The 288,358-nt window shown below is 43.2% G+C and overlaps 6 protein-coding genes across 14 annotated transcripts; 3 read left to right on the plus strand and 3 right to left on the minus strand.

Annotated features, from left to right (window-relative positions):
* The first annotated feature begins 7,543 nt into the window (after window positions 1-7,543).
* Window positions 7,544-43,868, plus strand: CARHSP1 (calcium regulated heat stable protein 1). 5 transcript variants are annotated; one of them, XM_032197504.1, is made up of 5 exons: window positions 7,544-7,636; window positions 8,928-9,191; window positions 28,056-28,248; window positions 30,956-31,078; window positions 43,486-43,868. In XM_032197504.1, the coding sequence occupies exons 3-5, from the start codon at window positions 28,076-28,078 to the stop codon at window positions 43,646-43,648; spliced, it is 459 nt and encodes a 152-aa protein (XP_032053395.1). In that variant the 5' UTR covers window positions 7,544-7,636; window positions 8,928-9,191; window positions 28,056-28,075; the 3' UTR covers window positions 43,649-43,868. The 5 variants fall into 5 exon arrangements, with proteins under 5 accessions (XP_032053395.1, XP_032053394.1, XP_032053391.1 ...); XM_032197500.1 differs by lacking the exons at window positions 7,544-7,636; window positions 8,928-9,191 and adding exons at window positions 11,310-11,364; window positions 18,946-19,060; XM_032197502.1 differs by lacking the exons at window positions 7,544-7,636; window positions 8,928-9,191 and adding exons at window positions 15,263-15,461; window positions 18,946-19,060.
* Window positions 43,869-47,106: 3,238 nt separating this feature from the next.
* Window positions 47,107-55,618, minus strand: PMM2 (phosphomannomutase 2). Its single transcript, XM_032197499.1, has 8 exons — window positions 55,481-55,618; window positions 55,114-55,225; window positions 54,110-54,186; window positions 53,131-53,222; window positions 52,251-52,350; window positions 51,130-51,205; window positions 49,859-49,974; window positions 47,107-47,865 (listed from the first exon to the last, which is right to left on the minus strand). Exons 1-8 carry the CDS (start codon window positions 55,547-55,549, stop codon window positions 47,761-47,763), a joined length of 747 nt encoding a protein of 248 aa, XP_032053390.1. The 5' UTR covers window positions 55,550-55,618; the 3' UTR covers window positions 47,107-47,760.
* Window positions 55,619-55,695: 77 nt separating this feature from the next.
* On the plus strand, window positions 55,696-56,860 carry TMEM186 (transmembrane protein 186). The gene is made up of 2 exons (XM_032197790.1): window positions 55,696-55,704; window positions 55,941-56,860. The coding sequence occupies exons 1-2, from the start codon at window positions 55,696-55,698 to the stop codon at window positions 56,670-56,672; spliced, it is 741 nt and encodes a 246-aa protein (XP_032053681.1). The 3' UTR covers window positions 56,673-56,860.
* A 2,613-nt stretch (window positions 56,861-59,473) lies between these two features.
* Window positions 59,474-117,201, minus strand: ABAT (4-aminobutyrate aminotransferase). Of its 3 annotated transcripts, none has more exons than XM_032197498.1 (16): window positions 117,144-117,201; window positions 96,719-96,834; window positions 84,655-84,752; window positions 83,616-83,645; window positions 82,709-82,826; window positions 75,519-75,568; window positions 70,557-70,637; window positions 69,954-70,046; window positions 69,244-69,306; window positions 67,607-67,670; window positions 66,974-67,122; window positions 65,294-65,431; window positions 63,733-63,900; window positions 62,848-62,994; window positions 62,429-62,540; window positions 59,474-61,612 (listed from the first exon to the last, which is right to left on the minus strand). In XM_032197498.1, the coding sequence occupies exons 2-16, from the start codon at window positions 96,786-96,788 to the stop codon at window positions 61,491-61,493; spliced, it is 1,503 nt and encodes a 500-aa protein (XP_032053389.1). In that variant the 5' UTR covers window positions 96,789-96,834; window positions 117,144-117,201; the 3' UTR covers window positions 59,474-61,490. The 3 variants fall into 3 exon arrangements, with proteins under 3 accessions (XP_032053389.1, XP_032053388.1, XP_032053387.1); XM_032197497.1 differs by having other exon boundaries at window positions 117,149-117,199; XM_032197496.1 differs by lacking the exon at window positions 117,144-117,201 and adding an exon at window positions 104,277-104,793.
* A 5,222-nt stretch (window positions 117,202-122,423) lies between these two features.
* On the minus strand, window positions 122,424-146,156 carry METTL22 (methyltransferase like 22). 3 transcript variants are annotated; one of them, XM_032197713.1, is made up of 11 exons: window positions 146,138-146,156; window positions 134,397-134,742; window positions 132,187-132,537; window positions 131,757-131,797; window positions 131,528-131,672; window positions 130,988-131,059; window positions 130,367-130,420; window positions 129,144-129,224; window positions 128,029-128,131; window positions 127,061-127,229; window positions 122,424-125,527 (listed from the first exon to the last, which is right to left on the minus strand). In XM_032197713.1, the coding sequence occupies exons 2-11, from the start codon at window positions 134,524-134,526 to the stop codon at window positions 125,492-125,494; spliced, it is 1,182 nt and encodes a 393-aa protein (XP_032053604.1). In that variant the 5' UTR covers window positions 134,527-134,742; window positions 146,138-146,156; the 3' UTR covers window positions 122,424-125,491. The 3 variants fall into 3 exon arrangements, with proteins under 3 accessions (XP_032053604.1, XP_032053603.1, XP_032053602.1); XM_032197712.1 differs by lacking the exon at window positions 146,138-146,156 and adding an exon at window positions 135,466-135,482; XM_032197711.1 differs by lacking the exon at window positions 146,138-146,156 and having other exon boundaries at window positions 134,397-135,267.
* Window positions 145,846-163,910, plus strand: TMEM114 (transmembrane protein 114). Its single transcript, XM_032197791.1, has 6 exons — window positions 145,846-145,957; window positions 146,389-146,634; window positions 147,243-147,323; window positions 157,247-157,384; window positions 160,734-160,973; window positions 163,673-163,910. Exons 1-5 carry the CDS (start codon window positions 145,846-145,848, stop codon window positions 160,964-160,966), a joined length of 810 nt encoding a protein of 269 aa, XP_032053682.1. The 3' UTR covers window positions 160,967-160,973; window positions 163,673-163,910.
* Window positions 163,911-288,358: the final 124,448 nt, after the last annotated feature.

Consider the following 288,358-nt stretch of genomic DNA (forward strand, 5'->3'; position numbering starts at 1 on the left):
ATGACAGGTTCTGGGCACAAGTGACTGAGGAGCCAACAAAACAATGTGCTCTCCTGGACCTGATACTTATAAGCAGGGAAGAACTGGTCAGGGAGGTGATGCTTGTAAGCAGCCTTGGGTGCAGTGACCACGAGATTGTGAAGTTCAGGATTCTAAGAGGTGGTTAGCAGGGAAAAAAGAGTAGGGCCACAACCCTGGATTTCAACCTCTTTGAAGACCCTCCTGGAAGAATCCCTTGGGATACAGTCCTAGAGAGATGAGTGGTCCAGGAGAGCTGGGTGATATTCAAGGATCACTTCCTCCAGGTTCAATAAGGATCCGTCCCAACAAACAAGAAATAAAGCAAAGGCAGCAGAAAGCCTTGCATGAGAAAGAAACTCCCTCACTGGGCTCAGACATAAAAAAAAAAAAAAAAAAAAAGAAGCATACAAGAGGTGGTGGCAGGGGCAGGTGGCTTGGCTTTCCTGATCCCTCAGACAGCAATTCTGTACTCCTCCCAAGTCCCATGTGGAATTGATTCTAGCAAGGGATGTGAAGGGCAACTAGAAAAGCTTCTACAAGTACATAAACAGCAAAAGGAAGATGAGGGAAAATGCGGGCCAGCTGCTGAATGGCAGACCTGGTGAGAAAGGACATGAAAGAGGCTGAGGTTCTGAGTGCCTGCCTTGCCTTGGTCTTTACCAGTAAGACTGGTTTGCAGGAATCACATGCCCCTGAGACCAGAGGGAATGCCACTCCTCACAGGATTTGTGCTCCAGGCCCTTCACCAGCTTTGCAGCCCTTCTCTGGACACGCTCCGGGGCCTCGATGTCCTTCTGGTAGTGAGGGGCCCAGAACTGAACCCAGCACTCGAGGTGCAGCCTCACCAGAGCAGAGCACAGGGGGACGATCACCTCCCTGGCCCTGCTGGCTGCATTATTTCTGATACAAGCCAGGATGCTGTTGGCCTTCCTGGCCACCTGGGCACACTGCCGGCTCACGTGCAGGTGAGTGTTGACCAACACCCCTGGATCTTTTTCCTCTGCACAGCTTTCCAGCCACTCTCCCCCAGGCCTGTAGCGCTGCATGGGGTTGTGGCCAAAGTGCAGGACGCGGCACTTAGCCATGTTGAACCTCATCCTGTTGGCCTCTGCCCATCGACCCAGCCTGTCCAGGTCCCTCTGCAGGGCCTTCCTACCCCCCTGCAGATGGACGCTTCCCCCCAACTTGGTGTCATCTGCTAACTTACTGAGGGTTCACTCAATTCCCTCATCCGAATCATGAATCATCAATAATATATTGGTATAATATGTATAAATACCTGCTGGGAGGCAGTGGAGAAGGAGGTGCCAGAGTCTTCCCAGGCCATAAGGCAGTGTGCAAAAAACAAAAAACAAAAACAAAACAAACAAACATGAAATTCCATCTGAACACAAGGAACCTTTTTTATTTAAACTGTGAGGGTGCTCAAACAGAGGAACAGGTTGCCTAGCAGTAGTAGAGTCTCTGTGGGAATATTCAGTTTAAGAAAATTTTGCTTTGTGTGGATTTATCTTGTGACCACCACTTAAGACTGGATGTTGTCAGTGGCTAAAGTGCCTTCAGTCTACCGGTGTTTATATTAAATACAACTTAAAGAACTTTTTCTCTTAAGAATTTGTAATTTATTTAAGGCATTCATTTCAGCATTTCTTATATTTGGCTATGTGAAAGTTTACTTCATTCTTGAGGCATCCTTTGTGCTTTTGTAAACATTTTGCAAGTGTTAGTTTTGCATGGTGAAAAGGGTAATTGGCTGAGTATGCCCTTAGTATTCATAAGAGCACCCTGGTTTAAAGGACAGGATTTTGGATCAAAACCTTTTATGTTGTTGCGGGCAAATGAATAGGCACTGCTTGTGGAAGCATGGCTGTAAGGTAAAATGCAATTAAAGCTATGCTTGTGTACAAAACCTAATCCCTTTGATTTACCTGGTCTTTTACCTCCTGCCTAAAGAATAATGATGGTGTTACCTGGGATATCTAATTTGTAAATGATGCATGCTAATGCAGAGCAGTAAGTAAAACAGGCCTTTCTAGGTACCTGGTTTAGCAAGTTCTGATGTACAGAACCTAATGGCTCATGACCAAGCTTCAGCTGGTCTTTACTCACTGCAGTGCAGCTCTTAAGGTGCCCGTTGGAGGTCTCTGTTCGCTGGCTGTGTATCAGTGCCTCGGAACCACATCGCAGCCGTTTCGTTTGTGTGCCGGCTACGAGAAACTGGAAACATTCTGTTTCTGTAGGTAGTTTCCTCCATGATTCCCTTTAAAGACAGGCAGACTAAAAGTCTATTTTAAAACTGAAGTGATCAGTGATGTGCCTGGCAGCTGTTATTGTTCTCGGACTGCTCAGGTTCAGTTGGCAGAGCCTTTGTTTCTCCTTCATCAAGGAGCGGTGTGCTGTCTGCAGGGTCTCTGTCGTCCTGCTCCACAGGTGCTCTCCTTCTTGTTCTGTTCAGTGTCCCACCCTAGAAATTCAGAGAAGGAATTAGTGATGAAAAGTCTGTTGTTCTTCCTGTACGTGCGTTGTGGTTTAACCTGGCAGGCAGGTAAGCAGCACACAGCTGTTTGCTTCACACGCACCCAGTCTCCGCTGCAGTGGGGTGGGGGAGAGAAGTGGCTGGGGAGGGGGGTATAAAATCTCACGGGTTGAGATAAAGACAGTTTAATAGGACAGAAAAGGAAGGGGAATAATAATAGTAATGATAATAATAACAATGTACAAAGCAAGTGATGCCCCTCCTCACCATGGCCAGCCCCCCCATGTAATAGTTCAGCACGATGCCAGCTGGTACGGAATGTCCGGAATGCCCCTTTGGCCAGCTGGGGGCAGCTGTCCTGGGTCTGTCCCCTCCCAGCTCCTGCTGCACCCCCAGCCTGCCCACTGGCAAGGTGATGTGAGAACCTGAGAAGTGCTTGGCTTAGTGTAAGCACTGCTCTGCAACAACTGAAACATCAGTGCGTTATCAGCACTCTTCTCATCTAAATCCCAAACACAGCACCACAGCAGGTACTAGGAGGAAAATTTACTCTATCCCAGCCACACCAGGCCAACATGTATCACAGGGTGAGGCCCTTACCCTCACATTCCAAAGAATCACAGCCACAACTAGCTTGATACTAGGTCAGGCTAATGTGCACTGCATCAATATCTTAGTAGATAATCCTTTATCTTCATAATCTGAAGATAATCTTTTATCTTCATAAAAATCCTTTTTATGCAGTCCCATTTTTGTGGGACTTTGTGGGAATTATTTATACACACACCTACCAGCTATGGCACCGATAAAAGCAAGCTGGCGATGCAAAGCTATTCTTTGCCTTTTATCACGTTTACCTGTTTTTTCTCCACAACATTGAGGCTGACAGAAACAACAATACATGCAATAGTGTTTGCCAACATAAAGATCATCATCTGTTGTCAGTGCCACAAGGGGATCTTTAATTCACCAGGAAAGGCCAAACCAAGATGGAACAACAAGTCACTTGAAGACATTTAAGGCACCTCTACAGTTTCTTGCAACATCAGGTTGCAAAGACACGGGTTTATGCTTGTAGTGCTCCACTAACACACTGATGCCCTTGCTTGCAGTGGGGGGAAGCATTCTCACCTGGACTTTGTTCCCAGAATGTATCCAACAATAAGATTTGAAAAACCAATTCCAGTCATCTGAACAGAAGTTGCAAGCCCCATACCTGTCCCTAAAGTTGCTTGAGGGACCACCAGAGGTGTGGTAGCCACATACTAACCTGGTAGGAATAATGAAAGGAAGAATTAACTGAGTGTTACTGAAAGGTGTTAAATGGTCATCAGTTTTAAGAGGACTTATTCCTACTAAATAAACATCTATGCTTTATCTTCAAAAATAAAAAAAAATAAAATCTGGTATATGTCCCTCCTAGCCAATGGCAAGTTCTAGACTGCTATCCCTCCTTTTCAAGCAGGGCTTGAGGCAGCATGGACAACGCATGGAGTTTGAAACCGGAATAACGCAGCTGGATTTCTGAAGGGGAGTTAGACCTGATGACTTAGCTTGTAAGACTCTAAAAAGATTCATGTGGTACATTCAGTTGGAAAAACTACTAGGAAAAGTAAAAACAGTTTAATGCTTCATGCTACATCAAATGGTCCCTTACTGTGCTTTGAGTTTTGTTCCACACTGATTCACTGCTGGACATGTGTTACTAACCAAGGTCTCGGGAGCCAATGACTTCAAACTGTAGCTGTTAAACCTGCTCCTCAGCACACAGAAGCCGTGATATACGCCAGCTGGGATGTGGAAGGATCACAGCACGAAAGACTCAACTAAAGCAGTGGCGTTGTGAACTTACAGCAGCAAAGGAGTAAGTTATTCCCAACCAGGTGGTAGATACCAGTGGAGGAAAAGATGTAAATGCCAGGAGAATGAAGACTGGCAGGGTCAGTGCCGCACAGCTAACAGCAAAGATGCCTCTCAGTCCAACGTAGTCCTGGTAAAGGAAACAAAGAGAAAGCCTCTTACAAGGGATCCTTACTTCCCACAGATCCTCGTGCTGTCCTTGGAACGAGCAGCTGAGCAAAGCGGGCTGGTATGAGCGGCAGTAGTGTGACTTTCTAGCTATTGAAAATAGCCCTAGCTATTTCCTAGCTCATGTGCTGGGACAAACCCTGACCAGAGAATCAGTGTTCAGTATTCATGTGAAACGGTAGGTTTTAATCAAGGGGGGAAGAAAAATACACCGTTCTACGGTTAGAGGAATAAGGAAGAGTTTGACAAAATGTGGGCTGGCTATGTGCAGGTTGTCCTTCCCCATTGCAAATCTTATCCCGATCCTTGCTTTTGCAGTCTCACTTCTCAAAACGTGCAGCTATTTCCCAGTGTTTGGTGATACCACAGCCGTATTAAGGGTCAGAGGATTACATATACACCGGTTAACGTTATTTCTCACAATTTAATTCAGACAGAAGCACATCTTGCAGGCTGCAAGGAATTAAAGGACTGCTTGTCCAGCAACAACAGGCTAAATTCTGGATGGGGGGGGTTATAATAGACATTTGAAAAAATTAGGAAAATGTACTTCTGTTTCTGGGTATTTGCAATTAATATGCCAACTGCTGCAGAGAGAACAAGGGAGCTGTCGTACACTGCCCCAGCAATGTAAGCAGCATCCTGCTGATTGCAACCAGAATATTTATCTTGGATAAACTTGCTAAAAAATAAAACGACTGGAAGAAAAAAGTTAAATAACAAGGATTCTTGATCTGGTTATTTTGATGGAAACTAAGTCTGAACACAAATATATAGACAGGGTTTTAATTAGGGGACTTGTAAGCAACTTTGATACAATCTGGATAGTAGTTCCAAGCATTGGTGAATTTGTTTCTATTGCCTTTTTAATTGGTGCACAGCACAGGGAAGTTGGTAGCTTAAAGCACTACTTTCAAGACTTGTCTGCAAGCCTGCAAGCAAAGAGTAAAACTGCAGGTGGAGGTTTTGCTTATGTTCAATTATGCCAGCACAGCTCACAGGAAAACAGGAAAAAATTTTGCAGTCACCTGTCCAAAACATGGCTTTTTTTTTATTATTATTATTTTTTTTAGCATTTCTCTTTGAAGAGACAGTAACGATTCTCAATCCACGAGTGAAAATGCTGAGGGGCAGGAAAATATTTTAAAATAATCTGTCAGCAAAGACCAGCATTTAAATTGAACATCTATGTTTTTGAAGAACCAAGACTTCCCCCATAGCCTCTTAGCATCTTTAAGATGGTCTCTAGTTAAAGCAGAAATTATATAAACCAGATTTTGTTTCATTTTTAGGAAGTCAGCCTTTCTCCTTCTCTAGGGACACATTAAGATGGCATAAAATCTTACTCAAATTCTTTACAGAATTTACAGTCACAACAGCTTTGAGAGACTAGTTTATGTAGAGATCCTGTACCTCCTTAAACCTAGTCTGGCTTTGCATTGTTACTTACTGTTAGTAATAATTAGCCTTTATAGCTTGTGCTGTCATCAAAGTATGAAACAACACCGTCCCCTGAAGTTTAACTGCAACAGAATTCACCAAGGAGTGGCCTTGAAACCATTATTTTCCAACAGAGAAGCAGCAGGGCGTATTTTGCCAGAAGAGATGCTTGAAACATGACTTAGTGCCTTGACTTTTGCTGCACAACAGAATGCAAGGAGGCAGAATTGCAAAAATGGGGATTGTGTTTTCAGATGTAACTGTTTTCAGTTAAAACTCACAGAAAGTCCATCTCATCAAGGCCTTGATTAGTCTTGCCCTCTTGAATTTCTTTGTTTTACTATTAATAACTTGATTTTACATTTGCTACAACAGCTGATAACATTTCTTCATTCCTCACCCATTCAGGGTGGCTTATGATACCTCACTAATGAAATACTACCAAAATAATTTTCATGTTTTTTACTACAGGCCTTTGCTAGTATAAAAGTTTACAATTATTATGTGATAGAAGCCGCATCATCCACATTTCACAAGTAGGAATAAAGTTGCAAAATGACAGTCTGAAGCAGAACCACAGGACAGAAATAGGAGTCCTCATTTAGTTGAATGGGTCGCTGTTTGTCTTAAGCAACTGAAGGTATGAAAAAGGAAGTCTGCAAGACTTGCATTCGGATGCAAAGGTTTCCTCGCTTCCAGACCTGGGCTGCTTTGTTCCAAGCACTGCAGACAACATGCTGGAAGTGCAGGACAGAACTGCCCGAGGCCTGTGAAGCCAAAGCCTCACCCATCTCTAAACGCAGTTTGCTACACTAGCACAAAGGTGAGATGTCTCTGAACTGTTTTTTAATTAAAGTGTTTCTTCCCCTTCTCCCAAATCCTTCTGTTCTTCCTTTAGCAGTGTTCCAAGCTTTATATATTGAATGAATCATTTCCCTTTAAGTTATTTATACCTTGCTTCAGAAGCCTCCCTCATCTCAGATTGTCTTTGAAGAGGAAAAAAGGTCAAAGAACCCTCATATTCTTTAACTAAGTGTTAAAAATATGTTACTCTGCATTTCATGAGTGGAAGGAAAAACCATATTATCCCCATATTTCCCAGTCAACTAAAAATCAAGGGTCCACAGGGCTCAGATAGGCTTGTGTCAGTCAGTGGGAATGTGGCCATAGAACAATTCCTGGCATCTGCCACAAAGGGGAAGATTCCTTTGTAGCAGAACGTGATGGTGAGAACCAGGAGCCAGTAGCGAAGGGGAAGTTGCCTGATGTCCTGAATCCTCTGCGAAGAAAAGATGTGCCCTCACTCAACAGGAAATAGTCTTCTACTTCACACTAATGCCACTTTCTGTAAGCCATCTAAGGCATTCTGCTGCTTGTAATATAATCTTTCTTTAGAAGGAGAACCTGAAGACATGCTGGGCAAGAGAAAAAAATTACCCAAAGGCAGAGAGTTGATGGATATGTCTTCCTGCCAAGCTGCTCACTAATGACTTCTGCACTGGTACAGAGTCCCTCCCTTCCCAGTAAAGATGACTGAATTTCACCGACATGCAAATCATGGGCAGAGGAGCCTGGGAATGTTTTTGTTTAAGAAAAGGAAGAACGACCATAAGAAAATAAGTCTGTTAGAGGCCAGCTCACGCCATCTCTCGCTATTTACCACGTAAAGAGGTAAGTGATAGCTCTTTGGTAGGGTTTTGGCACACCTTCCCAGAGTATAAAATGGGAGAGGTGGTTACAACCCAGGGCCAACTTACTGGAAAGCCGACTTACTCCTTGTCCGTGGTATAGAGTCCCAAGTTTGGCTGTGAGGGTCTGTGTGGGACTCATCTTGCATCATGCTATTAAAAATGCTCTGGATACGATAACTAAATCTGGGGGCTAAATCCTCCGCGCGAGGGAAAGGTGGAAAGATGTTAGGATAAGTTCTTGTTGCGAAGGTTACATTAGTGCTATTCTTGCTGTGCTGTGTTATTGATGATCAAATGACAATTTGGGCCTTTGTTTTCATCATTTCAAATATGTAAAGCGTTTGCAAGTTTATTTTTATCTGTAATTAGCATTACCTGAATTCTAAATCCTATCCATGGAAGGAGATTTATGTACCTTTAAGAACATTTTGTTTCCCTGATCCTGCTGCTATGATTTATCTGAGAATAGGAAAGATGTCCTCAATTCCTACGCTCTGCAAACTGAATAGAAGCAATCTAAAGCATGATTCAAAGTTACAGATGATTAAGATAGTGAGAGCATATAATAACTTGTCAGATACTGGCTATGAAAAAATGGATCTTATAAAATAGAATGACTCTATCCAGTTGTAGAGTAAACAGCTTTAAGTGAAAGCTGGATTGCATACTTTGAATTTGGCACATTGCTGTTGCAATGCTCAATTTCCAGATGGCATTGTGACTGGACATGAGACCATAAAGTGGAACAGAGCACTCTGAACACATCTGAACACTCATATCTCAAAGGAGTTAAGAGTATTTCTCCTCCTATTATTCTCTGCTACAATCTAATCTAATCATTGAAAGCCTGCTTCTTATTTCCAGGCAGAATTCATTCATGTCCAGCCTACACTATTTGTGCTTGTGCCAACCATATCTTGTAGATGAAGTAGTGCCAAAAATTGGTCCAGAAGCAGGAACTGGGAATCAGGATTGCCTTTGTGGTGTGTGAGCTGTTCCAGACTAACTTATGCTGTTCTAATAGTGGTGGACAGCATGTTGAGCACCAGCACCCACCTAACCACTGAAGACCTGTTCAAGCCACCTCATCCTTGCCACTGCGCAGGGACGTATTTCACCCACCGTTACTAATGAATCACATTAGCTGATACATTCCCCCCTACACACTCATTTCCTTGTCTCAAATTGTGTAAGTAATTGCATTAAATGAATGAAAAGTGGTATAATGATGCTATGCTATCAAGAAATCCTTCTGTTTTTTTCCCTGTCAGGATTGCTGAGGGGAGTGCTCAGTCCCTGCAGGAGCCCAGAGCCATGTCTCAGTAAGCAGGGGACCAGGCAGCAGGGAAGGAGAGATGCAGGAGAACCCAGTGGCTCTGGACCACCACCTGCCCTCCTTCTAGCTGTGAGCTGTGCCTTGCTGGGCCACGCTGACAACAGTGGCCTTGGGCAGGGTTCCCAGTCCTGCCCGTGTCCTGGGAAAGGAGCCAACGCTGCCCTGCTGCCCACCCCACGCCAGCAACGGAGAGAGCAAGGTAGGCATGTGAGCTGAAGATGATTAACTGGTCATGATTTAATTGTTCTGGGGGAAAGGAAAAGGAGAGGGAGGCAGGTCAGAGTTCAGGGGGATGCTGGAACCTCTCTGTTTGCAGCAGCTGGTGGAAAGAGCAGCAGGCAAAATCGCATTTCCTAACTGTGACGCATGTACACACACTCACGTGGAGTCCCCCAAACCCAGAATCCAATATAAAAAAACAGCCTCATGACTGTGGACATACATTGTTGCATTATCTCCCACATGTTGCGCACATATGCTTGGGAAGAGTAGAGAGGGAGGGGAAAGGAAGAGGGACAACTCAGAACTTTTGAGGAAAGCATGGGTTTAATCCCAGCCCATGTGCCTGGAGGAATTGCTCTGAACAGTGCTCACTTACGTAATGCTTTCCCTTCAACCTCCTCCACCTATAAAAAAAAAAGTCAGTCTGGCCACACAAAGCAAAACAGAAAAGATTTCCAGGAATACAATTAATATTTGAAGCAAGAGAAGTCATCAGTCCTATCACTGTTTATCTTCCAGAGGGGTAAGAACACAGAGAGGTAAGATACTTTGAAAGAAGACCTTGTGGTTGACATAGAAAGATGATTACTTCATGTTGTGCAGTTTCCCCTAGACCCCTAAGATAAAGCACTGGCTACTCTGTTAGGGGACTTTTGCTTATTTCTCCCCCTGCCCAAAAAAAAAAAGGAAGCCCTGTCACTATTTGTTTATGGCAGTTTGCCACAAGTTGCACAGTGCTGTTTCTTATTTGATTATGGTTGGCTAAAAGTCTGTATACTTCTGCCTTCTGTAAATCTTACCTTTGTAATGATACAAGTACGTGCTTTGTCTGGTATCTATAAATGGAAAACAACAACAACAATAATTCAGTGTCTAAGTGATCTTCTGGAAACCATGCTCTAAAGTATTGTGGCTTATTATCAGCTAGGAAAATTGTGCGCAAATAAAAGCACGGCTAAAACTTGTTCCAGGATTCTACCCCTTATGCCGGCCAGCCAAGAAAACAGATTGGATGGTGTTTTTGGCTTGGTTCACATGGTGAGGTGACTGGTGAGAAATCATGTGTATAATAGCTCTGCATAATTTGCAGGTTCCACAAGGATCTATGTCAATTTGGGGCATAAGTGGATGCACCTTGCTTTGAAATGATCTTTTGAGGATCATGAGTAGTACCTGTAGCCCAGCTTCTTGCACTCTGAAACTGGTGCTGGTCTCTGGTGACGACACTGGATGAAGACAGCCGCTTCTCTGATGCAGCATCATTCAGTCATCCTTGCTTTCCTAGGAGAGTCTGTGACGATTAACTGAGCATCTGTCCTTGTAACTATCCTGTGTTGTCTCATCAGTTGTCTTGCTGCAGCTCCACTTCAGGCCCTGCTGTGGCAGATTGCACAGCTCTGGTTCATGCAGACCTCAAACGCATCCAAATGATTGTACTAAGTGCACGTGCAGGTGCTTTCTCATCAGCTGGCACCACAGCCAAGTTGCTCATCCTTCTTACTGCAAAATCGAGGAAGATTTACCAGGGTTATTCTGGAAAGTCATCGGGTTTGACCAGCCTCTCTGCCCATATCGGCCTTTCTTTAGCACACTTTTCATAACGCCGCGGGATGGTTTGGGTTGGAAGGGGCCTTAAAAACCATCAATTTTCAGCCCTGCCATGGGCAGGGACACCTCCCACCAGCTGAGGGTGCCCCAACCCCGTCCAGCCGTGGGCACTGCCAGGGATGGGGCACCCGCAGCTCTGGGCAGCCTGAAAAGGGCCTCGCCGCCCTCGTGGCCAAACATTTCTGCCTAGGGGCCCCTCTCCAACTTGCTCACAGCCCCCTTTACACAACGAGAGGCTACAGTAAGGTTTCCCTGAGCGCTCTCCTTCAGCCTGGGCAGCTCTCAGCCTTTCTCCTCTCCACTGTTGCCTTTTCACTCTTTTCCCCAGCGTGCTTCTTTTCACCAGCCACAACCTCCGCCGGTGCGGTGCGCGCCCTCCGGGCGGCCAAAACCCGCTCCAAAAACCCACGAAATGGGCAAAAGCGAGGCCGCCCCGGAGCTCCCCGTCAGGCGCGGGGCGGGGCGGGGCGCGGGCCCTGCCCACCCGCCTCATAGCGCGGGGCCCGCCGCGGCCGTGCCGAGCCCGTCCTGCCCGAGGGGAGGTGAGCGGCGAACGGGGCCGCGGCCGCCTGAGGGAGGGGAGGGGGGAGAGGGGCCGGGGGCTCGGCGCCCCCCTGCTGCCCCTCGGAGAGGTGGTGCCCGGGGGGCTGCGGGGCGGGTGGCGACGGGTCGGGTGCTGAGGGGACCCCGCGGAACTTCGGAGCCGGGTTTGGGGCGGGGGGAGCCCGGCCGCGTTTGGGTCGCTCCTGGTCCGTGTCCGTGTCCCTGTTCCTGTCCCTGTCCCTGTCCCTGTCCCTCCCTGCTCTCGGGGAGAAGCCTCCCAGCTTCGTCGTTGGAGCCGTGCCTCCGAGCCCGGCGGTCAGGGCGGGGATGCGAAGTTCTGCGGGACGCTGTTTGTGCTGGAACTGCCGAGCCGCTTCTGAGAAGTGTTTGCAGAGCCCTCAGCGGTGCCAGCTGTGATTTCCTTGAGAGCCTGGGAACGTTTTAAAGCTGCTCTGACGTGCTGCTGCTGATTATTTTTCGAGAAATTGAAAGGTTCCTTTTTTTTTTTTTTTTTTTTTTTTTTTTTCGACTGGTGTTTTTAAGCCTCACCTTCTGTTTTTTTTACCTCATGACAAACGCCCCTTGTTCCTTCAGCTGGGTGCTCTGAGGCCGGCCGGTGCCGTGTGCTGCCGCTGGCATGGCTTAGCACCGAGCAAACTTGAAGAGGCCGTGCTAACATGTGGCAAGGATAACTGTCAAACAAACAAAAACCCCACAGGTATTCATATTGGAAGACTTGACGCATTTACAGAATTTGAGTGTGCCAAAGGAAACGTAGGAAAGATGTCCCAGTCCTGTGGCGATGGGATTTTCACGTGCTGCGTGAGGAGCAAAAGGAGACAAAACGCAGCTCCTGCAGGAGCAGCACCGGGGCTGGAGCTGGTCCTGCTGCCCCCGTGTGCGTTAGGGCACCCGTGTGTGACACCAGCACCCACGCTGCTGTGTCACCTCTGTCCCTGCACGTCCTGTGCACCTGCTTCTGGCCGCAGCCACCCCCTCACCGCCCCAGGTGTCACTCGCTGTAGCTTTGCCCCTGGGTGTATTTATTTCCAGCAGCAACATCCTCTCCTTTACTTGTGTGCACATACACGCAGAAATATGTGCATGCAAATAATTTGAAAGCAGCCTGATAAAGCGAGGTAATGCTGACTTCTCGCTGCTCATCTCTGTGCTCAGCACGGTCCCCAGGCACACGTCGCTGGTGGGTGAGTGCAGAGGGGTGAGGGGAACCTGGAGGGCAGAGGTGCGTGATGTTGGAAGAGCCGGTGGATGTAATTTCTAAGAGGGAATTAGAAAGGCTAAACCACAGCGGTCAAGTTACCGCTACGGTGTGATAACGTGTGTGTGGAGGTGGGGGTATGGCAGTAGTCTTGTTCAGGAATGTGAGAAAAGAGAAACCGGCCAGCAGGCTGGTCGTGGCTGGAGTGGCTTCAGGGGGAAAGTTGTTGCTGATTTCACTTTTCATCTGTATTTGACCTATATTTCTGCCAGGAACCATTTTTGGATTACTGCCTGTGGGATAGACTCAGCGGGGAGGGATGGTAACTGCTTAAAACATGAAGGAGGGAAGACTGCTGAGGACCCAACGTTAGCAAAATATGATGAGGCTGAACCAGTTCAAAGCTACATTGACAGATACTCTGGGTACTGGTGGCAAGAGTTGGTGACTGGTCTGCCCCTCATCTGGGGGGTTTCTGAGAGAGTCTGGGGACAGGTATTTAGTATGGAAAAGTGCAAAATCTGTCACCTTCCTCCTGATGTAAGCGAGTCCTGTGTGTGGTGGTCACAGCCCTGCCCTGGGGCCAGGAGCTGCCTTCACCTGGGGCTGCTGGGCAGTGGGGCTGGGAGCAGGGCTCCGTGCTGCCGAGGGCTGGCAGTCTCTGGCGAGCAGAAAAGCAATGAAATGTTCTGCCTTTTATTTTTTTTTTTTACTCCTCCCTGTGCAATTAAAAAAAAAACAGAAAACAAAAACCCCAAAATAATACACACACAACTCTTGATTCCAGCAACAGGTTGTAGTGGAGAACAAAATGGATCAGCTTGAAATACGGGAGAGAACTGAGAGATACAAAGTGGTGTTTGCATGATATGTTACTCCACAGCATAGCTCAGATAAAATGGAAAATAGGAAGCATTCATCTGCCTGTTTTCTCTCGGAGCAGGGTAGACATAGTTGTTTTGCTTCCGTCTGTCTCAGTCTAGTATTGTCTTTCCACCGTGTACAAGGCAGCCCCCTCGACAGCTCAGTAATCTTAATTTCCTCTGCCTCCTGACCAGCTTGTTTCCGTTCTTGCTGTTTGGCTGGGCTGTCTCTGGGGGCTGCAGAGGGGAATTCGGAGCTGCGTGAAGCAGCTACGCCTCGCGCTGCTTTCTGCTCTTTCAGTTGTGTAATTCTGTTCCTCTGAGCCGCCCTCTGCTAGCGAGGAGGTGGGTTCAGGATTCTTCCCTTCTCGTCGTTCCCAAGGGGCGTGCGGATGTACCTTGTGTCGTGTAGCCCAGGTTGGGAGGAAGAGCGCTGAGGGAGGCGCTGAGCGGTGCCTGTGCAGTAACAAAGACGGTGCTGTGCACAGCGGCGTTCAGCGCTCCCTGCTGCAGCGTGGCTCCTTGCACAGCCTCCCCTTCCTGAGAACAAACAGCTGCCTCTTACGTGGAGCAAGGTTTTCTGTAAACAAGCGTGAGCGAGCTCACTTGGAGGCAGACTTTGCTTTTTCCCCACTCAGCTGGTTACTAAGAAAAAAAAATGTGAAGGGCCAGGAGCTGGAAGCGCTCCGTCACGTGGCAGCACCTTGGAGCACCGGGCCAGCTTTGGTGTCAGCTGCGAGGTGCAGGTGGGAGAGGACCCGAGCTGATGCGTTCCCTCTCTGCGTGGCGCAGGAAGGCACTTACTTGGCTTTCATTTCTGTTATTTGTAGGCCATGTGGAATGCATTAAAATGATGCTTCTGTTTGCCCTGCCCCGGGGAAGCTGTAAAACACCATGCAAGTCAAGTCGCATCTTCTCTGGTTTGGCCATAGGGCTTACGGGAAAATGGGGCGTGGGTTCTGCCCTGGGAGCCTGACCTCACACTAATGGACAGGGTTTAAACAGCCTGAAATACCCCATCCCACTTCTGCTTTTATTCCAGTGGTTCTCCTGACGCTATAATCCGACTGATTTCAGAGGTTTGCTCGTTCTGTATTTGCGCTGGCCTGAGGCTGTTGCACTGCTGCTTTTCTCATTGGGTTAATTTGAGATAGAGATAAATAATAAAGTAACCCAAGACATCCTTTTTAACAACTGATTGAGTTTCTGGGGAGTAATGACACTGGTGTTAAGAGGTTGCTGCATTATGGATGCAATTTGGAAACTGAGTAGCAGCCTCAGTAGGGAAATGGACATAAAATTTGTGACCCACAGCGTGTTAGGCTCCGTAGTCTCATCTAATGCTTGCCGTGAATTCTGCCTTTCTCCAGGGAGGAGCTGGAGAGAGGGTGAAGGTCTCGAGCACTGTTTAAATACCAGGGTGATTCAAGGGCAGTAAATGTGACCGTGGCCTTTGGGTTCCCGTGGGGCGGTTCTGGGGATCGTTCTGCCTGCTGCCCTGTGGGCAGGCATTTCACAGAGCAGCTGGGGCTGGGGAGGTAAGCTTGGGACTGAGCTGCAGCCTGCCTTCGAGAGGTGACCAGATGTTGGAGGTGAAAAGGCGCTGAGGAAACGAAATAACCTGCCGTTGTTTTGTGTACACCCCTGGGTGGCTTTCCACTGAGAGCGCTGCAGTGGAGGAGGGCTCCGGTACAGCGCTCTGGAAAAAGCAGGGACGGTGGCGTGCGCCGCGTTGCGTGGCCCTGCTCCTTCCCGCGATGGCTGTGTGCCCGATCTGATCACAGCACGCTCTGTGCAGGGCAGAGGAAAGCAGAGAGCCTTGACCCAGCGCTTTTCCTTGAATATTAAACCGCCCTGATCCTTTGCCACGCCTCATGGGCAGCAGCCGGCTGGAGGCGGCGGGGCTTTAAGAGCTAAGGCTGAGCCCAAGAAAAAAAGCCAAGTCCATGCTGCTGCTGCTTAGGGTGGGACCTCGTGGGCTGCCCACCCCGTTGACTGCTGGCGTAAGGAGCAGGTAGGCTGCAGCACTGGGGGGCTGCCAGCATTGCTTTCCCCAGGCTTTCCAATTCTTTGCCCGTGCGGTTTCAAAGGCTGCCCGGGAAATAGTCATTAAATCTTGCCTTTCTAGCTGCGGGGAGGAGTCTTGTTTTGATGTTAGTGCACATTTAATGTCTGCTTTGCATTGCACAGCCAGGCAAGTTGACCAAGGCACTCTAGCAATAGGGACTAGATTGCTTTATGAGCTCCTGCCCTCCTGGTGATTGTCTGGTGGCTTTCTCTGTGTGATACGATTTGAGAAAGCTGGTCCGGGGCATTTGCTTCTTTTCGGTTACATCAGCTGCTCGATTAGAATAAACCACAGTCGTGACTGCAACTTCTTGACAATTACTTGAAAGAGGAAATGTAACTGCTTAAAAAAAAAAAAAAAAAAGCCACAATGCAAGAGAATGTCCTGTTTACAGAGCTTATACCTGTTGCCGCGGAGTAAACAAATGATCTGGGCTCTTTTCACCCGGCCCACAAGGCAGGGACGTGCCCTGCCCGCCGGCTTGCTGTGGGTGGCAGCCGGGACAGGCAAACTCTGCTGGGCTGTGTAGATCGTGACTTTGTTCCTTCAGTAATTGGAGGAAATCTAACAACCAGGATTGTGAAATGTGGCGATTGCCTTTTCAAGGAGCCTCTTCCTGATGGAGACTGGTAGGAGTAGTTCTGAAAGTTTTTCATGTGTTGGCTTTTTCTTTTCACCAGTAGAGGAAAGAGTGAATAGAGCGAATATTTGTGTTTGCTTTCTGCTCTGTGGTGTTATGGAAAGTGTCTGCAAAGTGATCTTAGGTCTGAAAAGTTTCTAATAATTATGCATGTTTTTTCCATGCAGAGGAGCTGCCTTTGCAAGGTCCTTTCCTGTTCCAAGGACCTTGGCAGGGTCCTAAAAATTACTCTCTCGGACACATAGAACAAAGGTTCTAGATGATAAATATTAACTTCTTGTTAATGTTCCATGCAACTCCATTGTCTTCTGCTTATTTTTTTTTCTCCCCCTTCTTTTATTTTTCCCAGTGCAAAATTTAGGCCAGAAAGGTCCCTCCTGGGGACACGAGATGTGATGCAATGTCTTTTACTCACAGCAGCAGGACTTTGGGAGAGGCAGCTTGCTGCTGGAGCCAACCGGGGCTGCACCTGGCAGCATCCTGGCGTTACGGTGTTGACGTACTGCTGCCTGCGTTTTCACGCGCTGACCTCTCCCTCCCTTCAGTACCTTTGTCTTTTCTGCAGCCAAACCTGTCCTGGAAATCCCCCCAGAGGGGCAAAATAAGGAGCACGGGTAGTGCAGAGCTGTCCTGGTGTTTACCGCAGCCCCGTTGGGAGAGAAGTTTTTTGCCGAACACTCATGAGCCTGGTCCAACAGGGATCTGGGATCTAGTTAGATTTGTTCTTAAGCTTCTGGTGTGGCGGGGCTGCAGTGCTGCCTCCCTCACTGGCACAGACCCTGAGGATCATCTTTCGCCCTGCTGATGTGGACCTGTGCAGCCCGGGATCCCTTGGCCACCAAGACCAGGGTGAGGCCACCAGACACGTGCGCTCACGGTTTCCCAGTGCCGTGATGTGACTTGTTCTGGGTTTGTGGCTTGCTCTCAAGGCAGGCAGATGTGCGAGCTTACCTGAGGTTTCCTATATTTGTAACATCAGGCTTCATGCAAAACGTTGGTCTGGACAAAATAACGTGCTGCTTTGCACTTCCCTGCCTTTGTTTCCTCACTGCTCTCAAACATCTCTTGGATGCTGCTGGGTTCCAGGCTTGCTGCAGGCCTTCACACACAGTGCCAAACACTCGTGGGCAGGAGGAGCTGCACCCAGCACTGTGTGCACGGGGCTGCTGTAGAGAAGAGCACCCCAGCAGCCCTTTTCTGCTGGCTGCAAGTGTGGCTCCTGCCTGCTTGCCAAAGCGAAGGCTGTGTGCGGGTCCCTGCCCTCAGAGCGGGGTGCGCTGGGCTGCAGGTCATGGGTGTCCAAAAAGATTTTCCCCGAGAGCCCTGTTGGCATGTCCCGTGCTGTGGATGCTGTGGGTTGCTTATGGCTGGGCTGCTCGCCCTGCACTCTGGGTGTGCGTGGAAGGCAGGAGCAAGGCTTGTTTTGGGGCTCAGCTGTCCCTGTGGGCAGCCAGCCTTCTGTCTGAGCCCCCTGCTGCCTGCACCCTGCCCGCACTGCCCAAGGGACAGGGATGGGAGATCTTCCCATTGCAACCTGGTCTCAAGTGACCCCAAAGCAGGGAGTCAGCTCTCCTGCAGTAATCCGTGGGCTGTTCCCTGCTCAGTGCTTTTGGTTATCTAGGTTTGGCTGGTTTATTGGCTTCTCCCACCCTGGCACCACGTTAGCAGGTCTGGTTCCTCCGCTGTCACTGGCGTGTGGGGCTGCACGCGTGGGGAGGTTGCTATCTGCTCCCAGTGAGCAAATTGGGAACAACTGGCTTCTTAAGGGCACGTAACTGCTGGCATGTGGCTGGATGGGTGAGCTCAATCAAGAGAGTTTCATAAAGGCACTCCCAGCAGTTGTCCTGTGCAGTGTTCACTCTGCTTGTCTGCCTGTTCCCTCTGTGCTTGCACTGAAGTCTGCTCGGCTCTTTGGGATAATAACTGCTTCAATACGGGGGCTAGCACGATTTTCTGTTAAATTTGTTCTTTTGTATGGATTTTTATCTTCCTACCTGAAGGACATACATGTCAGGATTTGTCTGCTTTTTCTCTGACTGTATCAGTTGATGTTTTTTAATCTTCCTTACTTTTTTTTGTACCTTCCCTGAAAAGCATGTGCTGCCTGTTCCCCAGCTTTGTCTCGTTAGCTTTTGAGCATTAGCTCAGTAGGCATAAATAACACTTCCAGCATCTGTGATTCTGGACAGCTCTGTCCTGTTCCGTACGTTTCCAGCACATCACTGGAGCCGTGGCTCTCAAAATCAGAGCGTGGTAAATAGTTTTGTTGATGCGTAAGTAGACATGAAATCCACATGCCTGTGCTGGCTCTGCGATTTTGCAGGCTGTAGAGCACAAAACCATTCCCTTTGTCATTGAACTGGCTCTGAATGCAGAGAGTGGATCTGCTGAGCAAGAAAAACTCGTTTTTGCACGCATGGTAATCCGAGTGAAAGCAATGAAACTTCTGCAGGTCCATTTTGTCATCAGTCAGATAACAGCGGGACACTGCCTACAGGAGACCTACTGGACTCCGGACTGCCAGTACTGCCAGACGGTTTTGAGACTGAAGAGATTTCTTTTTCTTTTTTCTCCCCCCTAGAAATCTACAGGGTGCTATCAGCTGTGTTTCCCAAACTGCTGGCCAAAGGGATGTGGCAGAGGATTTGTATAACACCTGGGTCCTGAAGGGCTCAAGGTGTTTATTGAAGTGGCTGCTGTTCTGAAGCAGCCTGGGAGGCTGTGCGCAGTGGGTGTGTGCTGTGGCTCTGTGACTACTCATATAATCACAGATTTGATTACCCCACATAGGCACTACCTGTTTGGCAGCGCTGTGGACCACAAAGATCCATCGACAGCAGCAGCTCGCTGTGAGGCTGGTGGTGCTGCCCAGACAGAGCTGAGGAGAGGTCTAGCTAGACATAAGGTAAAATGAAAATGTTTTCTATTTTGCAAGTGGTTTGTTATGTATTTTTTAAGAAAAATAAGACTTGTGGAGTGTGTATATGTCTGTAGTGCTTGTCTTGTAAATTTTAAATGAGCTGAGACAATTTCAGCCTGAGAGCCAAGAAGGAAGCATGAAGTGCTTCATCAGTGTTACCAAGTTACCTCCTGGTGGAGCACGAGCTGTATTCCCTGACCCAGAGCGTGAGGATCCGTGGCCTTGATCTACTTCTCAGCAAAGAGCGTGGGACTGCTGGCAGGGAGTTTTGTGGTCTTGCAGCAGGCACCTTGCTGCACCTCACTGCTGCTGCCTGAAGAGATGGCGGCCTGAGGACTGGAGGTCCTGGGAAGGGCTCAGCCTGCAGTGAGACCAGCTCCGGGTTCGAACTGGGTGCCACAGTTGGATGTCATCAGCTGGACGGAGCTCTTGGGCTTGTGCAGGTTTTTGTGTCCCGAGGTCTGTGGGGACGTGGCCAGTCCTAGCGCTGCTGCTGCAAAGTGCTGCTACAGGGGCTGAGGCAGCGAGGACACCGAGGTGTGTGCCTCAGGGTCACATCGCAAAGCTCTCTCGGACCTGGGGCAGGTTCACACCAGCCATTCCCCAATCCTGCTCCGAGCTGGATGCGCCAGATCATCCCTTGCTCTTGCACATTGAACTTTTTAAGCCTTTCCTGGTGTTTTCTGACCTTCTAATTTTTTTTTTTTCACTTGTGCTCTGATTGTTCCATGTTCGCAGAACTGTTAGCTGAATGGGAACAAGCCACCATGAAGCGTGAGTGTTCTGGGGGGAGCAGGGTTCCTGTTCTGTTACCAGCCCACTCCTCTAACCTGCTGTGTTTGCAATGAAGCGTAGGGTTGTGAGGCGCTGAGACTGGAGGGTGATAACAGAAAACAGAGCCAGGCCTGGCAAAAAGGAGTCTGGGGTCTGTGGGTGCCTTGAGGACTGAGTCATTTGTGAGTGGTTTCTTACTCTGTGCCCTACAACGTGCCTCTTGCTGTAATGCTGGCAGATGGAATATCCTCAGAGGAGTATTTTTTCCTTTGGCAATACTTGTGTGCCTCATAAACTTCCATGGTTATAGAGCTCTCTAATGTGATCTGTTTTTTTCCTGTTGAAAATGTTGATTAGGGAGAAAACAGTGAACTAATTGTTCTGAGAAACACTTGAGCTACATAAATATTTCAGGGGATTTCAGTAGCCTTAAAAGGCTCAAAGTTGCACATGAACAAACTTACCCGTAATCGTGGTTGAAGTTTTGTGATGTGAGAAGGCTGAAAGGAGAACTTCTCAGAAGCACGGAAGGATTTACATATGTATAACCAGGCTACGACAGCACGACACTGCGTAAGGCCATTTGCCTTGTAGATGAGCGCTAAGTTGTTCAGACACTTTAAGAGAGATTACTCCTGTTTTGGTATAAATATTTTCTGCTGAAATTAAATAAATCTTGGAATAAACTCGCATGGGACGTGCTGGATGGGAGTAATGGCAGGAACACAGCTTCAGGCTTGCAGAAGCCCTTCAGGAAGAGCTGAGTTGCAGAGCTCAAAAGCAAGTGCTGGAAGGAAGATGCTTGCTCCCTGTTCAGCCACGTGTTGTACTTCATCTGGGAAGGGCAGAAGCTCAGCACTCTTGATGCCTGTTTAGCAAGAATAGGATGAGATATATTAAATATTGCCTCTGCTATCCAAGAACAAAGTTCTCAGCCTTTGTTAATTGAGGTGTGATGGAGGGGGCAAGAGGCTAGGCTAGTGTGTGAGCAGCACGGTGGCACTTTGCTGGAGACCCTGAAACATTGAATAGATAATATCTGGGCTTGGTCCACACAAAACCAGCTAAATCATTGACGAGCGGATTCTTTAGAAGCATTTAATACTAGTAGGGCTTATTGTCTAAGGAAAAGTAATGGCAACCATTCAAGTGTCAAATCGGGGGTGATTTAGAAATCCGAAGATGTTTTAAAAAGTCATAAGGTTTTTCTTTGGTAGTTGGAAGTTTAAAAGTGGGGGAAAAGAACAGAAAGAAGCTTGTAGCCCCTTTTTCTGTCTGTCACCATTTGTGACTCTTCTGGTTGAAAATTTAAGGCTTGATTTATGAATAAGCCTGCACCCTTCCCTGTGTGCTGCTCTGAGCTAATGCCTCTATTGTCTGGTGTGTATTATTCCTTTCCCTTCCCTTGCCTTTCCTTACCTTATTTGCTAATCTGTCTTCTGAGCTCTGTTCTTTCGTAATGTCTTTGTAAGAGGAGCTTCCCTTCACTGTCCTCTAAGCAGATGTTTATTTCATGTGATAGTTGAGCTGTGGGGCTCTTTGCCACAGGATACTGTGGGTGCTAAAAGACTGTGTGGGCTCTGGAGGGATCTGAAAAAATTGATAGGATGTTGTTAAATACCCCTGTGTCACCTTCAGTTTAGCATTTGTTTAAGCTGTACACCATAGGATGCTGGAAACATGTTGAGGGTAAATACCCAGTGTGCTCACCTTACGCTTTGACCTAGGCAGCCACAAGTGTCAGACTGAAAATCTTCTTGCTGTTCCCTCTGTGACTGCAGTCTCTTTGTGATCTCTCTTCATGTTTGCCTTCCCTTTATTACAGCCTGCGTGAGACACCCGAAGACTAACTTCTGCCTGGATAAACCAGCTCATACTGTTGGTGTACTCCTGTCATGTCCTTGGCTCCAGAAGAGTGGCTGGAGCAGAGCTTTGGGCGTTGATGCATGTGCTGCTGCTCTTGGCCTGGCAGTGATTTAGCAAGTATCTGGGCAGCTCTGTGACACGGCATCACTGCGCTGCTGCAGAAACCATTGGGTTTGTAGGCTGGTGGTTCACACAGAACAGTTGGCAGGCTGAAGGGGAGGCAAGGTGCTGGATGTCACACCCTGGGCTTTTGCTGGCTCAGCGTCACGGTTTGGTAGTCCAGGAATGGTGATTTATGACCTGCCAGCAGTTGTGCCTCGGACTGGCTGAAGTCTGCTCCTTTGGCTTGCCCAGCAGCATGCAGGAGGGCATTATTGTTCCCACCGTGGTGGCTCCCACCTGGTGCTACCGTGTTTGGCTGGTGAGAGGCTGTGGTGTCCTTCCCAGGTGCAGGCAGCCTGCAGGCAATGCAGGGCCAGTGCACACATCTGCCCCCCAGACGTATTTCAGGCACAGCGCTCTGTAACCCGGGGATTTGCATGAATGGATTTGCATGAGCAAGGGAGTGAAGCTGCATGCACAGCCTTCAGACTTACCGTGGGTTTGAATGCCACCTCAGAAAAGGTTGCATGGCCACTGCGTGATGCAGTTGAGCAATGGAGGTGCCTGTGCTCACCCCTCAGGAGTGGCTTTCTGTGTGCAGGACTGGCTCACGCCGTGCAGACAGCAGCTCAGCCCCTTCCAGCCTTAGCTTGGCAATGCCAGGGGCCTGCTCTTTGCAGTGCTGCAGCATTTTCCCCAGCTGATGAGGCAGGGACTCTCAGAGCTGCTGGGGCAGTACCTGCTGTGTTCATGCTTTCCTTGTACTGTTCTCATGGCCTTGTACCTGCAGCTGTGACAGCACAGGTATGCTGAGTGCTGGTGAGATTCACCCTTCTTCCTGCTGTCCCTGCCTTGTCTTGGACAATTTGGTTGTACTACAGCAAAGCAAAGTTGTTAGCACTGCAGGTAACAGTTATTTAAATACTTACCAGTAGCCAATGTGTGTGTGCAGGCACTGAAGTCAGTGGGCAGCACTTGCTTCTGATCAGCATGCACCAATTAGCATGAATAGTAACAACCAGAAGGGAGTTGGAGCAGATTCCAACAAGAAGTGCATGTTACTGGGGGAAAAGCATGGCATAAAATGTCATCTTTGTCTTTGTCCTTGCCACTAGCTGCGCTGGGGAGAGTGCCCAGAGCAGGATGTTCATCTAGGACCTGTCGTTGCTCTTCCAAGCTGGCCATGAGCCAGGGAAAGTTTTCCATCCCCCCAGTTCAATACCTTGTTAATTTGTGTGCTCTTCCTTCAGGCAAATCTTAGTGAGTGCTGTCAGCTGTGGCAGCTGGCACACTCAGCTGGGTACAGCTTCCTGCGTGTGCTTGCAGGTGAAGAACCCTGGCTGTCGGTGTGCTGGGCAGTCGGGAGCAAGAAGCTTAAGCAGTATCAATCCCAGCAAGTACTGGCTTTCCAGCAAGAGAGGGTCTTGATTCCCCAGTATGTTCGACAGAATGACACACGGGGTATCACTGTATGGCCTTCTTTATAACCATAAACCAGTTGAAACGTGTACTTAATCCAACTGTCCGCTCTGATCCTTAACCAAAATGCATTTTTTAAAAAGTAGATCTGGCTGCTTACGTGAACAGTGCAAAGTGGTGACCTGTAAGAAGTCCTCCTCTGTACTTCATGGGCTGCTGCTGCTGTGGTTCCCCTGCCACCCCTTTCTGTGGCCTGGGCTGTGTGGGGCTGCTTTGTGCTGCCCCACCAGCTCTGCTCCAGGACTCAGCGAGTCCTGAGGAGCACGAGGGCAGCCACAGCGTTTGGGGAAAGGGTGCCGGCTGTTGGGGCTGACTGTGAATAGCTTTTGCTGCTTAAACTCACCCCTGTTCTAATCCAAACTAATCTGCATGTGTAGATGAGCACTAGGAATTTTCCTAGTTGTATTTTGGTTACCTCATAATTAGGCTTTTATTGGACGTGGGGACAGTTGGGCAATGTCCTGGCTTCTCTGAACTGCCAGGTCATCACTGTGCACGCTCTCCTGCATCCTGCTGAAACCATAATGTTTATACCATACTCCCCTGTGTTGACACATCACACGTGTGTCGCAACTGCTCTGCGTTTGTGTTAATTGAAATGCCAGTATTAATTGTGGAAAGTTGGTCATAGGTGAGGCAAGCTAAGCTGGAAAGGGAAGCTTTCTGACCCGGCTGTTTCATAATTGCGTGTTTTGTAAGTGCTGAACTCTGTGACGCAGGAGGATCACAGTGATGCTCTGCGGTGGGGGGATCCTCCTGGGCTCTGGGGTCTGAGTTAGCCTCAGCTGCTTTGGCAAGGAACTGGTCTGGTGCTGCGGGGGAGTCGGGATCAGGTGCCTGGGAGAGGTGCCAGGTACTGCTTTAAAAGAAGCGGGGGCACCGCTGGGAGCTCAGCGCCCTCACATTCATCAGAGCAAGGTAAAGGGAGGAGCAGTGTCCGTGTGCCTCTGCTTTCAGCGCATGAAGGTGAGGGATGCGCTGCTTGGGAAGCGTGCTCTGGAGCAGGATGGGTCTCCAAAGTATTGCTTGTGTTGTGATGCCTGTTGCGTGAAAAGGAAACTGTTTGTAGACAGGTTGCCCAGAGCCTGGCACCCTGTCCTATCCATTCTGGCTTTTTCTGAGGCGATTCCTTTAATCGAATGTCAGACTGGATTTCCTTGGTGGTGTTGGGGTGCCGTTCAGAACAGTTAACTTCCCCCGTACAGCTATATTTGGGGTACTTTTAGTGGTATGGGGTAGATTTAAAGCAAAATTGAAGACCGATGTATAGATAAATAGAGAAATGACAGTGGCACTTACGTGCCACCAACCTTCTTATTTTCATATCATTTTCATGGAAATATTTATATTTTCATAGAAAATTTTCATATTATTTTCCTGCATGTACTGCAACTTGTGCTTTGTAGGTCACCAGTTACAGATGATATTCTGAGTTCTTTGTGTAAACATTGGCCACTTTTTCTGAAAAAAGTGTGGTTTTAAAAAAAAAAAAAAAGCTTTGAAATGCTATATTAGCCCATTACTTCCATGATGCTTCCAGGGTGTATTTAATTTATATTTTAGAGTGGCGCATTCCTACAGCTTTTAAATAACAACAACAACAAATCTGTGTTGCTCAAAGATACGCACCGCATGTTGAAATACGGGCAGACGTAAGGCTAGGGTGGTGTGTGGTCAGAGCTTCCTGAAGTAGGGAGCCTGAAAATATCACCACCTTGCGTCACGTTGCTTTCATTCTGCAAGTGCTGGAAGGTAAATATTTTGCTGGCTCGAGGAGAAGGCAGATACTGTCTTGAGTGTCCCTCATCTCTGCTGTAGCCTCAGCCTTGGGCAGCAACGAGGTGCTGCTGTAGAGCTCCGGCTGCTCGGGGGAGGCCAGCTGGGGCGCTCTGTTGGCTCTGCGTGGGGTTCGTGCCACATCCTCATCACCATGGTGAGGTGGAGGGTTGTGGCTGGACCGGAGGGATGGAGGAAAGCCAAACGGGGTGGGAGATGCTGGGCTGGTGAACGATGTGTGCAAAATAGGTGTGCTCAGCTAGTGACGAAGAGGGGAAGCTGTGCTGCTGAGGAGGGCTTGTAGCGAGCTGTCTGAGGGCGGTTCTTGCGTTGCAGGGCTCAGTTCAGAGCCTAAGACAACATCAGAAAATCCTCTGTGAAAGCTCTTGGTAGCTGCATTTGGAAGGCGAGGCTTGCAGGAGAGGGGAAGGCCGGGAGGCCTGGGGATGCGGGTTTGGGTTCGGGCATTTGCTGGTGGCTTCCCGTGTCAACGCGGCCCAGCCCCGGCGTCTCCTCAGCAGCGCTCCTGCTCCTTCAGGAATGCCGTCAGGTGAATCCGTGCACGTACAACGTCATGGTAACAGATAAGCTAAAATAGCAGACCTTGGTTAAGCCACAGGCTTCCTACAGCCGCTCGCCAGCACCTGCCCTGTCCCTGAGCTGTGCCCCTCGCTGCGGTGGGCGGGCGGCCTCCAGCTGCGGCCTCCACGCGTCCGCCCCCACAGGGCTCCCGTCATGGTCAGGGGCTCGTGGGGCCGAAGTTACGAGGCTGTTCATCTGCCAGGGCTGTGGGCAGAGAACAAAAGGCTATTTGTACAGCGAAACAGTGCTTCGTGTTCCACACCACGTTTTAGTTTGTGTCTACAGAGCAGAGGACGCACAAACTATCATAAATGGGAACAGTCGCCTAAGTTAGCGCTCTTCTAAATCCTTATAGCCTGCTTTGTTTGTAAATATTTGTGGCTCATCTGTGTTGTAAAGAAAGGAGGGAAAATTCTGCCTCTCTGCCCTTGTTTTAGGATGGGGACCGACAGCACTTTGTGGTTGGCTTGACTACCCTGCTGCAGACGGGGGAAGAGATCTGCACTTTGCTCATCACCTGATGAGCTGCTTTATATTTAGATGAGAGAAAGCGTGTGGTTCTGTGAAAGCTGCGTTCTCACTCATGCAAAAGCTCAGATCAGGTGCTGAGTTGTCAGAATGCGGTTTTAATTGTTCATTTTTTTTTCCTGCAACTTCTTATAGTCCTGCAAATTCATAGCATGCTTTCATTGACAGCAAGATGCCCAGAGCAGAGGCCTTCTAAACTCTGATGAGACTTCCACGTACAGCCAGTGCAGCAAGCCTTTTTCCAGGAGGTTTGGAAAATCCCATCCCCTTGGTGTTATCCTCTTGGTCGCAGCTGAATGTTGGCCGTAATGCTGGGCAGGGCATTATTGAGTGGATTGCAAATGCCATCCGTATTTAAACAATTTAAAGCCATGCTTTTGTTTCCAGCTGAGCTGTTGTGCTTGAGAGCAGGGTGGAAAGCTCAAGCTGGTACACGAGGGAACATGACTATCCACTTCCACCTTCTCAGCACCCTGAACAATTAAACATAAAAGCCTTTGTTCCCTGGTGACTTCATTCTTAAGAGGCCTTTTTAATTTTAGTTATTAGTTTCGGGAAGAAGTAATGGGAATTTGTCATTGACAAGAAGGCTTCATGTCAAATGTTGTGTGAGGGATCCACTCCATAATTCATGGGCTGGGGAGTGTGGGTGTGGAAAGGAGGGTGCAAAATGGTGATGAGAGATGGCAGTTCAGTGAGACTATTGGCCCTAAAGACAGCTTTTCATGCCTTCGTGCTATTTTCTTGACCCAGATCACTACATATTTTGCTAACTCATCCAGTTATTTTTAGATTTTCTTAAATAAGAATGTGGTGGGTTATAGGTTAATTTTGAATTGCTTATTCCCCTTCCACATCGGAAGGGGCCTTGCACAGTAATAGCAGAGCAGTGCTGATTTACTTCTCTTCTATCTGTCCCTGCTTACACCTGTAAGCGTATGCAGAAGTGCTGCTGTTTCTCATGGATTCTGGGTTTTGCGTGCTGTGCGATGAGCCACGTGTCACTGTTGCTGTGCTGAGAAAGGGACCTTCTTCCCCTGCTCTAGGACGTGAATAAGAGGAAGTCTGGCTTGGGTAGTGGGGAGTCCAAATGCACTCACAGAGTAGTTGTAGGAAGACCATAGCAGACGTAGGCCCCCAAAGCACCCTGTGGTGTCTGCCAGGTCTGCAGGCCGGCGTGTTCACCTCCGTGCAGTCAGCCACTGCCTTCCAGCTCTGCTGGCTTCACACATTCCCCATCCCTGGCAGAGTAAACTAACTGTCTGACCCCAGCTGAAATGAATTAAAGAGCACTTGTGTCATTTTCATCTTCCAGTCGAGCTGAAGGTGTTACAAGCTGTGCTGGAGGTGTGCTAATAGCTGGGCAGCAGCCACAGTGAATGAAGTTAGCACTGGTGATTGCACAGTGAAGATAACCTCCAGCAGTGGAGATGTAGCCTGTATTCCTGCATTTCTTCTTGTGGTGGTTCTTTCTTGTAGCACCTGTTTGTGTGCACTTACAGGAGGCTTTGCAGTGCTGTCAAACCTGGCCTGCCTGGGGCACGCTGATGCCTGATGTTGGGGCTGAGCTCTGCTTTGGGAGCCATTGCCTGCAAGGGAGGCAGGAGGAAACAAAACACAATACCTCGGGTTAGCTGCAAATTGATCTGTTTTCAGTGGAGCTGCCTTCTACAGTTTACAAAAGCCGTGAGCTCTCTAAAAAAATAAACAAATTGAACTCACTGACACAGAGCAGGAGATTTTGCTGCAACTATGTCTGCATGTACGTCTGCAGGAAATGAGTCATATTCTTACAAAATCCTAAGCTGAAGAATTTGTGACTTTATATGAAAAATTCCATTCTGGGCTAAGTCAGATCTCTTCCTCTCTCTAGGTTTTTCTCAGGCGTCAGGAATGTCTTCTGACACCACTTCACCCACCTTGGAGCAGTCCTCCTCCTCTGTGCACTCACCCAGTTCCCTTCATTTGCCTGAAAATCGCAGGACAAGAGATCGCTCCCCGTCTCCCATGAGAGGGTACCTCATTCCCAGTCCGCTGCCCACCCGGCGGACCAGGACATTTTCAGCGTGAGTATTGGGGAAACTGCATTTAGTAGGCACAGCCAAATGTTTGCTTCTGGGCAGATTGCTTTCACCAGGGTGAAGGGGGGGGGAGTTCGTTGTGTCTGGAAGATGCTTTGGCATTTTACTGCTATTTTCTTCCCCCCCCCAGTATTCTAATCCTACTAGATTTGTTAGTCTAAATTGCCTGTAGTTCTTCTACACTCTGGGTAAAGAATATTGAAAGTATTTTCCCCTCTTTAAGACTAGAGATTTAGAGGGTGAGGAAAATATACTGAGGCTCTTCAAAACAGATTCCTCTTGTCTGAAGTTTTGCTCCACTTTGTGCATTGAGCTGAGGCTCTTGGTGGACCAGTTCCCATCATTCAACAGTGTTTCTTTATCAGCCCAACCTCCTCCTTTGACCTAATCTCTTCACCACCCCTGAAGGATTAGTTCTTTCACCCCTGACACCTGTGCTGCCATCAGTCAGGTCACATTCTAGGGCTGGTTCATGACCATGGCACTTGTCAGAGGGCTCATTTCTTTTTAATGCAGCTTTAACATCTGGGGTTTGTTCAAACAGACATGTAAAAGAATGCATTGGTTTTCAAGATATGAAGGCTAATCTCTTTGATTCTGTAAAATTACGTAGTTTCTCGTAGAACAAGGTGTGTTGCTATTTGCAGTCATTAGAGATGGTGATCCTACAGCAGAGGTAAGCTTTCCCCAAGCTTTCCTGTCTGCAGGTACAGCGTGAAGCTCTGGTCAATCCTTTGTGTCTTTGGCACAGTCCTACAGTTACCTCTGTGTATGGGTGGTCTGGCAGTGCTCAGTGAAACATTAGAAACAAGATCTCAACCCAGCAACTAGCCTGTTCTGTGCTACATAATTTAGTTGGCATGTTTATTTGTTTTTTCCCTCTTTTTTTCTCCTTGCAGTTTTACCCAGCTTTTTTCTTCAAAAGCGGTATTTAAAAATGTGTGGATAAATTTCAGTGATGCTTTGTGTCATCTCTCTATTCAAAATGAGGTGAAAACGCAGCAGCAGAAGAGAATTTTACTTTGTTCTGAAAGGCTTCAGATACCATAAACTTTGTAATGAAAGTATATTGCTGAAAAGAACATAATGGACTCGATAATTGGGATTGACCTTAAAAACCAGTTCCAGACTAGCTTGTCTCAGTGGTGTTACTGACGAACTCTTTGTTATTCTTCTGAGTTGTTAATCTTAGTCTTGTTCCTACAAAATTAAAGAATTTGGTTATTTTGCTCCCATAGTTCTTTAATCATTAATTAGTGTAGGAATCTTGCTGTATTTGCTAACCCTGAAAATCAAAATGCTTTTTTTTTTTTTTTTTTTTTTTTTTTTTTTTGTAGTCTAGTCTTTAAACAAGAGGCTTAAGTGAGCCCTAGCCTCACAGTTGTATGGAAAAGGCAAATGTGCCAGGCAGTGGTTTATTATTCAGTGGGATTATTTAATTTTGGTTCATTAGCAAGTGTGGGGTCTTATCCTTCACAGTGCTTTGTCTCCTTGAAAGATGCAATTGAGCTTTAATGGCTTATTTAGGGCAGTGAGTGCTTTTCTGTGTAATGAGCACTTGGGGGGGGTCAGGTGTGTCGACAGCTTTATAGAACTGGAAATGAAATGATTTAATGGAAATTTAACCCTTTCAACTCCAATTTCTTTAATGTTAATATAACTTCTGCAGCAGAGCTGGTTTTTTGTTGTTGTTTTTTAATTATTTAAGACTTCAGGAAACTTGAAACCTTATGGAAGTAATCTCAAAACTGTCTCAATGCATATAACCAGTAACACCACAATCTCTTACTGAGGGTTTGGTTAAAAATGTCCCACAGAAATCATCTTCTAACATGGAAGTAACTTACTGGATAATCATGTCGCAAGAAGGTCCTGATTTAGTAACTCCTCCGTGTAAACTATGTAAGATGTCTAAGACAGTTGGCTTTGTTAATTACTGAATTTGGATCTCTGAAGATTCAGTATATTTAATGGGGCGGGGGGGGAAGGGATTTAATCACACAATTGTCAGGATGGGTTCATGTAAGTTGTTTTTCTTGATGGTGGTAAGTCATCCAAAGGGTTTGTCTAAAATCAGTGTCATCTTAAACACAAGCCTCATGACAGTGGATTAAGAGATCAGCCCTGAGTATGGGTGTTGTCCATACCAGTTAGCCTGCTGGAGTCGGTAGGAGGTGAAATACTGACTTCACTGATCCCAGTTTGGCAGGATAGCAGCAGACATTGCCTGCAGAAGGGTGTGCGTGTACTTATGTACATACATACAGAGACATTCATATGTGCCTTCATGCACTGCATTCTCTCCATAGCACATGCACACGCTTATTTGTAAGCTTCTGGAAGTGCACACAGCACCCAGATGTACACTGGACTGCCAGAACTCCTATAATGTATAAAATGCTTACATTCAGATACAGTGTCTGAGAAAAGGCAGGACGATGCAGTAGATGGACTCAAGATGGCAACTGATGGATTATAATTTTAGCCAACATCTTCATCGCTTTTATCCCACTTTCAAAAGGCTACAGGCAGAACGTGTGCAGCCTGACACTAGTGAACAGTTGCTGCAGAGGAACACACTCACTGGGGAGCAAGCAGGGACTTGGCTGTGCTGCCTTGCTAGACATGCTGCAGCTGAAGCTGTCACGTCCCCACTCAGCAACAAACTGCTCTGTCTGCTATGTTTTTGCAGAACTGTGAGAGCATCGGAGGGCCCCATCTACAAAGGTGTCTGCAAATGCTTCTGTCGCTCCAAAGGCCATGGCTTCATTTCCCCCGCAGATGGAGGACCTGACATCTTCGTACACATTTCTGAGTAAGTTGTCCGGGTCACTGAGGAAGCTGGAGCTCCAGTTTGCCTTGATTATGGAAGGCTTGTGACACATCACGTGCCAAGAATGGTTTGTAATCTGTCACCCTTATCTTAGCACAGAGCAGTTCTGTGGATGTTACGGAAAAAGAACAGCATAATCTCTGACTGCCAGTACTATTATAAATCTGTTCAGTTGAGAACTTGTAGATGATCCTGTTAGATCTCTTAGAATAAGCTGTGTGATTTCACCCAAACAAAGAAGCTTGCATTTATGTGAAGCAAATCATCTAGGCCGTACCCTGCTTTAATTTAAAGTTTTCTGACACTGAAAATTCACTTTTTACTTTTGCACTGCTTGTATCATTACTAAAGTAAAGGTTAATTACCTTCACTGTTAAGAAAAGTAATTTGCCTAGCTTCGGTCTCAAGCAGCTTATGGCTAAACTTTCTCTGTTAACAGGTTCATTAGTACCCCCGCTTTTTTTCCTTGAACACAGATTTATCACTTCTGAATATACCTTCTGAAAAATTGAACTTTTCAAGTTCCTCATTTTTTTTCTCCAGTCTAAAACAATCTTTTCTTTTCTAACTGTGCTGCAGGATTTAAATATCACTTAAAAATAATGTATGGATAGTTTCAGTATACAGAGATAAAAATCTCTTCCACGCTCCTGCTCTGTTTCTCTTTCTATATGTCCCATAATAGCATTAGCCCTTCTAATCCCTAGTCTTCTGCTGAATTGCTTATCTGCTCTGACCTCTGCATCCTCTGCAGTGTGAGAGTTTGGTGCAGTCCCAGATGCAGTCTGTCATCCCCTGGCAGCAGGGTCTGCATTCCTGGCTCCCGGATACATGACTTCATATTTGGTTGCACTGCAGCACATCTGACTGGAACAGGCCCTGCTTGCCAAGGCATCCAGATTGCTCTGTGACCACGCTGTCGTCTTTATTTGTTTGGCTCATCTGCAGCATTTAGTAGACAATTTTATATTTGTTTCCAGATTGAGATGTTCACCAGCATGGAGGCTGAAACTGTTTTCTGCGGGCCTGTATTAAGATCACTGAATGTTTATTTTCCAGTAACCTCTTTTAGATCTGTCACCATGTTTAATCTGCCTATTGCTTGCTATGTTGAAGCTGTATAATCCTCGTTTTTTGTTTGGAGTGGTTATCCGGTGGTAAGTCAATAGAAGCCTTACCAAATTATCCAGGTGGCCCCAGTTATCTTTCCTGCTCATGTGGTTAGCATGTGTCCTTTGAGCACATTGGCCTTCTTCCAATTTTTCTGAAATGTTTACTGCATGATGGACCATTCTGGGTACACGTGCTGCTCCTGCTCTCAATCCCACTCCATTTCACTGTTTCTGTTTAAGACCCCAGCATGTCTCCTATGCTGAGGACCTATATGACTTTTTTATAAAGGTTATTTTTTGACTGCAGTGCTTTCAGTGGCCTGTGTGAGAGGCCCCATCTCACAGGTGGCCCCTCTTGTGGGCTCTGCTACTAACCGTATCAATCCTGGATGCTTTCAAAACGCTTTGACTCTGAGCCATCTCTATACTATATTTAAATGAATATGGCCTGGATGTGGCGTGCCATCTTTCCCCTTTCCTTCACCCAATCGATCTATCCTAAAAACAGTATCGAACAAGTCATTGTGGTTGTAAAGGTTCATGAGCAATCGCACTTCTTGATGTATTTTCAGCATGTTTATTTTGCTGATGTGTGTCGTGTTCTCTGTTTACCCTCACTCGGCCATGCCCTCAGCCTGCCCCTGCAACAAAAAGCTGGAGTAGATAAAGGATGAGGGGGGGAGAGCTGATGCATGGGCAGGGCATGGCAAGCTCCAGCTTCAGCCTAAGCTCTGGCTTCCCAGGTCTCAATTTGTTGTCCTAGCCCTCAGGCCATGCTGCTTCTCTTCAGGTTTAATTGCTTCATTTCAGTGTAATTCTTGTGCTGGTGGAGAACAGCTCGTCTCTGTGTCACGCTGCACAGAGTAGGGCATGCTGCAGTTTTTCTGTAGCACAGCAGATCCCTTAAAACAGAGCAGGGGTCTTCTGTTTACCATAGATGAGAAGATTGGAGGGGACCTCCTCTGCCCTGCCTGCTGCTGGAGGGCGCGTGTGCCTTTCTGGCAGATGCATTTCCCAACCTCCTCTTAACAATTCCGGTGATGGGGTCCACTGCCTCCCTGGTTGATCTCTTCCTCTAAAGAACAGACCTGGTTCTTAATTGTTTCTGATGTTCAACCTCCCTCTCTCCCTTGCTTTATGACCCTTCGCTCCTTCCATCTCCATAGCAGGTGGATGATGTCTTTCCTCTTTAAGCATATAATTAATGCATTCAAAGACTATTTTTCTTGCTCTTTCAGAGATGTTTTAGCAAGGTAAGTTCATATGAATTTTGTAAGATTGAAGGATGCACTTTATGCAAGTCTTCTAGGCTAAATTCTCCTCCTTTGAAGTCAACAGGATTTATTTATTTATTTATTTACATTGAACCAGGACTGGGCCATAATTTTTAGGGTATTCTATATAGGAATAATTGCAGAGCTTAGACTCAAACATAGCTGATGTTTCTGCCTGAACATGTTATTACAAAGCGCTATCATCAAAGTACTGAAGTTTTCAGCACGTTATTATTCTTTAATTACTCTGAGTGTGTCTGAATTAGTTGGAAACAGCTTTTAGTGCTAGAGGGTGATGGTATCACTGTCTTAATTCTGGTGCAAGGTAGCACTGGAAAGATGAATTAATAATGTCTTTCATTTCAGTGGAGTTCACTGTGAGTTAGAAACGTTGCTCTTTACTAATGAGAATTGCTTTTTACAGCAGCATGCTGTAACCATCACCGTGTCTCGGGAAGACTCCAATGACTCTGTGCATAGTGTGGGTTTTGAGATACTGCTTAGGTTTGTCATGCAGTGCTTTTCTAGGTGTTTTCCGAGGTTAAACCTGGATGTGGGATAGACATCAACCTGTTCACTGTCTCAGTGTGTTATAGACATCTACTTGTGAAAAGAAAGAGGATTGTTTCTGCTGAATCAGTTCTTCCTGAAAGCTAGGATTTCAGGAACATGATTACAATGGTCTGCCAGTTTAGATCCAGTAAGACTGTGAAGAACACAGCAGAGGGCTCTATGTTGTGGTGATCAGTGAATGCTCTGAGCATCAGGAGCAGCTGCCAATCTTGCAGGTTAATAAGATTTTAAACATAAAAATTTAATTTGAAAGAATAATTTTTTCCCCCTGAGCTTTGGGAAGCAAGGTTACACTTCAATGGAAATGCCTTCTGTAAAATGGAATCTCTCTTTCCCATATCTTACAAAAAAAAAAAAAAGGGGGGGGGGAAGCTAATTATACTTAACATGATGTTTACATTTCCATAAATGAATGAGTGTTAGCCTAAAAATAAATTCAAGCATGTGTGGCATGTGGCATTCAAACTCTCGCTCCTTCATTTGGCGTTGCAAAATTTTTAGTTTCAGTATCTGCTGGAGTTCAAGGTGAATACTGTGCTTCTGTCGTGCGGGTGTGGTTTATGAATGGAGTCTGCAGCAAAGCTGTGTTACTGGGGAGCTGGATTTATCGGGTATGGGGAAATACAGCCTAAAAAAGTCAGTTTAGAAAGCAATTATTGAAGGGGTTTTGTCAGTGTGGCTTTGTCTGGGTTAACAGATAGCTCTGAGGAGTGTAGAGAAGAATTGTGTTACTAAAACCCAACCCAGACGCTGTGTTGGGCTGGTTCCTCTTTGAACTGAAGAGGTGCAGCTACACAGAAGTGCACGGTGAGCCAGGGCAGCCTGCAGTTCTCTCGAAATGCCGATGTCTGCGGGGGGCAGGTGGTGGCATTTCCTTCCAAGCCTTCCTCCTGTGGCAGATAGTGAGGTGTGGTGGCAGCTCTGGTGACAGTCACTGCAGGCGGTGGCACTTCCCTGACAGCACTCGTGGCACCTCTGCAGGCTGGTCTGGGGGTGAAGCATCTGTGGCTGGAAGTGCACCACAACAGCAGCGCTGACGGTGCTCCGATGGGCAGATTGCAGCCAGCTCTCGCGTACCAATCCGCACGGCTGCTCCTCTGCACGTCCTGGGGCTGGTGCCATGCTGGCAGCGTCCTGCCCCTGCCAGCCAGCTGAAGGAGCAAGCCCCAGGCTTGTTGGTGCTTCCTGTGCTATGTGCATGGCGAGTGCTGCTTCCTTGCACTTGCTGAAAGAACTTCTCAAGTTGGTACAAAGGGTTGTTCTAGGGAAATGTGGGATTTTTTTGGTTTTATCATGCTCAGTTTAGTACTATGCCCATCTCCAGAACAGAAAACAAAATGTGCCTGCTAGTAGTGGATGTAAAACCCCAGCTGGCAGCATGGGGATGCAGCAGTCACTGAGATTGTCATTCAAGATAACGGCGCTGGAAGCAAAGGAAAATGAGTTCAACTGGTATAAATTTTTTTTGGTAAACCCTTTAGTAAATTTTAAAATAATGTACATGTTAATCTTAAGGGTCTTCTCCAGCCTCTCTGATGCTGTGCCCCACTGTCACTGATCTGATGGTGGTATTGTAGTGCCAGTGCTGAGAACTGTACCATCCTCAACACCTCGCCTCCTCTGCTGGTGTTTCATGGCTGCAGTAACTCAGCTCTCACAACTACTTCATGTTTTGACCATCACTGGAATGTAACCACCCCTGTGGCTTCAGTTTCACTCTTCATACACTTCCTGCAGAGGTGGCATGTTTCTGGAGAGCGGGCTGGGGAATCCCCTGGGTGGTGGCTCTCAAGGTTCCCCGCAGCTTGTGCACCTTGGGGTTGGGCTGCGGGGTGGAGAGGGGCGAGTTGGAGGTGCCTGTGACAGTAGGTCAGATGATGTTCTGGGCAGCACACAGGAACCGCACACATCTGCTTCCCCAGTGTGTTTGGGGGTGAGCACGTGCAGGAGTCTCGTTTACCCTCAGGGCCTTCGCATTAGGCTGGGATTTGGCTTGGAGCCTGCGTACCTGCAAAGGCAAGGCAAGGAGACAGCAGCAGAGAGCAGCGAGGAATTAATGACCACGCTTTTTAAAAAAGGAGTTTCATTTGAAAAAGTGGCTGACTTCTTGGAACAGGAGAAAAAAAAACACGTGCAGTGCTTGTGGGTTTCTGCAGTTTGCTGGAGCTTGGCTCTGAAGGGGAAAATGCTGCATTGCAGAGAGGCCTTCAGGGTGCCCTTCAGGCCACTTTCCTGACCCCATGTCTAATGATGGCTTTGTAGAATTGGCGCTGTACCTCCCCCAGGGCTTCGCTGCACAGCACCTTTGGGTCCCTGGAGAGAGGCAGCGTTTGCTGTGCTTTGCTCACACGGTGTGCTGTGACCTCGGGAGAATATGCTCCTAGGGCCCGCAACTCGGGAGTACTGGGGGAAAAAACAAGCACAGAAATGGTCTCCCAGCGGGATCCCAGGTGGAGATACGGTCCTGTTCTGCTGCATTTGGTTTCTGGCTGTGCTGGAGCCATGCTATCAGCAGCGTCTTCCTGCAGGGAGGAACCCAGCTGTGTCCTGGCCACTGTCCCACCGCATCGCAGAGCCTGGCTGTCGGAGCTGCCCACACCCATGGAGGCGTCTTATCGCACTGCTTGCTTTCCTCTGACTTGCCGCCAGCTCGCTGTGTTTAATGCACAACATCAATGCTGACATCTTCATGCTGCTGCTCTCCTAGTGGGGCGTAACAATACGGATTGGAAATTAACTGGTAATTAGAAACAAACCCAGAGCTGAATGAGAGCTGAGGGAGCAGACCCGTCCAGCCCCTGTTTCTTTCCTGGGAACCAGCAGCGGCTTCTGCTGGCTGCAGGCAGCTGTTCTGGGGCTGCTGGGAAGCCGAACCTGAGCTTTCAGGTTTCCTTCCAAGTACTCAAGGCACTCGATGACTTGCCTGCTTTGAGCACACTTCCTTCCTGATGTGCTCCCCTCCTGGTGCCGTGCTGCCACTGTTGAAGTGCCTGAAAGCAGTAACTTGTTTGCTGCAGCACAGCAGCTCTTGCTTGGGAGGAGTTTGGATGTTAAAAAAACACGGGCAACCTTTTCCTTAGGGTTCCCATCCACCCCCAGGTTGGCTCAGGAAACTTGCATGCTGCAAGGAATGCCAGCTTGCTGCGGCCACAGTTGTAGCACAGCCTTTCCAGAACCTCCACCTGAGTGATGAAAGCCCTGACAGGGAAAGCTGAGACTTACACTGCCTGCAGGCTGGGCAGTGCAGGAGGCCGTAGGTGCCCGAGGATGGAGCCTCTGGTTAGTGAGCACAGAAGACGACTGCATCCAGAAGCCAAAGCCCTGGTTAAACGGGAGGTATTGCTGTGACAGGATCCAAGCTGGATGCTCGGAGGAACAGGCATTTTCTGTACATCTGAGTCCTGGTGGGCCTCTTTGGAAAGCTCTGCCTGTTGCGATCACCACTTCCTTCTTGGTGCCCGGTGGGCTGCTTGGTGTTGAACTGGCTGCTGAGTGGGCATGGAGGTGTAACTGTCCCCAAGCATGGATTCAAAAACCATGACTGGAGATCTGAGTGGGGAGATGTGGCAGCACCTGGGAACATCTCTGCAGTGGGCCAGATCCCCCAGAGACCAGGACAATCCTATAGGTGAGACCTTGGTTGTTTACAGCTGGGATTCCTCGGTGCTTGGACCTCTTTCACACTTGTCTGTCCCAGCTATGAGTGTGACTGGTGGGTGAGAGGCAGCCGTGCTCCTGGTTTGCCTGCCTGCTGCCTCCTTAAAGTCATTGCTGGCATCTTTGATACCTGCCAAGGCTGCACGGGAGGGCATTCAGGATCAGTAACTCAGGATGGTTCACTTCTGTTTGGGTCTGCTGTTTAGTAAAAACACAAGAGGTCTGGGAGGCATGCTGAGGAGCGAAATGAGCTTTGAGAAGCCGCCAAAATAACGCAGCCCGTCGGTCCGTGGGAGCTGGCTGCGTGGTGTGAGCTGTGGCAGCCTTGTTGACCAACACGGCTCTGAATTCCCTGAAAACTTGTGCTCGAAAATGTTTCCATTTGACTTCGTCTTTGTCCCAGAGGGTTTAACTAGTGCCTTGGAATATGAATAACAGCTGTGAGGAGGAAGAGCTAGAACATTTCTTATTTAGGTAATTTCCTAATAACCTCCCAGCTCCCTAAAAATAGCGCAAGATAAAAATGCTCCACCGCACCAGACTGGCACTGAGCTGGGAAATGGGAGTTGCTGGATAATCTAAAGCTTGCTGTATTGTGTCTCTCTCTGACACAAGCATCAGGAAAACATTTCACATTTTTAGCTTAATTTATCAAAGTGTCTTAAAGTTCCTGGATACATCAGTAGGCATTAGTTTGAATAGGAACATGCGTACAAGTCTCCTAATGCATTTGTCTTTAGATCAACATTAAATAGAGTAAAAATAATTACATGGATATAAAACATGTATTTGTAGAAAAGATACAAAATATTTCATCAACATATAACATCAAGAAGTCCATGTTTAATTTCTTCGAACTTGTCTGGGTAACTTACATTGTGTACAGAGCAGCTGCTGCAGACAGAATCTGTTCCAAGATCTCTGTGTACGTTCCCCAATCTCCCCCAGTTCGTTACCTCCCAGCACTTAAGGCAATTGCTTCCTGATGGAGGATCTTCCTGCAGCTCTGCCATCCAGTGTGGAGCTCTGCCATCTCATCAGCTTTCAAGTGCCATTACAGTGTTCTTTCTTGACACCACCAAAAACACTGCGTGATCTGGATGCTGTTCGTTCCTGCTTCTAAGCATCACTTAGCGATACTGCTGCTGGAGCCAGCCTGCATGTACCCAGTACCACTGTTCCAGAGGCAGCATTTGGTGAGCAAACACTGTGCTCTTACACTGTTCACAAACAGGTGTAATCAGGCTGCAAACTGAGACTTTTGTCCTCTTGCTTTTCACATGCACTGGGGACAATGAGTTAATCGTGTATTTGGTAGGCACCAAGAGTAACGAGTAGCCAGAAGGCTGCAGGAAAAAAAAAAGGATATCTGATCTGTGGGAGACAGGCTTAAAGACTGAAAACAGAGTACAAAATTAAAGCTGCTTGTGTGGCCACAGCCTTCTCACATAGCTGTGCAAAGGACAGTCCTGGTCTTGATCAGGTCAAGCAAAAAAAGAGACAAACTAGGGGATGAGAAAAAGGAGTGTTGGGATGGAATGAGGGTTTTATCACAAGCTTCAGTCTCTTGTAGTGTCAGTTTGAATAAGGTAAGAAACCAAGAAAGGATCTGATGCTGTCAGAATACATGTAATGCATAATCTTGTAAGAAGTGCTTTCTAGTGGAGAAAAGTGTATTTTTCAGGGTAATCCTTAGGGCTGTGCATTTTTCACGGCTAATGTGACCTCACAGGTGAAAGGAACAGCAGTAATTAACCTCATGATTCAAGCTTAAGAATCTTGGGTCAGAAACTTGCCTTTTTTTTTTTTTTTTTTAATGAGTTAATGCGCTTTTTATTTTCTGTGCAGACGAGGTACAGTAGATGATACTCCAGCCACTGGTCTAACAACTGCCGAGGGATGCGGTGGCTCTCAGTGACAGCTGAGAGCACAGCCTCTAGTCTGGCTTGGTCCCATTGCTTCTCCTCTCCCTGACTGCAGCCTGTTGTACGTCAGGCATACCACTGCTGTGTGCGTACCAATTTGCTTGTTCTTATTTTCATGGAAAAAACAGCACCACTTTGGTTACCAGGGCACCTGCAACCCCTTTCTTACCAGAGCTCATCCTGGTATAAATTCATATTTCAATTTCAAGCCAAACGCATCCCAACAAAAGCCACATCACTTTTAGCTCTTGAGCTGTACTCCTTCCTCACTTGAATATTCAAGTGATATCTAATTGCTTTTTGTTTTTTTTTTTCAGGAGCTTAAAACACTGTCCTTATGTATGGGTATGTCTCTGGCGCTTCAACAGACAGCGTGACTCCACTTTCCTTCTCGCTTAGCCCCACCTACTAATACCTTTTGCAGTTTTCAAATGTTTATATTGCTAACTGCATCTCATCCTGTTTTACAGGAGCTTTTAGAGAACATGTAAGGTTCCTGTTTGTGAAAAAGGCTTTTCAGCCAAACTTCAGATCTTTTCCTGGGCAGGGCATCCGTTTTGTTTGGTTCCTGCAAAGCAGTGACTTCCGAGCTCGCTGCTTGCTCTGCGTGTTCATCCTCTGTGCAGGAATCAAAAGTGAGGCTCGGGGTTGTGGGGCGGGCAGCCATAACATCAAGAGGAGATGCTGCTTTAGCTCCAGCTTCAAGTAACAGCTCTGCCTCTGCTCCCTGAAACCCTGTCTGCAGATGGTCCCGCTGCTCGAGGCCAGATGAAGAAACACGTTTTGTTACAATTTGTTCCAGTGGCTCAGCTGCACTTGAGTCAATGCAGACTTTCTGCATCGGCTCGTATTGTCTACACTCATTACATCTGAGCTGGGAGATGGTTCTGTTCACTGTTTTTTGCTAGTCCGGTGTCTTTTTGTGTAGATAATGCTTTTGTGTGGTAGTGTCTTCCACCAAAAAATGTTACCTTGCTCAGGTGGGACTGCTGCCCTACATGGGGTTGTGTTGTGTGTTACTGCTCATGGCAGTGTGTTTTTAGCTCAAATAACAGCAGTCCTTTGGTTTGGGGGACTGAGGGTTCATTCATCTGTATGCATGAGCACTGCAGCAGCATGATGCACATGTAGCTGATGCTCATGAGTTACCGCACTCAGAACAATCAAGTGTTCATTTGCACTTTATTTTTCTCTAGTGTTTGTGTTCTGTTTGTGGTGGTGGTGTCCTGATCCCTGCCTTTGATGCCTAATTTGTCTGTCACAGGGGTGCAGGATGGCTGGGCAGTTCTGCCTGCATTGGGTTGGCTCCTTGTCCCCAGGGTATTCCCATGCTACTCGCAGGGCTTCAGGCTGCTGCCATCAATGCTAGGCTTTCAGGTACCAATTAATACAATCTGTCAGGAACGTGCTCTCCCTCACCGAACTCTTAGTTTGTGTTTTAGCTGTGCTAACGCGGAGCAGCAGCAGGACGCCCAGCCTCTGACACAGGACAGTCCTTGACTTCATCTGTGGCAGAAACTGTCTCAAAGGTCCTGCCAGGACTTCAAGGCCAGCTTAGACACTGGGGCACATTTCTGTCTTGCTCTGGAGTGCAGCCCATGGCTTTATTGCCTTTTTGCTGCTTTGCAGTGATCAGTACTTGAGAAAGCATAAAAGAACCGCGTGGCAATGGGGCATTGCCTTACCAGGATCGAACCTACTGGTTCATTCAAGAGATTCAGGTGGGAGATATTGTCATTTCTCTACATGGAATTCCAGTTTTAGTCAGGGCTTGACCCTCTCCTGCATCTCTTCTTGAGGTTTCATGTCCACTTCTCCAGCTGTTAGACAGTACAAGTAACCTCTTCCCATCCTTGCATGAAATCCTTTCATTCAAAGGCAGGGCTAAGCATGGTGGCAAAATCCTTTGGCAGTAAGAAAGGTTAATGAATCTCTGCTCCGAAAAGGATAGTCAGTACTGGGTGTGCGAATCCTTCACGGCTAAAAGAAATATCAGACCTGTTAGAAATGGGGTGAGGGTTATAGATAAAGGCAATAACTGAAGGAGATGGACACAGCAAGAATCCAGAGGTGGGAGCTCAACCACGGTGTGTGCAGTGTGACGCAGGGCTGGGCTGAAGGCTGGCCAGGGGACTTTGGAAGTAAATAAAGGTCAGCCAGATCAGCCTTTGTGGTAAGGAAAGGGTTGTCGGGACTGATGAAGGAGGATTTATCTTGGGTTTTTGGTAAATATTTTTTCTGCCTGCAATTTACTGCCATTTTCCCAGGCACCACTCTGAAGAGTTCAGCTTAGGACGTGCCCTCCTGGGTCTGATTCCTGCAATCTGGAGGTTAGTCCAGGGAGATAGGATCTGAGGAACATGTTTCAAAGCACAGGCCTTGGGAATGCCTTTAACTTCTGCAGCTGCAGTGACAGAAGCATTTACAGGGTAAAATTCCTGGGTGCTGTGAACATGCCCTCAGTGAAGGCAAATAACAAACACAACAGTCCAGTCCTGACCTAGAAGACCTCTTTTTTTTTTTCTCCCTTTCTCTGGACTACCCCCCACCCCTCTCAAAAAAGTACACAAGCAAGTCATGTGCACAAGGCATCCAGATTTTATATTTAGCATGTTATCTGTTCACCTGGCCTGTTCTAGCTACAGATGGTATGCGGTGCTGCTGTGAGATGCTGAAAAGCCTCTAAACAAAAAGAAATCAAGAGCCTGTGTTGTCAGAGAAGGGAATCCTGAGCACAGGCTTGTGTAGGTATATTTAAAGAAGGGTGAGGTAGCATCCTGTCAAAGGATTGTGAAAATGTGGTTTTGGAAGGCATCTCTCCATGTCTGCAGTGGCACATGCTGGGATTTTTATTAAAAAGCTCTGATCTTGAACAGGGAGGTGAGGAAGGCCGTTACCCTTCGCGGTGCTGTCTCCTCAGTACGTGACTCTAGGTAGAAGGTGCCAGCCTTTCTGTCACTTCCCACTGTTTCCAGATAAGATTCAAATCCAGTGACAAATGCAGAGTGCGAGGTGTCCAGTACCCCACCTCCTCCAGTACCCCACCTCATCACACTGGGAGAGGATTGGTAGAAATGGGCGACTGGCTGCTGGAGGAGAGCTTTTTTGGTGGAACACATCAGGGCTACAGAACTAATTTAATTATTCATTTATTTCCCAGCAAGTGATTTTAAGTCATTTGACGCTGTTGTACTTGGGCTTGCTTTATTTTTTTTAAATGCCCCAGGCAAACCACATGTGATGGGGGAGTAACCTAAAGATAAAATCAGTGACTACAATTGAACAATCTTTCTTTAAAAAGGAGGAGGGGGGAAAAAACAAAACAAAACGTCATAACCTTAAGAAAGGGTGGGGGACCAACTTCCTATAGTTTAAAAAAAAAAACAAAAAAAACAAACCAAAACAAAACAAAAAAAAACAGAACACACACACACACACAAAAAAACAAAACAACACAAAAACAACAAAAAACACAGATCCCAAAACAAAGCACTGAAGTGTCAGCCCTGCCCCCTAGTGCTGCCAATGAGTAAGAGGTTATAGGAATGTGTGAAGGTGTGAGGTTCATAGTATTGTTCAAAGTTGGGTCCAGTGGATTATTTTTTTTTTTAAAGTCATATTAGAGGTTGTATGTAAAGTTGTTTATTATTTTCTAATCTGGTGTTGTTTGCAGAAATTTCATAGGATTTTACTGTGAGACAACCAAAATCAACCTCAGCTTTGATGACTGATGGGTTCTATTAAAACAAACAGAAAAGCTGAAGTATCTTAAGCACATACAGCATTTGTGGTGATAAAACTTTAAGTAAGCGGGTGAGTTATGATTAACTGAAGCTTTCTTCCCACAGCATTGAAGGCGAGTACGTTCCCGTGGCAGGGGACGAGGTCACCTACAAGGTGTGCACCATTCCTCCAAAGAACGAGAAGCTTCAGGCCGTGGAGGTCGTGATTACCCACCTCGCCCCAGGAACCAAGCACGAGACCTGGTCGGGGCACGTCATCAGCTCCTGAAGGCGTCCCAGAGGCAGCGCCGCTGCTGCGGACACTGCCTGTGTGGGTCACTGCTCGACAACTGGCTGCAGGGAACCTGACCTAAGAATAGTCTAGGTACTGTGCGGGAGGAAATACTGCATTGTCAACAGCAGCAGAAGTAGGCCAATATTACCATATTTACAGCAGGCCTGATTTTAAAATGAAAAAAAAAAAAAAGGCAATCCAGATGGTAATGAAATTAAAAATATATATATTAATGTGTTCATAAAAATGTATTTTAAAGAGATTTAGTTTATGTGCTTTGAGGGGGGTGGATTTATTTTTTCCTTTATCTTGTGAACCAATTCTAGTGAATCCCCAGGGTAGTCAGGGAGAGGTTTGAAGGAGAGCTCTTGCAGCACACAGCCACAGCAGAGGTGCAGGTCCAAGGCCCCATGGGTGCGTGAGCACCGTAATCCTTTGAGCTGCTCTTCTGCAAGTGTTAGAGCATGCTTACTGCTGCAGCAGAGCTCGAATGCCTTGGCTTTAGAGTGAGCAAGTTGTTCCTTGCTGTCAGTTGTTTTCCTGATGGAGGGAAGCTCACAAACAGAGCAGCTGCTGCATGGTGGAGAATCTCCATCTGGTGGTTATGTGCTCTTGGCCATGGCTGGGTGTCCTTCAGGTGCAGTGTTTGCATATGATCTGTCTTCATAGGTGTGGAATTTTGTGTTTTTTGTTTTTTTTTTTTTAAAAAAAAGCCTGGATTGTTTGTGAATTTACTTTGGTGCCTTGATGGTTGATTAACCTGATTTTATAGGCCAGTATTAAAAAAAAATTTAAAAAAATTAAAAAAAAATTGCTTTAAGGTAAGTGGTAGAAAGCTGTAGCGTAGCTTTGTAGCCTCTGGGTGTATCTGAATTTATACAAATCTGAAGCTTACCTTCTTGATTGCATATAGATGATGAATGTCTGCTAGGGTTTTTCACTCGACAGACAAAATAACTGTACTTCTGCAAAGCAAGTTATATGATTCTATGATACGCTGTTTAGCTCAGTGTATACTGTGCAAGTTACTTAACAGGCTCAGCTGCCTGGGCAACGTAGATTCTGCAGCCGTGTTTCCTTGGAAGACTTGCTTGGTATGATGTGATATGGTCACCCTTGCCCTGATGCTCTGCCTGCAAGATTTCCTGTAGTTGATGTGCAACTATACTGCTCCCATTTGCCTTCCATACCTTTTTCCAAATGAAGCATCTTTCCCTTTTGTTTCCTACCAGTGGATTTTTATTGACTTTGCAAATAATAATAATAAAAAAAAAAGAATAAAAATAGAAAAAGATGGCATGCTACTCTTCTGTCAGTTACATGACAGCATCACTTCAGTTGCCTCTTTGCAGTTTTAACAATAGGCACTTGCTGTCATGAAATGTCTCAAGACTCTTTCCCAGCAGATGAGCTGTTCCAAGGGCTGACCTCGGAGCGCTCAGCTCCATGAAGGTTAGTAGCTGCTGTGATGGCTTGGTTTACTTTAAGCTGTGCCTCTATTACACTGTAGTGTATACTAAGGCTGAGCCTGCAGTGCTGTTTTATTTGTTTTGTTTTGTTTTCTGACAACATGATTAACTAATGGTGGGTTTAACACTAACTTGTGGAATATCACACATTGCTTCCTTTACAATAAATGCGACCATTATAATGCTTTAATATATGTCTTCAGTCTGCTCTCTGCTTAATCTGTATTGAGGACAATTAGCATTAAAGACAGAGGAGGTGCCAGCACATGCAGACTGGTATGATCAGGTGTGTTACCAGAAGCGTTAGGGAGGAAGTTAGCAAGTTTTCTGGCTGTGTAATCTATTATCCTATAATATACACTACTATTTCTGCAAATACATCTTTATATAGTATTTAATATTAGCTATTATTTGTATTAGCATACATTAGAGCCTGGCTGCATTGACTGAACCCTGGGGGATCAAGGCTAGAACACTGCAGAAGGTGCTCCCAAAAAAAAGCAGTCAGCAGCCAAAAATGCTGCAGCAAAGCTTTAGACAGCTTTCAGGGGCTGGGACCCAAGAAGCTGCTGCCAAAAGTGGGAGGGATTGTGCATGTCCTAGTGCTATAAGCTCACACTAGAGAAAGCACACTAGAAGCAAGGGACTATGGATATTTTTTTTCCTCCTCCTGAGTGATAGATTGGTAGGTAAGTAACCTTACCTACTGGCAATGGCTGCACAGGACTAGCAAGGTAACTGCTATGAGGGCATGTGCACACAGACGATCATAATTGAGGTAGAAAACAAAGATGGTGTTGGTCCTGCACAGTGTTTTGCACAGGTTTTTGCTACTATAAGGAACAACGATGAAGTGACCCAATAATTAATTGCATCACAGTTGGGTACATACAAAGCAGCAAATAGACTCTGGTCCTCTTTTAAGTCTCTTCTTGCACTACAACTGGGTCTGGTCCAGCATCTGCTTCCATTAAAATGGTTGAGGCTGAATTACCGTAGGGAAGTAAGCATATGAAAAGTGTGTTAGAAGGCTAGGTGTTTTCTGAGGAGGGCATCACACATTCCCTTCCTCATCCCTGTGGGGATTTTATTTTGTACACACATATTTTTTAACTGTTCAGTATCATGCAAACCTGACATGCGAAGGATCTGATTTAGTCATTTAATTGTACAGACAAGCAATATACAACAGATCTGCTTAAAATATTTTATTTGCCAAAATGACAAATTGTTAATTTTTTTTCCGTGATAAAAAGATTTTTATTCTCCTTTTCTAAATCAAACTGTTCACACAAGAGATTACTTTCCTAATTCCAGATGAGAAAAGTAGTATTAACAGTTACACTGATTGTCATACTTCAATTTGAATTTTAATTGAAACATCTTATGTCATTTATTTTATCGTAGCACTAAAAATCTCATCTACTCATAAAGTCTCCCAGGAAAATCAGAAATGTAATTAGTGAGAAAACTGTATTTTGCTACTGTGCTCAAGTTGCTTTAGTGATAATTGTTTTTTTTTTTTTCTCTACTGCAGAGTTAAAAACATCTGCAAAAAGTATAGGTACTGTTAACCATGCTGTGCCTTGGGTACGGCAAGCTGCTGTCCTGAGGAGGTAACTAGCCCCGGCTAGTCCCGTGGGAGTAGACTCAGCACGCCGTCTGACCAGAATATGTATGAGGTCAGGGACTTCTGGCTCAGTTCTGCCTTTCCAGCCCCAGAAAAAAACCCAAACCTATCTTTTACTCATCTTCCAGTTTTAAACAAGAAAATCCTAAGTGTCTTATAATTCATGTTTTCATAGCACAAGGAAATATTTAAAAATAAATCAAAATGTTTGTTTTCTTGAATAGCAGCTTCAAAGACAAAACTAGGTATAATGCCTTATGGGCTAATTTTAAGGCTATTAATCGACAGCAGACAGATTACTTTGGGAGAGGGGACGGAGTGAAAGTGTAATTAAGGATTTTTAGTTTTTTCCCTTTTTTTTTTAAACCAAAGTGATGAAAAATAGAACACCACGGTTCTTCCTTTCCCCCTGCACAGATGTATAAAGCATTTTATACTGCCAAGAGTATGTCAGACAAGGCATTAACATAAAGGTTTATCACCTTTTCATGTCTTAGACTCCTGTAACATTAAGCACAAAAGCAGCAAAGAGTCAATTTCTGCTATTCCTAAGCATAGTGTCCTCGCTTGCAGTCCAAGCTAGTAGTTGGTCCATGCCTGTGAAGACTGTGCTGATGCTAGTGTAGGTGCACATTACTCTGACCAGAAATACCGAGTTGTTTAAATGAAATTAGTTACTGTTCCCAAAGTAACACTTCACAGGAAAACACATGAGACACAATAAACCCTTTTGGCCTAACTGGAACAAAATCAAATAAAAAGAATAAAATCACAACTAACCAAAAAGTATTTTTTCCAATGGAAACCATGAAAGGATGGTCCTAAATGAGCTGTACTGTACTCTAACAGGTTGGAAAGGTTCGCTTCAGTTAAAACACTTCCCTTTGGACCTGCAAAGCACTTGTTATTTATGACCAGTTGTGAAAAACATATTATAAAATTAAGATGTTTTGAGTTATTAAGCTGTCTTAACCGTTTTGTAAGCATGAAGTCTAAAAGAAAGTCTTTTACTTAAAAAATAGCTCTTCACAGATTCTTCTTGTATCCTGTGGGGATGTGACACTGTGGCCTTGTGTCCTGGAGTCTGTGAAAATTTCATAGTCATTCCCTCCCTGAAAAGAGAAAAGGAAAAAAGTAGAAGAGTTTTTAACATTACTTAGCTTAACATATACACAGCCTTAGGGTGGAACAGGAGCACATAAAGACAATGCTGCAAAGACTGAATCACATGCCGACTTAAAAGCTTTGCTAATGAATGACAATGAGGACACCTTTAAAATAGCTACCTTAAACAAACTGAAACGTTAATCAAACTGAAATGTAGGTCTGATTTAACTAGTGCCTGGTACTAAAGCAGTCAGGTTACTGCTGCAGTACTCCGATCCTGCTAGCTCTGCAGGGGCCGTTACATTTGGAACCGGTTACTGGGGAGAGGATGCTGATGAAAGAATCAGTCTTTCCTAACTTAGCAAGCACTCAGCAGTAGCCCGATTTCTTTTTGGAAACATAAAAGCAAGTAGCATAACTAAACAATTTGCAGGAAAATTTTATTTGAGGTTTCAAACAACAAAAAAGAAGATCCCTTCAGGTCAATTTCCAAAAGAGATGGCCATTCTTGTAAATTGAGGGCCAGAAGTCTTACCTGAGATATCATCTTCCAGAAAGCTTTAAAAACAAACTGCAAACCACCATTTTGTTATTTTTTTTTTTTTTGCATAACATGTTTATACCACTGCTGTGCTGAAACTTCTGCAGAACATCACAAACACCTGCATGAGAACTTCCTTACCCACACATTAGAGTTGGCAGTGAAAGAGTAGAACTCGCAGTCTAAGTTTAGCCAGGGTTTTAGTTTTGTATAGCAAACCAGTATCAACTTTTAAAAATTGTTTTAAAATTGTTTACTTATCCAGGTGTAAAGCTTGTTCCAGAACAGATATTTATAACTTACTTGCATTATCCTCTTCCTTCCAGCTTGCTTTCCTTCCTTTTTAGCTACATGACTGTTAACATTGTTGATCCTTTGCTACTGCAGCAGCTTGGCCTTGCTAGCTACTGCTCTGATGTGGCATTTGTAACTGGCTTCTAGTCACAGGAGAGTGACGGAAGGCTCTTTCACAGCTGGCTGAGGTGCTGCCAAAGGTGCTACCACCTGCGTGAGCAGAGATCCCCGAGAGCAGCAGCTTCATGCTACCGGAAGCGGTATCTAATTTTTGTACATTGCTTGCCACACTGCTGCATAGTGAGAAAACAGCAACTCCTGCTACTTCACAACTGAAAATGCTGCACTGGCAATTATAGAGCTTAGGGGCAGCTGATTTTAAACCCTACACCAGAGGGAAAGCTGATTACTTTTGCAGCTGGTGTCAAGTGGGGCGGGACGACTTAATACAAAGCCTGTATTTTACTTATGAAAACTTGGCTTTTCTAACTTTATAAAACTATGACATTCTTTGTAACTTATAAAATTGTAAGTTTGTACAGAACTAATCCTTTTCTTGTGCAGCTTAGCCTGACACCATCCTTTGGCCATGTGCAGGCAGCCTGAATTTCATCCAAGTCCTTGTGCTTGCTACCACCCTTTGCTATATCTAGTCAGTTCTCTGCCCAGTATTTTCAAAAGCCTGTGAAACAGCCTATTGTGTACCTCTCTCAGGGATTAGATGCAAGTTCAGTTTCTCAACAGGGGACTGATAAAGTGGTTAGCAAAGATACCATATGAAATTAAATGGAAAATAAATGTTCAATAATCACCAGCCAAGAAAAAACATCCATCTACAGCAATCAAATAGGAGTATCAGTTTTCAATGGTCAAGTCATCTGTGCTTTCTAATGTAATTACAGAAGCACAATTTAAAAACATATTCCAGTACTAACTCTGTTAAGCACACTCTGCTCACTTCAGAAAACATGAAAAATCTATGCTCGTAGCTATCTCCCAGCATTATGCTGACCAGTACTGCGCAGCCAGTTAAGCACAGGCCCACGTTTACATACATATTCTGAATTCAGTTCTTGTCAGGCGTAAGGCAAGTGATTAGAACCTACAGTCCTTGCAGTTTAAAATAGCTTCTCTGAAATGCATATACAAAACAATATACTCACTGGCATAGTCTTATCTCCAAAGAAATAAATTGTCTCGTATCCGTCTTTGGCGATGATTCCTAAGCAGTACCTCTTATCCCAGCCATCTGGGAACACATCGAAGCTTATCTGGCCTCCTAGGATAGACATGAACCAAGCAATCTTTATTATAAGAACACAGTTGTTAGGAGACAGTGAGGAAGAACAAAACTGAATAACATTTTTAGTAGAAGAAACTTTACAGAAATGCTACGAGACCCTGGAATTTTCATAAAGTATTTTATAGAAGTCTTGGCAACTTCTCAAACACCATTGACTTCTCTAGAACAAATTGAGTTTTTCTTTTTTAATTATTTTAAAGTTACATTTAATCTTTTGACTTTTGAAAGGAAACCACATGACTAAATACAGCCATTGCTTACCATACAGTGTCTTCATCTTGTAACTACTGAGAAATAAATGTGTTCAGTGTCCGAATCAGAGAGATTGCTTCATACTGAGATTTTTCTGTCTCTGTGCAAAAGCTTTTTAAGGCTTTCAGAATAGGAAAAGGAGGAACTCAACCTAACAGGTCACTGACTATCAGGGCAACATTTTTTACTTTACTACTATCAATGCTGCACTGAGATTAGATCTTAGATTTTCTTTTTGCAATGTCAAGGACTAGGACAAAATGTCCCAGTTCCAAATCTATGGACTTTATCAATATATAAGCGTATTTCCCCATTGAAGTGAGTGTCAAAAAGGTATTTACAGCATGCTTTAGGAGAGCAGTTCACTTCTGCATTAGTGATTTAACACTATATCAATAATGTCACCCATATGTCTTTTATTGATTTGAAAAAATGATTTAAAAAAGTGAAAGGCAAAATTTTTGTAATATAGTAGGGGGGAAAGAGAAAAAAGAAGAAATATAGGAAAATTAAGTCCACCTTATTATCACTTTTTTTTTTTGTTTGCACTTGCTTTTGGATTTTTTTCCTCTCCTTCCTCCCACTCAACGCAGCTATAGAACTAAAGAACCACGGACTACTGAAATAGTACCGATGTATTTCTGATCAAAATTGATGAGCAACACATTTAAAAATGAGCAGAATCTGTTACACAACTAACATTGAAAGATAACAAATTGATGACAGGCAATGACGTTCTTTGTTGGTTTCACTTAAAATGCACCAGATGAAAACCTGAAAGTAAAAAAAAGCTGTACTGCATGCAGTGAGGGGATGTGATTTGTTTTAAATGAAATTTAAATGAAATGGTTTTCAATTAAATTATTTCAAATGTGATACCTATAGAAAATGTGAGGCCTTTTCCTGCAAATTCTCTTCGTAAATCAGCTACAAATTTCTCTCTTATATGTTCCTTCTGTTTAAAAAAAAAAAGGGGGGAGGGGAAAAAAACATCAGCTATGTGTCGTGTTAACTCAGGAATAAAAAGACAATCAAAAAAAAACAAACCCACCCTCAAAATACCCAAAGCTCCAGGTATCAGGACTAGTGTGACAGAGCTACATTCTGTTATTACTGAAAGCATGCTGAGAGTATTTCCATTTTAATCTGTTACCAGCTTGTATAAAATAAGAGCAAAACTTGACATACATGCTGTGATATTTGCATTTTTATCTGAAAATCTTAGGATGCTAAGGAGGTATGCCTCATCTCCCAGCAGAGTTCAGTTTTGCAGATGGGGTGACAGGCACAGGGAGAATGGTGCTAATCTTCTGACACCGTGTATTTCAAAAGGGTATTTTCAGAATGCCTCGGGCTCTGTTAACCCAGTCACAGGCAATCACTGCTTTTAAGAAGGTAGATTTCAGTTTTTGTATCACATCAGAAGCAGTTGTTATGGTGTAGCAGGGAACAGAACTCTGATACCATGGCTCAGATTCATTTTGACCTCCCACATTTAGCTGTGTACAAAGGAAAATAAATGAGAGCAAATAGTTTGATCTTGATTTTTAAGTTCTGCTTTAAAAGGCTTGGAGAGTTGAGAAGAAAAGGAGAAAAGGAATAGTTTTATTGACTTGAGTGGATGGAGGCTGCATATACTACAGAGTGCTGCAGTTAAGTACAGTTTTGTCTATGACAGGGTTTTTCAGGAACACGTATGTGGAGGTAGGATATTCAGTACCCTGGACATAGGGTTAAAAGAAACATGAGCCAAGCCCACCTCTTCTGCAAGTCATCTCAGTTAACTATTGCAACAAAAAACTAACTACTGTATATATTTTCTGAAGTCTGGAGAAGGAAATTAGTTAAAAACACACTGAAAAAATTAAAATGAAAAAATGAAATACTGGACAAAGTATAGAAGTGTTTTTTTTTTGTTGTTTTTTTTTTTTTTTAATCATAACCTGGCTATAACTGCCTCTTCCAGAAGAGTTGGATATTTTTCAAGAGTTGTACCTCACCTTATCAAGTTCATAGAACTCAATTCGTTCTTCCTGGCTGCAGCTTCTTCCAATGGGGGACACGTTCAACATCCCGTTACGGAATTCAATAAAAGTGCCCCTGGAAAAAGAAGTGATTAACAAGATAGAAAATAGATGAAAAATTGTTCAAAACACTGAGTATCATGATGAGGTTTCATTTATTTCTAAGAACAGTGGGAATCAGAACAGTGGGGCTCAGTGAGAGCCTGTCTCCTTCAGGCTCTCATTGTATGCATAAAATAAATACAGGACCCAGCATTACTGGCATGAGGGAATCTTTCGGACTTTTCTTTGAATCTAGCAACTACTAAATCATCACTACTAACTTTTAAAGGCATGATTTGTTTTAAAAATGTGACTGGAGCATCCTGCCAACCAGACGCTCAGCCACTAGCACACCAGCCTGGCATCTTTTAGGTGAAACAGCAAAAAAGAATCTTGGCAGAGTTTCTAGCTAGCTTCACATATGGTAAACATTACTGACTCGAGCAGCTGCACCCCCGCAAACACACAGAATTGATCTTAATTCATACCTCTCATCTCTGGAAAGCATTATGCTGCTGAAGTCCAGACTTATCAAGGAATACTCCTACTCAAAAATTGAACTTCCTTCCCTCTCAAATGAGCAATCAATTGGTATTTCAAATTCTGTAGATTTTTTTCCAGCCTTTTCAATCATTTTCACCTGCTCCACTTGGGAGCTTGTCTCTGTATGCATGAATCGATCTCTGTTTCATGTCTACAGTGTTCCTAAACCACAAATTACTCATTTTTTTAATGAGAAGTCTGCTTTACATCCCGATGCTCAACACTATAACATGGAGAACATGGTGATCCCGAGATGTGTGTATGCACATACCTTTTCTTTGGCAGTTTTATCTTTGCAATATAACTCAGGCAGTAGTTGATTAGATCTTGAAGTATGTCCTCACCCAGGTGACCCTGAATGTTCTAACAAAATAAATTAATACCATTTAACCGAAGGTCCAGAATATGAGATTCCAAAAATGAATCACACAGAAAACACAGATATTAGATAATCAGATATGGCTAATACCACAAAGAAATATTCCTTCAATAAATAAGTCTCAAGTGAGGCACTCATGGTACTAACTTAAGGATCCCATTTTTCTTTTTGCTTACTTTGTTTTGCTTTGTTTTTTTAACCATAAAAACAAACGCTCGTTTAATATGCTCCCTACTAGTACCTGCTTTACAAGGAAACATTGCCAAAGAGAGCAAACCTAGAAAGCCAACTGCAGTTAATGGCTGCTGTAGCCATGCATGAAGAATGGAGATCGTGACTGCAATAAACTGGAAACCACCTCTCCAAGTCAGCGATTTCAGCCAGGATCTCTTAAATGTTTCATCACTATTACTTGTTGAAACAAGGTATGTGACTAAAGTATCTAGAAACAGTTGTTTATTCCTTTAGAATGCCTTCTAGCATATACAGTGTATCAGAATGTATGCTCTGAATACTAAAATGTACCTACATTAGAGTTAAAAGAAACTTTCTAAACCCTAAGGCCTAACAGCCTAGGCTAGGAAGTGCCAGCTTCCATAGGAACTCCAGGGGCAGAGGCCTGGCCATGTGTCCTATAGCTGAGCTGAGGGAAATGCTGTTCCAGGGTTTTAACTGTTCTTATCCGGTCGGATGTTCCAGGCTCCAGATGTGCTTTTGAGAATACCAGAGAGCAAACAGATCTGCTACAGAAGTAACATACAGAAATAGCAGAAATTTTGGCTTAATGAGGGTGATTATAGAAGACTGCACTGTAGCAAGAAAGCAAAATCCTGTTTAGAAAATTTCCCCTTACTGGAAATTTCGCACTTACCTGCTTGCTGAAGAATTTCCCATCTTTGTATGCTACAAGACCATTTTCTGGAAACACGTAGTCAAATTTTTCAACCACTACAACCAAACAAAAACATAGTAACTTATAATTTCCCCTATGTTCTTCACGTAGAATTGTCTTACATAGGTTAAAATGCAGCAAACATAGATTATAAAGCGTGAAGGACTCAGCAGCATAACATCAAGCACAAGATTAAAACCACTGATTTCTCTCCAAGATTAGCACGCGCCTCAAATCACATTAAAGTCTTTCAGTCATGTTATTTCTATTTTTGCTTAAAGTCTCTTCTTCTCCTGCAAGTACGTTCATTTGCATTAAATGCAAGGGGCTGAATATGTCAAATACTGCAAAAACTCGGCACGCAGCCGGGACAGACAACAAATAAAATACTACTGTTTTAGGCCTGTTTTCTCAGTGGTACCAACCTACAGGAGATGACAGAGTTGTGAGAATCCAGCTGCAATGCAAAAGGAGATGGCTTGCTGGGGACCACTCCTACACCAAACGAATTCTGACTTACGCAGGCATCACAGGCATCAGTGGTGTCAGTTAAGTAAAGACCATTCAGGAGTCTCTCCAAAGACCAACACAAGCATTTATCTCTGCACAGTAACCCCACTGCTAACGACATCAGGTCCTCCAGGGACGAGCTAGGACGGAGGAGCCCACACACGTGTGTGCAACGCGGAGTTACATCTCAAGGCACCAGCGAGGTGGGTGCCTTCCAGGCACTGTCACGGGGTCGGGGTTTCACTGTTCCTAGCGATCCCTTAGGAACATACGGGAATGCCTGCAGGACACAGACACTGCCTGCAGGCTGTAAATGCCTGTCAACAGCTGCTCATAAACCGCGTGCAACGTGTGTTAAAGGAAAGGTTTACAGCCAGGAAGGAGGAAGACGAGCAGGGTTAGCATTTCACCTTCAGGACTTCCTTCTGAGCAACCCCGGGCACCACATTGCGTCAGCCCCCACCCATCCTCACCGTCCTCGCCGAGCTGCTCCTTGATCTTCTCGAAATCCGAGCCTCCCACGACACCGACTTTCACCTTCTGGCGCAGCCTCTGCAGGAACTCGGCCATCTCAGCCGTGATTTTCTAGATGCCAAAACAAAGCAGTTCGGTCTGTCAGCGCCTTGCAGCGCCCGCTAAACCCCAGCACAGCGGCGCAGAGCTTTCAGCAGAAGCGAGGGCGCCTCTCGGGTGTTGCCTTTGGCTTTGGCAGTGAACGCGGCCGGCAAGGAGCCGAGGCAGCCCGGCACAGCCCGGCCCAGCCCGCCCTGCCCCAGGGGCCCGCCGCCGGTACCGGGGCGGGTGCGGCCCCGCCAGCCCAGCCCGGCCCCGGGCACTCGCCTGCCGCGGCGCCGTGAGGGTCCCGTCCACATCGAAGAGGCAGAGCGCGGCGCGCTGCGACGGCGCCATAGCGGCACGGGAGGGACAGGAGGAAGCGAATCCGCCACGGGGCCGCCGGGAGCTCCCCGGCCGCCTCCCTCCGCCCCTTCCCTTCTCTTCTCTTCTCGTCCTTCCCCTTCCCCTCCCCGCCTCCTCCCCCTACAGGCGGCGGTGCCATGGCGCTGGTGAGCGGGGAGGGGGCAGCGCTCGGCTCAGGGGGGAGCGGGGCGGCGGGGCCGAGCCGGGGGGGGCCGCGTGGCCCCGGCCGTGTCACGGCAGCTTTTGTCCCCCCTCAGCCGCAGGAGGTGCGGGTGCGAGCCCCCCTCCTGCCCGCCCCGCGGGGGGCTGAGCTGCGCGGCCGGGGCGGGTGCGGGACAGCCCGGGGGGGCTCGCGGTGACCCGCGGGGCCGTTTCCTTCCAGGCCGGGCTCTGCCGGGTTCGGAGCAGCGGCCCCGCAGCGCTGCCCCTGCGGAGGTGCCTCCAGGACGGGCTCCGGGCGAGCACGGGGGAAGCAGCGGCCGCTCGCCCTCCCCGCGTCGTTGGCTCCCGGCTGTGTGTGCAGAGCTGGCGGATCGGGGGCGTCGCTGCCCGCCCCGAGGCGCGGCGAGTGGCAGCGGCCGGGCTGTGCGGGGCGGCTCCGGCTGCTGCGGTCCGACAAGCGGCGGTAGCGGAGGCAGCGGAGGAGTTCACAGTGGTCTACAGGTTCCCGGGGATCAAGTACTGCCGGGCGCTGTCCAGGCTGAAGCTGCTGCAGACCGCGACCACCCTGGCTGTGGTGCCTCCCGTCTGCTACCTCTATCTGCAGGGCCAGGCTTCCCAGACCGTGCTCCTGTATACAACCGGCGTTGCTTTCTTCGCTGGCGTGATGTTGTACGGTATGAGCTATTTTTTCAGACGAATTATTGGATTAATCTACCTGAGTGAATCCGGCAGAACAGTCAAAGTGGCCCACTTGACATTTTGGGGAAAACGGAATGACATTTACTGTCCCATAGAGACAGTGATGACTTCGGACGAAGCTGGAGATGTCAAAGGGGAGCTACTTCTCCAGTTCAAACGATATAACAGCAAAGATACCTTGTACTTTACGACTAAATACGGCCAGGTTGTAGACAGACAGAAGTTCAGGGAAATATTTGGAGAACTTCAGTGATACAATAACAAATTCCTGATAATTCTGCTTGTTGCGTTGTTCCTTGTGCTTATTCTTCTACGAAGTCTTTGATAACCTGACGTACTTGTGTTATTTTCCTGTGTGACGTCTGCTGGTGAGTGTGCTCCGCATGGGAAGTAGAAATGGTAGTGAACAATCCAATGGATTAAACGTCTTTGTAGCTCGTTTATGGTGTGAGCAGATCACTTCTGTTTCACAGTGAGTGTGTGCGGTATTGCTGTCACACTGCTGTTCTAAGAGTTACAAGCTCACGCGTTAACAAGCAGTAAATTATACATATAATACTGCAAAAATTCTGTCAGATTTTGAAGTCATTGTTAAAGAAATGATACATTGACCAGCTCGTAGGAGTACACAGGGACAATGGCTGTGAGTCCATCCTTGGGGAAGTGAACAAAACTTGGCAGCACAGGGGTGCGTTGTGCTAGATGAGCTGATGGTTCAGTCCTGATGTAAAATTAAAGACTGGGACAGCACTTCAGGAGCCTCTAACACACATTTATTCCCCAGTGAAATACGGGAAGAACGTCCCTAAGCTATGATGCTCTGAATTACAGGGACAGCGTATGATCAATCCCTTGTTTTTTTTTTTTTTTTTTTTTTTTTTTTGATTTAGATCCTAATAACTGCAACCTTTATAATCTGGAAATCTGGAGCTACTTGTCCTTCTTTGCATGTATTCATGTTTATGCTTGTTTTAGGTTGTATGTATAACATTTAATCACTACTGTCACCACTGCTGTGCGTGTTAATGGAGTTAAATCCAGTTGGAAGCCAGTCACTAGTGGAGTCCCCCAGGGCTCGGTGCTGGGGCCGATCCTCTTTAATATCGTCATCGATGATCTGGATGAGGGGATCGAGTGCACCCTCAGTAAGTTCGCAGAGGGCACCAAGTTAGGTGCGTGTGTCGATCTGCTCGAGGGTAGGAAGGCTCTGCAGGAGGATCTGGATAGGCTGCACCGATGGGCTGAGGCCAACTGCAAGAAGTTCAACAAGGCCAAGTGCCGGGTCCTCCACCTGGGGCGCAATAACCCCAAGCAGAGCTACAGGCTGGGAGAGGAATGGTTGGAGAGCTGCCAGGCAGAGAAGGACCTGGGAGTGATGGTTGATAGTCGGCTGAATATGAGCCAGCAGTGTGCTCAGGTGGCCAAGAAAACCAACCGCATCCTGGCTTGCATAAGAAACAGTGTGGCCAGCAGGGCTAGGGAAGTGATTGTCCCCCTGTACTCGGCTCTGGTGAGGCCGCACCTTGAGTACTGTGTTCAGTTTTGGGCCCCTCGCTACAAGAAGGACATCGAGGTGCTTGAGCGGGTGCAGAGAAGGGCGACGAAGCTGGTGAGGGGCCTGGAGAACAAGTCCTACGAGGAGCGGCTGAGGGAGCTGGGCTTGTTCAGCCTGGAGAAGAGGAGGCTCAGGGGTGACCTTATCGCTCTTTATAAGTACATTAAAGGAGGCTGTAGAGAGGTGGGGGTTGGTCTGTTCTCCCATGTGCCTGGTGACAGGACGAGGGGGAATGGGCTAAAGTTGCACCAGGGGAGGTTTAGGTTGGATATTAGGAAGAAGTTCTTTACTGAGAGGGTTGTGAGGCATTGGAATGGGCTGCCCAGGGAAGTGGTGGAGTCACCATCCCTGGAGGTCTTTAAAAGACGTTTAGATGTAGAGCTTAGAGATATGGTTTAGCGGGGACTGTTAGTGTTAGGTCAGAGGTTGGACTCGATGATCTTGGAGGTCTCTTCCAACCTAGATGATGGTGCGATTCTGTAACTCTTAAGTTCCAAAAAACTGCAGTAAATGTTGCCAAAAATTATCTTAGACTACATGAATTCAACAACCTTCTCTTTACTACACCACTGATAACAGTTTAGCCTGGGAACTCAGTCCTTTAGAGCACCACTTGATTTGTTTGCTCACCTGGGAATGCTTTAACATGGACAGTGCCCTTGCCAAATACCCTTCCACTTACTGGATTTGCAGACCTCCTTCCCACCCCCAGGCTGATTTTACCTGACATGAAAACAGGTAAGACAACTAAAAGCTATGTTGAATTAAAGCTGAAGATGAAACATGCAGTTTGTGTTCTCCCTAACTTGGAGCTTTGATCACCTCACCATGTGTCCTCAAGGATGTTGGTTTCATTCTGTGGTGTTAGCATGATTCCTTCTTTGCCAAAACCTCCACAGAAAAAAAAGAAGCAGGATTAAAATCTGAGAATCAAATCTGATCACTTTTAACAGGTAAGATTTTTTTTTTTTGAATTGTTACAAGCAAGGTAACGCCTTACACCGCTCTTCTAGCTATTACTTCATTTGGAATCATGGCAAATAAGCTAAACTTCACAAGAGCAAAGTCTGGAGAATTCTTTTCACTGTTTCTTCCTCAGGCCTATTGAAACCTCTGTCTCTTGGTGGATCAGCAGATGCAGGTAAGTAAAATTGGCATTATAACACACAGGCTAATCATCATTTACTATTTACTCAGGTTAAACTTCTCCTAATGGGGCCCTTATTATTTTAAATTTTGGCTAATACCAAGTGGTGCAGCAATATCAAAAGGAAAGTAATTTTTCCTTGGCTTAAACACTATGGCAGCGAAGTACAGGTTGACTGAAGTGGATTGCATGCATATAGCAAGTTTTCTGGAGGTTTGTCTATCTTCGTAAGAATATATTTAATAAACACTAGTGATTCAGTTTAGGCAAATGCTAGGTTTAAAACAAAGAGTCTTGAAGAACTTCAATTATAAATATTTTATTTAAGAATATTGATTACACATGAGATGTCTTTTTTTTTTTTTTTTTTTTATGAATCTGTGTGCAGTTACTAGTTACACCATGAAGTGTAGTTAAGTATTTGTTTAAACATTTATTTGGCACTGTCCACAGTATGCTGTAAACAATATTAACTTTATATGCTTCAGCTGCAGTGCTCTCTATGTATTCTCTAACATGATTTCATCAATATGTTGTACACAATTATACAGTTACTGAGTGTCAGTAAAAATTATAAAAACACCTAGAGTATTCATAATAAAAGTGAAGATGTGGTAAGACTTCAAATTACTGGACCTTTGCTTCTGTAGAAGTACAAGACTTGCTAGGGACATTTACTAAAACTACTGCACTGATATGTTGAACGAACTAATTCCCAGAATGTGGTCAAACACAGTTCTTGTTTTGACTTTCCTCTTGATGATAATACTCTTATGAGGACAGTGATGACAGTGAGGTTTTGTTGAACACCAATCCACCAGCCCTTTCTCCAGATTTCAACAACCTCTGTTCAAAAACCTGCCTGGGTTCTGACCAGCTGGTACCAGAATTCTGGGTTCTGCAGAGAGGTTTATAGAAATCCCATTATTTCTAAGCTAGCAGAAGTCAGCTTTCTTGAGTTGTCCAATACCAGTACTCAAAAATAGGAAAATGGGAAAACCATGATTAAAACTTACCGGAGCAGGTAAGAAACCTTTCACAGTTTGGCAGCTTTATTAAACAGATATAAATCCTTTAACTGCTCTGTCTCTTATGTACTTAAAAATTGCTGATAGGGCAACTGTAAAGTCTAAAAGTGGTCCCTCTTTTTTGGTGCATAAATACAAAAGTTAAACTTGCTAAGGAAAAGTCAGATGCCTGCTAGCCAAAGAAAGAGAAGGGAAAAAAAAAAAAGCACCAGAACTAGGTCAAGTCAGCCTTAAGCAAATAGTAAAGAGATGTCCAGAACAATTCTCTGAAGAGGATAAAAGTAACAAAGTGTTGCAACTTTTTCATCTTGTGGCTTTCTAGAAGACTTCTGAAGCATCAATAACTTAAGAGTAACCTATCAGAACAACACAACTACTTCGCATTATAATGTGCAGTTAGGACTAGGCCTTCACTGTAGTGGCACTGATGTCAGGTAATGGCTAAGATCAAGCAATTCTGCTGTAGTTCTACAACAGCCTTATTAATGTAGAACTTGTAATAGCTAAATTAATGGCTCTTATGGCATATTATGGGCAAATGGTAAAATAAGCCCAAATAATTTGAGATTGCTGACAGAGATAGAAATAATGTGCTTCACACAATTCTTTAAGCTTTGTCAAATTACATACATCTCAGTATAGCTTTCTCTTCTCTAATTCTAAGAGAAGTCAAGAGTTTTAAAATCCAGGACAAGGAGGGAAGGATGTCACTTCCACTCATGGCACCGCACATGTGGCTGCGTGCATCAGTGCCTCTCAAGCAGTATGTATAGGCTAATGGCTAGGTAGAGCAGTGTCATGATCCAGGTGGTATGGCAGACTTCAGTATTCAGGGGAGTAAAGCTTGAAATTATTCTGTAAAATATTGTACTTGGCAGTGGTGGAAAGCAAAGCTTTCCCTGAAACACCTCTTTTGTTCTATCTACCATTAGAGAATGGCACTTTCTGCATGGCAGGCATGTGGCTTTTAGTACTTGTTGCTGCTTCTGGACACAAGTAAAGCTACTGGGATTATCTGTGAAAACAGACTGTGCCAGGTCGTATTTAGACAACTTAGTCAGGGCCATGGATGCATGGAGGACTCTGCAATTAATAGGACCCAAGGATGGAGGGCCACCGCTTCTGTGCACAGTGTAGGACAGCTGCGGGTACCTGCTGGTGACCAGTACCAATACTCTGCCTGGGTCGAGTTTGCATGGAGCAGCTTGCCTTGGGCAGCATTACAGACAGAACACAACCCTTAGTTTATGACTTTACACTTATCTTGTAAGTGGAGAAGACATGAATTAATGCAAACTAATCTCATAATCAGTTAGTTGTTCAGTGTAAGAGAACGGCTTTTTACTTGAAGTTTGCTAAGATGTCACTGAAAATGTTCAGAAAGAGGTGTGCATGGTGATCCTTGAAGATCAGCGTTGGACGAAAACGAATTGATCTGTCACCACAGCCTCCCAGTACAACACCTAAGACAAGAAGAGTTTCTTTAGTCATTTCCACCATTGTGAGAACTGCATTTTCTGAATATTTGGCAATGTTCACATCACTGGGAAGGGGCAACAGAAGCTTCCCAAATCACTCCTAACCATACAATCACACAGAGCATCATCAGTTGGTGTACTGTGAAGCAAATGGCTCTACCTTTTCTCTCTGCTGGCTTAGTTTTCAAGAACAAAACGTTACTGATGTCTTACACTAAAATCTCACTGCACAGTAGTTAGATGCTTCTTTCAAGAGATGAAAGTAGCAAAAACATGACAGCTGCAAACCCAGGACCCACAATTAAATTCAAAGAGGATACTAGGCTTCAGAGCATGAGGTTCCCCTCCTGAAACAGGCTTGTCTACAGCCCGTGTAGTAAAAGGGGCAGGCAGTTGTAGAGCCCCATTTTAGGCAACTCAATGTATTTTGTTATTAGGTATTACATAAAATTCCACGTCCTCCCTGTGTTTTCCTGTGTGACAGTTAACTTCATTTTTCTAGACGTGAGCCATGCCGAGGTTCACTGCAGAGGAATATTAAAGTGACATCAGAAATATATGCCCTGCACAGGCCTCCTTAGTAATATCAGACCAAAAGATAAAGGTGCATGTACATGCAACTGACTGGTTTAAATGTTCATGAAAATACATCTATTTCCAGAAAAGCCTAAACACAGTTTGTTTATAATTCACTTTTGTCCTTGGATAGTGTAGTACACACAGCATACAAAAAAAGGACAATTTAAAGCATCACGTATCCTGTTTGTCCTTTGAAGCTAAACTACACACAAATTGCCTTACCTTTGTTTCTGGCTATTGTAATTAACTTGTTTCTAGTTGCATCATTTGGAGTGTCAAATGAACAGAATGTTCCTCTTCCTCTAACTCTGCTGATAAGATGGGGGTAGCGAGCCTGCAAAGAGAGGTGAGGATGTATGCATGGCAGCTGCTGCAGTAGAGGGCACCAGGTGGCAAGCTCTGCCAGGCATTCTACCAAGTGAAGAACCTGCTGCCTCCTCCGTTTTGGGGGAGTGGAGCTATTGCGCACTGTCTGGACACCTGACACAACCTTGTGTGTTGTTTGCCCCTTTCTGACAACAGTTTGCGCAGCCACAGACTTCAAGTGTTTAAAACTGCATGAGGTCAGATCCTAACTGATCAGCAAATTTCCCCTTATCTCAAATTTCCCCTTATCTACAATAAGCCTTCCAAATCTTTACCTGTAAATCCAGCAGCCCGGTCAGTAGCGCTTTCCCTGCATGGGCTGCATTGTTTAGGAGGTCTTCTCTTTTAATAACCTTAATGACTTCAGCAAGCATAAGGTTCTTGGATGGATCTCCAAGCCAGGTGTTAAAAATCCGATAAGGCTTGAAAAAGGATGGAAAGAGAGTTGTGGTATATGTTAACAGGAAAATCACTATAAGAAAAAAAAGCAAGCCATCACACTGGTCATGCAACATCTGGTACAGCAAAAAGCATGCACTAACCTCACCAAGTCCCCTTTTTTGTTCTAAGAGCAAAATACAGCTGCCCTGCTCAGCAGAAACAAAGGGCAAACAACTGCTTTATGCTATGAATTTAGTGCCTTCTATTTTGCTAATCTGACATCTCATTGAAACATGGCTGTAGATGGTGTTGAAACTAGCATCATCTATACTGGTTTTGCATTCAAGCTTTATCTTTTCCCATTTAGTTTCTTCATTTATTATATATAAAATGACATTACGATGAAGAATAAGTCTTGATAACAATTCAAAATGCTTACATATAAGCTCTGAAGATACCAACTTATAATACGGAAAAGGTAAGGTTTTATTCAAATTGTGGCTGGTTTCCTATTGAGGATTACTTCAGCAGGCTAAACCCAGCTCTCCACTCTCTCCCACCAGCTTTATGACCTTTGTGACTGAGAACAATCAGAATAAATGTGAGGAAGTAAAGATAACTCTCATGTAAGCACAAAGCAAGTATCTAAGAAATAGCAGCTCCATCTAGCTGAACCTGCATTACTGAAAGAAAGCTTGCCTCTTCCATGGACATTACAGGTACCCAATGAAGGGGGCACCAACTAGCAGAAAGTTCAATTTTTCATTGAAAACTCTTACAGCATTTGGCCTGAACTCTTCTTTGTGGAAAAATCCTCCTGTCATCATCTTCTTACTAAATGTTACCACATCAGCTGGATCATCCAGGCCCCAATGTTCATGGGCCCAGAATTTTCCGGTGCAGCCACCTCCCGTCTGCACCTCATCCACCAAGAATGCACAGCCATGCTGTGGAGACAGATGGAAAAAGCAGGGGACATGAGTATACACTTCAAAAACAAAAATACCTCCCCTAGTGAAATGATGAATACAAGTCAATTACATTTAACATCCCTCCTTCCTCCGCCTTCACTGCTCCAAATCTCCGCTCCTCAACCACAGACCAATGCTGCCATATTTATTGTGCATTAGATTGCACAATTAGGAACTCAGCTATTTTTTCAGAAAGGCAACAGAAACATATTTTCGACCTAAACTCAGAAGCAAAATACATGTTTTTTGTATGTATGAATATGTGTGTGTGTGTATATTTTTTTTTCTTTTGACACAGAGATACCTAAAAACATCTGAGAGGAGTCTAGGTGGCATTGTCAAAGCCTCTGAGGGAAGTAGAACCTCATTTCCAGGAGTTTTGTTTGTTTTAGATGAGAAATCTGAGCTTCCAATCTAAGTCAGACATTTGTGGTGCAAAAGTACTACCAGCAGCTGATATGTTCAGTTTAGGGACCTAAAATGATACTGAAGGAACAGCCTTTTCAGATGAGTCTGCTGAAGGAGCTACTCATTTTAACTGGCTTTTTTTTTTTTTTTAATGTGAAGGACAATTTTGTTGAAGCTGCAGGACAAGAAGATCAAACTACATCATGACACTGTCATTAAAAACAGTTGCTAAGTACTTTTTGCAGATTCACATTTTAGATGAGACAAACCTTTTCACTTCACCTTATTTATGGTATCACCCTTGTATAAGCAGCTGTTAACAATGGGAAAAGTTGCACTTTTCCAAAGAGAGTTTTCCAAATATTACCTATTCTTTTCTCTGTAAACACACATTAAAGCTTTTGATACAGATGTTTGAGGGGAAAAAAGCACAGTCTGTCTTACTGAAGGCCACTGCTTCTAAATAGGTAAGTTCACATTCTGAGTATCAAGGCATCTGCCCTTTTCATTGTTTTATTGACACATTGAAACTTACAGACAGACTCAATTTGTTTATAATTGCAAAAAGACCTGAAAAACAAGTATGTCAAACAAAAATTACCCTTACCCAAACCTTCCTCTTCTAAAATTGTTTTAACCCACCTCTACAAATTGGCATTATCATTTAAAGAACACTACTATGAAATCCAGTGTAAATGAGTCAGAGCAATTTCTCTGTCATTTAGACAGTAAAAGAAAATTTAGTGGACTGAGGAAACCACTAACTGTGCACCGAATGTAAGAGAAACCACTGTGCTGACTCTAGGAGTGGCTAGTATCTCAGTACACGCACTTAACTATCCCAACTGCTAATGAGGAGGCTTGTGAAGCTCCAGAGTGGTGGCAGAGGAAGTATCTGGAGACAGGAACAAATAATTTCATGTTTAGCTACCAGTGAGTGAACAGTGAAATATTTGATTACCTTTCTGGCGATATCTCGTAACTTTCTGAAGAAGTCATCTGAGGCATGATTGTCCCCACCCTCTGACTGTATTGGTTCTATAATGATTCCAGCCACAATCTTCTTCTTTTTCCTGTACTTTACAATCAGATCTTCCACCTGTAAATCAAACATTTATGCTACATTCTCCTTTCTGACATTCTGACATTTCTTTTCCAGAATGATTAAACCTCAGCACCAGCACGTCAACTCTTCACATTTATTTCTTGCTATAAAGGTGCCAGGAACCACAAGGAATCCACAAATACTTCATCCAGGATTTAACATTACCCTCTTGTTCCTAAATAATGAAATTTAAACCATATCCTGAACCATATTGTAACTAGTTGCGTAGTTGTCTACGATGGTGTGAAAGGTCCAGCAAACTTCAGCTGAAAGTACCATTGAAACCACTGCAGTTTGCTGTGCCACTGCTGTCATTCCACCTAACCTATATTAAAAAAAAAAAGTAGATTTGGTGTCAAAACAAAACTCATCTAATGTATTAATGAATGCAATGTGGGAAATTTGCCTTTTCTAATCACTCACTTAAGATACTTTAAAATTAATCAGATGAAGAGGTGAAGAAATCCTGTTGCTAATAAGGGGCTTTCAGAGAAGTTCTAATTAACCTTGTAGTGCCAGTTGCTGTGATTAGTAGTGTCATTTGTATTTGAAATACCACTTACAGCTTTCAAGGCCCACAACCTGTGTAGGCTGTGTAAAGTAATGATTTCCAAAGGGAGTCAGGAAGCAAATTTACAGACTTTCAAGAGAGTGTTCAGCTTTTTTTTTTTTTTTTTAAATAATGGCTTAACATTTGTGGATTGGTTTTTACATCCCACTTTCCTTCCAGCCCAATAAGCTATTGTGGTGCGAACACAGGAAAGCAATTTGCTGTGCTTTCAGTTTTCCCTGAAGTTATGATGCAGGTTTGAATGAGAAGTCTCTCCAATCCAGCTTTGTGCAGCCATCCACGCAGTGCTGCTGAGCTCCATTCAGCACATCACAGCCCACTCCTCGGTGGTCAGAATGTTCTAGATGGCGCACTGTTTCTGTTCCAGCCACAGGGCACATCATGCCTTGCTCCCCAAAGCCCTCTCTCAAGAACAACCCCTTGCAAATGACAGATCCTAGATCCCTGGAAGCCCAACAGGGAATCCCATGGTTCTGGTACTTGCAGAGTGTTTGCCTCCCTTGAACTTGGTTCTGCCCACCTTTCTCCTGTGCTAGGGAAGGCTCTGAATCTCTGCCCACTCACTCCCTGCAGCTGTAGGCAGGATCAGAGCTCTACACCAGAAAGCTAACACAGAAAACCTGAAAAAAATTAAATATTGGTACAGGTTCTCTTTGCAGAGTATTATACGCACTGAGCTCTTAGTCCATGTCCCTCTGCAAAATCTGGCAGGCTAATTCACTGTGATATAACAAGCAGGTGAAATTTCATTTTAGTATAATTCATGTAGACCTTAATTCACAGTAAACTGGCTGTTCTTCTGAAAAGCAAGGACAAACTTCTAACTGTAAACAACAGTGAATGCTATTTTAATCACATGGTGTTCCAATCCCTGAAAACATTCTTTTAGTGAAAAGCAGCTAATCCTACTAACACTATTCATCATTTCAAAACAAAATAACAGAAAGCTGCCAGTGAATTTTTACCTCCTCTAAACAACGGGCTTCTTCCTGTTGATTCTCTTTCACAAAGTCTTCCAGAGGATACTTTAGTCTTGGAAATGGAGCAATAGGCCAGTCCAGCGATGGAATGTCCAGTTTGTGAATTGCTTTAGAGTGAGTTGTAGCTAAGCAACCTAAACCCAGAAACACAAGAATTAGAAAAACACCTGACTAGGAACAATACAGGAAAAAAGCTACCAAGAGGTGAAAAATTGCCTGACACCAGGACTTTCTCAACTGCTTTTCTTTTTAGGAAAAAAAAAAAAAAAGTCTGTCTTAATTGTTCCAGGTTTTTCTTTTCTGAAATATTGACGAATAAGATTTAGTCGAACTTAAGTGGAGTGCTCTAACTTTTCAGCATCACTTTCCATATGTACTATTCCACAAGGACAAGGGAACCTTTATGAATCTGAACAGCAGTGCTTAGTCTAGAGGGTTTCACCTGTTTAAAGAAAACCAGGTGCACAGCTCTCAATTACACACATGTTGGGTAACATGTTTGTAACAGGGACTGATCCAATATAAAATGGTACAAACGGGTGACATCACATTTTTATATTGTGGTCATTTTACCCCAGGAGTGAGGAGGGAAGGTGCTGCCGGCAGTGCTTTTCTTACCCATGGTCCTGCCGTGGAAGCCGCCCATGAAGGATAGCATAGCGTAGTCAGGGCAGCCAGGGGGCTGAAAGCAAAGCACAGTGGTCAACATGCGGGGCCGCAGGTGAGCAGTAGGGCTGCTGCTGTATGCGGCCCCCTCAGACACCCTGCCCTGACAGGGCCGTGGCCCCGAGAGGGGCATGGGGTTAGAGCCAAGTTGCTGCCCCCCGCAGCCTGCCCACAGGTTGCCTCTTCAACATCACCATCAAAAACTGTTACGCTGACACATTTAAACAACACATTTGTCATCCCTTAAGATCTTCCTGACCTCCTAAAGCATATCATTGGTATTAATGAATATTTGACAATTTATACTGATTTGTAGTATTATTTTGCACATGAACTGACACGTCAGCAGAACACGGAGTACAATGCACTTTTTGTACAAACTATGAGCACACATGTACAGCGTGCCCAGGGCGTGGTGCTGGCGGCGGGGCCTGGGCCGGGGCTGCCCCATGCTGGACACAGCTGGGCCCAGCTGGCTCCAGGCCCTGTAGGGCACAGCGGAGCCCCTTGGTGCTGCCACAGGGCACAGGTTTCAGTCTGAGCAGAGCTCTCCTGGCAGGGAGAGGAAAAAAGTGCCCCAGAGAAACCATGCCTGAGACTCACTGCAGCCTGCAGAAGACCCCAGCCAGCTACAGGCTGAAGGGTCCAAAATTTGCAATTGGATTCTGGGGAATTGCTCCAAGAAAGGGGGATGAGCTGCCCTCTGAAAATTGCTCTTGCCCCTGCAACTATAAAGAAAACTTGGAGAATTAGCTCAAGTGGGAATCCTAATGTTTAGATAGCTAAACTTGGACAAAAAGTGATCATCAGTTTCACAAATCTTTAGTCATCTCACAAAATTCCTATTCCTTCGGGTCAAGATGTTCCATCCAGGCACAGCCACCTGTCTGACATGGCTGAGTAACAACTTTAAAAAGTAATTCTGAAGACAAGTAAAACCAAACCCTCTTCCTCCACATTTTTAAAGCCGAATGAGTTCCCTAACTCCATGCAAATGAATGGAATATGTTTCCCTAGACAAATGAAAGAGTCAAGCTAAGACCAGGAGGTTATTCATTTCTAAGATACGTATCTCAAAAAGAAATTAAATTCACCATTTTCTGCTATTGCTTCATGTAAGATTTTTAACTGGCAGGAGCAAGACCACCTCAGTTGAAAGTTTATAGGATTTCAGATTTCTCAGCTGCATCTCAATTTCCTCATCCCACCCATTGTTAACGGTTAGTCAAATTTAACTGTCCCCCTGATGAATTTTAAGCCATAAAATTACAGCTTCTGGAAAAATAAAAAGGACTGTTAATATTTGTAAAAAGTTGCATGTAGTAATAATCTCTATGGACCCATCCATCACTTTGTTCCCTTTCTAGTGTCATTTCATGAAATAAGGGAGATCTTCCCAAAATTCACAATTGGAAAGGATGCAGAAGAACACTAGCAGCTGGTCTTGAATATTTCGGAAACGGTCTGTCTTTCACCGTTTTCTGAATTTACAAACCTTCAGGATCAGAAAGCCAATTTTCCCCCCAATATTCTTTTATAAAACCACAACAATGTTACATGCATAGGTGTGGTAAAAAAAACAATGTTACCTGGTTAATCATGCAAGATTCCAGTTCCTCTTTTGTGACATTATTATGGCCCCTCTCCTTGTTCTGCAAAAAAGCAAAAAACCAAAAACAGTTATCCTTTAGTTGTAACCAGTAAATTTTTAGCTGAGTCACAAACTAATAATTCTGGTATTCCAAACTAGAGCCAATGAAGACGATGAGAGTGGTTCCTATGACTGCAATATGCATTTCATAATACAAATTATTTCAGATAAATGACAGTTTAAGATGTCGCCTCGACTATAGGAGAAAGAAGACCATTTCAGGGAGGGAAGTCCCAAGGAATACATGAGAATTTATTTTATTTTTTAAGTTAAACCATTGCTGGAAGAAGAGGAAACAGATCACACTGCACAGGTGATCACATGGTTAACCAAAGAAAGGATAAACAGTAATGCTACATACATTTTCTTTATTTTGTTTATTTTTTCATTTCTAAAGTTGTGTCAATAAGAATTGAAAGCTTAGATAAAAACTTTTAAATAGATTCTATACTATATTGAATAAAAATCACATCACAACCTGGAGAGCCTCCAAGCCTTACTCTGTTTTATAATAGCAGTCATGATAAATTCTAATTTCTACATACACCCCCCCCCCCAAAAAAAAAAACAACAAAAAAACAAACACAACAAAACAAACAAAAAAACAAACCAACCAAACAAACAAACCACTTTTAATATTTTACTCACTCTGTACCACATAAATATTGCTTTAAATGCATTTTCATTTGAGCAGGATCCACAAGACATGGTAATCACCTGTGGCAGACCCTTAGGAGCCACCTGTCAACAAAGAGAGCAAATTACTCCAAAATACTAAGCACAGCTATAGTGTAAATTGAACGTATCATCAGTTTCAATATAATGGGAAACCAGTCATGCCTGGGATGAAGAAAACAGATTCTAACTACACCTGACGAAGCTCATCTCAGTTTCAGCCCCCAAAGATCTTCCAATTTACAACAGGAAAAACACACTCAACATATTCTGCTATCTCTTATGAAAGCACAGTGAACAGAATTTAGTGAAAATGCAGTGTGTTATCAGTTCTTGAATCCACACTGAAAGAGGCAGTACCTGTACAAAGCAGACACATCACCCTCTCACATCTGTCAATTCAGAGAAAAAAGGTTCAATTTCATCACTTGCTGGTTCCAGTCTCTTGGAAGAGCGAAAGCAGGTGGGAAAATAGATAATCTGTAATGTTCCTTGTTAAAATCCATAACATCCTTTGATATACCCATGTCCCTAAACAGAAAATGTGGCACCTCATCACTGCTATTTCAAACTTACTGATAACAAAGATTCCTTCAGCCTTTCTGCAAAGTTCTCTGGAGGTAAAATCCCTAGGGCAGGTCTGTTGACAAAAGTGCTCTACAAAGACAAATGAAAAGATGTTATTTTTCAGTATTACATGAAAAATACTGTGTTGATATCAAGGCAGTTACATTGAATTCTAATTACAAATACCAACCAGAAATTTGTAGTCATGGCACAAAGGGTTTTAAAACCAGGTGATACTATAATGTCTTAGATCAAGTTTTTCCATCTAGTCATTTCATATTTTATTCTTACAGGGCACCTTAGAAAAGGTGTATACTAACTGGTAATTACATTTCCTCTTCAATATTGCCGTTTTAGTCACCCAATCTCAATTTTCCTTATGCACAGGAAATATACCTTAAAATCTTAATTAATTGCCTTCAGTTGGAGTAGCTAGATCTAAATTCAATTAAAGTAACAGCACTTTCTTCATTTTTAGGCTTCTAATAAGACTATTTCGTAACACTGTGGTTATAAACATTCTCCAGATACTATTACAATGGTATTTGAGGGAACAAGACCAACATAGACGTAAAGGATAGGGACTACATCTGAGAGATAACGCACATGCAACGATCAGTAACGCCAACAGTACAAGAAAATAGATTCCTGACAAAAAACTTGTATACAGCCATGCTGTCTCCCTTCTGGACTCCTCTGGTATGTGCAGCAGGGGGCAGGGTAGCAAGATCGGCAAGAAGCTACCTTGCATGCTGTTCTCTCATTAATCTGCAACGGGTGTTTAATCAAGCTCAAGAACATTGACCGTGATATATCCAGAAAAGTTGGTGAAGATTCTTTTCAACCATGTACTGCTTTCGTGAAGCTTGCTGATTTGCACTGGAAATTTTTCCAGTTAAATGTTTTCTGTTCTAGTGCCTTCAATTTGCACAGTCACCTTTCTTAGTGCCTCAGCCTGAATTTTAGGTACATTCATTATTATGGTGCATTACAATAAAAGATTGCCAGCTTGTCGTTCAATAGTATTCATAAAATCAGAGAGTTGCAAAACACCTCTAAGATCATGAAGTCCAACCATTAACCTAGCACTGCCAAGTCTACCACTAAAGCATGTCTCTAAGCACCACATCTACACGTCTTTTGAATACCTCCAGGGATGGTGACTCAACCACTTCCCTGGGCAGCCTGTTTCAATGCTGCACAACCCTTTCAGTGAATATTTTTTTCCTAATAACCAACCTAAGCCTCCCCTAGTGCAACATGAGGCCATTTCCTCTCATCCTATTGCTTGTTGCTTGGGAGAGGAGACTGATCCCCACCCCGCTACAACCTCCTTTGAGGTAGCTGTAGAGAGTGGTAAGGTCTCCCCTGAGCCTCCTTTACTCTAGAATGAATAACCCCAGTTCCCTTGGCCACTCCCCATAAGACTTGATGTCCAGACCCTTCACCAGCTTCACTGCCCTTCACATACTCAAGCACCTCCATGTCCTTCTTGTATTGAGGGACCCAAAACTGAACACAGTACTTGAGGTGCGGCCTCACCAGAGCTGAGTACAGCGGGTCAATCACTTCTCTAGTCCTGCTGGCCACACTATTTCTGATACAAGCCAGGATCCTGTTGGCCTTGGCCACCTGAGCACACTGCTGGCTTCTTCAGTGCCTTATATGCTCACCTCTTCTTTTTTCCTTTCCATTTCCTGATTGAGGCCTGACCTAGTTCAGGTGCCACCACTACTGAAATAACCTCCATGGCTGCAATGTGACCCCTCCTAAAAGTGCATTCCCACAGCCTACCCAGCTGAACTCATGCCTGCTTCCCGGAATTCTTTTCTCCAAACTAATCAGTCAGCAAAATTGAATCTGTGCCACTGCAAGGGCCTTGGTAATCACAGAAGTGACTACAGGAACACAGACTTCCAATACCTAGTTGAAGGTTATGGAGAAGATGTAGCGCGGCTAGAAGCCCTTCATTGGGAAGATGAGAGGCAATGGGCATAAGTCAAACCATGAGAGGTACTGATTGGGTGTAATGAAAAACTTTGTCAGGAAGAAGACAGTGCAGGTTGCCCGAAGAGACTGTGCTGTCTCCCTCGGAAGTTTTCAGACTCCTGGGTAAAGCCCTGAGCAACCCAGTCCATCTCCCAGCTGACACTCTCTGAGCAGGAGGTTGGGCCAGAGACCTCCTAAGTCCCTTCCGACTTGAACTGTCCCACTGATTATATGAACTGGTCACGTCAGGATTCACACCTTAGAGAAAGATAATTTTGGTGTTAGTGAACAGCAGTTGGTGGAAGGCTGAGCCTGCTGCCCACAAAAGTGGTTTTCAGGAAGCTCTGGAAAAGTTCCCCTTGGTCTCTCCTCAGTCCACTAATGGAGATGAATTTGCTGTGCATATGCATTTAATTTAAATGAGGTGTCATGGATTAAAATTGCTTTATCATTGCTTTGTAGGTAATCTAATTTGCTTCACAATGTGCTACTTTTTATTTGAAACTACATTTGCTCACAAAAGGACAAGCTCAACAAGTTTGACTACTGCAAAGCATTATTTGCCCTCTATTTTTTATTTTTAGCAAGTCAACATTGAAATTACAGGCTGAGCTTTGATGACTTAAGTCTTTATGGGTCTCCAGAGGGAACAGACCTCAACCCAAACTTTTACATATTTCATCATCCTTCCATCTTTTTCCTTACTAGAGGTACTCACTCAGAGCACAGTAAGATCTGTCAGAGGTCATACCGTACACGTATGAACACGTCATCAGAACTCTTAGGCATAACCAAAAATCACACAAGCTACAATAAAGAGTGAGCTAGGACTTGGTAACTCATACAAGTGTGTTACTTCCAAAACAGTATTTGTTTCAACAGACTCAAGCTTAAAAAAAAATCATGACGTTACTGGCAGATATCCACTAAGTTTTTAATACATATGAGAATTCTTACTTTTTACTTCAGTTTAGAAGGAAATTTTCATATAAAGTTAGAAATATGAGAACATAAATCTGTCATGAATTTGATTAAGGGTTGTCACAGTCAATTGACAACATTTGCTGTTAAGCAGAAGAGTGTATTTTTCCTTTGTTGTTTATGAGATGCTCAGTACTGAGAAAAACAGAACATTGACATCAAGCTGCTATGGTCTCAAATGAATAGATAAATATTCTGTTCTTTATAGCTGGCTATAAAGAGGGTACATGAAGCATTACAAATAAACACCCCCTCCCACCAAATCTCTTCAAGAAAACACCAATTCCATTGCTAACAATAAACAAGAGCCCTACATCAGTGTGTATTGCTGGAGAAAAAAAAGAAAAAAAAAAAAAAAAAAGGATTTTCACAGCAAAGCTGGTGCTTTATCTGGACTAAAGGCTGCAGGAAATCATAAGCGTGCCACAGTTTTAGCACCACCTTCTCCTCTGCATTAATGCGGGTTTCAGAAATTGGAATGGGGGGTACTAATGTTTTTGATGCTTTTATGCAGGTGAGATGGGTTTTGGTTGCACTGTGCATTTTGGACTTTGGAGGTAGCTGTTTTAATGCAGGCTTCTAGCTGCCAGCCTATTAATTTCCCTTTTCCAGCAGACAAATTAACAACTTTTTTTTTTTTTAATTGTGTTTTAAATCTGACTGCCTACTGTTGCATTATAATGAAGGCATTGTTATCTCATCAGTAATCATTTTTATGAGTTAACATTAAGCATTTAGAAATATTAGTGCTTCCATGATATCCAGATCTGCCTTTGATAACTCTGGGATATCCTGCCTCAGTGGTGGATTTTTTTATCTTTTATTCTTTAAAAGAAGTATTTTGGTTCTGGGAAAGGCAGAGTTTTTTCTCATCCTGAAGACCTGAGAACTCTCTGTTAAGCAAATCAGCTCAGGGAACTCAAGTGTCTGCACTTCTGTAATGTGTTGGCTCAAGCTTTGCACCCTTCTGGGGTGAGCCAGCAGGCTCTTTAGGAAGGGAAATGAGAGGAAAGTGACCAATGAACAATGTGACTTGAGCAATGCCTTGCAGGTAGCATGGACACCCATTCCTGGTTTGCAGGACCCGTGGCTAACTCCCTGAAAGACAGCACAACTACCAAGGATGTATTGAATTTTAGCCAAAAGCCAGTGCAGCTCAGTTTTGCATGGCTACATTCCAGGTTTTCAGTTAAATCTCATCTCTGTGCACAAATATCTAGGTACCTTATACATAAGTTATTGTGTAAAAAAGTTATAATAAAAAAAAAAGCACAAGGTGACTATGGAACTTCTGTCCAAGAAGTGAAAAAATAAGGCCTGAATTAGAACGTAACTTTATTTCAACTGTTTCTGTAATTCAATCTAGATTATTACCAAACACTGTCAGTATAGCTTTTGTAAAACATGAAGATACTTTATTTTAGAAGCACTTCCTCAGCTCTGAAATCATCCTGTTGCTGTAGTCTAACTATTTTAACTTGTCAAGGACATGTCAGTGGTTTAGTCAATTTAGTACTTCGGAGATGTGATCTAGCCACCACCTCCCCTGCTCCTCCCCAAATGAAAACAAAACAATACCAAAAGAAAACAGCAACAAAAAGAAATAAAGAAATGGAGCATTCCAGATTTAAAGTGCCATTTTCATATTCAGAATACTGTATTCTCTCTCAAGGACCTGTGCTTGCTTTCAGCATCAAAAACCTTCAGTCAAGAGCATTGTTAATTAATTGGAAACACTACGCTCAAAGTATGACTTAAAGCTGTCTGCAAACGTATCAAGTGCTTGCATCACCCAAATGTTTACTTCTTATAAAGCTTCACATACTTTTTGACATCTTAAACACTACCAATCTCTTTTCGTCTAGTGACAAATAACAAAAACAGTTCCTACCGTTCTTTAAATTGAGTCATTAAGCATTGATTATCAACTTAAGAAAAATTGAAGACTGCCACAAGGAGGGAGGGGACGCCTTCAGGTACTTAATGTCTTGATTCACTTACCAAGTTCTGTGGCTGCTGTAGAAGCTTTATCAGAGAGGGATGGCTGTAACCTAATTAAACAGAAAAAAGAGAAAACAGTTGTATCTGGTTTGTATAAACTAATGTAGAGAGTAACCTAGAGAATAACCTCATTCAGTTTTTAATTCAATTTCTGTTTGACTTGTGTGTGTTTTAGCTATCAATAATACAACTTCTTTTGAAGTAGGACAAACCTCGTATTTATCAAAATGTATTATCTACAACTTCAGAACAAATTTGGTGTCAGGCAATAACACAATGAAATTTTGTATTTACATTTAAAAACTGAACAAAAAAGAAATGAACATGATGTAGATTGTTGGACAACTGAAACATCAGTTTCCACCAAATATTGCAGGTCTGGCATTACTAAGTTAGCTTGCTCTTATTTCTTGGTCTCCTGTGTACATTTGGTTTCTCTACAGCACAACACCAAACCTCTCCTCTTCCTCAGCTAAGGAGAAGCCATTTCTGGCCAGTACAGCCTCTACAAGCTGTAGTTTCCGCTGGCTGTGGTACAGAGCCATGCCTGTGCTCCCGCCTGAAGCAGGCTGCTTACCCTGCCTGCTCACATCCCCCTGATCTCCTTTGCTGAGCTCTGCCCACCCAGCACGCATTTCAGAAACAGCTTCTGACAGCCGCCACAAGAGGGGAGCTCCCTATGCAGCTGTGTCTGTTTACAGTAGCCAGTACTAACTACATTTCCAGTCTCAAACTATTTTTTACCCTTCTTGAATATCAGACTGATCAACCCTAGGTACAACAGCAGCTTTTTTTCCTTCCCCTCCACTGTGTTTTTTTTTTTACTGATTGGATTTTTCTTCATTGTAAAACTTTTTTTCCCCTCTTTTAAATATTACCTAACTTCCCAAAGAAAGTTCATTTAATAATTCTAATTTCAATGCATTATAACATATCCAGACATGAAGTTAGTACCAAAATATCTGCCAGGGCTCTTTGTCCCTCAGCAGAGCTAGGTGGCCGCGCAGCGGTGCTGTGCTCAGGGATGGATTTCATCACCGATGCATGCAGTGAGCACATGTCAGGCAGAGCCAGCAGGGACAAGCACCGGACTCGAGCAGAATTTTGCCTATGGTCTGACAGCACTCCGGGACATTCATCGTTGCCATCCTCTGTAATGCTATCTGAACGGCCCCTCTACGCAAGATGCTGTCAGACTTGTTCTGAGACGTGCCCGTACTGGTCTTTATGTTATCTGGGCTTACATACACACATACATATACACTCACATCCATTTGCACCCATGGAGATGCATATTCCTCTCCTGCACACTGCAGATGTCTATGCACGACCATGAACAATCTGACCACAAGGAGAGGTATGTGGACAGCCACACACAGGCAACCCAGAAACTTGTATTTTAGTCCCGGCTTTCATTACAGTTTATGTTGAAGTATCTTTTTCAGCTGTAAACACCTAAAGCTCTACATCATTTCCCATAATGTGAGTTCCTCATGAGAACGTATTAAAATGTTAGGATCCAACTCTTATGACCTCAGTGAGAATGAATTTAGGGTGCTCGTGCAGGCTCTGTCGGTCACCGAACGCCGAGCTGAGTGTAGCCCAGGCCCGGTGTCAAGCAGTGCCAACGCTGCCGTTCAGACTGTGGGTAACTCTCCCAGCTGACACAGAAAACGTCTGCATTTTCTTTCCAGAGGAAAGAAAGGACCCTCCATTTAATAGCACTTGTCTTCTCTACACAAAGTCTTTAGTTTTCAGCACATCAGGACCTTGGAGGGATCAATTCTCATCTCTCAGCTACAGCCAATGGCCAGGTGAGACACCGAGTTCAAAACTGCTGCAACTTCCTAACCACATCTCTGCCAATGTGAAACCCCCTTGAACTGTCATTTGATACTTCCTTGGTGCCCTTTTCCTTTGGCTTCTCCTTTTTTTAAAAAAAATCTTTCTTCCTTTCTTATGTGACACAAATTCTCTAGTTCCTAATACATGAGTACCTCACCATCAACAATCAATACTTGCTCTATTTTCTTCAGCATGTGGCCAAATGTAAAGCAAGTCCACCGAAGGGATGGATTACAGCAGACTGAGACCAGTGTAAGAGAGGATCAGACCCTTTGTGGTGCTTGCAATTTTGAAATAACAAACATCAACCATCAACATATATTTTTTTTCTTTTAACTTCTGATTACTTTCACTCATTTGTCTTTATTCATCCTGCACTGGCTGTTGTCAGTATACATTTCCAAAGAAAATATATCTGTCAATGTATTTATATGGAGGAAGAAACAAAAATCCACAACTTTCTAATATTTTTATATTTGCAGTACTTTACCCTGCATTTCAAAATGTTGAAATTATCACTATGTATTTTGAAAAAAAAAAATAAAAAAAAATTAGTGACAGTAAAAGAGCACAAATGAATGAAAACCATCTACTGTACCTAGGTAGAAGCAACAGCTTTTTTAATTGATTGAAAATAAAAATGCGCTGTTTTTTATGGTAGCAGTTAGAGCTGTCTTCTAAAATATCAAGTGAGTTATTACATGAAAAATCTTAAATATGATGCGAGGAGTTTTTATCTGTTAGCACTTCAGATTTAACAAGACAAAAGTGCTTAATTTATGCTCTGTGGGAAAACTTGCTTACTTAAAGGTAAACCAATGTACCTGATGCAAAAACAAACAAAAAACAGCAATGGAACCCAGAAAAATTTATTATAGGACTGATTTTTAATTTATGAAATGCCAAGGCCACTGACTAGCATCATCTTTTACATTCCCTTGTAGAAACAGTTTGAAACCTCATCTTCCCTACTGCTCAAGAAGTCAGCTCTAATTTTATTACAAAAGCATATCACATTCCTGAATTCCACATTCTAGTTGAATGACAACAGCCCTTATCATCCTGTCTGAGCAGCAGAGCATATGGCTACTATGTTAACAAATAAATTTTACACATTCCCTTCACATGTTTTAGTTCAAAATAAAGAAATATCCAGTATGTTTTTAATTGCACGTCATACTGAAAACAACAACAACAACAAAACAACCAACTGTTAAAATTAGTAGGAAGATAATATAAGTGGTTATTTGGACACAGACAACTAAATCCACATTGCACCTGCTGTCACGGGAAGAATTATGCTTAAGCTAGAGGGAGTGATCCAGCTGAGAGCTGTGTCATTGAGAGCTGTCACTGTGGCTACAGCTGAGAGCACCTTTGAGAGTATGTATTCATGTTTCAGAAATCTCCAAATTAAACTTAAGTTTGTTATAAATAACTACCATTGCCTAGATAGCTTAACCATTAATTCTAAAACTGCTTGTAAAAATGTGAGATTCTGCTGGTGGTGGTGCGTTTGAATGAAGAACATGAGATTTTGAAGGAGATACCTTGGTATTCACAGAATCACAAAATCACAGGAGATACCTTGGTATTTCCTCTTATGCAACACAAATTCGAGGCTGCTACTACCCATAACTGTCTATTTCCATCCACACAAGATGCTTTTGCTTCCTTTCTCTTATCTCATGCCAAGTGGCTCAGTCTTCCTCCTCCTAACATTCCCTGTTCCACTGGAGCATTATTGTATAGGCCATGGTAAAATAAGAGAGAATCCTTGAACCCTGAGTATCTGAAAGAGTAGGTCAGTGGGTAGGAGAATGCTGAATTGGTATGTGGGCTTATATTCATAAAACTAACACCAGAAAGAACTAATTGGTTAAGTAACTATTCTGTTAACTATTGTGTAACTATTGTACACAAAGTCAAAAAGCTCTTGGGCTAAGACAGCAGTGGCTTGTAGCTTTATGACTCCAGTCCTAACTACTTTCCTATAAGAAGTGACAGAGCTGGCTCTGAGAGAAGGGCACCCACTTCATCAGTGTTGCTGTGTCTCTCAATCAATGTGGCAGGAAAGAACATATCCTCGGGCTCATGAGTGTCCCTGCCTGCAACAGGAAAAAAAATGCAGCCTGCTAAATTAATGAGATGGAGGAAGCCCTAAGAAACCATTTGAACTGAACACCAGGCTGCTGCCAGCAAACCAAACCACACCTCTCTGAATACCAAACCACACCTCTCTGAATCTCCCCAAACAACAGACCTTGCCAACAATAAAAAAAAAAAAAAAATTTATTTGCTCTTCCAGGCAGTTTGCTAGTAAACATACCTTGCATTTGGCTCCATGGGGTTTCTAACTCATACACAGATGAGATACAGATTAAAAGGAATATGTTGTGTTACGATTTCCCAAAAAAAAAACAAGAGGTAGAAAAACACAACAACAACAAAAAAACAACTTTTGTTTGCTCTTTCAGCATGAAACAGTCCAGAACACCTTTGCCTAGAGGTTTTTTTTTTTTTTATATATATACTTTTTATCTCTCTACACAGTCATGTATTACCTTTCACCCTCTACTGATAAGTATATTCTAGTGTACCAAATCATTATTAAATCTTCTGGAGTTCTGACAGATTCATAAAAGATTTTATTGGATTTACTTGTAGAGATAAGCACAGGCAACGAGCAAGCACCTTGATCTGAGAACGTCAGCTCACCCAGAATTCCCAACATGATTTTCTTTTGGTGTCCTAGTCTAGAACCTCTGTCACCAAGCTGCCTCTGCAGCTTCACATAGCTTCTCATTCCATTCAACTTAAAAAAAATAATTCTGTGTGTTCAGTCAGATTTAGGTCAGCCTGTAAGTATTATGCTTCCATTTACTTGTTGCTGCACATCACAGACCCACTACCTGAGAAGCCATATAAAGCATTGTACTATAGCTCTTAGGTGACTGAGGAACGTGTCACCTGAAAAAAAAAAAAAAAAAAAAAAAAAAAAGCTTGTCTTCAAGGAGGAGGAACTAGATGGCTTAATTGAAGATCAGCTATATGGACTGGAGTCTGTCATGTCCATGTCATAAATTTCAACCAACCAGAGAAAACTGCAGAAGCCTCAGCTGTCACATCACAGGACAAGTATACCTATCTCAAGAGAGTTAATAGATCGCAGTTCAGTTCTGGTCACAGATTATATTAAGAGCAAATCTAATAATGCTACAGATGTTAAAAATAATTTATTTAAAGATAATCTTAACCAAATCAGGCATTACTGCAGATTATTAATATTACATATTACAATGATGACTGTGGTCATAAAACAGATCCTATTAACAAACAATTGTTGCTAACTATAGTTTAGATAAGAGGAGAAAAAATTAAAAAAAAATAAAGAAACAGAAAAGCATTAGCCATCAGCTGCTTTAACTTACCATTATGCTAAAACTGTCAGAAAAAGCTACATGGCATTTAGGATGCTTAAACACTGAGTTGTTCAGCTATTAATAAATAGCTGAATAACAAATAGCTGAACGTATTTTTAACAAGTTTTGCCCATTAGGAAAATATTTCTTTCCTCTTGTGGATGCAAGAAAATGAGCATTGCTGACCCAATTTCTAACCTCTTAAGAAGATATTCGTCCATGTGTAAGGACTACAGATCTCAACTATTTTTCATTATAAAAGTAAGGAGACTGAGAGCTTTTATGTGTACCCAGCACATTTTTATTTTTATTTTTTAAATTTGTCTTCTCTCTTAGCTAATACCAGTGCTCCCAATACTCTGTGAGCTTTACTAAATAAGTAAAAATTGGACAACTGAAAGACCTGGCCTGGAGGGAGAAAGGGGTTCTAAAGCTACTGGCTCTAGACACTGCTTATAAGAAGTCAGCTCCTTTTGGGGAACAGCCCACTGGACACCGTGATAGTCGCAAACCAACAGATACCATCACACATTAGTAATAAAGTTCACTTAAAATAATACTAGTGCTTAAATATTTTATACGCAAAAACTGTATTAAAAGAGGCATGCTTGTACCATCATGAACTAATACATTAGAAAATCTCAGTGCATCGTCTATACAACCTTCATTTCATTCTTTTGGTGTACGCACTGATTTGCCTTTGACTAGCTGATTACAGATGAATTTTTCCAAAACAACTTTTCTTGTTTGAAGAATGGGAGGTCTTCAAAACTAAACACACTTCCTTTCCTAGATCCCTAAAATCCAATGCCAGTTAGATGAGGACTGGCATACAAGCATCGTGCTTCTTGGTCTCAATCCTGTTTCTACATTAGCGCTGACAAAATTTTCTCAGTGTATTCTCTAAAGGGGAAAAATATCTAGAAACTGTATTGATGAAAATTAGCTACAAACATTAAAGAGTTCTGAAATTATTGCACATTTCTTAGGGTGCTACAAGAGAGCAAACATATTAACTGTCTGCAGAGAAGATTGGGATAGTTGAAAACCTATTGCAATCTCAAGGTCTTAGATACCAAAAATGACCTAAACATCACTAAATTCTCTTTCCCAAAAGGGAAGTCCGCAGGGATGCTTTTGAGTCATCATTGTTTCTATGTATAGCATAATATCTACTTTATAAACTAAAACAGTTCTGTTCTTTTTGCTTCTGCAGAAATACATTGTTAAGCAACCGAGAGGAACCATGGAACAGCAACAAACAAACTAAACACCTACCAACACCTGTATTCCTTGCAGCTGGGACCTACATCTCTGCCCATGGTTTTTTCTTCTTGAAATGCTCCACAAACATCAAGCAACTTTCCCAAGTACTTGCTAAGTCTCTTGTTTGGTCCTTGAGCCCAATTAGCCTGCCACCCCACCTTTGCTTGAACTCTGCAGCACAGGTTCAGTGTTTGGCCTTGTTTCACCTTATTGGATTCCACATAGCCAGCTTCTTTTTTTCAGTTGTTTTGAGACAAGTATGTTAACTAAAGTGCAAAACATGTTTTCATGTTAAAATCATTAAGTTATGTTTGCTATATTAATGTTTAAAAAAAATAACAAACTATTATAGAATCACAAGGTATACAAATGCAAGCACAGACAGCCTACATTGTGGAATTGCATATATAAATTAAAATTAGTATTAGAGCTTCTTCCAGATACCACTCTGTGCTCCAAGTGAATTTTAACCCCATCTCCCCAGCTACTAAAAAGCACCACTGCATATTACATAGCAGTGTTGTACTGATTACAACAAGACATAAATTACGTCAGCTTTGTGTTTTGTTGTTCATCAACCACGTTCTTTGGTAGTGGCTGAGAGAAGAAAACAATGGCTTGAGGACAAAGCAAAGCATTGGTATAGCTGTTTCCTACCTATTGGGATGGATGAAATCTGAGAGTAGAGATCCAGCATGCGATTGCCATCTACATCTACTAGGTAGTTCCCTCGGCTCTCTTCATAATTGCAAAAAAAGTGTACAGCTTCTGCATTCTTAAAGAAAAAACAAACAATGAAAGCTTTAAGTAGCAGCAGTGTGGAGGAAGCAACAGCAAAATTTGATAAAAATATCTAGTGATAAAATGTAAAGACACATTATATCCATTCCATAGAATTAACTGTACAGCTATTTTTATAGAGACTGTTAAGAATCATCTGTTCTAATGAAAAAAAGGAGGCAGAAAAATGCACATTTCTAACATCTATCAGCTAAATAATATATAATGACTGAACCACTCGGAGTGAACAAAGTAATTCTGCCAATCCTCAATAACTAGGTAGTTTCAGATCTGAGAATATAACTTAGTCTTCTTTATCCCGTGAACCTCCACATGATGCTTGCAGTTATATAAAAATACAGGCTGACAGCCTTTTTTTGTTATGAAATCTTATTTTCAGTAGTTTGTGAAGGAAGTTAAGGGCAAGCACGCACTTTGAGGAACTGCTTGTCTTGGGAAGGCAATATGCACTTAGGTTGGCATACTTTTAAGACCAAATATACTTGTGTTCTCACTAGCTACTACATAACAACTCAAAAAGCACATAAACTGTTTAAGTAATTACAGATAAATCACTGATTCTAGCAAAACCATTCTGCTGTATTCAAAATAGACTAGATTTTATTCAAATGCACACATACACCACATCTAAGCATTCAAACCCAATCTCAGTCCTCCACCTTATTTTTTTGAATTGAATTAAACATACAAAACAGGATTTTAAAGCAAGTTCTGAAATCACCGGATGGATACCTGCCCAAACTCAGAAAATTTGACAAATTACCTGAATTCCATTCAGCTGTTTCATTAATTCCTGCAGATAAAATATAAAAATAAAAAATCAGCCCCAGGTATGTAATTACCAAACACTGAAGAAAAACATGTTTCTTTTACATGACCACAAAAATTGTGTGCAAAACTTGCCATCTTAGATGCTTCCCAGGCAACTGCACTTGCCACGTGAATTTTCATAGCATATCTTGCACACATGACACTTAAATTGTTACAGTGGCATGTTGAGCTGCATGAGCTGCACACACTGTTCAATTATAAATCTTCAGAAAGGAAAAGCTGCCTGTCCTATACTGATCAACCAAACTGAGAAGAAAAGAGACAAATGGCATATGTACAAAACATATGCAGACGTGATGCTGGCACACTGGTTCTAGAAATACAGCTTTAAAAAATTATAAAATCAGTTTCTTAACATCAAGACTAGCTATGCCAATTGTATTTGTGTTCCATCCAAATTCCTGTGTTTTGCAGAGAGCTTGCAAAGGAGGCAATATGGAAATTACTGAAGAGCAATTATTTTGACACTGAAAGCATTTTAAGTGCTTTAGCTCTAAAGCTTGTTAGCTTTCCTGTGCTAACTGAACAGCTTCCGTATAAATACTGACTCTGTCAGAGTAAAATTGTCCAGCAAACTGAACCTTTTGATTCATTTCAAAACCAAAGCATTATTTTACATCATAAAGTCAACTAGGTTGCTCTTTTTCAGCAGGAGGACAAGTAGCCACGTCTCTGCACCAGGCAGATGAGAAGTTTCAGCAACTTGATGCTCTTTTGTTCTCAGTAACTTCGAATAGGAAGTTGGCAGTTGAAATTCAGGTGAAATTTAGATGTCTCTTTGAGAGAGGAGCAAGACAGGCTTCCCCCCTTCCTAGCTTTTCACTCTCAGCATCTTGATAAAAGTGGGCATAGACTGTTGTAAAATGATATTTATTCATATTGGATTTAAAGTTTGGAATTAAATTTGTTCTCTAGGAAGTTAAACACAGCTAAAGAAAAAATATACAAGCCATTATACTTTGAGAACTTACTCTAGATCGTGGTCCAGGAACTTCTGTCTTCATTAGAGGTCCATCATAATCAAAATCCACATCAATTTTAGCTGCAGCTTGACTGATGTATCTGTGTCCTGTAGGAAATAATGAAAACCTGAGTACAGACCATATTTTTTGTGTTCTCCTTCAGAATAAATATCCATACCTTATCTGACTGAGAACACTTGACAGATGAGACCAATTACGTTGTGCTGTCTGAAGTGAACCAAATACCTCATCTTTGACAAGTGTGAAATAAAACTAATACCAGTGAGGTAGCTTTAAAAAAAAAAGAAGTGAAACGACAACACAAGCCTAGAAAAACAGGCAAATCCTACTGTAAAAGACACGAGGACTAAGAGCACATCTGTTTCCATCTCCACTGGTAAGTCTGCTGATACACCTTGAGCAAGCCTTTGCTGGGAATGCCCCATTCCTACGCAGCGAAGGCTCACCACCAGTAACAACCAAAAAGCTTCATTGAGTCCACTGGTAAACAGCACTGCAATGTTCTGCAATAGCTCCAAGAACACTGCTTGGAAAATATTAGTGCCTCAGAAAGGAAAATAGGTATGTTTAAAATAAACTGAAAATCTCATGTGAATCCAGCATCTTGCACTGCAGCTCTGAAACCCGGGTCAAAAATAGCAACACAACTTTTGCTCTGTCCTATGCCTTGGTTGCTGTTCTTTATCCATGTATGTAATGGGGATATCACAATAAACTTTATATCCGTAACAAAGCTAAAAGGCAAAACCTCTTGAACTTCATCAGTAACATGCTCGGTTCCCATTTCTGAAGCAACTGTACCACAATGCAGTGTTTGGGCATAGCTCGTAAGAGAGAAAGCAGCTTTACAAGTCATCTTTACCAACACTTCAGGATACAGCCTTTCGAATAACGCAGAAATGTTACACGATATCGGTGGGGTTCAGCCAGCAGAGCTGGAAAAGCAGCTCTCTCAACCTTGTCATCTGAAATCTACATGTACAAAGCTCTAACCCCTGACCCCGGCAAGTGTCAGTGCCCAGCCACAAAGTCATGGCAGCACCTTTCGGTTCTCCAGGCTTGTTCTCTCCACCCAAATTGGGGTGTGTGAGAAGGCCAGAAAGGAGCAGTCTACATCGATTAGAAACAGATAGGGCACAAATAGCCTGTTAGCTCAGAGGAGTGCTGGATGTACAAAATAGACAGGCCTATATCCCAGTACCTGGTTAGCAGTGCTAGCATGTGCACACAGCAGTCCCCACAAACCAGCACCAACCCAGTGCTGGAGGCCGGAGTGACAGTGAGACCCTGCTGAGTGCATCTGGTCCCTCACAGCCCTGGGCTCCCTACACGCCTGAGCGGCAGAAAGAAGGGAAGTGAAGGACGTGCTTTGGACAAGCAGAGCAGAACAGAACAGAACAGAACATGCTTTGCTTACTGCCATGCAAAAGGGAAGCTGGGGACACGGCCTACCCACGCCACCAGGCTGATGTGATGGGGAAGTGTCAGGAAGCACCATTTCAGTAATGCTAAGCATCCATTTGGAGTATGTGTATGTTCCATTCAGGGGTTTAGGGGATAATTGCACGTTTGCAACAGAGGAAGTACAGACTTGATGGCTTTACTGAGGCGCCCAGCAAGAGACTATGAGCTAGCTCTGCACACTGTGACTAAGTGCTGGACTGAACTAACCGTCTGACAGTCCTGTGACTTTTATCATCAAGCACCTGCAAGGCCTCGCACAGCACAGTATCAATGACAAATTGGTCTTAATAAACTCAACTTAGGGGCATCGCTCCTGTAGCAGATTAACACTTGAAAGATAAGCGCATCACCTGTTTTGGGCTGCGACGGGCATTTTAAGATGGTGCAATTTGCAAAACCTCACGTGAAGATCCTCAGCTCCCTTTCTCTCAGAGGAAGGCCGAGTTGCAGGTCAGAGGGGTGGCGGGTGACTGAAGTAAGGTGACAGAAGCACCTCTGGCAGCACAGTGCTGGTACAGCACACCCCATGTCACCATCACCCCTGAAAGGCAGGCACCAGGTGAGGCAGGCCGTGTCCATGCAAGCAAAGGGCAGTGGGACATCCACAACCGCCCCTCACAGCCACAACTTCATTTAAGAAAATCACCAGAAGCGTTCTTGTTTTCAAATGACGGTTGTCAAATAAGTATTTATCAAAGAAAGAGAGGCTATACTTTGAGAGTGCTCAGCACTGCTTTGAACATCGCTGTTTGGCCAAGGTTTGTAATTGTGATTAGAGACGTTGTCTTTGGATTTGGTAAGTCCAGGCTGAGATGGGCACAAGAGGCAGTGGGCACAAACCAGAGCACAGGAGGCTCCCTGTGAGCACCAGGAGGCACTTCTGTGCTGTGTGGGTGCTGGAGCCCTGGCCCAGGTTGCCCACAGAGGCTGTGGAGTCTCCTCCTTGGAGGTCTCCCAAAGCTGCCTGGACACGGGCCTGGGCCCCCTGCTCGGGGTGGCCCTGCTGGGGCAGGGGGAGCAGATGAGCCCAGGGGGCTACGATAGAGAGATGTGCCAAGCAAGGCTGATTTTGAGAAAGTTTATCTGCAAAATCACAGCCCGTTGGAAGGACCTCTAGCTGAGCACTTAAACTCACTGCTCATTTTGGGAAAACTTGGTCTGCAAAGAGAAATCTTCTCCCCAGCTTTAATTCCAAGTGTTATATCTGAGATGCGTCACTGCCTCTCCGCGAAGCTATTAATAGGTTTTGTTACAGCAACACACCACTTCATTTTTGTGTCATTCTGTTTAGCATTCATGTAAATTGCAGACTGCATGGCAACTGTTCCGCCAGAAAAAAAGCTACTGCAGATAAAAGATCAGCAGAAGCTACATAATACAGAGCCGATTAAGCTGCGGATCCAGTAGGCAGCTTACGAAGTCTACAAGGGGAAGAAAGAGACCCCACCAACCCCTCCGTGCCCCCAGCTCCTTCCCGGATGGGAGATCACAGCAAGCCAGCAGGAACATTTCAATTTTTTCTGCATCACCCAAGCCCCAGTGCTCTTCATCTCCATCCCTCCCCTCAACAAGCTCTGCTCTCTCCCTCCTATGGAAGAATTTACTGTCCCCCTGCATGTCACAGGGCACTGCAATATCCCCCTCCTTTCCTTTTAACCTTCTTTTCTGCAGAGCGGGGCTGGGCCCACAACTTTTCTGGGCATCCCTGTGTCGTATGGTGCAGATGGAGGGCAGGAGATTCACTTCCCTGCCCTCTGTTCTCTTCTCTCCCTTACCAGGCTCCGTGTGCTGCTGTGTGGTACAGGGGAGAGCACCAAGAGAGGCACAGAAAACCCAGGGCGTTTTGGAAGTCAGCAGTAGCATAAAAGATATGGAAAAAAAAAACTGGATCTGATGCATTTAGAAATATAAGCATGAAAAAAAAAATTGGACTATTTCAGGTCTTTAAATGTAATTATTTTATGGTAGGTTAATCTGCTTCAATAAATAACAGAAAAACAGCATTTAGTTTGTAAACCTTATAAAGTAATAAATAAATAAAAATCTAATGAGCTTTCAAGAAGTACCACCAATAACCCTTCTGTTGGTGTTCTGTGCAGGTATTTTCTGCTCCAAGTACTCTGAAATACCTGCACAACAAAGATTTACTAAGGTTTATAATGTTGCCCAGTAACATGCCAAATAGAACAGGGGTGAGAGGGAAATAGCTTTACAGTAAGACACAAATGTTTTATTGTACTCTGGTATTACTTTGCTGGTATTTTTTGTTAAAGGTGTGGAAGCACGTTCACTTATCTCGCACTTGATGCTTTTGAACTATGGTTGCAGGGTGTGTACAAAGCAAAAGGAACACACACCTGGAACCCTCTTTCTAACTAGTCATAGCCCAAGCTGCCATTTCCCATAACAGATGCAGGGAACTTCATTTTAGCTTTTACATTTTGTCAGGTTTAAAGCTTTACCACTATTTTTGAAAGTTTGACTTAAACATACTTGTAAAATGAGTTTTCCTCCAGATGTAAGGGAAAAAGTGAACTTCTTTTAGTTGTTTTAATAAGCCAAAGTCTTTATTGTTATTTCATTATTACGAATTCTGTGGCCCCAAACTGTTTTCTGAGTCATTTAAAAGAAAAGACTTGCTTATATTATAGTCATGCTCCACTGCAGGTCAGTTCATTCCTCTGCTGAAAAGGAGCTAATAGGAACATGTAATTCAGTGTGTTTCTGCTGGAGAGCTCTAGACCCTGTTCTCTGCAGTGACAGCCTCAGCAGGGAGTTTTGAAAAGCCAAAACACGCAGCACATATGAGCCTTACTGGGAGGAACCTTTTTGACTTGTTCTGCAAACAGCAAATGTTGCGTTCTTCTCCAGAACTTTCTCCAACAAGAACTTTTCTCCAACTTCCTCTCTCCTGAAAACATATGGCAAGTACACTTTTGACAAGTTTGACAAAGCTGCGCATCCAAGACAGGTGAACTAGGACCCACATGCACTTTCCTCTTCTTCCACCATCGCCAACGTTCCTCCCAGTTGGAGCATCAGCTGCCCATCTCAGGAAATCAGGCCACATTCCCTGGGCACTAACACCTATCTCAGCGTAACAAAGCGAGTGGGCATTAGGAAACCCTTCCAAGACTCACAGCCTGTAAACAAGTCTATCAGTAACGTGCACGTGCAATCTTCCTGTTAGGGGAAACATTTAGCACACTGTATTTCTGTGATTTTTAAATAAAGACTACTTTGGGGAGAGGGCAACCAGCCTCCCAGAAATGCTCAGTAGAGCAGCAAAGACAACAGAAGCTAGTAGCATCATCTTTTTGCTGCTCTTTATGCAACAGCCTCGTCTACACTGATATTTGAACTAGATATGTGCTAAAGGCACACATGAGCGATTAAAAATGAGCAGAGCTTTGCTGTGTGGTGCTGCATCAATTCACACTGGCACAGCTTGTACCTGTCAACAGACGGGTTTTATACACAGCAAAGGTTGCTCAAGTGAAACTAAAGCATGCCAGTCTTCCCGAAGAAGAGTTGCTTTAAAGATCATTTTTATTATATTAGTGGCGCTGGTCAATTTATGAGACAGATTACTTTGTTTTAAACAGCTTTCAGGAGCAGCTTAGCCAAACCTCAGTTACTTTCAGGATGTCAGTGAACCAGAGTCACCTAAAAAAGGAGCAACACAAGTGATCTTTCAGCTGATTCACTGATACAAATTTGATTTATACATTTGCTTTCAAGAGCCCACGGTGTGTATCATTTTATGAACACCGGTATAAGGACAGCTTTACCAATTTACTGGTCCTTGTGCTTCTCAAAGGGTCATTCCACCTCCTAGCTCAGGCTAATGCTATGGTTTGAATCTGAAGGAACAGCCTGCCATGAAGAAAACGAAAATGGCTTGTGTTACCTCATCCTGCCAACACATTGGGAAGGAAGGGATTGCTGTGAACAGGCTCTCTAGGCCTACGTGTACCCAGAAGTACTGCTCACTGACAGCATGTTAACTGGTGGGCCTGGACCCAATCCTACACCTGAAATAGGATTTTTCATTTGAAGGAAAAAAAAAGTTGTGATCACACGTATGGCAGATGGCCCAATCTGTCACAATAAGCAGCAATTGTGTGCATAACCAACACACAGCATGTTTCATGGGCACAGAGAGACACACATCATATCTGAGTGCATGACCAACACCATGGTGCACAAGCACATCTATCGTTATAACAAAAGCAGAACTATGTAAGGTAGCGTTCCTGGGAAACCAGGTGTCCTGATGTAACACAACTCAGCTTAGCAGGTAGAGAAGACTGAAGTGCACAAGTAATTGCAGAATAAACTCCAAAAACTGCACAAGTCAGTAATGCCCTGTCCAACGAATGGAGCTCAAGTACTCTGCGAGCCTTGCAAGTAAATCAGTAGATCAAGTAAATCAGACCACTCACTGCAATGCATCCCTAGTTAACTGTACCATGTCTGCTCAGCTGGAATTTCTCTCTCTCAAAGGCACTGAATGTATGTTACAGCTTGGATCGAATTACTCCTGTTTGACTTTTTAATGTCAAGTTACTCTGCAACTGAAACTCTGCAAATGAAGCTACTCCATTCTGGGACTGATGAATTCAGGTCTTGGTTTTGAATGCTCCACTTTGCATCTCCAGAATATATAAGTGACAGATTCTTACCAGGTCCAAGCATATTTATTTATTTATTTATTTTTTCCTAGATGTATCAATATTTATGCTCTTGAGCCAATGGACCAACTCAACCTACTGACTTTCTGTTGAGGTCTGTGATCAAACAGCAATGGAAGAAGAGTTTCTCATGGTATATTAACTTAGCATAAGAACAGGACCAAATACTATGACTCTTCCTAAAAAAGCATTATGAAGGCTTTTAAATTACATGTAGCTAATAAGACTGAACAGAGTATCTCTTAACATCAAATCAAAAGTCAGAAAACAAATGATGCATGATTAATGAACCTAATTACCAGAGACCACATCAGCTAAATGACTTGCAGAGAACTTTTGACCCCTCTCATTTGAAGATGGTGGGTACAACAAATTAAATTCTACTTTTCTTGCTTCTGGCAGACTCTTCAAAGCTCTATACAACATATAGCATCCTTCTAAACACTTGAGTGTTTAACATCAGCAAATTATCATTCTTCCTTTTCATGTAACAGGATGTCATCGTTTGCCAGCAGACAGAAAAGCTCGTATTTCAACTCCTGTTTTCTAAGCTATCTTCATCACTCACCAGGTGTCTCACTCAGCAATTTTTAATAAAGAACCACATTGCTATAGCAACATAATTAATATAATTACACCCTTCTAACATTTGGTGATGTTAGCAGTCACAAAGAGCGCTACTGTTAGCAGGTCTCTGGTGTAAGCAGTGATCTCTGACAGGTAGGTTTACCAGAGGCCTAGGAAGTACTTAGACCTCTGATACGCTTGACCAAACCACTCTCTATAAATACAGTTCCTGAACGTACAACAACTGGATATTACCTGAGAGAAACTCCAGAGGAGGCACTGTAATTTTATCAGTGTAATTAAGAGGAAGAACTATCCTAAGGCAAAAAAGAAAAGATAGAAAAAATAAATGCTGACACATTTCTCAAATTCAAACGTTTTGCTGTGAAAGAGTGTAGAATGAAAGATCCCCAGTCCCAAAGGAGGCACGTTACATGTGCCATACACTGCTGCCCTGTACAAGTGCAGAAAGGCAATTTCCCATGCGTGTCTGTAACTTCTACTCCATGGTGTCTCCCAAACCTCCTTCCAGATTGAATTTTTGGAGCATGGAGGCCCTGACAGCCTAATGTAGGAGGACTGTGATTTCCCCCAAATACTATTTTAGGTGTTGCAAGTATAATCTGTTACTAACAGCTCTTGAAATGCAATGGCAAAAGCCCAGGCTAACTAGAGGTGTTTGGAAAGCGAACATTGCTGTTGCATAATATTATGAAAACTGAGACTGCTATTTACAGAGTGCTTATGCTGTAAAATCAGAAGCTGCTCCACATGAGACTGACTGGGTTTCAGGACTCCCACATACACACTGGAGATTTTATGGGAAAAGGATTCTCCAAAGACCAAGACAAAACCTGAAAACAAAGAGGGTGAACAGGAGTTGAGGCTCCCAAAAGAAAGCGCAAGAACAACTCCCTCCCCCCAAACGCACCATAATCCCAAATCAACTCTTCAGCACTAATGGGAGCACCAAGCTGCTAGTTTTCCTGCAGAACTTGTGATGTGAATCAGCCACAACATTGTGCCTCATTTGCAGCCCAGCAGACCACAGTAAGTGAAAGTTCATCAGGACCCCTCTAGAGATTAACAGCCACAAGGGAAAACAGCCAGCATTACCATGGCTGCCCCGTGTGGGACAGAAGGAATGGGAAATTAGATGGGGACATCATGGGCCTTACTTGTCCTCCTTCACCTTAAGGAGCTGAGAACTGCTGCCCAAACTTGGCCTTGCAGCTCAGCCTCCTGGCCAGTAGTTGTCCAGCCACCATTTTTTAACCTGAGCATCGCCATGTATCTCAGCTTTCGGCAGAACGTCTGATCAGGCTGGGAAGAAAAGGTTCCTCAGGCTAGCAGGAGAGGTTGCACCCCAGGTCATCAGCAGCTGGTTCTCAGGGGAGCAGCTGAAGGTGACCTCAAGTTTGTGCCCTCTATCACCCAGAGAAGGGATATGATCTTTGCTTCTCCCACATATCCCTCAAACATATCCAGTTTATTCTCTCTACTGAAAGAGAGAAATATTATCTGGATGTTAATAAGGTTTGCGTTAGGCAGAGCAAGACCTCAGACCACTTCACTTCTTGTCCTGATTTTCTAGGGAAACTTCTCATGTATAAACAGAATTAAAAAAAAGCAGTAAGTCATAGCAAGGATTAATACTGGAGACAAAAGGATTAGAGTAAACCGTTCTCGTGGTCTTCCAACCTCAGATAACTGTGATGGGGACAAGTCAAGAATGAACATGAACATCTCTCAGTCTTCACTGCAGCATGCCGGTGAGATAAGGTGGTATTATTCTCTGAAGAGAGTGAGGAAATAGGCTGAGATATGTGAGGTATGGCCTCAACTAGAGTTAGTTCACCTAGGGCACTGCAATAAAAGTGCTGAGAAACTGGAAGAGAACAACTGGATCTATGAATTAAGATTGAAATATTATTTAAATCATTTAAGACAGAAGTACAAGGTTTTGGGAGAGGTAATAGGTTTCAAATATGTAGAAGGCTGCTGCTAAGAAATAATAAACATTCCAGCTTCCAGGTCCACTGAGGATAGGACAAATAGTAAGGACTTGACTTTTCCTGTTTTTGAAACTTAGGTTAAACACTAGGAAAAAAGCTCTAAAGATAAGGGCAGTTCAGCAACAGAGCAGATTGCCTGGGGAGGCTGCAGAAGCCGCACCGCTGGGGGCTTTTAAGAGCAGGTCAGCATCCTGGAGGAGCATGTGCGAGCACTAATGGGAACTGATGCCTCCTTAAGGCAGAAGACTGGCCTTTTGGCATGCTTTCCAGTTCAAGAATCAAAGAAGAATTCAACCCCTCAGGGTAATCAGCAGGAAACTGAACCGAGATCTCTAGAGTCCTCATAACTGTGCTGCTGCTCTACCATCTAACAGCAAACTATGATTTGGCCCACCTCTGAAGCACAGAAATGGAATAGTTTTCCCATCAGACACAGCCGATCAAACCAGAGGTAGCACGAAGTGAGGCTAGTGCGTGATTCTGACTGTCAGCCCTAATTAACCTGCAGCATGGAGACTGCTGATGGCAACGCAGCTGTGACTGCAGCGCTCAGCTGATGATGTACACTGAGAAACACCAGTATTTCCTCAGCATCAACTGCCTCTCCTGGGCTTGTCTCGATGTTACTGTACTGAGAGCACTATGCAGGACTATTTGTTAAAAAAATATATATATATTATGCTAGCTACTCTGTCTACCGATGTTCTGCCACCTCTCAAATTCTATTAAACCGTACCTTAGATAGCAAACTATCAAGTACAAGAAATACATACAGACAACAAATTGATACCTGATTACAGCTTATTATTATTTTTCAGGAAAGCATAAGGACTCCAAATTATTACAGGCTTTACATGTATGGGGAAGATTTAACTTGTATGTTACATCGATACATTTCACTTAGCTTTTGCATTTTAATCAGCTTAAACAATTTTCAGTTTTCGTTTTGTAGTTATCTGGCCATGGACTAGCACTGTGTTAGGAATTAGAACACCACAAGCAATGGTCAAGTAAAGAAGATTCTCCTCCCAGATGCTTAACTCTTATCCCACATTCGTTAAAAGATTTGAGGACTTGAAATCTATCTCGATTAGAATTAAACACCATCTCCCACATACAACCAGAGAAAAAATTCCTAGAAATATTTTGATTAATATTGAGTTTAGTTTCCTTTGTTCCCATGTGTTTTACAACAGTGAATGTGGGTACAATTCTCTGCCACAGTGAATGCAAACTTGCCAACATCCTTCCCTTTTCACATGCCCCTTTTTTGTCAGAAACCAGCATAGTTCATGCTCAGGGCCAGCACAACGCTACCACCCACATTTGCTTTAAAAATCAGAAATAATCAAGGAGGAAGACTCTCTTTCTGTAAATAAATTTATAATAGATTCAAGCTGCGCGAATTATTGCACTCAATGCAGACACGCAACTGAAACATCACAGCCCACAGAAAGACTTCTACCAAGAGGCAAGCTATTCTCTCCACCTCCCCTTTGCAAACCCTGCCATTTCAGTATCTCACTGAAAAAAACAGCAGACCAAATGGCACTGCAGGAATTTTGTGGGAGTAACGTATGAGGAGTCTTTCTCAGTCTATACAGCTCGGAGTTTGCATGCTCAAAAACATGTCGGAGGAGAGCACCCTGAGGCAGAAATTGGACATCCCCCTCTGCATCTCCCTAAAAACAAGCAGAGACCAGCAGTGCTGCAGCCTCGGCTGGTACTCAGCAGGAAAATGACCCGAAGCTCACGTTTTTTCTACAGCTGTCAGTCTCCTGCCTATTGTGTCATCCAGGAACGTAGCAGGCTAAAAAACTACCAGAAGACATTTCCTTCTGGTAGGGGCTTCTGCTTTTGCTCCATGTTTTATCTCTGGAGACATGCACCCAAAGCAGCATGCCAGCTACGCAACCTGCCAACAAGGCCCTCCATCCTTTGCTATAAGCCTGCTTTTAGCAGCCTTTCCACTTACACGTTTCCGAAAAGGATGGCCTGATGGGGCCCAGAGTTGCATTTCTTTTGTACTGCTGCCCTTCATTGCAATGGTGAGAACAGAAGAGCTAGCCCACCTGCACTTCAGGGACCACAGCTGTAGTGATTTGTCTTCCTGAGCAGGGAGCATCAGGAAGTGTGCAAGATGCTGGGAGAGACAGGGAGTGTTACGTGATAGCGAGACAACAGATGAGCTCAGAGGACTGGCAGCTGCTGAGGGCCTACTTGCTGCAAGCACTTTCCATTGGCCACTATCGACCAAACGATCACCGCACTTGCACAGCTCGGGTAATCAGTGCATCACTCCCATACATAAAGGGCATCCAGTCCTGAAACACTGACCTAATACTTTTCCAATAGTTACAAGACCAAACGTTCTGTTCTTTAGCCAAAGGTCAGCTGCTCCACAAAGTTTATTGTTTAAAAGGAAATAATTTTTTTTTTTTTTTAATTTCTAAGCAAATGGAGGGGTTCTGTGTTTGCACGGCAGTGGCACAAGGAGCACATTGGCTCAGCAGAAGGCCTAGAGGAAAAGAAACATTAATATTTACTTGGTCACAGAAAAAGCCATTGAGCCATACTGTATTCAGTGTAACAGCACATAAAGTGGACGCTAGATCTTAAGTTCAACACTTTGTCCAAAAAGACCAAAAGAAATTTGCACTTTTAAAGCATAAGACTGAAGTTTGCGCATGTATTTCATGAGACTGGAGGCTCAATGTACATGTGCTAACCTAGGAGCTGGGGTCTAGCAAGAGCTTGTCATCATACACTTAGGAGAAAACAGCCTGAAGCTGTGGGTTAGGCCTTTATTTTACATTAGAGCTAAGTGCAGGCAGAAAAATACCCCCAGCAAAGGCCACCTCTCGGTGTCAGTCACACAAAACCTCCCCACAAAGAAGACAGGCAGGGGCACGCTATGATGGCAAAAGGTGATTTTGATGGATGACTTTTTCACCTCTGCACCACGTAGCATGAGAAAGTAGCCCTGTTAGAGCAGAGTTCCAAGGGCTGATGAGCTTTGTTTCGTTTAATAATTTGCACTGTAAACGTGCTGAGTCCTTCAATTTGCCAAATTAAAAAACAAACAACAACCAACAAAACAAAAAAAAAATCACATAAAAAACCCCACAGCATCCCTGTGTGCCACTTCTGTACTACAACTGCATCACTATCCGAGATGCAGAACGCAGTATCGTTCAAGTTTTGAAAGATGCAGCACTAGATAAACGCCAGCAACTTTCAAACTGGAATCTTCTTCACTAGCATAACATGAATGCTACCAAATACAAACCAAATAGTACAAAAGCCACTTACCAAATACAAGCAGCCTGGAGTTCCGCTGCAGACAACAGCTCAGCTGTCGACTAAGCAACATTGACGCCATTTTATGTTTTCTTTACTCAAAAAGACTCTATCTTGAGGCTGATGTTCTGGAAGAAAAAAAAAAAAAGAAAAACATTTATTCATGTCCCTGTGGATGCAGCTACTGTGCCATTCATTTCAATTTCTCCTTTCGGTATCAGGACTGAGACCTGAGTCTGACACTAGGTCCTGTTAAGGCAAATGACTACCAGAGTAAATTTGTAACTCCCAGCTTCAGTGGGGCCAAGAGATAAAAGATCATCATTTAGCTTCCCTTCTTCGCTTGCTCATCGACTTTCTGCATGCATGTTAGACTAAGTTAATCATTTAATTTTTTTTTTCTTGTCAGTCTCTCAGGACAATGTGTTACTTAGACTGAACCTATGTTCATGATAAAAACTTCATCTAAACCAAAAAGATAGCATGAGAAACATTAGAAAATAAAAGAAAAACAATTATTTGAAAACACAGTTTCTACCAAGCAATCTCATCTCTCCAAAGACAGCCTGTGAGAGCCGGGGTTGTTCAGTCTGGTGAAGGCAAGGCATGGACCTGACGGAGGGCGCAAAGAGAGTCAGGCTCCTCCCAGTGCTGTCCAGTGAGAGGGCAAGGCAATGGGTGAAAAATGAAATACAGTCAGTTCCACCTAAACCATAGAAGAGGTTGTGGAGTCTCCCTGCTTGGTAGTATTCAAAACTCAGCTGGACACTGCCCTTGGCCATCTGCTTTGGGTGGCCCTGCGTGAGCAGGCCTCAGAGCAGCAGGCCTCCAGAGCTCCCTTTCAGCCTCAGCCAGTTGGCGACTGCCTCAGCCAGCTGTATCAGAATGACTTTGTCAAGTCCAGTAGCACGGATGCTAATATGACTCCTTTTTCATTCTGGATTACCTGCACAGAAAGCCTGTCTGGAAGGCACAAGTAGATAGAAGAGGTTATTAAATTATTATCTATGATACAGGTTCAATTCAAACCTTACGCTTCAAAATCTGGCGTGTTCTACCTAGGACTTCATAGGCCCTGCTTGCCTGTGCAGAGACCGTGCTGACATTTTCCTCCTCAGTGGGTGCCCCTGTGCCCCCAGTAGGGGCAGGCCATCTGCTGGCAATGGATCCAGGCTTGCGGTCCAAAGGGGACTGCGGCCACCACCCATACACCTCCCGGGAAGAGCTCCATGGAAAGGCGCTGCTCCTCCCGCAGAGCAAGACCACAGCTCCCTGCCAGCATCCTTCTTGTGCCCTTGGTACAGCACGCAAACACTCCTTGGGCACTGGATGCAGGGAACACACCAAGCTGCTATGGCAGGAAGCATCTCTTATCCCACAGTAATGTATCAGAAGTTTTATTTCTGTATCATCTTTAGTCAACACACCATTTGCTTTCCTTCACACTTCAGATTTTTCAGAATTGGCAAAATAAAGCAAAAAAAGACATCCTCACCTGCAGAGATCTATTAATTCACAGACAACATTAATACTTTGGTACAAGGAAAATTCCCTGTGCCTTCCCAGACCACTGACGCAGCACTTGGTTTCTTGCAGTTTGCTCTGAGTTCAATTTAAAAACTCATGTATTTTGTAATCTGCCAAGGTGAGCAAACACTTGCACAACGTTTGTGCGCAGTCTACAAAAAGCTTGCTCAGCTTTGTGAGGTTTGGAACGTAGAAGGAACTAGACTTATGAAAATCCCAATACCATGCATTTCTTATCTCACAGTCATTCTCCAGCAAAAAACAAAGGTGAGTCTGAGTCAGTGAAATCACCACAGTGGAAAAAAAGCTGCTAAAGGGCCAATCAGCCCAGCACCTCTCACAATGATTAACTACCTTGACGTCCTCTGCTCAGAGCTACTCACCTCCTCTGTACTCCTGCAACCTTCAATTTCCTCCTTAACTTTGCTCTGCAAGATTTAGAAGTCTCCAGGAGCCTGTTAAAAGCTAACTTGAGCACAGCTTTGCAGGAGCCAACAACTGGAGCAGTGCAAACGTTCCTATGAGAAAGCTAAAACGTAACCCACCGTGACTCACTTTGGTGTTCTGCTTCCCTTTAGAGTCATCTCCTGTGGGTGTTTTGCTACAAATTGACTAGTCTACCTCGTCCTTGCTGAGACGTCTCTTCACATCCAAATCAAACCTACCTTCCAGTCACACCACACCATCCTATCTGTCAGTGACCAGGTCTCCTTCAGCGACACCCCCTTTCCCTTTCCTAGGCGAGTCATCTCCTACGTGTTTGCTCCTAGAACGCTACTTTACCTTTCACTTCTATTTACAGTTTATCTAAAGTCCTTTAACGTTTGAAATACAATATTCATAAAAGGCTCAAAATTACATTTTGAAAAGGTATTGGCTTTCTGAAAAAGTCATAGAAAATATTATTGCAAGAGGTTTAAAAATAAAGCAGCTTACCCCTAATTTTCCTTGGCAGCTGTTATATAAAAAGTTTTACCATTTTCCAGTCCAGAGTCAGAATAAATCATGTACTATCACATTTGAGCATAACTAAATTCAACTTCTTTTCCATCTCCGTTAAGTGCACAAATTCTCACTGTAGATTAGCTGATATGACTGGGACATTTGTCTAAGCACGTGTTATTTGGTTGCCATAATAACCAATTGAATTTTGCCTTCGTAATCCATCTCTTGATCAATTCCCACTGGCCTTGCTTGTTCTAGCGCTGCAAGCAGCAGGGGCAGAATTTGGAAGCCAGCAGAAATCAGTGCTCGTGCACGTGCCAAAGCTGCAGCAAAGTGATGCTCCATCAGCACTGCTGCTCCGCAGCAGCTGCTTACAGCTTCAGATGTGTTAAAATCTAGGCAAAATACGCCTGCCAATTTCAGATATCAGATTGGAAATGGGATGTGACGAACAATTTTTTTGATTAGCTTTACAATTAAATGCTAGCTAGCTATCTTAGATTTCAAAGCGAGACTTTTCCAGAAAAAAGATTCACAACAGTCATCTTTAAATATTTTTCCTCTAATGGCAACTGACTGAGCTGGAGGTTAGAGCTCACTATACACAGCAGCTATTCTGAAATGAACGGTAAATATATCAATTTTGCAGATATTCTGGGTGTTACATATAAACTGTGTTTGCCAATGCATGCGTAAGTCACAAAGTCGCATTCTTTTAGTAAGAAAATATATTTTCAAAGAAGCAGCTCCATTAAGTCTACAGAGCACATGAAATGGGGATACATGGATTTTTTTATGCATACAATGTAAAATCGGATGTATTGTTTTTAAAACAGCATCTGCTAAAATTATGTACTAAGTGATTATTTCTGACAGGCAAAATTAGTTACCAGGAATGACAAACAGTCATTCAGCAGTAGTAACAGCAGCTTATTGCAAGCATATAAAAGACAAATTGTTTCTGTGAACTCAAGATGTGGGGAGAACCCCTGGAAAAAATAAAACAAGTTAGGGAGGGACCCCAACATTTAAGGCACTTGATCCAGACGCTTTTTACAAGAGCCAAAAACCACAAACGAGGACTTTGTATGACCCGTTCTCTCTTGCTAGCAGAGAAGCTAATGCAGCATGACATCTGCGTTTCAGACTGCAGCTTGCAAAACCTGCCCCGAAAGCATCCTCGGGATAGATTCAAAGGTAAGAGGGTAAACAGAAACATTGTAAGATGTGTAAGTCAGCACTGCAGATTTTTATCTCTTTCTTCTAGTTCATGTCAAAGATATGGAAACCCATTTTAAATTCATGGGAGCATCTATCTCTCAGCTGTTCCAAACCCATTTACCAGGAACAATTAGGTGCTTTAGAAACAGCAGCAAAAGCTGCACACTGCAATTACTCCACAAAGTCTTCCCAATACGTATTTGGCGGAGGTAAAGGCAAATTAATTACATCTTTGCTGTTTTCCTTCACTTGGCTTTTCTATAAGTTTGACGTGAAAACCAAGCAAAGTTTGCTTTCTTTTGAATTAAAAGTGTATTTCCTTGGCTTTGCAGGACAGCAAGTCCAAATAATGATACACAGACCCACCACATGCTAAAGCATTCATGGTCCAGTCTTTTGTAGCGTTTTATCTCCTGTGAGCTCTTACTTCTCCTTTTCTAGTCTCCACAATGTTTCCTCAACTGCACATGGGGGCTCTTCAGACTGCTTTTCTGGAGGAAAGTCAGACTTGAATGATTAGAAGCAAGTTGGGAAGAGTTTAGATAACGGGGCCAGGACAAGGAGGCTACTAAGGAGGCGTGTCAGACCCCACCATGCAAGCAGGGACTGTCATATGGTCAGAGATGGGATAAGTGGTTCTGAAACAACAGGAGGAAGGTTGGAAGGCTGAGAAAAAGGAGCTGGATGGGATTGCAGCTTCTGACATGAACAGCTAAAAAAAAAAAAATAAATATCCAAGGCCATTTGTTAAACAGTGACAATTCTCCAGGCATTTAGTGCTCATGAGCAAGCATCTTTCATGGCTTAAGTGATGCTGCTCAAGCATTTTGCTCATATAAACAGCTCAAGGACATCCCAGAGTCTGGAATATCCTTGAAATTTCATGAAGATGTAAGTATGGGTGAGGTGGAAGAGAATAATTTAAACATTATCGAGTCCTTCCTTAGCCTGCATTTGAGGAAGAATAGGCCAACTTGATGGCATCATTGTATCCACAAAAAAAAGAATAATCAACATACACAGCATTTGCTGTTTGAAAACTGCACTGCAGTTATGTCCCACCCCACACTCCTCTGGGGAGAACAGGAACGTCCCCTTCCATAGATTACAGCAGGAAAAAGCTGATGGACTTCTTAACCACTTACCAGTGTTACTGACAGAATGCCAGGTAATGTCAGAAATCCTGACTGAACTGCTTGAGCCACTTAAACAGAATAACCAACAAAGCAATAAATGAAAAAATAAAATAAAAAGCCTGCCAGCGTGTCAATGTATTGAACTGCATTTCACTTGGTCCCAGAAGCAGAGTTAAGAGTTCAATAAAGCCTGGGTAGTTAGGAAAGCCTGACTGCACACAGTGAAATACAACAGGTCCTCCAACTTCAACAGGTGTTTTTTTCAGGACATGTTTCATTGAAAAAAAATTAATTAGCTTACAACAGCATTTGCAACAAAAGTTTGTTAGAGCATCACCAAGAATTTCTAATGATAGCTAGAGCTAAGGCTATCTGAAACCTTCATGGGAACAGGAAAGGCTCGTTAAGAGGTAATTTCATGAAAATACACATTTAGTTTCACACAAGGCCAGCACCGCATTTTCTATCCAGTGCTTATCTAAGAAGGCCAGCACAGAAACGGGCCGAACCCCTCAGCTTCAGGGGTGGTTCACCCAGCTGGCTCCTCACCCGCTGTGCTCAGCTGGGGGCCACCAAAGCAGGATGGTCACAAAGTACCTCGGCCCCAAAGGCCTCACGTGGGCCTGCTGCAGCCGCTGGGCCCCACTCCGCAGCAGAGGCCAGCGGGACGGCCCCCACCTCACAGCAGAGCCCCCCAGCTGCTCAGGAGCTCATCCCTACAGTTTCACAGACAGCAACCCAGGAAGTGGGCACCTGTACTGGCAAGTCTGGCCCTGGGGGGCACGGCTCGCCAAGGCATGTACCACCGAGCAGCACCAACAGCGAAACAAGCGGCGGGTGTCTGCAAGGGGGAGCTTGCGTCTGCCACCGAGCTGGATTTTGGCAGGCAACAGTTCACGAGCTGACAGTTGCTTTTGACGTTTCTTCCTCTAATAACCTTAGTGGCTTTGTGTAGAACAGGATGTAATTGGAAACTCCATGATTGTACTTAAGTCACCAAGGACACAGTTGTCATAGTTACAAGTAAAGCTCAAGTGTCTGTTATTCGTGGTTGCTTATTTATTTATTGACACCCACAGGATCAAACGCTCCCACCACTGTTCAGAAGAACAGAAATGGGGAGACTGGTTTTGACTTTCACGTCTTGACAAAACAGTAAATACTGCACACGGCAGCGTAAGCCTTCCCTAATAAACTGGCTTTTTGCACAGCTACCTTCTCTCCCTCTACATTCAGCTGGCATTTCAGTCAGTCTGTTTTGAAAACAGCAGCGAAAGCACGAAGCAAGATGCAACACGCAAGACAAAACCTTGTGCCTATAGCTTGGAAGTACCATGCATGATCCATCGTGACATAGCAACACCGACCTGCCGAATCACACCAACAATCAGGTCACGGCTGAGGCAGCAAAGAAGCTAGGACAGGAGCCTTCAGATCTGCCGTCACACTCACCCACAGGCAGAATTGTCATTATCCTGTCACTATTCCCATGTGCCCAGGTTCTCCTCTTCAGATGTCTTCTAAGCACACTTGGTGGTTGGATACAGATATGCCTTACTTATTTACTTGTTTAATCTTTCTGCCCTTGTCTCTCCTTGTTTTCCCTCTCTCCCACAAATATTGGCCTGACAAATGATCCCTGGTCCAAAATCCAACGTGTAAAACCAGGTGGAAATGTTGCAATTATGACACACCAGAATTCAGGTGACCCACCAAACCTTTCAGCAGCTCATCTTTGATTCAAGAACTATTGGAGCAGCTAAAATATTATATGTGCGTGAAAGAAATGCATTGTCTCAGGAAAGGAAAAACGGGGGGCCTAGAAAGCATCTGGTAGGAATTAAGCAAATTCTAGAGCCACAGGTAAAAATACCTATAAAACTGGCATAGATTGTATATTAGAAGTTTGTGTATAAATAAATGTTGGTAAAAGTAAGCATGACAATATTAGCTGAAATGTTACTTCTAGTGTTAATTTTTCATTCTTTAATAGTTCCCACAGCAAGAACTGCACTTGGATATTTCACGGTACCATCTTTATTAGTGAGCTACCCATCAGAACCTTTCTTCTAGCTCACATATTTTGAATGCGTTATTTTAAATGAAGATAACAAGATATCTGAACCTTGCATGTTATCTCCTGACATTTCCTCACCAAAACAGGCAGTCCAGTTCTCAAAGGGTTACACAGCTGAAATTATGACACAGCTATGCTTTTCAGATCAGCTGCTCCACAAACACTCTGCAGTTGTGAAAAATTATAGTATTCCAAAATAACCTCAAGCAAAGCTTCCTTCTAAGATTTTATTCTTCATTATCCCATCACAGTCTCCTCAAGGTCACGAAAACAGCATCCAGTAAACTGTACTTTCAAAGCACTATTTATTTCCTGAGGTCATAAAATCGCTCGCTTGGAGATAGCCTGCACCAAAGCGAGGGAAACATCTCAAATGGGAGCAAGCACTCCAGCTTCTCAAGGTGACCCCTGCTTCAGCCAAAGACACAGAAAAGCAGATGCATGCAGGGGATTTCTTTCACAAGGGGTTCAGTGAGCCAGCTGCATAACAGCCAAGCATGCATATTCATGGGGGCACATTTTCACACCACACATGCCTGCTTGCAGAGACAAACCCACCCCTGGGGAACCAGGGCCCCTGTGTGCGGTGGTACCAAAGCCCGAACGCGGGCTCAGCACAGTCTGCACTAAGCCCTACTGCGCGGCACACGCCAAAGGCACTTACATGGCTTGGATGAAAATGTGCAGCAGCCAGCTTGCCAGCTTCAAAACCCGCTCTCCCCTTCAGTTTAAAGTGGGCCACATCCAGGAGCAGTGCAGGAGCAGCACCGCTGCCGTCGCTCCCTTCAGCACCAGCCTGCGACTGCTGGCAGCAGGACCGGGCATCCGTCACCCGGAGGAACCCCCAGCCCGAGCTGAGCTGAGCCGGGGGGACACCGCTAGTTAACGAAACCGAACCGAGATCATCTGACTGCCAGCCACCACTCCACTGCCTCTGACGTGTAGGTGTAGCCCATCAGCTCCTACCGGCTGAGTTCATCTGCACGCTTTCTCTGTGGGTTTCTGAAAACAGACAGCTGAGACGCAGGGCCTGGCTATTACAGCTCGAAATGCCCCCCCATAGTTTTCAAGAACTGTGTGAACTTAAGAAAAAGGTTTTGTCTTTAAAACCCCTCATTTGACTCCAGTTTGCAAATATCCCCAGGGTAACACCCAGGGAGTACCACAAAACCACCTCGGCTTGTTTCCTTCGGGTCCTGCGCAGACGCAGGGAGCACAAGAGCCAGCGGGCACCGTAACGCCACCTCCCGCGGAGCGCTGCTCGGGCAGAAAACAAAAACCCTGCTGCTGCTCTCAGGGACTGAAAGCAGCCCTGGTGCCACTGCACCCCTGCAGGCTGGGGGCCCAACAGGTTGCCATGACACTGGGGGGGCACAAGGGAAGATGTGGGGCCTGATGGGTTGCCATGGTGCCAGGGGGGCTGGGAAGATGTGCCCGAGCCGCCTCAGTTTTAAATCCGCATGACAGCGTTTCAACTGAGCTGCTGCACTGTTGCCATGGCAACCGATGGGTGAAAATCACGGTGGAAATCTGTAATTATTACAAGCGAGGCAGTGACTTACCCGCACTCAGGGCATCGGAACGACTCAGGCCACAGTCTGAGCTGCAGCACCCATGCCACGCTGCATGCCCTGTGGGTGCAGATGGCTGATACCACATCTCCGCGTGGTGCCTTCCACGGCAGAGGCCTGGGACAGAGGCCCAGGCCTGTGGCCGTGCCCACCGAAGGAGCAGCCCGATGCCCCCGCAGCTGCACTCAGGGTGTGGTGCTGCGAAGGGGCTGAGGCACGGAGGGGGTACCAGCAGCAGGCCACAGAGGATGCGATGCGTACGGGAAGCAGCTGAGATCCCTGGTGATTCACAGACCCTACAACTGACGCTAGTTCGTGCTGCAGTTACAGCAACATGCCTTGTTCTGTCACCTTCTCTCAGCAGTGCTTATTTGGCTGGGATGGATGCTGTGGTAGTTAGCGTGCTCAAACACAAGTACAGCAAGGGACGAAGTCATTCAGACAGACCAGACACACCTTGCAGTCTCCCTCCACTGACATATCATCCGGACACAGGCAGTTTACACACTGACAGAAGCGATGCCAGCGTCCACACGCCCCATTTGCACCCACTGCAGGAGAACGTGGCTTGGAGTCACTGCAGGGCTCTCCGGAGCTCTGCTGCACTCAGCGGGCCATCGGCCACCACGCCAACGCACCACTACCAAAACCACCGAGAGCCCACCGACACCGTGCTATTCCTAAGTAACAGGCTGGGGATTCATAACCTGAAATCTGGTATCATTCACCTACGCAGACTGTTTTTTCAAACCTGGTGGTTATCCCACGCTCCATAACTGTGCCTCAAAACAACCCCCTGAAACTGGCCTGCACTGGCTGCCAGGCAGTAAAACAATCCAGCTTTGAAGTCAACTTGCCAATGCTCACCTGCCGCAGAAAGTTCAGCAACTCCATGCAGGCGGGGACATATCACAAGGCACGGGGTAAGGACTGAGAGTACTTGTAGGTGTTCACAGTCACACATACAGAAAGCTGGATGTGAAGGAAATGCACATCAGCAATTTCTTACTTACTCTAAGGTAAACAATCAGGATCACAGCTCCTGAAGGTGCACTCTGGAGAGAGAAGGAAATTTCAGTGCTTCTGCTAGGGGCTACCGTGCAGGATGAGGCTAGATGCATTAAACAAAGCTGTCCGGGATGAAACACACTCCTTATGGTGAAGCACTACAGTGGTGCTAACCATTTATGTGACATGACTTAGGGCCTCCAGCCCGCACAGTGCCCCGTCAGGCTAAGACACGTCATGTCCAATTGCTTGGAAACCCACCTCCAGAGAAGGCATTATTCAGCAGTGAACTTTTATTTCTAGTGGCTTTTTGTGTTTTAATCCTTGGGTTAAATGCTATTACAGATGGCTGCTTTCAGCCCATTTATTACCTACAACCACCCTGCCTGAAAGGCTGGCTGCACGAGGGGGTGACAATGACTTGTGCCAGCCAGCTACAGGGTGAAGACCACCGAGTCCCAGCCACTGCTAGATCAGTGATTTGAAGTGACTGTAACTGTTCAACACTTCAGTGTTGAAAGTGTGCAGCTCACTAAATTGTGAATTGCAACAAGAAAGCCACACACCTCCATGTGGTTTAATCAAGAGAACATTGGTTACAAGATCTATTGAAATCGGTTGTCATTGGAAGGGACATTGCTGACAGCCCACAATAACTCTACAATCTGCATTGATATGCACTTTTCCAAGGACGACACATTATACAGCCCTCTATTGTTAGAAAATAATCTCCTGCTTTAGCAGAATTCTTGCTCAAAAACATGTATTTCCACTGTTATACATATTTTCATGCATCAAGGCTATGCACATCCTGCTGAAAAGCATTACAATGATGCAAAGCCAAGTGGGGATCAGATTCTGGCCAGATTGGTCCACAAGACAAAGTAAAAGCACAAGGTTAGTATAAAGGATATTTGGATTTTATTCAACATATCGGAAGGTTTAACTATGTTATCAACTGCTGACTTTCACTGCAAATGATGGTAAATTTCCCCAGAAGCAACTGCACAACCTCCCTTAATCACTGCCTCATGCTCTAGAAAGCCTCCATGTTCTAGGAAGAACAAAGCTTTTCACCTAACACACAGCTACAGTGCTCGAGAAAAAATCAGTACCCAGAAACAACAGCCCACGGGTAGAAACGGTGTCAAAATCCTAAATGTCATGTATGCCTGCATGAAACAGGAACCAAGCATACCAGCCTCACAACGCAGAGGGCAAGGCAAGTCAGAAGACACAGCATCAGGTCCCAGTCCTCCTGCAAAAGCCAAGGTCGTCACAAGGTCTGAGACCCCCAAACTTGCATGGGGAAGGAAAGCAACAGCCACCTCAAGGGCCTGGTGCTCTCGGAGAAGGACTAACGCATCCATTGCAGTGCTAGCTCCACTTTTAGGGTGCTGTGAGTGGCAGCCTGGCTTCAGCTAAACAAAAACATGCTGAACCCAGGTCTTGTAGGAAGAGGCACCCTAACACAGACCAGCAGGTAAACACTCGCGTCCATCAGCACGGGTGTCATAAATTACTTTAGAAAAGCCAATTGGCTTAGCATTGGAAAAGCAAAATTCTGCTGTTCTAAAGCATTTCTGACTTTGTCACCTTCACGTTAGTCACCTACGGTAACTACAACTGATGGAACCACTAGCTTCAATTTCAAATATATTCTAAAAATCTTTCAATGCATATGGAAGAAACGCCAAATTGAGACTATAGAAATGTCAACCACAAGCTAGTTATAAAAATCTGAGCAGGTGATTTACAGAGACAAGAATAAAAACCTGATTTGGACGAAGGCGGTGACCACGAAAGGCGTAACTGCTAATAAAGGGAAGGACCAGGATAGCTCAGATCGGTGGGAAACCCAACACCCTACAGCTTTTCCAGCCTGTGGCTGGTCCTAGGACCGCTTCCTACTCCACCACATTCAATAAAATCACATTAAGCTTGCGGAGGCAGGTTTTCCCCTTTAAAAGAAACAAAAACCAGCAGTGAACAGCGTGGAATTTGCCACGAGCAATACCACTGAACTCCAGGCATCTCTTTTGGTGGACACATCTTAAAAATAAAATCACCTGAGCTGGGATGTGTTCAAGGACACGGCTGAGCTGCAGCACCCGCACTACTGACAAGTCAGTAACAGCAATACCTCGTACTGACATGGGGAGAGGGGAGCCACCCTCTCTTCAGATGCCATCTACTTTAATTTGCATTAAACGGAAGAACGCCACAGCTGGGAGGAGAGGAAAGAAAAGGGAAACAGGAATTAAGCACAATTCCGATTAATTTCTGCTACTGAAAAGTCCTGTCATTGCCTGATGCTCAGGATTCAGTTAAACAACATCACTTGGGCAGTTTCCAAAGCAGTTTAGGGAAGAGAAAGACACACGCAGCGTCAGTTTCAATAGACTGCATGGCTCAGTTCCCTAGTATATTTTGACAATTATTTTTGGGCTCCAGATGGAGAAAAAAAAAAAAAAAGAAAAAAAAAAGAGTTCCAACCTGATTCAGCAAGATACAGACTTCTCAAGCGAATTCCTTTGGTTTCACTGGGCCCATTCACAAACCTGAAGCTGTGAATGAGCCAAAGAGCCTTGTTGAACCGAAAATATGGCAGGAAAAATCGTTAATGAAGTCCTGTTTGATGTTTACCAAAATCTGAAAATTACCCACTAGAGAAAAAACACAGGGCTTCTGCTCTAACCGGGCTTGCTTGATACCTATATACTTGACCAAAATAATAAAGCTGCTGCATTACAACACCTGACCCAAGCAGCAAATGCCTGGACACCAATTTGAGGAGGGAAATTGAGCTGCGCTGAGTCTGCTGATGTGTGCACGGCCAAACTTGGGGGTTAAGTCTCATGGAGGCACAGCTGTGCTGCAGCCTCTCCTCCAGTGGCAGCACCAACACCCGCATAGGAGACCAACTTAGCTAAGTATTTGGGAAATAACCTTTTCTGGAATATCTACTTGTTGCAAGGAAATATTCTGCTAATATAGGCTACAACTATGAATGCTAAGCAACAAATCAATCAGCTGGCAACAGCACTAAGTTTGGGTGATGGGACAGGTAGGAGACAGTGTTGTCTGTCAAAAAAAAAAAAAAAAAACCAACAACAAAAAACATAAAAATGCTGTGGCAAGGCCTGAGAAAGGCATGGCAAAGTAGAACTTCCAGCGGCACGGGGCAGCAGCTACCCTTCCTTTCTGTATGTCTCAGCCTGCCTCTGTGACTGCAGTGCTGCCAGAGGCACTAGTGAACACCAGGAAGGACGGGTCCTACCCAAACGATACCAAGGTGAGTCCACTGCATGGGTAATTTGAAGCAGCTGCCCCAGGTTACACCAGGAATAGTTAGGTTAAACAGCTTATTTAATAAAAAGGGAGCTGTTGACCTTTCTGAGGGCAGTTCACACAAGCAAGCAGCCCCACACAACGTGAGCAGAGCACACCGGAGCACGGCCCCCAGCCTGCACAGCCACCAACAGGGCCCTGCCATAGCAGCTCCAAAATGAAAAGAAAAAAGGCAAAAATTATCTTCTGCACAAAATCAGGGCTTCACTAAATGGATGCAGCCACAGGATTTAGCAGTAATCAGACAGATCTTTGTAGAAGTTACCAACTCACGTGCTTTGCTAGCTTCAGAAGCACTGTCCCTTCCCTCTCTGCTGATAACTACCGACAGTAGCCGAAAGAGATAACAGAGGTTGGAGTTTCGCAACAGAGGAAGAATGCAGCTGCAAGCCTCCACAGCTTGCTTACCAGCCAGAACAGAGCTCAGTTATGCAAGGCTGCCTATGGATTTTGACCAGGTGTAACAAACTGTTCCCTTTTTTTTCAGAAAAGTAAAATCGGACCCATGAGCCATTTCTCACCATTTATCAGATCATTCTGGAACACAATTTCCCCTGCATATTATCTGCACGTTACTTCGTGCTGCAAGATCAGAAGTAGAAGTTATGGGTGAAAGCACGACTACTGCAATGCAAATACACTTTATGTAAGTGCTGCCTCTAGAAATTACGTGCGGTGTCACCCAACCAACCCTGGGTTTGCTTAAAAAAAACCCCTCTCTTCCTTTTAACATCAGCTGGATTAATTCCTCAGCATACAGCAAGGACAAGTGTTAAGAAAAGAAATCTAAAAAGGAAATCTCTAGGGACCTCTAAGCTAACAGAAGTTCATTGGGTCGTTACACTTTTTACACAATTAGCCCAGGAATTTCAGAAATAGAGGATTACCCAAATGGAAGGAGAACAGATAAGGACAGGCCTTTTTTTCTGATGATTTAATGCGTGCAGGACCTGGAAGACTCATTTTCCCATCTTCCCTCCTTCCTTGTTATTTGTTTTTCAGCCTTCTGTGTTTCCAGTTCTTTTCCTAGTAGGGTTTTCCTCTCTTCTACTCTCCTCTGCCTCCACAGGATCTACCCCGGCTTCCAAGGACTTACAGAGTTGCACAGGCGATTATTTCTTTTTCTTTTGGTCTATCTGACTGCGGGATACCACTGCAGTGAAAAGGTAATTAAGGCAGCATTCAGGAAAATGATTTTTTTTTCTCCCCCCTCTTTCTTCACCATTGTTCTGCTATGCTGAAGCTGCTGTCCTGGTGAAGACCTGCCTCCCTGCTACAGGGTCAGTCACTCTGCAGCTGCTCGGTGTGCATCAGGAAACCTGCCCTGCCCTATGCTTTGCAAGGGTAGTTGCATCTCCTTTGCCTCTGTTTTAAGGAAAGCCCCACTTTCACCTTGCTCTTCTGTCACCTGCACGGTTGCAGCCTCCCATCCCCACCAAAGAACGTCCCAGTTTGGAGAGGAGACACCACCAAACCCTCAGCAGCATCCAGCTGTTCCTCCCAAGTTCAGCTGGGAGACGAGGAGGCACCTGAGAGACAGGAGCAGCTGAGCAGCACGGGCACCACGACGCCCGAGCAGGAGAGCCACCACCCTGCACGCCGGGTTGGAATACCAGCTAGCCATGAAGCCATGCTCGTACTGTTTTGAACAGAGTCACACTATGCCAAAGTCTAGAGAAAAGCAAAGAACAAACTCTAAGCTCATCCACGGGCACACAATGGTCAGATGAGCAAACGGACATACTGCAGGTCACGTCAGCAGGGGCAGCTTCCAACCACAGCCTTGGCCAAGTGGAAACAAACCTTAGGCAGGATTTAAGCAGGTGGTCACTGCTATTGCTAAAAGGCTCTTCTAAAAGAGCTGGTGTTTTAGCCTCTACAATTGGAAGGAAGAAGCACAATGAGATTTGTCAGCTATAGCTCCTGCAACGCCCGGGTGGCTGCCGGGATCTTCCCAGCTGCAGGTCCTACAGCATCGTGATCCAAGCCCCCAGCACCGCTCGTTGTGCCACCACTCCCTCCCCCAAGAGCAGAAGCTGGCCCTTCTCAGGGTTTTCTTCAGCTGCCAAGGTACAAGCCCCATGTTAGGGCAGCTACACCAGCCCCTTCCAAGAGGTGCAGCCCAAGCCCTGGAACCAATCGCTGTCTGGTCACCCAAGAGCAGCCTGGGTTTCTAAATAGCTTTTTAACCTGTTGTATTTTCTAATCCCCACCGAGGTTTAGCATTAGATTTATAGGGTGAGATGGTCAAAATGCGTCAGTACAAACTTCCTCCGTTATTATTATTAAGTGCACATCACAACAGTAGCCTTCAGCCAAGCACTTGGCAAAAAAAAAAACGTGTCATCCATGCAAGAGGCAGAGAGAGATGACAGGCAGGACAGCTGGTTGTTCAGCACCTAACGTGAGGAAAGCCGGACAGACGGATATGGAGGAAACACAACACAAAAAAAATCACTGTTAATAAACAACACCAAACTGCAGATATTTAACATTGGTTATTCACATTCACATTTCTTTGAATTCTGAATTTGGATTTCAGTTGTTTGCTGTCAAGAGATGCTGCCAAGAGTCTCCACACGCTCTACCCTTTGCTAAAAGAGGAACCCAAAACTGGCATGCTGCTGTGATGTTCAAAGTCATTAATCAAGACTAAGCTTGATGACATACAAATACAAACAAGCGATATTATTCTTTCCTTTCCCCACAACTACTGTTTTTTTTTCCTGCTCTCTCCAGGGCTTCTGCAAGCCTCTATGATTGCATTATTTCATTTACAAAGCAAAGAACTAGAAGGGCAAAAGGTGACAGCATTTGCAAAAACATCTACAGGGCTGTTCATGTGCTGGGTAGGGAAGAGGAAGACGAAGGGATGATTTAATACCAGGATTACAGGCAAAAACGTTAGCATGGAAGCCTCCAGCACCAGGGCACAGACTTTCTCTGCCACTGTTCTTTGCCTGTTAGGAGGCTTACAGGTGGAAGTTGGATACTTGAGAACTGAGCCAAGCATCAAAAACAGATGATGAAAACATCGGCACTAATTGAGGTCTTCTTCCAATGCCCACTGCTTTGCTCTGTGAGGAACCAGAGATGAAACCAAGGTTATGAGGGGAGGAAAAGAACAGAAACCCTCAAAGAAAGAAGAAAAAAAAAAAAAAAAAAAGGCGACAACCAGAAAGAAAACCTTGTGGTAGAAATCTGCCCCCCATTAACACTCTTCCATGCCTGTGCATACAGCAGATGCGGGCTGACGCCAGCCAGCAGCACAGGCAGGACAGTGCCTCTCCTCGGCACTTCTCACACGGCCACCCGTCCTGCTGCCTTTCCACGGGAGCAGCTCCACCTCCTGCAGTGCTCTTCTAGTCAAATGCACCTAGTTACAGAACGGACAGGTAGGGCTGACAGTCCTTAGAACAGATCTAAGACACAGAAAATGAAAAAACAGTGACTGCTACCGTACCGTTGATGCTAGTGTAATAAGCAGTACTACTGAACCAGTTGCTTTTAAGACAAGAAGTCTTAAAAGAAAGATGCTGCTGGGGACAGCAGCACCCACACTCACAAACAGTAGACAGAGCTACAAAACCTGCACTGGCAGTGCAGAAGGGAGAGCAGGTCTGAACCCAGGGACCCAAATCCAAACCTCTCAGGGGACTCCGAGAAGCAGCTCATGAGAGAGGCAGCACCAACCAGGGATGCTCTGTAAGCCAGAGGAAGCCCGTGCAGGTTCTTTCCTGCAACAGCAGCAACAGCAGCCCCCTGGGGCTAGGGAACCACCACGTGCCTGCGATGCTCGGCCAGGGCTTGGTTGGCCTCCGCCAGTCTCTCAGCAGGTGCCAGACAAGAATTGCTTAAAGAATGATCGCTCAGTCTCCTCACTATCCTCGCCAGTCTCCTGCCCCAGATCTAGCTAGGAATGTATTCCAAAAAAAAGGGTACTTGAGACATGCCAGGTTTCAAAGTCGAGGCATTTTGAGGACATTCTTAAACCATGCCAACATAAAACAAAACTACATACAGGTACGACATTGCGAAGCAACGTATTTTCACTTGTAAAAATTAAACTGAATTTTGCTTGGGTCTGATGAGGAATGCTCCATCAGAAAGAAGGCTTAAAAATAATCCTCCAAGATAAAGGAAACTAGAGACAGGTTTAGAAGTGGTTTTACTCTCAGAATTACAGCTGGACAGCCAGCAGGACAGCTTGGCATTTCATCCTGCCACTCAAAGAGTACTTGAGACAGGCTGACTTCTTACAAGAAATCCCTAGCAAGCTGCATTACCCTAACCCACCCCCAGAACCAACAGAAGAATTAAAATTTAATTTTTAAATGGCAACGCTTCACAAGAGTCATAAGATGAACACATCTGAAAGAGCTCTGCTCCCTGCCAATGCTGAATTGTTTCAGTGATATCACAAAATCTGGATGAGAAACTCCGCAAGCTGAAGCTTTGTCTGTGAAGTGCCTCGTGCCTTGCCGCACTGCCTTTTAGCCAGAGACTCAAATGAAATGTTGAGGTAGTACAATAAGCACTCATCTACACAAATGCTTTTTTCTTGCACTAAAACCAAGAGCACCTCTCAAGGAATTGCATCAGGCATCATAAAGCAGAATCACCTGAGTCTGAATAAGGGAGCCCATTCCCAGCCCTTTTTTTGAGGCTGGCAGCATCTGCTCACTGAAGGCTGCACTTCAGCTGAGTGTTTTAGTGCTTTCTCACGTTGACTAGCACAGTGCAGCTCTACTATTTTTTAAAAAGCAAGTTCATCACTAGGGCAGGACTGTGTCCCTAACACCACAGGTGCAGCTTTCAGAACCAACTCCAGCATGCCCTCACAAAGGCGCCTAAGTGAGATCAGCTGTCAAACAGGGAAATGACTGCTCAGCCTGAGCTAGAACATGCATTCTTCTCCTCATCAGGGTTTACAACTGAGAAGCTGCCAAGCACAAAACAGAAAAATACTCCAAATCCACAAACTAAGACAGAAGGACATAAACTCCATGCTGCAAGAGGTGTGATTTTTTCAACCAAGGTACGAAAGGCTGACAACACACAACTGAGGTTCCTCCCTCGTTCTTCTACTGAATTTCTAGCATCTGGCTCCCTAAGACACAGGGAAGGAACGGTAAAATATTTGCAAAAGGAAAGATAAGCAAAGTAATTTGAGGACACAGCACAGAACTCCACTCCCACCGATCAGACAGGAGTCTGACAGCCACAGAAGCCGCTTAGGACAATATTCCCCATTTTGCACGCTTTGCATGCTCTGGAAACCCCCCAGAATACTGTTATTTTTGCACAAACACCATCTGGCTAAGAAAACATCACTTTCCCTGTTTTCCTGGCCCACAGCCGTCATTTCAGAAAACAGGCCTGGGATTTGACAAAACAGATCACAAAATACAGAAACAAAGAGGGGACGGGGACGTAACGCATGGCTTTCAAGCCACACAGCAGCTGCTGGCAGAATTATCTCTTTTAAGCTGGCTGCAGCTCCAGCCTAAGGCAACCTCTTCTTCATTGATAAAAGGAACTCAAACGGAGATCAGCTGGGAACAGGAACCGGGTGTTTGCAGCCTCTTGGAAGACAAATCCATTACACCAGCTTTAAAGCACATTCATCCTTCCATACTTGGTGCCAGTGGATCACTTTTTGTGCCTCGTGCTAGCGGCCTTTAAGCTGCTGTGCTCCTGATGTGGCTTTTGGCCCTGCTTACCAGTAGTTTCACACCTTTCTGCATGCCAGTGCCAGCTGCCCTGCTTCTGATGGAAGACACAGTCCAGCTCTTTTCTATTATTTACTCTTTCCAAGCAGATAAGGTACTTCGGTTCTGGATTCAGACTCAGCATTGCACCTGAAAAACTCCTCAGCACTTGTAGAGAACTTCAAGGAAGAGCAGGCACTACTGCAAAGCTTGCTCGAGCAAAAATGACGCACAAACTGGAAGTTTGCAACACACATGAACAAATCAATTGATATCTGAGAACAATAAAGAGCAGAAATGTCTTACATGAAATCTGAGAATTACGGCAGAATGACCCCATTGAGACGTACTCCTTTCTTCCCCATGTTCCCCCTTGCACACAAAGGCAAAGACAAGAACAAGGGAGATTTGTTCAAGTTCAAAGAACCATCACTTCAAAAAAAAATTCTGATATACAGCCAGTACATTAAGACTTTAAGATACAACCGTTTTTGCTCTTGTTGTTGTAAATAAACAACGAATGCCGAACTGTCTGTACAGTATGGCCATAATCACTATCAAACAGCACTTTTATTCCTGAGATATCCACAGGCTGGTACCATTTTGTTAAGAAAGGAAGGGAATCTTAGCTTGTACTTGAAAACAGCTAATCATTTTTTCAGTGTTGCTTAAATAGACCGTCAGTCCTAGAAGACACAGAGCAGAGTTGAGAGGCCAAGAGCCAGCCCAATTTGTCTTACGCCAGCTGCGAGCTCCTCCTAACCCTGCAAACTCTCACGCTACAGCCTCCCAAGGCACAGGGCAAAGGCCGTAGAGCTGCGTGCCGTGATGCGACCTGAGCTGCTTTCATCCCAGCCCAAGCAGTTGGAGCACAAACCAGGAGCTGCTGGAGCACTGCACAAAGTCGGCAGGAGTCAGCCCAACCAGCACTGCTGTTGGCACAGCCGCTGCCTACGTGCACAGGTCACTATTGCTGAGCATGCCGACACAGGGCAGCCCCACGTGCCAACTGCTCCGACACCTCACTGCCAAGCACCGCGCCAACCACGGGGCCGTCAGGTCCAGCAAGAGCCAGCGTGGATGCACGAACACGTGGATGCCCTCTGAGCATCTCCATTCCCCTCCGCTTCCGACACAGCCCCTGTCTGGACACCTTCCTCTTCTGAGGGCAGCACAGCTGCCAGCAGGGCACCCACGGAAGCTCACCGCCCGCTGTGCGCCCACCTCCACCTCCACCCTCTGGTCCAGTTCAGTGCCCCCGGACACTCCGACCCCTGGCTGTACAGCGCGTCCCCAAACCCAGCACTGCCCGGGCCCTGACGCAGCTGTGCCGTGCCTCATCCCCACAACCCGTACAAGCGGTCAGCCCGTGCGTTAACCCAGCACAGCTCCAGCTGGGGTTCCTTGTGTCTCCGCACCCCCCGTTTTCCAGGGGTGCAGAATATCGCGGTGTTAGCGGGATTCCAGAGCTGACCCGCTCCGTGCGGCGCTGGGAACCCTTCTGGAACCTTCTCCCGCACCGCCGAGCTTCGTCCGGGCTCCCGAGCACGCTGCCGGCGGCTGCTGCTGCCCGCGCCCCGCAGCCCCGCCTTTGGACCGCGGGGCACAGTCCGCTCCCCGCCGGGCTCGGCGACCGCGGCAGCGCCCGGAGACCGGGAGCGCCAACGGGGGAGCCGCCTCGCCCCCAGCCTCGCCCCCGGGGCCGCAGGGAGCCGCCGGCTCCGCCGCTGCCGCAGGCTCCGGGCTCCCAGCGCGGCCACCCGGGGCAGCGCCCCGAGCCCCACAGCCCGGCGCGGCTCCCCCCGGCCCCGCAGCCCTCGCCCTCGCCCCCCCTCCCCCATGGCCGCCGCGCAGGGGCCGCCCCGCTCCGCCCCCTCCCCCGGGTCTCACCGCACCCGCGGGGCTCCGCAGCTCCCGCCCGCGCCGGGCCCCGCGCTCGCTCCCCGCCGCCGCGTCCCGCCCCGCCCCGCCCCGGCGCGCCGCAGCCAATCGCTGCCGCCGCCACCGCCCCCCACGGCCAATGGGGGCGCGCGGCTCCGGCTCGCCCCCGGCGGCGCGCAGGGGCCGTGAGGGAGGAGCGGGAGCGCGCCCCCCCCCGCAGCCCCCTCAGCCGCCCCGGCCCCTTCGCCTCCAGCAGCTGCCGGCCCCTGCGGGCAGAGCTCTCGCCGCCCTCGCAGCTCTCACCATCACGGCGAGGACCAGCCGGCAGCACAAGGCTGCGAGGGAGCCGGCGGCTGGGCCGCTGCCCGCCAGCCCGACCCCTGCTCCTCACAGCACCCCTCACGCTGCCTCTGCCCAGATCACCCTTCGCCTGCTTGCCAACGTTGCGTTATTGCCCTCAGGCTTGAGGCAGGAGTTAATGTCAATAATTATCAACTGCCATCTCACTAGTCCCCATCTGACCCACTGCAATTCCCCCCCAGTCAAACGGGAAAATGAACGGCGTTTCTCGAGGAGCGGAGGAGAGCTGATCCGCATGAACCAAAGCTCCCAAGGGAGCACACGGCACAGGCTCCTGTGCTAGCAACACGCTGCACGTAGAGACTGCGAAGGCATCTTTGGGCCATACATTGCTAAACTGTCTTCTTTTTCCAAAGAACACGCTTTCTTTATGGCTGGTGCTGTTATTATTTGCACTGCCTGATCTGCTCAAACCCTTGGAACAAAAACATAAAACAAGACTCACGCTCTTTTGGAATTATTACTAATAATAAGAAACCAGTGAAAAAGACCACCCGTCAAACGAAGATAACTTTTACACAGTACAACTTACTGCCATTACCTGTACCTCAGAAAAGCCCTCCTACAAAGGAAGCAGGAGCTGACAGAGCACGCTCAGCTTGCTGAAGGTCCCTTTACATCTCCTCCTCCACACTTCTCAGACCGGCCTAGGCAAGCAATCCGTAATCACACACACATGTAGATGTTGTGACTTACTTGGGTGATGGTATTGTTAAAGGGAACTCCATGTGCCATCTGCTGGAAGAAGCCACCTCTGAGGCAACACACTGTACCCACACACCTGACTGACCTGTTGGAAACGCCACAGAGTTCTGGCCCTCTCTTGGCAGGACCTTCAGGATGAACCTTCACCCTGCTAATGCACCAGCTTTCAGTGTGGTATAAGCTAGGGACTTCTCTTTATTTTCTTTTAGCTGTGCACAACACAATGTGCTCACCTGGTCAGTCTTTAGGTAACAGCATATTAAATCAACAAATTATATTTTGTCCCGTGAAAACTACTAAATAATCTTCTCTCTAGAAGGTAAGAAAAAGTGAGGAAGGAACAGGACTTGAACTAGACACAGAAGAAGCAGAAAAGAAGCAGCTTCTTTGCAGCAGCTTTCACAAATCCCATTCAAGACTTGAGCCTGATTGTTTTTGTTAAACCATAATTAGCTTCTCACTGACCGTGTCATCAAATGAACGAAATCACGTTTCAAAATGCAGGGAGAAATGGACAAGTATTACTTCCTACCTTCATTCCTTCCCAATTTTCTATGTCACATCACATGGGTCTTAACACATTTTCAGTCCCTTCCCTTTGGGATTAATATACAGAAAAGCTCTTTTTTTTTTTTTTTTTTTTGCCAGCTGTGTTTTCCAGGTTACCAACACCACCACCACACTCACCAGTTGAACTGCATCTTAAAGACATTTTATAAGCACAAAGAGAATAATTCTCAATTTACTTTTATATTCAAAAAAATCTCTTGAAGTTTATGACAGGCAACTGTTCTTAACATTTCACAACAAGCAGATACAGAGGAATTCAATATCCATCTTTCAGAAGTAATCTTTAGTTTTCTAGACCCAACACTCAGCACCAAAAACTGCCTCTAAAAGCAACAGCAGCATCTGGCATCAGCACTTCTGGCAACCTGACTACGAGTAATACAGCTCCTAAAATGCCATGTGCTGGTGCATTCATCCACACCTGTTAGGAGAATGGTTTCATGGAACTCCAAAGCCAACCCAGTGATCCATTGTCTTCAAAACATGTGGTCTGCTTGCTCGTTGTAACCTCAGCAACAAAATTCTGCTGATGACCTTGTACGGGAACACAGGAGTCAGCTGGATTAGTTCACTGAGCTAATAGAGAAATACACCTGCAATTAGATGCCCTTGGATTCGAAAACTGACTCAGATTGCAAAACTGCTATAACCAAAATTATGGAAGTGGAAAATATACAAGTAAAATAATAATTAAAAAAAAAAAGTCCAAGGGGGTTGAAAGCAGGACTGCTTCTACTGCAGCTGCCTATTCTTATATCAAAATAAAGCATGATTTAAGACTGTACCTGTGACCTGTAGCTAACAGAGCAAAACATGATGCATACCCTACAGTGATCACAGTTCAGACAGGCACAGGCTGTGTGTGGCTCAGCTACAGCCCCATAGCCCATCAGCTGAACTAGGGATCTTCAAAGGCAAGCAAGCCAAACCTCAGCACACATGGAAATCGGCTTCCAAAAGTGCCTTTCTCCCTGCAAGGAATGAGGCAACTGCACAGATGGAATAAAACAGAGGACTTGCTTCCTCATTTTGTCCCCAGCAACCTACCCTCTTTTCTCTCCAAAAAGACATTTACTTACATCTTCATCTTTTAGCAGGCTGCTACCTCTACATAAAAGGACATTAAAGAAAAAAAATAAATCATACATTGTTTACTCGTATGCATAATCTAGAAATTTGGGCTCCTGAATTTCCCCTACTGTTTTCAGAAGTTCCCCATCCCATTGCTTCCTAGGAGTTTCCTGTGCTGCTTCCTGACAAACCCCACTTTGCTGTGTAGGACTGCACCCCCCACCCTGATCCCCCCAACTCCTGGCTTTTCATGGAAAGCCCAGTGCTACTTTCTAAGATTTCCCTCAGTTCTGTAGGATTGCTCCTACCCCTCTAAGTCCCACTGGCTTTCCAAGAATTAATTCCCTGTGCTGGTTTCTAGGATTTTCTTTGATTCTTTCTGTGAATCTCCCCCTCATTTCAGGGAATCTCATTGTCTCACCAGGACTCCTCTCATTTCTATTTGTATAATTAACATGATTTATTTGTAAAGCACCAGGAAAAATACAATAATTACTATTGCACTATTGTATTGTATTATATTGTATTATTATATATGTGTTATATTATTGTATATGTATTGTATTATCCACTTTGCTATTTCCCTTCTCTTTATTCTATTTAAGATCTCTAGCAAGAGGTAGGTCTGTGCTTCAGAAACAGCAAGATGGATGTTTATAACATCATGTAATACTGCAAGGTCTCTGCTAATGTACACTTAAGGTTTTCCAAAATCAACTCCAGTCATTTTTATTGTTGCGAAACAATCGATTTCACAATTTACTCCGAGCACATTGTGCTACCCCACTGGAGACAGTCCAGCATTACGTTGGCTCTCTAAGGAAAGATGCTGGAGTCCGCTGGCTTATTGATCTTTACATGAAACAGAGTACAAATCTCAAGCTCACAAAATTTTCTTCAGTTTTCATGAAGATGTCCACCACAATGGAAAAAAAACAAACACTGCAAAACAGAAATTCAACCATAAGAACGGAGGAAAAAAAAAACGAAAAATAACAGAAAGGCAGCCGTGAGGGATAGACCCTCAAGTCTCTGGTGAAAACGCAAACCAAGTGGAACCAGTGGTGCACGTGAAAGTTCACCAGAACAGTCAAGTTAAAACAACAAAGAGCTGATCTCATGAAATTTAGCTGCTATAACTTGGAGCTCCACTTTAAGCTCTGATTTTCTAACAAATGACAAGTTCCTAGCACAGACCAGACCTTATGTCCGCTACTCCCTAAAATGTTGCCTGAGAATCCCAAACTGCTGGAGGCAGCATCCTAAAAGTACCATTAAAAAGTTAGTAAATACACACTGCCTTTCTTGTGATTATTTCCACAGTCATTTCATCTCTAACACACACATCTGCAAGTCAGAAGTGCAGAACTGTGTATTCAACCTAAACTGTTACACAAACCCACAATACTGTTAAAACAGAAAAGAACAGAGTGTTTAACAACAAGGGTGTTTAACAAGCTGCAAAATGTTTTGACTCAAAGTGTTGCACAGCAGATGGAGCTGCAAGTATGATGTATGAATAGCCACCTACATGTGAGAACTAAGTTAATAAACATCTATAATGCCTCTAATAAAGCAATTATCTCATGTAACTTTTCTTTCTAATACAAAAAGACACACTGAAGTTTAGTTTTGCAAACAGGAGTTCACAACAGAGCTGCTGAGTTTCACGTCGACCAAGAATGAAAAGAAAGAAACGTTACCAACTTGCAGGGCTCATTCAAACGTCACATCAAATTCTTCTTTTGACCAGTATCTAGAATTGTCATCTGTGTTCCTTTTAAGAGAGAAGCACAGGGATGCTAGGCATCTTCATCTGACCATGGGGACCAAGGACAGGCGTATTATTTCAAAACAGATGAGGGACAGAAGAAAAGTCAGTTTGTTTCCAACCAAAATCCTACCAGAAGATCGTATCTACTATTACTCTGCTTCCCAACAGAAGCAGGACACTGCTCCCTCACCAGAAGCACTGCCCTGCAGGGGTTGTGCAGGCTGCCCTCCACCCTCACCACGTGTTTGGCTGACCAGCCAGCAGCAGAGGTGTCCCAGGAGCCGACCACCTTAGCTGAGGAGTAAGGCGGTTTTCTGTGTGAAACCTTTCCAGTCTCAACTCCACAGAAGAGTAGAAACATTTGGTGCTGAAATGGGTGACACAGACTAGGAACATTTACTGGTTTGCAAATAAAAAAAGAAACCTTTTTATTTTCCTACTCACTACAAGGTGATCAAAAAGAAATGTATGAGTAAGCCAGCAGAGCTCTTAAGTGTTTGACAATAAAATGTGCAAACTCTTTCCTTGTAGCTCACAAGTCCAAGACAATCCAAACTGATGCTGAATACTTTGACTTTTCTGTAGGACCTGAAAGCCACATGCAATTTATACTGGAGCGCTGTCCACACACCAGTACACTCCCCCACCCCTAGCGTATTTTCTCTTTTATGATTTTAGAATCATGGCAAACTGCATCTAACACACAGCAAAAAATCACTTATAAGACAGGACTGGCAAAAATCAAAGAACATTACCTGTTGGAATTTTTCAGAATTCAGATGCACCACCCCACAAGCATACCATTTTTAAGAAAATCACGCTTTATTAGGAAAAAAACACAACACCATCTTGATCATATACATACAGGTAACATGCCAGAAATATTATCATTTTAGGCACTAACTTGATTTCCAGTCATTATCTGTATATTTAACACCAAGCAATTTTCCACTTTTAATCATCCTAACAAAAAAGGTGTAAATTCATGTGATGAGTTCTAAAAAAATACTACCATGTCAGACCTATTTAAAGCGCGATTAAGAACAAAATTGAAAAGGTCCTCACTAAGTATCCTTAAGTAGCAGCAGCCAGTTCCCTGGCAGGTCAGCCTATATTTCTCTCTCATTTATATTGCAAAGCCAAGGCATTCTAACACTCTTTGCAATTCTTGTGTTCTTAGAATTACTGCCTGGTTTTGACTATTCCTTATCATTAGTGATAAGTGTCACATCCAAATTTGCAAGCTGAACAGAGACCTCAGTCACCGATCCCCCAAAGAAGTTGTTTCCCTTCAACAGAAAGATTAGCTTTATGTCTTTAGGAGGAAATTCTATTCCAGCTTGCTTCCCAAGCAGCAGCAATGTTCATATTTACTCAAACAAAGACACAGGTGTATGTATGTGTGTATATATATATATATATTTTTTTTTTAAATTTTTTTTAAATGTATGTGTGTGTATATATTTTTAAGATGCTAATTTAAGCCAGTTGTGGTAAAGTGACTGAATTCTATGTTGAACAGATTTCGAGTACCCCCCTACCTGGATGAATTTCCGTTGATAATTCCAAAGGAGTTCAGAATTCCCATGCAAGTAAAACTCTTCTTTAACTACATACACTATTTCACATCAGTTCACACTCATCTCTTGCTATAACCTTCAGAAAATCGCTAGTTAAATGAGCAGCTACATTAAAAACAGTTTTCTTCAGTTAATTTGTCACAGTTAATATCACTGCAAAACAAACTTCGGTTTAACCCCAGTAGGCAGCTCAGCACCACACAGCTGCTCTCTCACTCCCCCACGTGGATGGGGGACGGAACTGGAAACGTTAACATGAAAAAATCCATGGTTTTTACATAAATACTGTTTAATAGGTAAAGCAAAAGCTGCGTGCACAAGCAAAGCAAAACAAGGACTCATTCACTGCTTCCCCCTGGTGTTCAGCCATTTCCAGGACAGCTGGGATTCACCACGTGTAACGGCAACTCGGGAAGACAAACACCGTACCTCGTAACGTCCCTCCCACCTCCTCCTTTCCCCTAGCTTTTATTACTGTGCACACCACCACGCGGTATGGAGCATGGCTTTGGTTAGCTGCACTCAGCAGTCCCGGCTGCGTCCCCTTCCCTTCCTACTCACCAGCAGGGCAGCATGAGAAACACAGATGACCTTGATGCTGTGTAACCACTGCACAGCCACGTCTAGAACATCAGTGTGCTATCAATACTGTTTTCATCACAAATCCAAAACATAGCACAAGCTACTACAAAGAAAATTAACTCTATCCCAGACAAAGCCGGTAAAATATCCACCCCTCATTCCACACCATTTACATTATGCTCAGGTCCCACCTTATCCAGTATGTGCTCACTGATTAACTATCCTTCAACTTATACCCACGTATCGTTCCCTTAGTCTATGAACCACCCCTGTGAAATGTCCATAAACTACCCACAGAGTTGATTTAGTCTATGGCTTAGGTTCTAACCGTTCAGATGCTCATTTAGGACAGTGGAGGTGGCATGTTGCCAAAACCACTACGCACCAAAACCCAGAACTCTGGTTTCGGAATCTTTGGATTAAGATAGAAGGTTTTGTTTGTTTGTTTTATCATTCAGCTTTAAATGAGGGTTCTGAGAGAGTTCTACAATAATCTAGGCAGGTATACACCAACATAACGTATTTTTTACTTTGGCTATACTCAAAGGAAAAGGCCATCTTCATCTAATGACCTTTCACCTCGTTAAACAACATGAAAAATAGAACAAGTATGCCTTCATGTAGATGAGCATTAAGGTTATGAAATAATTGACCTAAACCAACCAAACTAAACCAAATGTAGAACAGACTTCCAAGAAGACAACCAGATGCTTCTAATGTAATGTATGCACACTCCCACGAGTCACGGGCTGGGACAGCTTTATCATAACATTCTTGTAATGCTAAAGAATCCAGTAGGCACAAGAATTTGAGTGATAGTGTACATATGGCAAGTGATATAAACATGATAGGACACGTAACATTTATAGTAAGTACAAATACTGTGAACTTTGGTTTCATTAATAACTCAGGAGAGATCCGATAAGTATGTTGTACTTCAATCCAAAAGCTAAGGCACTGATAGCCCCTCATGGGCAAGACATTGTGGGTCACCTCCTTGTCCCCTGCCTCACATGTATACATTCTGAATTCCGGCTTTTAAAGAGGGGGAGGTCACATCACATGGCACCTTCCTATCCTCAACCTGGCGAGCACGGAATAGCTTAAAATGCTAGCAGGATAATATGGCTCCGAGACCTATGTGGAACATTTTTAGAGGCTCAGACTAAATGCATCTTGTCTCTTTTCAGCTGAGACAGTTGCCCTAACTAGCATGATTTATGCAAACCAAAACCAAAGAACTACATTTCATAAACAGACTGTTTAAAGAAAAGTTCATGACAGAGGACTGTCTCACAAGTGTCCATAAATACATATAATAATGTGCAACTCAGGATAAGACAGAACAGTGTCCAAGTTCAGAAAACCCAAGGGGAATATGCATGACATCTGCAAATCAGCCACACAAAACAAGGTTAAATACCTCTTTGTCAGAATCTAAAACCTAAGCCATCAGTCCCGGAGAGCTGACAGTACCGTGCCACAGCCAGCTTCTCATCCAGCATGTACTCGGAAGATCAACATTAACCAGTTTCATAACGGAAGCAAAGAAGCTATGTCCTAAGTGCCAAAACAAAAACTTATTGAGGTAAGGCAAATCTGCGTGGAATTACTTTCTGAGAACTCAGTTCCAGCAGGATTTTTTCTTTAATAAACATTGGAAAAAAAAAGGTCATTGTCCTTCGATAAGTATCTTCTATTTTCTCATGTCCCTGTCACGTTAGCTGATCAGCAATAATCTTCCACAATTCCTATACGAGAAAAAATATTTATAGTTAATTTCTCAGGCCAGCAGACTGTTATTTGATAATGTTAAACATGCACACTTTAACACAACTTTTAAGACACACTCTATACTTTATAGTCAATCCAGCTCTCTAGTCTCTTACAATGACCACCAAATTGTCCTTGAGACAGAGCAACAGAACTGAGTCCTTTATTCCTGCAGCATGGATTTTATTATTATTATTATTATTATATTTTATAATAATAAGTAGTATAATTCAGGTAGTTTCTTAAAATTATTTCATTGGTCTACATAATTTTTTGCAGTATTTTGACTGAGAATCTTGCTCTTATCTTAGCCTGTGTTGACAAATGCTTCCAATAATGCCAATAAAGATACAACTGAAAAAGTACTTGATGTACCGAGGAATCAAGGTCCCACAAGTGCATGTTTTATACACACACACACACACTTCTCAATCCACTGTACAACAAAGATGAAAAACAGAGCACTTCATTTTTGTAGAATAAATCAGTATAAGCTTTGCCTGTCAAATAAAGATTAGCAATCAGACTATCATATACTCATCACCATGACATCTTGAATTGTGGCAGTGTACTTCACAATAAAAAAACACGTGTGTTTTAAAAAATGCATCTATTTCAAAGATCAGTAGCAACCTTCCATAGAAAGTATGCAGGGAACGAGTTTACACATTTAGATATAACCTGTATTATATTTTTACACTTGTAAAAGTTGTTATAAATCATACGTGCAAAACTTGGTACCTGAAGGTGTAAGCACTAACTAGAAAAATAAATCAATCTCACAAAACAACTGTGGTCCCCAGAATCTTACTATGCACACGTACTGTAGTAGACAAAGCAATAGCACGTTGACTACATGGTAATAGATTTGCAATCCACTATAGGACTTGCAAATTCTCCCAAAAGGTCAGTTAATTTGTATCACTATAGAAGCTAGCAAGCTACTAGCTAGCCTGCACAATATTCATAAGAGAAGACAACTGAGGAAAAAAAAAATAGAGAGAGAGAACCATGAATGCTTGGAATGTAATTAGAAAACCAGAAATAATGTATGTGATACATTTCTGAATACCAGAAGTTTACTACTAATCAACTTCTTCACAGGTATTAGAATATTATTACCTTAACCCTGAGCTGAGAAAGGAATTATAAAAACTATAAAATGAAAGCTCTTTTACAAGCAAATAAATGAAAAGAGATATTGGTCCATTTTCTAGTCAATCGCAACACATGTATTTTACAAAGTAATGGAAATTGCACTCATTTCCTCAGAAGTTAAGAAACAATCTAAGCCATTGTATTGCTCCATAATAGCAAAGGGCACGTTATGTCAATTTAGTATAGATTATGTAAGCATGGACAAGAATTATTTTAAAATAATAAACAGATAAATGGAAATAAGAAGGTAATATTTATTCTGCTGTTCTTACTTCATATTAAGTAAACAGCTAAAATCTAATTTGAGATTATTAGCCCAACATACTACATTTATTTTAATGAATGCCACTTACCAACTGCTCGATCCGTTCATAACTGAGAAACTGGCAGAAATCAGGCTTAATGGGCTCCACAATATATTTCATTTTTCCATCCTGGAGATTCTCCAGATCATTTAGAGTATTTCTAAAGTGGCTGTAGGCTTCGCATGTAATATCCATATGTCTTAAAGTGAAGTTCAGTCTGGCAACAAAATATTTAATTTAAAACCTTTCTCCTATACTGGTTTCTTAAAAAGCTATGTGACTTTCCTCAGCTAATGGCAAATGTGGGTCTTCTCAGTGTAATTAACTCTCACAGTCAAAGAAGTAACCCCTGCTGTCCCCAAAAAGCCGATGAGACATGCTATCAATAAGTCAGGAAGTTTTGGGTGAAGCTCTCCATTGACTTTAGCACATTTTGCCTCAACAAAATCACTAATTTAGCTTCTGGGAGAAACGCTTTGCAACAAATCATATGAATAGCTACTGCTTACACATCTTTACACATGGACTATGTATACATCACTTCATGAACGGACTACAACATGTGAGTACTCAAAAACATACAAAGATTCCTTCAAAGAAAACACAAGAGAAATTGTTATGGAGGGATGCAGGCTGGGAGATTATGTCCTCATTCTAAGCTCCTTCACTCTACTCGACACTTTAGTCCATGACCTCCTAAATACACAGCACACTTTACACACAGTACACACCAAGTACTGCAGATCAGACTAGCCAACTATTTGCACATATTTGCACCTTTATTTGCACAGAGGTTATCTATCTGATGCAAGACACAAGTAAGATCACAAAAGCCAAACTCTTCTGGAAGTAAAATTCTGAACTGATAAAAATTAAATAAGTATAAAACCAAATGCATTTACTGCAGCCTTGGATCAACCAATTCAATAATCATAAAACAACCTTCAAGTAAATCAGTGTTTTTTTCCAAATAAAGGTAAGCATGTAAAATTTTAGTGCTTCTTGGCAATACTTGCCTCTTTTCTATTGCTAGGAAAACTGTGCAAGATTTTTTCAAGTTGTGTGTGATTCTATACAGCGTTCTGAACAAGGCATCTGTCAGGTCATCATCATAGAACACTACAGGAAAAAGAGCACAGAGTATGTACATTTAAGAGTAGTACTTACTTAAATCTCAGGCATGAAACAACAACAAACCTTAATTAAATCATTCTAATCAAATAAGTCATCATTTGAGCTTTTTATAAGTCATTATTTTAGCTAAATCCCGAAGTATTATATTTTTAATGGCAACAACTGACCCTATATCAATATCCACTGCTGCTCTTTATGTCAGACGTTCTTAAAGATTTCTCTTCTGTCTATGGCAATCCCTTCCGTCAGGCAACTTACAAAACTTTAACAAAAACTCCCTCATCCTGGAAATATCTTACCACAAAGCTAAAAAAGGCATGATATCACAGTGTATAGGGCCACCTTTATTTAATAATAAGAATAAAAAAAGCAGTAAATTATACCACTATGAGCGTATCTCTTTGGAAGGCAGTTTTCCAATATCTTTCAATATCATAACTAAAAATAATCCTCCTTTACTTAAATATTAAAAGAAGTTTTTCTATACAGATAAGCTAGCTCGTCTTTTTTCTTTCCATTAAGCAAGAATGGAAAATAAGTGAAAAATGTCCGAAGGGACACACTCTAAGGGTAAGTGCAATGCTTGAGACTTCTTTTCCACATTACAGTACACGTGATTTTGACCATCAATCTTTATTTGTATAGAGGTTATTTGATGAAAGACAAAGGTAGGACAACAACACTTAACTCTTTTTTTTCTGAAAGTCAATTTCATCACTTATATGTGATTATGTTCTCTGAGTAATTTATTTAGTTACAAAAAATTACCACATAAAACGAAAGAAAAGGTTAGTGGATGTTTTCAGTGTCTCTTCTCCTATTGCTAATTCAGATTGTAAATATAATTGTTTAAAAAAAAAATAAAGACAAGAACATGTGGCAGAGGTTTGACAAATTACGTAGGGATCTGATCTGTTAGATTTAAAAAGCAAAATAGGCATGGTTATGTTATTTACTCGTGTTTGATGTAAAAAGCTTACTGTTTACATTTTCATACCATCAGCTGCCATTATCACAGTGCAGTGGTCATGCAAATCAGCAATCTCTTCTTCAGACCAGCTAAAAAGAGCTTCCGGATCTGTAACAACAAAGATGGCTTTGGTGTACAGAGTTAACTGGCTCAAGTGTTTGATAGACTTAAAAACAAACAATCAAACATTTTAACTCCTCTGCTCATCTGCTACTCAGCAAGCAGAGCATCCCACTACAGGGAAATCACAGCCTCCATTTGTTCCCTAAGTTCCCTGCAGTCCTTTGCTTTCTGTGCCATATGTCCAGTCCTCTCAGGATCAATTGGCATGAGTAAGTTTTCCTTGACATAAGAATTTACAACCAATTACTACCCTGTAGGAAGATCACAGATTTAACTAGAAAAATGCATTTTCATGCAAAATTTGATTAGGATTCCTGCTTAGTTATGCTTTCTAAAATTTAGACTTGGTTAAAATTTAGATGTTCTCTTTGATGGTCTAAAGATCACACAGCCTTTTCAACTAGCGGTATTAAATGCTATCATTTCATGAAAATTTCTAAGGTCCTAGAGAGGCTTTTGAAAGTGTAAAGGATGATTTTACTTCCCTACTTAGATGTTCTATTTTTCGAATCATTACATCGAACTACTACAGTTAAGTGATACCAAAACCTAAAAAGCAAAGCAGGATTCATACACCCAAGTGCTATAATTTTGTGTTGACCTTAAATTTCTTTTACAAAAGGTCTATATTTGTAACTACTAGACAGCTTTACTGATCTGCTTTACTACTGTTAATTGCACTTTTAAAATTACTCATATTAACTGCCTTTTTTACTAAAAGTAGCAAACCATATTCTCTTTCCAAATATGTAAAATATAAAACATTCATCCCTACATTTGGAAAAAAGATTTACACACCTTCAAGAGATCTTCTGTCCTCCCCCCCACCTTGCATTGTTTTGTATGCAAGCCATCATAAGCAACACAATAACATCACATCACAATCTGGATTATACAAATCCACGTCATTGTATTTGGATTTTGTTACCACCACATAATGACACACTGTATTTGCACTTCTGAATTTTGATCTCACTAAGCAAAGGACAACCACTATTCACCTATCCTCAACCTATCAGTAATCCTTTTCTTACTCATTAGCTAGCTGACTACATAAACAGTGAACTTTTCTTGATGGATTTGAGAGGAAAAAAAATCATCACAAAGGACCCGTTACAACTACCTACCAGTGCAGAATTCATCTTTCAGCCAGTCAAGTTCCTTTACTTTAATTTCTCCTCCTGTGGGTGAAGAAAGACCACAACAGTCACAAACAGCCCTTCAGCCAGTGCTGCAACAAGTGATAAAGACGTATTATGAGGACACATGAAACAAATAAGGTTGAACATCAAATCATTTACTTTACAAAACCAGTTACCCCTTACAAAAGGAATGTAAGATGAACTTAAAGATCAGAAACACCCCACTTTCTCTTCTACATATCTCAGCTGCTAAATACTTCTCAGAGTTCCACCTCTGTCATTTACACTCTGTTTACATGACCCTTGGCACCTAGACATCTGTGATCCTCCAAGTACCTCAGTGAAACTAACACAATGACTAGAACCACAGCTTGTCTTAACTGCTGACCAAAGAAAGATCAAGTATTTTGCTCTTTTCCAAAGGAAGTTGTCCCATTATGGACCACATACAGATTTCTTCTATCTTTCTAAATGAGTGACTTTTAACCAAGACAGAAGTTTAATTTTACATGTAAACACGCCACATTGCCAATGACTTAAATTGATTAATCCCAAAGGAATTCCACAGATAGGCAACAGTACAAGTATTGACTGCACAGCACTTACCTCCTGGCTCCATCAAATGTTTGTTTAATGCAACATTTTGTTCACACATGGCCAGAAGATCGTCACCAACATCTGGAAAGAAGCAGTGACAATATTCAAAATAAGATTATTTTACATGTGCTGCGTGTGTCCCTAACCTCTCAGACTAACTCTCTAAATTTCTGTCAAGCTCATGAGATTACGGAAAATTCAGAGCAACTCTCTCCCTTGATAACTGCTTCCCTAGCATTCTTCTTGCTTGTGTCTTTCAGTACTAAGCTCTGAGTCATCCTTGAATAACGTTAGGTTGCTGTACTTTAACAGGCAATCTATCCTTAACTCACAGCAACATATTGTTTTTTAAAACGCTTGCACCTAGAAATATTACTGCTTTTTCATCCTGTTGTGAAAGTTATTGCTACTTTACAATAAACACAATTTTATACACATTGATAACAAATTATTAATTAAAAAAAAAATAGATGAGGATGAAAATTCCAGGATGAAAATACTGCTTTGTGGAGTTTCATGAAAATATTTCATTAAAAGCAAGTGCCTTACCTGTGCAATAAACTCTGCTGGCAACTGTTCCCATGATAATGCTTGTAACTCCAGTGCCAGCTCCAAGCTCTAGTACTGTGCAACACCTGAACATGTCCCGTTTAAACAGAACGTAGTCAGCAAGAAGAAAAGCTGCACGCCAGACCTTCAGATAAGAGATGCAGTTACACTGGGCACATTCTGAAGCACAATCCATGAACAGCAAGATAATAAAAGGTACAATACCTACTTGTTTTCCAACATCTTCTAAGGGGGTTGCCATAGTATGCTCTGTGAAAATGGAGGAGGAGCAGAAATAATTGTTTTAAAACATTTTTCAAATCAAGCTCCATAGGAAGTAGCAAATTTGAAAAGTCAGTTCATGCTTCCCTTTTAAATCTAGAACTAACCACTGTTCATTTTAAATAGTAATGCTAGATAATGCTGAAGACCCCACTCTAGTCAAGTAGAAACATTCCCCTATGGTATACTACTGCCCAAATCACTTCTGGAGAAAAGCAGTTTGTTTTTAAAATACTTACAATATCACAGTATTACATTTGGTTTATTATCTCCTTTCACGTAACTACTTTTGTTTAATTTATAAGAGCTATTTTTCTTTTGTTTTACCCAAACAGATACTTATCCCATTTCTCCTTGAACATAAGCTTACTATTTACCTATTTTAACAACATCAGTGCAAGTGCATTCTTGTTCTTCGTCTTCAAAAGCATCTTCTTTCCCTTTCATCAGAATTACAGGATATACCCTATCCCTTGAAAGATCCTCCGCCTCTAAATCAGAAGTGCTTCGAGGTCTTCTGACCACTTCCAAGTCTCCATCATCATCCAGCAGAGCTTCTAGTCCTTCAGTATTCGATTCCCTTTCATTTTTTAGATTATTCCTGTCCTTGTCACACAGTTCATCTCCACTGCTGTACTGGTGTTCCCTTTCAGCTGTAGCTTCTCTTCCAGATTTCTCAGATGCTGAATCATCTGTGTTCCAAAGGAGTTTGAAATACGACAGGAATACTGCAAGAACATGGAGCAGGAGGAGGAAGAATTTGAAGATTAGCACTAGGTAAGAACAGAATCTGTAGGCCAATTTCCAGATGCATGACATTTTGATGTGCATTTCACATATTATAAAAATATAGAAGATTGCAAATCATACAGGTATATTGAAATACAGTTCTATTTGCTAGGAAGAAATATGTCTGCTACTAATTTCTGTCACAGTAGGAATAAATGAAGCACTTCCACAGTCTGCTGGTTGACTCAACATCTACTCAGTCAAGTTTATGTTTTCACCTGATATAATAACCCCTCTTTTAGCAACTGGGAAAAGGAATGCTTTTTTTACATCCTTCAAGAGAACTTCTGCTGAGACAAGCTTAAACCAAGTTGAAAGAAAAATTAATATCATAAATTACAATTTTATCTTTATGTTGATTTAATTCCTGTTTTAAAATAAACTAACATGTTCTAGTAAAAAGTAAACAGAATTTCTTTTACTATTTAAAAAATCTTTTGAGATTCACCTAACTTCTTACCTTGAAATCAGCTTAAAGCAGAATGAGACAGCACAAATAGGCAACCTGTCTTGTATCAGCTCAGGCTGAACATACTGACATGCTATCACTTTTTTTTTTTTTTTTTAAGCAAGAACATGACCAGTGAAAAAGGTCAATACCAGCAGGATTCTAAGAATTTCTTACAATTGTGTTTATTCTTATCAAAGGGAAACCAATTGCCACTATTGCTTTCAACAGCTCGACAGTGTATGAAGTTCTATTGTCACATTTGTTAAGCTAAAGCTGTCACACTGCTATCCAGTTCTGACCTGGAAAATTCCTTTATTTCAGAGTACACAGCACTGACTCTCATTTTGTTGTGTTGAAAGGATCTTCACATCAAGAAGAATCACAGCAAATGAATGCTAGTCATTGTGACAACACATCACAGCATTAACTACCTGATTTTGACCTGATCAAGGTCATAATTAGTTTCTACTTCCTTGGAAAGCCTTTTGACCCTCTTGTCTCTTATACTTTTTTTTTTTTTTTTTTTTACATTAGCATGCACTAGAATAACTGCAAGATTTTTTTATTTGTAAAGTCTCAACTAGGTTTGAAAAACAATTAACACTTTTGTCACAGCACAAGAGATACTTTTCTGCAGAACATTTTAGTAACAGCTTCAAAGTCATTTTCCCTGACAACCTTACAGAAGCCCACAAACTGGCAGAGGCATTCATTTGTCAATTCATTTTCACTACGGCCTTGACTCTTCAAATTATACAAGCCATTGCTAATGTGAGTCCATTGCTATACTGAGCTTTGTCATTGCTTTTTTTTAAAAAAACAAACAAGCAAATAAGCAAACAAACAAATAAATAAATAAGCTGTTAGGTTCCTCTGGAACAAATGGTAAATCATCACTTAAAAATTTTATAGAAATCATGAATAATTATCTTTTTATTTTAAGTGATAATATTTAAAAACAATAGCTTCTCAGCTTTGGTCTACATGTAAGAAACATCCTAACTTTTTAACATGATTCCCAAGGTGCTGTCCTGAGATTACAGATAAATAAAATTAAGCCGTCATGAAGGTTAATGTGGTTACTTCTTCTCAGAAAGTAACTTGTGTTTTTTTTTTTTAAGATGGGTTGTCTACAAATTCCACATTAACAGTTTTAATTTATGTATTTAATTTCACAAGGACAATGCAGTTAGCTCTCTTCCTAAAGACTGAGCAGGAAGCAATTCTGCTTCTAGCCGGAGCAAAATATGTACTGATTACTATCAACCATTCAAAAGAGGATTCAGCCATTACAAAGATATTCAAATATACTAAAAATACAGTTCCATCAGTCTAAATACACATTACCTGGTTGTCCAACTGCATTCAACCGTACCATGAGATGTCTCTTGTTCGGACAGTGTATGTGAACGTCAGAAAGCACAGTGTCACTTTTGAACGTGAGGCTATCCATCTCCTTCTCTGTCACATCTCCCATGATACGCTGGTGAGAGGCACATTTACAGTAACCAGTTTCCTGTGCTGTGCTGTCACGAAGAGACCCAATAGTTTCTGTCAGCAGGCATCAGGCAGCAGCTCTGCTCGGTGAGACAACCTCATGACGCAGGTGCTGAGAAGAGCTCATGCAAGCTGCAGTTGTGCAAGCTCCCCCATGCTCCAATACGACACCAAGTTGTGAATCTGGATATTCAACCTAAAACCAAATACAGACAGCTTTTAGTTATATAGTGTTGTTCCAGCAGCATTTTAGAAGGTTAAAATATGGTTTCACTGGACTATAAAGTTGCAATGCTTCAATGCTCTCGTTAGCAATGTTCCACTGTACCAACTGTCACCTGCAGCTTGCTGGCAGATACCACGTACTTTAGGTAGTAGAGCTGCTAATTAGCTAGTCTTAAATACTAACAAACCCGTGAAAAAGGAAGTGTTATTGCAAATGTACAGTTTGACAAAGCCAAGTCTTCACTGAAATGACTTGAGCGCATAGCTTGCCACTCAGCAGGTAAGGCACCCTGCCTGCCATCCCCGCTCTGTATTTCCCCCCAGAAAACAAACGACCGAAGCCGCCCTCGTTCCCTCACACCCACAGCTCCGCTGGGGCACGAGCGGGTGACTGACCCCCCGGGAACACGGGGCGAGAGGCGCCGTTTATTCCCCACACGCCCCAAACCGGGCGTTTTGCGGGGGGCTCGCGAAGCGCCGCCGAGCCGCAGACGCCAACCCAGAACCGCGTCCCACGCCCGGAGGCCGCAGGCTCGGCCCTCACGCGCCCCCCGCTGCCTCCCGCAGCCCGGGCCCCGCCGCCATGGCGGAGCCGCCGGCCCCTTCCGGCGCGCAGCTGACGCGAGGCCGCCGCGGCGCTGAGGAAACGCCGGGGCCGTTCGTGCCCGCTCCCGAGCCCTGCGCAGCTCCTCACAGCAAACGCTGAGGTGGCTTCGCGCTGAGGTTCTGTAATTAGCGCTAAGCCCGAGGTGAGGTGCGGCACGCTGGCAAAAGGAGACGCCAGCGGCTAAGTTCTGTCAGTCCCTAAAGCAGCCCCAGCGTTTAGGCAGTGAACCCACGCTCCCCACTGCCGCTAGTTACTTGGCTCAGAGCTACGCTGCCTCGCTTCATACCCAGTTCCATGCAAAACTTCAAAACACGCCAGCACAGAACAAAACCAAAGGGGCAAGCGGGCAGAGCGCTTTGTAGCTGGAGAGTGTCAGAGCTGCTGCTGCCGCAGTGGAGTTAGATGGAGCAACAGCGGCAGCCGTGCACTGACTGGGGGCAGGAGCTTTGCTTAATCCCAAAGTTTTCACCAGGTGTAATAAGCCAGGTAAAATAAAGAAGCCCGAGTCTGGTGTTGAGCAGGAACACTGTGCCAGAGCACTTGGGGAAACTAGTAAGAGATGTAGGCAACTTGTAGCGTTAGGCACCCGCTGACTAGCAGCTTCTATTACCCACACCTCGGGTCTAAGGGTCCGTGGCAGGCACAGCAGGGCCCGGGACAGACTGCTCTCACCTGGCAGCCTGTGGGTGCCATGTGCTGTGGTGGCCGGGCTGACCACCCCTCTGGTTCCCGGTCTCTGTGCAGCATCAGGCATAGCTATGCTCTAACTCCTATCTGGATTCTAGCTCAGTTCCTCTTCAAGGGCTAGTCAAGCTGTTCCTATCTTAACTGCTGGAGGACGTGTCTCAAAAGCAGACATTTACATATCAATTACTTGCTATATGATACTATATACTATGATAGAGTTGCTACGCATGATCCTTGTATTTTTCTTGAGTGGATGCTCGTAGCGAAGAAAGATTTTAAATCAATACTCTTAGAAAAAACTTGGAATGTAATGCAAAGTCTGTATTTTTAGACGTCTTTCTGTTTCTTGTTATTTGCATCTATTTATAAAGACTAAGAATTATTAAGAGAGTGTAGCAATCTTTCCCTGTATTTACAGTCTAAGTGGTAATGAAATGGAAAACACAGTGAGCCATTCAGATCTCTCCTTGGAGTGTCTGTGGGTGAATATCTGACAAAATGCTTCGGAGATTTGTTTTCCTTTTGTCTGGCTCCTGAGAAAGACCAGAATATTATTTGCTTCCTGTGGTGATACTCTGCCAGTTAAGTTATTACTGCAGTCTCTCTCTGCTGGCATATTCTCCACTGCTATAAAGCACTAACAACATGCAGACAAAGCAGATATTTGTCACAAAATCTTACCAGTTTGTAGTAAGAGATGCTTTACTGGTGTGCAGACAAAGTTTGTAGTTTGCAGTTAAAAAGTTAGGCAATTCACTCCATTACACAGGTGTTTTAAACACAAGAGCATATTGTATGACAAATGGAGCTGTTATAATTTATTTTCTAAAAAATGCAATTACCTTGTTTCACATAGATAATATCATTAGGCAAAGCACGAATAGCTAATGGCTGCAGAAGGTCTTAAAGGAGCCAGTGTGGTTGCAGACATTCTAATGCAGTTGACAGCTAGCTGACAATCTAGCTGTGCAGATGCAGTTTCTGGACTACACACAAGAGGGCTTTAGCAACAAGGCAGTCCATGGATGAGTAGGAGCTGTGGGCTGGTAACAGCTGCAGGGATACACCTAAAAAGAGGAAAGCTTCAGACCAAGAAATGCCCGTGAAGCTCTGAAGGGATGCCCCACAGCAGAAGGCAGATGGGTTCAACACTCATCCTCCCTCTCCACTGCAGCATAAAGGTTATGAGGACACGCCGAGAAGTGAGATTTTGGCTGTGTGCACTTCTGGAAGCAATGCAGATGTGTAGTAATAACTTAGTGACCTCAACAACTCCTTGAAGTTGGTAAAGGTATTTAGTTTATAAAAACTTTACCTTTTCTGAGAGGTGTGGGAGGGAAAGCAAAGTCTGGGCTGGCCACATCTGGTGACAGAAAAATTAAAGTCATGTTTCTTCTTACATTTTCCCAGCTCTGGCTTGTAATTTCTACTCCCAGCAGGACAGCTACAGTCGCTGAACTCACTACAGTCATCACTCAGAATGGCCCAACCAAAATGACCTCATCTGCATCCACTCAAAACTTCTGGCTCCCGCTTCCTCCCAGTGCTGTACTTTGCCCCTGACCAGGCTACTCCTGCCAGAAGCAAAATGAAAACTAGCTGCCTTTAATTTCAATTGCCATTCTCTGTTCTTAGTCATGAACTGCTGGTGTGGAACAGCAGCATGAGTGACAATGAAACGCTGGTGAAGACAGTGCATGAAGCTCACAGGCCAAAGATGCACTGTCCCTTTCATAGGGATTATACTTGTTTTTCCTGTGTCTTAAAAATAAAAATCTTCTCTCTTTAGTAACATTGTTTGCATCTTCCCTCACCATTTTCATGGCAGTGTCTAACAAGGAATCTCTTCAATTTTCAGTTGCTACAAGGCACATGAATTTGATTCTAGCTTCATTATTTGATCGTTGTAGGCAAGGATCCTCATGTTCAGTACAGCTTACAGTCTTGCTAATGTAGCTCTACTTGGTTTCTAACATAGTTACACATATTAAAAGCTCTATTTTTCCACTGCAAGTCTTGGAAATATTTATTGCTACTTCTGCCCACAACACACATTGTGATTAGAAGAGCACCAGGAATTGCCACAAGAATTTCACTCTTAAAATTCAAGCTGCCAAATTGGTTTGTTTTACAGTCACGAGGATCTCAAGAACCTGAACTGTATTTCAAATTCCTGAGATCTATTTATTTTGTAAAAGACTAAGATGCACTTCAATTTTATGTCTTCCTCGCAGCACCATGAACTAGGAGTTTGCTTACAGAAGGCAACCCCAGAGCATCCCATTTTCGCCCAAACCTTTCATGGCCCATAGGACTGATAGGACAATGTCCTTGCAGGATGCCTTCTGAAACACCAGCACTGCTGCATGAGGTTCAGAGAAGAGGAAAACCAGAGACAGCCCTGAAAAATATGTATCACGGGACAAATCTAATTGCTTAGCAATGTGTAAGAGAACAGAGCTGATTCTAAGACAGAAATAACCAGACGAATTATCACTACAAATAAATCTATCTGATCTTGTACTGTTCAGTAGTTTATCCCTGATGGCTGATGGTATCTTTCCAGTACTTACTGTACTGTCTCTTTGCTTGTCTTCTTTTCTTTCATTACATGCTTAGCAGACAGAAACACATTCAGTGCTTTCATCGGGTCAGTAAAAACAAAAAATAAAACCAAAACCAAACTGAAGGCTGTCAGGAAGAAGAAATACATCGGCCCCCATCCTTTCAATCCTACTATACCAGTGCTGTTGAAAGGAGATACGTGGAATTAGTTTTCACTACTTGTTTACATCAAACACAGCCAACTTAAACGTGCACCGTAGAATGCACAGCAAAGAGAGGATAAATTATTCAGCATGTAAGAGCTATACACAAAAAAAGCACTCAAAGTAGCTGTATCTTATCTGTGCCTAAGCTTTTACTAGATCCCTAACAAATATCTGCTTAGACAAACATGGCTTGAAAAATCATCAGTCCAGTGGAAAGAGAAAAGGAGTAACAAATCGGTCAGAGAATAGTGTGATGCTCATCGTGTGTGGTCTTTATTGTCTCTGCCTCCTACCCACTATGCATCCACCTGAGATGCAAACCTTCCCTGACTGAAGGCTTAGTGTTTGGTTTCCATAATCTTGTATGTATTAATCAATTTAATTCAGATGTCTCCAGGCCTAGCCCCGAAGCAGGTAACGCTGCGTGTCACAGCACATACCACCTGCTCTCTATCTGCCCCATTGTTCCCGCTGCAGTGCAGCCAAGACTCTCAGTTTAGCCTATATGAATTTTTTCATCATAAGATAATGTCACCTTGATACCTATTTCATTCTACCAGATTTATCAATTCTGAACTTTCTCTTTATGAACATTTCACGTCCATCTCTTTCTAGCAGCTGTTAGCTTATCTGTTTGAACTAGTAGTATAAACAAGTGCAAAGGCATATTTCATTTTAAATACAAATTACAGTGCAAATGAATGGAAAATGCATTTGTATTTTTTACTGGGGAAGCTGAAGGAATAACAAAGCCAAAGCAATAAATAAGTGAAGCTGTCCATAAACTTAACAATATGCCTATGGTAAAGCATTTGCACAAAACAAAACTATCCCAACACCAAAAATAAAATCAGAACAAAGAAGAATCAAATTAATTCAGTCTAGTTTGGCCCGATGTGGAGCTCAAGGACAACTATGAACCTGCTAATGGCCTGTCTAATGGACTTGATTCTAAGCCTAAAGACATCATAAAAGGAAACAGAGGCATTTATGCTTTCAGAAATAAAAAGTCATCTTCCAGCTGCTTTCTCAATTTAAGTTAATCATGCATGAAAAATATTTAAAAACAAATTCAACGGAACCACATCAATTTACAAAGCAAAACAGTACTTCTTCATTAGAAATGTAAAAGCAAGATTCTTACTTTGATATTCCTGGTTGAAAAGATTCTTGAAATACCATCACACCAAAAGAAAGGATTTTGCTAGCATGCCTGTCAGATGAAGAATAGCTGAAGTGACACACTGTGATTTTGCAGTACTGCGACTATGGCTGGTAGAAAAGCCTGCAATGGGAGGAATAATAGAAAATTCCAAGTTCTGCGGATTCAGGGAAAGTGAAACTTCAGCTAATACACTGTTTGTGAATGCTGTTGTTATGGAGCTGAAGCAGAGCTAGAAGATAGAGAAGCTCAGTGAGTGCTGCACCCCGTGCTGGGACCCCAGTATGAGAGAGACCTGGGCACACTGGACAGAGTCCAGTGAAGGGCCACACAGACGATGGAGGGACGGGAACCTCTCCTGTGAGGAGAGGCTGACTGAGCTGGGCCTGCTCAGCCTGGAGGAGTGGAGACTCAGGGATCTCTCGCAGGGTGCACAGAGCCAGGCTCTGCTCAGCGGTGCCCAGGGCCAGGCCCAGAGGCAGTGGGCACAGACCGGAGCACAGGAGGCTCCCTCTGAGCACCAGCACCACTTCTGTACCAGGCAGATGATAGAGCCCTGGCACAGGCTGCCCACACAGAGACTGCAATCTAAACTCCTTCTGTTGGGACAGATGGGCTCTTTCTGTTTAGCGTGCCATGCCTTTGTGTTGTGCCCTGATACCCAGTCTTCCTGAACTTACTTGTCCATGCCAGGCCTGTCCCTGTTCAGTGTTTCAGGTTATCAGCACCTGTTGTACCAGCTTAAAAGCTACACAACTTCTGCTTCGCATGCTAAATAAATCCCTGATTGATTAAGTAACACAAACTTCCATTTTTACTTTGTGTTTTCTACAATTTCCAGTAGATCAAATTGTGTTTCTCAGGGTTTTATGCAGCGCTTTGTGTGTGGTCACATCAGCATTCAACCCAGTGCTCCACAAATTCATCTCCAGAGCACACAATTTGCAAGAGGAGAGAAATGAGGAAGGCTGTTGTTTTTTATTATCAATACTCGTATCTTTTATGTCTGGCATCTTTCATGAGTAACTGAGTGATTTGAGGCTCAAGACTACTTTCTTTTTTTTTTTTTTAAATATGTTTAAATACAGCATTTAAGCTGGGATGCACCATGGGGGAACAGTGCTGCTATCTCTGGGGACTGAGGTGAGTTGGAGGCCTTACTACAAACTGGGAGAAGTGACATATAAAAACAGCACTGAGGTTTGGGTCATTTACAGTGCTGGAGATCAAAAATGAAAGAAGAAAATGTTGGAAAAATTTATATTCAATACAACAACAAGGAGATCATTTTCAGATATTGTTAGGCAGGATTAGAAGTAGAGTGCCTAAACCAGGAGCTTTTCTTTCACATACTTGAGCTAACACTTTGTACGTTCAGAGCAATGGATTAACTGTCCGGCATGCTTACAGTTACCATCTGTCTATTCAAAGAAAGGCTAGATAAAAAAGGTATTTTTGGGGGGCTTTAAGGACTTCAAAAAGGATGAGATGTGACTAATCTCTTTATTGAGCGTTTTATACTGCCTGAAAACAGAGAAGTATTTGGAAAATCTTAACTACAAAGCTTACCTAAACCAGCCTCTTGAGATTCTTTAGTTCAGTCTTTTTCATAGCATCACCAAGCATAAGCATGGATAACCAAAGCCTTCCCACGTTCCATTCTCACACAGTGAAAGCAGGAAGGCTTGAGACTCAAGTTCACCCCAGTCCAAAGGAAGATGCCTAAGCATGATGTGACTAAATTCAGAAGCACACAGGTTTCTCCTTTGGGAAAGCACTGTGATGTAAACTAACATGGCACACTTCTTCAAGGTCCTGGCAGACCTATCCTCTTAGGGCATTGTGCAAATAAAAGCATATATCCTGTTGGGATCAAAGTGCTGCTCCCTGCAATGGGAAGCCTTGAACAGCATAACTTGACTTCTACCTTCACAGTGTACTTCCAACAAATAATTCCACAGTCACGCTTCTGGAAGACTTTAGTCTCATTTAGGTTTTGATCATGGAATTACTATTGATGTACACACATTTGAAGTTATATGCTTTTTTTTGGAATGTTTTATTGACCCAGAGCCTATGGGATATGTGAATCAATAACTAGAAAGATGATGTTCCCCCCCACCCCCCCCAAAAAAAAATAAAAAATAAAAAAAGTTTAGAAACCTATATTCTTGCTTGGTAAGAGATCTCTGTAGAGATACTATTAGTCTACCTCCATTTAGACATGGATGATGCTGTCTCTGCACAGACAGAAGATTCTTCCCTAGCAGACAGTAAGCAAAATGATAGGTGATGCTACAGAATTTTTTGTTGCTGCAATTTTCAGAATAAAATTGCTAGAATCTGTTGCAGATGAGATCACGGGATACAATCTGTGCAGCACTACAGAATTTTCAAGCAGATGAGGATGCCACGGTCAGCTGGCTCAGAATGAGTTACCTACCCTTCCTACTGTAACCTCAGTAACTAGTTTTTCAACAGAACAATTTGCAGCAAGACTTGAAAAAAAATTAATTGGTTGCAATAATCTGTGCTGGGTACTTCAGCCATGTCCCTCATGTAATTACCCTTTTAATTCAATACCACATAACTACACTATGGGTTCTTTGGCAGACCAGGTAATACTGAGTAGGCGTGAGGACGTTGCGATGTACGCCCTGTATTCTCTTGTCAAAGATACAATTCTGACTGGCCTGCCCTCTAAATTCACTGCAGGCTGAGGCTGTTCAAAAAAATGAATGTGTACAACTGCATGAAAAAGATTAAATCTGAGAAGTAATGGTCAAACCTCAGATCAATCAGACAAAAGCTAGTAATTTCAAAGGACACTAACTCTAAAAATTGTAATACCATACATTGCCTTTTAGCTTTTCTCTTTTTAATCACAGAGAAGTAATTGCAGTAACCTTTTAATAGCTTAAAACCATAATAAATTTCAGAATCCAATTAGCTTTACTGGAATGCTGAATAATAAACTCTTTTTCTATTAAATTCCTCAGCCAAGAAAAAAAAATAGCAGACAAAATAGGACATTTCCTGGTGATGGCAGCAGTTATGAAGACAACCCAACCATGAGAAAATAGTGACTTAAAACAGCTGCTGAACACTGACAGGAGAAACGTCTGCCAGGCTGGGAACCAGGCCTAGGAACTCAGCCTTCGGCTTGGGAAGCTGGGACATCCTGAGAACTGAAGACATCCTACAGATACCATCGATAAGGGCAAAGCAAGAAACTGAGCAACAGCTTATTGTCTGAGAAAGGATGGATCAGTTTGGGAAAATATAATTTTTGCTTAAGAAAATGAAAGAAAATGGGTTCTTCACAGAGAGGGTGGTTGCACACTGGAACAGGCTCCCCAGGGAAGTGGTCACTGCACCGAGCCTGTCTGAATTTAAGAAAAGATTGGACTGTGAACTTAGGCACATGGTCTGAACTTTTGGGTAGACCTGTGCGGTGTCAAGAGTTGGACTTGATGATCCTTAAGGGTCCCTTCCAACTCAGGATATTCTATGATTCTAAAATAAGAAATATCATCATCTACTAGCTGTCTCAGGAGGAAGATGGAAAGTAACAAGATCTGTTAGTCATCAGAAGTGGTGGTGTGCTGCATCCTCTCGAGTCTCAATGAAATAAAAAGAGCCTGAGACTGACTCCCAGCTCTTTGATGCTCTACACAACGTGGCATGGTTCAGCTTCGAAGTGAGACTGTGAACGCTACTGTGGTCCCATGTCTGGGCCCATTTCTGGGGGTGGTCAGTCTCCTCTGAGACTGTTTTTTAAATCACACCCTTTGAGGTCAGTATGACCTTGCCCCCGCTTCTGGGGTCAGCCTGCTGCATTTGGGTCTGGTGAATATGTAGGTGAATACGTATATACATGTACGTAGCCTGTCATAAGTACAGTACTGAGAAGCATGACCTACTGCACGCGTAGTCTTGATAACTATGACCCACCACAAGCATATTCGCTGCTACAGAATTGGTAAGTTCATAATCTTTAAGTCTATTCACTGCCATAGTGTTACTGATGTTTGTTGAACCTGAATATCAATCCAGATTTGCTGCTATACACTACTTGTTTTTACAACCTCTCATTGCCTTTCTGCTCCCTCTCACGTGAGCTCACAGCTGTGATCTCCGTATACCTGCAGGGCAGGGAACCCTGCAGCTCATTACTTGGGGCAATGATTCTGAATGATGCTGGATGAGTTGGCATTACTCGTTTTGGTGGAATTACTTAAATTCATTGGTGCACATTTATGGTGTCTGGCTTTTACCTTTCTTGCAGTCATATGGGTAAACATTGTGAGAAACAGATTTTCATATAATTTACTGTAATTATATCAAACATCTCTTTCACAAATACAGAGTAGAGAAAATACAATAAACATTAGGGAAAACTGAGAAATTTATTGTCTAAGAGCCTTTTTAAAAAAATAAAGGTTTTTATAAATGTCCTAAAAAGCCATTATTGAACTTACATGGATAGTTTATACGGTTTGAAAAGATAAACACTGACCCTATGAGAGGAATGGCTCTTTTAAGACCAGATAGAATTTAAGTCCAGACACAAGGTAGATGTTTTGCCAACAGCAAACATGTTTATAATGGAATTAATAACATGCTGCTTCCTACTCAAAATGCTCATACTCAGTAAACCATTTAAAAGTTCCAGAATGACTGGCCACAGGGTGCCAAATCAATGTCTCTGCCTTTCTTTCATCACTTGTTTCCAGCAGTAACACAGTGAGTTAGCACAGCACTTCCTCAGCAGCTTTACCTCAAATAACTTTTTGGATTTAGCTGTTAATCTATGAAAATAACTGGGTTGGGGCCTCTGCTGCACCAGTACAATATAGAATCAGAGCATCTGAGAAGGAACTGCAATCTAGATGCATTTTGCCCAATAAGGGCCCTGGGAAGCCATGCTGAGGGTTTCAGAGCAGAACACACCCTGAATCCTTCAGCAGTGTCACCTTGCAAGCAGAAAGGGTGAGGTAGAAGTTACTTAGAGAAGCTCTGGTATATTCAGGCCAGAGGACTGCTAATTTTGGTACATTGCACTCCATGGGCTATTAATTGACTGCAAATTTGGCAGCATTTTCTGAACAATCTCTGGTATTCTGCATAGCAGGTTGATGTCAGCAGATCTAATCAACAGCTAGTCTGTGCACACAAAGCATGTCCCTCCTTTTCCACAAACATAAGTCTGTATTAAAATCTGAGCTCTTACCCTATATTGAAAATCCTAGCATAACTTCAGGAATTTGTGTTATTTTTAGAGATCTCGGTAAATTGGAAATTGTATCTCTGGTGAAGCCAATCTGTACTACTGTCTTTTTCCTTTCATTATGAACCTTTCCTGGCAAATACAAGAAGATTATTTTGATGAACTGTACTTTTTTACTTTTCTGACTTTCTTCATTTTTCCTCAGCACAAGGATGACTGCCTAATCTGATTATGCTGACGTGGAAATTAAATCTCCGCATAGAGTTGACTTATTCTGGACATAAGCTTTTCTATTATCACAGTCTGGGCACAAAAGGATCAGGAGTTAGCAGGCTTTGGCTTTTGTTTACTGTAAAGTGAATCTAGACAGATTCGACAAGGGCTTCCGCATATTTTGATGACTAAAACAACTTACTTGTTTCTACAAATAAGCATATAGCTAGAACTTCGTGGCACCAAAATTAGTAAAAGAACTGCCCAGGACACAGATGATCACTTTATAAAATCCTCAATTTGCAGCTTGGACCTAAGCGGATTGCACGTTCCTGCCGCTTTGCTCTGTAACACCCTTTGCCTCCCCTTGATTTTAACATGAGGGCTTTTTAACATTTGTACAAATGGCTGATCATCACAGTGGCGTGACGGTTCAGATACGAATGGCTCTGATGCAGGCTTATGAGAAGAGCGCTGATAAAACACCCACTCAACACACGATGCTTGCGGGGCCAAGTAAATCTTTCAAGTAAACTGCAAATAGAGTTAGAGGAAACAGATGAGCTTGAGGTCCCAACTAAGACATCCCAAAACTCATTTGTTTCTCTTTACTGGATCAATTGGTCTAACAAAACTTATTTTACCCTCCTCCGCAAACCCTGTACGGCTTCTGTCCTCCGCCCTTCTCAATGTTACCTGGTGGCAACAACTGCTCGGTTTGCAGATCTCGGCGGGCTCTTACCCGTATCACGAACACATCCCGGGCACGTAGGAGACAGCGAAGGCGCAGAACAAAGCTGTGTCTGTTCGCAGCGCCCCGCCGACCGGCAGCACCGCCGCTCCCTGCGCCGACGGCCGCTGCCCCGCGCCACCACGTGCGCGGCCCCGCGCGGGAACCGCCGGCACGGCGGGGGCGTGGCCTGGGCGGTGGGCGTGGCCTCGCGGAGGGGGCGTGTCCCCGGCGGGGCGGTGGGCGGGGCGTGCCGGGCTGCCCGCGCGCCGTGGCGCGATGCGGGGCGGGCTGGGCGCGCTGCCGCTGGTGCTGGCGCTGGCGGGGGCCTCGAGCTTCGTGCTGCTGGCCGTGGCCATGGCCACCGACTTCTGGTACATCATCGACGCCTCGCGCCTGGAGGCGGCCGCCAACGGCACGGCGGCGCTCAGCTCCCACTCGGGGCTCTGGCGGACCTGCCGGCGTGAGTGGGGCGGGGCCGGCGTGAGGGGGCGGGGCTTGAACAAAGGGGGCGGGGTTTGAGTGGGGGCGTGGCACCCGGAGGCCCCGCCCCTCTCCCCCAGCATCGCCAGGGGGTGCCGGCTGCGGGGGCTCCGGGCGCTGCCCTGGGTGTCCCGGGTACCGCAGCGCTTGGTGCGCGCTGCAATAACCCCAACCCCAGCCCCAACCCCATTGCTGCAGCCCCGTCCAGCAGAAGGGCAGGTGACTGCCTGGGATGGGACCCCGATGGTTGGCGCTGTTACGAAGGACCCCACAGCCACGCATGGATGTTGCAGGGTTTTGCCCATTTAGCTTCACTGCATGCGGGGCGTGTTGCTGTAGCACTGGGGTTAATCTGGGGTTTGACTCCACCGTTAGGAGTGTGGAGTAACCGATGGGCATCGTAGACGAGAAGGACGTTACTTTGGTGGAGCGCTGAAAATCCCCTCCTCTGCTTCCCTGCTAGGAACAACTGTTTGCAAAGGAGAAGATAGCATATTTATTGTATGCACACACACACACAAGGAAGAGAATATATTGCTATATTTCATTTTTGTCCTTTGCTTTTTTCTTTTTCCCCTTCTTTATCAGTTAGGAACAAATGCTACCCTTTGATCAACCCCTTCTGGCATGGGAATGCAAACATCACCGCCTCGCACAGACAGCTTTTATGTGAGTAACGCCGTGTTATTTCTGTGCTGCCATCCACCCTTCCCTCCCTTCTGAGCCACTTACACGGTCCTGGTTCTGATTCGGAGGGGAACTCTTCAGGCAGGTGCTTTGGCTGCTTCAGTGCCAGAGCTGTCACTGCGTGGCATCCTTTAGTGTGACTTCTGTTGATGGAAGCATTTATTTCAGGTCAAGTTCCGCTAGTTTTTTTCCAGGGAAGCAAGATGTTTCTGCCTGGCATGGCTCAGGAAGGTACCTGATTGCTTAAGCTAAACAGCGAGAGTGTTCAAAATACCCCTCCCAAATAGTTTAATCCCTTAAGCAGACAGTTAAATTGCTGTTTAAGACAGATACTTATCTACCCTGTCATTGGGATCCTTTGCACTGAAAAAATAATGAGTATGCAGGAACTTAATAAAACAAACCGGTAACTAAAAGTGTTCAAACTCAATGAAGAACATCGTGTTCAAAAAGCTTGCCTGAAGTTTCTAATTACACACGCTGGTATTCCTTGCCTTTAGATTCACTTGTCAGTATCAGCATGTTTTCCGACAGTCCATACTAAACACTTTCAAATGCTTTTGGGCTTCTCATAAAAGACGAATTAGCTTATTTGCATCATCTTTAGCATGATACTGTTCATACAAGAGTTTGTATGTGGGCCCTTTTATTTTATTTACCTCTCCTCTCTGACCCTGTTTGTTTTCCCCATACAAGCAGAATATATGCTTTTGTCCTGTGCCTTAAAGCTGTATTCTCTCCCCCAAATCCATCCATCTCCCCGAGCAGCCCTTCCGAGAGGCTCAGAGTGTCTTTAGTCTCTCGGAGCAGCATCTCCAGACAGAGCTAAACATGGCAAAGAAAGGCTACGGTGCTAACGCAGCTGTGCTGCAGCAGTGGCTGCGAAGTTAAAGCAGCAGCACGACCCCCGTGGGCTGCTGAAACTGTGGGACTGGCGGATCAACAGGCTCAAGCCTACCAGCACAGGTTGTTCTCTGTGCTTCCCAGTGTAAAAGTCCCATTGCTGTCATCTTCCTTGCATAGGAAGACGCAGGACCTCCGCTGCTTGATGTTGGTGAAAACTGTGCAGGTAACTGAGAATGACTGTCTGCTGGATCATGTAATCCTCTCCGGCTAATTTACTCCAAAGTAATATAATTTTTACTATTATTTAATAGTTCACTGAACCTAACCACACTGATCTCATTTTAAGTGTGGGTACCTCAACTAGCAAGTTGGAGGTTGTCTAAAATTTTAGGACAAAATTATTGGCACTTCAAAAATTGTGTTCATATTTGCAAATGCTACATCTGTAATTCTTCTCAGACAAGGAAATTTTAGATTACAGCTCTTTGATGGAAGCTGAATTCTGCCAAAACAGAATCAAAGACTATTATGGAGCTCTTTTTGATACAAAAATGATGTTGGCTTGGAAACAAAGGACGTCTTTGGTAGTCATAAAGTGTAAAAAAATAATGAATGGGAAAAGAATGGATTCATAACTGTTTACAGACTCTTCAAAGCCTCAGAGAAATTTTGTCTCTCACATTAAATACTATTCTTAGGTTCTTGGGCAAAGACCACAGGCTGCAAAGACACTCGTGTATTTTCTTATAAGCAGGTGTAATATGCCTAAAAATCAGGAGGTAAGGAATTAAGGACACTTTAGTTAGAAGAACCTGTGAGGTTTGATTAGAACGTGTTACAGAGTGAAGTTTTTGATATTTTAGATGGGCAGTTTCAATGCAGTTAGGCTACAGACCACAGCAATAGCAGCTGTACTTCTAGGAACAACAGGCATTTCTAAGGGTCATCTAGATTTGTTAAGTACTGAGCTTCGTATTTCTTCCTTAGGTATTTTCTGCCGGTGGTCACTGAATCATATTTCAGCTAACCTTGACCTAGAGTAAATTTTAACTAGAATTTCAGAGGACAATTCCCACGTTCTTGATTCCAGTGTAGTTAAGGTAATTTCTTCATGTGTTGCTACAAGGGGCAAACAGGCTAACTACACAGCTTTAAATGCATTTTTTTCCTTTGTGTGCCTGTGCCGGTGTCAGCATGAGTCACATTCACACAGAATTAGTCTCATCCTGTCTTGCTGTACACCCGTATCTCTCCCTGTTTGATTGGCAGACTGCCTTTCAGCAGCTCTGGTAACATCAGGCACATTTCTTGCCTTTTATTCCTTAAAAATCTGTAAAGGGCTGTCTCTTAGTGTGGGCACTTAAGTCACACATCAGGAATCCCATTCTGCTTTCTTCAGTGTTCCCGTGCTCTTCCTGGCACATCTTAACTAGACACGAGAGCCAAAAAGATGAGGGAAGGTCTGTGCCCGTGTGCATAGAGCTGAGTCTAAGTGGCAGCCGACGTGCTGGTCATTGCCTGAAGATGAACCCTTTGTTAGGGAATGAAAAGCCTGCACATTGCCTCCCTCCACATTTCCAATCCCTCCCCTATTCATTCCCAGCAGTTTCCTTTGAGGCTTACTGCATGCTTCAGAGGGAGCTCCTGACAAATTAGAACAATTGGGCGTACAAATTAAAGTTCTGTGCTACCAGCAGCATCGCTCAGGCAGTCAGCCTCAGTCTTGTTAACCCCGAGAGTATGATGGATTTTCACATCACTAGAGCACCCCCGAGCAATTTCTCTAACAGATTAGCCACAAGCATGCCTTCCCCTGGACATTAACCTTCCACTGCTTTTCCTACCACTCCCTCCAGCTGAACATATGACATACACCCCCCCTCCCCAAACCTACAATGTATAAAATGTTTTCCCACTACAGATTACATTATGGGATGAGTCTATTTGTTTAAAACATCAGCCACCATCCAAAGAAAGATATGACTTGACTACCTGCCAGGAGCTTTTCTGAATTTTCTGCATTTATAAAATGCATTTTTGCCAGAGGTGTTTATTTTCCTCTGCTCCATACGGGACTTTATGAAATACCACGAAAAGGTATCTTTCTGAGGGAAATTCCTCTATGCTTTCATAACATAAAATTAACATTATTTCTTTTTTCTGGATCTGCTCTGCTAATTTGGTGTAATGGAAGCCCATCAATTTTGTACAGAAACTGAAAAACCTCTTTATTGCATTTCTGGGCACTTTCTAACATGGATTTTCACAACAGCAGCTCAGGCTGCAGCAGGTTCTGCATGTCTGAAAGACCTGAACCATGCCTGTGTTTAGCAGAACTGCTCGAATCTTCCTAGTGCTTTCCCTCTCCAAATGATGCTGAGCCAGGATGACTGTTACCCCATCCCAGATGTCAGAGGTAATCCTTTCAGCAAAACCTGACAGAAGCCAAAGCTTCCACTGTTACCAGCAGGTAACATTCAAAATCACATCTAAGATGTTGGGGATCACATACAGAGAGAGGGAAGGAGTGGCAGGATTTAATCAACTGAAAAGTTTTCCCCAAGAGTTGCTGTAAAATGATTTTATCAAAAAAAAAAAAAGGGAAAAAAAAAAGCTTTCAGTGGGAAAAGGTTACTCTTGGGAGTTTTTGTAATACAAATATTTTTAACTTACCAAACTCGGTATTGTCATTTAAGTAGTAATTGCCAGTATAAATTTAAATAAAGGTGCACCAGTGTAATCTGAGCAAAATGGACAATTTTGTAAATATATATATATTTTTTTAAATCAGAATTAATCAGTACTCCAGGCTGGGTTTGAGTACTTCTTGTAGGACAGTTAAGCTGTCAAAAGAAAATCAGTAATGTGTCAGCTAGGTACTGAAGTGTCTTGGCAAGACCCTTCTGTGAACTTGACTTTTTGGAAGCTCAGAAAACCTGTTCCTATGTGTCTCAGTTGTGGTTGGAGAGTGACCCCTGCCTAGTAGCATACCAATTACTTCCAGCTACATTCTGAACCACATGCAATATGATTTGCTGATCCCAGAAAGCTGTCGCAAATGTTTTTCCAGAGCATGGTGGAATTTGTTAAATCGTGGTGATTTATGTGTGTTGACTCCCCCTGCCTTGTTGAAAACCAAAGTGTCACAGAACCACAGAACCTTTCTTTCTTTCTTTCCTTCCTTTTTTTTTTTTTTTTCTTTTGGCACATCAAAGCAATATCCATAATGTGTTACTTGGCCAAAACTTAAAAGAGGCCATTTTGGTCCAAAGATGGAAGCAGATGCAAAATTACCAAATGCTTAATTCCTCTTAAAATCTCTTAACTTTGCACCAATAGCTGGTGTTGGGGCCCATTTACACTGCAGAGCTGGAGCCAGTGGTACAAAAATAACACTACAGGAACTGTTAGTTACTGATGGCTACCTGGTTTTCCCCTTTATTTAGTACTATTTTCTTCCTGAGCTGTCCTGGGATGGTCAGGTAATGTCTGTGGCTTCCACTTATACGCAACTGAAAGAAAATGCTTGTAAAACCAAGATGGGAGTGTGCAGCTGCCCATCCACAACTGCTGAAATTATTCTCCCCAGTGTATTATTATTATTTTTTAAAGTCATTAATTTACTTGGACCCATGAGGCTGCAGACAAGTTAGTGCTTCCTGCAGGGAACTGGCGCTTCCTGGAGAGAAACAAGCTCCGCAGTAGAGTCAGTTCCTAAAGACCTCCGTTGCAATGTAACAGTTGCCTCAGTTTCTTCCTCAACAGAATTACTTTAATAAGACTGGATTTCCTCCCAGCATGCAGACCCTGTAACAGTCACTAACCAACTGCTTTCACTCTTCTCCCCCCTCTTAATAGTCCTGCTTCATTTGTACTGAGTTAAATGATTGTACTCATGGTGCTATCCTGGAATGACCATCTGTTTGGCTGCCATTGCATATTACCTGGTGAATTTACAGTTCTCTGCAATTTTTCTTTTTGGTTTCAACTTATCAAAAAGAACAGCTATGGTTGGACTACCCATCAAAAGCCAGTGTAGGGGCCATGTGAAATAAGCCCCAAGTGCAGTACACAGAATTTCTGTCTTCACTGATATGGCAGATGTATACCCAAACAGATCGTTGTTTCTGAGCACCAGTGCAGTGGTTCTTCAGAGGGGCTCCAGTCCTCACAGTAGATATTATAGTAAATATGTACAGAAATCTGAAATAACAGAGAGTGACAATTTCAGATGAATGTTCTCATTTTCCTATATCATTGCTATCATAGCAATAGAATTTGAACCGTGTTGCACTGCTTATGCTTACCATTCCATCCATTCCTGGCATTGAAGCTTCCCATCAGGTCAGCATCATTATATTTCTACTGTCTTCACTTTGTCTTCCAGTTCAGCTCAAAGATTTGTTAGCAGAGAAGAGCACAGAGCAGACACCGCCAACCCAAAGTCCAGAGCCTAGCCAATTATCCTGGGCCACCCTAAGCTGTCAGCTCTCCTCCACCACCACCTTTTCTCTGCTGAACAGGAGGGAATCCAGGCCCTTGAGTCCCTGGGGTTCTAGCCCAGAAGCCTTACATCCAGCCACAGACAGCAATTCTTTTCTATTGCTTGTTTCTTCAGGTTGTTTCCTTCCTTCCTTTTGACCAGGTCAGGCTTTCTGAGTGCACCACTTCATCCCCCCTGCCAAACCTTTCCAAGGCAGCCCTGCTGGCTGTTGCTCCTGCCAGCGTTCTGCTGGAGCTGCAGGCTTCTGCGCAGCTCCTTCTGAGGGGCTGGTTAGTTACTGCTGGGGAAGGCAAACAGGTCCCTAATAAGGCTCTTCTGAGCTGCTGCCATTTGGATTATTTCTGATGAGATGACTGTTGCAGATTTCTAGAGGCTCCTTGCTATATTATAAGCTGTGCAAACAAATCCAAAGTTAGTTTGCAGCAACAAAGCTCCATCAGGTTAACAGGAGACGATTAACAAAGCTGCTAGACCTGCTGTTGGTTAGCTCCGATACCGTTCAATTCCTGTACCTCGTCCCAGAGGTATCTGTTACAAACTGCTCATCACCAACGGTGTCAGATGGTAATTTAGAAATGTCTGCCAAGCACAGATCTAGATGCATGCTGCGTGTGGACAGCACTCTTAGAGGCATTTGGTCACAGCTCGAGTAAAGCAGCTTTGGCTAGCTGTAAAACCGCATGAAGACGCAGCAAGCGAAGTACTTTTTATATGTTAGTTTGTTTCAGGATTGGATCTTCTGGGCTAGACTGACAGGGAACTCGGGCATTATTGAGAAATCAATGTGGAAAACAGATCTACTTTATGGGAAGTACACGTACCTGTTGTGCAAAATAATTGTTTTTTCAATACTGATCTTATCAAAATAAAGAGTTATATGCATAATACATAACAGAAATGTGTATTTCAACACAACCTAAACAGAAAAGTTTGCAAAGTTTGTGTTTGAACTTCTCTTCCAGGTAATTATTGAAGGCAGAAATACAGTAAAGATATTTTAAGTCATGTCCTTCTATAAACTAATTCTGTCCCTCTAATCAAGGCATATAATGGCATAATATCATATGCCAGATGGCATGAATTCAAATTCCTGAGTGGTTTCCATGGCAGCATCTTAGAATAAGTTTTCCAGGCAGTTGCAGATTACACAGAAGAAGCACAAATGGGTATTAGGTATTGAACTAGAACACTCAAGGTGATAGAAGTCCTGTTTAGCCAAATGCAGCCCATTAAATATTTGATTTTAAAACAGCCACAGGTGATTCATGAGAAACAATGATCCCAGCTGTATTTAGGAAAAGGCTGTTAAGTGGGATGTGTGGGGTTTCACCTGATATATCCCTAAAACATACATACCTTCACTGCAGAGGGCCTAAAAATCTTTATTCTGATGTTGCATGCAGTTGTCACAGATCAGTAATGCAGTTTATGACACTCCCCAGGATAACAGTCTGGGGTATGGGTTTGTTCTCCCTTTGGTTCAAAAGAAAAGACACTCAGGGCCTGATTGTCTGCACTTGTCCTAGCTAAGGTTACAGTCCCAGCTGCAGAAGCTGAAATCACACGGTGGAAAGGAAAGTCAAAGAACGAGCAGCTGTCAGCACTTCTGTCCTGAGGAGTGGTTTGGTAGCGGTGAGGGACTGGTGAGGGATGTGACAAAGCACAGGCCCTGTGGTGAGCGTGTTGACGTGGCTACCCTCCCACCAAAGCCAGGCCTAGGGACAGTTGCACTATTCATACTTTTTAATGTTAATTGCATCAGCTTTCCTTCCTCCAACCCCTTCTCACCTCTTACCCACAAGACTAGTATTACTAAAGCCAAGAGGACACATAGATATCAGGAAGGTGGAAGATCAAAATCAGGCCTAATACCCTCAGGAAGCACAACCAGGGCAGAAGACGAGCCTGTTCCTGCTGCCTCTGTAGAAAATGAGAACTCAGTTGTGTACCAAACCTCTGTTCTGTCATGTCACATTGCATTGTGTGCCTGACAACCACTCTTACTATGTAAATCTCCTGGGCCAAGTTCTGTGCCTATTCCTCCTTTTGCCAACAGCTTTGACATTCTGATTTATACGCAGTGAGCTGAATGCTGATTTGAAACTTAGCACCTGAGAACTCCTGCAGGTTTGTGTTTCCCAGTCATCAACATCAGCCATGGGCCAGTTTTGCTGAAGGAAAGGCCAGGCACTATCCCCAGACTTAGAAGCAAAGAGAGAAAGAGCTCCCTTCTGCACAGAATGCTGAATTCCTGCTTCCTGGACATCAACTGATACCAATGGAGGGCTACGTCGGGCTCATTTAATACCAGAAACTAATTCCAGCATAAATGAAAGGAAATGGAGGAACAAAAGGGTGACCTCCCAAAACTGTCATGTGCAACATTTTTCCTTGGGAGCATGTCATGTACGACACAAAATGACTAGTTATGTCTTAAGACCACATTCCACTCAAGAAATGAGGTATCTGCCCTGTTCCCATGCTGGCTCTTCCGAGCCTTCCAATGTCTCCCTGAGCATAACTCGGGGTCTCCAGAACACCAGAGTAACTAGAACTCACATCATGCTTTCCAAAGAGAATCCAAGCTTTCTAGTAGGTCACAATATTTCATTGCCAGTTCATTGTAAAACTGAATGCTATCTTTCTTGCTTTTGTTATAGTTTTATTTCTGGCTTCCCTTGAGTCATCTTTTCATTTATCTCTATTGCTTGGTGCATCTTCTAGCTGAGGCAGTTTGCTCTTTTTTCATCACATTTGCTTGAGATTTTTCCTTTTCTCCACTCATCAGGTCCAAGGAAAGTCCAAGCTACAACAAATAATGACCAAAACTACCAGGACTTTCTTACATAAAACAACAACCACCACCAATCAACCAACAACAAAAAAAACCACCTTGCTATGTTTGATCAGAGTAATCTAGTACTTTGCCTCAATATGTTTCGTTAACTCACTGGGAATATTTGAGAGGATGCTTCAACCATTAAGAGCTAAACAGCTAAGTCCTTGACACATTACAAGGCACCATCAAGATGACTGAAAGAGCAGCTTTGTTCTAGAACTGAACCAAGTTACATTTTTTAATTAGCCTTAGCGCAGATTCAGTTTTGTTTACACAGACATTCTCCAACTTGCTTCAGTGACTTTACAGTAGTACAAATGAGGAATAAGATGAATAAGTTACTCCCATTCATAAATTTTCTCCGAGTAAAGCTGAAGGGCAATTTGCAGATTCTTCTTTATACAGAAGGTAAGGAGGAACAAATACCTATATTAATGAGGTAATAACAAATCTTTACCTAATTATCAAAGTCAAGTGGGTGTTGCAGTTCTGAGCATCACTCACGAGTCACAGCTCCAAAGACACAGACTGAACTAACTAATTGAAAGAACAAGCACAGAAGCAACACAAGTTGATCCCTGACTGTGTGCAATCATTACAATTATACTGAAGAGGATAAGCTGGCTTCTTACCCAGTGACAAGTGGTGTACCTCCACTTAAGCAGGAATTACGGACACTTAAAAAAAATGATCTGATTACACACAAACTCTGATCTTCTGACTCATTTTCCTTGGGAACTAGCTAATGTTGTATTGTTATTTATCTGTGAAATTAAGTAAGTCACTGAAGCCCAGAACCCCTCAGAAAATGGAATGTAGGTTTCCTTTCTCAGTAAATTTTCTCTATTCAGGTATAAAGTAAGAGGATGCTGGAAATTGCATTTACTTGATTTTTTGTTATTATTCTAGGAAAGGTAGGGTTGAACACTGTGAATAGATTGCATGAGAGAGAATGAGACAAAGATGGTTTATAATGGAAAAACAGCATGATATGAAAAATACATAGCAACCCTCTGTTTACACAGCTATTCAAACGTTATAGGGATCAATAAGGACTAATGTAAAACATTTAGCATAGGAGGAAATAAACCAGCAGAGGCTAATGTCCTTAGTGAAGCTGCTGTAGAAAACAATGACAGACACAGAATGAGAGCTGGGTAGGGAAAATTGCCTCTACTTCTTGTTCTGCTGCAACAGAGGAAAAGGTCAACAGTTTGGTAGATCAGCAGAGGGTGTGACAGAAAAGAAAGCGTTTAAGCAAAGCATCTGCTAGACTTCACCAGCCAAACAGAACAATGCCACTCACTATGATAGGTATGATTTAGATAACCTGACTGCTTTTTATTAAGGTTGCTAGTGACTACCAGATGCAATGCATCACCTGCTAGCCAGCTAGGTTTAATACCTGGAAACAGATTTATTGCTTAAACATGTCCATGTAGACGTATCCTTTATCGTCACAGTCTCTCAAGCACAGTCTGTAAAGGGCTCCCTCTGAGTGATGCCTTCTTCTCCATATCGTGTATTTGTCCTGCCTACTTAAACCGAGAACCCCAGAGATAGGTCAGCTCCTTGTTCGTGCTGCACAGAAAAAGGCTTTCATCCTGATTAGGGGCCCTGCTCTCAATAATGATTGATTACAAGTTATTAATTATTAATTATCCAGTGACACCACAGTAAAACATTATGATACTAACATTCTCCATTTTTCTTCAGACATGCATGGGACATTTGTCATCCTGATGCCCCTCAGCCTGATATTGATGATTTTTGGAGGAATGACTGGATTCATCAGTATTCTTGCCAGGGCCTACCTACTGCTTCTAATGACGGGTCTGCTTTTTCTTTTTGGAGGTACTATATCAAACTCCTGGCTTAATGCTTTTAGATAATAAGAGATTATATCTGGGAAACATCACTTTACCTTCCAGAGGAAAAGGTGAAGCAAGACTTCGCTTTCAGAATAATGCTGCTGCTCATTCACTTGGTGTCTGTGCAGCTCCTGACAGGGCTCTGGAGTAGAAAAGCTGCCCCACAGAGCCAGGAGTGGCTGTGAGCACACACAACCATACATCCACATGGAGCAAGTCACACCCTGAACATATGACTGCTCTGTCCATTGACAAAAAAGATTAAATACCTTCACAGCACAGTGCTTGGAGTCTTCACAGGTGAGGTCTGAAATCTGAAGTTATGGAGATGTGATTTTGGTATTAGTAGAGCACAGGGTTTGATAGGCTGGCACACACCTTATACCTACAAATTAAATGATGTATTTTCAAAGGAGTTTGAATAGAGTTCCTGAAGAGGGTTTTGCTTGGTATTCCTGGGTTGGCTTTACTGCTAGTTCTGAGCTGGAGTGTTGTCTCCTAACTGTTGGGGCACAAAGCCTTCAGCTCGTTGCACCACCCCAGCACAGCTTGCCACAGGCAGCTTCAGGTCACAGCAGCAGGTTCTAGGACTTCAGTGGCTTGTGAGAAGGCCAAACACCGTACAGGGAAGACGCTGAGGGTTATTTGCCCATCAGTCACATGCTTACAGTGCAACACTGACTGAAGAGGTTTGTGTTCCTCAAGGAAGGTGCTGTAGGGAGCATGTCACAGAAGAATTTTCCGATTCGTCACAATCGCCAGTTGTACAGCATATTGTCTGAAAAATATGATGATTTTATATATATTTCATTATTTTTGCTCTATGGTAACACCAGAGTTCCTCTTTAATCCTCGTGGACCAGGGCTGTGTCTGCACCAGTGCAGAGCTGGGTTCTGATCCCCAGTCCAAATGTGAGTGAGACCAGAGTCTCCCTCAGCCTGCATTGGGCCGACAAGGATCCCGAACAGCGCTGCTCATTGAAGTTACCCCTAAATAAACCCCTTCCTCCTTTCCTGTTGGTAGCTGGACTGAGAACAGCAGCACTGTTCACATGGAAGATAAGTGCAATTACTGCAGTTCACCCAAAATCCAGTGAAATGCACCCAAACACTGCTGCCACCTGAACCACCTGTTTGTTACTCACCTGTTCCTGGCCCTTCTGCCCATGTCTTCATGTGGTAGTGGCCTGGTTACCAACTTCTTTACAACCAGACTTTTGCAGGGGATGAAAGCTCCATTGTTTTTATTGCCCCCGTTCAGATTACTAAACTGAAATCCCATGTTTTGAAATTCTTATGGAAGGAGCCCCCAAAGAGCTGTTTTAGTTGGTGTAACATTTCAATTTGAAGCTCATCAGATTCTTTTAAGTTTTGTGGGGTTCATTTCGTCATTATTTTTGCTGTAACCACAACCTCTGCATTTTAAAAAGTCATTTATGAATTAAAACAAAAAACATTATGTTGAAGTAGGATAACTGGGTTTAAATTCATCTCCATTTTTCTCCCCCAAAGATATATTCAGTAGTGTTTTGTGAGGTACTTGCAATAGAAATTTTCTCCCACAGAAAAGGGGATCGTCAGTATTGGTCCACATCACCTGCTCCTATAATCCTGTTTTTAAGAAGAGAGTGAGAAGAGATTCTTGGAAATAAATGTGCTGCTGTCTCAAAGTCTTGACTGAACCTTTCAGTCTGAAGTTCTTACAAAGACCAGCCACCACCCATTATGCTTTTATTCTGAAAAACAAACAAACAAACAAACAAACAAAAAACCAACAACCCTGTATGTCCTATTTCCTTAGAACATCAGAAAGCTGAACTCACTAAAAAGGCTTAGGCTATTTGAAAACTACCCTAAATAGTAAGTGAAAGATGAAAAGCTGTGAAGTGCAAAGCACGATTATCCTATTGAGGAGTGGAGTACTCTGCCTTTCTAAGACACACAGGGTTGCAGAGAGGGAAAGGAAACACAAAGACATTACTGGGGAAGGGTGGCTACAATTCGTTCTGAACCTGCAGCTAGTGTTGTTTCTGAGGTCAGCGTGTACAGACTGATACGAGACCAGAGCCTCCTACTCAGGCAGTACTGTTTGGCTGTTTCAGCTGCACTGAGGCTTGATGTATGTAACAGGTCTATACGATATTCCAGTTCATGAAGCTTGATATTGATTAGATAGTCCTGTCCTGCCAGAAGGAAGTATTTTAGGTTGTAATTCTAGAAATGTGATTATTTGGGAAAATAGCAGAACTGATATGTTCCACATCCCAAGACATAGTATTTGGTTCCACTTTTTTTTTTTTTTTTTTTTTTAAATGCAGTTACATTTGAGGAGGAACGCAACTCAACAAACCCTCAAACTTCAGTGAAGCAGTCACTATTTCCATTTCAGCTCACAAGAAGTATAGAAAAGTTTTTTGTTTGTTTGTTTGTTTGTTTTTTTTTCCCCTTGCAGAGGCCTAGAACAAGGCACAGACATAAAAGTATGGCTAAAATCAAGAACATGAGTATGAATTTTGACTGTTGGATAACCCAATTATCTTCTGTCTTAGTCTGCCTCTACTAAAACTTGTCTTTCTGGCAAAACCATAATCACATCTAGACTTACGCTGTGATAAAAGCCCAACTGATTTTTGTATCCCTCAGAATCAGATAAGACACCGTCTTTTCCAACAAATGTTCCAGTGACTCCCACTTCTCCTAGACCACAGTCCTCAAATTATGGGCCTTCCTCTGTCTTCTTTCTTGTCACTGAATGAAGTCTGAAGTTTGTACATGTCCTTTGAGTGAACAGATGATAATCCCAGGATTTAGCACGTGCTTGTGCTAGATGTACAGTTCCCCAAGTTTGCTAGATTCAGTACAATCCTTTCATTCTGGAAACATCTGGCTTCTTGCTTGAGAGTCAACATTCAAAACCAGCCTAAATTCAGGTCACTGACCTGAAATGCAAGAACCTCTTGCCATGGGCTTTCTTGCGTAAACAACTGTACATGATGCACAGCAATGAGAAATTAGGATGTGTTATAACATACAATGAAGTCGGAGATGCATGAGGTACCCGTAAAAGACATGACTAGATTTCTATTGCAGAAGGCTTGTTGCTACACATTTTGATTCAGTATTGAACACGAGAAACTCAATATATAGAAAAATAATACTTTTTCTCTCACCCTTCCCTAAAAAACAGCTTTGACACAACTGGGGAAGTAATCAGAGGCTAAATGGTAATCTGGCCTAGGTAGATAGAAAGGAATGGCAAGGAAGCCCAAAGTGCAGGTATTTTTACTTTCTGCAGTGGATCCTGATTAACTGAATGTGTTTTTCTTTCCCAGCTCTTGTTACGCTTACAGGGATTTGTGTCTACATCGCATATTCAGCTGCTGCCTTTGAAGAAGCTGTCTGCCTCCTGAGGAGTAAGGATGTCCTGGTAGAAATTGACATCAGGTTTGGCTGGTCTCTGGCCCTGGTATGGATCTCGTTTGTCGCAGAAGTGCTCACTGGGGCTGTATTCCTCCTGGCAGCGAGAGTCGTGGGCCTGAAACGGCGGCGTGAACAGGCGCTATGAACAGCAGGTATCATTGCAACAACAGAACCTGGCAGAGCACAGAAATGTGGATTGCTTGGTCTGTGTGGTCACTGGGGGTAATAAAAATGGCAAGGCTGTGACTAAGTATCTTGCCAGCTGCCATAAACTCTCCTCAAAATTATCTACAAAATACAAAAATTCTGATAAATCAGTAAAACATTTTTAGTGTTGTCAATAAGGAAAGCTTTGTAGCTTTAGAAGAAAGTATGCTTCATTGTTAGTGTTTTTAAAATAATTTCAGCTGGTAGCTCATACGACATCAACATTCATTGCTTAGAACAAGACAAATTTCTGGCTTTCTGTTGTCTTTCTGCTTCCCCATCTGTTGTCCCTCAGAGTACCCTGCAGGCCAGGCTGCACGGTCCACTTAGCTTCTGATTTCTCCTCTGAGACTCCTAATGGGTATGCCCACAATTCCAGGCACATTGGCAGCCTCTACCATATACGAAATATGATGTCTGTATACCTGAAGCCAGGCAGAGAGTGTGGGGGCTAAGAATTCTCCATTCATACTGCACACTCCATACGGCTTTGTTGCACAAAGCAAAATCAAATGTAAATGTCCAGAATAAGAACTTCAGAGAATCTGGAGAAATTCAGTGATAATCTCCAACACCATGGCATGGCTAGGATATCTAGTCTAGTGTCCACTTCCCACATTTATAGGATCTTTCTTTTCCATAGCATCTCCCCAAAGAGGCCCTCCTGGCTCCTCTACCACAACCACACTACTGCTGTGACAACACGCAAAAATGATCATTTGAGAGATCAGAGAACCCCAGAAGCCTACTCTATGTCAGCTATGTCTAGTGACTAAGGAGAAACACATCATCATGCCATCTTTTTAAGAATCATTACTCTTATGGTAAAAATCCCCCAATGCTTGTGGCATAATGCCACTGGATAACCCTGGGGGAAAGGGGCCACAGGAACAGAAAGTCCTAACAACTCCAGCCTTTAATAAATAGTTAAATGGAGGACAGCAGTATAAAAGTGATGCTGGGCGGACATTCAGGCTTTGACACTTGCCAGGCAGAAAGCTCCATGTCATCCTCACATTCTTTGAAGTGTGGAAAAGATTGATTAGGGTTAGTATAGGAATAATACATGAGAATAATTGTTGTAGAAATGGCTTAATGATGGGACTCTGTAAGTCAGGTTGACAGTTGGACTTGATGATCTTGAAGGTCTTTTCCAACTGAAATTATTCTATGATTTTCTAGAAATGAGTTTTGGTGCTGTGAAGAAATGAAAGGATGTAAGGCCTAGATACTGTGAATGACTCAATACTCGTTACCCTCCAGACAGCCCTGACTATGGCAGTGAAGTTCTCAAGGGCAATATAACGGGGTGTGTACTACTCTCAGAGAAGCTACAGCTGCTTTTCTGGATGTTTTAATTAACCACTGCAGCCAGCCCCAATCTATCATATGCTTTGGGCTACGTACTTACCCCCTTCAGCTCATTACAAGCTGCTTTTCCAATCTGGTAACTCAGAAGACATATCTAATAGATTTCCCAATTGTTACTTCGCAAATTTGATGCTTCTTTCTCATGAAAACACTAACATGCTGCTTTGTGCTACAGTATGTTTAACCTGTGCCCAAAACTGCTGAGTAAAACTGAGCACACAGGATGCCTGAATTTTATCTGAAGGGCCAAGCAATTTAGTTTTCATTTATTTTACCTCTGGGCAATTGCACTTAAGTGAAAATTTACTTTCATGCCCTCTGAAGTTATTCAGGAAATTTTTTCTGACTACTGTGGCCTGACATAAAGACCTGAAAGTGTAAAACTGCCCTGCTACCTTTCTGTCCTGTTACGGACAACTTCAGCATATTACAGCAGCTCCAGACCGTGACACAGGAAGGCACGCTGCCATTGGGCAAGTCCCTTGTGCTTCCTCCAGCAGCGCAAAGGGCATCATCTACCTACCTCTGTTAAACATCAGAACGATTTGATCGTTGTCTTTTTTTAAAGATTGCACATTTACTGAGCTTAGTCCCACAGTACCAAGCACTTCACGAAAAACAGCAGTGAGCTTTGCAGGTAAAAGGAAAGGAAAACATTACAACGCTGCTGTGAATGGGGAACTGAGGCACAAACACTGCCCATGCTCAAGCAGAACCAGAGGTTTCCAAATCCCAGCCTAAGACCTTGGGTGGCAGACGTGCCATCAGAATGAAGTGAGATTAGAAGTCCTGAATGGAGCAAGACGTAGAAGTCCTGTTAACAGCCAGTACAATTTGTAATTCTCGGTTGTTCCCACATGGGTTTTCACGTATTTTCCATGTTGCCTTGCGTTGGGGCAGTGTAATGGAGTCATTTGACAAGTTAAAGCATACCAAATCAACGCTATAAGGAGGATAAGAAAAAATCCTTTGTAGCCAAAATTCCACCTGAATTGCTCTTTAAGTGAATTATGTAAAGTGTAACACTTCTATATTTTGGTGCTGGTGAAGTTATCTAACACAGTACAATTATATGATGTTAGTCAGACATTACAGTAAGCTGTAATAGTAACATACCATCTGAGTTATTTTTCAGTGTTTATTGCAGATGTTATATAACAGTGGTTTTGAATGGTGTAAAATTAAATAAAATGACAACCCAGAGCTGGGAATTATTTATGAAGACATGGAATAACTAAGATGTACATATATTTTTCTTTATCTTTTTCTGCAGATCTATTCTACAGTTTATGTGATGCTTTTGAAGTACCTGTGTCACATGTGGTAGGTATTTATAAGATACTTACGCAACTACGATATACAGTACTCAAGTGATCAAACCTAATTAGAAAGCCAATGAATCTGTTATTCAATTAGAGCAATTCACATTTCCATGGCTTTCCTGAATTTCTCATTCTGACTTCCTGCAATATCTGGCACAATGGTAATAAAGAGTAATTTTGGCTCCTATACTTGCATAGCCCCTGATTTTTTTTTGAAAGTTCTTCTGAATACAAAGATTGTTTTGAACAGTCAACAAAACTAGATAGAAATAATAGAAAACAATAGCTTTAAACAATTTGAAATATTATACTAGAAAGAGAAAACATCCTTGAAAAGATTTTATGTAATTCAATCCAAGTGATCTTATCAGCCTCCTACTTATAATGAAACTAATATTTACATGATACCCAGTTCTTTGCTGTATTTTTCCAAAATGCACTAGTGAAACAAAGAGACTTGACTGCTCCCAGTACCTCCTGGTGAACTGCAAACTCATAGGTAATTGGCCACATTTAAAGTGAAGAAAAATAAACATTATACTGAGCAGAGCAGAGCAGTAATTTGAACTGATAGAGTGCACAGAGCTACTGGCCAATGCTAGCCATGCACGGGCTCCCTCAAAGGATGGCAGATTAGGATAGGAAAGGTCACAGAAATCCATGGGGGTAGAAAAACTTAAGACTTGTAAGAGCTTTAGAGGAAAGGCCGGTGAATATAATGCAGACATGCAACCACAGGGAGTCTGGGTCTGTTCCTGAGCTGGGTGCCATAGAGCAGCATTTCTACTTCAGAAGTCTTGATTTCCCTTTTCTCTGCTTCAGTTTACAAATTTCTCTGAGTGAAACAGTGTCCCAGTATATACCAGTAAAAAACATGTCTCCTATTAACAGATGAAGTTGCCTCAACTCTCCCTGGAACTGGCATAGCCGTGCTCCAGAGTCTCCCCTGTGCCCCAGTGCTCCCCGTTTGTTTGCTCAGCAGGCACAGTCATTAGCTCCGCAACCGCAGGCGCTGGGCAGATGTTCTTGGAGGCCAGGCAACACCACCCCGAAGGCCAGTTCAACCCACAGGCTTTAGCCATCCCTCTTTTAGGTTATAGGTCTTTAGCTACTAAAATACGTTATAGTTAGGTTAAAAACAAAACAAAACATAAACAAAAACAAAACATAATCTTTTTACTTTTACTGAAACATTATAGAGCTGTCTTACTGTAGTAACTTTCTTGTACTTTTTACAAGTCAGTTTTAACCCTAACTGGGCCTTCAAATGTTTCCCCCCTTTTGCCAGCACTTTCAGCAGTAACGCTACTGTCACATTCAGTCTCTGGATGGACATCAGCAGTGGCAGTATCCACCACTGGGTCACATCCCAAGTTGGTGACACGTATGTAATGCTAGCAAGCAGACTTTGAATGCTGAGTTGAGACCTTTTAGTGTTTTACACGGATTTGCACAGAAGCAGCAGTCTCTGCTGACATCTTGTGACAACACTGAGCAGTTGGCTGTATTTGGAAAGAAATGGTTCATTTCCATACATGCTACTTTTGGTATGGTTTGAAGAGAAGAGGAGACTGCCACATTCACGAGGCTGTAGCTGCTCTATTTTAAAGCCTACAGAATCCCACCTAGGAACTGCTGTATCCAAGACAGTAACTCACTGCATCTGGACACATATCCCAGCTGCTGGCCACCTAAAGTTAAAAAGTCAGGGGATGGAAAATGTACTGTTAACTTTTTTTTTTTTTTTAATAAAAAATAAAAAGCAAACAATTTTAACTGTTTTTACTCTTAGGAAATAGAGCAATGGTATTGGGTTTAGTTTATTTGTCACAAATGTTGAAATTATTAAACTCAATCAAAATGAATACCTGGGAATATAAATTATAAGAGAAAAATAAATACCTTTATATCATGGCTCATTTCCTGAATATGACGGACTGACTAAGGATTGAACAACTGAACCAGACAGATTTCAGGACTGGTATAGGAAATGTAAATGAGGTTGTTCAGGAAACAGAATGCTATGGTTTTCTGTAGCTCTTCAGTTCTTAACCCTCTCTCAGTGACAACAGTTTTTTTTTTTTTTTCTTTTTTCCCCACCAAAAATCAGTCAATTCTATTCTGAGCACAAGATGAGCAACTTCAGTGAGATTCACCAAAGCATCGAACTTTGTGCAATAACAAAGTAGAAGAGATGAACTCTAACTTCCCACCTCTATTAGATTAGATCAGATCTTCCTTTCTTGGGGACTGTGGTGGCATTGTCCACTCCTGATCTATGAACATATTTCCTTGTAGACTACTTGGAAACATCTGTAATTTTTCCAGGCCAAAGTACAAAGGCAGAACATCTCCTGTTCTTAACAGTGGTGCAGGATCAGGTTGGTAGACTTATATGTGGGATGAACACTATTTTGGGATGGCTCCTCCATGGAAAGCAGTTAGCTAGCAGTCTGCAGGTTATATGGACTCAGGTACTCAATGGAAAGGAAGAGAAATGCAATGTCACACCACACTGAAACTGAAGCAGCATTGACAGATTGAAATCTCCTGTGACATGCAACCTAGTTTCCCAATCTATCACCTAAGAAAAAACATCTATCTGATCTTACTGGAAGCTTTCAGGTGCCATCACCAGTGAGGACAAGGTGCTGAAGCTGCTACTTCTAAAATCATCAGAGAAGAGGGAATATGAGACTGTAAACACACAAGTTTTCATCAGGTAATGAGTATCTGTGTATCTCTGTGTATCAGCCAAGCTGTCACAGCTGTATTTATATTCTCAAGTCATCTCACAACAGTCTTGAGAATTAAAATGCATTTATTTCAGCACACCACCTCTACAGCCTGATCCTATTCCCCTGGTGGTTTAAGTTAATGGGTTTAATCTGGAGCTGACCAGAGCTGATGAACAGTGAAGTGTTAAAAAGCAGCGTCTTAGTCCTTGAGGGAATTTGCTTCTACCACTCATTTCAAAGCTAGCTTGAAGACTCCTTGCTTGGGGTTGGAAGGATGGCAGGCAGCTCCCTGAAGAGCTTTTGGCTCATTATTTTACTGTTTTCATTTTTGCCAGGGACAAGGCAAACACTTGTCATGGAAGGCTGGGACTCTCCCAGTGTAGTGCTCCCTAGGTGTCGAAATGGATTTGTCTGCCAATAGCCGAACAGCACTTGCTAATGGCTGATGCTTCTGGACAACGCATCTGGCTGCTGGAGGAGCTGGCATATTTCTCCATCCAACCTGGGCTCCTCAAATATTTATAAGCTAACGTTGCCTGTAATGCCTGCAGCATACAGAGAGACTGAACCGAACTGCACTGTGGAGGAGTCTCTTTTCTACAGCCTGTTGGAGTTGGCTGCATCACCGCTGTGAAAGCCCTTTGGCATCATAAACCTTTTATTGCCACAGCTCCCACTTGACTAGTATTATGCAGTGAAGCATTTAATTATGCAAGAAAACACACAAAAATAATTTTATAACTGTCAGGCAAGAATCCACAGAAACAACAAACTTTGCTGGACTTGCAATAACAAGTCTTCTGAGCTACCTGCCTTTCTGTTTAGAAAGGCAATACATTGCAAATGAGGCAACAGCTGGAGCCAGCAGACTTGGAAGCTTCCTGTCCATGACATCCAATGTGACAGGGCCTTGATTTGGTCCTCAGTACTTCTAATAAAATGGAATATTTCTCTGTAAGATAGAACTGAGAGGACTAGGCCTGTTTCATTCAATGAAGAGACAAAAAAGAAATTGTTTCAATACAGCGTGCAGCATAAAATTTTTCCTTCTCAAACTCACAAATAATGCAGTATTTCATGAAAACAAAGGAAGGAAGAAAGCGCCTCAGGGTGCTCTCAGCCAACACAAATTAAGATGTTCACAAGCCTTTCTTCTAGATTCAAACCGCACTTACAGGATCACCTCACGTCCCGGCATTCATTGCTTAGGTTGCCACTGGAATTTATGCAAAAACCCAGGTGGCAGGACTCATAACTGTGACTTGATTTTTGCTGAACAAGGCACAATATAAAAAAAACAACTCACATCAGTCAGCCCCCAGTCACACGCTGGTCTGGAGGCATGCAGTAGCAGAGGGGTTGAACTGGCTGTCACTGAGGTAATGAGTAGGAGAACCACCACCACTGCCCATGTCTTACAGGGAACTGCTCTGCCTGACTTCTGTGGCTTGCCACAGATGAACCTGTTAGCAGCACTTGGTGTCAATAAAGCAGCTGAGGAGCAACAGCTTTTCTGAATGGTCTGATTAACAAAAAAAGCACAGCATGATGTCTTTATTGTCCTACTGTTTGAACACTTGCTTGCCACATGAGTGTACAAAGACATGATTGCTTCGTGAAACTAGGATTTGTTTGGGGTAGTTAGCCAGGTGGCTGTTACACCAGTTACTGTGTGAACAAAGTCTCCTTCCAGAACAACTAACCAAAAGAAAAATCAAGCACCGGCTCCCAAGCCTCTCCTGAGCACAAACCTGCCCTTCAGAGTCTGCCCAGGGTTCCCTGTCCTGCTCTGCTCTTCACTGAAGTCCTTTCCTCTCCTTGGCAGCAGGACCCTGGCGGTACAGCTCTGTCACCATAACAACTGGATGGCTGTTTTATAATTCAAACGTCCCTCTCTAACTTCAAGGGCCTCTTCCTACACACAGTCTAGAGCTCATCAATCCTTCCCGCAGCAATTCTCCATTCTTTATTGGAGCAGTAACTCCCACACCCGCTCTTTCTGAAGCTGCCTCTCTGCCATTTTATTTCCAAGAAGCCTGATGAACCGTGTACTCGCCCATTTGGGAAAAGAATTGAATTCAATACAGGTAAGCCTTCGTCTTTTCAAAGACCAGCTAACCCTGTGATTAACCCCAGTGTCTTGGGTTTGCCTGTGGGAACGGCTGCCCCAAAGAGTTCAGAAAATAATCCCACAGAGAGCAAGCTGCTCACACAGCAAATCCCCTTGTAACTCCTAGTTCCTATGGAATTTAGACAACATGGCAATAATATAACAATGGAGGCTTGTGGAAAGCAGCATGTACCCCCAAAATGACAAATGCCACCCCCAAAATCTTACTTAGCCACTAATTAATTCTGTGACCTCAGACTAACTGATAGCCATTTCTGTACTTCACCACCTCTAATGGCAGCGTTCCTATTCAACTGCCTCAGGTTGAATAAATGATTTAACTAAACCTCCTCAATAGCTCATTTAGAGATTGAATAATTTTCATCACATTTTCTTTCATTATATGCAGAGATTTCAGCCTGCACTGTCAGCTACAACCTGCACAAGCACTGCAAGTCAATACAAATATTTTCAACTAATTTGGAAATTAGGTTAAAATGTGATTACCCTGTAAATAGCACTGCTACATGAGAAATGAAGATAAGATATAAATTAATGCTTGAAAAGCATTCTGCAGTGCACATCATCATAACTGGGAATTTCACCAAACTCATTGATTAACTGCTATCACGATATGGCCACCCAACAGCTATATGCCCACATGTAATTTTGCCCTGTTAACTTCTCTAGTGCTGTGCTTTCTCTGAGCAGCCACTGCACGTCACTGTTGTTCCATTGAGAAGACTGAAAAGAGCCTCGTTAATAAGAGCAGCTTGCAGGACTCAGGGAGTCTCTCTGCATTTTCAATCAAGGGAAGAAAATATCCTACAAACCAAGGGATGGAGCTGACTGAAATCAAGAGCAATTTTTTTATTTTTATTTTTATTTCCCCCCCAGGACTGAAAGGAGGCCATACCTGTTGCTGTTTTGCTTTCTCGTTTGCATGTGCAAATAGACTTTCTCCATCTCTGCTCTTTAGAGGTGTAAAAAGAGACTGGCTGTCAGCTAGGGACATGGAACTGCTTGCTCTCTGTAGGCTCTGAGGGTGAATTGCCACAAACAACAAAACCCCCGGTACCTGAGTTCTGCACCATGAAGACAGAAAGTAAAAGATACGAGATGCTCAGATGGCGCTGTAAAAGCCACAGCATGTATACCCATTTAGATTTCTTTCGTTCAAGTGGAGGGGAAATTCTGGACCATTGCATAGCAACTTTAGAAATAAAGAGCTTGAGAACTTGGCATGATTTTTAGGTATAAAAAAGCAGCTGCAACCAGGAAGCTGAATGATGTTTTAGAAGCATGACGTTCCCAAAGAAGCTGTGTGAACACCTCTGTCAAGCCACATCAGCAGACTAAGACTAAGCTCCTCCTTCTAGTCCTAGCCACAGAAAATGCAGAAATATTCCCAGCTTTTCCCAACTTTTTCCCAACCTTTCAGCAATTGCCACATCGTCAGGTTGCAACGGGGAGTCCTAATTCTTTTTTCAATAAAGTTTCATACAAAATCATTTGGAAGAGAAATGAAACAGCCAACAAAGACAATTCCTTTAGAAGGCAGAAAGGAAAAGGCTAAAGGATAAAACTGAAAATAAAACATGAGAAGACTTTAAGGGGAATTAACATTAGAAGAGAGATATAAACTGAACAGAAAACGATTTAGCAAGTAGGGCCCGTGTGGGATCTTCTGTAGCACTCAGCCCATTAAAAGCAAATAGTTCCCTATCCATGGGCTTTCATATTGTGCTTGCAACCCGCCAGTGGCAGCTGCGCTTACTGAACCTGCTGCTGCAGCCAGCCTGGTTGCCCCTGGCCCACGAGCTCGCCTCACGGCAGGCAGTCCCTGCAGGGTTGTGAGGAGGGGGCTGCCCTTCGAGTGGAGGTGACACTGAGGTGCCCCGTCAGCAGGCTCCTGCCAGGTTTACTCGTCTCGCTCCAGCTTCAGCGTGGAGGAGCCGTGCTGCTGCGGCCCACGGCGAGTCCCATGGTGCTGGGTTTTTCCTGATGCAACTCCCCTGAGTTAGCACGATTACAGGTGCTTCACAAAGGCTTTCCCACACCTTCAGTCTACAGAAGAGGTACAACCTGAGAAAAGCATTCCTGTCGTCTTCCCTAGTGCCCTGCTAAGGATGGCAGGAATCAGGTGCTTACTTTGTAAGGTTAAGGCCTGGCATTCCCTGCGCTGGGACCACGTGCATGGACACCCAAATTCCTGCATCTCTCTGGCAGTGTTAAATGGCTAATCCTCTACGTGCTGGACTGGGGTGCTGCCGTTGATCCTCTGCCACAGAAAGGAAGAAAATTCCAAAAATAAATTATCCCGAGGCCTCCAGCCATGATCTTAATCCTTTGAGAAGCCTAAAATCAGGCCAGAATTCTTCATGCAGCAAAAGAACAAGGAGGTTTTGTTTTTGAGGTTGCTAAAGCAATGTTTATTTCATAAGCCCAGATCCACAAACATGAGAGGAGAAGAGATCATACTGCCAGAGGGAAGGAAACCCTTTCCTGAAGCAAATGACTGGGCTGTAACACTGCATCCTACAGAGACAGGGATGATTTATAAAAGAGAAAATATACACAGCTTGGCGATCAAAATAGTTGCCTCAAGATTGCTGAGCTGAGTGAAGAAGTGAAGGGACATAGAAGTGAATCAAAGTCCAGAAATGAAGGCAGAAGACTGCAAATATCCATCCTTCTTCAGACCTTGAGAGAAAATAATGTTACCTTTGCCTGCAACTTTTGTTCTCAGGTTTGTGTAGCAGCATCCTGGGCTGCTAAGGGATGTGTTGTTTCAGGTACCTGGGTCTCTGCTTTGTGGTAGCACGCGTTGGTCAAGACACTGCCTGCTGCTGTACTGCCCTAAGTATACTTGACCTGCAGCTGTTTTCTCTCCTACAAATAACAGATGAAAGAAATCTAACCAAAACAACAGGCTGGGTTCTCCTCTCAGGCAGAAGCCTTGGCAGAGCAGGTGGGGCCCTGGGGAGTCAGCATGGCTGTGTAGTGCTGTCCTGGTGCCCGTAGGACCCTGAGCCTGATTGTCTGCAGGTCCCTTCCCCCAAGCAGGGAATTACCATCTAAACCAGAAACACCCGTTTTTACCAGACAAAAAGATGTAGTGGATGCTCTGCGAGTGCACTTTTTAAACAGGCAGCTCTGAGCAGATCCCGTTTCCTTGCGAATACCACACTGCAGAAGGACTGGAACCAGGGAAGCCAAGCCTGGCTCTGACCCGCCACCATCAACTGTTGTCTCCTTAATTGCAAGATTTGCTTTTATTTTATTTACCACATGAGCCCAAATGGAAGCCTGAGGATCTATTTGCAGATCCAGCTATCTAAAGCTCTTCAGCATACATGCTTGTAGGTCCAGCTTTGTATTATTTAGAGCTTTTGCTTGTTGTTTTAGGTTTAATGTGTTTGCTCTCTTGATGGCTCCGTCAATATACATTCTGCACTGAAAAAGTTAAATGTCAATATATATATAAAAAAAGACAGGGCCAAAAATACCCATCCAGAGTTTGGAGACTGAAAGCAAATTGTAGCTTTGTCAATAGTGTGTTTGGAAGCATTTTAAGTAGTGAATCACTTGATGCTAGCTATTGTAAATATTGGTTTAAAGGCACTATAAAATAGATGGTGCATAGTTAAACCTTCCTCCAAATCCTGATCTATTTACGCTACATCACTTAGTTACCTCAGACCCAAAGACCACTGAAGGTAACAGGAGTTTTTACCAAGTCCTCTTCCAGCTTGCTGTAGATTCAGAATATGGACATAATCTTGTGGTAGGGGTGCAGGATGTTTCTTACAGTTTTCATGACATTAAGCATACAGCACTCCAGAACATGCCGTTCATTTTTATTTAGTGCCAGCAGAGAAAAATTGTATGGAGTGACTACATTCAAAAAAGAGTATCGCTCCATACCCTACCTGCCCAGCCTTTCATGTATGGTTAGACACTGAAAATGGTATTCATCTCCCATTACAAAGCGTAGCATGGGACATGGTGACTGAGGTCTGAATCCTGAGCAGACTTGGACTGAGTATGACTGAGCAGCAATCGGGTGAGTCTCTTTGTGCAGAGTCCTTCACTGAATGCTGGATTCAATCAGTAAAGCATTTGAGCTGTGATGCCAAAACAGTGAACCTGAAAAATGATTAATGTAACTTCTGCCCAAGTCTAGCCCTCACGCTGAAATTTGAAGGAATTCTTTATCACGTTGGCACTAGTCTCTACAAAATCTGTTCTTATTACGTCTTCTCAGTGACATGTAACTGTCCCAATATCTGTACCTTAGATTAAATCCTAATTTAGATTCCAAGGCTCACTTCTGAAGGGCAAGATTTCACAAAAGGTTTCACCACAGCCCAGCCAGAATTTCTAAGGATTTAATGTATTGGATGCATTTGGAAAAGGCTGTCCAGCACAGCCTAGCACTGTCCACTGCTCTTTATTTTTTTTTTTTAAATGCAGATACCTAAGTAGGAGAAAAGGTTTTAGTTATGGCCACTGCCTTAAAGTCTGGCTGAAGAAGTTCCTAAAGAATAAAAAGGAAAGGGAAATCGGAGTTTTGATGTTGTTGACCTGAGTGGACCTACATGTATGCAGGTAGGTTTAGAGAGCTTTGCATGAAAATCCATTCTTCAGTTTTACAGCACGAACCTGATCCAGCCCAAACCTTATGACACCTTGATCTTTGCCTGGAGTACTAGTACATGTGTGCTTTCTCCACACGGGGAAAGGAATTTAAGAGGAAGAAAATCCAATAGGAGCATCATTCATGCTCATTTGCTTTTGCTGTAGCTGTCTATTTTACTGTGTCTGCATTTTTACCCTGTCTTCCTGTTTTCCCCCCATCTTTTTCCCAATGAATAAATTGAAAACAATTCTGCTGTGGGCAAGTCTGGAACCTGTCTGGTTCTTCACCTGTGGTTTCCATCACAAGGAAAACTGTGATTAAGGGTGACAGGGCCCTTCGGAGACTGGAAGGTGAGATGGCAGCTGGAGAAGGAAATGACAGGCCTCTAGAATTATCTGCTCCCATAGAACAGGTGTCGGCAATCGCAGAGAAGGCAATGCCTGAAAGTTTCAGTGCTCCAGGCGGCACTGAGAGGGGAAGATGTGTCTGCAAAAGGGCATGTTCACTCAGTTACAGAGTGCATGTGTTGTGCTAAATGTCCTTAAATCCCTCTGGTAATGCAGCCGTCTGTAACAATAAATAGCAAATAACTATTGTCTCCTCTGGGACTATAGCTATCATGCTTCCAAATAGGAGTCATCCTGCTCTGTGTGGAGGTGTAAGAGATCATATATTTACCGTAAGTTCTAAGGAAAAATGCACATAATTTAACCTGCAATCTTAGATTGCTTCTGTTTACACAATTTTGTTTAAAATCAACACTTAAAAATCCCATACAACGGACTCCTCCCAATTGCTCTAAGTTTTAAACACCTGAGAGGTAAGAAATGCTTTTGTGTTAGAAGTGAATGGTGTTATTATTTGTCTCCTTCCATTTGCCTTCCTGCCCTCTTGTTTCCAGGGTCCTTTAATCCCCCCCCCCAAGCAGAGATACAATTTAAAATCCTTCAGTGTGCAATTTTTGTGATTGGTAGGAATATAAGACCATGGATAGAGCTAAGAACTGAGGAATCAAGCAGTTTATGTACATACATAATCTTTTAAGGGTGAACAGCAGCTCACCTACTTTGTTTTAAAATATTCGTGCATATCTCTGGAAATGAGAACATCTAATAATAGCAAACGGTTTTATAAGCTAAGCCAAGATACTCAGTGTCTTGAAAGTATTTTACAATCATGAACATAACTATTCTTCATGATTCACCTGTAAGGTAGCTATCATTATGTCTCTTGTTCAGATGTGGAAAATGGTACCCAGAGAGACTGCAAAACTCAAATAAGTAACATACGGTAACAGACTGGCAGAATTAAAGCAAAAAAAAAAAAAAAAAAAAAAAAAAAAAAAAAAAAGGCCTAATAAATGACAATTATTACTTCAGCTCACTGCCTGAAATTATCTGAATACTAACATCGCCCCCAAAAAACCCAGACCACCCTTCACCCCAAAACAGAGAGGCAGAACACCCCTAAGAAAGATACCAGTAGTTCAGAGGCTGTACTGAGGTTTTCTAAGCTGGTCACAAGTCTCAAACCAGTCTCAAGCCAGAATAAAAGAATCAGAAGCTCTCCAAAATCTCACATTGTCCCCCATTCCCAGTTATCTGACAGTTTCTTTCACATGTAAACCAGTATTTCTATCCCAGATCTGGGAACAGAATTCAGAAACGTAGATGCCTGTTACTTGATTGCTGTTTCCCGATTAGGTGTTCGAACTCTCCAAAGGTTGCAGGGATTTAGAATCTGAATGGTAATGTACAATGGTTTCCATGGTTTTGAAGCAGTCTTTTAGAGACACAAAACCTATTAGATGTGTTGCTAGTAAAGAATGTCTTACTGATCACTGAGCAATGGTGTACTACCAAAGGTCCTCAAGAAGCATGTCACACACACAGTTAAAAGCTGAATTTTGCAGGACATCTGGTGAAGGACAAAACTAGTCTTCCCAGAAGCTGGTAAAAGCCTTCTAAGGTTACTGAAGAGGCCTCAGATTAAGTTACTCATTTAAACCCTTCTTCCAAAAAAATGTTTTTCCTCTTAAGAGTATTCTAGAATCACAAACTAGGTAACAGTCCTAGATAACAATCACAAATTGTGTGGAGTGTAACTTAGAATTCCTGTGCACTTCATTGATGTAATGCATTTGGTCCTTACAGTTCCAAAATCAGCGTTTAGCAGCTTGTCATTAGAAACATGAAGGCCTACTCGGTGTCTTTTCCTGTGCCTCTGTAAGAGAAGTGAAAAATGGTTTCCTTCTGGCTAGAAGTCTCTTGTGTCCACTGTCATGCTCGTCTCAGACATCCAAACAACCAGTAACTCCTTCCTTTCCATGGGATGAGGATATCCTTTCCACTCAAGTCTGCCTTCAGGAATGGATCTCCCAAATTATGCCTTTACCTTACATGAAAGTGCTTCTGTCTGTAGTTGTATGGAAGCACTGAGCATTTGTTTCTTCATCACACTTTCTAACAGCTTGTGATCAGCCAGCACACCCACTTGGTGCCAAAAGCCAGTCACAGAACTGTTCTGTTCCAGACACCACAGCCAAAACCTCCTCTTCTATCTGTCCCCTTTCTGTTTCTGTCAACGCATTTGGAGCAAATGCTTTTGGCTCTGGATCCGAATCACTGTGACTCCTTGTCTGCCCTGAGATACATCATACCGCACCTCCAACCACACTGTACTTAACCAGAAGCGAGCTGTAGTGTTGCCTCTCTGCAGACTCAGGTCACCACTCACCATAACCCGATGAGGATCATTTACTGCATTTCTTACGGTTTCATGGGGGCTCTGCTTCAAATTTCTAGAAAACCTGCTCTACTGATAGGAAACAGCTAGTTGATGATGCTTGGTGCCCAGCTTGACTTTCCCCTTCTTCACTCCAAAGAAGTCCCACCAGAAGTTAACAACCACACACCAAACACCTTATCATGACGGTCCCTTTCTTTGCTGACTCACAGCTGGTTGGAACAGCTTCCACAGTTTTTCAGGAAGAACTCCTGACATCAGCATCTTCCGTCTTGTCCCTGTAAATATATATTTGCTTTTTTATCTGTATATGTCATGTTCAGCTGTGCACACAGAATCAATACTTGCTTCAACTGCTTCCATGCTTGCATTGTTTTATTTCTCTGGAAGCTCAGTGCTTCTTATGCCCTCCTCCCCCCCGAGTCTGTAGTCCTCTTGTTCTCTACAGACATTTGCTTCCTCTTAAGCTCACTATATCGCTGCTGTAGCTGAGATTAGACAGTTTCTGTCAGTTTTATTTCCATGTACTGCATTCCACATAGTGGAGAGGGTCCCGTGTTTTTCAGAGCAAACTGTCTTGCTATTAAGAGAACTATTTGCTCAAAGGTCACCATGTGCACACAGGCCAGCCTGTGCTTCTTTCAGAGACTTCCCTTCTGCATTTTCTTCTCCTCTCTTGAAGTTTTTCATAGTTCCTATATCTAGGTACACTGAAAAAGCTTGAGAGGACTGTGCCTTCTTGGGAGATTCAGAGAGCCACAGGAGGCAGAGAGGGGACACAGACTATATCCAGCCTTTTTTTTTTGACCACATAGGCTGTCATCTCAACCTGATTCTTCTCAGGCTTCTGAAAACATCTCATTTACAAGGGGTGGGCTGCAAGGCTTAGAAGGGGTATTAGCACAGTCAGTTCCACTACAAGAACATGACGTGTCTTTCCCTCCCATGCCCTCCTTGCCTTCCTGCTGATTGCTCCTAACCCCCACAAAATCACTTCCTATTTTCAGCTTTTTCCAGTAATTTAGCACATACCTTCCACCTCCTTCCCTGTTCCCACACCAGTCTCTTTCCTACGCACTTTCTGTGGCATCCTCCTCCACTCCCCTTCACTGTTACATCTCGCTGTTTATTTTATCTTTCTTATTTTTTTCCTTCTATAATTTTAATGCTCCCTGTGTTTCACTTTAGCTCTTCTTTACTTTTATTATTGCTTATCAGGTTTTGAACTACATAGGTCTTAAAAATCTTAAAGTGATTAAATTATATCCATATATTGTGTATTATGATTAAACTCATATGAAAACTGAATATTGTAATGCTTCAATGTAAATGCCTTGGCAATGGTATCAAAAAGATCAACTTTATCTTAAAGTACTTTAATCAGTACTACAGTTGGGAAGAAGAGTAATCATTTAACAAGACTCACTGGTGCATGTGTGTATATATGTACATACACACAGATCCATATGCACATACACTCAGAAATAAAACACATGAGGCAGACATAATTGAGTGAACTGTTAAACTCATGGGAGCAAGATGCTTTCCTAGATGTTTACAGTACATTGAATTGTCCACAAAGACAAATATTCACATCCACGTGCTGGCTGGAAACTGCACTTGTGCTGTTTAATGTCTTATTTGAATAGGCAAGAATGTTTCTGTCCTTTTAAAACACAGGGACAGAGACAACCACCCAAAATCTCCTCTCACTGTGCACCAAGCGGTAATTTTATTAGTCTGCAAGGAGGGTATCTTTCACATGGTCAGATAGCTCTCTAAATCCCTCTCTCCCCTCCCCCCCCGCTTTTTTTTTTTTTTTTTTCTTTTCTGATCCACCACATTTAAGACCAAAACCAAAGAAAAGCATCCAATCTAATTCTGTAAGGCTCCCAAACCGTGGAGACCAACAATACTGGGATGAGATGTGGCCCCAGAGAGCAAATCATTATATGTGTATGTAAGAAAAAGTAAACCCCACTGATTCTTGTTTACTTTGGCTAGATACCGGTATCCTGAAACAGTGTCAGGGAGATAACGGGGAGAGACCCTCCCATATTTTGCCTCAAAGAGCTTTTCCAAATATTTTGTGTTGATTTTCCCTTGTGCGTAAGCAGTTATACAGCTGACTTGCCTAATGTCTATATTAATTTTGGTACGTTTTTAATTAGCAGATAGCTAATTAACGTAATATAAGGTTATCTTGTTAAATGTTAATTGGATATGTAAACATTCTTTACAAGTTAATATTCGGAGGAAAAACATGTAATATGCATTTGCTGCCTGTGTCATTCTGAATTAATTACATGACAGCCAGATTTATCCCTTCCCAACTTGAGAACCCTCAATAAGTACTCTTTAAAGAATCAATTGATACTTAATTAATATGTACTGGCTGTCCTATTTAATTTAAATGAGTTCTTTCAACAAGTTACAGTGTTGCAGAAAGACACAGCATTCCCCCAGTGACACGGAGCATTTTCTGCTGAGAGCACACGAGGGTGCTGTGAGAAAAGGCTCGGTGCCGCTGGCCTATATTTCATCAGTGGGCACACAGCCTCCTCCTTTCTTCCTATCAAAAACAAAAGCTACCCACACAGAAATCTTTATGAAAGTTGCATGTACTGTGCTGTATCTCATTCCGTGGGGCTTCATATTGCTCGGGGCTCTGTGATAGCTCCCTACCTGGATGGTGTTTATTACATTAGATGATGAGGTCAGTAACCTTCTCCCCCGATCAGGTAGGGAGCGAGGTCCACATTCCTTCACTCCCCTTTTATGTTATCTTCATAACATCCACTGATGAGATACGTGTAGATTTAGCTCATTGTTTCGGTGCATTGATATTCCTAGCTACAGGAGAACAGCATGATTGAGTCCCTGAGGGGCTGAATTCTGGGATGGATGCATGGCAACGATGTTCACGTATAATTTATTATGTGTATGAAATCCTTAACATCAGCAAAATGGTCGCAGAGTTTGCCTTCCCTTTCATCATGCAATAAGGGTGTTAATGAATAAGAAACATCTCTGCATGCTGCAGTTTAACACATTCCGTGCCCAAGCAGCGGCAACAGGGATCTGAACAGCTAGTCTGTCTGCCCAGCTACTGATTTCTTCTGCTATCTGGCTGCTGCAAATGACTGTGGTTTTAATTTCTGGAGGGTTTTATCTCCAGCAATCCCTAAGCACTTTATAAATAACAATTAACTATCACCATGCTTGTGTGGTAGAAGTATTACAGGCAGGTTAACTGAAAAACTAAGGTGAATTTTCCTGCCAGAAGTCACAGTGTGATACAACAGCAGCTCCCAAGAACTCTGACTCAGTTTCTCTAAACACAAGACAACTCTTCCTTGTACAGGTAGGTGCACTCACAGTCCTCTCTCAATGACAGGTGACCTGTCATGACAGAAGAAATAAAACCCTATGAATTCATACTGGACCCTGTAAGTGAGGGCCTGGCCTGACTCTCTGAGGTCAATACAAAAGATCCTTTTACCCTCATCTCGTTTCAAAGAGAAATGCTGAAGATTAAGGGCCAGATTTTCCTAAGCACACAGACCCTGGGCCTGCAGGAACTTCAGGGGGAGTTTTAAGTGCTCAGCCTTTCCAAAACCCCATCCAAAGGCTTGCCCACAGTCACACAGGCCACCTTCAGTGTTACGGCAGCAGTAAATCTCTCCGATTGTCTTGTCTCCAAGCTTGCTAGTGTTACTAAATTTTTCTCTAAGGAGCTTTGCTCCAGTTGTTGTAGCTGAGGAAGCTGTTCTTTCCGCTTGAAGCAGCTGAAAGAATCTGAATACCTTGTATTGTAATCACTAAATACCACTTTTCTACTGGATGTAAGCAGAACACCTATTTTTAGTTAAAAAGCTGCTGTTAGGTTACACAATATCTTTTATGGCTAAGTAATGCAGCAAGCTGGCACAAACCAAATGGTACTTGACTGTTTGCAAATTGAACAGCAACACAAGCAGCAGGTGGTCACTCATCTCCAGGCTTTCATGCCGATCACCACAATAACAGCTACAATAATAATACTAAACAAATAACATTCAGCAATCTATTTTTTTTCTTTTCTTTCCTTTTTTTTTTTTTTTTTTTTTTTTTTTTAAGAGGGTTCTTAATACTGAAGACTCACTTTTACAATCCATTTTCAGACAGTTACTACCTGTAGCTTTAAATTTATTATCACTTTCTCTATTTTCCTATTGTAGAAAGTTAGAATTAGTATCCCTGTTGTCAAGGCCTTTAGATCAGCTACACACCTGGAGCTCCAGGGTGCCTCTTTATTGTACATCACTACTGCACCAAGTTTTGTCTAGAGAGAATTTTTTAGTCTTGTAAGCCCTGAAAGTAGGAAGGCACGGCCTACTTTAAAACATTCAGGAATCATGACTAAGAATTGCTAAAATAGGCATATATGACAGCACTATTCTTACTGAATTTCTCCCAGCTTCACTAAGTATTTAACTTATCTATTTAACTTTCTGATGTCTATAACTCTAGGCAGGGGAAGAATTGAATATTCACTTACTTTGGGACATTTTATAGACTGTCTCTGTGTAGATACCTGTGAAGAAATCAGATTATCATGGAGCAGCCAGGAATTTTAAACTGGAAACTGGAAGTTAGGTTGAGAAAATCTTGATGCCCAGAAATGCTGAAAATGTGCCTACCTCCATTAATACCGGCCTACCTTTTATTATTGTTATATTATTATGACTACTTTTATTATGATTACTTTTATTATTATTACATACAGCCAGACTGCTATTTCTTTGTCCCCGCTAAAGAGCACCAGTGACCATGAGGACTCCTCAGGGAGGAAGGTGCTGGTCAATGCAGAGATGGCCCAGCCTGCCCCTGAATCAGGCTGAATGCAGTTTTCGTAGTTCTTACCATTAGGCACTTCAAATGTCTGCTGTTAGATTTACTGTGGGGAGAGATTGCCTCTACAGTCATTTATTCTAACAGGACACTGAGAGCATATCAGTTACAGACCAACAGACATTGGTCCCTATGTGACAGTTCCCACGTGCTTGTCAGACTCCCGTCCCTGCTGATGCTGATGTGCACTAACAGCCCAGTACAGGAGGATCCAGCACTGTAATAGCATTAACTGCTTGGTTAAGTCCACCCATGTGGTGAGGATGACACTGGTGCAGAATGAAAGGTCTGAGATAAATGGCAGCTCAGGTGGAGAAGGAATAAAAAGAAGCTGATGAAGGGAAATTCTAAAAGAATCTTCTGGGTCTGGAGGAAAAGGGTGAAAGCAAACATTAAAAAAGCAAAGCCAATGGAGGATGTATCTCAACAAAATTTAGTTTTATGTGTACAGTAGTATTTATATTGTGCATAAAAGCCTTCCCAGGGGTGCTACAAGGCTTACCCTAGAGTAATGCAACACCTAATTATCACTATTAGAAAACAATGAAAGATGATATTAATGCCAAACATATAAAGCAGTTACAAAGTTTAATTTTTAATCATTCTCACTGCATTCCCATGAAATTTCAGATCCCCAGAAGCAAACAGCATACAAATGCATCCTAACAAGTGTAACATAGCAGTTTACTTCTGTTAGAAACAAGCTAGTCCTTCATCTGAATATTGTTTGCCCCAAAATATGCTTCCAGGACTCCTATGACTATGAATTCATGCCAAATATCTTTTGTTGAACAAAAGAGAAAAGACTATATTGAAAAATATTCAAATGTTGTTTGAACTGTTTGAAACTGGATTTCCCTGATCCACTAAAAATTAAAATATGTACAAAACAGGTTAATATGGGATTTTCGGTCTGAGGCTCTGAAGTAAGAGCGAGCAATCAAGAGATGCAGTTCCAGAGCACACAGACGGGACACATCCACATGCAACACAACTGCTGCTTTTGCACACACCTGGTTGGTGTAATGAGCACTTGGTACCAACAAAAACTAGCCATTATTATAAAGCAGGGAAAAGAATTAAAAAGATTTACTGACTGCCCTTGAAAGCAGATGCCATGGGATTGCAGATTACCAGCAGGCCAGCCTGAAAAAGAAACAGATATTGTACTCTTCCCTGTGTAACATACACGGAGATTGCTGAAACTGCTCTCAAAGAACTGTAATTCCCAGAACTGACAACCCCAAAGATCATACAAATACTTAAAGTGAAGCATTAAACAGGGTCTTGTCGGCTGAGTGGCATGTCTGTTAAACCTTCTAAAGCAACACAATCAACTACTGTCAGAAAATTCAGATTCATATTTGTGTCAACATTTGTGCTCTCCAGTGTCAGCTGAGATATCCTCTTCTATGCTTGTCTCCTGAAATGATTAGTAGACCTTGGGAGAGTGAAAGCTATTTTTTGTGAGCAGCTGGTTCTGATATTGTAAAATGAATCCACTACGCATTCCTCTCAAATCTAGTGACAGGTGGGATTTAAATCAAACATGTTTGGCATTTCATGGAGACGGGAAGAAAGTAGGGACTTCTACACCAAAGGCTGTGTTTTTCAAAAGCTCTTCCATCTCCGAGGCAGAGAGGGATCCAAAGCGCCCACATAGTCCCCTTCCTGGAGTCTAGCACTTCGCTTCAGGAGGTAGGAGTTGTGTCGCTTGCCCCAGCCTTGCTGTACACCACTGAGTTTGGTCCCTGCCTCCAGAAGGGGATAACACAGAGGTGGGTTAGCAGATGGGCTGGAGCCGTGCTTATGCCTGCCTGCGTAGGGCTGAGGGAGCACATTTGCTGAGGAGGCTTTGCAGACCTACCACCACCTACTGAACACAGTCTTCACAACACAATGCCAGCTTGGGGACACTTCCAGGACTAAAGCAGGGAGAGGGCAAGAGTGAACAGAGTGCAGGCAGGACATAGCCCTGAACCAGAGCAGATGCTGCCCCTCTTCAGGAAGGGCGGCTGTGTGGCCATGTGGGTGCTCCTCGGGCTTCACTGGCTGCCATGACACAGAAGCTCCTTAAGTGGAATTAAAAGCCCTCTCTGCCCTTAACATACATGAGAACAAAATTAATTTCTTAAGCAATATGCTCTCATTTTGTGAAAACTTCAAAGAAAGCTCAAACTCCTTGTTCCTTCACGAATAACCCAGTTTGACTATTATAATATTAATAAATGCATTAGAACTATTTTTAAGTAAGCAAAGACTGAATGATAGTCATCCAAATTAATGAAGGGTATGAACTTAAAATTGATTATGTAAACCACACTAAATCCCTGCACAGATTTAATGATTTAAATTCAAATTTAATTTAGATTTAACTCAAACACCAACTTGAATTAAAGCCACTTTAGTTCTGAATGAGAGTGCCCAGAATGGGCTTTAGTATAGGTTAACAAATCTGCTCTGTGCAAAGATTTTCTTGAACTGTGTTATTTTTCCTTAATGCCATTAAGTCAGTAGTCAGAAGATTGAATGCATTGGGCTCTGAAAGGCAGCCTGTGTTTGGAAGTAGAGGCTGACTCACCAAAATGCATAAGCAGCCCCTAGCTGTATGCGTAGAAGAGTTACTGATGTTTTTAAGCTACTTAAATCCCTCAAACAGACCTAGGACTTGCACCTCTTGAATGAAGAGGTGTGGTGTGCTCTGAAAGACAGCGGGCTGATGCCCTTTTACCACAGCATGCTTCCCCACCATAGAATCATGGAATGGTGAGAGAGCTAAAGGCTTTAGGCTAAAAGACCTGAAGAGAGTGTTGCAAAGGAAAGAAAGTTCCCACGTCACTGATTTCCCTTTTTGGAGTCCACAGAAACAACACCACACATAAAAACCACAATAATAAAAGGCAACAAAGGGAAACTTGACTGAGGTACAAAGGAGGCAAGCCCCGGATCTTTCTCTGCTGCAAGAGCTTTGCTTCTCTCACTTAAATGTCTTTATATATATATATATATAATTATTATTTATTTATTTTCCTGAAACATTTATCTTACATATTTAGTTCGCTGACCAGGAAAGCCATCAGTATATTTCTAGTAAGTTCCTCACAGACTATGACCTGGTAAGACAGCAGAAGGTGCACACAAGCCACAGCTTCAATGGTACCCAGAGCTTATTTCTTAGCTGCACTCTGCAGTTGCAATCATCCATCGGGATTTAGTTGCAAGCCTGTTTCACATTAGCAATGCAGCATTGTACTGGTCCTACCGTGTGCCCTGGGGTGCAGTGCCCGCGGTGGGGCCTGTGTGAGGAGAAGCCCGAGGCTGCCCGCTGCTGGTCCCAGCCTGCTCCAGGTCCCGCAGGGCACAGCAGAGCCCCTCGGTGCCAAGGGGACACAGATGTCAGCCAGGGCAGGGCAGGAGGGGCTCCAGGCACAGAGATTCCCCTGCAGGCTGAGCAGGCCCATGGGGGAGCAGGGCAAGGAGCAGCCGGGAGGTGCAGGCACAGCCCCATGCCCAGCCCTGCTCGGGCAGGGGGAGGTAAGGTCAGGAGGGAAGGCATGAGGCTGAGCCTGGGGAGAAGGAGGGTTAGAGGAAACGTGTTTTTGTTGTTGTTTCTGCTTTGTTTTTAACTGACAATAAATTAATTTTTTAATTTCTTGAGTCCTTGTTGCTTCTGATGGTAATTTGTAAGTGACCTTCCTGCCTTTATCCTGACCAGCATCTCCACCTTACTCTCTCCCCTGTCCTGCTGAGAGGCAAGGGAGAGCCCGGCCGGGAGGGGGCCAGCAGCTGGCCATGGCCACCCAGCCCCGGGCTGCATCGTGGCCAACTCAGCACAGGTGTGCAGGGATGCTTGAGAAGCTGTGACAGACATGCACACCTCTGTCTCATAGCAAAGATACGGGACAGTGCTCTGGCAGACACCTGGAACGACCTCCTGAGGCAGCAGGAGGGATGGGTACGTCCTCTGTTCTTTCTGGCTTTCTTTTGTGTAATCAAAACAGGACTGGGAGGAAGAGATGGATCAGGGCCATGTAAGCCATAAGCTGACACTTCCTTAGAAGCTGAGGGCAAGACAGCTTCCACTCTTTCATGGAGAGGGTTTTGCTTGAATAAGTTTCTGGCTCAAGTTTCTGGGGACAGAACGCAGGCTGGCAAGGGAGCCTTTCCAAGCTGCCTACCCTGAGCAGGCTGGATTTCTCTTTAAGAAAGCACACACTGTACTCCGGGTTAATGGTACGTGTTAAGCTAGAACATCTGCTTATGAAGAGATAGATATGCTGAAACATTTACTGATGTTTTGCTTCCTCCCCTTGTGTCACCTGAAATCTATCATCTCACTACGGTATCCCAGTGCAGTCCTGCTTACAAATCTAGGGAAGCGGGGCAGTGGTGCACAGCTTTTAGAAAATGATTAGTGATCTGTCAGGGTAATGTCTAAACATGGGCACTGACTCAGATGTGTTACCTATAAATCTGTTCATCAGCAGCTGAGGAACATATGTGCCTCTTCTTCCTTAAACATAAAAACATTAATTACATTATATTGTACCACAGTAATGGGCAATGTGGTGACAGAAGCTTGCCAAAACTTTAATTTTAACCATAAATCTGGAGGGTCTGAAATGGCAATTCAAGCTGCTTTAAAAGATGAAGATAAAGCTTACGTCTGGTGTGTAGGAGAAGTTGATGGGGGGAGGGAGAAAGGCATGGAGAATTAGTGCAGAGGCTGAAACATTGGAGAGTACCATGGTAAAACTACAGTCTTCCCTGGGCAAAGGATAGGAAAGAACAAATTGCAGTTCACTAACAGCTACTCTTCTGACTTTCTCCACTTGTCCTGGGGTAAAAAGGTTTATTCTCTCCTACTATTTAGTCGTGTTTTCATACTGCTTGTTTTGGCTGCCCCTCCTTTTCTCCTCCTCAGCGTAATCACAGAGGGAATACTGGACAAGCAGCTCTTGGTGTCGTTTCTGTGGCTAAATTTTTATTTTGGACAGAGCTGTTGTGGGGAAAAGCTGAGGCACAGCATGGAACTCACTCTGTCCTTTGTACCTGGATAAGGAGCATCCAGATTATTTATCAACAGAAAGAGAAGAAATATGGAAATGTGTGTATACTATTGAATATGAAAGGCACCACAAATACATGCTGCTGCATTACGTACTGTTCAAAGGGTTTATAAGATGAAGCAGTCCAAGCTGGGAAAGACGATGTAGAAGGCAGCAGCTGCCAGTGCCCCACACCACTGCTTTTCCCACGTGTACTCATTCCAGAACTGAACCGATCCTGCCTGGCTGCAGGTGTTGTAAATCAGCTGGTGCCTCTGACATCAGCGTGAAAACGGACGGGCTAGAGATATCTGCTGCAGTGACCCCAGTCTGCCCCATTATGCCACAGGTAAAAGGGCAATCACTTCTCTGTCTGAACTGACCTTCATTTTAGGATTTGCCTGCTGTGTTTCAGAGCCATGTGGCTTCTTAGGTTACAAATCTAAAATGTGGCAGCAGCCTGTATCAAACAGAGGGCTGGTTTTGGTACTGGTTCTCTAAAACCTTGTCTCCCTGTCCCTTGTGTCCACCCTTTAAGGAGGGGTAAAATACACTGGAGATGGGCTCTACTGAAGGGAAGCCTATACCCTTGTCATTTATTTTTTCCCTAATTCTTCTCTCTCTCATACCAATGTCACCTCCGCAAGAGTGATAAAGATGATGCCACTTGTCTGCATAAGAAAACAAGCACAACTAATGCAGAACAAACTGTTCAGTGTAATGCCTCTTGTGGGCACAATTCCAGAAGGACATTTTCCCTTTGGAAAGGCAGCTATGTAGTCACTATTGCTCTACGGTCCTATTCCTCTTTACTTTACCTTTGCTGGTCATTTTGCGTGGGTAAGAAGCCCTGCAGCAGGTTAACTTTTTGGCAGTTTGTGAAAGGGAAGGAACTATTTCAAACAGAGCATCACATGTTTTTAAAACAACAGAAACCTACAGACAGCTTGTATTCACTCAGAGGCTGTTTCCCTGCTCTTTGCTCCAGGATATGTCTCTCATAAGTAAGTATGTGCCTTCCATCTTCTATAAGTAGTAACTCAACCCCTTCCATGCTGCTGCTTCCTTCTGACAGAAAAAACTTTCAGAAACTCAGCAAGCATTTGAACTACAAATGCACTGGCCCCGACCGAGCAGTGCTTTAATCCGTCTGCATTCAGCTTCAACTAGTAATGTTTCTGCAGGTATTAAAGGGCAAAAAGCTGTAGTTCCATGTACAAATAATCCAGGCCCAGGCTGCACAGGTCCCAGATAAAATATGTAGCTATTAAGAAATTCCATAAGGTCGATGATTTTTTTTCCCCCCAAAGCAAGAACCATGACATGGAAAATGCTTTCTATTTGCCTCTTGGCTAAAGCAACTTCACTGGCTGCCAGCTCCATTAGCCTAGAGAAGAGTGTGCAGCGGCCAACGACAGCAACCCATCTGACACCAAGCGCGGAGCGGGGTGCGGGGCAGAGCTTGCAGCTGCTGTGTGGGGCGTTCCTCCCCTGTCAGATCAGCGCGGGATGTATCTATCATAAAGCAGAACACCAAACAGTCACTGTGCACCGGACAGCAATATTTCATTTCATGCATCATTAAGAACCTGCATTGATTCCAACTAGTCATATAACCTCATAATGCACTCACTTTAAAGCAAAAAGGAAAAAAAAAATCTCTCCTTCCCAAGTCACTAGATAACTTTAAAACTTGTGTACCTGAAGAAATTGGCTTTCTTAGCATCATCTGTCTTGGGGACCACGATGCTGAGTGCGGTACACTATGACTTGGAAAACAGCAGGGACCCCAGGCACGTTCTGTGTTTCAGTGTAGCCTGGGTTTGTTTACCACATTCACTTTGCTGTCATGTGTTTGCAGGAGGTCTTATCTACTCACCAGTTTGATTTGGAATAAAGCTCAGTTCAAATGTAATAAAAAGAGAAGAAAAATATCACAAGAGAATAAAATGTCAGCTTAACTAGTGCTGGTGTCCCCAGCCAGCTGAGCTGGCTATGAAACACGTGCCGCTGGGCAGACTTCTTTGGCCCACTTGTTCAGTATCACCAGGTGACAGCACTGAGGACAGCAGTAAGAGAATTATCAGCTTAAAAAGTAACACCACTTCCCAGGAGAAGGCAGAGTGCCCTTGTGCTAGAAGTGTAGAGGTTACGGAGCACCCCCTCTCTTTCCAGCCTCCAGGAGAACGGTTGGACCATGTATGATGGCCTTCCCCAAGGTCTTCTCTGGCCTGAGATGGCATTTTCAAGTCCACTGGGAACTCAGTTTGAGGTGAAAATGTGCCAGTGTGATCTGGGAAGACAGCTGGCTTCAAAAAAATATCTTCCTGTCTCTTTTCAGCGGTCATTGCTCACTTCGAACCATGGTCTTTGGCACATTACTGACCTTTCTTACTCAACTTTCCCCACACACCTGTTACTATCAAAAGGAACCTGCAAATGTTCATCAGTTAAATAAAGGAAGTCTGAAGACTGAAAGTGCCATACATTTGCTAAACTCAAGCTATCTAGGAGGAATGTTCCTGCTTGTTTACACTAACAGTCCCTCCTCCTCAACTTGAGAAATGGGGCAAAAAGATGAAAGTCTCACCTGCTTCATTACATCAGCTGCTCTTATGGCATCCGTCATCCCAGCAAGAAACAATCTTTGAGGGCTTATTAGCTGTCTTCAAAAGGAGAGACTGCCTCTTATCTGTACATCACCCTGTCCCAGCATGTGGGGCAGTGCGCTACAATGAACAGTTTCACTTTAATATATTCTTTGCTATTTGAATGAGGCATGATATTCTTTATAAGGTACGTGGCAAAGACTGGCAGAGGCGCTAACTCAGTGATTGAACAGGCTGGGTTTACTGTATGTAACATAGTCCAGGGTAGAATAAAAGCCTTGCGTCCATTTGTCTATAATCTCACAACAAAACTTGCCTTTTCCCTCTATTTTGTTCTCATTGCCAGTGTTTGACTTTTTTTTTTTCTTTTTTTCTTTTTCTCCTATCTCTTCAGGTCCCAAAGCATCTGGTGGCAAATCAAACATGGTAAAATGTTGGTTTTGAGCTTAATAATATTTTCCAAGTCATTTATTTACCAAATGCTCTTGGTGGAAGTGTTTTGTTCTGTATGTTAACAGGTGGTGTATACTCAATCTGAATGTATGGGCAATCAAATCATAGCAACAGGGGAGTCCCTCTGGGTGTTAAAGTTGGACAAGTCCTCATAAATTCAGAGGCTGAACATTTTGAGTACCTGAGCCTCCTGGCCACCCCTGCTCCCAAGCACACGCATGGATTTCGTTATCACATTCCTTTAACTGTTCTGGCTTTGCTTTGCGGTGCCTACTTAATTTATATTGCAGACCTCAACAATCTCCAGAAACAGTCTTCAACGCTGAAGTTGCTGCTACAGAAACAGCAAGAGCAGGAATTGACAGCCTCTATCAAAGAGAACAGCTAATGGTCTCATCCGATACAAAACTTCAGCTAAAAATTCAGCTAGGATTCAGCTAGAAAGATGCCTGCTCATCTTTCTTCAGCAGATCCAAGACTTTTTGTGCTGTCTCCTTGGAAAGCTGAGGTTATTTTTAGAGCTTGCCAGATGCGTCTCAGTCTTCAGAGGAATTCCTTCACATTCTCCTATTTTAATAAGTACAGCTCTCAAAAGAAACAGAAATAACAAAAATGTTTAATTGCTATTCTATCTACTTCAGCCTTTGGATGAGTTCACAGCTGAGTACAAGCTTCAGCTAAATTCTATATGACAAAGAACATGAACAGAAAAACATTACAAGCAAAGTAGCATTTTTTTTTTTAAATGCTAAAACCACATCTTTCTTAGAGTATTTTGCCTGATTTCTTATTCTTAAGAGTACCTGCAGAAATGTGGAGTTGCCCATCATAACATCTCTAACACCAAAACATAAAGGGTCTTTGCAATGTTCTACTCTTTATAAAAAACACTAGAAAAGTTGTTATGTCCCTGTTATTCAACAAAAGAGAAATTCATTACACAGGTATCAGAGGGCTTGTCATGACCCTTCTAACTTCAGAAGGCTGGAAAAAAATCAAACTCTAAGCTTAGACATGGAGTTTTTTTTTCCTTCAATCCACCAAACAACAGGAGCAGATGCAGATTATTTTTTGGATAAGACATCCCTGTTTTGGAACGATTTCACATGCTAACTTTGCTTGGGAACTGCTCCTGTTGGTGACCATGTGTTCAGCACATCTGCTTTGGCTTGTTGTTTTCTCTGAGACTGACAATATTGTGGCAAGACGTCAGAGTGAATTGAGGTGAAGAAAAAGGAAAAGGAAAATTAACATGAAAGAGCTGCATTGCAAATCCAAATGAACCCTGAGAGACTTTCCATCCCTTGATCCTCCATGTGTATATTAGGCTATGTGTAGAGGGATTTGAAGAGGTGGGAGGAATTGACAGGCTTGAAGTAATATCTGGGCTTGTCTTGTCACAGTCAAAAACTCAGCTCGAGCAGACATGCTGGGAGGACATTTCTGACTTCTTGCCCATGGGAGAGGATGCCTTCAAAAAGTTGGGAAAATCCTGCCAATGACTCATCAAGGCTAGTTTCACTGTTCACTGCATAATGCACTCATTCATCAAACTGAAAGGATTTCAATCAATATTGTCAAACTAAAAAGTTATGTATTATATACACATGCACACACAAGTGCACTCAGTTATGCATAACATATGTGATGGCCATCATCAAATAAATTACAAAGCTGGGTGCCAAACTGAATTTACCAAAAATCACTATCTCTACCTGTCCCTTATTTGCACTGAAATTCCCATATAAAATTCAGTAATTCTCATCTATTTCAAAGAATCATCAATTAATAAAAACATTTGAAAACTAAAACAAACCAGGAACTTTTTATTTCTTTCTTTAGCCTATAGGTCCTTTACCAAAATCACACCTCCAAAGATGTTTACCAGGCAGCAGTCAGTCCCACCGTGGAGCACGTCAGATGCCAAGTCAGCAAAAGCTCAGTTTGGGTGACAACATGATACTCTGAATAACACAAACATTTACCCAAAATCCAAGGCTACCTCTAGCCTAGTAATAGTTTCAGAAAACAACCAACAGTAGGTAACTGCTGCCTGAAATATAGCATTACACGATCCTTACTTGTGGAAACGTGGGTGTAAGCAGGGGACTAAGTGACATGAGCAGGAGGATACAGGAGCCCTGGGTTCTACTCCTCATTCAGTCTCTATCCCAATGTCTGTAAAGGGGGAAGTGATAAGAATAAATATTGATTCTCGTAACACTTGCCTCCTTTGGACCATAGATAAAGCTGGTTGGAAAGAGAAAAAGGGATAAAATAAGGATTTTCTGTGGCCATTACCAATTCAAGAAAATTTAAACAGTGCTTGAAAAATAACCTGATTTTCCAAAATAAAGGCCACACTTTTAAATCCTTCCCCTGATTCCTGGCACCTCAGCAGCTCTGCTTCATGGCAACATGCCTGATAAGTAAGAGCCTGAAGACCTTGTTTTAACCATTTGTGGCTCCTCAGACGCCCAGATGTCCAGGTCCTGCGGGTGCCAGCAACCCTCAAAGGCCCTGAAGCACCTCAGCAGCAGCCTCCACCCACACCCATGGGGCCCAAAACCCGCTGAAGCATGGGCCCTAGAGCCCAGTCAGGGCCTGAGCTATGCTGTAGGGCACCAGCTCCTGTGGGCTGCTGCTCCTGACTCCCCAGATGGACTTAAGGCCTGGCTCAGCCCCTCACCTGGCCAGGGACTGCTTGCGGGCCCTGCTACCAGCCCTCGGTTCTCCCAGTTGTGCTCAGGCAGAGCTGCGCTGCCTCGCCTTCCTGGCTGCTTCTCTCACAGAGCTGCCCTGCTCTTGCTGCTCCCTGACACTAGGGTTTGAGGTCTGATGCAGCCAGCTAGGCTGTCATCCGGGGTTTCAGTTAAGAAGCTTGAAGCTCGGGGTGTTAATTGTGACTGGAATCAAACCTTGGTTTATTGCTGCTGCTCATGAAACAGAATTGCAGACCTTCTGTGATCTAATCAAACATCAGGCAAACATGGTCCTAGATAGCAACGTGCCTTCCTGTGTAATCATCAAACGTCTATGAAAAATTGTAAGAGCTTGTTGGCCTAACAGCACAGTTCTGCTGGATTCTGCCCACACAGCAGCCCCCAGCACTGCCAGTGGGCAGGGAGCTCCTCGCTGACTTGTTGGTGTCTGCTGGCAGCTCCTGCCCTTTGGGGAGATGCCATACGTGCCCGCAAGACATTGCTCCCTGGAGAAAGCAGCAGCACAGGAGGCTGATGGTTGGCTGGTAAGGGTGACCGCTGATACAGGCAAGGATTGAGTAAAGAATTTGACCACCAGGCTGAAATCTCACTCATACGAAACATTTTATATGGGGATCTCAGAGCATCTTACAGGGTAGATATAGAAAAACATAAAAAGACATGAGAATTGAATTTTTTTTTTGTTTGTTTGTTTGTTTTTAATATGCACAAAATTGAGGGGCAAATTGTGTAGTAAAAAATTGATTTGACATGGGATGTGCACTACAGTGTTCAGTCTAGAAAAATGCTTATGTACAGACTTAAATTTAAGCATGTGAATAGACTCATTGGAGTTAATGTTGAGCGAGTGCATAAGAACTTTATTTGTCTGGGGATGGGTGCACTGAGCATCCTTCAGGAAAAATACCTTTCATTTGCCTGCCTGTATGCTCAGACTGAACGAGGCAACCTAAGTTGTGCTTCCTTGTGCTTTCTGTGGAGGGCACTACCCTGACATCAGTGTCTGCAGACTTCCAAATTGCTCATCCAGGTATCTCAAACAGTTAGGACAAGACCTGGCATTATGAAAGGAATGTCAGAATATTGAAAACCCTACGAAATTAGAATCGGGCAGGTTATAACATGATTGCCTAGCTATTCTGTTGTAGCCACCATCAGTGTTTATTAATTCGGGTCTTTCTAGAGGCAGTTTCTCTCTTCGTATCCCCTGCAGCTCTTCTGTTTTCAGAGCTTGCTCCCCATCTCTATTCATGTTCTTTCTCTTTAGCTTTGCACCTCCTGAGCCCTATCACCTTCGCGTCTTGCTCCCCGTAACACCTGTGAGGCTCCTGTTGGGAGCATCCCAACAGGACTGCATCCCTCCCTGCCAGATGGAGCCATGCACTCGCTTTCAGGGGAAGCAACATTCACTCCAGCAGTACTGGGGTCCCTCCAGCCCTGGGGCAGCTGTGAGTGCTGGGGGATAGAAATGTAATCTCAGCATGATTCTAGCTCAGTAACTGATGTATTTAACAATAGAAGTGAACAATGCTGTCTTTTCTCTGTATCTCATATTGCTCTGTGTTGTCACACAGCTCAGCTCTGAGTCGACTGAATGAATCTGATGGCTGGATTCCCAGCTAGGCTGGTGGCATAAGTATGATCCCAAGCCCTCCTTCCAAGCTTGTGAACAAGACCACTAGCTTTATCTCTCTGAAGTTAAATACAGTTCTCCCAACACTTAATGAACAGCTGCCGAGTCAGACTGCATTAGTAACACTCCCCTCCATCCTTCAGCACATCCAGTATAAACACTGCATCTTTCAATCTTCCCTTAAAAGCAATCAAGTACCAAACACAGAGACAAAGCATCTTCCAGATGAAAGAAAAAATAAAGTGCATTGCCACCCACAGGCTAAGAAGTTCTTACTTTCTGGAGTAATTAGTTCCTAAAAAGATTAATACTAGCCTGCGCATTCTACATTTGAGAGACAGAATCAGCAGTTTTCCTGCTGAATGGATTAAGTACTTTATAATACCAAAGTGTTTGCACCACGGTCAATCTTAATTGTGAGTTCCCTCCTTGGAGAAAGTTGAAGGGCTGTATCGACAGGTGCAGATGGGAGAGGTTTATTGCACATATGGGAACCCGTATGATGAACTGCAGTGCTAGGTGATGTATTTGCTTTAAAATTTAGCTTTGACTCCCATGTCTGTGGGCTATGAATTCATTCCCAGCAGAGCTATTTTAGTTTTCCAGGCACTTGAAAATTTTCAGGCAAATGTCACTTTAAACAAGACCAAAAAACTCAGAGAGGTATCTGCTGGTTCTTACTGGTGTCTGAAAGCGCTAATTTCTATTCTAAAAATTCTCTTTCTTAGAGAGGGATGGGCTCCAATATCTGACCGCTACCAATATATATTTATTTTTTTTTTACATTGAAAGACACAAATGTGGAAAAGGGAGGTTTATTATATTGCAGGAAAAGAAGATGGAAGTGAGCACTTGGGTTTACTCCTGGAATACTCAGCTTCAAACTGGGATGTGTGTAGATATGAGAAACCTTCACATAGCTCCTTCTTTGCACCTCACTCTGGCAGTGAATGAAATTGTCTAGAAGGTGAATAGAGAAACACCAATGCCAGAAACACTGCTAACAGTTTAAGAGTTTAAGCAGGGAGCTTAGCAGATGGTTAGCACATGAAGACTTTCAAAGCCTTTTTGTCAAAACATGGTTATAACCTCCCCCTTGACCAACTCCATATTACAAAGCTTGAAACTGAAGGGTCAGTGTATCTAGCTCCCTTGCAATCTAATAAATTTCCACTACTCACCCAGCTTCCCAAACCAGTTGAGAACAACTAAAGAGCTAACAGCATCCAGGTGTGTATGCCTTTTGTTCCCTGTACACACAGGTGACATCCCTGTTCCCCATCCCCCCAATTCTGGCTGTTGCTGCAGGAAGGTTCAGGTGATCACTTGGTGTGGTGACGGCTGCAGTGCAGCCTGGCAGGTCGCTCTGTCCTCCTGCACAGCCTCAGGTCACTTGGAGGTGGGCAGAACAAGAGGTTGGGAAGGCTGACAGCTCTGTAAGCAGTGTTCAAACCGCGTGCTATCAGGCCTGGTCCTTCATCCCTACCACTACAACAAAAGGAGAGCATAAGCACCACTTTTTCCATCTTGTTCATTAAACAGTTAAGAAAGAAAAACACATTTACAAACTAGATTCCTGCATCTCTCCCTGGATGTCAAGGTGGTGAAATATTAAGAACTTTGCTGGCTCAGTCAGGTCATTCCTTGAGCATCAGGAAATCAGGCAGTGGACTGTGCTGCCCATCTGTCAAGAAAGTTATGAAACAGCTTCCAATTAGTGATTTTGAGGAGGTACGCAAGGGTCAAATTGTCTGCGCTCAGGACAGCTACACTGCAGGCCAGAGTCTGTGCTCCATAAAGCCATGTTGTTCCAGTGAAATCAATGCAACCGTGTGGGATTGTAACAGCTGAGGATCTGGCCTACACCATTTTTTGTTTAAATCATTATACAATAAAACACTTCAGAACATGATGAACATTAGGTACATTGGCAGTTCCAGTGAAGTGCTGATATTCTGATTGCTTAGATTAACTCCTCAGTGTCTGAGTCTGCATCAGCAAACTATTAACACTCCAATGAAATGAGCTGTGTATTTTATGCCTTCTCCACTTAGATGGAGAAAATGGTTTGCAATAGATACAGATACACAAAAGAACTATGTAATAGGGTTAATATATAAAATCAAACCCTGTATCTGAGTACATGAGAAGATTTTGAGTTGAGAGGAAATACTCATACAGAGCACTGCACATGCATGAAAAACTCACAAAATGTGATGCTATTTATGACAGAAACTTCCCCAGACATGATTTTTTTCAAGGCTCTCTTCCTTGCACTGTCATTCTCAACCTCTCCCTCCCTCATAGGCAGGCCAATTACTGGGATAGCTCAGAAGTTTCTGTCACAACTTGAGCAGTTTCTGAAAACAAGTATCAGCTTAAAAAAGAATAGACGTAGGAAAGCAAAAAACTATAGGGATATAGCTGGAGGGGGAAAAGGGAGGGAAAACCAGTCCTCTACTTCCAAAGCAATTGTGGATATGGATTGCATGGAAGTCTTCTCATCAGCAGGGAGTCTGACAGGTCTATCAGAGGAGAGTTCATCTACTTCTATAATAGTAGTTATTTGAACCACTCCAGATCAATATAGTTTCTAGGGGAGATGCTGCTATTTATTGGGAAATAAGACAGAAACATTGGTAAAAGTTTCCTTTCTGTTTCTACAGTAACCACCATAGGGAGGGCTGTACACGGTTGCTTAGCTGGGGTTCACATTTAGGTTCAAACCCACATGGCTGCAGCACCAAAGCACTCTGTGGACGTCACATATGGAGTGTTGCTTGCTTTGCTTTTGTTTCAGAGCTCAGAGTGGTCAGATTTAGGGCAGTAAAGTGATGACTTAGCATCTGGAGGAGATTGCTTGTGAAATAAGAAGTGGTTCTGAATTCACACTGGCCTCTTGGTGTTTCTCTGGCCTTATTCCAAGGTTTCTGTGCACAGCTTGGTGTGCAGAAAGCAGCATGGTATGAACCCAGGAATCCTATATTGCTCAAGGTCAGCAGCTTATTTCTACGTAGAAAGCAGAAACATTCTGATAGATGCTAGGCCAAAAAGAGTGTAGCTCTGAGCTTCCTTGAGAAATGAGGTCTATCATCTCATTCATTGCATGATTTTGGTCTGTCATCCCAAATGAAGGGGGATTTCAAGGTGCCCTCCAGCACCTCAGACTCCTTTCAAAGAAATTTCTGCAAGCACCCATCACAAAAAAAGCAACACATTTATGATGGGAGCACTTAAGGACTGGGATCTGGCTAAGTAATGACTAGGGAGATAATGAATAGTACTGCGTGATGCATCATCACAGCCAAGCAGGAGCACTTCTCTGTTAGCAAACATACCTGCAATATCTTTACCTTAAATAAGCTATAAAGTTGTCTACATCTCCTTCACTGTTTGCTTTGTGTTACCATTTTCTGCACATGCTGCAGTATTTTGCTCCTAAGAGGTGCGTGTGATAAGCTCATGAATAACAAATGAGGATTTATGTTTGTGGATTGTGAAATAATATTAACGTGACTATTACTTTTAATCTTTGCTTTTGAATGATGTATTGAGCTGCAGGTAATCCCAGGGGGATGTTATTAGGGTATGAGTATTGAAAATGTCTCCTTTTGTCTTCCCTGCTATCAAGTGTGGAATTGAATGTAGAAAAGTGAAGAAAGTAGGACAAACACAGGCTCTCTGCTTTAATGTCTTATTTTATAGCCAAAGAGCCCCATCAGCTGCATAATCTAATGGGGGAGGGGGGAATCAGGAGAAAAACGAGAAATTCTGAAAATCTCAACACAAGCTACCTTTTTTGAGAGGAATTACGAACATCTCTCCATGCTAAAGCTTGATTGCCAGTAACAAAGACTGAAATTAGCTGTTTTCAGGAAACTTTTATCCATTTTAAAAGCCACCTTCCTTGCTGTTTGGAAATGAACACATACGTTTTCTTCTCTTTACAGCCTCTAAGTACCAGTACTGGAAGCTGGACTGAATTTTGCAGCCCAACACTTGAAATAGTAGGACAAAATGAAATGCTTGCAATTCTATTGGAACAAAATTAAATAAACTGTCTCTTCAAATTTACCCTTCTTCATCTAACTGATAGGATTATGCTTCTTTAAGAGGATGGATCTTTGAAACATTCTCTAGTACTGTAAATATGAGAGGAAAAATATGTCTGTGACAGTTTCATGCAAATATCCCCCCCAATATTTGGAAGTAAACAGCAAACCTTGCTACCATTCATTTCAAGACAAACAAATATCGTTCATTTCCTTTGCATATCAGTAATACTGCCGCAGCACAATATTGTTGTGTTGCTGTTTATGGAGCTGCCTGGACAAAGAGGACCTTTGGGGACACAGAGAAAGCCTTGATAATACTTTCATTTTCATTCCTTGTTCAGCCAGTGCTTCTCCTGAATGTCTTTCTAAGCTACCCATCAAAACCAGCTCTGGCCAGCCCACCAGGGTAGTTCAGACCTGCTAGCGCTAGCAGCCAGGCCTGGGTTTGTACTGGAGCACAGGCAGCAGCAGTGCTGAGCAACCAGCTGCTGTCCTACGCACACCCTGATGGTGCTGGGCAGAGCAAGCAGGAGGGTGAAGGCAGAGCAGCAGGCACAGGTGGGCTTCAGGGACTCAGAAGGGCCAGCCCCTCTGTTCCAGAGGTGGAGGCAGCTGCTGTCCCCGTGTGTCATGGCAGCAGCCTGTGGGCAGGAGGAAAACGCTCAGCTCCTGGACCAAGATCTCTTAAGCCACAAGGGGAAACACGGGGGGGGACTGCAGAGAAGCTTTCTGCAGCCTTGATCTAACTGGTGGGCCACTAAGCCACACCACAATGGTTTCACTTCCTAACAGCCTACAAAGAGAAGGCTCTGGGGTGACATCATTGCGGCCTTGCAGTTATTAAAGATCTATAAAATAGATGGAGAACAACTCTGCTCAATTAGATAATGACAGGACAAGGGGGAATGGTTTTAAACTAAAAGAGGGAGATTTAGACTTGAGATTAGGAGGAAAGTCTTCACTTCGAGGGTGGTGAGGCACTGGACCAGGCTGCCCAGAGGTTGTGGATGCCCCATCCCTGGAGATGTTCAAGGCCAGGTTAGATGAGGCCCTGAGCAACCTGATCTGGTGAGTGGCATCCCTGCGTAGACGGGGGTTGGAGCTAGATGATTTCTGAGGTCCCTTCCAACCCAAAGCCATTCTATGATTCTAACAGATGTGGCATCACTGCTCTTAACCCCACTAACAACAGAAACGCAGCCCTCCCAAGACATGGTTAAGTACAAGACCAGCTGCCAGCTTGCTGTGCTGCGCCTTGTCATGATGCAACTTCCACTAAACACCGCAGAAGAGGACAGCACAGAGTCCTGCCTCCTCCTCCTCCTTTGGGATCTCCCCCCCCAACCCAAAAAAAAAGAAAAAAAAAAAAAAAAGCTTACAGCAGTTAAGAAGCTTCAAGTATAGAAAATAAAACGTGGCCCCTACTGTATGCCAGGGGACATCTGAACTGAAGGAAGCTGTGGTGCAAGGCTGGATGGGAAGAAGCAGTGACCCTTTTCCAGGAGCAAAGTGCCCTCAGTTCTGCAGTACTTGTGTACTCACAACTCTCAGACCAGTAAAAACCATGGGTGGACAAGTGAAGATCAGGTCCCTTTGTCCTTTCTAAGTTTACTCTGAGAAACAGTTTAAATTTCAGTGGGAGTTTTTATTCTTAAAGATAAGAGTCCTGTCCTTGAAAGTGGGTAGACCTAATTACGAGAGGCTTATAGGGATGGCGAATAGATCATCTTTGCTTCTTGACTTAATCTTGATATATAATGTATGGCAAATATTGTCTTGTTTCTTTTAAAAACCATCAGCGAGAGGAAATCCAGAGACGGGAAATGCAATCTTTCAAAGGATTAAGAGAGAACTAACTAACATGAACCAGATCATTAGCTTTGTATTTTCTGTTCCACCTTCTGATGCCCATATTTCACTCGTGAGGATGAGTTGGAACAACTCCAAAAACTAAGTGGAAATTAATTTCTCAAAGGCTGATCTGGAAGTTAAGATGCATTTCAAAATCTCTTGCTGTACAGATCCCATCCATTTGCCCTGAAGAAAGGAAAAATAATGCTTTATGTAGCAACACGAAGTACAAGTTAAAATGATTACAGCGGAGCCACTACAGGAGGCTCGGGAGGGAGCAGCCAGCAACCCAGTGCTGCAGTGAAATGTTTCATCAGCTCCTGCGAGCGTGTATTTAGCGAGTTTAAAACAGATCTTCCAAAGAGGATTTTTAGGGAAGTTGGAAGGACTGTGCAAGGAAGACTGTACACCATGATTTCCCAGCAGATTTTAAGATATCAAAATTAGGTTTTTGAAAAGACCCCAATATTATGAAAACCTACATCATAAAAAGAAAATCAAAGGCTTGATTTTGCATTTAATATTGTGTTCTCTAACTAGTCAAGAGTCTATTTTCAAAATGAAAGAAACATTGACAAAATGTTAAAGCTCTTTTCCTCTAATGCATAATTTTTATGGTATATAAATTGTGATTTTTCTAAAATATCAAACTTACAGAATACTTCATTAGTACTAGAACAATATTTTGTGACAGAAAACTGCTTTGAAGAAGGTTTGGTAAAGCTGTTTTGCAACTAGCTTTAACATATGAAATTTCAATTGCAAACAAAAAAAGAGAGGAATCTAACCAGGAGTTCTTAAAGATTAGAAAGATTTTCTTCTGATCATACCCAAGCTCCAGATAACCATGGCAGAATCTGGGAAAAGCAGGACTTTGTTGTGAGATCAGATTCTAGGCCCAGCCTCAAATAATGTGTTGAGAAATAAAGGGTAAAACATTGGTGCTCTGAGTTATGAACACACTTAAAGTCTTTGCTGAACTATAATATAAGACTAATGATAACAAATATTGTGAAAGTGATTAAAGCATGATTGCTTAGAAATGCATTTGTATTGTTAATATTAGGTAATTAAGATCCTTAACATTATTCTTAGCTGTGCTTACAGGTAGGTAATAGCAATCGCAGTGGCACTGATGACTTCATTTTCACAACTGCTGAAAAACCTTCTTCTGCCACTCCTTTCTGTGTGCAGTCATTACATTTAGCACCTCCAGATATCTTGCTCGAAGTCTCTGGGCAGCTGAACACTGGCATAAATCATCTGGATTCACACCTAATCCACGGATCATTTTGGTAAGAATTTCTCCGGGCATGGGATGGGGAAGGAAGGATGAAAGACTGCAAAGATAGTACAGATCATTTAATCACAGCACTTTGTACCTTGATTCACACGTCAAATGAAAGTGTGCCTTAGGGAGGTAAGGAAAATGCTGACTCTGCAAGAGGAAGTGTCAAAATCAATGTGGATTTTAACAACACTGGATGTTAGCACAGACATTTCAGTGTGACAGGCTTGTGAGATGAGCTGGCACATGCTTGTCTAATTAAGAACTGAAGGGGAGTAACTTGCTCCTTTCCGCTTTAGGGAAACACCACTAAGAACAAGAAGGCAAGCTGCCCAAACACTATGGAGAAGTTTTGTATAAATATAGAGATGAAGTTTCCAAAGCTGCTGTTGAAATACCTTTCCTAAGGTTTAAATTAATTTAAGACAGAAAATGCAGTATCCATGAAAAAGCTTCCCTTGATTCCAGTCTTAAAGTGTGCTTTTTCATCCTGTTGAACCCATCTGTACTGCCTTAAAGCAGTAATTGCTAATGATTTCTTTGGTTCAATGTTATCCTGGAAAAATTATGGCAATTATCTAGATCACAAATATATGTAACAGTCTTTGATACTTTCTCTAATTGCACTTGAAATTCAAATGCCTGATATTTAATATGGCTTGTTCCATTAAGGTTTCTTCCAAGTAAAGTCAATGGCAGAAGTCCCAATGACTTCAGTGGTGCAGGTTCACACCTTACATATAGTTCATCCTACTGTGGAGGAAGATCTTGTTTTCTTTTAATTCACTAGATGGTAGCAGTGTACAAATTGTCTTTTTTTTTTTTTTTTTTAAATTAGTTTTTTTAAATTCTAATCAGTCACATTTGGAACCCTCCTTCATTTTCTAACTCATTTTTTCTGAGTCTTGCACTGAGGCTTTGAGGAGAAAAAAACAGCAGTTTGCTCTGTTATTTGGGATCTTCTGAAGTTTGTGGATTATTCCTATTACCGCAGTGCTAGCTTTAGCCAAAAGTCAATTCCAGAGAAGGGGCTGTGTTGTCAGAGCCTACCTCTAGCTTGGTATTGCATCTTATCAGCTGCTGAGGGGGCTCCTGCCCGAGGCTGCCTGTCCCATCTCCAACACTCACAGTCAAGCAAGCTGACTCTGCTGGTGCAGAAACTTGAAACTAGCTCAGTATGTTTAAGTACACAGCAGCCCTACCTCCCAATTTCATTCCTAATATTGGTTCTACTATAACGTATCAGACATGAACTATGGAAATTTGAAGCAGTCTATTGGAGAGCCTTTTTTTAGCGTAAAAATACATAATGCTAATAAAGATGAAGATATTTATGTACTGACAGACAATGGCCAGAAGTAGCAGAGAGATGATTAATGCAATCCTCCAGTGAGTAGCTTGAACTAAATGCAGTTACTCAATATCCCCATCTGAACCTGGTGGGATGCAGGTAGGAGCCTTATTGCTAGCTAGAGCAGTACTGACTGAATCAGACAGACTGATCCCGAGATGGCTTTGCACAAGTTGCTCTATATAAGGCTTGTAGCAAACACTATTTTCTGGCAGTACAATGAGATAAATCCAAAGGACATTTGCAGGAGAATTTTCAGGATTCCTCCAGGCAATAGATGTGAGACTGTAATGTAAGTATACTTTTGCTTTGTGCAAAGCAGGATGAGATAGGCAGAATTAACATTGACAGGAGAAAGCACCTTCAGTTTTCATGAAGATGTTTAAACATCTGATATTATTTTGCTAATTTGAAGGATTGAGTTGCAGGGATAGCTACTGGGTTTTATGCTTTATTTTTGGCAGATCCAACCAATTGAGATACTAAATTTTAAGATGCACATGCAGAGGAAAAAAGTTACGAGCACCATACTTTAACAGTGTGCCCACTCTGTAAGTCTCTACAAAATGCCATGGAGAACAGAAAAAATCCCAGTTAGGGCCACAAAAAATCATCCTAAAATATATGATAGGAATGATGATAACACAAGCCAATCAAGATCAAATTTCCATTTTCTTTTGGTTCTCAGTATTTCACAATTGCTAACTAAGCTTAAAATGGGGGTCCTAATCTAGAATTTCAGCAAGGAACTGATTCACACGTGGAAAATAGAAGGCTATGCTAAAAGCATTGAACAGAAGGTATCAATCTACCTTGCATGTATGTGAATGAGAGGGAAGGGGGATATATGCCGATTCTCTGTCATACTAATTCTACAGCTATCACTTAGGAATTAATAAAACATTTAACTCGACTCTCTCTTGCAGCTATATTCCTGCTGGCTGCTGCGGTGATACATTGCAATAATATGCCAGTGATGATATTCTAGTAATAAATGATGGTAATATACCATCAGATCGTCATCACTCCAGTGATGTACTATCGCAATACATCATCAGGCAATGGAGTTTAAGCATTAGTGGAAGAGGCAGACTTCAATATACATTGACTGAACATGGTGTGCGATGAGGTACCCTATGTATTGTGTATGGTTTTTCAGCAGTAACTGTATATGAATTGTATGCCACATATACAGGTTTTTCTTACCTAAATACTTAAAATAAAAAGAGAATGTGAGCGTTCAAACAATGTAATCATACATGGAAAGATGCATGTTGCTGACTTTATGCAGTGTGCTTTTATGTATGCACTGAGACATAAAAAGGCATACACGTACTTCCATGCAGATTTAGAGACTCAGATCCCTTTGCTACCAGCACAATGATATGAAAATTACCCAAAAATATTAAAGAACTTTACAGACATCAGTAAGTCAGTCACTACATCCAACAGAGGCAAACAAACAAGACTCACTCCCACCTCCAGAAAAACAGTGATAGGGCCTGCTTGGCAATCAGCTTTCCAGATTTTCACTGTCCTGTTTTCAATAAGCATTGCAACACAAGTGTGTTGTATAATTGCCTCTCATAGTATTTACCCACCAATATGATATGTAGTGCCTTGACATGACAGGTCATGGTCAGCAGTTTTTTGATTTCATTTGCAACTGCTTCTCAGCTTGTTCCTCAGACAGTGATCACTGCTGGAGGACCCTCAAACTACTTTGTGAGTACCAACCAACTCTTTGCAATAATGGTACAACACTACACCACATATGCATGCAAATGGCCAAGTAATTGAAGGAAAAAAGTATAGATCTTTCTCACTCCTTATTCCTTCTTTCAGCATCTACCTTCACTGGAAGCCAATGCAGATGGAAGGCATCACAGGAGTGCCTTTGCACATGACATAATTCATAGCTTAATCTCCAGTGAAGTTTCCTGAAGAAGTGCATCCTAGTTACCTAAAAGTGATATGAGTTTGGGGAGTCACACTGAGTGACCCACCCACCTATAGGTTTAAAATGAAGGGAAGTTTTATCTTTGAAGCCAGATCAGCAATACCAGGACATTACAGTCAAGGGAAGAGACTCATTTTAAGTCAGCAAAGTGCAGTTTGAGAGGTTCACTTTTGATGACAACAGACCACAGAATGAAGCTATACACTTTAAAGATTTTTCATAGCTTTTTGGATACTGAATTTCTCTAGAAGAATTCAGTACCAGGCAGCTCTGTAATCAATAAATATGCTATTGATGGAAAATGAGGAAAGGACTTAAAGAATCATTAAAGGTCAGTTGATTTGTCCCTAAAGCTCATATGCTCAGCATCTGTTTACTACTTATGAGTCACAGACTAAGACTGTGAAATTCATCTGGGAAAGAAGTTTGATTTTATATGGCTGGCTGAAGTTTTTATCTCCTACCATTGAAGAATATTAATTTCTAGGAGCTGGTATGAGGAGCTTCTGCATGAGTTGTGAAATTAGTCATTTCTGCTTCTACTGTTCTTTGAAGTAAAGCAAGCAAGACCTATTTGAGTTCAAATAAAAACACTCAAGCCAAGTGAAGCATCACTCACAAAGCTTGGAACACTGTAGTTACATTAGGTTGCCCAGGACACTCAACATGCTGCTACTGTAAATTTGGTTCAGCTAAAAGACTGCATCTTTTAGTACATAATAAACTTTTTAGGATACTATTGCAAGAGTCAATGCCACATGCTGAAAAAAGCAAGCAATTAGAAGAACAGAAAGCAAGGGGAGGGTGAGGATCCTCAAGTGCCATATACATGTATCCCAACTGAGAAACCAGAGTCACAGGGGCAAACTGCAGTTCCTGCTGGGCTTGAAACATGTGGAACATGTGGAACTACAGCCTCAGTTAGAAAAATAACCATCTTTAATATAAAGATTTCTAGTGATGAAAACTATCCCAACCATCATTACATTATTCCTCTGCTTAGGAAGATTCCCTGTTAGCAACCTGAAATACCTAACTGGAATGTATGCAACTTGGGTTCTACTATAGATTTCCTTGTTCAACGGAGATTCTTCCCCTTTTCTAGGTACTTCCTCTATAGCCAAGGTATAATTTATCTATTCTGTTAGACCTATTACTAGACCTAATATTTTCTTTTAATCTTTTGAAGATCATAGTTTTATTTTGTCATCTATATTTACTAAATGCTTTTCCTATGTCAATTACACTTAAAATCAAAGAATTTTCAAGTTAGTTCCAGAATTATTTTCCATAAAGACTTTGCTGATTAGCATTAACTATAGTATGCAGCCTCCAGTCTCTGTTAATTAAATTAAATAAGTTTTTCTATGGTTTTCCCATATTGAAGTCAGTTTGACAACCTCTGTTGTCTCAGCCATCTTTCCCAAACTTTTTAATAAGATAACAAGGAACTAGCAGTCTTTCAACTTTCTGGAATTCTCCCTTATCTATGGTTTACTGAAAAATCAATATTAGCTGCCAAAAAAGCTCCTTGGCCAGCTGCTTTAAAATTCCTCAATGCAAATTACCCAGAACTTCTGATTTAAGTATGCCTAACTACAGTAGCTGTTGATTAATATCCTCTTTAGTTACAGTAGGAATAGAAAGTATATTACCATCATTATACAACAAATACATCATCCTTTACCGCCACTACAGAACAGACATCTTTACTAGATTCTTCAGCATTGAAAAAAAGAAGTATCTACTGTTTCCATTTGTGAACAGACCTTGTGGTGTCTTTCTAGATTTTTTTTTTAAACTCTAGAAATATTTTGCTAAAACCTTTCAATTATTAATATATATATATATTTTTTTTTCTGTTGGCTTTCTACAATTTCTGTCCTCTCTTAATATCAAGCTTTGTCATTTTCATCCTTATCTGCAGGACTTATTTTTATAACTGCATTCACTTCCTTCCTGCTTCCAAGGTTTTTGATTTATTGTGCTGAGCTTATTCTGTTGTGTTTCTACACAGATACAGCCTTCTTTCTCGTGTTAAAACATGGTATTCTTAAGGAGTTTTTATAAAGCTCTGATGTTTTCCGCCTTATTTGCTTCTTCCAATTGATATTGCTCGAGATGGTTTTTGGCCTTATAAAACCAACCTTCTAAAAGCCCAGTATATCCTGTACTGGTTCACATTTCACTTTGCTTACATAGAGCAATATTAATTGAATTATTACCACTCATACATCAAAAAACAAGACAAGACTGGTTGAAAGAACTTACCCTTTAGCCAAGGGCAGAACAAAGATGAACAAAAACCACTCATAAAACAAAATCATTCACTCTTGACACTGAAGCCTTCCTTTCCCGTAAAGGTTCATCATCTTTCCCAGAGAAAAGCTCTGGCTGCAGAGCTAAACCAGGAGACGTGCCAGCCTCACCAGAGGAGCTTTACAGCTCCCTTGGGGCACAGCAACTCACTCCAGCTGGGCCCAGGCACAGCCTCCCCTCCCTCCTCCTTCCCCTGTGGCTGGGTTCCCTGGCAATCTCTGAAATGAGGGCAGGCAGCTGTGAGGTGATCTCTGCCAAGAGAAGAGGAGCATTAACCCTCGTCTTGTTGCCTGCCTGATGGGGTCTGTAGGACTTAGAAAGTTATCTCTTCCTTCAGACATAAGGAAAGAATGTTTCACAGCGAGGGCTGTGAGGCCCTGGCCCAGACTGCCCAGAGGAGCTGTGGGTGCCCCAACCCTGGCAGTGCCCAAGGTCAGGCTGGATGGGGTTTGGGCAACCTGATCTAGTAGCAGGGAGGCTGGAACTGGAGACCTTTGAATGTCCTTCCAATCTGAACCATTCTATGGTTGTATGATTCTACGGATCCTTCAGAAACCATGGCCTCTGCTCCAAAGCTGCCTGGCATCCAGGGCAGCCTATCCCCACTGAACTCTGTGGTGGGCTGACAGCAGACCTGTGCTAATGTTGGAGGTGAAGGATCAAACTCGGCTTCTTAGCAGACTGCATTTTGCAAGTTTCTTTGCAGCACTCCTGTTGGGATGCTGTTGGCTGAGAGAGTGTGCTGCTCGAAATATTTGTCTGTGTGGAGCAGATTCAGGCTTCCTGTTGTTTCAGCCAAGGAAGAGAACAAGCCGATATTCCCCACTGCTCCCTCTCCTTAGAGCCCAATGTGATGTTCTCAGAACAATAACCCAATTTAGTTTGGTTCCCTGGACTAAAATGTCTGCACACTGTTTTACTCACTTGCATTTGTATTTGGATCTTTTCTCATAGCTGTCGTAATTGAAAACGGTTAATGTGCAATGGCTTCACTAGGTGGTTAACAGAAGCAATTAGAGCTGAGTTCAATATCTGTTAGGCTGCTTTGCAGAGGCCCCAAACTAGCTTACATCTTAACTTCAAATGATTCTGGGAAAAAAAAAAAAAAAAAAAAAAGAAAAAAAAAAAAAGACTTTCAGAAGCTCTCTCCCAGTGTATCTCCCCTGCCCCTGAACATGCTTGGGTTTCCGTACACATCTTTACCTGTCAACAGCAACAAAACTGAGCAAAGGCAAGGTGCTCAAGTGATGCAACCAACCACAAAGCAGTGCTGCTGTGCTCAAATCCCAGTGTGCTGTGGCTCCAGGCATCTTTAAACCTGCCCTGACCCAGAGCATGGCCCAGCTTCGTGAGCAACCTCTGTGCTCACAAGACGTGGTAGCTGTTGGAGCTGAGCGGGCACCAGCAGCCTGCTCACTTCTCTCAGCTGAGCTTCCCGGCCCTCATTGGGGCTGAAGTTGGGCTGCTCATCCAAATATGACAGCGTGGTATGCCAAACACATTTACAAAGTGTCCTAATAGCAGATCTTTCCCCTCTTCATCCACAAATGGAACAAAAAATTTGTACTATTTTGAAGCTTTAGACCGTGGTCTTAAATACTATATATACATTAGTCTTCAAGGTGCAATACGTATTTTATAAAACCATGGCAAAGAAAATACATTGAACGCTTGCCAGATTCCTCCCCCTAGTCCTGCCTCTCACACAAGACATCTACTGTGGAGCTAGGAATACTCCCTCCTGATACGCAGGTTTTAACTATAGTTTGCTTTTGTGATTGCAAGTGAGCCATAAAATGAAGAAAGGAAAGGAGAGAGAGAGAGAGAAAGAAAAGAGTTACAGAAAATTAGTAAGTCTCCTCTGCTGAATATGTTATTTCTATTAAAATTTTAGAAGAGTTTGAAGTGACAGTAAATGTGGTCTTATTTTAGAATGGTTTCCATAACACTACACAACAGTTGCCAGTGGCACTTACGCCTTTTCGTACATACACACACAGCTATTTAGCTGACAACAGTGTTTAAGCCATTAAACAAGATAATATTGCAACTGTTATGCAATGGTAAAGCTCGCTCCTAAAAGAAGGATTTGGTGTTTTAAGCTGAAAGTCGACATTTGTTCCATATTCATTTATATTTTCTTTATTAGAAATGTATAATTTAATGTAATATTTAAGGCCCTTAGGGTATATGCTCTGTTACCTATAAAACATTCATGCACATTGAACACTTTTTTGGTGCCAGTTCTTGGATTTGTACATCTGCTATACAATACTGAGTACTCTAACTAACAACAAGCTTTAATTGAGTTTAGGTGTTTGAGTCATTTATTTAAATTTAGTAGTGTGAATAATTTATTTCAATTTACATTTTAATTATTTTACCCACTTTTTTGGGAGTAACCTCATTTTCTAGCTTCTAAAAAAATTATCGGCATATGTTTACTGCAGCAACATTCACACTTACTAAATTCTCTGAGAAGTTTAGCTCCAAACTGAGAAATAATAATGAATTATTCATGCATCAGGCATTAGCCAGAATTAAATTAGGATGTCCAGATCTAAAAGAAACCTAACCTTCTGATACCCAACAGTCTCTGAGGATCGTTCATCTGCCGTGGCAGGTTGGACTGAGCTCCATTTGGGTATGGCCAAATACAAAACCTTCTGCAGTCAGTGTGTGTTTACATGTTCTTATTTATCATCTCTAGTTGAGCAGTGTGCTGAGGTATCCTGTGTGGCACGGACTTCCTTGTTGCTGCTGTGCTTCTGTAGGAATATTTTTAACCCATAGGGAAACCAAAATGTTTTTGTGATATATTAGTTTACTTTGCAAATGTTGACTAAATAAGGTGTTCCCCATGTAATTAACAGAGATGGAAGTTCTGAGATAGATGTTCCATTTCCAGCCCCTTCTCAATGTATCCTGGGACCTCACAAGGGAAGAAACGGAAACAGACACCCTCCGGGAGATGCATCTCATCTGTGACACCCTCAAACATTCACCAGTGTACCCAGAGCTCAGCTCCATTTACACAAGCTACAGTGTGGTGGCTGCTTGGGCATTTGCTAAAAAAACTGCAAGAAGTCCAAGCTCTTTTGTACTCAGAAATGAATGGGGACTTTGGTGGGAAACCAGCAAAAATTTTGTGATGGCATTCAGCCTCAGGCACTGAGTCCTTATGTTAAGACAGGGTATCAGCAGATTTCAGAGGACCTCAGGATCTATGAAAATACCTGATGTCTGAATCCAGCTGTTGCAGAACATCTCTCACTGGCAACTGCCTGTTGGGTTTCAAAGTGTTAACAGGAGATGCGCTGTCCTCACTTCATTGGCACCTGTTAGTGATTGAGATGGCTAAAATAGTTTTAAAAGCAGAAAAAGATGCCTTCAACAAAGGGCAATGAAAACCACTCAGCATTAAATACGTGAGGATTTTTCTTTAGTGGTAAAGTCAATTTGTGACATTTTGCCATCAGTCCTGAGCACAAGCATGCATATACAAATGCACCTGTGCCTCCCTAGTCATCACTTGTTATTTTTTTATGGTCTTTTCCAAGTACAATGTAAATATAAGCAAAAATATATGCATTGGTTTCAGACTGAATGTCTTTGTTCCCTGGATTTCTATGTATACATATATTTTATTAAGCACTGTCTTTTTTTTTCCTCATCCATACCTTTTCACACACACAAGTGCCCTCTCAGATGCTATGATCTCCCTTGCCTGTTGATCCATAGCTACATAAATGTTTCTCCAGGTAAATAAATTTCACCACATTTTACTTTAAAATGTAATTTTTTTTCAAATCCACTTTTACTGCTAAATATAGCCTGTCCATAAATGAACACCTTGAGAATGGAAAATAGTAAGCTGGAAATATTAATAATAAAAACTTTTGCATTTAGCTACAACAAGCTTCGTGAGTGTCTTTGTTTGTAATATCAATTGTGACACTGTCCAGAATAAGGCTTTTCTGTCATTTCAGCTGTAGAAAACAAACAAACAAACAAACAAACAAAAAAAAACAACACAAAATCAGCTGAACAGAATTTGGGTGGGCTCTGCAGACAAGAAGTGATCCAGTGGGTTTTCATACAGGTGCAGCCTCAATCGCCTTAGTTAAAATTACAAGTTGTGGCTTTGCAGAACAAACCATGTGAACCGAAGAGGCAGCAGTGCTGCTAAGAGCTGTGCTGCATGGCACTTCTCTGCTGAGCAGGCAGCCACCCCAGGGGTGAGTCAACGTTCACGCTGAAGTCAGCAAGGCCTCAGCTTGGGAAACCTTTGACGTGGCTTATCGTGTTCCTGTGTCACAGCCTGCACGTGCCAGCTGAAATAGCCATTTCGTTTGGCAGATGGTTAAGTACCTCGCTGAGTCAGAGCCAAACCTGGTCCCTACGCAGAGGGAAATAAGCTGGGGTACAAGCATGAGGACAGGGGCTTCTGAGAAGCAAGGCGGCCCAGAGCTGCAAGCAGGCCACAACAGGGATGGGGACAACACTCTGACCACAACAGGTTTATATTTGTAGTAATGACAGCGTGCAGTACGCAGCTGCTGGCAAGCGGTGGTGAATATGCAATACACAAAGTCTTTCAAACCTATATATACTACAAATAAAAGAATTTAAATTTGTTCTGGAAAACATGACCTCTGTTTTGAATGCCACAAACAAAAGACCTTTCTGAAGTCAAGACAGAATTCTGTTCAGATGACATGGATTAATTCCTGTAATAAAAAATTCCATCTTTAAGCAAAACAATAAAATAAAATAATAAAAAATATAACTAAATAATAAAAAATAAACTAAGTTTTAATGAAAATATAACTAAAAGCATGAAAAGCAGCATAAGTTGTTGAAAAATAAAAAATCTTGCTTCACACAATATATATGTATTTTCATATAGTGAAAATATATATGCAAATTTGTGTGCATTTTGTGGACATCTCTGGAGAGCAGTTCTTTGTCTCACTGCACGCAGTATGCAATACTGTGCATATGCAAGGAATGCACAAGTAGGAAGACTGGAAGCGAGAGAATAATTGTGAAAACATTTTTTGGGCCTTGTTTGACTGTGAATGGCTTTTCAGAGTTACTCCAAAGAAGGACTAATATGATAGGGATGTCTACTTATTTGATGGTTCTGAACCAACCCCCTCTCCTCTCCTTTGTGCTAGAGGCAGAGTGGATATGTTGGGGGAAGGATCATGCCTTACTCCTGCTCTAAGCCTCCACTGTTGGAAACAGGATATTAAATGCTTGGCAATAAAGCAGGTTCTGCTTGTTGTTCAGTAACCTTGTAGCCTTCAGCCCTGCTCTAAAATCTTACAGGAGCTGAGCTCCCAAGCAGGAATCAATGATTTGTATCAGAGAGGAAGGAGATATTAAAGATACACCAGAGAAAACAAAAACAGAGAAGCTGACCTTGAAGCAACCAAACGGGTAGAGACCCATCAGTTCAACTTCTAGCCCTCATTACCTGTCCCTTCCCATTGCTGAATTTAATCTTCTTTACATAGTTCTTGCCAGCTCATGTTCTGGCATGGCAGGCTGCCTTTTTAACTTGATTAGTGGCTTTCATCACAGCCTCACTGGGAGGGGAGTCGAGGCTGGGGCGCGAGATGAGGCAGTTGGGGAAATAATGCTGCTTTTCCATCTGGGCTCCAGCGGGCCCTTGTGGATGAAACCTATCAATCATGTGAAAAAGGTTTATCAGTGCTGCCAGAGCTGAGAAAAGAATACAAGTTGTTCCCACCCGTGTTATTAGCCCACCCTGTGGGCGCAGGGCTGGGGCCCGTCAGGAGTGCCCAGGAGGAAGGCTGCCATGGGTTGTGGTGGCCATGGAGGTGCAGAGCCCTGAGCTGCTGCTGCCCCATGGCCACAGATGGCAGTGCTGGACAGGCCTGCAAGGCCGCACCACAGCAGCAACAGCCCAGAGGGGTGTCTTCCCCTCTGGCTTTGTGGGCAGTCCTCAAACACTCCAAGCAGTCCTCTTCTGCCTCCCCGAATCCTTCCTTGTCTTTAAAGACAACTCCAGAGTGCCATTCAAGCTGTGGCACCCTGAGTGCTGTCCCTGCCAAGCGGGTGCTGCTCCCTGTCATGACGTGGCCCAGCCCGTGGTGCGGATGCGGACAAAGGCCAGTCAGCTCTCACTGGTACTTAGCACCCCGGTGGGCCTGGAGATCAATCCTTATAATCTATAACTGTACCCATCACTGCGAAATCAATCTGGAATGCTAAATTCCTTCCAATTAAATGCTGAGCATCCAAATTAGTCCAAGTGTCATATAAGAATCATTAACGAATTCCAAACATTCACGCTCTCCTGTCCCTAGCAGAAGGCTGGGAGAGAGGCTTAGTGCTTTTAAATCACTCCACTGTGCTCCCTTACTAAATACCACAGTTTTCAGCCCCATATCGCATTATTACCATTGTTGTCATTTAGGGGTTGATGTTAATGATGACTGAAAGAGCTTAATGAGCATGTGCCTTGAATAAGCTCTTTATACACCTTATAAAATAATTACTCACATTTTATTGAACTCCACAGGGCCAAGCTCACAGAAGCAGTCAGGGGTGCCAATTTAATACGATACGGTACACTGCTTTACTCAAATAAGGCCCGATCCTACAGAAGTTCACCTTCATTGCCACAAAGGACAGCAGAATCACACCTGCAGCTGCTGAGCACAGGGCTGCAGGGTACTTCAGTCCCTGGACACTGAGGAAAGGCAATTGAATTGAACGATCACAAAACATCCTCTTGGACTGGAAGAGATGTTGTATGGCAAGAGAAAGAGGTTGGGTTCTAACAGCACAAAGACAGCTGATGATCTCTGATGATAAGTGACTTGTCAATAGCGTGTTAAACATTTTTTTAAATAGTGGTTAATGCCAGTGAGCTCCTTTTTCCTCTCTTGTTCCCATCCAGCACAGATCAAAATCGTTGACCCATTAAAAAAGGAAAGATATTCACAAGAGAATGCCTTGCAGTGTCTTCTGGGATGCAGTGTGGTCTCTGCCTTTAACAATGCACAGCAGCGACGGCTCTTGTGCAGGTTACAGGAAGTTTTTAAATAGGAATGAATGACAAACAAAGAGCCTATTGAGTCTGCAACAGGGTACATTTCTCATCATGTGAATGTTTCACGTTTGCCTGAGGAAAATGGCTATGTGATTCACTGTAGGTGAACTGCTGTTAATACATTTGGTTAGAAAATTAAAATTTGGAAACTTATTTTTCATCTTTCAGCAACAAACTTTCACATCCATCATTCAGGAAGTATTCTTTAAGTCTGAAGAAAACAAAAGAAGTCTAAATGAAATACTCCCATAATATGTTTTGACTGTACTGAAACATAATTTTCTGGATGAAATAAAAACCCTTGTGAAAATATTTTCAACCAGTGCCAGCTTCTAATTATAGTTATTTATATTGCTGAAATGCTTAAGGATGTCATCATTTCAGAAACTGGCCTTTCCATGTAATGGGCCCTTTTTTACTAATGGACATACGAAAACTTGCTTCAAAATTTCTACAAAAATATTTACTAAGCATGTGCAAGACACACATGTATCAGAACCCCCAACGACCAATGTGTCAGTGAAGCCCTTTGCTCTCTGTGTCTGTCTGGGCAGGGAGCATCCAAATTGCCAGTAAGATTTGAGCCTCAGCAGACTGGCCCAAAAAACAAGGGAAGCCAGATCCCTTACTGCTTTGTGGGCAGAATTCTCATTTAGTTCGTTAATGCAAAGTCAACTCAGAAAATCATAGGAATCTTGTGAAAAATAATGAAGGTGAAAGCCTGGCATAATTTTTTTATGCCTTATTTTTTCTGAGTCTTGCGGTGTCTTCTGGGATGCAGTGTGGTCTCTGCCTTTAGTAGACTAGTGTCATGCCTTCCATTTTTTCCTTTGCAACCTTGAAGGTTAAAAATATGTTTTAAAATGTCACATGCATGAATAATTATCAATTTCCTATTATTCCTATGACATTTCTATGCTCCTATCGATGACTGCTTATTTCTAGCCAACCAGCCAGAGTTTCTGTGCCCTCAGCTAAAACAATTCTCCCATACTGCTGTTTTAGCTCTTGGTACAAGATCAGGGTGGGATGAGGGGTAGGGAAGAGAGAAACCCTCCCAGAATGACTCAGCATCATGGAGAACAGGAATGTTCTCAGCCCACAGAGAATGCTCTGTAGGAGGTTCCCACCCATTCCTCTTCTTGCAGTGCTTTATGGGGCCGCCACATTCGACTGCAAGCTTATTCCCAGACGTGCTGCTGCAGCTGTTAGGAGGAAGCCACCTGCAGGGGAAAGAAATGTTCATCAGGGAACATTGCTGTTTCACCCCTACTACTCCAGTTTTCAACAGGGAGCCAAAACAAGCCAAGGGAAGATACTGAGGATGTCACCTCTCTGCTCAGTGTCTGCACAGAAGAACATTTTTCATGGGCTGTCACCAAGGTAATGCTTTGTGTGTGCTCAGCTAAATGGTTTGAGCACTGAACTCTGAAGCCAGCCCCTCCAAATGTGTTGCTTGTGTGCATTCAGTGCCAGCAGCCGGGGTTACACTCAGGTGCCTGTCTGCAGTCTATGAGATGGTTTCATCAGGCAGGTGTGAGGTACATGAACAGTACAGCCCAGTATAACACAATCATCATCACATTTTGATTCCCCTGCCTATTGTTTCCATTATTTATCTTCAAAGACCTCTTGATGAAACAGCTGCTTAAATTTAATTAAACAACAGCATTATATAAACAAGTCCCTTTGTTTTGGGCGCTGAACAGGGTATTCTTCAAAAGCTTTTCTGCCAAAGCTGGCCTTTCTGCCCCTTGACTTGTCGTTACTCCAATTACCACTCCAGTTTAGCTGATTAATTTGTAGCCACTGGCAAACATGCACAGTTGGCAGGACATCATTCCATTTCAGTGACAAGCACTATAAAAAGATCATTATTTTCATTAGCATAAATAACTGCATGTTGATAGAACTCTGGTTTCTGAAAATAGGTTAAAGTCTTAACTGTCTTTATTCATTACCCAGATATAATTGGAAGTAAAATTATCACGTAAGTGAACAATACGCTACCCATGTATAATGTTTAATGACTGCACTCAGTTCAGTTAGAGTCTGGAAGGACTTTTTTCTTCAAATGAAACATTATGATGCAAATGTCCATATAGACACAATCTAATTTATGACAAAACCATAAATATTTGATAGCAAATGAAAAGATCTGGTGGAAAAAAAGAAACACGTGGCAAATAAATATATTTTCTTCTGCATTACTACAGTTCGCATAGGGCAAAGGACATTATTTTTCCAGTCACTGACCCAGATTGGATGCTTTGAAAGCTCAGACTCGATGAATTTCTAGCCTCCCGGTGAATCACATTCCCCATAGTTTTACCCAAACAGGGTTTTTAAGAGTTAATATTGCCTAGCATGGTCCCTTGAGATTAGAGGCTTGGTTTTCTCTTCCATTCTCTTCTCTCTGCCATGCTGACTCTGCAGTCTTGGTGGCAGTTTTATGCTAGCTCAGAAATGCGACACCCGAGTCACAGTGGTTCTAGCACCGGCTGTGCTTGCAAAGCAATCACCCCCAGCGGGCCCCTGCTCTGTGATGATACCTCCTACATGCCAAGACAACAACAATAATAAAAGAAATCAGCAATAATAAAAAGCAGTTTTTGAAAGGTGGATGTTTCAGGAGTTTTAGACCCTTATTTGGAGCTCAGCAGCTCTTCAGGTGAAAAAGCCTATCAGTACACAGGATGTGGCTGTCTAGATGCTGTTAATTTAGATGCTTTTTAACCCACTAGCCCAAAGAGAAAGTTTCAAATGAGATTTCTGCTATCAGCTCTTATCGAGTATTTGGTTTTGTTTCCCCCCAAAATCTTTGGAAAGTTTGGATGTATCTTTTGCTGCTCTAGCAGAACAACTACTCAGCAACTACTGACAGTAAGTAGATGGGTAAAATTAAGTTTTTCTTAGTATGATTTAGTAAAACAAAACATCAGATAAATTGCTACTGCAAGATGGAAAAATGAGAGAAGCTGCCTTCACTTTGCTGCCATCAGGAGGCCTTGCCACCGCTTTGAAATGTTGCCCAGAACATTTCTGGGTCCAGCTTGTACCTCGATACGTGAGTCAGAAGATGACTTTGAAAATTAGCTGTTTTATATAACAGACAAGATCCAAGGGCAATAAATGCAAGAGCAAACGATTATCTTAGTATTGAATACTGTCCAAAAAAAAAAAAAAAAAACAAACACAAAAACAGAGCAGAATGAAAGGTGAGATCAGGTTGGGACTCCACGCCAGCCCCCACCTGCCAACACTCCTGGGCCGGGGTGGGGACGTGTATGAGAGCTGAAGGAGCTGCCCTCTTGGCACAACAAAAGGAAGGTGTCTCACCAAACACTACAGTGCTTTCTGAGATCTCACAGCCTGGGCAGGATGCTGGGAGGAGGAGGGTGGATGGTCGGGCAACACAGGCAAGCATCCAGTTTGGGAATGGGCTGATATGATGAGATGATAAACTGCATTTTTTTCTATTGAAACCACTCTTTTGATACGTTTGTGCTTCAAGACATTATACAGCTCTAACTTTAAAATATAGATTGAAACATTTTGTCAAATAAATAAATGAAGAAAAAACAATCAAAGTTTTTTTCAGGTCTTGCTTGTACTTAAAACAACTGCCCCGAACTAAAGCACTCCAGGTCTTGGGGCAGCAGTGCACTCACTGGGTGCATCTGGGGCTGGTAAAACCCCTGAAAGGCAGCAGGAAGGGGCCAGCTCTGCCCTAGGCACTGCACAGAGGTGGTGCTGAGGGGATGGCGGGTGAGGTCCTGCCCCTCCTCTGCTCCTGAGAGCGACAGCAGCGATCCCCACCGCCTCCTCGCCAGGTAAGTGTTAGGTGGGACAGGGCCTTCGTGGCTCCTGCACTCCTGTGGCGGGAGCAGGCTGCTGGAGAGGCAGCAGGAGGCTCCTTCGGGCACAAGCAGGGGAACCCACTGCCCGTGCCCCACGAAGCATGATGAAGTGTAGTTGATCCCCGTGTCTGAGATATGCTTTTCAGCAACAGAGAGTTGGGAAAGTCTGGTGTTTACTGGTGAGACCGGGAGCCAGAACTGCAGCAAACTGTGGTTACTTACTGGGGAGGGAGGAACAGGTTAAGGATTATTTGCAGTAGACAGCAACCTGCAGAGAGAAGCAAACAGACTTTTTTTTTTTTTTTTTTCCTTTTCTAGTTATTGCAAAACATCCTTGGGGGGTCACTGTAAATACATAACAATTTGGATCCAGCTCCTTGGGGTGTTGCTGAGTTGGATTCATTATATGAACAAGACAACAGGCACCAGAAAGTCAACAAAAGCTGGGCTTTAAGGCTGAGTACAAACTTGCCAACTTTATGTCTCATGAAAACTGGAAAGCTGAATAATTAAGACGCAATGCAACTGCTGGCATTTTGAAAACACGAACAGAAGGCGATACAGTCTCAAGGAATGATTTTTACTTGCCCTAGCTGAGGTCCCACTAGGCTGGTGCTGTAGGACCCAGCAGAAGAGCCCCATGCAGAACAAAGAGCGTGGGTTAAAGCCAGCGAGGTGCCTGCCTGCCAGGTTGGCACTGAATGGGCTCTGACACCACTTAGGAAAGTGCTGCTTTTGCTGTGGCAGCAAACCTGCAAACAGCTTGCCTGAATTTAATGAAATAAAAAGACTCTCCTTATTTTAGACTAGTAGCCACTGCTGAATTTTGGTAAGCATGAAAATTCATTCACCTGAATTGTCAGTCACAAATGGCTCTATAATACCAATTAGCAGATATATGGGAAAAAATGAAAAGAGAGTGGAATAGGTTTTTATAAAAAATAAAAAAGCATCAAAGTCAATGACACATGCTTGGAATAGAGTCTGCAATGCCTTACTAGACCCACTGACCAGCCAAGACATCCTCCAAAGCACCTGCCTCAATCACAGGATCACTTAAGTTGGAAAAGACCTTCAGGATCATCAAGTCCAACCGCCAACCTGACCTAAACCTAACTTGATCAGCCAGGACAGTAACTGCTTTGTTTTCTGTAAGTTTACGGCAAATTACAATTAGGACTTTGTGGTAGGTGCTAAAACACAGGGCTTTCTTCCCTTTGTATGACTACTTCTGTTTCACTATGGTTATCATCGTAATTGTGCCAGAAAACACAACAATTTTTTTCCTTGCAAGAGCCAGCACTGAGGACTCGTTCCAGCGTCCCACTCCTTTGCTGAGCAGAAGATGCTTGTGTTTGCATTTTCTTCAGCTGTTGCTACCCTGGCTGCCAACATGGCTAAACTCGTGATGGATCAGACTCACTGCTGCAAGATGGCTTGCTTGGAGTGAGAGATCCAAAATGCTTTAAGAGGCAGCCATGCTGCTCTCTAAGTATCACTCTGTTGGCTGCCCTCCAGTAGCCTTATCTGGTTAATATAATGCTGCAGAAACCAAGCTGTAGAGGTAAAAAAACAGTGCACGTGGATGTGGTATTGTAGTAACACCGATTAGGGAGAACACATCTTTATGTAATGCAGGTGACCTAGAGTATCTTTCATTCCTGTGTCCATTTCCCCATACGTAATACAGCAGATTTCAACACGTTTTAGTCTTTTGAGCATGGATTTCTGGGCTGAGGGATCACAATGAAGTTTTATAGCCCTTTCTTATGAAGTGTGGCGTTTCTGACATTATTTGATGTGCAAGAGCAACTGCATTAGTCAAAGGCTACGCTTGAATAGTTATCATTTTAAGCCCATGCCCTGGGAGTATTGTATTCAGTTCCCTCATTATTTCCAGCCCTGCAGGTTATACCAAGAGTTGCTATTAGTACATTACAATCATAAAATGAAGGTAGTCACTTTCTATAAGGGTCAAGTTTGCTCCAAGAAGCTGGCAACTTCATTTTGCAGCTTGGAAGGATGGGCAGTGCCCCGTTCCAAGCCACTCTGCTGCCTGGCTGCTTCGCATGCAGCCTTGCTGTATGTTCTTGGGTCCAAGACTTGCTTGGAAAACACTAAAACATTTAACAAATCTAACACTACAGCATCCGTACAATACAGCCTGTTTATCTCACACAAACTCCTACATCACTCACAAACTGCTCACAGCACTGTACCTGAGGAACGTTTGTGTCAGAGCCATGGTTGTAGCACACTGCTATAAAAGAGAAGCATTTCAGGTACACTTAGCACTTGATAATACTGAAGAAGCGCAGTTTTCAAGTGGATAGCATCTTGTGTTTGGTGAAGTCAGCGTGCCTTCCAAGTAGTCTTAACCTTCAGGACATCTTGTTGGATGCCACTGGACAGATAAAAAACTACTACAAAGTACTTCAGTGTAGCACCTGGCCCCGGGCTTCACTTCCAGCCCACTGATGCCCATGAGATAGGGACACAGCTGTGGATACTCCAGGGAATCACAGGGATCAATATCACCAAGACTGGAGGAAGATGCTTAGAAAAGAAAGGAAGAATCATGACACCAAAGGCATGCTACTTAACCTGAGGCTGTTACTCTCTCTCCTCAAGCTCCTGACCCAGGCTGCAGGTGGAGCAATCGCCAGCTGCAAGCTGCAGGCGAGGCAGCACAAACTGCTGCGGTTCATGCTGCTCTGGGAATTACCTAGCTGCAGGGGGGAGAGCAGTGGTGGAGGTGTTGGTGACTGTGTGTACGGGAGGGATACTGCTGCTAACTGGGCTGCTATAAGGGAATGTCTTCCCACAACTCTTTGAGTAAATACACATCTGAAAGCAAGAAAGCAGGCAGGTTGCCTGGGTACCTCTGATCACACATATGCTGCTGAAAAAATCCTAATGGATATTTGGCGTGGAAATAAACAACTGAGTTGGAAAAGAAACAGAACAAAAACCAAAGAAACATATAATCTTTATTCAGTTCTCTAAATTCAGCTAATTTGGTAAGGCAGGTGCTACAGGGATCACAGAAGGTGCCATGGCCGCATGATCAGTGCCTCCACCCTGCTCCCCCCGTGTGGGAGCTGTCAGCTCAGCAGCACGGTGCCCCACCGCCACAACCCAAGGCACAACAAATAGCCATACAACACTGAACACGTCAGCACTGTTGTGCATCAACACTGGACAGAGCAGCACCCACCAAAGCTGTAAGTTGTGGCACAGAGAGCAGAAGGGATTGTGGCACCCACTAGTGCCCCAGCTCCCACCCAGAACGGAGCACTCAGCGGACAGAGATGTCTGGATGGTCCTGAAGGAAAGCACATGCCTCTCACTGCAGACAAGGGAGAGCACACTGGAAGTACAAAATGTTTTTCAGGAGAAAAATTTCCTTGACCCCAATAGTCTGGGTGTTATAACAAACAAGCTGCACCTCCAGGGAACAAACAAAATTAAACAGAAAAGAACAAGGAGCACTGTCCTCATTTGCGCTGCGCGCTCACTTGGTAGAGCTCTGCAGTTGTGTTATGGCGAGCATATGCTGTGCTCCCACATGATGTCTTTCATTTATTGGCTATTTTTTGCAAAAGTAGTGAGATCACTTTTGCTAAACTGTTATTTAATGGAGGTGACTCACATCTGATCAAAACTAATCAGTGGAATAAAACCCATCATCTTAATGCTAACATGGTAAGGATAAGATCTTAACGCACCCCTTTGATGGTGCTTTGCCTCAGAGGCAGAGGGAAGAACATCATTTGGGTGGGTTTACTGTCCACATTCAAAGTACAGACGCCTGGCCTTTAAAGGTGGCACCTTTCCACATAAATAAACCCTGTGCAAACATCAAAACCCAATTATTTCTTTATTTTATAAATGAGGAGACATTTCTTCTCAGAATGAGTGGTCAGGCACTGCAACGGGTTGCCCAGGGAGCTGTAGGAGTCACTGTCCCTGGGAGTGTTTAAGGACAGGTTGGACGTGGTGCTTAGGGACATGGTTTAGTGGGTGGCATTGGTAGTAGGGGATGGTTGGACCAGACGATCTTGGAGGGCTTTTCCCATCTTAATGATTTGATAAGAACGTAAGTAGAACATCAGGTTTACATATTTACCTCTATATATGTTTTTATTTATAAGTATCTTTCTAAAATGTACATAGAGGCTATAAGTATGTCTAGTACACACAGAAGTATTCAATGGATATACCTGATTTTTGTTGTTTTTATGTTTTATGGGTTTGGTAAAGCTTACGATTCAGAACATAGCCAGAACAATTTCAAAAGGTTGAGGAAAGACTACGAGGTTCTGCTGTAGCTACTGCTGCAATAGCCAAACAGGTCGACACGTTATTTACCACCATGGCCTATGGTCCTCTGTCATCTGCTGATGTGCTTGTAACTGTAGGTAATGCACAGTGTTTCTGCTGAATATATTTATACCTCCTAGGACGCAGGTATTAACCTCAACATCACACATGCGTATGTAACCCTGATATGAAATACAACCCTTCCACTGCAGGCTGTAAAGCCCAGCTTTCAGGAAAGCTGTCCTTCAAAGGCCAAGAATCCCCAAACTGGAGCATACATTAAGATTGGTGCTAACAGCACCAGGAGCAAGGAACGAACGGAGCGTTCAGACTTTAAATACGACTTCAGTTGAACTAATTGACTCATGGTGCCAGAAGAGCTAAAACAGCATGGGGCTGTGCCCCTGCTAACGTGTGCGTGGGAGAGGAGAAGCCCAGAACAGCCACACTGCATAACGACCCAGGAGCAGTAAAATGATGTATGAGCACTCTGCTCGTTTTCACAAGGCAGCAGTGGAACACTAACTTGTTTCCATGGCAACTCTGAAAAAGAATTACAGGTTTAAAATTGACTGAATGGTAGCCCCATGAAAAAGTAAAGGGCAGACCATATCTTTCTAAAATATAATTTAGTACTAAGTCACCTGAACAGTATTAGCTAAAAGGATTTCGGCAGTAGACTTGGGAAGTGACCCATTTGGGATACGGAGTGTTAGGCTTTTCTAATGGTGCGCTTTAGATATGAAGGGCCTGGCGGACACACTGCTCTACAGCATAAAAGAAAAGGGGGGAAAGCAAAAAAACCCTTTCCGCCTGAAATCTCTTATCAGAAAAACAAGAAATTATTGAGGTGAAGGGGAGGGGAACAGCCTGACAGATAACTGGCACCTCTGTAAAGGAACACAGTAACACACGTTAAGTGCCTAGTACAGAAATACAGGGGAAGGGAAGAGAAATGTTCTGGAAATTAAACAATCCTTGGGATGAGTAAAGGAAAGATTCTATATTTAGACTGGAAACATGTCCAGTTGTTAGAACAGGAGGCCAGCATCTTCCTCTAGTTTGAGGCATTATTCTGCCCTAGAAAGCCTGCTCGTGTCTAGTCCTGAAGTCCCTGACAATTTCAGAAAGTTTTCCAGCAGGAAGAATTCCCATTAACTTCAGGGATTTGGTCATTTACGTGGAGTTCTTTGAAATCGGAGTGCTGGTGAGAAGGGAGCGGTAATTTGTACGTGCAAGATGGCATTCCTTTAAACGGCGAGAGTTAAAAGGACAAGTCACATCTACATGTATTATAGGAGACATATTTGGGAAAGCACAAATCTAAATTTACTGGCAGAGAGTTATCTTTGCAAACAAGAAAAAATTAGACATCTGCAAAATCCCATGTACACCAGTTACAGATTGAGCATTAACCCAAAATTTGGACAGTGCACTCCTATCAGTTTAGAAAGGCAGATCTGCAGTTGTTATAAATTGACAACAGAGACAGACAACTATATAGTGAGGATCTGGTCAAGCAAACTTCACTGCGTGTTACAGAAATCAGTATTTTACTTAGAAATACAACCAATACACGAGTGGGACCAGTGTAACAACATGAAAGCAGACTCCTGCTCAGCTCCTCCTGGAGTCAGATGTTACCGTATGAGTTACACTGAAATTCTGCTGCCCCTGATCTCTTTCAATGATTCACAAAAAGCAGCCATCTGTAAAACCCCATTGAAAAGTGTTGTTTAAAAAATGAATACAAGCAGTGACCTCGGTTTCTAGAAATGGCCACAAGAAGGAATTATTCCCGTCTGGGTGAACAAGGGATTTAATCTACAGCTGGCTTTTTTTTTTTTTTTTTTTTTTTTTTTCCAGCAGAAACTGCACAGATATGTTTTCATCAAATCATTGCTTTTGAGTTTTAGCACAACATGTGTGTTGATTCTCAAGAATGATCAACACTCTTAATCCCTTAGGCTGGGATTTTCAAAAGAAACAAGAAAGAAAACCTCCACAAAAGAAAAAAAGCCCTCTCAGGCACCTTGGCCGTCCCTGTCTGTGGGCCCCGATGCTGGCACCCAGCAGCAGAGAAGCCCAAGGCAGCAGTGGGGTCCCCTATATACAGGCTCTCTTTGCCCTCTTCTGGGAACACTCACTTAAAACATCACATTAAGGTATAGGTTGAAACAAATCACGAGTGTGCTTAATAACGTATAAAATAGCTTAGTAAAATTGTCATGAAAATTTAAAAGCTTGGGCAAAAAACCTACACCTCTGCCATTTATACTGATGTCAATGATAATGAAAAAAATAATGATGTTTTAACTCACCCATCAAAAAAATTTATTCACCCTGAGAGAGTAGAACTATGCAAATCTGGTAGAAAGATATACTTACCCTGAATTTATAAACTGCTCCTCAGATAAAGAAATACAGGATAAGGAGTTGCCTCATTTGCATTCATTCAGTCACCTTTAGCCATTTTTTAGCCATTTTCTAGCCAAGTGGATGCAAATTCTTTGAAGTTATCAGAGCTTTTAAGAGAGAAGACCTAAACCTGTGTCTGGTTTCCCTGTCCATCCATGTGTCCATACACCTGAGACAGCGACGACTCCTTGGGCACACCAGCTGCCAGAGGCGACCTGCAGCACCGCGGGGAACCGTGCTGGCAGCTCACTGACTGCACCCCTCCGGTGCTCAGTGTCAGGACCTGGGGAGACGAGATGCTTCCCCGTGATAGTGGTTTGTATGGCCTGCTTAACCTAAGGCCACTTCACAATCTTTCCACTTAATAAAAGGTGGACAATTTGTCCATACTTCCGTGGGTACATTGCAGATGAAAAACAAACAAACAAACAAACAAACAAAAAACACAGAAATTAGGTAATAATTATTAAACTGAACAGACAATTGCAATACAGCTGTTTCTTGTTGGCTGATGTCCAGAGAAAGTCTGTATCCTGAACTCTACCATCTATCAGGTCTTAAAACAGAAAAAAGGGGAAAAAAGAAAAAAAAGATATTGTTTACTCTTATAGTCGGATACTGAAAGACCCAGAAGGCACAAAATGCAGCAGGGGACAATAAGGAGATGGCAAGGAGACGAAACCATTTTGCAAGGTAGGTGTTTCTATCTTGGCACTGTTCCATGTCACAGAAGAGGTCCAAGCTGGCCAACGTCTCGCATGGCTTCTCAAAGACTAGCCTGAGCGGGCACTTCTCTTTTATAGGGCAGAGCACAAGGTGTTTGCAGCCAGGGCACACAAATGGGCGTTCAGCCTTCGATTTACTGAAGGTGGTGGTGTGGCAAGAGAAAAGGTGAGAGGACACTTTGATCTGTGGATGGCTCTGCTTTGCAGCCACAAGTTAGGGATACAGAGATGAGAGGACTTTTGGGAAGGTTGCTGTGCTACAAGACGTGTCCCTTTGAGTGTCTATGCCTTCCCCTCCCAAAGATAAATGCAAAGCAGTCCTTCCACATTGCTTCCCAGTGATAGCCCCTGGCCTCACCAGGGCTTCATCAGGTATCCTTTAAGTTAAATAAATGCACATATTTGGCATTTGACCACATCAGGTCCAAATTTCAACTTTCTAGTCCTGTGGAAAATGGTATGGCTAACTTGCACAATTTGCCATTGCACATAATAAGAATCCCACCAGCAAATCGCTCCTTGCAGTGCCCAGCAGCAGACCTTGTAAATGACTATGATTGAATCTATTCTAAATTAATTTGGAAGCATGTGGGATTTTAAGACAGAAGAACTCATCACGGCGCAGTTAATGGGGCCTGCCCTCTTAGCCCCATGCCCCGTCAGCCTGGCTAAGCAGCTGTCCCAGCAAGGGGAGAGAGGAAGTTGAGGAGGCAGGCAAAAAGGCCTGACAAGAATTTAAATGAAATAAAATAGCCAAATTCTCCACCCCATTGACTGCAGTAGGGTTAGGTCTGCAGAGAACTTGAACCAAATGCCATAACGAATACAAATAGGAGAACAAGCCCGCTGAGCGTGGCATTTCCACTGTGCCCATCTCTCCGAGCACTCCTGGTCCTGGCTCTGTGAGCAGGCGCTGAGCTCTCTGCCCTGCAGAGTGACTTGCAAAGTATGTCTGCGGCTGCGTCTGTCTACGTTTTGGACAACTATAGGGTTTTGGTGTCCCTTTACCCTGCTAAAAGTGAGGGGCTAATGCAGGCACCAGGCAGCCTCTCCTGTGCTCAGCCTCAGTAGCTCCTGGCGTTCGCTGCGAGCCCTGCTCACGACGCAGAGAGCTGGGACAGGAGGCCCCCATCCCAAATAATCATTACAAGTCCCACATAAGCACTGGGGTGTGACAGACACAGTAATGCCACAGCATGCAGAGCAGGAAAGCATCGGGCTTTCAGGGAGATTTACTGTCAGAAAGGCGCGAACAGCCTCCTGCGGCTGCGGGGGGAGTGCAGCGCAGCCCTCGAGGGGCCCGAGCCACTTCTTGTGCTCCATGCTCCCGGCTGAGGCCCGTAACGACGTGCCCAGCAGAGCCTTTAAAGCAGCTAATGGATGACAGAGCAGGAATCCAAGGTAAATTTTCAGAGCTGATGAGCGAAAAAGAGCTCCCATCGTTATGTACCGGCTGAGCACATTTAGGAGAGATTCACCAGGGTGCTATAAGCACAATTCCACATTATGTCAGTTTTAAGAGTGAAACTTCATAATCCTTGGCAACCGCTGCATCCTAAAAAGCAGGGCTTGAGAAGTTTCCGCACCTGGCATATCCAGGAGACTGCCGCTGCTCAACCCTTGGATGGCCTTGGGTGAGACACAGTCATCCGAATGCTCACCGGCTGCGCAAGGCCAACACGAGAACTGTGGCAGGTCGGGGCTGAGATGGGGCTGTGGCAGGTCGGGGGCAGCAGCAGGGGGATGAGATGGGGCTGGCTCGGCTGACTGGCACCTGGCCCTGGCTGAGCTGCCTCCCCGCGCTGACCTCCCTAACCCGGGGGATACAACAGTGCAGTCCCTGTATGAGCCATACTCGCGTGCGCAATGACTTCTCCCGACCTTCTCGTGCACATGCTGACAGTAAGTGTGGTAACAAGTCTGGAGAAATCTGAGGATTTTATCTAAAGTCTCTGTTTGAGGACCTCCTGAGGCTGCCAATGTGAGAGAGCAATGAAAACCCTGGCAGAGTGTGGAATGTGGGATGGGATGGGGTGGGATGGGATGGGATGGGATGGGATGGGATTTCGCCCCATTCAGGAGGCTCCTGCAGAGCTGCACGCGTGAGGACCCCCGGAGGTTCCCCAAGGACAGCACAGTCCATTGTCCCCTGCCCCGGGGAGGACCCATGTTCCCAGTGCCTGCCAGCACAAGCTGCCCTTGCCTGGCTAGCTCGGGACTCGCATTTGTTAAACCTGAACAATTCAGATACAAAGAGCCTGGTGAGGTCTGACTCAGGCACAGTATATACAGGAACCAAAATCAATTAAACATTCTAGAATTTTTAATTTTAGACAGCAGCTCATCCTGCACTAATTAGTGCAAATGAAGGGGAGGAGGGGATAGAGGAGGGAGAGAGCAGAGTTTAAACACTACAGTGACAGATGCATTTTATAGGTTTTAATGATTCATTCTGAGCTACAATCATCTTTTCAAATACTTATTACCAGCCACTATTCAGAGGAATGTCTGTTTTCGGGGTTATACTCACGATAGGTCAGATCCAAAACTACTGAAGATAATAGAAAAACATAAATGCCTTTGATGAGGGATGTAATTGACATGCTGAGAAATAAATCCAATTAAATTCCCAGTTGTATGGGTACGTATATGCAAATGCAGATGTAGAAAACATTCTGTAAGGTGAGCACGGTGTCATTTTGAACCTAGCTGTTTTCTCTGATCATTGATGAGGCATTGGCTAACTTCCTGCTTAGAATCAAGCAGGATTTCCAAATAGCAAATCATGATCCTGGCTGTCCAGTCCTCTCAGAGCGATGTTCCTGCAACCAGTGTAGCTGAGGCTGATGAACATCCATCTTGTGCAGACTGTGACCCTTTTATACTTCATACTGACTTTTTAGACATGAACTCAGCTAAAATCTTTAAATTAGTTTTGAAGATTTCAACCATATCAGAGCTATCTACTAAGTTTCTTAACTCTGTTTCACGAGGTTCTTGTAGACACTAGCAAAACACTCTTTAAGGCAAAAAGAAAAACCAGAGATTTCAGAGCAGAAATTCAGATCTTCAGTCCTGCTGAGTTATCACCTTACTTTCTCCACCTTTCTAGTAGTCTGTAGGATTGTTGCATATTGCACTCAAAAGACCATGATCAAGCCTAGTTATACAAATTACAGCACAGGTGAAGTCTTACACCGTGGGTATCTCAATCACTGCTAGAGCTGTGTATCAGGGTACTTAAAAAAAAAAAAAAAAAAAAAAAAAAAAAGATGATAATTTAGCCAGCACTTCAGTGTAAGTGACACAAATTTAGCCTCTTTCATTCCATTCTTTATTAATAGGCATTCTCAGATGGGATCAGACCCCAAATCCACTTAGTCCAGCTTGCTGTCTCTGAGGACAGTGAGCAATAGATGAACGGGAGACTGAGTGAGAGCTGGAGGTCACGGGGATAATGTGTCACCACATAACTCTCCTTGTGATTTCCAATAACCAGGCAAAGACTAAAGCCAGCCAAGACACGCTGCAATTCTACAGCTGCAAACCATCACACCACAAAGTGAGCATCCTTCCAACGTGCAAATTTCACATCCGGAGCCTGTCTTGTTTTCTAGGTGGCAGCTGGACCCAAAACAACCTTTGGCAAATGCAACACAACGTACATAAGCTGGTCTTTCCTCCAATTTCATCTGCAGTGATAATTAATGAATCTGACAAGCACCAGACGCTCTCTCTTTGCATCGTCTTTGAATGATTTGCCACACAGAGGGTACATCACTGCCTGAACACCTCGCCTACCACCATGGTGAATATTTATACAGATTTGTCACCATGAGCTAGCGTGATTTTGCAGTAATCATTAATCTGCTATCTAGTGTTTAATTGCTCTTATCTGCTGCTGCAGAGAAAAAAGAGCAGTTCATTAGGCAGAAGCAGTTCACTGGCAATGCATCTCCTCTAACCCTGGCCTGGGGCCGGAGGGTGTCAGACCCCACACCCTCCCTTCTGTGGCTGCAGGGATCCATGGTCTGCGGATCACTCCTGCTGGAAATCCAGTGGATTCTGGGCTCCTCTGGATGCTGCCCCCTGCGATGGGGCTGCTGCTGTGCTGGCGCGCTGCCTGCATGCTGCAGCAGTGCCACCTCTCCTGTGGCAGCGGGGTGCGGGGGAAGTACAGCACTGACCACACACCTCTCCAGCACTCTTGCCAAGCAATTGGCAGTCAGGCAGCAGAAGGCTTCAGCCAAGTCTTGCCTCAGCCCAAACCTGCCCAGCCTTGTCCCACCCTCCCCTTTTCTCCCTGGGCCCCCAGCCCAGCAGCCCTCACTGCCCAGGTCAAGGTGTGGCTGGAAGCTTTTCCCCACAGCCTTGCCATGCATCACCCCTACACGTGCTTAACCTGAGGACCTGACTTTTGTCAAAAAACACAACATGAGGGGCTAGTTAATTTGATTGGCTACCAGCTCTTGTTCTTCATGCTAAGAGCGTGAAGTATGTGCCTGCCAAAAATAACAATACCATATACACAGATACAACTTAGCCATCAGATAGGAAAAACCCAGCAGCTTCCCGGTGAGAGATGTGAATACAGCCCTTCTGAAACAGAAGGAGCAGAGAAATGTAATATCTACATAACTGGGTTTTCTCTGCTGTGTGCTCCAAATGACACCTTTTGCTCAGAGGCCCTTAGGCACAAATCAGGGTAGCTGGGATGTGTAAAATAATATGTTTAGTTTTGGGGTAATAATATGTCTTTCAAATGAGAATGGCCTATTGCTGCAAGCTTCAAAGAAGCAGTCAGTGCACTTTTTAAAGCCCAAATAGGCATTTTATGATGCAAAGGATAAATCTGTCAGTAAAGATACTCGTAAGTCAAGTAAATACAGCTGTTCTCTTACATGAAGAGCTAGATATTAGTACTGTGGGGAAAATTCTGCCCTCTCTTAAAAGGGAGCAGAGAAAAAGGGAAAAACAGAAAGGGAAAAAAGGTGAAGTGATTTTCTACACCCTGCAGCAGCAAGCTGCAATCAGGTACACCTTGACCGGGGGCAGGCTCCAGCACCGTTACTGTCAGTGCAAGTGGTGTGTGTGGTGGGGGAGGAGGACGTGCCCCTGAAAACAGTCTGTTTGCTCCATCTGAGCATCACCTGGTCCTTCAGTGCAGCTCCTTTGGGAGCAGCAAATTCCTCAGATCTGTGGCAAACAGGGAAATGCTGGTGTGGCCTAGGAGTCATGTGGATGTCGTGTGACATGTAGGAGATGTTGACGTCCAGAAAGGCAGAGCAGTAATGTGGGGACAGAAAGGGAAACCAGTAGCAGCAATTTAACACTGGCATAGTTAAGCAATATTTGGAGAGTAGCCAAGAAGGCACAACTATTTGGTCTCAAACTTTTTTGGTGCTCCTCTTGACAGGTAGAGAAATTATGGTGAGTAAAATGAAAAAGTTCATGGGTCAAGATAAAGACAGGGAGATCACATACCATTTACCATCATGGGTGAAACAAATTTGGGGAAAATAAATTTAACTTATTACTAATTAAAAATAGAGTTGGACGGTGAGAAGCAACAACAACAAATACACAACCAAACAACCAAAATCCACATTTCCTACCACCCCCTGCCCGAGCAGGGACAGGCCTGGGGCTGTGCCAGCGCCCCCCTGCTCCTCCCTGCCGCTCCTTGCCCTGCTCCCCAACAGGCCTGCCCGGGCTGCAGGGGAATCTCTGGGCCTGGAGCCCCTCCTGCCCTCCTCCTGCCCTGCCCCAGTTGACAACTGCGCCCCCACAGCAGCACTGGCGGCACTGAGGGGTTTCGCTGTGCTCTGCAGTGGGGCCTGGAGTTGGCTGGCACCGGCATGGGGCAGTCCCGGCCTCTCCTCGCATAGGTCCCACGAGGACATGTACAGAGTGAGGCTGCTATTCATCTGTCCAGCACAGCCCAATCTTAAGTTCTGTCCCTACATTAGAGACACAACTGCATACACAAAATTTCATTTTTCTATAGAAGTGAAGGCCTAATGACGCACCTAAGTTAAACCCAGGCACTTTACTGAAATCACAGAATCACTACGGTTGGAAAAGATCATCTGGTCCAACCATCACCCTACTACCAATGTCACCCACTGAACCATGTCCCTAAGCGCTAGGTCCCACTTTTCCTTGAACACCTGCAGGGATGGTGACTCCTACACCTCCCTGGGCAACCCGTCCCAATGCCTGACTGCTCTTTCTGAGCAGAAATGTTTCCTCATTTCCAACCTAAACTTCCCCTGGTGCAACTTGAGGCCCTTCCCTCTAGTCCTATTGCTAGTTACCTGTAAGAAGAGGCCGACCCCCAGCTCCTCACACCTTCCTTTCAGGTAGTTGCAGAGAGCAATGAGGCCTCCCCTGAGCCTCCTCTTCTGCAGACCAAACACCCCCAGTTCCCTCAGCCACTCCTCACAGGACTTGTGTCCCAGGCCCTTCACCAACTTTGTAGCCCTTCTCTGGACACATTCCAGGGCCTCAATGACCTTCTTGTGAAGGTCCAGTGAGGGGCCCAGAACTGAACAGAATACTCAAAACAAATGCTTGAAGGAGCAGAGTTGGGATTGTTTCTTCTGCATCAGGCCTAACCTGCTTAATCTTTTAAAAATGCCCAGAATGTGAATGCCCTCCCAGCCTCCCCTCAGTGCACTCCCATCAGACGAAGAAGCATTCCCTGCAGCTCCCTGTGCACATGCCAGCCCTTTGAATGTTGCCAGGAGGCTTTCATGGAAAATGCTACCGTCTCCAGGACAGCACATAAGGGATTTAGGTTGGATCGCAAAGGAATGATAAAGCGTATCATTGTGATTACAGAAATAGGCTTATCCTGTGGGTTTTCCCTTCATAAAGCAAGCTGCCAAAGGAGCAGTGCTCTCGCAAAGAGTGCAGCAGGAGCGGTGGCTCCCCGGCCAGGCCTGCTCCGCCATGGCACGGTGCCTGCAGCCTCACTGCAGCAGCCAGCGCTCAGCCCCATGGTGGCTACGTGGCCAGCGCTCCTGTGGGCAACTCTCCTGCCATCAGCTCCTGCTGTAACACCACCACATCCTGGTGTGGCTGCCTGCACAAGGGGAGCCGGGGTAATTGGGCCTGGATGCAGTGCTTCATTTGTAGAGGAGGTTCTGAGGAGGAAGGTTTTAGCACATGTTTGTTCAGGATTAGTCTGCCTGTAATTGAATGAGCTTCAGTGCTGCGGGGCTTGTTCCTCCAGAACAACTCCAGAATAATTAAATAACAAATAGGAGACCAAACAAAAAAGCTGTGGGATTATGTGAGCTTCAGATGTGTGCTGTCCCTGTACTTTTTTGCAGTCCCAATGCTGCGTAAAACAGTTTAGCAGCTGCTCAGCCAGCGCTAGCAGGCAGGTGAGGATGCTTTAAATCCCCACTTGTGAGTGGTGCTCCCAGTTGCTCTGGTGTGCTGACACTTCAAAAGCAAAAGATGAGATAATGACAACTCACTTCCATCAGGAAGCAATTCAGTTTGTGTGGTTTTGAATTGTGTCTGCAACAAAGAAACCACATCACAAAGCAGCTTTAAGCAGAACGAGCAATGGAAGAGCTAGAAAAATAACAAAACTCTATCTGATCCAGCGCAACTTTTCAGGCAAGCTTTTTTAGAGAGAAGCCCAGGTAACAAATTTTCATAATTTTGAAGTATCTTATAAATATTTACTGGTTACAATGCTTGCTAGCAAACAAATAGTAGATAAAGTCCCCAATTCCATCTTCTTCATTTGCTCAGTAGTCTTTCATTTGAACAAATTCCTACTGGGTTGTATTTCCTGTCCATAGCTTCCACCCAAAGATAATAATTTCTGAAGAGTTTCAGAAAAATCAGATAGTGTTTTTTTGAGTTATGGGAGGAAAGGGAAACAATATGCTTTTCCCATATGTTGTGATTGAAATGTTGCATTTGCATAAGTCAAAACCAGCTGTACCTATAAAATTTTTAACTTATGTTGATTTATTGCCCTTACTGAGGAAGGAAAAACAAAATACATCTCAAGACTCAGTGGATTTTGAGTTAGGATATGAATGGTTAGGTCTGGCATATGTGCACTGCAATATTTTCTAGCAGGGTTTACCCAAAGCTCTTGAAGAACATTTTAACTTGCAAAGCATGCACTGATCCAGTAGTCTTAGCTGAGGGTGACTGCATTAAAGGATACTGAGCATTAGTTTGCGCTCAGAAACAATATTACTGCTTATTGTTGTTTATTCTTCAGTAGTGTTTAAATGTTCCACAATCATGTGGCTCCAAGTTGTGACGGTATCTTTACTTGAGTAGCATCAGTAATAGCCTCGTTGGTTTCAGTGGGACCACTGACAGTAAGATGCTACTCAAACTGACTCTGGCAGTGTGACCTCTCAAAAGCCCTGCCCCAAAGATCAAAACATATTAAAAGCAGATACAAGCAGAAACAGTGTGGAAATAAGGCAAGGAACAGAGACAGACAGAGAATGCAGGACAGTTGAATGACACACCATTTCCTGTACAAACACAGGAATTGTTTAAAAGCAGCTAACTAGTTTTCAAAATCTGTTTTAATTTTTAGGCTTGAGAACATCCTGGCTTCTCACAGAAAGAAGCATATTTTGCACTTAGATTTTTTTTTTTTTTTTTTTTTTTAATTTCAATTTGAGTCTTGATTGTTCGGTTTCCTCTCCTGTCTTCCATTTTTCATCTTAGATGCAGTAAGACGAACTCACACAGCATTGGTGTTCCCTTTTCCTCTCCATGTACTGTCAGAGGAGTCACCCTACAAGTAAGAGATGCTATCTTGCTCCTCTCTCCCTGTCATTGCAGTGAGATAGGAAAGGGAGCTATACTCCAGAGCAGCTGAAATCTGGTCATTGTGAAGTGAGACACAGAAATCTCCACGAGTTTTGATGGGATGGGTTAGCAAATGACAGAGGAGACTGAGTCACTCCACTCATCTCCGCTTGTAGAGTGCTTTGAGTTACTTTGGGAAACTCGCTCATTAGTGATTAGAATCTGCAACAAGGTAGTCGTTAGTTATCAGTAGGACAGTGGGATAATGCTGAAAGTAGGGGTTAAAGAACTGTATTTTTGCCAGCAGGAAGATTATACAATCAAAATCCCATCTTGCTTGAGAGATCTCAGAAAGGGAATAAGCCCATCACATAGCCATTAAAGAAAATATCAGATTAATGCTGAAACGAACTAAATGATACTGAGCTATAGCCACTGAAGTGTAGCACACATCCTTGCAGAGTGTTAGGCTTTGACACCTTGTTGCCTTCTTGCTCCCAGAACTTATTTTGCAAATAAAATCCTGGGGGGGGTCTAAGAAGTAATTGGGGTCTGCATGAGAAAGCTTGACTGCCCTCACTGCGGTGGTCAGGGTACTGAGGGCACACAGGATTGGTCCTGGGACTGCAGTTAGCGCAGCTCTATCTATTCAGCTTTCTGTTCCCCACCCCATGCTCTGCAGGTTTTACTTTTGCTGGCAAAAGTTGTTTTCTCAGTGTCAAAAAATGAGCCAAAGTCTACAGTGTAAAATGATTTCTTTCACCTCTCTCACCTTTCCATGGCAATTGGCAGGATTTGCAGGTTTCACTTTAGGTGTCAAGCTGCTTCCAGAGGCAACTCCCAGACTCTTAAAAATCAATGAACTAGATACAGTGAAAGCTCAGGAATTTCTTGCTTCATCATGTACTATACAGCATATAATGGTGTTTTAAAAGAAATAAAACAACATGTATATACATAAACCTACCCAGAATTACAGCATCTCTGTGTTTTGGAGTGCTGAATTTCTGGGGAACTTGATAACATGTCTGCCTGCGTTAAGGCCAGATCTTACTAGCATAGAAGTTATCAGCTAGGAGCTGTCCTCAACATTTAGCCTGTGCTTGAGTGGAAATGAGGGAATTTGCGAGTGTGATACCAGCATTAAAGTTCAGGAATTGCTTTGGTCAACACTGAATGTCATCTCACCTACATGTCCTGGAGAGTACTAGTCCGTTGCAGTAAACTGTGGAGTAGAACTGAACCTGTGGTGAGACCCAGTCAAAACAAAAACAAAAACAAAAACAAAACAAAACAAAACAAAACAAAACCCTCAGGTTAATTCCAAACCTGAACTTCTTAGTGCAAAAATGTAAACAAGCTCTACTCGTGCCTGTTCAGCAGCGCAGGGGCTCATGGAGATCCAAATCTTGGAGGAGTTGGGTTGGAGGTCGGTACAGGCAGCTGCTCTCCTGCCTAAAGTGTCCATACCCTGCTGAGGAAGGAACTGGTGGGTTTCCATCTACCTCTCTCATCTGACGTACTGGGAAGGGACAGGTAATAAGAAAACAAGTGACTTAAAGGAAAAAAAAACAAACAAAAAACAAACAAAAAACAAACAAAAAACCCAAAACCAAAACAAACAAAAATACCCCAACTATCAGACAGGAAGATGTTTACTCATTTGGCTAGAAAAGAAAATCTGAGCTACCTGTTCAAGCATTTCAAGAAAATCTGTTTTCCTCTGTTGGCAGAGTAGTGAACCACCATTTATTTACATAAGGGAAGTAGCACCTTACAGTAAATGGATGGAAGTGGAGACTAATTTGAAAGTGTCATTTTGTGAAAGATACCAGTAACATATGTGACACATTCTAGTTTTTGACCATCTGGCAATGGTAAGGGCTAAAGTAATGTATAACCTCGAGAGACCCCATTTGTAGCAGGAACTGCTTTAGACTTCAAATTTTTAATGGAGTGAGACCTCAAATCAATGCCGCCCTAATAATGCAGAATGGATTTGGGCCAGGACACAGCGCTGTTTATACTGGCTTTCTCGGAGAGGCCAGAATTACAAATAGAGAGACTAAATCTTTTTCTCCTAAATTGAAAAAGATCTGTTAATAATTATTGTGCACCAAGAGAAAAATCCAGACCTCTCTGGAGACAAAAAAACAGGCAAATACAACCAGGAGGTCATTAGCTTAAGCTTTGCAATTGCTATCCAAAGGGTCTCTTTTTCAATCCTACCAGGAATTTCTTTACAGCAGTTCAGCTATTCCAAAAGAGGTCTGCTCAGATATTGCAAGGCAGACTAATACACAAAGACGTGGGGAAGAAGACAGGAAATCTAGCAGCCAATCTTAGTGTGAGTCCGATGACAAGTGTCTAAGGAACAATGTGGGTAGGTGACCAGCCTAGGAGTGGGGAAGTGGTCTGGGATGAAGAGAGCTCAAATGAGTTTCTACTGCTGGGGCAAGTGTACGACCAAGCCTGCCTTAGTTTCCCCTTCGCAAAACAGGGGTAATGACAGTGACCTTGTGAAGTCTTTCCCCTGATCCCAACACACACCACAGATGGGAAGAGCTTACACAGGGCAAGTGCTGCTATTTCGGGATGAGGGAAGTGAGGCACTGAGCAGCTGAGTGACTTATCTGCAGGCACACAGAGAGTCAACGGCAGCTCCAGGAATAGCACACGGGTCTCTCAGCTCAACAGGAACAGATAATGCTTAATAAAGAATTTAACACAACAATTAAGGGCACACTTCCTCCACCTTTACATTAAACAAGGAATTCCACTGTCTTCTCTGGAGGTGAATACTATTCAAAGTGAATCAGGGGTGCAGACCTGGGACTGGGAGAACTACTTTGGACAATCAGCTTCACTTGAAGTGTTTTAGCAAGCAAAAACCAAAGTCAGTGCTGAGGATTAAGATTTGAAAGCACGTGCTGACATACTGAGGTCACTGGAAATTTTGTCTGTGAGGAAATCTACTGTATAATTAAATTTGCAGTTTCCTTAGTGGGACCGTCATTTCCTTCCATGAACAAAAAGATAAATTTCTTAGATACTCTGTCATGGAGTCTTCTAATGTAACGAGGCTTGACAGACTGAATAAGTAACTCCACAGCTTTTAAGAATAATCTTTTTGATAGCAGCGATTCCCTGAGATGATAACCTTCCTAAAGACAACTAAAGAGTCTACCAATGAGCTGAGAAGCATGGTTTTGCCAGCCACAGAGGAATTGCAGTCGTGACCTTGTCCAGCCTCTCTGACAGGATTTTGGCAATGACTGCAGGAACTGGAGGCTCGGGAGGAAACACAAACTTCCTGGTTGAAGTGCCAGTTGATAAGCAATTCAGCTGGAGTCCCTGGACCAAGCTGGAGGGGATGTGGATGGCAGCAGTACATTCAGATAAGAAGAGAGTAGTGGTATTGTCACAAAGGTGTCCTTTATCTGAGGCAGGTGGAGAAGAAGAGGTCTTTCAGGAAGACCTCTTCTGAAATACGGCTTGTCTGTTACAAAATACCTGTAAATCACTCTAGTCTTTCTGTGATGCAAGTCAGCCAAGAACTTTTAAAAAATCAACCAATTAGCAGGTTAGAAGATATCAAAGACTTCTCTCTGATTGCTTCCTCTAACAGATCCCATTTGTAGCTGCCGTTTATATGGACGGGGCTGCTGCCCTCCAAGTACTTACAGCTGAAAGTACTTACAGCTTTTTTTTTCTTTTTTTTTCTTTTTTTCAATTTATAAATTAGAATGGCCAGATGAGCCCTGGATCCATGAGGGCATGCAGTTATTCACAGAAACAGTCCCATTTGTGTCCTTGGGTAAGAAGGTTTAGTAGCCTAGGAATTATAACCGAATTCAAACCTGCATGCAATCTCCACCAATTTCATCACAGTCCTGATTCAACAACAGCACACAAACCATCTTTATCAAGGAGTGTAGAGTTATGGAGTTACAAAGATACAGGTGGGAGGTTTGCACCATGGCGGCTTTCAACAGCTGTTCACGGTGGCAGAGAGAAGCAGACTGCTCCGTCCTCACCCCCTCTGCCTCTCCCCTCCCTGGCTCAAAGGTCACCCCAAGAAGCAAAGCAAATCACTCTGTATATCCAGGTTCCTCCACATCTGAGGCAGCTCGTAAAAAATATTTTTTTGGAAGCACAAACTAGAAGTATCTATACAGAAACAAGCTTTAAAAAAATGCCCAGTTATGCCAGGTACTAAACCAGATTAAAACGTTCTTTAGCTATGCTCAGAGGAGCCTCCTAGTCTGTGCTGCCCCCTGATGTTGAGAGAGGCAATTCATGCTCTTTGGGGGCATTTAAATGTATGTTTGGCAGAAAATGACCCTCAGTACTGGAGCACTAGCGCGACTTGCCAAGTTTGAATGCTGTGCTGTAGCTGGGAATCACCCTGCCGTACCTCACCCCTACAAGACTAGGCTGGTCCTCTGCTCACTACAGCCAATCTTTTGGGGTGGGATCAAGCTCTAGTTGTTAAATATCCAATCACTTATGGTTTAGTGAGCCAGGAGCCATGCAGGAATGGGTCATTTTTGCCTACCACGTCTCTCTTAGTCTGCCTATCCTAAAGCAGGGTCTCCTGCAGCATGGTTCTTCTCCCTTTAGTGCAAAATCAATCCTAAATTGGCCTGCACTGAACTCTGGTTATGTGACAGGTGAACACAGGCAGAGCTGTAAACCCGTGTCAGAAATGCTCAGTACTGCAGCTGAGAATAGACTTTCAGAAGAGTGGATATCCAGCCTCACAGCAGGCATTAGGGTCTCTGGATCCAGTTAACGTTAAATGCAGTCCAGCCCCAAATATGTTTTAAAAGCTGGGCCTGCAGTCTTATGGAGCTGCCTGCATAAAGCAGCCAAATCTTGAGAAAATGGGGCATCCTCTGCGGGAACCAGGCTTGTCTGAATGTCTGAACAGGTGCCACATGTATGATAAACACTTCCAAAGCCAGTTTTTCCCTTTTTACATCTGTTTGGTAGCTTATACGAAATAAACCATTTTTTTTCCTGCTAATTGAGTTCATGTAACAAATTTAGTTAAAATGGAATTCTTCTAGGGAAACAGATGAACTTACCCACAAGATCTATATAGCTGAGTCCCAGGAGAAAATACTTTGTTACATCTGAATACTGTTTTCTGACAGGCTGCCGTGGCGCATTCTGCTGGCAGGGGTCCCTCCATAAATCACATACTACTGAGTGTAAAAAAATGAGTATTTGGTATGTTACCATGAGATTCCTTGGCAAATCTATGTGTGAGAACTACTTCATGTGCCTTGGCAGCTATCTATTGATAAGGAATGAAAGATAAATTCACAATTAGGACCGTTAGGAATGTGAGAGAGACAAATGGTTCTCTGATTACTGTGAAACTACTTGGGGATAGAGAAAAAAATTGTCAGCAAATTTCGGTGAGCCAGAAATGTATTCCAAGAGAATCTGAAACATATCTGTAACCTCATCCTGCCAGAGGGTGAAGGATTTGGATTTAAGCCCCAATCCAGCAAAACACATCAGCGTGAATATGAACTTAAAGCATACAGCAACTTCAGGGCCATGGAAAGAGGTACAAAGCATAGAAAAGGGAAACCACGAGATCCTTTTTGCCATTTGTCCATAGCTGGAGAGCAGGAAATATGGTCATCAAACAGAAAGCAACATAGTTCTGACAGCTACCAGCAAATCTGGTCACTCAACACATAATGAGACTTTTGGGCCTTATAGCAGTAAAACATTATACAATACAGAACACTGCTTTATTTTGAAGAAAATTCCTTTTTTTGTGTATGTGTGTGTGTGTGTGGACAGTGTACTCGTGGCATTGCTGGCCTGCAGACCACCATGCCTGTAAGTATCAAGCCATTCTGACCTAAATCGTAACTCAAAATGGATTTTGAGGAAACCCTTTCTGCAGTCACTGCCTTTCCATGTCTCAGATGGAGGCAGAAGGCAGTATTGGAAGGAGTGGTACAATAATCCTGCTTTTGTACTCATAGTAGGAACAAATTTCAGTGCGTGACCTTCACGTGTGACAGTCCACACAGCTGGATAGCTGCAGTAAGCCTTTTTGTCTAACTTCATTTTGAGTCAGTACCATCACTCCCATTAAGGATCTTCATTGTAGTTAGGAATGAATAATCTGCTGTTATCGTACCACAAAACTAAGCGCGTGCCATGGTACGCCAGATGTTAATGGCATTGTTGTATGGGAATATATGGGAGCATAATGGCACCTCCCTGGCTCTGCCAGCAGTTGGCAGTCCATATGGTGGTGGCACACACCCCATACTGATGGATGTTCAGCAGATGCTCTTCAAGAGCTAAATAATGCAAACAGAGGCTGGTGAGATCGATATACAGCCCTCATAGTTCAGGCACTGTTCACAGCCAACAAATGCAGTAAGTTGAGGGGGAAGGGACAGCTTAAAAAAAAAAAAGTCTTAAAGAAAAGACCCAAAAAAGCTTTTGGTATTTTAAATAAGCAGTTACAGGCACTGCTGAAGAGAGTTACATTTTGTTACAAAGTGTCTGCACTTTTATTAAATATATGTACAAATATTCGGGAGCAATTTCTTTTTTAAAATTAATTCTTAACCTTCAGAAATCTTTATTTTTCTACCTTTATCTGAGATTGTCTTCAAGACATCACTCTGTGTGCATATGTATGCTTATGTGTCCACAAAGTGCTTTTTCTCTTGTCTGAAATCATTGGGTCCCTTGGGACTAGGACCTTCAACTTGTGTGAATGTAATTCCTCAGCTTCTCTGCACTGCTCATGCAGTTACATAAAACTACCAGAATCTGTATCTTCCTTGGAAAATCTTAGACTATTTTTATTGTTGTGGTTAAAGAAAAATGACCTCTCTGCTCATATCAATATTTTAGCGCATCTTCAGTGGCTGAAATTAGGTCAGGCACAGCAAAACTGCTGGTAGTTGAGTGAAATAAAGATCAGTAAGGTTACCTGAGACATAGACAGCACAGCCAGCAGCAATCATAATATTAGCACAATATGCATCAAAATCCACTTATATGTAGGAGTTGCAAGGAATGGAAACAAATACCAAAGCCCACACAGAAGACATAATTTATGATTCATGGGATGAGACAGGAATGCAATTTTCAGAAGAACACCACTGAAAACAAAACAATCTAAAGGAAAATGCATTAAGTATCAGTCCATTGGAAGGCAAAAGGCATATGAGCTGCCAGCATCGCCCCGTACCTCCTCCATTTTGATATAGCAAGCAGCCACAGGGAAATAAAAGTTAGAACTTAATATCCAAGGTCGTTAGTGTTCTCAATAACAGATTATCCTTGAAAACATGTTAAAGAAGGAAATTGTTTTAAATATAAAATTAGAATAAGCCGAAATTAGCCCATAAACTTGAAATTAAAAAAAAAAATCTTCTATGCATTGCTAACATTTGTTAAAAAGAGCAAAAACTGTAAGGGGTTTAATGCTTAATGTGAATTAACTCAGCCATGTATATTACATAGCCAAAGCCAGAGAAATGGCCATCTAAATTGATTCTGGAACTGGTAGGCCTGCAGCAGATTTGCAAATGATAATGCGTATATTAATAGATACTTTCACTAATTTCACTAATGACTAATTTTAATGAGAAATTTGGCTTTCTAGATGAACAGAAACATTCCCATTCCATCACTTGTACACGTGCCAAGAATTCCACATCCCAGGACAAAGGCTGAACCAGCCACAACACAGACTCGTCCCTCGAAACCCACGGCCACTGCTGCCAACAGGGTCACTCCGCACCCCTGGGGAGCTGCAGCGGAGTGATGTCTTGCAAAATGATGCTTGGTTCCAGAAAACAGATTCCTTGCAGCTTTAAGAAACAGGTAGCTAATGACATCTGTTCATGGAGTTGCTGGGGAAGCAGACACATACTGAATTAGCTGACAGACTGAATACAGACTCCTCAAAAAGCTGCAGAAAGCAGCCCCCGAGCTGCATGCACAAACCAGGTGCTTGTGCAGTCCTGCGCCCTGCTCCTTGCATGAGGCTGGGATACTGCTTGCAGATGGGCTCTGAGCTGCCCCAGGGGAAAGGCAGCCAGCAGCGCAGTGTGGCTATGTCCGATTTATGAAGCAGGCACAGTAAGGGATTGTCTGTGCCACAGAAAAGCTCCTCAGTCTGCATCCTCCCACCATGCAACTCCATCAGCCAAGACTGGCCCATGTTTGCAGTCCAACAAGTGACACAAGGACCTGGAAAACTCTGATAAACTCCCTGTGTCAGGGTCCAGAGGAAAGCCACCCAAAAAGAGCAGCCTGGTGCACTGGAGAACAGTGATACTGCATGCAGCATCTGTATTCCTACAAGGCATTGTTAAAGAAATAGAAACAAAAATTATACTTCCAGACTGTCCAATTGTCATTGCCAGTTACTGCACAACCACACAAATTCCCTGACTGATGTCCTGCTCTACCATTTTAGTCTTGTCTTCTACCACCTCAAAGATTCAATGTAAACCCTATGTCTGAATGAATGGAGAAATTATTTCAGCTGTGGTATTAACTCTGGGATCTTAAAGCTTCCTTTTTTTTTTTTTTCCTTTTCTTTTCTTTTTTTTTTTTTTTTTTTTTTTTTTCTTCTAAATTTGCTTTATCTTGCAACTGAAATAACTTTAGAGTGCACACATGCAGAGGCTCGTTATCTCTGCCTTCAAAAGACTCCAGGAGTTCCTCAGACCCATTCAAAACCTCTTCCCCTTTCAAGTGCCATCAAACATTACTCGCTAACTGTAGCATGAACATCCAGACACAGTGGCTGTGTCTGATCTTTCTGGGCACCAAACTGTTCCTTCCTTCCTTCCTTCCTTTCTTTATATATATATATATATGTATTTTTAAATCTCTGCTTTCACATTTCCTTCTAACTAGGATGCTTTTTTGGCCAGCATAATTTTGTTTGTATTTGCATAATTGTGCTTTCGTCGACATTCACTAAACCATCCTTGAAAACTTCCAGCTTTTATTACATCGGTGTGACCAGTCAGAAATGCTGAACTGCTACAAACTTTGGAAAAACAACAACAGCTGCCGACTGAGGCTGGAAGGGACTGCGGGAGGTTTTCCAATCCAACCTCCTGCTCAGAGCAGGGACAACAAGGAGTCCATGCCTATGGATGCCTTATTCCACGTGCACTGAGGAAAGGTTCAGATTATGAACATCTAGGAAACAGCTACCACATCTGAGATAACTTGTCCCTCACACTGAAATGCAGTATTTATCTCTTCTATGAAAAGGGTTCTCTTAACCAGCCCTTTTCTCTTAACCAGCCCTTCACCCAAGAATCGGGCAGCACGCCGTCCCTCTTTAGTCAATGGATGAAAACTTATACAGAATGTTAGGTAGAAGGTGGTGGATATTTCCTAACAGCTTTTTTCTCACATTCTACCCATGCAAAACTTTTTCTTTATTTCTGCCCAGACATATATCAGCATTTCTGTTTCACATCTGAGATCATATACAATTCCTCAAAGTATTTGGACTCCAGCATTGCCTTACAGATAGCCCAAACCATGCCATTTACATTTCCATTTGTGATTGAATTTGTCATAGCCCTAAAGTTTGATCTGTAAAATGCTTTACTGGAGCCAGCTACTCTCCAGCCTTTCACATAAACACAGATCATGGTACAAGCACTCAGCAAATGGGAAGACAGAATTCAGAGAAATGGTGGGGTCTCCCCTCTTCATTCTTCCCACATCCCTCCCAAGGAGCATTCCCGTAACTATTAGCCATAATCCTATAAATCAGCGATGAATTTGGTTGTGACAGCTGTGCCATCTTGTTTTATATATTACCCTGAAACACTTTCTGCTAATTTCAGTTTTATGAAAAAATCAAAGTCTTTACAGGCTTCATATACTGACCTAGTGACTTGTATGTCTCTGCTTTTTGTTAGACTGTGTTCTTGCTTTCCTCCTTTCCTGTGAAATAGGTAACTAAATTTCCTTTAAGAGGAAGAGACATTAAGTCCAAACACCACAGAGCAGTTTCCATGCACAAGCAAAGGATTAAAGTTTCCCTCTAACGGCCTTCACTAGATCGGGGTGCTCTTGGTCCCAGGGAACCATCCTGCTTCTCTCTGAAGCTGCAGCCCCTACCACAGCTGGTGACCCCATGGGAAGGGGTCTTGTGCCTTCTTCACAGCCATTAGACATGAAGCTAAATTGAAGCTGTCAGAGAGAGGACTATGCTGAACTGCTTACGGATGCTAATATTAAGCTCTAGACTCATAACCTTCAAAGCTGTGATGGTTGTGAACAAATGGAGAAGGTGATAGTTGTCTAACTGTATGCAAAGACAAATGGCATTAGGAATTTCTTCTGCTGGCATGGTTACTAAAAACACAACACACCAAAAGAGTCCTAAATAGCTCATTTAGGAGACCATTTGAACTTGTTTAGTTCTAAGGATGCTCTTAAAATCATCCCTGGTAAACAAAAATTCACCCACCACCAACAAAAAAAACACCACAACAACTTTGTGGAGTAGCTTAAGGTTAGCTGGGGCCTTCTGCAAATACAACTATCACATGCAAGCACACCGCTGTGTGTAAATCCAAAGGCACATGACACTCGCCTCTTATACGCGTGTGGGTTTAGGTGTCATCAGCTCTGGATATTTCTCAAGGAAAATATTCCAGAGTTCCTGTAATTAATGCTGTTACCACTGCTGAAGCAGCAGATGATGTACAGAAGCCAACTCTGAATGCTGCCTGGAAGACAGCATCTAGTACAAGGGTGTTGTAGAGTGTCCAACATAACTGAGAAACCATATTTTGACCAAACACACCAGTTTTAACACAAGACTGTTTTTATGCAGGAAGAGAACTTTACTATGCAGAACAGACAGGCTCTTCTTTTCCAGTCAGGCATAAGAGATCTACACCTGCAAGGAGTTCTGTTTACTACATTCAAAAGGGTGAAGGACAGACTTGTCATTTCTTGGACTCTTCTTTTTGTGTTTTAAACCCAAGACTTAAGCTGAGACTACTAGAGCATCCACTTGCTCTTACAAATGCTGCATTGCAGATCTTCTTTGCTCTGCAGGTCACGACACTGAAATGGTGCCAGAATCTTTTGTATAGAAGCTTGGGGCAGAAAGCCCAGGTTTCATCTCACACTGCCTTACTTGGCGTCCCAGTGGCAACAGCACAGTGATGACATGAAACTGAGTTTAGCAGCAAATCTTGGTCTCTACCAGTGTCCCCCAGATTGGAGTTAGGTTGCTAGATATGACACTCAAGAACTTAGAACAGGTCACAGAAAACAGCAAGTATGAAAGTGAAGCATATGAAGTAAAATCTCTTCAAAAAAATTTTTTTTTTTTCAAATTTCATTACGAGAGATGCCAAGACACTAACTTTGAGCAAATGGCTGAATGTAACAAGATTTTGGAAATCTGAACCAAAAAATTAAAGAGGACACCAGAAAACATAATACCAACATAAGCTGAGACGTTCCCAACCTAGCTGATCGATAACTTGAAAATGATACAAAGACAACTGGCAATAGATCAGCAGTAGACTTTTCCCTTAAGCACCATGATAGAAATTTAATCATAGATACAGCACCTTTCTAGATACCAATGCAAGCAATTTCTGAAAAGATGAAAGATATTTCTAATAAACAGCTGGCAGAGTAAATATTGAAAAGTAGAAAGGAAAACAAGCACACAATAGATGCAAGTTTACACGAGAAAGTTCAAGTCATGCTGGTTCCTGCTGCTGCATAGTAGAGTGAAGGAGATTAAGGTAAGGGTAACTCTTTATGGGACTAGTGCCAGAGTCAAAGGTACATAATATAAAAGAGTATATTGGGTAAAGGACACCACAGACTCTGCACTCTGATGCAGTTAGAATCAGAACCTGTGAACAATGGAAATGTACAGAAAAACAGCTATAACAAACACAGTGGATGAGATCAGAAGAGATGCTATTGCTGGAAGATCTGACAGTATCGGATGGATGCCAAACCTCCCTCTAAAACAATCTATAACAGGAAACCAAGCAGGGTGCAGGTAGCCCCGGAGAGACTCTAGCAGACTTCTGTTCAATGAATTCTGTTACCCAGATGTTCCTTTGTAGTTCTCAAAAACCTTTAAGGCTCCTGGTCAGTAAAGAAGTTTGGAAAAGATTCAAACTTCAGCTCTGCAGTGTCAGCATATATTCCTGTCTCTGCTAACGAAAGCACAGCGTTAGCAAAAAAGCAGGTCTGTAAAACAATGCCATGAAATTCCTCTTTCATTCTTGTTGTAGGATTTCCAGATCAAGCAATTAATACCCCTCAAACCTTTCTCTGGTAAGTGCCCCTTACTGGTGCCAATGGAGATTACCCAGCTGCCTGGGAGCTGTTGCATGCAACACCAAAGACCCAAAGCTTGAATTCATGTGAAAGGTACAGAAACTTTCAAACAAGAAATACCCCCAAGAGGGGTGAAGTGGAGACAAGGACTGATGAAAAGGAGCCCTCAGTTCTGGGAAGACCTTAAACCCCAGACTTGTCTTTACAGCTGTCTGAATCAATGGGATACAACATTTGCACCAAGGTCCATATATAACATTCCGTTCTGGCATTACGTGAAGAGTAACTGTCAGGCCACAGATGCTGCAAGTTCACATCACAGTGAAACTTCACGTGTTCACATGCGTGTAGCAAGAAACAAATAAAAAGAACCAGTTAGCAGTGATGTACTGCCTGCTCAGGAAATCACAAGCCCCAAGCGCCTTAAAAATGTGCTATTTTGGCTGGTGATCAAACTGAATTATAGGTAAAAGTAACAGGCCTAAAAAGAATTAGGGAACACTCAGACACAGGCAGAAAAGTCATCTGAGAGAGGAAAAGTTAGAGAAAGATGCATAATATGATGGGAAGAAAATGCTGCAGTGTTTGGAGACCTGAAGCATAATCCCCCCTCCCTTTCTACACATCCTTTTGTTACAATAACAGTGCACTGCAAGTCTTCCCAACAGATACAGGAAGAGTCTTCTGGATGTTTTTTTGGTCTTCTCTAATCTTAATCTTAACCTTGGAGATGTAAAATAGAGTATTTACCAACATATAGTTATCTCACAACTGCAGTACCTCGTGAGCAAATCAATATAACAGTTAAATGCATTTTTTTTTGTATTACAATGCATATTTTGTATTACAACTAGTTAACAGGAAGCTTTTGAAAGAAGTAAAAGTATATCCAGAAATAAATGCAATGCTGAGATATTCAGCAGAAAGGGAAGAATAGATCAGACATGCAGGAACACAGCAGGTATCTGAAGTATGAGATTAATATTGGATCTATTATTCCCCACTCCCTTTGCATATCTCACATAGCAGAGGAACACATCCAAATAACAGATGGAGATTTCTTAATATTCAAAGTCCATCTGCATTTGTGTTTTATTTAGAATTTATATAAACTACCACAATCCCATTACACTGCAAGTCTTCGCAATTAGTAGCTTGCAAATGCATACAGGTCCTCACTCTACCAGTGTGCATGTGTGGTGTTGCTGGGGAGAAAACTTTTGGTTGACTTCCTTATGTTAGGAAAATTCAAACTGTTGTGACCTATGGAACTACAGTGCAAGAGCAAAGCAGAATTAAATGGCACTAATTTCTGGATCTCCCATTGCACAGAGCAAGTAGAGGGGGCCAAGAGGTTAGCGCGGTTTGGAGAGCTGGGAGTGCAACAAACAGAATTTCAACTGTCTTCACAAGAAGGACTGGTCAGCTGGGGTTTGGAGTTAATTTGGTTTCCACCCATTAAAATTATATGTTCCAAACATAAAAGTCATAAAACGCCTATAAAAGGGAGAGCACTTGCACACTGCATAACTCTGGAAATGGGGTTGGCTTGCGGGTGAGGTGCAGCAGGCACAAGGGCAGCACAGACCTTCGTCTTCCTGGGGAGCATAGGGACTACTGGGTGTGCAGGCTCCCCCTAAACCAACTACTTTATGTTAGCAAAGCAATGCGTAAGATAGGACACAAAGAACACAACAAGCCAGGGTGCTTGCCCTTCTTCACCAAGGCTCACCCTGTGACCCCAAAGATCCGGTTGTGGGTTTGCATGCGCTAGAAGCGCTCTAAGGGCACACTAACTTCCGCGTCCTTAAAGAGCAGGCTGCTACAACATGCAAAGGGCTGTGTCTTCAGATGATGTAAATCTGCTCAGCTCATTGAGCTGCAGTAATTTACTGCAGCAGAGGGATGGACCAAAGGCATTTATTAAGGCTGCAGTGTATTTAAGAACAAGCATAGATCAATAGTCCAACAAATATTCATTTCACATCACTCCTTTTCAGAAGAGAGCTCGGGTGGATCCTTAAACATTTGTTTTCTAAAGTTTCAAGCAGAGACCAGTGAAAGCCAGTAGTTAACCCTGCTCTGAGGAGGCACTGGCAATGAGGAACAGGCAGGAAGCACACAAACCCCTAGTAGTTCTGGCTCACAGGTGGCTCCGAGGGCTAGGAGAGCAGGACTGACCCCTTGAATTGTCCTCTGGGAAGCCTTCTATTTCATCACAGAAAGGCCAGGCAGAGTGTCTGTAATCAATGAACAGTTTGATGTGTTGGTCTCAAACTAAAACAAGCTGAACTATGTTGTTTTAGAACTCAGTCCCTTTCTCTGGTTATTTTTCATCTTAACGGACATTCCTTCAGTGAGCGTTGTACTGGTACTGCTCTCTGCCTGGTTTTAACTAAGAGATACAAGCAACGTTACAAGGAAAATTATTCTCGTGAGATTTCAAACTTAATTATGCAAACCCAAGACAAAGTTAAGATTTTAATTAATTTTCCAAGTGCACTGACATTCTTAAACACAAGGTAACAAACCTGGCTTTGCGGGGAATGCAGGGCTTGCTGGGATGCCACAGCACACGCAGCCCACAGCTGAGCTGTCACCCCAGACCCTGGAACAACTCGTGGCAGCAATCTCTGTCAGCAGACTGACACCAGAAACTGCAAAACCCCAACACCTCTCTTAGAGAAAGAAAAAGAAAAAAAAGGAGCAATGTGCATTGGATGCTAAAACTCAGGGGTGGCACTGATGGCAATTTCTTGAAGTTACAGTAAAAAGTGTGAGCAACTATACGTCAGGCTATATTCCAAAATATGGAATGTTATTTGTCTCACAGGCTGGTTTTAAATTAATCTCCCCACCAGATCACTCTATTTTGCTGTATGCTGGTCTGTTCTCTCCATCCTTTTTGGAGTAGAGCTCTGGCAGCTCTCCTTAGAGCTCACAGCAGTGAAAAAAAAGCCAGAGGGCTTTAAATTTTTAAGTCGGTGTTTTGAAAATACTGCTGTATGTATTAGGCTTCTCCTGTTTTAGAGGCCCTTTCCTGGAGAGTCTTCCAACAGGAATATCATTTACATCAGCAAGGCTTTTTGGCAGTTTTTCTTTTTTTCCTTTTTATAACCATGTTGCAGTGAGACATCAGTTTAGGCAGCCAGCTCTGCAATAAAACTGACAACAGGTTTATTCTCCTGCTCCTCATGGGACCGATAGGAATTTTAGAAAAGAAAGCAGGAGGGAAGGAACAGAAACAACATGTGCCTATGATCTGCTTTGTCCCAGCATAGCGATTCTGCTCTTTTCAGAGCAAGTCTCATTTAAAGACCCAACTTTTCTCTTGTATTTCATTAGATACTTTATTCATTTGGATAGTTCCACAGGGATGATGTATCTAGAGCTGAGGAATTAGGAGGTCCTGTTGACTTCAGTATTGTCAGGACTTTACCTCTGGGGTCACACTGGTCACTGCCTTGTTCTTGCCAACCCACATGAACCACTGGGAAACATGATCCAGAAACGTACCCCAGGGCTCTTCTGCCAGAAGGAACCCCCACAAAAGCATTCAACAGTCAATGAAAAAAAAAAAAAAAGACAAGCCCAAACCAGTCCTTTCAGTTCGTCATGGAAGATGCTTTAATCCAGTAAGGATGAAATCACTGAAACCTCACCCGGCTGTCGTGCCTTAGGTCACACACGTCCAGCCTCTGCTTCTGCCCCAGGAAGGGGCCCTGGGTCTGGGAGCACTGGGTTTTCCTGGATGGCCTTTGCTGCCCACGGGAAGCTGATCATCCCTCCCTCATCATCGGGTGAATGACTCAGACTCTCCTGAGTTTTGTTGTCATGCAATGATGGCCTGGGTTTCCACTCAAACCTATTTCATTCTCCAACTGATACCGGTGGAAAAAAAAAACAGTGAGCCCAATACCCCAAGGGCTGGAAGAGGAATGGACCATTTGGGAGCTCTCCTGGAGGTCTCCTGGTCATGCAGGGGGTTTGCTTCCATGCTGCCTGCAGCCAGGGGGCTGCATCCCCCTGATCAGCTGGCTCTGATGCAGACCAGCATGCTGCCATAGACATGCAGTAGAAATTCCACCTTGATTTAGTGGGTATGGTCCCAACAGCCTAAGATGTAATTAAATCTTTAAAAAAAATAAAAAATAAATCCATCCTTGCTACCTCACAGTTATCATCCCCAAACATTCATAGATGGAGTGTGTGTGTGTGTGAGGGTATGCACACACATTTATTTAGAGGAAAATCCTATATTATTGGTAGGAAAAAAATCAGGTTTGCTTGGGCTTGAAGATTTTCTCTTATGCAATTGCACTTATTCCAGTTGCTGACAGACGTTATGCCCAGATGGTGGCGCCTACAAATCACAGATCACTTCCCCGTAATTATCCAGTAATTCACTTCTGGTGGGTTACACACTGTGGGCTTTATGGTTTATTGCAGAGGAACACAGAACTCTCATTGCACTGCAGCCCCGCAACTATCAACCCCCCAGCATTGTAGCCCCTACCCTCCTTTCCCCACAAACCACTGACTGCATCATGTTGCTGTGTTATATCAGCTTTTACAACCATCTTCCATTTGGGAAAAAATAGTGCCAGAATAAGATATACATGTGTGTGTGTGTGTGTGTGTGTGTGTGTGTGTGCACGTGTGCGTATATAAAAACAAACCACAAAGGTTTCAAACTAAAGATTCTGCATCCCATGGGAAATGCATAATTCAAGGTATTTGTAAATGTTTCGCGATGTGCTGAAAAGCTGAACTGGAACAAAATAAATAAAACCAAGAAATCAGACCTGAGAATCCCAATCTTTGATGGAAATCAAGCGAGTTTAGATGTGTTTGTGAGGGGATTGTAGCATTAGGATCTGCTCACTGAAAGCCTGTCCTGGTCAGGGATAGTCTCACAACCCCAAAGAAGCTCTGAAAGTCTGTTGGTACAGGCCAGACAGGTACAGTGACTACTTCATATAGAGGGAATCCTCACTTTGGAGGGAAAAAGGAATTAAAGCTATTGAGAAAATAAGAGTATGGAGGGAGGCAAGATTAATTAATTCCAAGTGAATCACCAATGTTTCAGGGATTCGGAGCCTGCACACAGAATAAAAATAAAAAGTTTCAGACAATGTCTGAAAATTAGCTCAGTAAAGCACTCAAGTTTGGATGCTTATCTTGGATTGGTGTTTCCAGACACAGGGTCCTCTGTGAAGATTATCTCAAACAGATAGGGAGACTAGAGCTGCCAACATGCAAGAAATCGGTGAGAAAATCCTGTTTCCCGATATGAAAATGTTTTATATGAATTTTGTGATCACTTCTAATAGAGGTTCAAGTTTAACATACCTTTTCCTCTAAATGTATGTGTTCAGATACCTAAATGTTAATTCTGACCTTTGACTACTAAGTACGTCTAATGTTCCTCACATATTTCAGTCACCTATAACAAATTACCCATTCCTTCCAATTCTCTGTGTTCATCGTCCTTCTAAAGATGCCCAGAAGAGGGAAAAAAAGGCTGAGGAGCAGAGCTACATGGAATTGATTCAAGATTTAGGAGCAATCACACATTCTTTAGGTTGTTCCTTGCAAGAGGAAAAAATAAATCAGTAGAAAAATAATACAACACCTTCATGAGCTTTTTTTTGGCTGGGAGGGTTTTCACACCAGATTTCAGGATTGCCGTTTGTTGGCCCTCAAGCATATCTCTTCTTGATCTTGTTCATAAGGAAAAGAACTTGTCAAGGTTGAGAGATCACTAGATCCCCTGAAGCTCAAACATCCCCAGCCTCCAACCAGAGCCTTGGCAAAAAGTAACTGCTAACCACCCTTTAAGTAAAGCTCCTGGCAATACTGAACCTCAAAACTGTTACCGTTGTGACCAAAAGGCAAGGCATGTTGGTGCTACCTGCCTCCCTCCTCTTCTGCACCTCCTTGCAGGCTGCAGGGTGCTCTGACTGCTGGACTGACTTGTTGCAAGGGTTTTCCTTGCCTTCTTTCTGGGTGCGAGGCCCCAATAAGCAGGACCACTGCTGCTTCAGCCCAGACCCCCCAGCTCTGTGCCCTACAGCACTGCCCCACTGCAATGGGCCGTGCTGCATGGGAAGGGACATCACAAGGTACAGCCACACCTGGGGTTTGTGTTTCAATTCTGCAAACACTTAGGTGTGAGTTATAGCTCCTCTGAGACCAGCCAACGGCAGGTAACATGCATGAAGTGAAGCAAATTTGCATGTGCTTGTCCTCAGATGATTTCCAGCTGGAATTCTGAAGAATCTCATTCTTCTCGGCACAGCTAGCATCCGTGGCTGCTACAGGTTGGGCAGCAGAGCAAGCATAGCTCAGCTTTGCTACCTGGGTTGCAAACCACACTGGAGCTAAATATATATTTCAGTTTCAAGATGTAGAGTCTGTATATGGTTAAAAGCTAGAGTCTTAGGAACACATGAAGGCAGTAGTTAATTTTATGTGGTCATAAGCAAAGAGATGCAGTGCAGAAAGATTCATTAGGAATGACAAATATTGGAATATTTCCAGTTAGTTTGTATGACATTTGATTAAGTATTACAGACAACTTTGGTTAAAGAAGCCCTGTGCTTTAAGATCAACATATTTTTATGCTAATAGTGACAAATGTCATACATATACCCTCATCTGTCTTTCAGAAAAGTCAATACATGGGCAGTGTGGGCTACATGTGTCAGCGATTTTGGATGGGATTCCCATTTGCTAACTTAGCACCTACCACCGAGCACCTGGAATTACCAGTGGGCTCTCCTCACTGTAGCTTTTCCAGGGCCATTTCAAGTGCCATAAGCATTATTGCCGAGGATTTAAAGATAAAAACAAAAAGCCACAAGGAGTGCACCGTTTAAACCCACAATCCTGTAAATGCCCTAGTGTGAATTTCTTTTACTAGCACAAATGATGGATCTATTAAATAAGTTATTTTCTCTTCTTAAATGTTGAGAATAGTTTAGTCCCCAAATGGCATCTTTGGCTTATTTAAGCCTCTTTCCATCTGAGCTTTGGGAATGCATATTTTTTGAAAGAAAGGATCAGTTCTGATAGGCTATTTCAGCATCTAGAAAAAATCACTATTTGGGTTTAAAATTAATTCCAAAAGACAAATTCAACCAAAGTGATGTAAGAGGTAGAAAGAGAGGTCTGCTTAAAAGAGTATGATCAATGTCTGAGAGCTGTGCCGAAGAGTGCTTTTCATCAGCTCAGTGTGGATCCAAACTCCCCTGGCACTCCAGAATAAAGACGATCCATTCAATCAGCAAAAGAAACAGAGAAATCCTGCTCCTTATTTGTTGGTGCCTCAAAAAGTGATGACTTAAAAAAACAAACAAAAAGCCACACACACAAAAAAACCACCCACAATCAAATTATACTAAATTATACTAAGGATTTTAGCTGTCCACTACTAGTGGACAAGAAACACACAGAGCAATCCCATAAACTTAATTTCTATAGAAAGGCTGGCTGTAGAACTTCCTGCATTTGTCAGAAGTGGTAAGAGATTTTTAAGAGTCCAGATAAAATGTACTTATAAGATTTCCAAAGACTCCATTCTCAGCATTTTGTAACAGTTTGTAACTAAATAGACTTCTTCAGTTTGGTCACCAGTCACTGAGAATACGAATGATACCTCGGGAGCTGGAATTTCCTTTAGTTAATGCATCCAACAGGAATTAATGCCACTGCTGCCAGCAATGCTGATGGCAACACACAAGCAAAGCAAGACTAAATATTCGTGTCTAAATAAAAATATCCACAGTTATAGAAGGAGATACCTTTATTCTATTCTGCTGACAGAGAAAAACAGCAATACTGGATTCTACAGGCTAGCCAGGTATTGCCAGAAGTTTCCTGTAATGCTTTGCAGCAAGCAAATACCTGAAATGCTGGGCATAAGGCCACACAATCGGGTAGGAAGGGGGGAAAAAAGGGAAAAATAGGGACAGACTGTCAGGAAAACCTTACATAGAAAGAAGCTGTAAGAAGTTTGTAGGATGATCTGTGAAGAGAAGTGTGGAAAATCCCACTGTTCGTGACACATAAAGCTGGAACTGGATGAGACAATGCCCTTGAAATTTTAACTGTAGGAAAGGCTCATGCTTATTTTTTCTTGGCTGTTTTAGTCCCACTGAGGTGGCCACAGAAGCAAGGAGGATTTCGGTCCGCATGAACAGCTGAGATGATGATCCTTCTATTTGCACGGTAAAAATGCTAAAGCTTCAAGATTTCTCTTGTTCAGAAAACTTATTATTATCGGTAATGATGTGTGAGGCAGAAAGAGCACAGCTCGACAATGAGACCCCAAGCTGAGCTTACAGAGGGGAGCAAAAACCCCACTCCTTACACGTCTAACAACAACAAACTCCCCACTAAAAAAAATACTGCAAGGCACTAGACATGGAGGTGAACAATGGCTCCTACTCGACCCCCCGTTCCAAGGCGACCTGATTCTGCAGCCTGATACCAGCAGGTGCTGAGCGATGCTCGTGTGCACGGCCTGCCCGCGGGCAGCTGCTGGGACTGGCCTCAGGGCTCCCGGTCCTGCCTCCGCTGTGCCACACGAGGAGGGGTCAGTGGCAGGCAGGATGGGGTGTGGGGCAGCTGGCCCTCGGGGCACCTCTGCTGTGGGCAGACCCCGCTGGAGGGGCTGCACTGCGATGCTCACCTATGCAGTGGGACAAGTACTCCTGGGGCACTGGCATCAGCCCTTCAACACCCACTGGCAGGCAAAGCACCATTTCAGAGTGAAATGAAAATAATTCAGGAAATTAAAATAAAATGAATAAAGTTTGCAGCAATGGACTGACTCTTTATGTGAGATGGTTCTTTTTAGGTGAAAAAAAAGTTGCTCCTAAAGAATCCCACTCTTTTTTTTTTTTTTTTTTTTTTTTTTCAGTATAACTGCTGCTTCTTAATGGGGTGACAGACTATGCTGTCTGTATTAGTCAGCAATAGATGTAAGAGAATAGCTTTGCCTGGTGGTGCCAAGCCTCAGTATAATTTCTGCAGACATCCTCATCTGAAAACACCTCGGGTGACAGTTTGGCAGGCATACTGGCATTTCCAGCCGAGTCCCTGCTCCTCCTCATTGAACTTCAGCATTGCCTAAAGTCACTAAATGAGACAGAAACCACTCTGCGGTCAGAAGGCACTAACTGAGTGAGCTAGTCTTTGTCTCTAAATAAAGCAAATAAACTGTGTGTGGAAGGGGAAAGGAGATACGGAGAGTGTGGCCAGAGGTACCACCTCCAGTCCGTGGCAGGACACAGCTTTCTGCTGCACTTTGCCAAGGACTGCAGGGATGCTGGAGGATAAGCTGCTTTTCCAGTACTGCTTCTGTGTCCCCACTGCCATGCTGAGGTGGTACCAGCATCCCTGCTGGCAACATCTCTGCTTGGCTAAGCCCTCTCCTCTACCTGACGTATCGTTCAGGTTATCAGCATGGTTTCTGCTAAACTCGAAGGAAACACTGTTCTCACACATTTCTGTGAGCACTGCTTTCTTGGCCCCATCAGTGCTCAGACACCGAGGCATGGATTTTGCTTTAGAGACCTGACAGCCCAAGTCAGGCCTCTTTCCAATCTCACTATTCCCCTTGAGCAGCAAATGCATTTCTTTTGAGATTGCAGGGAGCATTCAGCCCAGCTTCCTGGCCTTTACCAGTTGCAGATGCTTTGAAATACTAACTTCTGTTAATTGGGAAAAGACAAACAAACAAAAAGCCAAACAAACCTTGCAAGTGCAGGTCTTACGCTGGCCAGTTCCAAGGGGGAAGAGGCTCTGGAAGTTGGCTTACCAGACACGTTTCCAAACCATCACTTGAATTAAAACAGACTCCATTTATTTTACATGCCTGCTGAAAGCTACATTCCCAGTGAAAAGAAAGTAACATATTGATAACAGCATGCTCTGCCACAGGAGAGAATCGAGAATCACCCACGCGTTGCCTTGAAAACAAACAACCCCCAAACAATTGATCAGTCACTGCTAGTACAGAGACAGTCTATTACAGAGAAAAATACAGGTGGAAAAAAATCACCAGGGATGTGCAAATACCTTTATTTAAATTCAAGCAAAGCAAGCTTAGCTCCCATAAATGGGAGCAATGGATTATGGATGCATTTTGCTCAGTCTTGTCAGACAGGGAACACATTTCCAGGCTGGAGGAAACAGAAAACCAAGCCATTTCCCTGTCAATGCTGGGATTTCTGAGATGGCTTAACCTGACTGCCAGGAAAGGTGGAAGTGCATCAGAGACTACTGTATGAACTGTTGCTTTGGCTTCCTGCACATAATCTGCACAGAGCCCCACAACTGAGCTCTTTATCCAAGCGCCCTAGGAGCACTGCAGCTCGTCTGCCGAAATACAAGTATCCATGGGGATGCCGTGTGGCATGGTGTCCATCACACAACGAGCCATGATCAGGCTGACAGACTTTCACTGCATGTGCAAAATGTTCAAGGAAGAAAAAAAATAAAAATAAGAGGCTAGTTCACAGAGCACCAAGGAGCAATCTATGGGAAAGGCACCAGGAAGGATGAGAGACCATGTACCTACAGGAGGGTGTGAAAAAGAGTGAGCAAGAGCACCTCGGCCCCTCACCTCACTGCCTACCAGTTCCTTTTCTACCCTCTGCTGCAACCATGCATATGGATGAGGTGCTCCTCAGAGGAAAGGCAGAAACTTGTGCACAACCGAGTGACTGGCTCAATACTGTCCTGACCTCAAGCAGACCTTGTCTCGAATGAAGACATTAGTGAAACCTTTAAAAACATAGGTTAAAAAAAAAAAAAAAAAAAAAAAGCCAGCTGAGAGTGACCACAATACCATTATTATTATTATTATTATTATTATTATTATTATTCATTTCCTTTCCTTTTTCCGCTATGGCATATGGTACAATGTCTAATTTTAGTCTAGTCTATCCACTGCCTACCTTCATTGCTTCAGGAATCCTCATGGAAGATCTTCATCTCAGGGGAAGTACAAATTTCAACTCACACAATCAGACTATGGCTGTAGAGCCCCACCACTTTCTACCTGACATTTTGGCCTAGGAGTGAAAGTATTACAAAATGCATCAATTAGAAAGGAATTATGGCAAGAATTCATTGGCTATCACTCATTTCCTTGTGCCTGGAAAGGGGAACACAGAGAACTTCAGGGAAGTGATAAATAAATAAAAGCACTAAATGTCATTCCCCCTTAAGCCAAGGAAAATGAAAGAACAATTTCAGTGTTTTGGCTTTTTTTCTCAGTCATGACCGTGCAGTTACCCAAGTGTTCTGGATTAACCTTGCCAGGCTGCCAAATGCACTCTCTTTCTTCCCTCCTCAGCAGGATGGAGAGGGAAAATAGGATGGAGAAGCTTGTGGGTTGAGGCAGACATTACCCACTTACCCATTACTATCATCAGCATTTTTTAACAAATAATATTTTCCCCATACTTGCAAGTTGAGTTCAGTTCCAACAGGCATTAAAAGATAATAATTCTGCTCTTTCATTTCTAAAATACTTCTAACGTAATCCCCTTATTAAATCTGTCCTATTGTTAAAAGCTACATGAGAAAAGCATTCCAAATGATTTGGTTTATGCTACACAATTCCTTTCCTGTAGGACCATTTCACCCCACTCACTGACAGATCAGTCTGCTTTCAGCTGAAACTCTTTGTTGGTTGTTCTGCTGGTAGTGGCTAAAAAGTCTCCTTCTAAACTGGCAATGACTTTATGACTTTTTAGCCACTTTCTTAACTTGAAGAACTTGAAGTGTTTTTTTTTGGAGAACTGGCTGACACTGAGACCTATCAAATTTAGTGTATTTTGTAGATCTCCTGGTCGAACACAAGCTGGTTAGGTAGCCTGTAATGACTACTGGTATTGGAATTGCATAATGTGTTAAATACTCTTATGCAGTGGGTGAAGAATAGAGTTACCATAAAACGTTCTCTGTACACACATGTGGTCAGAAATCCTTCCCTATGCATAGGCTGGATGACATAACCATAAACTCAATGTGAGTGATTCCTCTGTGAGCAGTGTGGTGGTCTTGCATTGAGATGGAGCTTGGGTGAGCTTGGGATTTCAAAAGGCTCTCTCCCGTTTAAATCTTCAAAGTACAACATTTCATCCTAATATTTAACGGTATCAGAAAGCAGTGATATCTTTTTCTTTTATTATTTTTTTTATTCTTCTCTCTTGCTCTTACCCTACCACCTATTTTCCTTCTAGTATGCACTGCCCCAAAAGCACTGAAATGATCTCTTTTAACTTAAAAATGTATTATGTTTTTTTTTTTTTCCCCTCTCATTGTTAGATTGTTAGCACTGTCAACATTCAGCTCAGCTTGCTCGGAGAACTGATCTGCTTATTTTGGAAAGGTTAGTCTGAAGCTATAGCTAACCCAGCTGATCACACTGCTAAATGAGCTCTAACTCTGGTAAAAGTGAGGAGGTTTAAACCATTTCTGAAGGTGTTGCTAACTTCAGAATACACAAAATCTCCATGAATAGAAATTTTTGAAGCTACACAGCACAGAGAACATTTTCTGCACGGACAAAGAGCTACCTTAAATGTCATTATTTGGAAAGCCATTGAAAGAGTGGTGTGGGTTCTCTCATATCCCTAAATTATATAAAGTTGATTTTTTTTTTTTTAATAACAGTAAATCAATATAAAACAAGACTATGGCTATAAATGGAACCCAGAAAAATTTATCACCTTGTATTCAATCAGGAAAAGAAACTACACAGTCTGCCAATTTTTGGCCTTACTACTTTCAGTCCTACATTCTTTTTTCCAGGAACATCAAAGTCATCAAACAATATATGGTATTAGCTGGTGAATGCTTACACTTTAGTGTGGGCACATGATGCATCTTGCCTTCCCTTGCTTGGGGTCTATTCCATCTCCACCTCTGCAATATCAGAAGCATGAAACTCGCAAAAGTTCTTACATTAAAAATAAGGAAAAAGCGAGTTATTCACTTTAGCTGAAACAGCAGGATCCTTGATGAGAAATCATAAGTCAGCAATTTCTGGGATGACTTCCAAAGGCACAAATAGGTGCTAGAGCTCATAATCATGGAAAATCAAGAGTCATTGATATCTTCATTGCACCACTGTATTTAAGTAGTGACAGTCCCACTAAGCTGAATTACCATTCAGCTCTGGAGAAGCTGGTAGCTTGTTACCCTCCATGATCTCTCATCATCTCTTCCTCCAAATATTTGAGTTCTGTATAACTCATGACTTTTAAAGATCACAGAATGGCTTGGGTTGAAAGGGACCTTAAGGCTCCAATCTCTGCCATGGGCAGGGATGCCTCCTGCTAGATCAGGCTGCCCAGGGCCCCATCCAACTTGGTCATGTATACATAGATACACTACAGCTTCCCCTGCCCTTGAAGATCAAACCATTCTGTCAGTGGGGAAAACCACAAAGTGCTGTAGGCAGTGTGGGCTGCAGTCACTACGCTGCATGAAGGCTAGCCTTGGGCAGGGACACCGAGAAAGTGGGGCAGGGAGAACTAGAAACATTAATGCTGATAGTCCCTTGAGGATATGCAGAGACTGCAAGGATACCTTTGCTGGTGGTATTTGTCTCTGTACGCCTTCATCATGGCATGCCTGATAAAAGGGCATTATTCAGTTCTTTACGTCCTTTGCTCTTTGAAGAAACTGCTATGTTCATTGTTTGTGTAAAGTTTTTTTTTTTTTTTTTTTTTTTTTTTAATAACATATAGGGAAAACAAATAAAGAAAATAAAGAACACCATGAAAAAAGAAAAAAGCTCCTGCTCCCTGCCAAATCTGCCAAGCCTGGCTAACAGCGAGGTCATCCCTTGTTTTGGTTCAAATTCCTTTCTGAAAGCTCTATTTTCCACAAAGAGCCTTCATTCAAATATGCAATTAAATATTGCTTTCCTGAACAGAAGTGGCCACATAGAGCATGATGTCAACACATCCCTGCAAGATTTCTCCAAGAGTTCAGCAGAATAATTAGCTTTGGTACTGTTGCACAGTAGTTTTTATCTATCAGAGTTTTATCTCGCCTTCTCTCAGTGGTGAGTCTAAGAGAAATGCTGAACATTTGCCTCATGGGTCTAATCATCTTATTGACGCTCAAAGCGTTTAAAAGTGATCTGCAGCTCCTTCACTCTTTGACATTACAGTTCTTAAAAAAAAAAAAAAAAAGGCAGATATTTTGGCAGGTGCTTAGCTCAGACTTGTTCTTTAGGCTATAAGGCTTTTGCCTGTCTAATTAGCTGTGGCAAAAAGCGGAGAATGTTGACAATCTGGGGATGTGAGGTAATAAAAAATAGATTATTTACCAGCAGCAAATTAAGCCCTCTAAGAACCAGTGCGATGAGTTGTGCCCCTCTGACAATTCCCTGTAGCAGACAGATACTACTGTCTCCATCTGTCTATCCCGTGCGCCGCGTACCTGGCGGCATGTTTGTAATCTATTTTCCCATGCAAAAGAATTGATTCGCCAAAGCCTTTAGAGACAAAAGAAAGAAATCTTCCTGGTGTTGGGAAGAAAAACCTGAGTGTTTTGAAGCTGACTTTCCCAGTTTCCTTTGGGGCAGTGCAAATAATTGGCCAACGTCACCTCCTGCTTTTCACTACTGGAGATGCGGGGTGGTTGCGCCTTCTTGATTGGACTGGCAGACGAGGACATGGAGGAAAAGGCAACTATGAATTATGGATGAAGTCCAGCTCCATTGCTCAGTATGCTGTCTGCTCTGCTCAATGGCAGCTTTTGTCGAGCACTGTCTGTAAGGAACCCAACGCCGCTGTGGGGCCAGGGGAACAAATGACCCTCTAAGCTTGAAGGCAGAAAGCCAAGCCCTTACCAAGAACGTTAGGAACACAGGCTATGTGACTTCTTGCCTGGGCACATGGCAAGAAGCAGAGTGGAGAGGCAAGCACACGGTACAGAAGACTCTCCCCTTTTTAAAATCTAGAAGGCGGCTAATAACAACGATGGCCTAAAATCCAGGGCTGATCAGGGTAGTTGCCCTTCCTTCAGCCAGTTCATCCCAGCTGACGATCGGTCTTGTCTTTCCTCCTTTTTCAGACCGCACTACTTCTCAAACTCCTGGAATGCATTTTAGGTAATGTAGCCTTGGAATACTTTTTGGTTTACTTAAAACAAGGATCCTTTATAAAATATACCACCTTCTCTTCTGTATTTGTTTAGAAATGGATTACCTGTATATTTTTATATATTTTATATTTTTTATACTATATTTCCTGTGCATTTTCCCCAACACTTTATTTGCACGAGGCATTTGACGAACTTTCAGGTGCCGTACACCCATGCAGTAATCTGTTGACAAAGGAAAGGCAGCAAAACTTCTCTGGGTTTCAGTACTGCTCCTTCCTCCAGAAAGTGCTGTAAAGACCACCTTTGGATCTAATGTCTGGTTACATGCTGCAAGGAATCCCCCAAAGTCCAATTCTTTGTCAAGGTTCTGTTTTTAAGAGTATTACTGTTGTTTGAGAATTTGTTAATCAATATGGCTGGAGTAAATGGTGTTGTAAAGCTCATACACTTCATTTTACATGAATCAGAGATGACAGCAGACCTTCCCTTTAGAGAAGTCTACTGAGACATCGATGCTAATATAGCATCTCTGTAAAGGTTGCACGCATACAGATATTTTGCTAATGAAAGACTGCAAATTATGTAGCATTTTCAGTTATACTTCTGTCCCATGTTTGGGCTTGTCTCATCGTCTAGGAAAGCCAGATATGATGTCAAGGTTTATTGAGAAGATCAAAAAACAATATTTATTTTAGTTATGTCTGAATAAGTTGAAAAAAACTCACAAATTAAAACTCCTTGCAAACACCTATGCTAAATTCTAGCAGAATTTCCTCCAAGATGTGGATGAAATGCTATACAGCTAAATTCTTGCAGGGATGGACAAGAAAGCAAACTGCAGTTTTTTCCATCCAGGTAATAGGCTAAAAGTATCGGAAATCTCATGAGTGTGATTGTTGCCAAGAGGCTGTCAGTTCAGTTTTAGAGATCAAAGACAATATAGGAATGTTCTGTAACTCTGTTTTTTAAGCAATGTGTAAGGACCAGGTAGATATAATTTAGCTCAACAGGCTTCAGGAAAGGATTGAACATTTCTGTGGACCAGAACATCTGCAATAATAAATAAGACTACTTAGAAAAAGCCTATGAGTGGACTGTGGGCAGAGAGCCCACACAGATTAATGTAAGACTTTCCATTGACTTCTGTAAGCTTTGGATCGGGTGCTAATGGGAATCAATTAGGAAGAAGCTTGCTTTATAGATAGGTTATCCATAATTTCCTGCTGATAGAGGTTCCCACACTTCGAATCACTTTCTCCTTTTTCACCAAGGATCCAATGGGAATCTGCTGAACTTTGAACAGAAAGAAACAAATTCCATTTAATAATAAATGGTATTTTGTAAGATATTTGCTGAAATAAATTTCACCAAATCCACTGCCTCACTACTGATCACGGTTAGTAGTAAATGTTCAAAGCACAGGGAACAAGTGAGCACAGAAATCCCTGTTTGATTTTCAGCTTTTCTTTCATGAAAATAGTGGAAGAAACTCGAAAAGCTAACTTTCCAGTAATACAATTAATTTAAAAGGAACTTAGGAAGCTGTCTGTGTTTCGTAAGGCTTTTAAAACAAACACTAGTAATGAACTTGGCAGCTTTTTAGAAAGCTTCAACATCGTGAAAGAAAAAAATAAATGAAGAGAACCCTTCTCCTATGTGCAGTTTAGTAACAGAGAAAGTATATTCCCAATATCCGACACTAAGTTTCATGCACTGAAGAAGCTACACACTGAAGAAAATTAACTGTCAAGGGGATTTTACCAATAAATAATTGAATACAACTTTCAAGAAAGTTCAAGGCTGGTACATCTTTCCCTGCAACTGCAGCAGTGTGCTGTTCTAAGCACTTAGACTACTACCGCATGTGAGACATCACCAAACCTTGGCTGGGGAGGCAAAGATCTGCTATGTGGAACAAATTTGGAACTAAGGAAGAGAAAAAGAGAAAAGAACGGAATGAAGTTGTAGTTTCATTCTGGCTTCTTACAGTTATATCGTGCATGCTCACCTGTTCCTCATACCTTCTGAACCTACTGACCATCTGATCCATATTTCAGAGATGTGTGGCTACCAAATCAAGTTGTATTGTATCTGCAAACACAGATAACCTAATTGAAGAAAGAGACCTTACTAAAGGGACAACTACTATACAATACACCATTTACATAAAAGAGTATATGTGCAAAGGGAAGGAGTAGAGGGTGGGCGGAAGGGAGAGAGGCCGACCCTAAGTGCACTAAAAACCTGAGAAGGAGCTTACATCATCCTGGACACCAGGGAACCCAACCCCTGAGATAGGAATCTACTGAAAAGCAGGCTTCATTAGTTACACTGCTCAAGGAACTGCATGTTTACAATATGGGGGAAATGGTCTGAAACTGAAATGTTAAAGAAAAAAAAAAAAAAAAAGATGGTTTAATGCAGGTTTATAATGTGCTCATAATAAAAACAAAGCTCCTGGATACAATTACAGCCATCACACACTTAGGGCAGTAGATATTTGCTAGACAGGACACCAAACAGAAAGGTACATCATTTTAAATTGCAGCAGGAGTGGTTGAATTACCTATGGGGGAAACTCCTCCCTGGAGCTGACTGCTGGCTGCTTAGGCTGGCTGCAGAGGTTCAGCACAGACGCTCCAGAAAAGCTCAGATGAACGTCTGGGATGTCACTGCCAGGGGAACCAACCCCTGGGCTCCTGTTTAGGCAGGGGACTTTGAGTCCAACAAAAGGTAAGCAGCAATATTATTGAGGCTCTTATCTCCTTTAGGCCTATGTCAAACAGTTTTGCCTGTTCCATATATGCTGCCTGATCATTCATTCACTTGGTGCCTTTCCTATCTCCTTTACCAGAAGCAGAGGGTGAAAAAAGCAGCTCTTGAAGAGTTACTTGAGATCCAACAGGACCTGAAAGCTTGTCCCCACGGGAAGCTCACACTGACTCTTCTGCAGGACACTCCCTGCCTGCCCGACACACCGAGCCTGCAGGACTGCAGACTGCTGCAGGGACTCCTTGTGCATCAAAGACGTGAAACACACGTTGGGGGTGGTTTTTGGGTGGTGGTGCTCTGGAAGAAGCACTCAAGTCTTTGTGCTCAGTGGCTCATCAACCCCCACACCATTTTTTGAGGTTTCTGGAAGGGAGGTGTAATTCCCTGGTAACTCGTTAACCTGGCTGATGGCTGTCTTCCCATTTAGCATCATCAGTTTGGGGCAGGCTCCTTCCAGACAGCTTTATGTACTGGATTCCTCCTTTCTCCCCCTAGTTACATTAAATTCATGTTCCTATTTTCATAGTGGTGTTTCCCAGGGTGTTTGCCAAGGGTGGGCTGTACTGGTACATCACCACCAGTAAGTGTGTCGAATCTGGTGCGTGCCTTATGCAACCAAAACCAACCTTTGCAACTAAAAGGAGACAAAATCATTCAAACTACAATTTCAGCTAGTCTCAGGCACCCACTGCAGCAGCATTCATTAATATTAAAAGCAAAGGCATCTTAAAAAGGATTGTACACTTAAATAATTAACGATAAAAGATATATGGAATTGAAACAGTCATGCTTACAAAAACAGGCAAAAACAGAAAAGAGGAAAAAAAATCTCAGCTACTTTGGGATGCTTCATGCCTCAAGCTCTATAGCACAAACAATTTCTAGAAAATGTAAAATGCTTTCTTTTGTGCTGAGTTTTTTTTTCCAAAATGGTTTCTACAGAGTCTCTTTAGGCTGCTAGTATGGGCTGATGCCACAGACATCAGCCCATTTTCTGAATCAAACAGGCCACTGGCATAACCTAGTAAGGCTACTCTGACCTAAAAAATAATCCTGAATTTGGAATGGCACACTGCTCAGCACCAGTCATCTCTTACAGATCATAACGCTTGCAACAAATTCCTCATACAGACATCAGCTATGGTGTAAAGGATAATTCCCCCAAATTTTTCTGTTTTCCAGACCTTGCACTGTAGAGGCAGAGTAGAAAGCAAGGCACAGGTGGCAATGTGTAATGCCTCACTTCTGCCTCAGACTATGAGAGAGGGTAGGAAACACATTGTTTTGAAAGGACCAAACTGAGCAATAGGTCTTTGTATTTTTCCTATTTTCCTTAAGTATTCACACTGCTCCAGCACACGTAAGCAGGGTCCCATCCCAGTGCAGGTGAGTGCTGCTCCCCGGCACCGAGCAGACACAGCAATGACTGGGGCTTCTCAGGGGCAGCCGAGCTGAAGCTGCCCTGTTTGCAGCCCCAGGTGCAGACACACCTTCCTCACCACTGCAGTTGGCTTAATGTGCTCTGGCACATCACCATCTCCAGGTGCAATGCAGCCAGGAGCACCGTGGAGCACAGTGTGGCGTGAATTAGTATCCTGTTTCAGGCAGGAAGGGGATTAAGAAAGAGGCAGAAAAACAGCTGATAATGACGGTAACTAAATTAGTCAGCAGGAGCTGAAGCTGCTACCCTAAATCTTGGGAACTTTTTTTCACTTTCCCACGTGCTTTGGTGAGGGAGAACACCTGAAGTCAGCTTTGCATGTGGCTGGGAGGGCTTTAAAGCACTTTTGAGCAGTGCTGCTCAGCCAGTAAGAGGCTACAAAGAGTAAATGCAATGCACAGCATTCCCTTCCCTCACTCCTTCTCCTCTCTCCACCCTTTGGGAAACATTAAGCAGCAGCACAAAGAATTTCTAAGCAACTGAAGTGAAGCGCCGGTTAAAGAACAACTACCAAAAACACAGACGTACTGCTCAAAGGGATTTTGAAAGAAAGATTCTTAATTTGAAAGGAAAATGTCTCTAAATCCTTTAAGCTGCTTTGAAAATCTCAGCCTCCATGATATGGTTTACATCTAAGATAACAGTATTATTCTGAACATAGGCAGAAGACAACCATTCCTAAAAGGAGGAGGGAGAGAAAAAGAGAGATTTCTGCTGTAGTTTGCTTGTTTGTTCTTTAGGCATGGAGTCATTTTATTTAAGGGCAAACTGAAAATCTGAGTCTCTGCTTTCAGTATGGGAACCACTTTGGCGCAGCAGCATGAAGCCACAGGCAGTGCCCAGATAAGGGCCACAACAAAGGGGAGCTCCCGGGGGGCAAAGCTCACAGCAGAGATTTAAGCTGGGCTCAAATGGCTGCGATAGTCTGAAGTACCTCCAGCTACATAGGAAGCTCAAGATTTGGAAAGAAACTTTATTGTCAGAAGATTATGTCACTACTTAAGACAATTTAAAGCAAAACTAAGTACTACGGCAGGGATTCAAATGTGAACAAAGAAAGTCACACAAATGCTTTTATTTATACAGAAGCCTGCTGCACTGGCACTGTGATCTGCAGCTCTCACACACCATATACAGGGACGTGGCATGTACATAGATCTCTCTGCATCTCTTGCATTTTAGACACTGTTTATGTATGCATCTCACCATCCTAGCAGTAAAATCTCATCTTAATATTGCATGTTTCTCAGGACTAAGTTGATTATTCTTTGAAAGAAAGGGATAAAAAAGAAGGGTAGCCAAGTGTTATACAGAGGGTGATGCTGAGGATGTATTTAAACGTAATCTGGAGTGTGAAATAACCAGGGTGTTCAGTATTAAAAATGTACGTTCCTCAGAGGGGATGGAGAATAGTACAAAGAGAGATTTAAGCTTCGCTTGTGTTGGAGGATTTATTAGTTCTTGAAAAGGAAGATTTCAAAGAAACTAGTAATGAACGAGGGAGTAATTACATACTGAGTTTGCAGAGAATAAACTAATTATAAAAAAATGGTATGTTATAGGCCATCTGCCCCCTCCCCCCCTAAAAAAAAGAACTGAATTGTCAAATTACTGAGCCAGAGATGACACATTGTAATTATACTGTTACTGTGCAAGATTTAATACAAAATCTAACAACATTTTGCAATAACACCCATTTCTCTCTCTTGTTTGAAAATGAGAGTCATTATATGCTATCATGAGATTTGACGTTGCTTGTCAGTATCCCAATGTGTCAGGATAACTACATAACCCATCTTTTGGAATGAGAAAAGCAAGTGATAAACCCAATGGAGGGATATTCCAGTGCTAACACGGGAAATAAGTGAGTTTCACTACCAGTCAGAGCACAAAGTAATCGCTTAATAATCTAAACCAAATTATTTCAGTCTATGATTAGGTGAAAAGACACTCAACAGAATGCATCAAAATGGCTGAGTGTCCCAAATAATTTCTTTTCGCCTTTGGGCTTTATTTTATTAATCAAAAATAGAGATAAAACAGATCACTTCCTTTCAGTCTTTCTGTTATTTGAGTCCCTCCTTTGAGAATGTTCACTTTAAATCCATTTTAACATCTAGTTTAGGCACAAAGATAATAACCCCTACCATCTTCACTTCACTGGCTTAGGGTCTTCACTGGGTCTCTCCTGGCAGTAAAGATGCTTGGAATCTGGTGTCCACTTGCAGCCATTAGCAGTGGTAAATCACAGCTAGGAATTAAATGATTTTAAATGGTGAAGCCTACATTTTATATTGAACCAGATTTGTCTGTTATTTACAGGTCTTTTTTTCACCTTTCATGACTCTTTATGAAACTCAGTGCAGTAATTTTATAAACTTTCTACGATTCAGTGCCTACATATCCAACATATAATTTAGTTTTAGTACAGTCAATGTTTTTTTAAGGATTTCTCAGAAGGCTTTCATTTCCTATCGATGAGTTTTGGCTTTCCTGAAAAGCACACAAGACAATAATCAAATAATTGGTAACCATTGCTAATGGCAAAAATAGCATTTAAAAGAAAGAAAAAAAAAGAAGGTACTGAAAGCCCATATGGACTGTTTTCTCTTTTGGTTGCAAGTGCTTATGCCATGACTACAGGCACCATCTTCTCAGACAAAATTGTGGCTTTGCTTTGAAGCTTTGTACAGCCTTGAGTCCGTCACCTTCTCCCAGTGTTTTTTCATGACTCATTGACATTTTTCCTGGACCTCGTAAAGCTCTTAGATTCAGGTGGGCAAGGAACCCTGTCAAAGACAGCAGCCTCCTCATGCACTTACAGTATCTTTGCTTGTCTCCTTTCTCATATCTCAACACTTCAAAATAGGCATTTGAACTCTAAACCTGAAGAAAATTACAGAACATATCATTTTTCATTATCTAGTGTTGGTACCCTGAAAATCCAGGTCCCCAATCTAATTTTGAGCCATAAACCAGAATGTTTCCATTTGCTTCACTGGTCTTTGGGCAAGAACCAGCTGGTCATAGGCAGGTGCAAGTAGGACACGAGAGAGGAGGACATTTTTAAGCAACGTGTTTCTAACACTAAACTACTTTCTACTATGGCTAAGAGAGCGTCTGCTTCATTATCTGTCCTCCTCTTCACCAGTGATTTAAAATGGTCATGCCTATGTCCATAATGTATCTGCAGCAACTACCAGAATTGCTTATAAAGGGAAAAAAAATTGAGAACAGATTTAGGTAATATTTGCAATTCCTGATGCTACACAGAAGTACAAGGAAAATCTCCTTCCAAGCAAAAGTTTTTAACATATTAAAACAACAACAACAACAACAACAAAATAAACAGAACCAAACAACAATAAATGCAAAACAAAACAACAGCACACAGAAAGAAACCATAGAAACCAAAGAAATTTTCAAAGCCTTTGATTCTTAGCCATAATTTTCTTCAGGCCTAAGACATCCTCGTATGGTTGTGGTTTCCTCTACCTGCCTAAATCCTGCTTCAGTTCTCTAGCAGCAGTCAGGGCAGTGACAGGGGAGAAGACAACGCAGTGCCAGCCACACAGCTGAACTCAGCGACTGACCCCTGCATCTTGTCATGCTTTTTTGTTTTTTGGCCATCTTGAAGATATCAAGATTTGGAGGTAAGTTTGCTGTAATGAGTATGGTTAATCCTTGTTAGCCTTAGAAGTGGTTCAGCAGGTGATTACATACTGTAGTTTGGTAAGTAATTACACACTGTTAGTGCAGGCCAGTGTGCTGTGCTTTTCTTCCTGCAGCATGGACGTGTACAAAATCAGTGAATCCATTCATGCAGATGTCTTTGTCTCATGCTGTTCTTATTTGTACCACCCTTAAATTAAACATTTAAAAGTCACTTAATAAGCTAACAGTTAGATGAGCCAAATTAAATAGAAGTGCTGAGGAGTATACTTATTATTAAAAACTTATTATTAGGCTTATTATAAATAAAGTAACATATTCTTCCATTTTTTTTGTTTCAGGAGAAGTTTCCACAGGACTCCAGTATTTAACTAAATTCTGAAATAATAGCCATATTTCCAGTACAATGAAACAAATTGGGATATTTCTGTACCAGAAGATGTGAAGCTGCCACTGTTTTCAAAGAGATACGAATTTCCAAGAAGTTTAAGGTATTCAGACTAGCTTTGCTCATTCAGCTCATCTCCCAGGTGGGAAAGTAGACTGCATTTAACAGATCAAAATAATAAAAAATATATTTATGCTGTATACCCAGCTTATTAAGTTAAATTCACACTCTAAGTCTTCCTCACACATAATATTTATGTAGCCCCATACATGCCAGTGCAACAGGAGCATTCTGTTCAGTCTTCGGATTGTGCATGCCACCTTGGTTAGGTGCAATCAGCTGGTAATTACTTTTTGAACTGCTAACATTGTCCACAGAACAGTATTTTTTTTTTCCATTAGGTGGACAACCCTTTAAAATTAGTATCCAATAACACAGCTACATGTAGATTTTTAGAGTGGACGTCAAGCCTAAATGTCCAGTACTCCAGAAAAAAATTCCTTTTGGTCTGCACCTTACCCCCAGTGCGCTTTGCACACAGGACTTGTCACGTCTGCAATTTTACACGTGTGAATAGCAAACCAATGTCATCAACTGAACACAGCCCTAGATGAGATTAATTGAAAAGCAAACAAACAGCCAGAAAAACCCTGAAGAGAGATTTTCCCCATCTCAGTATATTAGAAGAGGGATTACTACTGACAGCAACTTGAGAGAAGAAGAAATAAAGGACAGCGAAGGGGGAAGTAGTTTGCAGCATTCAATCAGTATGCAGCATCAGACTCTTAATTTGCAAAAGCGCTGCTGTAGATGACATTCCAGCATTGCTGATAACCACTTTGCTTCCAATGACTGTAGCTACTGCAGATGCAGTGTAATGACTTGTGTAGTTGTGGAAAGATTTCCTCAGATGAAGGAGTATGGTAAAACTTTGTTTCCCCACTCATTGTTTAGTAAGACAGAGCACACACAAAGTGGAATCCACTTCTGTAAGTTCTTGCTAGGCATTTATGTGTGCACTCTTGTCTGGGACACAGCTTATGCTCAGCTTGCTTGAATCAGCTTTACCTCTCTTGGTGTGTAGAGCAGCTTCTGAAGGCAGAAAGGCACAACAACTGAAATTGTGTTCTTAGCTCCATGTCAGAGCATCTCCCTGTGAATCACCTCGAGGGCACCGGGGCTCAGGCATAACCCTTTCCTTCCTCATTATTCCAGCCCTAGTAGCAGGAGGGTAATACAGTCTCCCAGCGAGCTGTATTAACAGAGGCTTGGCAGGGAAGGAGGCTTGCATGGGATCAAAGCTCTAGCCACTGCTCGTCCACCTGCTCCTGGTTGAAAAATGAGGTCACCTGGTTATGTTTTTAAAATAACCGCAGCATCTGGTTAGCCTGTGGTACAGAAGGGTCCCAGGGAATATTTTAATTTCCTTGCACAGGAACGGAGTAGATCCTGCTGACCTCCAGGAAAAACCAATAGCCACTATACCAACACAGTTACAGTAATCTCCGTCTGATTTTTCAGTAAGACGATACGAATTGAGGTTAGAAGTCTCCCAACACTTTTACTCAATACAGACTCAATTACAGACCTACTGGAAAAGACTGACTCCTGAAACCACGAAAAGCAGCGATGAGCTCACCCACTGCTGACAGATGCTGGGCACTAGTACACTGTGAAGTTAATAAAAAACTGGAATACGTGCCCAGACCCTGGGCTCTGTACCATCCCTGAGCTCCGGGGAGGTACTGTGGCATGAACAGAACCCTAGCTCACTGGATTTCTCTCTCTGCCCTGATGGTTTAACAAGTGTTTTCTACTGGTGCTAATCCCAAGTGAGTGCTACCAGCATCACTTCAACCTTGAAATGTCTGCTTAAAATGCTGCTCTTCCTCTAAGTAAAATCATTTTGATCAGATTCTGTCCTCCGCATTTCTCATCTTTCCCTAAACTGAAATGTGAAACATTTTAAACAATAAAAATCACTGTACTGGAAAGCTGCACTGTTTATTTTTTGCACGCCACATGCAAGTGCACAGCAGACCTTTAAGAGTTCTAAATTCATTCTGACCTTCTTTGTTGGTTATTTACTTTGGGCCTTGAGGAAATGCTTAGTTTAAATGGCCTTTTTCCCTTTCAGAAATCTAATCTTCCAGAAAAATTCCACTGGACAGCAGGTTTTGTAATGGAATTACTGTAGTTAATTCCTATCACAGCGGTTCCTTAATGAAAGGCTGGAAGAAAGTCAACAGGTACAGTATTCTGCAAAAGGTGTCGTAAATATGAGTGTCTTAGTTTGAAAAGGTGTGTCATCCCCTGATCAAGATAATTAATGGTCTCTTGAGCCAGGCAATTAAAGGTTGCGATAATAATCTATAAGATATCTCCCTTTGTTTCCCAATTAAAACTTTTCAGACTAATTAAAACACGCTTGTGTCATGCAGTGTGGTGGTTTCCAACCAGCACAATAAAATAATGGGTCTCAGCCAGAGAAGATAAACGTTTGAAAAAAAAGGTGCCCATTTAGCACCATCTTATGTCATCATTGATATATGAAGTTTTGCTTCACATAATGGAGGCAACCCTCTTTTCTTGAAGGAAACCCTGCAGTAGCTTTCCTATGAGCTGAGAGCCTCGTCTCACTGCTTCTTTTCAGGGAAACCTTTATACGTTGAAGTCCTGTAACCAGGAGCCAAGTGCTTGGGTTCCACAACAAATGAGCCCGAAGTAATGCCAATTATATGAGAAAGGACAGAAAGATTAATAAAAACTTTTCATAAATCTCTTCAATATCACTGTCTGACGTACTTGCTATCAGCAGAATTCTGTCTTCCATCTAGCAGCTTTAACAATACAGCACTTAGAGACTGTTCCTAAGGTAATTATGTCAAATACACTGCACACGAAGGGAAGCAATTGGTATTAGTTTCAGATTAATCACAGAATCACAGAATCATCTAGGTTGGAAGACTTCCCAGATCACCTAGTCCAACCTCTGAACATCTCTGCACATTCTGGCATTCCTGTTCTGCCTTCAGAGACCGAGGTCACTTTTTCTGTCTTGCTGGTCAATAGGTTTTTCCCTTTCTGGTTGGCTTTTCTTTTCTGCCAGCAGGGATCCCGCAGAGACACTGCCTCCCATTCAGTGTTACAGCACAGCTGGAGGAGTCCATGGGGCAGAAAGCAGAATAGTGACACAGTCTCTGAGATGGGGAATAAAGATGGCCCCATTATCTGCACACTCAAACGCCTCCTGTAGCCTTTGCTGGCGTTAGCATCAAATTCAGGATTACCATCCTCAGGCTTCAACACCTCTTCACGTGCTACAGAGATCTGGGGATTTCCTGTCCTTGTGGTATATTCCACTGGTGAATACTCAGCAGCGTATGCTGGATGGCTTCTGTCTCGATTTCTAGCCCTGAACTGGCTACCTAATTAGTTGTAACTAATTATGGTAAAAATGTTGGCATCTTTAACTAAACAGATGCGTGTCATCCTTTCCATTTTTTAAGAAAAGGAGGTGGTTGTATCACACATAAATGTTCTGCATGGGAACATCCACCCAGCTAATCATAGGGAATTTGGTTTGTTGGTGTGGATGCGAGTCTCAGGCTCTCGGATCCTTGTGGCACTGAGCTGAGCTTCAGCACATACAGGGCCAGGGGCTGCTGGGCGACCCAGGGAAGCAGCAGAGCTCATTCACATCCTCATATAATTTAGAGCGTTAGGAGCATCCTGAACCCACTGGACAAAGCCTCTCCCTTCAAGACCACCAGCACCCACAGGAGGATGTTTCTGTCTTCCCACAGCTGACAAGCCAGGATTGGAGATACTGTCATTATACATGTACATGGAGACGTCATTCTCTCTAACCAGCTCCCATACCACTGAACTGTAATAAACTTTACATGATGTATACTGAACATAATCCAGCTCGGGCTCTGTTTAAAGCTTTCTTGCACCTCCTCTCTGTCCACTCTGCCATTTATCCCCTTGCTGTCTTGCCAAGGAGGGCAGTGGGGGGTACTGCTATGTGGCAGAAGCTGGCAGCAGAAGTCCCCAGGCAGAAGCAGGCAGCAGAAGTAGCACCAGCAGTGTCAGCCTCTGCTACTCTTCTCCATACAAAACTCCTCTGCTCATAGATTTACTTGTCATTTGTCAGGCTTCCTAAATTTTACTGCCATAAAGACATGATTCCCAATATACTCGGAGATTTTCATCAATGCTCCTGGGAGAAACCAGAAACCACAGGAGAAAAAGAAAACCACCAAATCTGGACAGTATTTTCCTAGGTCAGATTCTCTAGGAAACTTCATTTTGCAGTGTATTAAAATAATTCACTAAGGAAAATGTAATTGCTCTTTCTCCAGAAATATGATCTTGATAAAGGAGTCTGACTAGAATTACCCATATGATTCTCGGTATGGGGTTTTGTGTGTGTATAGCACCAAGTCTCTGAGCCCCTCGGAATTAAGTAGGGTTTTTGTTGCTTTTATCGGTGACATGAAGCAAGATCAGTTACTCTCAAGTGCAGTGGAAGGGACAGCTTCAGCCGGCGTTCCTTTTATCCTACTGCACTATTTTAATGTAACACCTCTTACAGAAAGGCAAAAAGGAGAAATGGAGGACTCAGCAGAAGGCAGCTAGATGGCTCCTTTGAAAAGGCCAGCCATTGCTTTTAATTGATAGCTACAGTAGATCAGATACAAACTTCACCCTTGGGTCTTTCAGACAGAACCATGTTTATACATAACTTTAGCTCTCAATCTATGAAAAAGAAAGAGGTTCGGTTCTAATGTCTGAAAAAACTGTGAGGTTACTGGCCTGACCAAATCTCTTTATTCCTATATTGTTGTTAAGACCCAGCCCTGGACTGACTTACCTGTGTGAAGAGGCCAGTTTGCATTTATAACAGAGAAAAAGAACACAGATTTCTAGTTCTCAGCAATGCAGAAAAAAGACATAAAACTGAACCCTGAATACCCAACTACAGTGAGAAAAATAAAATTTTAATGATCTCATAAATTTGGAGGCCTTAACACTGTTTATTGAGTTCTTTAGGCTAAGCAAGAAAGTATGAATGAACAGTATCCAATTTCTAGATAAAATTTCAAGGCAAGAAACTTTATAAACCTATGTTTAAACAACCAACACCTTAGGAAACAGGTAAGTGGGGACACTGCCATAGGCCTCTTTGCCTGTACCTCTGTCTTTTTCCTGGTCAGATTCACATCTGGCACAACTAAATCATGTTCCCTCTGTCTTTAAAAGCTACGCTAATTATGTGAAACTTCTCACAGGCAATTCTTGAGAACAGAAGTTGGTTAAAGTGGAACAGAATTGTTTGCTGCAAATACTGCACTCAGCGCTGACCAGGAGCTACTTCTCACCAAGTCTGAACCTGAATCAAATCCCACAGAAATGAGGGGAAGTCTTTTATTAGTGGGAATGGGATATAATTTTAAAATTCACTGTTACATGGTGTTTCTGATGCATTTCCCCGTGCCCACTAAGAAACATAGGGTTTGTAAATAAATATAGCCTGGAAAAGGAAGGGTGTTTTTCAGCCAGTCTGGTAAGTAAATATAGTAGTCCACAAAAGCACAAGTATCTCAACTTCCTAGAAAGAAGAATTAAACATAACTTGCTGGGAAAATGAAATACTCATTATTACCATTTTCAAAAATGACCTTGGACTGAATCCTCATCCTGGTGTCAGGATCTGTCCTTTGGTGCTGCAGGGAATGATTGGCTGGAGCTCTGCTTTTCATTTTTCTCTCTGTTTTTAGTTTAATTCACTGTCACTTTTCTGGTTTTGTACCCAAGGACAGCTGTATATCCATCCCAAAAGTGTCATACCGTTAAGCTTGTTGGCTCCTCTGAAGGTGATGTCATTGCAGAAGCAGGCACACAGCAAACTTCACTGGTGAAAATTCCTTGGATTACTGATGGCTAATTAATCCAAGGCTTCATGGAGAGCTATGGACACATTTATAAAAAACAAACAAACGAACAACAACAACCAAAGAACAGATCTCTAGCCTACTGTATTCCTTTATACACTTGTTCTTTTACAGCATTTATTATGTCTTGATTGTGCACCGTCATCCATGACATGTTTCTGATAATAAATTGTCCTGAGGCTCCAGAACTGTCTCAGAGACTGACCGAATACCTCAGGTGTAGTCAATCCAGGGTTTGTTGAAGTGGATAATTGTTTAAAATGGATAGAAACATAAACTTCAAGTAGGATTCATGAACTGAATCTGTCCACTCAGGCAAATTTAAATGCAGCTTCTCATATACTGATGAGGTCTTTGAATTCAAACTCAGGAATTTCTTGCTTAAAATGCAACCAAATGCAACCAAAGCTGGCAGTTGCATTGATGTTACCAGCACTGGATCAAGCTTCAATTCATGAAGGATACACAAAGCAGGTTTGGCCACTGTGGTCACTGCTTATACAAGCTCAGGCACACCTTGCTGCAGGTGTCAATTTTTTTTGTGTTTTCAAAGTAATTTTTGTAGTCTAAAAGACTTCAGCTGTTAGCTTAGAGAAAAGCTGAGGTTCTGGGTGAGAAGTTTCCTTGTGAGAAGAGGTCTTGGCCATGTCCCCACCTCCAGGCAACTTTCCCTAACGCTCATCAATCACTGAGCTGAGAGCATCTGAATCTGTACTTGCCCTGTGGTTCTAATTCCTGCTTCAGTTGTGGACAAGAAGGTAGGATGAAGCTTTCTGTTTATGTAACATGCTTTTCATTACAGGATCTTCACTTGTTTACTAAAAGCTTTGACAGATGCATTACCTCAGCTTACCACGGTACCATGAACCAACTGACTTGCTGTAACCACAAATGTTTTCTGTTCTAAATCCACAAAAATAGGATGTGAAATGCACTAGTCATAACCTCTTTCACCAGGTGCAAGCCAGTGAGGTTCACCTCAACTGCAGGGGCTAAACACATGTATATGCAATCAATAATGACATGGGTTAAAACTCATTTAGTGGGGTGATCATTTTTCAGCCCTTAAAATTGAATCTACCTCTGCTAACAGGGAATGGAGACATCAGAAAGAGAGACATACAACTCATCCAAAGTCATGTACGGCAAAGCAGTCCTAAAACTAGGCATGTAGTCAAGGTGCTTTGTTAGGGACACTTTTACCCCTTGTTAGTGCCTGTTGGAGCAGCTGGGTTTGAGCAGCCTGGTTTGGGAAGCAGGAGCAAGTTGCCCACATGCACGACATGGGCCTACAATTATACGGTCAGCTGCAGATTTTTAAAGCAATAAAATGATAAAGACAGAGAGCAAGGCAATCAGTTTTGAACACCGGAGTCTTCTGGGATTCAAACCCATAACTTTTTTTATTTCCTTCCTAAAATGTTAATTCAAATGTGCAACTAAGTAAGTGCCAAAATAACTTGTAAAACTTTTAGTAACCCCACATTGACAGAAAAGATATATTGCGGAATGTGCTTCATTCCCTTTGATCTATGATTTATTGATGTACAGTATGAAATATTCATTAAAACAGACTGCTGTTTCTCGTTGATTTGTCATGTTTTTAATTCATATTTTAACACATTAATAAAACTGACACTATTAATTATTTTTTGAAATACCAAATATATTTGAGATGTAAAACTGGCATGGGTTATGTTTGATATTAAAATAGCAGGAGGAATTAGTTCAAGCAAAATATGATCTGCATGTGCTTGTAATGGTATTCTATATTCTATAGCCCCAAACAATTCCCTCGTTCCCCTCACTACTTTGAAACAACTTTAAATTACAAATGCAATCTTCACGTAGAAGCAGTTTTAACATTAAGCTCATGCTGCTTTGGCATTTCATACAGATACACGTGTTCCTCAGTCTTTGCTTTCGATATAACAAGCACATGTACTGGAGGGGCACAGAAGCCTGCTTTTCTAGAGTGATTACTGATCTTGGTCTTCAGTGGGGTTTTTTTCTTAGAAGCAGGTTGGTTTAACAATCCACAAGGCAGCTCAGTTCTGCCACCCCATCTGCTGTGTAGTAATAATCAGAAGGCTTATTGGCTTATTCATTTTTAAGGGCACCATACTCTGCCTTATAAAAGGCAGATTCATTATTACCACTTCTAACTTGGAGGGAGGCATGTTAAAATGTGTCTATGAAAAATTAAAGTTCATATATTGGTCAGGAAAACATAACTGAGGCATTTCCATTCATGTCACCCAATCATTTGGCCCTCAGAGCTGAATTGGAGCGTATTGCTCAAAATCAGAATGATCAACTTTTAGGACTGCGCTGTTAAACTGGTGGTATTTGAGATCTGGCTAATTCTATTTACCATTATCTTATTTTTCTGGAACTGAAACAGGTCTATTCATTTGTTCATTTAATGAAAGTTACAATTTCAAATAAACAAATTATTTTAAATAGTACATCATATGAACACTCAGAAATCAGTTCTCATTTCTCAGTGAAAATTTTCAAGAGCTAGAATGAGAGAGAAAAGAACTAGAGAGAAAATCTGGAAAATATGAGCAACCCAAGACCACTCAAACAGCTCCCCACCCACTATTCCTGCCAAAATTATGTAATTAAAATAATTACAATCTTTTGGGTTTTGCTGGAGCTAGACTTCCCTTTAATGGTAACTCTGAAATGTGAGATGAGCGTAACTGCACTGTACATTACAAACAGCAGTATGAGAGGGTTTTTGTCTAGCCCCTTTACCAATAAATGACCACAAGCCACTTTCTAGGTTATCTGGGTTCAGACCTAGGGGCACAGCTTTGCAACCACACTGTACCTAGGTTACTGCATCCCAGGCAGATCTGTGAACAACAAGACAAAAGGATCTCACGGACAGGTCATCTTGCAAGACAAAGTCAGTTACGAGGAAATCACAATAACTGTGCATAAACTATTAAAGATGCACAACTCCAACTTGTCTTTTCCACCATGAGATACGCTACAGAATATTAAATTTAATCAAAAATCAAAATCCCCACCAAAGGAATGGAATGTGAAGAGAGCCCCAGAAGGACAGCGGTTTCATGAGAAGGGGAATCCAGCAGCGCTGAGCAGGAGCTAGGAGCCCATGGGGTATGGCAGCAGCCGCTCGCTGGCTGTTTCCTGGGGCTGCCCACCTCCTCCCCTGCAGAAGAAAAGCAGCCCACTGTTTCTGCTGCAATGCCAAACAGGAACAATGCCTTAATATGACTAATCTCTGCCGAGGCCTGAACTGCCAGTGCTCCAGGCTGCTTTCTCTAGCTTGTTAATTGCTATTTTAGACAAGAGATGTCCAGAACAGAGCAAGGACTTGGAAACTTGTCTAGGCATCACTGAAAGCTCTGTACCTGTGTCAGTAGCATCTTTCCCACATGGCAGAAAAGCAGCAACAAAGAGCTTGTCTGGAGATCATGAAAGCCAAACCTGCTACTTTGTGATACGGCTCATACAGAGAATTGCAAAATCAGCTTTTACCTTGGTCTCTTTGACCACTGGGTATCCACTGAGACCTCCTTATGAACACTGAATGCCTTATGGGAAGGAGTGTCCTGTAGGTCTTATGCTTTGGCAGAGAAAGAAAAAGAATCATAGAATCACAGAATATTCAAATTGGAAGGGACCATCAGGATCATTGAGTCCAGCCTCTGGAAAAAACACCCAAAAAATCAGACCACATATCTGAAAGCACTGTTCGAATGCTTCTTGAGCTCCAGCAGGCTCAGTGCTGTGACCACTGCCCTGGGGAGCTATGCCAGTGCCCAACCACCCTCTTGGTGAATAACCTTTTCCTGATCTTCAGCCTGAACCTCCCCTGTCGCAGGTTCAAGCCATTTCCTTGGGTCCTATCACTGGTCACCAGAGAGAAGAGATCAGCAGATAAGGTATGTCCTCTTATTACACAAACACATTCTCTGCCTGTCTCAAATGCATGTTTTCTAACAGCAACATGGAAGCTCAACTTTATCATTTTTTTTTCTTTCTCTCTCTCTCTCTCTCTCTCCTTTTTTTTTCCTTTTTTTTTTTTTTTTTTTTCCTATTGATTTGTTTTATGGTAAATCAGCATTTCATCTGACCTTTAAAATTGAAGAATCCATGGTTCAGCTGCTCCCAAAGCCTTTGGCATCATGTTATTATGGAACCACACTTCAGGTCTGTTTAGCAACCGACCTCAGACAGGAAGTTCTGCAAATACACTGTAGCTGCTTCTTTATTAACTGTCAGCAACTTCAGCTACTGCAGTGCAAAATCCACCAAAATACAAGAGAACCATTAAGATCAGTCTGAAAAGAAGACAGTACAGCAACGGGCCAGGGTCCTACAGAGCATTCAGCAAGGATGTGCCTGTGTGCCCCCTGATGGTGCACTTACCGTGTTGTGTCTATTTCAGGGCCAACCCAGCAAGGGGACTGCACGGATTTCACTCTCAACAAGGCAGTGACACCAGAAAGAACTCACTGATCTCAAATAATCATCCTTTTCACTACTGTGTCACAGAGAAGGCTTTAAATGGGAGCAAGATCAGATCCTTTACTGGGATGGAATGGATGATGTTGAATTGTCCTGTCAATTAGCATTTTGTGTTCATCAGAATCTAACATAATTGGAACACAAAAACCCTCGAGCTGTGTGTAAAGTTTATTTGAAATGTCATTATAAAAGGAAAACAGTCCCTATTCTAGTGAAATTAGGTTTCTGGCTGTATACATACCATTTGTGCTATGATGAGGTGTAAGGACATCTGAAGCCAGCTTTGAATAAATAAATTACAGGAAACAACTGCAGCAAGAGCTCGAGGATGGAAGTTATAAGTCAGTTATAAGTATGAAAACCAACTTTGCCTTTACCAATAACTTCAGTTCTACAGTGAAGCTGGGTTTCAGGGCTGTGCCTGTGTGCACACCCAGGGTACTTGTACCACCAGCTCCCAGGGACACCCAGGCACATCCAGCCAGTCTCCACGTAGCTGGGACAAGGGATGGGCTCGCAACACCAGACCAGCTGGAAGGGAGGTGACTGAGCCTTCACAGCTCAAGTTTTGAGCAATTGCTATAGGAGCACAGGGGGAGGGAACTGTGGAGAGTTGCAGAGGCTCCCCCAGGAACCTGCTGCTGTGCTGGACCCAGGGTACCAGAGCCTGCTGGTTAACATCCCACATGGGGTGGGGTGGGCAACCTGGCTCTTCCCTCCACAGACTGCTTGGTGAGAACAGAAAGTGCATTGCTAAGACATCTGTAAATAGTTGGTAGGTAGGAGCACAGGCCAGCTGAGTTACAAGTGTTTAGCAGCACAGCACTTCGTAGAGACTCACCTAAGCCAGATGCAGATGGCTGTGCAAGGAGACTTGCAATGGAGACTGCCACCCGCAGCCAGGCAGCCACTGCCCTCCTTTTCAGATTTGCTTCCGCAGATGAGTTCTACCTTACGTGAAGACCCCAACAAATGGCATTCCCTTTTAGCATTGTGAGTGCTTGGGCAACTCAACCCAAACACAGTGGGCTTCTGCATGTGCTCTGCTTTTAGTGGCCAAGGCACTGCTTGGGAAACGTGCTTATACAGCCCTGAGCACCTCACAGCACCCTGCATGGCCACATTGCTTTGTATTTGCCTCAGTTTCCTTCTCTGTAAAAGGAGGAAATACACAGCACTTAGAATTTGATGATGAGAGGGTTATTTAGGAGCTCTACATTGTTATTGCTCTCCTTGTCCAGCACTGACAACCAGTGATATTAGGTCAAAAGCAAGGCGAGTTTTCATTAATGAAACATGAATCCTTCCCTAATACGGTGGGACCGAGCAGTCTGTAGGATGATTTTGTTGTCTGATATCATTACTCTTTATGATCCCATATTTTATGGTAGTTAATGCCATTGGAGGAAAACACGATTAAGAGCAGAAAGCAGCTTCAAAGCAGCCATTGCTTAGTGCATTCATCACACTTGCCGCATAGCTGGATTTTTCCTCTCTACAAATATAATCAATCAGAGCAGGTAAAGAGTTAGTTGCAAATAGAAGCACTTTATGTGAACTACTGTGTATCCTGTTTTTATCAGTGTGCTGGGAAGTGTAGTTAGAGTGGGATAAGTTATGTGGTGTGGGCTTAGGCATTAATGAATATGAGAAACTAAATTATTGAATTTTGCAATGCAAATTATTTTTTGAGCACAAATTCTTCATTTTTGAATGTTAAGAACTCATAAAAAATGTCAATGGTTTATGAATTAGGCCATTAGCATGCAATTTGTGATTCAAACAGTACCACAGCCCCATGTAATAAGTGACTGAAGAAAGAGCAGCATTGCTTTCCACACTTGCAAAGTACTTTGCCAGAATTTCTGAAGGCGAATGCAGAGGGATGGCACACGAGGGACTCATTCACTCCCTCTGGAGCTGCACGCTTACACCATGGAAGGATCCTGTGCACATTCCTACGTTCAGAGCCTGGAGATGCTGTATTTTTGTCGCCCATACAGTCACGGCTATGGGGCCACAAGTAGTGCGTCAGTACAGATCAAACAGAGCTGGTGCTTTACAGTCACCTTGTACCAGCTCAGGGGTATATATGCACGTACACAGGCGCTACGACCTTGGCTTGTCAGCAATAGCTCTGCCTTTCACTAGAAGTAAAACAAGTTTAACTGTCTTGTGAATTCTCTTGACACTTAAAAAAAAAAAAAAAAAGAAAAAAAGAATAATATCCATACCTACTGAGATGAACGTTAGAGCTTTTTGAATAAATACAGGTATCTTGATTGCAAATATCGAGAAAGAAAGAAAGCTCATTCTTCCTAGGCAGTGTTTGTGCTGAGCAAGCGTATCTGAGAGCTAGGTTACCCTGCATGGGATGAGGCAGCACAAGGTCACCTGAAGCCCCTGCAGGTCTCCTGAACATTAATGTATGCTGGGAGAGGAGTGTTATTGAGGCAAGTGATTCCCGATTCAAACAGTAGTGCACTTCTGCTCTCCAACTGGTAATTCCAAAAGGTAACAAAAATTCACAACTGCTATGGAGATAAAAATTCCTACTTGCTCACGATGAGAGCAATTTTGGAGACAAAATCCTAAATGTGAGAAAATGTCTGTGGCAGGTTGAATATTGCTGTTATCTGAAAGATTTCAGAATTTGTGCTTTGGAATAAAAATTCACCAGAAATAAGAGAAAGCAGAGGAACAGTTAGAAGAGGTATGTTAAATGCTTTAGATATATAATGCATGCTCCTAAAATAGTGTATATACATATAATACATTAAATTGTGCTATATGTAACTCCATGAAGGTAAGGGCACTGCCAGTTTGAGACTGCAGCTCTGTTTAATTTGTGCCTGTGGCATCAGTGATCCTCCCTTTCTCCTCTTACAAAGTGGCATAAGGCTGAAGCTTATTCCATTACAGAACCTGACCTTTGATACGGTCTCTAATGAGGCAGAAGCTATCAATTCCATGGACCTCAGTAGGGGATGTGCTCTTCTTACAATCCAGCTGCATTCATCACAGTGCTAGTAGCAAAAACGGATAGAGGCTGATCAGCTGGTGGCAAAACAGAGGAGTGGAAAGAAACCTTTGATTCAGAATCAGAAACTACAAGGATTTTTGGCTGCCTCTGCTGCTGGCTGTGGTTAGTACTTAAGGCAGTGCATCTTTTCTGTCTACCTATCTTAGCTGTGTTACAGAGCTTGCCATGGGCCATATCCCAGAGTCTCTGACCTGGCTTTCAAGGCTAGAGCAACACATCCTGGATTTTTTTTTTCTCTCTCTCCCATCTTACAACTGAGTACACACACATTATGTATTTGTATGTACACATCCGGAAATTAGAGATCAATGTGATGGGAGTCTTTGGAAGACTGATGGATCAGGCCAATTTCACATTTCAGACCACCACCAAATTAACATTAACTAACAGCATATACTGCCAATGATTAATTATTAGTCTCTCTGAATAATTATCATCACATATGCACATCTCCTCTACACAGCACTGGTAAGCCGTGACCTGTATCCAGTGCTGGACCCCCAAGTACAAGAGACACCTAGACATACAGGACAGAGTCCAACATAAGGCCAGAAGGATGATGGAGGGGCAGGAGCCTCTCTCCTGTGAGGAGAGGCTGTGAGAGCTGGGCCTGCTTGGCCTGGAGAAGAGGAAGCTCAGGGGGATCTCACCGATGTCTACAAATCCCTGAAGGCAGGGTGCACAGAGGATGGAGCCAGGCTCTGCTCAGCAGTGCCCAGGGCCAGGCCCAGAGGCAGTGGGCACAAACCGGAGCACAGGAGGCTCCCTCTGAGCACCAGGAGGCACTTCTGTACTCTGTGGGTGCTGGAGCCCTGGCCCAGGTTGCCCACAGAGGCTGTGGAGTCTCCTCCTTGGAGGTCTCCCAAAGCTGCCTGGACACGGGCCTGGGCCCCCTGCTCGGGGTGGCCCTGCTGGGGCAGGGGGAGCAGATGGCCCCAGGGGGCCTCTGGCCTCAGCCACGCTGTGATGCTCTGATCCTGGGTGCTTCGGATGTTAGTTGAACAACCATGTTTGCATAGCTTATCCATCATACATAACATGGCATGTAAGCATTTCATTTCCTATCACAGTATCACACAATAAAGTAAAGCATGTTACATTTAAAATCTTGTCTATGGGTAAAGAGGATGGTTAGTAAATTGTTGTTATGTCTCCAGTGCCAAGCCTTTACCCCATCTCTTATCCTCCCATGTCTGCAATCCTCCGTGCTGCACCTCTCCTCCTTGGTGCCTCTGCAGTCATACCAGGCAAGCTGGAGTCATAAATATCTCGTTCTGCCCAGAAAAATTGCTTGTTACTGCCATCTATACAAAACTGCAGTTGTCTGTCACGAAGATGAACAAAAACAAAAGTGAGATAGACAGCCAGTGAACTAGAGAAACTGCTGCCACTGCTGAAACAAGGAAGGTGGACTGAGCAGAGTTCAGACAGGGTGGGCTCTGACACTTCTGGCCCGAGGCCTGGCAAACTCAGGACAAAGTTTATGGCCTCTGACTGGCAATAGCAATAGGGTATTACAGATCGACATGGTTACAAATCAGGAACTAATTGCTTTTTTGTTCTGCTGTGTCCACATACTGACCAGGAAGAACCTTCCTGCAGATCTCTCCGTGCTGTCCTGCAGCTCAGCTCGAGGGGCACAGCTGGAGTCAAAACGCACCATGCTGCATTGCTGCGCCGCTCGGGCCTAACCGGCCTGGAAGAGCTCAACTACAACACTCGTATTTCTGATGAGACCAGTGTTTTGTTTACAGGAGTGAATATGTAGTTGTAAAAAAATAATGAAACAAAAGTATTATTAGCCAAAGCCTACACATTGAAATGAGATCTGAAAAAAATGGGTCAAACTTTCTTTCTTGGAAGGCCGGTGTATGCAAGTGTTGTTTAAGTGATTAGTCACTACATACAGGGTAAAAACTCCTTTCCTCCACAACCAAACAACATTCTGGCCTTTCAAAGCAGCAGTCACATCCTCTTTCTGAGGAATGAGCGATGGTTGCCTTGTGTAATAAAATATTCAACTTCACAACAATGCTTTATAAAGAAGCAGGTTCATGAATTTTTAAAATTATTTTGTAAATCACTCTGAAAGCTGACAATGAAGGCTAACACTTTTGCTGGTGTACAAGTGCCAGGTTATCATCATGCTCAGCCTGACGCCAGGTTTCATGGGGAACTGCTCCCCACCAGTGTGTCAGAAACCCCGTTCTGTTCCTGACGGGAGCATCACCCCCACGGCACAGCCATCCCATGTGTGGAGCTGCTCAAGCACTCAGGGCAGCTCTGTCACAAGGGGATGATTTGAGGGACACCCGAGGGGACGCATCTGTCCATGAAATAGAGCCATGGGATGAACAGTGCTGCTCGGAAGCTACTTCCTGGCAGAGTCCCCAAAGAAGAACCAGGCAGGGAGAAGTGGGTTTGTTTTCCAGTACCCATGGCTGCCTCTCTTCTTGGAAAGAAACTGGTAGGTGACTTAGTTTTTGTCTACAAATGTTACCAGAAGTTGCAGCAGTGTCCAGATCATTTTTAGTGGAATCAGAGAAGTCCAGTACTCGTGAACAACCTCCCCCCATAAGGTGCTGCCTCTGCTGCCCTGCTCCTCACAGCCCCTGGCCTCGCAGGGCAGCAGCTGCTCAGGACGAGGCACTGCCCTGGTGGCTGTTCAGCAGTGCAGCAAGAAAGGAGGACATGACCCCCAAAAAATTTAGCAAGGTGAGCAACAGCACCTGGAGGAAGGTGGGAAGCATATTCACACCTCATCGACTCAATATATATGAAAACTAAAAAAAAAAAATAGATAACGTAGTCACTGTGGTTGCACCTGTGGAAGGAGCAAAAAAATCTATGCTAAACTGCAGGAAGTGCTTATCTGCAGAGGTCTTTTGCTTTGACTGCACTAGGAAACCAACTGGCAGAATTTTTATTACATGGTGCTGGGGAAGTGAGACACCCCTCCCTCCCCACCTCCTGTAGTGAAGAAACACAAGCGGGAAGGGGTTCGTTGTGTGTCTCCATCCCAGGGCTGCTGCATAAAGGGCTGACAGCCTCCCGGTGCTCGCAGCACCGCATGTTCTGGGTTCAAACCCTGCTGGTGACCCAGATGGAGAAGTTGTTATACAACGTTCTTTAATTGGCAATTTTCTGGTACGTTCTCTTCTGCATCTGTTATTTATGTATCACAGCTTTCCTGCATGCTGGTAGACAACAAGGAACTACAGCAGCGGTATCCTCTCATATTTAAAACATTTAGACAGACAAAAGCCCCAAATTCACATAACATTATGGTTCATTACACTCAAAGGAAATGCTGTTGTTTTATAGAACACTTCTCTGAGATGATGAAGTAAGCTCACATGGCTGCTGCACAACTACTGAGCAATGGAGGAAGAACAGAGAATAAACCAAACAGCAAGATGCTCAGGCAAAGATGCTGACCCAATACAGAAGCTTCCAATGCGTGGAGCTGCAACCACAGCACAGCCTTGGCGTTAAGTGCCGATGAGCTTGGTGTTATGCCAACAACAGCATCAAGAAGCTGGATCTCTCCTCGTTATTAAATTGGGCAAGCAAACAAATGAAAGGAATCAAAGTAATAACAGAGGGCAGATAACCCCTGGGCTATCTCATAAGCAGTGGCTGACAGATGTGGATTACTGAAAAAGTAAAGAGCTTGCCACTTGTATGTAATAAAGCCACAGGGACTTCAGCAATACCCTTTTTTTTTAAAGAAGAGCAAAGGCATATATTGTCAAAACCATAAAGCTTGCCACAGTGAACCACTGTACTGTTTCTGAAGCCATATAAAGACATCATAGGCTTACGGTTTTGAAAGGAGTGACAGCTATTACATGCCGAAATGTTTCAGGGAGGCACTGCATGGAGTAACTAAGGATCCTGCAGGGAAGCATCATCTATTTGTTCCTTGACAAGAACATCTGGATGACCTCTCTGAACCGGTCAGTTGCACTTACTGGCCTGGACATTTATCACTGCTATAGTTTCTTTTTTAAAGCAAGATCTAAGAAAGCAGTATTTTAGTTTTGTAAAGAACCCAGAGGTAGAAAAAAAATGTTGTCTTGCTTGTTTTCCATGCTTGTGCTGACCAGGTATAATTTGTCATCTGAGGATGCAAGCTGCCATTTGAACTAGAGCTTGTCCAAATTTTGGCACAAATACTAGCAGAGCTGTAAAAGCTCCACCTGTCACCATTTTCACTGCCTAGTCAGCTTACAATGTTAAGGAAGCGTTAAAGGTCTCTGAAGAGCTCCTGCCTTTGTTGCTGTTGTAATGGTCTTTAAGCCCTTCTCTGTCAAATTCAAACACAGTACTTTTTTTTTTTTTTTTTTTTTTTTTTTTTTTTTTTTAAAGACTGAGATATTCCTATCTTATTTAACCCATTTGCAACTGTTAGTTTCAGTCTGTGAAAAAATGAATGTGATGGGTCCCAAAGTCACCTGTTAGCAGCCTAACAGGTGACTTTTTTCATGCTGTGACTCGATGCATATACATGATAGAGGCAACACACAGAAAACCTAGCTGATGAAAAATATGCTCCTCTCTTCCCCATTAATCTGTTTCCATTACATATACCTCTAACAACTGAGCTGAAAATCATCTTGACCAACCTGACACTTCTTAAACCTCCCACAAGCCTCAGAGCAGATCCTTCTGTTCCTTCCAAGTATTGCTGTTCAGCCTTTCACATCATAACCCATGGTTGTTACCACTGGGAACTTTCAGAAGGGCTAATTCCCAATGATGTGAGGCATGAAACTTGACTCTAACCCAGAAAAATCCCATGATGTCCAACTTCATACTTCCCTGTTGATAGCGTAGGAACTTCTACTGTGGTGATTTGCAGGAGATATTAAACTACAACAATATAATGTGCAGCTCCAATGTTTCTAAGATTTTCTTTTACCTGATATAAATCATAATCCCACAGCTACACATCAGGTCCCACTGCGTCACATTGAAGAACATGGAAATCTATCTATTTAGTTGGCTAATTACTTCTAAAATATGTTTCTGTTGTATCATGTAGACCTAGAAATTGTCTAGACAATTTCTTTGTACTTATCGGGGATAGCAGCTCATAAGGAATTGCCATTGTGTGCCACTCTGTCAAAGTTGACCTCATGTCTTTGTTGATGGTCAGCAGAGCAGAAGGTAAAGCAGGTCTACTCTTATACACTCCCTCTCTCTTGCCACACTGGGATATTATCAGCATCCAACCATTTAAAATCCAGACCAACACAACCTTTATACCAAACTGTAATGATCTACAGATTAAATCAACATGCATTATGTCAACTATATCATGTAGTATCTTCCCCTTTTTCTTTCATGTCATGCCTAAAGAAAGCTTAAACATGAGATGTCATTTCTACCTTGGAAAACGAATAAACACTGATTCCACTCTAATAAAACTGAGTGAAGTAAGAGAGCCCAAAGATTTAGAATTAAACAACCCTCACTACAAGAAAACATTACTAACTCAATACAAAAGATTATTTTTTCAACAGTATATATATATTCATTATAAGTTTTCAAACTTTGACATATTTTTATATTCCTTTCTGCTATTGCTTTCTGAATCCAGAGACACAAATATTTTAGAAGAAGATACTTTGACATTAATGATTAAACTGCCAAAGACTTTCAGCTGAATTGGGTTACTAATCTGAGTAATGATGAAGCTCTAAATGTTTTGAGGTTCACATA

This window comes from Aythya fuligula, chromosome 15, assembly GCF_009819795.1.
Source record: "Aythya fuligula isolate bAytFul2 chromosome 15, bAytFul2.pri, whole genome shotgun sequence".
NCBI lineage: Eukaryota > Metazoa > Chordata > Aves > Anseriformes > Anatidae > Aythya > Aythya fuligula.

Coding starts and splice junctions, on each gene's coding strand:
- TMEM114 (XM_032197791.1), top strand. CDS start 145,846: ATGGCTGATCATCACAGTGGCGTGACGGTTCAGATACGAATGGCTCTG. Junction 146,635..147,242: donor GCTCTGGCGGACCTGCCGGC/GTGAGTGGGGCG, acceptor CTTCTTTATCAG/TTAGGAACAAATGCTACCCT. Junction 147,324..157,246: donor CTCGCACAGACAGCTTTTAT/GTGAGTAACGCC, acceptor ATTTTTCTTCAG/ACATGCATGGGACATTTGTC.
- METTL22 (XM_032197713.1), bottom strand. CDS start 134,526: ATGGGAGATGTGACAGAGAAGGAGATGGATAGCCTCACGTTCAAAAGT. Junction 128,132..129,143: donor TGTGATAATGGCAGCTGATG/GTATGAAAATGT, acceptor TTTTTCCTGTAG/TGTTCTATGATGATGACCTG. Junction 125,528..127,060: donor ATGAACGGATCGAGCAGTTG/GTAAGTGGCATT, acceptor TTTCTCGTATAG/GAATTGTGGAAGATTATTGC.
- CARHSP1 (XM_032197504.1), top strand. CDS start 28,076: ATGTCTTCTGACACCACTTCACCCACCTTGGAGCAGTCCTCCTCCTCT. Junction 28,249..30,955: donor CGGACCAGGACATTTTCAGC/GTGAGTATTGGG, acceptor ATGTTTTTGCAG/AACTGTGAGAGCATCGGAGG. Junction 31,079..43,485: donor ATCTTCGTACACATTTCTGA/GTAAGTTGTCCG, acceptor TTCTTCCCACAG/CATTGAAGGCGAGTACGTTC.
- ABAT (XM_032197498.1), bottom strand. CDS start 96,788: ATGGCGTCAATGTTGCTTAGTCGACAGCTGAGCTGTTGTCTGCAGCGG. Junction 75,569..82,708: donor GATTTCATCCATCCCAATAG/GTAGGAAACAGC, acceptor CTGTTTAATTAG/GTTACAGCCATCCCTCTCTG. Junction 67,123..67,606: donor CTTCCACGGCAGGACCATGG/GTAAGAAAAGCA, acceptor TTCTGGGTTTAG/GTTGCTTAGCTACAACTCAC.
- PMM2 (XM_032197499.1), bottom strand. CDS start 55,549: ATGGCGCCGTCGCAGCGCGCCGCGCTCTGCCTCTTCGATGTGGACGGG. Junction 53,223..54,109: donor GGAAATTCTTCAGCAAGCAG/GTAAGTGCGAAA, acceptor TTATTTTGTTAG/AACATTCAGGGTCACCTGGG. Junction 47,866..49,858: donor TTGGAGATAAGACTATGCCA/GTGAGTATATTG, acceptor TTCTCTTTTCAG/GGAGGGAATGACTATGAAAT.